Source organism: Scardinius erythrophthalmus (assembly GCF_964197995.2).
Source record: "Scardinius erythrophthalmus genome assembly, chromosome: 14".
Lineage (NCBI taxonomy): Eukaryota > Metazoa > Chordata > Actinopteri > Cypriniformes > Leuciscidae > Scardinius > Scardinius erythrophthalmus.
The window spans coordinates 19,809,936-20,059,930 of record NC_138234.1 but is presented as its reverse complement, the minus strand read 5'-3'; the positions used below and the strand labels follow the sequence as shown (position 1 = coordinate 20,059,930).

The 249,995-nt window shown below is 37.2% G+C and overlaps 1 protein-coding gene and 1 long non-coding RNA gene across 2 annotated transcripts; both read left to right on the top strand.

Annotated features, from left to right (window-relative positions):
* The first annotated feature begins 7,002 nt into the window (after nt 1–7,002).
* On the top strand, nt 7,003–211,138 carry lrp1ba (low density lipoprotein receptor-related protein 1Ba). The gene is made up of 89 exons (XM_081385187.1): nt 7,003–7,123; nt 21,792–21,911; nt 24,067–24,195; nt 26,092–26,349; nt 26,722–26,884; nt 30,901–31,123; nt 32,235–32,421; nt 33,348–33,491; nt 36,838–37,074; nt 37,465–37,645; nt 41,210–41,429; nt 41,537–41,726; nt 45,595–45,723; nt 51,536–51,676; nt 53,812–53,937; nt 58,293–58,409; nt 61,024–61,104; nt 62,199–62,363; nt 63,714–63,896; nt 67,276–67,476; nt 76,797–77,042; nt 78,096–78,293; nt 79,569–79,773; nt 80,097–80,261; nt 81,917–82,161; nt 86,702–86,833; nt 87,406–87,633; nt 88,159–88,333; nt 89,190–89,284; nt 94,795–94,944; nt 101,372–101,512; nt 102,335–102,460; nt 103,217–103,348; nt 105,489–105,623; nt 105,736–105,865; nt 107,013–107,139; nt 107,298–107,449; nt 107,726–107,850; nt 108,358–108,729; nt 115,146–115,335; nt 118,398–118,602; nt 122,109–122,301; nt 126,803–126,928; nt 130,244–130,372; nt 130,681–130,800; nt 131,573–131,686; nt 131,796–131,954; nt 133,300–133,422; nt 136,275–136,394; nt 136,771–136,899; nt 137,388–137,510; nt 139,841–139,985; nt 140,710–140,893; nt 143,183–143,366; nt 147,698–147,783; nt 149,579–149,701; nt 152,148–152,329; nt 154,182–154,381; nt 154,463–154,651; nt 154,763–154,911; nt 155,048–155,141; nt 156,762–156,878; nt 156,962–157,081; nt 158,822–158,941; nt 163,749–163,865; nt 169,572–169,678; nt 169,772–169,919; nt 171,695–171,804; nt 173,158–173,290; nt 180,185–180,307; nt 181,944–182,066; nt 182,144–182,284; nt 182,400–182,534; nt 187,628–187,747; nt 188,410–188,651; nt 188,832–189,055; nt 189,129–189,235; nt 189,703–189,819; nt 191,846–192,019; nt 194,726–194,851; nt 196,096–196,260; nt 199,660–199,821; nt 200,901–201,075; nt 201,171–201,275; nt 206,791–206,867; nt 207,533–207,623; nt 207,801–207,951; nt 209,251–209,358; nt 209,944–211,138. The coding sequence occupies exons 2-89, from the start codon at nt 21,842–21,844 to the stop codon at nt 210,082–210,084; spliced, it is 13,470 nt and encodes a 4,489-aa protein (XP_081241313.1). The 5' UTR covers nt 7,003–7,123; nt 21,792–21,841; the 3' UTR covers nt 210,085–211,138.
* A 21,628-nt stretch (nt 211,139–232,766) lies between these two features.
* Nucleotides 232,767–236,328, top strand: LOC308702378. Its single transcript, XR_014031589.1, has 3 exons — nt 232,767–233,699; nt 234,398–234,518; nt 235,572–236,328. It is a non-coding gene; the product is annotated as an uncharacterized lncRNA (long non-coding RNA).
* Nucleotides 236,329–249,995: the final 13,667 nt, after the last annotated feature.

Sequence of the window (249,995 nt, the reverse complement as noted above, 5' to 3'; positions counted from 1 at the left end):
TTGGCAAAAGTAAAAATACTACAATACATATTTATTTATTATATTGTATACATTATAATTTGTATTTACATTATATATTGTAATTTGATATACATATTTGATTATGTATAATTATTAAAAAACTAATATTTTGCATTTGTGCTATACAAATGCATTTTTAATGTTTTTATATACTATATTCATGTAAAAACAACACAAGCGCCCACAGCTTGGTGTTTTCAGCAGAGCGCCTAGTGTTTTCAGCTGTCTAAAAACGCTTTGGGGGACACACGGCCTTGCAGAAGAAAAACTGGACCTTGTGTGCTTAACTGAAACATGGCACGAAGGAATTCTTTTTAATGAACTTACTCCCGCCGGTGAAGTGATGGGTCCCAGTTTAGGACCCAAGCAATCCGATTGGTTCCAAGCCCGTTTTATGGGTAATCGCTTTAGTGCCTTGTTACAAATCAGATATCACTTTATTATAACTACGTTATAACGACCTTTAAGTAAGGGTTAATGCCTTGTCCATTGTCAGGTATTAATGGACGACGGCGAGGCGTGCGCGGAGGATGGCTGCCTCCTCCGAAGTCCATTAATACCTGACAATGGACACCTTGTTGGGCATTAACCCGCTTATACCATGGTCACTTGCCAAATAACACATTTTTAAAACATTAGTTTATATTTTAGTTAGTTTTACAATTGAAATCTAAAGTTTTTACAAACAATAACTTGGTTTCCCTGGTTACGCCTGACGGTTTATTTACTAGGTGTCCTCTATCACTTTTTAATGGACACCCTGCAGCCAATCAGAATCGAGTATTCACCCAGACCATGGTATTATATATTTTAACTTATATGTTTCATATACTAGTATATAACCGAAGCTATAGATTGTGAAATGAAACATTTCTCGTTCTTAGGCCTGTTTATCAGAATTTGCAGATTTGCTGTCTTTGTTGTGCCTCAAATTTGAGAGAACTCTTATCCTGGGGGATTTTAAAATCCACATGGACATAGAAGACTTTACAATAATAAAAGACCTTTATTGGAGTGCATTCATTTGAAGCAGCTCGTGAACTGTCCTACACATAACAAAGGCCACACCATAGACCTTGTGTTTTCTAATGGTTCATTTGTGTCTCAGTTGTCCACCTCTGATTTAGGGCTGTCTGATCATCTGCTATCTTTTTTAATATCGAACTGCCAGACATAATCATTTCCTGCTCTTGCGTCATTAATTATCGCAAATGGAGATCTATTGAGCCCTCTAATTTCACTGATTTTATTGACTCTTGCTTAAGTTGTTTTTCTGCATCTGATGCACTGGAGGACAATGCTTCTATGTTACATTCTATTCTCTTGACTGGCCAGGACTCATTTGTTCCTTTAAAATCACAATCTGTTTCCTTTGTACGTTCTGCTCCTTGGTATAATGAAGACCTGCGTACAATGAAGACATATTTAGAGCGTTGGGTGGCGTATGTCTGGCTTTTGACTGTTCATCACAAGGCCTGGAAAGACCACTTACTAGAATATAAGGCTGATATTGTATCTGCCAGGTCTGATTATTTTTCACAGGTAATTGTAAATAATCAAAGAAATCCTAGACAATTGTTTCATTCCATTAACAAACTGCTCAAATATAACAGTCTCTCAAATGTCCCTGATTCAACTCACCTTTGTAATAAAGATAGTGTAGGCGATGTTTTTCATGTACAATTTTTGTTATACTGGTTGAAACTCTTTTCACATCGTGATAAGCAATCAATAATAAAAGTGGTTTATATATTAAAATATTTATATCATCTGTGGAAGTCTCAGGACTAAAAAATATTCGTTCAATCGATAGGATGTCCTACCTGCCTTTCAGCCTGCTTGCACAGACATCACACGTCATCAGCACATTCTGTAAAGGCCTGTTCACACCGGGACGAATTTCGCGCGCGATATTCGCCGACGTTTAACGCCTCGTGACTAAACAAAGGGCGCCAATGTGAGTGTGCACACCGACGCGAAAAACGCCACGCGTAAAAGCGTCATTTTTTAAAAAACGCCTTGGGTTCGTTTTTTTTGGTTTGACGCGCCGCATCAAAAACTATCCGACCAATGAGATTGGCCCTTTTACTCACGTGTCTGGAGCTTCTGAAGTTACAGTAAAACACAACTTGGGGGCGCTCAAACACAAAACGGTCTTGCCGAGCACACATACGTAACGGCAAAGAAGATATACGCCAAGTAGCGTCTAAACACTGCCGGGAAGAAATAAGACGAGGAAGATGCAAGGCAAGATGATTGTAGAGCTGCTGGTCTCGTTGGTGTCGGAACATAAATAACTATATGACAAACGCGACAGCGACTACAAAAATCTTGATAAAAGAGAACTGTTATGGAGTGGTATTAAGCGCCATCTAATGTCAGGGAATGAATTTGCATGTTCACTCGGCTCATCGTCAGCGAAAATCGCTTGGGTGTGAACACAAAAAACGCCGATATTCGTCCCGTTGTGTACGGGCCTTAAGGCTATGTAGAGTTGTAGACAGTCAGTCACCGAGCACCACAAACGAAACAGCAGCCGCCTTTTACATTTCCTCCTGAACTAAAACAACAAGCTTATTCTGTGTTCTACACAGAGCTGTTCATGTCCTGGAATTATGCTTTTCAATGGCGACACTATCAACGGCGAAATGAACCTGCAGCAGTCATGTGATTTAACTAGAGGCTCTGTAAGTTGTTTACGTTCATTATTATTGTAATGTCATACTTTGAGATATGAGGTAGTTTAACGCCGTCTCGTGGCGCTTTGCAAACTCTACTGTGTTGCGTTCTTGTGTTTTGAAGGAGGCGTGGCTTTGGAGACGCTCTGAAGGGAGGTTGGGATCTTATGATTTCAAAGCTAGCTTGCTATTGCTAGCCTCTCTTAAATGTACCCTACCTTTAAAGGTGCTCTATGTAACTTTTTCACTAAAGCATACACATAACATATGTTTGCAGATATTTAGGAAACATGCTGAGTTCACATACACGTTTCTCTGAAAAACACTTCTACAGCCAGTTATTTTACTTTGAAATGTGCGTATCGTGTTGAAATGTCTGTTTTTGTTTTGGTCTGTGTGATCTCACCCACAGCAGTTCACCCAATAGTATTTCAACACCCTGGGATGGCAGTTGGCAGGAAACACAGCGAATTGCAGCCAGCAAACAAACAGGGTCAGAGATAGCAGATTCTACCCAACCTAAAAAGCCTCAGTATCCATCTAATAATCTCTATGAACGAAAGCATATTATCAATGCGGATAAATCAACTAATTAACTTACAGTCTGTAAGTGTCCTCGGCTTTCGTTGTCAATTGCGCTCGTTCCTGTTGCGTATCCTCAAAGTGGCAACCCGTGTGAGCGTCGAGTCTGAGAAGGAGGGGGCGGGGTAAACAACGATCTCCGATATTTTGAATTTGGACTGCAGTACCTATTTCGACCACTCATTCTTTCAGACTGCACCTTTAAGCAAGAATGCAAGACAACCCCCACCCCCCCCCCCCTTCAACACACACACACTAATATACTGTCGTGCTGGAGGTTGAAAGTCTAAATCAATAAGAAAAAATGCTGAATTAATGAGGTTACATCACCCTAAATATCTTCCAGGTTCCATCTTGACTTTTGCTGCCTAGATACTTTTAAACATCTCTGGAGATCCGGAGGCCCTGAGAGGAAGAGCGAGAGACACTAAGAGGATATTTTTAAACAATTCTCCTATTTGTTGAATTACATATTCTCTTTTTACTGGGATTATGAAAGTGGAACAGAGGTCTGCTGGGACAAGCCTTGGGGGGAAACCTGTGTATACACTTCCTTTCTCCAAAAAACTCTCGAAAACCCCCACCCGGGTGATCATTTAAAAGGAAATTGAAAGTTAAGGAGGCACATGAACTACAGGCCAAGACTTTCACGGCCCTTTTTGGAGCTGGATGGAGATCAATATTGCTGTTTTGGCAGTGGCCTCTTCTCCCCTGTGACACCCCAGAAATGTCAAGCAGTCCACAATCAATGATTCACAAGAGACAGCTGCCGGCGTGCTAAATTCTCGTGTGCTTAAGAGACGTATTTAAGAGGAACTGTGCGGGGAGTTGAATATTAAAATAGCTTTGCTCATCACATTTATGCACAGTGAATCGAGTTAAGGGCGGTGAGCCTCAGTTTTACAGCTTTTATTTGTATTTATGCTGCATAGAGAGGGAAAACAAGAACATAGATGCTTTTAGAAGAATTTGTGTTGTTCATCTGTTTTACTAAAGTAGGTTTATGCCATCTTTGTTTTGTTCTGTTATTTAGTGTTGAATACCCGACAGCCTTGTGCACATTTTTGAGTACATAATATTGTTTTTTTAAATCCGTAATAATGTTGACATCATTGCTGTTGTGCAATGTTTATTATATTATATTTGCTAAATTAAATTATATTTTAATTGTATTTTATGTTACATAATATATGTGGCTTCTGCATTATTCTGTCCCCCCAAAAAATGCTTTAAATGCCTAAATGTATAATTTTAGTTTTAAGGAATATAATAGCTTTTTAATTGCTTTTCTCTTTTTAAAATAGTGTCGCAAGGTTAAAAAAAAAGTTTTTTCTCATCCAGACCTTTTAACTTCTGGTCTATACTAAATTTAAATGTTAAAATGAGAAAATTCTACTGTAAAAAGAAGTTAGAAAATGATATGTTTCAGTAATTTAGTGTTTGTGTCTAATGTGAATATTATTAGTATTTAAAAAAAATAATAATAATAGCAATATCTGATATTTTTATGACTGAAAATTCACTGAAGAAATTCAACTGTAAAGAAGTATAAAAAGTATATGTTCTAGTAATGTTGTAATATACTATAAAGAAATGCTGTCTTAAAGTTTTAAGTACAATCAACTTGTTTAAGTCATTTCAACTTAAATTACATTAAACTAACTTAAAAAAATTGTTGACTTGTATAACTTACAAAAAAAAAGTAGAAAATTATTTTGATTTGAGTTAAAGAAATGTAAAAACATATGTTGTCAATTTATTGATGATCATTTTTTAAGTGTGTGAACATTATTCATAGTTTTAGTATAGTATTATTTGTATTTGTTTCAACGTCATTTTTTTATAACAATTTCTGTCATTTATTATGACAGGACATTCATTGTAGATATTTACTAAGAAAATTCTACTGTAGTAATAACTTTAAAAATTAATATCAGTCAGTTTGTGTTTGTCTAAAATTAACATTCTTAATTTTTTTTTCAACATTAATATTTTTTAGAACAAATGCTGTCATTATGTGAAGCATTTTCATACATAATTCGAATTTGAATCCTCTAACGTTAAGAATGATATGAGATGTGGCAGGAACACAAATCTGTCAATGTTGTAGAATTAAAGCCTAAAATGTCATTAGGATTTTACATCATCTGAGAGTAGCTTTATTACAATTTAAGAGTGTCATTACCAAATGTGTATTAAAAACGCCCCCCCTCCCCCCATAAATTCACACTTAATTGACTATGAGCTTAATTGACTGAAAAGATGTTGTGTTAGCAAATCCAAGACATATTTAAACTAAACAAAAGTATCATTACCTTCACGCATCATTACAGTCTCTCTCACACAATATTAAAAATCCATGAAACTTAAATGTTTTAGGCTACCAAATAAATCTATATAGAAATAATGAATTGGGGTTCACTTTATTTTGACGGTCCCTTTAACACATTCTGTTAACTATAAGTAGCCTAACCTAGTCTAACTCTCAATTCATGATCCTTCTGAGTTACTTTTAAAACGTGAATAAAGAGAATCCCAATGCTGAAAAAAACATTTTCGATTCAACTTCTGGATTTGAAATAAAAATAACGAATAATAAATTTCGTGTTTGTGGTATATAGCCGCAAATCATTTGCTATTTGCAAATGCATCATACTAATATGTGAAAGCACATGCGCGCGTGCTTCTTCACCGTACCACAATACAATACGAGTGACGTCAAGTTCAAGCAAGCGGCAGCGTGGTAGTAAGCGCACTCTTCCAATTTACTTGTTACAACACGAAATAATCATGTACAACATCACAAGGTATGTTGAAAGAAGCTGTACAACTTACAGAAATCTGTATTATGTCACATGTAGTCGCTCTATCAGTGATTTAACCTCAGAATGGCGTCAATAAAACTGTGTAAACAATGTCACATCTACCGTCACATTTACCTCAGAAAACCATTCAATGTCCAAAAACTCATTAGTCAGCTAGAATAATGAACTTGGAGAGGAGCATTTAGTTAAATATATGCACTATATGGCATATTCATTGCATTTTTACTTAATTTGTTCATCAATATATAGCCCATGTTTTAATAAAACCGTTTTATGACAGCCACCTTTTAAATGTTTAGCCTATTTTTTTTAAACGAGACATAATTGTAATTTTAAAATGTATTATTGTAAAAACTTCCTTGTTTCGTTTAAATGTACAGTAAGTATCAATTATTACAGTACAGTATGTACAGTACAGTATCAATTATTTTTAACCTAATGATGTACCAACTGGGGTTCCCTGTATAATTTTACAGCATTAGTTGAGAGATTTTATTCTTTGAGGAAATTTGCCATACTGTACAGGATAATTCACAAATTAATCAATACTGAATCGAAGTTAATAGAAGCTAAATGGAATCACAAGCGTGTGAATCCAAATCGAATCCAGTTGTGAAATTTGTGTCAATAATTTTGTTTTAATATTTTTTTTTTACTTGAAGCAAACGTTGTCTTTTCCCCTTTATTTTCTTGTCAGAGTGGACCAGAATGCATTGTTTTCGTGTTAAAATCACAAAAAATTCTCCTGGGAGAGGATGCACTGCCTAGACCCTAATACAACAACTTAGTTAGAAAAATGTCAAAATTTTCACCTCTTGTGAGTTTGCAGGTCTGTTAAAGAAGTTGAATTTTTAACTTCAGTAACCTTCTCTTCTACAGGCTTGCGGCAGGTAAAGGTGAGATGTCCCATCAATCACCTCCAGTGCCTCGGCGCCCACAGGTGTGTTCATTATAGTAAACTCTGCAACGGAGTCAAGGACTGTGAGGACGGATATGACGAGGGTGTGCACTGCCGCGGTGAGTTCCGTTTGATTTCTTTCTGTTCACTATCTTTATAAAAGTTTGGTGTCAGTGCGATTATAAAAGAATAAAACAAGGATACACCATTAAATATTCAGCGAGGATACACCATTAAAATGATCAAAAGTGACAGTAAATACATTTATAATGTTGCAAAAGATTTCAATTTCAAATAAATGCTGTTCTATCTGCAATACTATCAAACTATCATGGTTTCCACAAGAATATTAAGCAACACAACTGTTTTCAACATTGATATTAAAAATAAATGTTTCTCGAGCAGCAAATCAGCATTTTAGAATGCTTTCTGACGGATCATGTGACACTGAAGACTGGAGTAATGATCCTGAAAATGATCACAGGAAAAAATTACATTTTTAAATATATTCAAATTGAAAATATTTTACAATATTACTGCTTTCACTGTATGTTTGATCAAATAAATGCAGCCTTGGAAAGCATAAGAGACTGTTTTCAAAAATGTAAAAAATAAAATCTCAATTTTTTAACAGTAGTGGGTATATATACATTTTCCCTCTTATGTCTACCTTTTTTGTGCACTTAAAAGGACATTATTTAATTTTCTATGGCTATTTTCAACCTTTATCTGGCAGTTTTTTTTCTGTGCTTTTAAGACTTATGTAAATCTGTCTGATGAAAGTTTTGGAAGTTCAAAAGTCATTTTTTTGCAGCTTAATTTCAACGTTTTGTTAGTTAAGAAAGTTTTCATAGTTACAGTTAACTTTTATCTTAAAAGATGAAAAGATAAACCCATAAAATGTTTAGATTATGAATTTATTACGTTTATTCAGATAATTATGAAACTTTAGCTTCAGACGTGGCGTGAATAGCTTTGATAATGAGTTGTGCGTCGGACTTGATGTGAACAGTCCTTGTCTCTCGAATTTAGCTAAAAACATCAAATGCTTTTTGTTGATGGACTAGATGGTCCATCAATAATTGCAGGTCAAGACTTTCAACTTTAAACTGCAATTCACGTCTTCACACTTCCTCGTTTTAAGAGTGTTTGACAGAATTAAACCCACAACAGATCTGCAGTCATTTGAAGTCAGTTCCATGCAACATAAGCACAGTCGGCTTAATGTAATAATGGGTTTCTGCTAAAAGGCAATTACTGTTTCTCCACATGATGAAGTGAGGATTGTGCTTTGTCACATTGTGGTGAAAGGGAACAAGAAAAGAGGTTTATAAAACCACAGCTTAGTTTACGTCGAAAACGTTGTGAGAATTTATGTATTGCAGCTGAGGTCGTTTAACTGTTGAGACGGATGAGCTACATCATGTCATGTCTAGAATGTGTATTTAGTTACGGCCGTAATAAATGAGCATATGGAAGTATTCATCATCCTCACCTTGAGTTGAACCACTCGTGGGATGTTAGTGTGCATGTGCCAGGCTGTTTCAGACAACCGAAGACCTCGCTTGGAGGGGAAATTTGCGCTTTTACATTTTATGTTCCATTTCAATCTTAGTCTTGGTTCGGTTTCAAAGTAAATAAAACTTGGCGGGACAGAGAGGAAGGTATGGATGCACACACTCCTTTGAGGAGCAATCGCTTTGTTCCACCGCAGACCGGTTTCGATTGCTCTCTGCACACCTGTCATAACTGAGCATTCATAATTTACATTATCAGTCCGCAGAGCAGATATCAACTCTCTCTCCTGGAGGTATTGGAATCTGGGACAGATAGAGAGAACGAGCGAGAGAAGAGAGGAACATCTTCACAAGAATGGCCATATGAGCTAGACTCACACTTTTCTTTGTCATAAAAGTTAAGAAAAAATAGCTTTGTGGGTTGAATATAGCGTGAAGCTAGCACTGACCCCTTTTATATATTCTTATTGTGTACAATATTGTAGTTCATCATTTCAACTAGTCCCTCTTTTCACACTAAAAACATGTTACCACTGTTTATGTGTTATGGCCATACTATTGAATAAATTATTATTTTTAAGGGATAGTTTAGCCAAAAAATAAATAAATAAATAATATTTCTGTCATCATTTTACTATGTTCCAAACCTGTATTAGTTTTTTTCTTCTGTTGAACACTAAAGAAGATATTTTAAAGAATGTTGGTAACCAGACAGTTTAAATTAACTCCGGTCAATTTCAACATTGAGCTCATTTTTTTGTACATTTGGAGTGCTGTCAATACAGAGAACAACGACAAAAATCGGTGTTGCCTACATAATAATTTATTCAATAGTATGGCCACAACACATAAACAGTGGTAACATGTTTTTAGTGTGAAAAGAGGGACTAGTTGAAATGATGAACTACAATATTGTACGCAATAAGAATATATAAAAGGGGTCAGTGCTAGCTTCACGCTATATTCAACCCACAAAGCTATTTTTTCTTAACTTTTATGACAAAGAAAAGTGTGAGTCTAGCTCATATGGCCATTCTTGTGAAGATGTTCCTCTCTTCTCTCGCTCGTTCTCTCTATCTGTCCCAGATTCCAATACCTCAATGGGGATATCAATGGGGTCCAACAATTGTTTGGTTAGTGACATTATGAAAAATCTCTTCTGTTGTGTTCAGCAGAATAAACGTGTTTTGGAGAAAAACATTTATTTCATAATGTGATTTCCCCCCACTTTCAATTCTTATACTTCAATGAAAGGTTAGAATTTTGCACATTTTTTGAATGAAAGATCACAAGGATAATTGATGCAGATTTATTTTTTACAGCCAATTTTGATCATATTTACCAGGGGGTTCAATAATTGTGGAGGGCACTGTATAGTCTTTAATGGAGGTCCAAGAAAAATTTGACGGCTACAATGTTATTTTTGTTCCAAAACTATCACATTACAGAGGTTTAATACATTGCGAATGGCGTTTTATGTTGTATTTAGCTGTGTTAATGAGTTCAGGCTAGCTCAAAACGTTCAGCCCAATGCAAATGTGGGTTTCCACGTTGATTAAACTGCGTAAACAGTCTTGCAGATATTTGACATCGACTTGAGCAGCTAACTAACCTTGACGAAGTGGTTTTAGATTCTCTTTTATTTTGTTCTTAGGGAAAAATAAAACAAAAAACTAGCGAGGAGCATTGGGAGCACTGCCTTTGGATCACTGTGTGTTATTTTGAAACTCTTTCTTAGCTATTTTTCTTGGTTGTGTGGGGATTTGTTTTGTCATTGAGGAATGGAGCCTGCCTTCAGGTGACCACGGCTATTCACTAGAGACTAAAGAAAAGAGAATAAAGGGATTTCAGCTGTGTGTGTGTGTGTGTGTGTGTGTGTGTGTGTGTGTGTGTGTGTGTGTGTGTGTGAGAGAGCGTGCGTTTCAGTATGATCACTTATCTTACGTTTCCCCACTGTTTTGGTCCTTCTCACACAGATTATATTTAGATAATTAGGGCCTGATAAGGATATCTTTTTTTATTATTATTCAGACGGCGTCTGCCGGTGTCAGACTGACTGACTGTAGATGTGTGAAATGAATAACTTAACAAAGACAGCATAGAGCAGTGAAGGAGATAACAGAGTTGAGACAAAAAGAGTCACACATTTAATTAAACTTCCCTGAAAACAAGCACAGGAAAGAACACAATGATTCGAAGATTTTCTTGATCTGTCGCATATATTCTCGGTTTGTCTCAGATCAGTAGAGCGTGCCATTTTGTGTATAAAATCACACGTTCACGCCCCACAAAGCATTACACACTAGTTCTCCTCTACACTTTAGAAAATGATCAGTTGATATCTTGTTGTAGCTAATCAAAAACATTTTAACCAGTTAGCACTATATTAAGCTAGGAGATTAACCTGTTAAGCTGCAACCCCACTTTTGAAAAATCCCCAGAAATGACATACTCAAACTGAAACAGATACAGTTCATGAACCCTTTGTACTAAAAGCACAAGTATGATCTCATTTGAAAGCTGACACCTGGCAGTTTATTGTAAATGTAGAATTAATTATTGTCATAATGAAAAAAAATGTTATAAATAGCTTTAAAGTTTTGTAAAGTTATTAAAAATTTAATTTTATGAAACATCTTCATGAAAATAAAATTGAAGTTGACCCTGTAGCAATCTAGAAATGCACTACAGCTAAAGCCACATGTCTAAACATTTTATGTTTAAAATCTGAAGATGATAAGTCTAAAACTCTGTATTTAGTTAATTTTTTTTCAAGATAGAAGCACCTAGAGCTAGCTAGCATGTTAGCTTAGCACACCATCAATACATGACAATTTATGAGATTAAAACCATGTTTGTGCTCCAAACTTACTTTAAAACGCAAGTGAAGTGTTTTAAATAATCTTCTGTGATCTAATTTGACATCAGATAAAAAAAATCAGACAGAAAATATACTATTTGATCATATTCTGCACAATGATTGTCTATAGATTAGCATTACATTATACATATAATCTATTATTATGAAAATACCTGGCATGGCTTGAAAAACACAGGTAACTCAAATATCATTGCAATCATGTTTATTGTCTTCAAAATATCTGTATCTGCATGATACAGCGCAATCTCTTGTTAGCTTTGTGTGTGTATCAGTGACGTCCTGGAATGTCACATGATTATGGCTCTTCTTCATGTTCCATATATGGGTTATTATTGTGCATATAGCGCCCTCAGGCTATTGGTATGAATTGAAAACACAGTAAATGAGAGTGCCAAACGCTCATAAAGATTACATCGACGCATTTGGGTATAAATTCAATAAATATTATTCCTGTCAATAGAAATCTGATGTAAACCTATGAGAATCTATCAATATATCTCCAAATCTGCACATTTTTGAGCTAAAAGCCCTGAGGGAAGTTGTTTTGTGTATCGCTGTCATGACGACAGCACGGAGTTTTTTTTATGAATGAAAGCGGCTGACGCGCATAATTCATATTAAAGGTATCGACTCATTTTTTTCATTTCATAACTCCTGACAGAAATTAAGAAATAACTGTCGCTATAAGTTTCTCAGAATACAATAGTGGTCAAATACTGAAACTTGAGTATTATATCTTTTTAATGATGTATAGTTTGTCAAGGTATAATAGTACTATAATAGTACTGATAGTAAATTTGAACTAAATTAAAAAAAAACGCTTCAGTGCGCGGGCGCACTGGCAACGGTTAACAGGTTAAGCTGTTAGCTTGCTATCTGAAGGTACCTGTTCAGAATCATAGCTTGTTATCATGATAGCTTGTCCTACCTAGTCAAAAAACATTTCCTAACCAGTTAGCACCGTGCTAAGCAAGGAGGCTAAACTGTTAGCTTGCTATCTGACAGCTAACTCGCAACACAAAGATTGGTAAATGTTTCTTTTGGTCATGTTTGCTACAGCAAATTGGCATCGGCTAATGTGACCATGCTAACTTGCAAAACTTTGATGCCATAATGTTGCATTATGGAGTGCCTCTTTCTATAAAATCACAGCGCAGGCAAAAGGTCTTGTTGAATTTACAGAGCAATCATTTAGTCGTCTGTGTCTAGAGATTGAGGTTGCACATTACCGAACATGAGCGATGGGCTTTCTGCCCTCAGGGCTTGAGAAGCTGCCTTATTTTACACATCCACATTTATAGCACAAAGGAAATGCTAAAGCTCATAAACTTTATATCTTTATGTGACAGGAAGGACTGTAACCTTGAAAATGTGCTGAGTGTCCCTCCTGCACTTGTACTTTTCATTTTTTTTTATTTCTCTCTACCACTACACAGTTTTTGGCAGTTAGACTAAACTGAATCTACCCTCAAACAATCATTGCACACTACTATATTTATTGTACTATTTGTGGAGGTATGCAGTATTGTATTTTGGGTCGCAAAACACCAAAAAATTGTATTTCAAAAATAAAAAAATGACATATTGCTAATATTTTAAGATATATTTTAAGAAAATATATATTTTTCAAAAAAAAATGCATTTATGCTTCATTCATTTCATTCAGAAAATTGAACATGTATTTACCTCTTCCTTGAAGTACTTTTTAATATATTTTTTTAATATTTTCATATTTAAAAAAAAAACAAAAACATATTTTTTTACGTTTCGTTTTTTTGCCGTATAAAATTAAGGCTTGATTCCAGCCAAATGAAGTATTTATTTATTTTTATTTATTTGCAAGAGGATAAATGGACGCAATGCAAAACAAATGTGACACAATGCAAATCGTTTCACATGCTATTTTTACACAGTACACATTTATCAGTATGTCAGAGTTGTCTTCTGTTGCAGTTCCTTGGGCAAAAGCGTTTGAGTCTAAACTGAATCTGCTCTCAAACAGCAGAGTAGAACAGATGCACCATTTCTCTTCCATCTCCTGAGGAAAGAAAGTGATAGATTTTTTCCTCGCTTGCAGCCTGTTAACATATTAATAACATTAGCTGGTGTTTCTCCTGTATACAGTATGCATGTCTCTGGAAGTTCATGTATAGCCCTCCTCAGCCGTTCCTTTTCCCTCTCTGAAAAATTCCCACAACTGAATGTTTATCAAAGCCTACAAAATAATAATAAAAAAACTCTGAATATGTGACAGTCTTGACAGCTTTTGATTCCAAATCACAGTTTGTACTTCAATTCCAATGGAAAAAGAGGTCTTGCGTTAGAACCCTCGCTGTGTTCTGTAGTGAAGACAGCAATCAGGAATCTCGGGAAGTTCAAAGGCAAAAAGCAGCGTAGAACATCTGACTAGCTTGAAATTGGCACTTGCATTTCTTGACAAATCCACCACAGAAAGACATGGGAAGCAGGTATTTTTAGTAAATCACATCACTACTTTGTAGTTTTGTCAGGGAAGCATGCTACATTCCATTAAATTCAGAAAGTCAGAATCTTCAACTTGGAAAAGTGCGATAGATTGGTATATGGAACGATTTCACTCTGTTATCACATTACAAATGCTAGCATTGCATAGCATGGTTATGCTCAGAAATTTGGTTTGGTTTGCTAGCAAACAAAAAGTGACTGAATTAAAATCTTTTTAGCACATGAAAAACTGAATTTCTCTGTTGATAATCGTACAACTGCTGACAAATGCTAGTATTAGCATCTTTTATGTTCAAAAATGTGGTTGCTAGTATACTTTGTTGATAAACAACTGCATTTCATTATAATATCTTGTCATGTTGTACGTACACTGCATTACGAGAAAAAAAATTCTGAAAATGCAACCGCATTACATGATTCTAAAATCTTTTAGCAAACGTAAAACTGTAAATGATTTACTCGTACAATCGTACAACTGCTTAACAAATGCTAGCATTGCATAGCATCTTTTATTTTCAAATTTGGTTGCCAGCAGTGTTTTTTGTTGACAAACAATTAAATTGTATGAAGTCAGCATTTTCAGCAAATGTAAAATGCTGTAATGTTTCTCTCTTTTAATCATACACTAGCTAGCATTGGATAGCGTCTATGTTTAAAAATGTGGCTGCAAACAAACTTCTTTGTTGACAGTCAAACTGCATTTACATGATGTTACAATATTTTCAGCAAATGCAAAACATGGTTATCGTGTTGATCATACATCTAAACAATAAATTCTAACATTTGATATCATTGTTTATTAGGGCTGGACCCGAATATTCGAATATTGTTGGTATTCGATTTGAAAATTTGACATTAAAATTTTTTTTTTTTTTTTTTGCACACCTGGAAACCCCCTGCGAAACGATCTCATTCGCGCTTGAATAAGGCCGGCGACACACTGGCTGCGTGGCGTGTCCGTTTTTATTTCGGCTCCCATGTTAACAGGTTGGAGTTTGCACACTGCCTGAGTGAAACAAGCATCTCAGGCGCGGCTCAAGCCACGCGGAAAACGCGTGCATGCTAGAAATAGAACCGACGCCTGTGTTCCAGCAATGGGAGTGTTCTCTGGCTAGAGCGCAGAACAGTGGAGTTTGTATGGACCGAAGTGCATGCCTGAGCTTGTGTTTTGGGATAAGCTGCGTTGCTTTGACATTGTGGAAAATAGAATAATAGAAACAAAATGTATTATCCTTTTTACCCGTTATTATCAATCTAAATTAATCTCGCTTTTAATTTAACTTAATTTCGTTTTTCTTTATTTAAATTTCGTTTTTCTTTATTTAAATTTCGTTTTTAAATTTCGTTTTTTCTTAATTTAATTTCGGTTTTCTCTATTTAAATTTCGTTTTTAAATTTCGTTTTTTCTTTATTTAATTTCGTTTTTCTTTACTTAAATTTCGTTTTTCTTTATTTAAATCTACCCTTTACTGTGTCAGTAATTTGTTAGTCAGAAAAATATTAGACTACCTTAAAAGTATTGCTTAAGTTAAGCAAACGGACATACAGACACATATAGATTCCTGCCTTTATTAGAGAGAACAATATGTTCAGCCCCCTCTCTCCGAAGCTTCGAATATTCGATGTTCATTACTAACGAAGCTTCGAAGCTCAAAAAATGGTATTCGGACCAGCCCTATTGTTTATGTTCAAATTTTGTTGCTAGCAAACTTTTTTTTAGTTGTTGACAGTCATGGTAGCTACGAGCTAATGGTATGATTGTTAATCTTCCAAATTTCAGGCAATGGAAAATCTTTATGGTCGAAATTCCAAGGCCTCCATCCAACTTGGAATGTAATGCAAAAGCCAATGATTTACCAACATCTCAGTAATTATTTGTGGGCTCATTCATGAAACAAAATGTTAGTGTGAATAGTTTTCTGAAAAACATTCTTAAATCTTCACATATTCTTTCAAATATTTCAAGAAGGCGGCCCATTTTCTTGATTCGTCTCATTTGTACTTGGATAAAACTGTTCTTTTCGTTTCACCTCAAACATGTTAGAACAGCCTTGGACACCTTTCTCTTTGTTGCTCTGTTACATTCCATAATTAACATTCTTAATACTTTAGGAGCGATGAATGTGCCATGAACGTCTTCTGCTGCATTTTGTTCTGCACCAAAACAGTCAAAAGCATTGGTAGACGTCATGACCATGGTCCCTCTGAAGGTAATGCTTTATCTCTCCTGGGCATTCAGAGATTGGAGTGTACTACATACTACAGGTGCTATAGGCAAGAAACAGTGTTTGTGTTGCACCTTTGAACGTCCCTGTGGTAATAACACAGTAGCCTCACTTTCCCCATTTGCATTGTCAGTCCCTAATGAATATATGGAATTGAATAAAACAGCCCACACAGCAACGCGACTAAAAACATTTGAAACACACACAGGAACTGCAAACAAAAGAGTCTACACCTCACAGTGGCTTTTTTATATAATGGCAACACAGTAAACAAAGCGTTTGGATAACAAGAACGCCGTCAGATGCTTAAAGGTAAATTTATCTTGGGAACAACAGTTTTTCTTTGTTCTTTTTACAGCCTGTTGTGAAACATAATTGCTTTACTTATGCTTGTGCTTGTGCTTGATAAGGTTAAACATCAGGAACTTTGTATGCACAGAATATCTTAAGCCACCAAAATAAATAAATAAATATGCATATACAATTGATATGATTCATCCATCTGTGCAAGATATCGTTTATTGGTAATTCATTTATTGTCAATGTAACTAGTTTATGTATGTAACTGTGTAAATTTGTGTATGTAACTTTGAATTGTTATATTTTAGCTATCTGAAGAAATTTAGGTCAATCATATAAAGCTGTAGAGGTAATTAATGGTGTCAAGTTCATTTTCTCATCTCCACATAACAAAAGTTACTTTCTTTTGATCTCAGCTTAAAAAAAATACCTTTGTTATTTCAATACAACAAAAGTAGTTTTTTCTTGTGATGTCAACTTAATTTTCTTATTATCTTGACATAACAAAAGCTGTCATCTCAAAATCTTTTTTTTTCATGGTGAGATCACAAAAAAATTACAAGATTTAGACTTTAAGATCTTTATAAGATAATTTTAAGATCAACATAAAGCGTTTTTGAAATGTTCTCATTATCTAGATATAATAGAAGCTTTTCTTAAAGGGTTAGTTCACCCAAAAATGAAATTTCTGTCAGTAATTACTCACCCTCATGTTGTTCCAAACCCTTAAGACCTTCGTTCATCTTCGGAACACAAATGAAGAGATATTTTTGATGAAATCGGAGAGTTCTCTGACCCCTCCGGAGCAATGTTATTGCAACTTTCAAGGCCCAGAAGGGTAGTAAAAACATTGTTACAATAGTCCATGTGACTACAATAGTTCAATCTTAATGTTATGAAGCGACGAGAATACTCTTTGTGCAAAAAAACCCCGACTTTATTCAACAATCTCTTCTCCATCGCAGTCTGCTACGCTGATCACGTAGTAAACACTGTGCAGCGCAACAAACAACTTTCAAGTTTAGTTCTCGAGACAACTTTATGTCGAGATCTTGAAGACTTTTGTTGTGTCATTTAAAATTTAATAAACATCAATTGAAAATTAAGTTGAGATCATTTCAAAAGACAAAAACAAATAATAATCCACGTATGTTCCGTAATTGGAAGGCATCTTCACTAATAAACACATACAAATATTGTCGTCATTGTTTTAGCGGTCGATAATATCATCTGACTTGAATTTCTGACTGCTAAGCAACCCTTACAAACAATGCAGTTTTGTAGCATCTGACAATCCTCAGCTAATGGTTCCAAATGTTAGAATTTATCATATAAATTCAACATTCATCCACCCAGAGAGTCTGCAAGTGTTTGCTCGAGTGCTGGAAATGTAGGCATATTACAGTATGATGGGAGCAGCTGAGGGTTAAGTGCTTTGCCCAGGGGCAAAACTGCAGTGGTCACAGGAAGGGCAGTTTCATGTGCCAAGTTGATGTCCTTCCGTAGCTTGACTAGGATTTGGATGAGCCACCAAGTGCAGAGACTTTATGGCCACATCAATCTGGTTAAATATAGATTTAGACGTTATGCACAGACCGTTAAACTAACCTGTTCATTTGCGTCGGTTTATCTGGAGTTTATCTGAATCCCCTTCCAATGCTGGCAGTCGATTCTGAAGTGTTGATGAAGGGGCAAAATAAACCGGCTCTGCTTCACAGTTACACCTCTGATGTCTCACATTCACCTCCTTTCAGTCTCTCTAGTTGGAAGTGCAGGTGTTTGTGAAGTTATGCAATATTACTTTTTGCTGTAACTGTGAAAACATACCATGCCAGTTTTGGTTTTTAGTTTTTGCGTTTGAATTTACCATTTTCAGTTTAGGGGGTCTTGACCAGAAAAAGGACAAATACCCCTGTCATATGGAGACTTCTCTGGGCTTGGGCTTGTAAGCAAAACACACAGGACACACTAGCATGGTGTTCGCTTCTGGATCCAACCTCCATCCGTTCTGTTCTAACAAAGCATGTTTTTACTCAACTGTCATCTATTTATAAACACTGCCTGGTAGGTGTGGACCCCCCCCCCCCCCCCCCCCCCGGTCACCTGCTCTGATCGCACAAACAGAAAAATACACAAGCAAACTCGTTCCACTGCAGTGATGTCCTATCTGTCTGAGCCCTTGGGACGGTGGCCGCTGTAATGATGGAGGCTGAGGGAAAGACCTGCTGTGAGTGAATAATAGACCTGTCCGGACATACGCCGTGTTCTCTGGACTAGTGATTCCTGCTGGGCAGGGGGCGGGGCATACGATGCAGCTTTTTGATTGGTTCGTTTAGACACCTGAGGGAGATGTTGAGATGCTAAAGTCTGGTGGAGCTGTTGTGGAAGGTTTCAATTAAATATGGGATTTAAAAGCAAAGTTTGATGTCCAAATAACAAATATTTTATTATTATTATTATTATTATTATTATTATTATTATTATTATTTTTCCTCCCTTATAGAAACAATTGCTGGTCTCTATTGGCCATTAAAAAAGAACAAGCCATGTTTTTATGCTTTGTTTTGCTTTGATTCTTGCTTTTTCCTTTCCTTTCCTTTCCTTTCCTTTCCTTTTTCCTTTCCTTTCCTTTCCTTTCCTTTCCTTTCCTTTCCTTTCCTTTCCTTTCCTTTCCTTTCCTTTCCTTTCCTTTCCTTTCCTTTCATTTCCTTTCCTTTCCTTTCCTTTCCTTTCCTTTCCTTTCCTTTCCTTTCCTTTCCTTTCCTTTCCTTTCCTTTCCTTCCCTTCCCTTCCCTTCCCTTCCCTTCCCTTCCCTTCCCTTCCCTTCCCTTCCCTTCCCTTCCCTTCCCTTCCCTTCCCTTCCCTTCCCTTCCCTTCCCTTCCCTTCCCTTCCCTTCCCTTCCCTTCCCTTTCCTTTCCTTTCCTTTCCTTCCACCGCCCTTTGAGAAAATATTGCAGGTCTCTATTGGCCATAGAAAAGGATTTCAGTTAAAAAAATTATGAATAGCATTTGTGAGCCATTTCATTGGATCTTTTAAATGTGTCGAACTTGGAGGTGGTCTGAAAAAACGTAGCAATGGCATTTAAGTCCGTATAGATTTTCAAGGTCTCGGCCTTCAATTTTTAATGTGGTACGGGACTCCCGAGAGTGATTGATTGTTCACAGCAGCTAAAGTTCAAGCTCTTTGGGTTGGGGTAGCGAAATAGATCCATAGGCATTTACCTTTACGCCCCTGTTAGACTCAGCACCCTTCCTGGACCGCTGCCGTTAGCACTACATCACCCAGTGTGTGTCAGAGAAAGTAGGGCTCCTCACTGAGAGAAAATCACCTTGAGGGAGAGCTCTGGAGTTCACTGGAGATAAATCCTGTTGTGCGGGAGCCTAACTCACAGCGAGAGTCCAGCCATAATGGCCTCCTTCCCGCTCGGAGGAGATTAGTGTGAATCCGGGTGGCGGACAGTAGCTGCACGCATTCGACATAACTCGCCATGTAAACAATGATTTTGACCTATTTTTGAAGTTACGTTTGAAGCACAAGCATTGATTTCTCCAAAGAGTAATTCTCATCCGATAATCAACTCTCCCACCAACTGTTTTGAATCGGAAAGGTCTAGATTCCTTCTTTTGGATCAATGCTTGTGTCTTTGTAAATATATGTAGTTACCCATTCTTATTCCATGATAGATTTCTGTGAAGTTTCTGTTTTGTGTATCCTAATGGGCAAAGACTGACATTTAACATTTTCCAGGGTTAGAAAAGAGTCAAAAATATTGGACAGAAAATAAAAAGTCAATTTTGTCTTTCATTAGCAGTTTTCTTTGCTTCCTTTTTTTGCGGATCAAAATTTACGATTGCAGTAACTGCTTTTCTTTTACACTGCCAGAGGCTTTATTTATGCGTTCAATATGTTTGTTTAGATGGGATAATTAGATTGTGAACAAAATAATAGCTTTTTTTTTGGCACTGAATCAATCGAGTTTTAATTTGTTTCATGTCATTTGATGGTGTTGGTTTGGTTTATGAGTTGGGTCATCTTACTCCTTGGGCAAAGATTCCACCATGCTTTTGGCACAAATGCAATGCATATTAAGTTAATTATTTATTTAAGTCATTTTGTTTTATTTTTCTGTGTGGTTGTACTTGGAAAACTGTGTGGTTGTACTTGGTTTTGTCAAATGTTGTACAGATGACAGATAGTCAAGTCAAAACAAAAACCTGTCACAGATTATCGTAAAGGGTTAGTTACCCCAAAAACTCAAAGATTTGTCATTATTTACTATGTCTTTCAAAACCCGCATGATGTGTTATGTGGAAACAAAAGATGTTATTGCTGCTCACAGTTCTTGTTATATGAAAGAATAAAACTACAGATTTTAGTGGCTCAAATGCCCCATCTGCATAAATAAATAAAGAACTCTTTATAGCCAAGATTCTGAAATATTTCAGGAACCGTTTGTCGCTCCCCATCGCTAGTCCCACATATAAATAGTTAAACATCCAGCTCAAGTGGATACACATTCCCTGTAATATATAAAAAGCCATTATATTTCACTTTCAGTTAAACTCATATCGTAAAACGCTTTGCATTATCCTTAAACGCTGTGATACATTTTTAAAGAAGTACTTAATTTAAAGCCTTCAGACTCAAGCCATTCCGAATGCATGCCTGGGGTGGGTCGATGAATTTCTCAGTGCGTAGTTATTATTAATGTGGGCTTAGCAAATGCACGCTAGAAATCTCTCGCTCGCGATTAGGCATTTAGAGTGGCTAAACCATCTCCAATCTTTCTCTTTTTCACACTTTCCTGTGTAATATGTATTGTGACGCACTTAAAACCACCACAAATGGTAAAAAAGGCAAGGTGACCTGTTAGCCACGCCCCCAAATGAATAGAAACATCAAGAATGGGCTATGGCTTTTGTAATTGAAACAGATTGCAGCCCAAACGTTTATAAATCACTGCTATTTTTCAGCCGATTCTGGTTGAATAATAAATAAATTAAAATAGGGTCATCTTCATGTGGCGCGCAACGCGGGCAAACGTGATCGCCAAACATCCCTTATTATGAGGCTGTAAGCGTTTCACAGGTGATAAATATTACACAATGCTCTACCATTGTGTATTGACAGCGGGTTGGAAGGATTGCATCCACTGAAACAGGCCTTAAGTGCCACTTAAAAAGCGCTGAATCATGGTCTCATAATGAGGCTGCATCTGTTCAACTTTTAAAAAATGATTTCATACTGGCGAAATGGCATTGTGCTTTTATGGAGGGTTTCACCGAGTGAAATGCATGTTCATTGTGAGAGTGAACTGTGCGCAGGATATTAAGACTGTGAATCAGAGCAAGTTTAAATGTGTGTTTGTGTCTCCTCAGAGTTGGTGCGCAGCTGTCAGGACCGGAGGTGCCAGTTTGACTGTGTGATCATGAGAAACGGGACGTCCTGTTTCTGTGGGGAAGGTTTCGAACTAGACGAGGACGGGAGACAGTGTCGAGGTGAGGGTCTTTACCATCCGCAACTCTGTTTGAAGAATTTGAAGCTTTAGAAATGTTATTGAATTGAATTGTACTACTTTGGTAACAATTTGATTACAGTTAGTAAAGCAACTAGACAAAATATAGTCCAATAAAAATATCCTGGGAAAAATGTCCTCTTCCTGATCAAAATTTCATGTTTTTGTAATATATTGGTTTAGCTAATCTAAAGGGCTTTTCTGAACTAGTTCAAGCTATGCTAAGCTAGTAGGCCAAGCTGTTAGCTGCCTGACAATGTTTATTTAGCTTTGGTATTTTGATGTGTAAATAGAAAGGTATTTTTTTGTGATTAACCCCTTAACTGTCACCCCCCTTTTTGAGAATGGACATTAAAATGCACTATTCAAACTTAAATGGTTGTAATTCAAGAATGCTTTGGAGTATAGACCTAATTTTGCTTTCACTTAAAAAAATTAAAGTATGAAAAAGTTATTTTAAATTTACAGTAAATCAAATATAATTTATTTTATATTTTTTCTTTTATATAAAATATATATTTTACAAAATATTTTTACTATAAAATCACTATAAAATCAAAGCCATATATCTAACAAAGTTGTGTTCTAAATTTGAAGTTGATATCACAGAAATTGAAGTTCCCATGAGATTTTGTTTAGGCGTAATACCAAAAATAGCCACCGGGTGAAATTGAACTCCATTGAATTTAATTCTATGCATTCTGCCGTAACAAATTAATACATTTCTGTCCAAATAACACTTCTATCACAAAATATGGAACCTTGAGACTCAGACCTTTCTGTCAATATGTGTTTTGTCAAGATTAGAAAAGATTTTGATCATAAATTATGAAACATAATGATGCCACTTATATAATTTAGAGTACCGTTTCTATGGATGAATTCTGAGATTGTAAGCTTTCAAATGATACCTAATTTATGATAACTACTAAAATATGTAATGTAATAAATAAAGCGATAAAAAAGATATATTTTAGAGAATAATATATATTATACTTTTTAGAGGATAATATTATTTTCGAATTTTTTATTGACAAATACTAGATTATATGTTCTATTATGAACTTTTAGCAGGAAAACCAACGTTTCAATTATACAAAGTGTGTGTGTCAACTTTTTGTGACAAAGGTCAAAACTGTAGATTTTTTGAGGTGCACTCTTATCATAAATTCATCTATTTCTGTTCCTACATAATTTGTAACAAAAAACAGTCCTAAAATATCTATTTAGGAGTCTTAGATCTTTCCAACAATATATAGTTTGTCATGATTAGATAAGGATTTAATTGTAATATATTGAAGTAAACTTTAACGTCCCGCTACCAGGACGGTGACAGTTTTACGAACAAATCATAAATTGATTTTGTGTCAGTAATCACACACTGAATAGAGTAAAAGTTAATGAAAAAGTAACGTGCTCACAATATCTTGTTTTAGTTTTAACCAAAAGAGCTTTTCTTAACAAGTTCAAGTTATGCTAAGCTAGAAGGAAAATTTTCTTTCTTGCGGACACATGATAGTCAGAATATATACACTTATTATAGCCGTACCTTAGTGATTCAGGATGACAAAAACACAGTTTGGAAAATGGATTCATGATGTATTTGTTGATTATATAAATTTTGTTCATTTTGAACACAAAAAGTTACGGATACAACGGCGTTCTGTTGCGCACATGCAAATTTAACTGAGTGCATGACCATGCACTCGCACAAATGCGACCACATCAAATTCTAACTCGCACATTCTCAAAAAATGGTCGCAGTCTGGAACCCTGTTTCATTTTTGTAAACTGATTTTGTATCAGTTCTAATCAGGCACCGAATAGAGTATGCTAACCATAAAAAAAAAAAAAAACTCAGCTCATACCATTTTGAGGTCTCTAGCAAAGCTAGCTGTGCTTGTTTCTCCAATACATGAACGTGAACCTCTAGAGATATTGTTGTTGATTTAATGAGAAATTGTGATTGTCAACCAAAACAGCAATTTACTCACCCTTCCCTGTCCAAACACACATTTGCATATTCATATATTTTGAAAGGTTGCTACGAAATGGCGACATTAAGAGTTGGGTTTGCATATTTAGGTCATTTTTGAGCACATTTAGCGTTTAATAAATAGCCCCGCTGTTCCCCGCAGATCATGATGAATGCAGGGATTACGGGACATGCAGTCAGATCTGTATGAACACGCAGGGATCGTACAGATGCACTTGCACAGATGGCTTCAGCCTGCAGGCCAACAGACGATCCTGCAAAGCCAAAACAGGTGAGTCCATTTATCATCCCCGTTAGTTCAAGTCCAAAAAAATGTGCATTAAGCAACATGTATTTTACTTTGATTTTTAGCGGTGCTTTAAAGGCACAAGTCTGAAAATAATTTAACCCATGCATAAATCAAATATTTGCTTGATTTACCATAAATGCTGGAGAGATGGATGACCATGCTATTTTATTTTTTTAGCACATTGCTCGGTGGTTACAACAGTGTTCAGGTAGTTGCTAGCTTATTTGCAATATTGATATTAGACGCCATATTGGATTTAATGGATGGATGAAAACGAGGTTGTGAGGGAGAGACGCACATTCTTTACAAAGGCATGCGCTGTAGAAAGGTCCTAATTATGTAATGTTCACAACTCTCTTATGGAGATTTTGTCTACCAAAAGTTTTTTTTTCATCAGTTGAACAATCGATATGTTGTTTAACATCAGTACCATTCATTGAACGCACTGTATCTACCCCTGACAGCCTAGTTTTCATTCCTGTCAAAAAATGAAATATGGCGCTACCCTGACTAAGGTCTATGGAGTTCTGAGAGGTTTTTTGAATGCATTGTTATGTGATTTCTATGGTGTTCTGGGTAGTTGCTAGCTACTTGCCAAGGTGTTCTGAGTGGTTTTGGCACATTACTACAGTATGCGGTTGCTGGGGCTCCAGGGTAGTTTGTAGCCTTTTGCTAAAGGGTTCTGGTAGGTTTTTAACACATTTCTGTGTGATTGCTAGTTGCTAGGCAAGTCTAATGGGTTGTTTTAGGGTTAGAGGGTTGTTGAAATACTTCATCTAAGTATTGACACATAATAATAGCATTTTCTACAATGAATATCTTTTCTTAGCTAGAACCACTAGAAAATAAGTATCTAATGTTTAAAACGAAAAAAGGTCAACAAACTCCACACTTGACATTTCACTCAGCATTTAAATTATAGTTGTCTTAACATTTTAAGAGATTAGATGGGTAAACCCAATGCCTTCTGGGTCGTTTGATTGAACAGGAAAGCCTCAGTGGAGTAGCGTGATCACAGTGGCGATCATCCAGGCGCATTAGTATAGATGACACTGTCATTCGCCTGATACGAGTGTCAGTTACACTTATTGTCATCAATATGCAAATGGACACCGGCAAGTTGGCCTACGAAAGAGCTGTGGGAGAGATAAACAGGGGAAGCCTTAATGGATAGTCAATCAGAGCCCATCCAGCCCGACCCGCAACTGTCTATCAAATTTAGAGATGATTACATGCTCACAGTTAATTGCTCTTCATGGTGTCTGTTCATTAGTGTAAAAGGGGGGAAAAAAACACAAGACGATCACAAAGTTTAAGTTTGGACAAATTTTGTCGCAGCAAGTGCGAGCTGCTTAATCAACCCATGTTTTATGTTCTATATAGGCAAGCAAAAATGAATGTAAAGACTTATTTACGTTTATGTAACACCTAAATATTTATATTTTGTATGGGTGTTTTGGATCTTGATGCAGATTTTTATGAGTTGCCACTTTTATATTCAGTTAGCAAAAACATAATCAAGAGCATGTTACTGTTGATTCATATCAATCTGTAATTTTGTCAAATTATGCAGAAAATGTAAAATATTAATTGTGTGTATTTATGAAACATAAAAAGACATGAGTCAGCCATATTTTTTTTTTTTTTTTTTTTTTTTTACAAAAATGTTTAAAATGTCATTGACAGTGGTGGTAATTCATTTTCTAATTTATTTGACTTATTTCAGGATTTATTTACTAAATGTCCACAGTACCGAAATTGCCCAATATTAATTATGTTTAAATATGTTTTACATAAATAATCGCTTAATTTATATTTCACAGGAGATATTTATTATGATTTCCTCTAATTTCCTGCATTTTATGTTCCCTCTTTCAGATCCTGGCGATAAACCTCCGGTTCTGTTGACAACAAATATGAATTCTATATCAGTTATTTACCTCAATGGATCATCTATGCCAAATCTCAAGTTCATGGAGACAAATGGGACTCAAATAGTGGACTTTATTTATAGAGAAGAGTCACTCTGTTGGCTCTCAGTGGCGCAGGATACGGGTCAACTGTGGTGTGCCCGCATGACCAAGCTCAAAGTGTTTTCAGAAATACATGAGATAAGGATAGGTCAAAACCTGCAAAGTGAGTATTTACGTCTATTTTCAAACTGCAAATTAAGGAATGTCTTGTAACTTTGATGTTTTATTCAAAGCAAGTGCAAACTAATCTCCTTTGAAGTTTTTATGAACTTCAGGGTTTTGTTTTTAATGTCCATATAAATTTTCTCATTAGCCTTTTTTTCCCACTTTCTTTTACCTCTTGAAGTGTTTAATGATCTGCTAATGAAGTGTTTAATGTCAGAAGGTTAAGTGTGTCAAGTGTGCATGTCAAGTCGCTGAATGTCAGTTGTTGCTTCTTTGAAGCATGCATGAATGTTTTATTGTTTCTAACTACCAAGTCCTGGTACTCTGCTGGTGCTCACATGTCTAACAAATAATCTCTTCTCCCATGTAGATGTGGAGCATATGGCCATCGACTGGTTAACAGGAAACTTCTACTTCATAGACAGAGTGAACGACCGAATATTTGTGTGCAGCGAGCAGGGAGATGCATGTGTCACCATCATTGACCTGGACATCCAGAACCCAAAAGGCCTAGCGCTGGATCCCATCATGGGGTACGATCACTAAGACAACCATTAGGTCCTTTTATTTATGACTGGCCATTTACAGTATACTATACATGAGATGGTAACAATGAGCTTTTGCTCTGGATAAAAATAAATAAATAAATATATATATATATATATATATATATATATATATATATATATATATATATATATATATATACAGGGAACTACACTAACCTTTTCCACTGGTGGCACTTGCGCTACTAACTTTTTCAGTTACTGGCGCAAAACATGATTTGGTCGCACAAATTATTTATAGTAAGCCGCTCTGGATAATAATAAACAATAATGAAACTGTATTACATACAGATGTGCTTTTTATTTTACTTGCCATCTTTTAAACCACATGCCTTCTTGTTTTTGTTTTCTTTAACATTGGTTGGGATAGATTTTCTCCTAAATGGATTTCAACATGCTATGGTTGGCACAGATGGGCAGACTCCTGAACTCTTAAGTAGTGATGCACCGATGTGAAAATTGTGGTCGATACCGATAATAACCGATATTAATATTGCTGTTATGGCATAAAAAAAATAAAAAATAAAATAAAAAAAAAACAGGAACATTGTGTACAATTAAGATAGGCTACTTAATTTATTATTCCAATGGCAAAAATATTGTATCACGATTTTTTTCAGGAAAATCACGATTCACGATTTTATCACGATTCTTTTTTATGTTGGTTTTACTATTTTGCGACTGAGCATTACAGCCAAAACTTATGTTCATATTTTAAAAACAAAGCCTTGGGTAACAAAACATATATAAAAAAAAATGGCAGACGGGGGTGAAGATAAAAATATTTGTCATTATTTTCTTTGTTATTAAATATTAAGATCAAAGATGCACATTACACATACACAACTTAATATACAAATTAAATAGTGTTTTATGTTTTCAGCTTCAGTAGGTGTATTTAACAGTAGCATTGAAGAAAGTAATTAAATGAACAAATATGAAAATAAAACAAAATACACTTCACTGTATAAATTATACATTGATACTTATTAAAGCTACTTCAGTCAAGAGCAGTGAGTGATTTTCTCTTTGCATTTTGTTGTTTTATTAACATAAAAGGAATAGTTCTCCTAAAATTTCAAATTGTCATAATTTACTCTCTCAAGTTGTTTTAAACTCGAATGAGTTTCTTTCTTCTGTTGAAAATAAAAGTTATTTGGAAGAATGTGGGTAACCAAACAGTTGATGTACCCCAGTGACTTAGAATATTTTTCTCCTTTGGAAGTCAATGGGGACCAGCTACTGGATAGCCACATTCTTCAAAATATTAATATTAGAAAAATATTAGAAAATATTAGAAGGAAATTAATACAGGTTTGGAACAACATTAGAGTGCGTAAATGATTTTTGGGAGAACTATCCCTTTAAGGACAAGCGGCAGCGTGTTTACTATTGCTACTGTCTCTTTAAGAGTTGCGCGCGACGCGTCTAACGGTACGTTCACACGGGGCGTCAGCGTCAACGCTTCCCATTGACTTTGAATGGGTGACGTCAAGCGTTGCCGAAAAGAATTGTGGATCCGTCGGCGGTGCTTCACTGGCGTTGCTCGCGGCAGAAGTTGAGAATTTTTCAACTTCTGCCGCGAGCAACGCCAGTGAAGCGCCGCAGACGGAAGCGTCAGCCAATAGGATCGCTCTATGCAAATACAGTAGCTAGGCGGCAGCCAATCACGTTCATCCTGTTCAAGAGCAGCAAACTGAGGATACATTTTAAATTTCATTGGCTGACGCTGCTATGACCATGGCGTCAGTGCCAAACTTCAGCCACGCCTTCCGTCAAGCGTTGACGCTGACGCCCCGTGTGAACGTACCGTTATATACACGCATTTGACAAGCAGATTTACTCAATTTTCTCAAGTTTGCTTTCACTTTAGTCATAACCGACTTTGTTTATCTAAACCTTGTGTGTATTTAATAGTATAAGCACAATAATACTCGAAAGATAACTTAGTCCAGTATCCAGGCGCTGGTAGACAGGCTTTTAGTGCATGTGAGCTTCACATGTAACGTTACGCGCTGATGAAGGAACGCACACGTTAGAACACGTTAAAATATAAAATGTTAAATATTAAATGTAAACTATAGCCCGTCAATTTTCATTTTACAATTATCTTCTCTCTCTGTGTGTGCGCGTCCGTGTTTGTGTGTGTGAGAGAGAGAGAGCCGCTCGCGCAGCACTGATACAATGGTAGGCTACGTTTTAATCTAAGTAACGGTCGCGGGGCTGAAGTTAACTTGATGTTTTGAATGCTCATAGGCAGTGCACGTTATAAAACGTATTCTTAAAATACACATTTCTTTTTTAATAAATGTTCATAGTAAATCATAGCCTAAAACATAGGTACAAAAATAATCAGTGATACATTTGCGACCCATTAAAAATTACGGTCGCAATGGCATTTCAAAAGGTCGCATATGCGACCATTTTGGTCGCAGTGTAGTTCCCTGATATATATATATATATATATATATATATATGTATGCATACATACACACACACATATATACATACATACACACACACATATATACATACATACACACACACATATATACATACATACACACACGCATATATATATATATATATATATATATATATATATATATATATATATATATATATATATTTATATATTTATATATTTATATATTTATGATTAATTTATAGAAATTACATTTTAGTAAATGTCATTATTTATTTACAGTTTAAGTGTACAAATATATCTACCATACTAATTGCGAGTCTGGACTATTTATTTTAGAAATATAAACTTAACTCAAGTGTTACAAACAAACAAAAAAGCTGTTTTACATTTTTTTGCATCAGTGTTTGAATAAAATGAGCAAATAATCAAATGTGATAAAGTATCTTTAATTTGTAAATTATTATATTACATTTAACAAATGAGTAATAATAATAATAAATATAATAATAATAATAATGTTTTATATTGAACTATTAATTACAACTACTACTATTGTTATTAATAATAATAAGCAATAGTTTAATAAATAATAGTTTATATAATAGTAATAAAACAATAATAATAATGTTTTATATTTATTTAGTTTAATAAATATTTTATATTAAACTTTTGATAAATAAATAGAAAATATTTTATATATAGTAATTTTATTAAATACAAATTAAATTATTATTTGTAATAATAATAATAATAATAATAATAATAATAATCAGTAGTTTAATAAATAGTTTAAATAGAATAAAGAGTATTTATGTAGTAGTAGTATATAAACAATTTGCCTTTACATTACAAAACAAAAGTAACAAAAAATGATGAGATCAGATACTATCATCAAGGTCATACCGCCCACCCTCGCTTTCATTACACGGTCACTGAAGTCTAACTGGCCAACTGAAAGAGGTTTACCATCTAGAAAGTCAAATCACAGTAAATATGACCTTTTAGAACCCTCTCCAAACAAATCGTTCATAATTCTTTGACCTAAACATAGATATTCAGCTATCTTAAAATGATCACACGACACGGAGGAGACTCGCGAATCAGATTTTCATAGGCGTAAATAAATCATCCTTATCTGATGTCGAGTCGTCTACGCTTCTGTGACGTGAGAAACTCTTTGGTCGCTTGGTAAACATTCATTTGTATGCAGTGCTGAGTTGTGCATGCTGTTTGGAGCAGTCTGCCACTTTCAGACGGTGTGGACCGTTTCTGTGCCACAGTTGTGCGTAGAGTAATGCGGATGACCTCCCCCTCTCTCATTCCTCTGTCAGTATGTGTTAGAATAAAAAGAAATAATATCATACTGCGGCCCATTCATTCAGCTCTTGCTCAGAGTGGCTCGCTTTAATTGCGCTGTTGCTACTGTGAGCGTTCAGCTCTGACACAACACTGTTTGGGTATGAGTGGATTGATTAAATCTTAAATGGCCTTGACTTTTGATTTCTTTTAAGTCTGGTAGATTCCGGTTTAAAACCTGATGTGTTTTAACCCCTAGAAAACTGTTTTTCACGGACTATGGGACTATAGCCAAAGTTGAGCGCTGCAACATGGACGGCACCAACCGAACCAGGATAGTGGAGTATAAAACCGAACAGCCGACCGCCGTGACATTGGACTTGGTCAAGAAGCTCGTCTACTGGGCGGACGCTTATCTGGATTTTATCGAAGTTGTGGATTACAATGGCAAGAACAGACACACAATCATCCAAGGCAACTCGGTAAGACCAACGGTTCCAAACCTACAAAGAAGTGTGACCTCTGAACAACTTAACTATATAGAAAAACTTCAGCAGCCTTAATAGTCAGCAGTAAAGCTGTGATAGATGATGCTTCTTTGAATAACTCTTAAAGCAGTTTATTTTGAAGGCTATAAAGTTTGGCCTCTCTCCATTGCCCCTTCAACGGGCCCAAAATATGGTGATACAAAATTCATAGCTTCATAAATTCAGTATACATTTCATCCGTTGTTCATAGAACGGGCCAAGGGCGCTGTCAAACTTTTTCTCTAAAACAATAGATAATCCATCCGCGGCTGTTTATCAGTGTTACGAGACATCTGGTGTTAACTAATAACCAGATGCAATACTTAGAAAATCCCTTTTAGAAAGCGCCCGCATGCAGGTGTTCATGGTTTACGGGAGTTATTACTGTAGTTGAAGAACAGCATTTGTATCAATTTCAGACGTTTTTCATGCTAAGTATCGTCTCGCTTGGGGTGCTGTTGATTCTGCTTGGGTTTTTTAAGTGTTTGGATTTGCTTTTACTGTTGATTAGATGTTGGATTTCATTTTTAATTGGTTTTCTTGACATTTCTGTAACCGTCTCATTGTCCCCTGTTAGAACTGTTAGCCTGGATGAGCATCGGGTTGTTTTGACCTTGCCAAGTCCTGGCTTCACGCTACAACTCTTTTGTGTGTTTTTTTTTTTAGTATTGATTTGTTCATCCATTTCCTGTGAGGTTCAGCTCTGGCAAATTCCCTGGGACCTTTATCGGAGGTTATATTGGTACTTTTTTCCTCAAAGCTGGCACTGAAAGATAACCTGAAATGAACTCTACTACCGCTAACTCATTTGTTTTTCACATCAGTCTTTCCTCGAAATCAAAGCCTCAAAGGTACCCGTCGGTAGTTTGTAGCACAGATGTGAAATCAAAGATCCCTGCATATTTCAACCGGTGTCTGACTAGTTTATTCAGCTAAAGTTACATCGGATGGATTAAAGAAGCGAAAAAGCAGACATATTTGTGTCATGTTCAGAATTAAGTCGAAGAGGTGCCAAGCCCTCTAGATGAGTCTTTCTCTCTCTCCATTCCTGTGTTTCTCTCTCCAGGTGTCGCACCTGTACGGATTAGCGCTATTTGAAGATTACTTGTTTGCGACGTGCTCTGAACCCTCCAGAGAGAGCAAAGTGGACATATTTAGGATAAATCGCTTCAACAGCAGTGACTCAAACACCGTTACCACTTTGGAAAGTGCCAAAGCCATCCGAGTTTATCACAGACTGGCTCAACCTACAGGTAAACTTGTCGTGGGAGTGCAACTAATATAATCAGCAATCACTCATATTTAAGAATAGCGATGACTTATTTATACTGAAGTAGTAAATTATACTGAAATGCTGCTAGCTTCTGTTATTCATGAAAAACAAGAGCAGAATTAATTTGTAAAACGAGTGAACAAATTATATTGTGCACACGATTTAGTAAAACAAGGAAACAAATTATTATATCACGTGCACGATTTACTTAAAACGAGAGAACGAATTAGTAAAATGTGGTGATGTATTAGGGGCTGTTTACACAGCACTGTTTTCAACTAAAACCGGAAAAAAAATGTATGCGTTCATATATATGTGTATTCATTTACTCAACAACATTGTTTTGGGGGCCTGAAAAAGGTGAAAACGGGTTTCAAAGTGCAAGTTTTTGACAACTATACTGTTATCATCTCTGTGTAAACTGCAAAAAACGTGAATTTGTGAAAACGGTGACGTCATGCTCGTGAGTATTTACATGTTCAGTCTATAGGCACGTAGTGTTTCTTAATAAACGGACATTGCAAACTTCTGGCCTGGCATGAATAAATCAGCGCTTTTAGTCGTTTTTTTGCGGATCTGGGGTAACGGGGATCGTTTTGACAACATTGTTGTCTGTACGCGAAAAATGCAAAGGAAAAACATTGTTGTGTAAAGTTGCCCGGTAAGTCGTCGGAACAAATTGTTATTCGTGGTCACAACATATACATATATTGAATTTGTGTCCAAATATTGTAGAGTTTAATCTTTGACATAAACCGATATGGAAAGTGTTTTCTGTTCTCTTTCCGATATACACAATTAGTTGTTTTTTAATATTTCTCATTTAGCATTTGGCATGTAGCATATGTGTGGTCGCTGATATTTCGCGATGCTCCCTCCTTGACGCTGACCTTTCTCTTTCTCCAGTCAGGACTCACTCATGCAGCCCTGACCCACACGGACGAAAAGGTGGATGCTCGCATATCTGTCTCCTGAGCCACAACTACAAATCACGCGTATGCCGCTGCCGGACTGGCCACGTCCTTGCCAGCGACGGGAAGTCCTGCAAAAGTGAGGGTCGCAAAATGCCAATTTCTCTTTCCTCTCTCCTCCTCTTGTTGCTCCTTTATGTCTGATTAGCATCTTTGAGACGGGTTTCTCATGTAAATGGTTTTAGGGGTATTCCCAAAGGAAAGGGTGCTGCTATCTGAAGCCATACAGTATATCAGACAGATGGCCCTTGTGGGTTTGTCGAAATGGAAATTTATGACCAAATTTATAGAGGCCCAAGATGCTGAAGAATGGACACGTTTCTGTGATTAATAGCGCACGTTCAGCACATTAAGGAGGAATACACGGGAAATTGATATGTTTTGTCTCTTGGCAGCAGGATCATTGACTATCAGAGAATATGTGTGTTTTTGAGTGTGTACAGCTACATCAGATGATTTTAAAGTTTCTCCCGAACTTCAGATGGCAGACCACTTTAAAGGTCCCATATTATACACCTTTCTGGAGTTTTATTTAAGGGTTTTGATGTCCTTAAGAATATATATTTGCGGTATAAGCACCAAAAACCATCACAATATATTTTTACAGCTCCTTTCTCGTGAGCTCTGCTAAGAACAGGTCTATTTTGGCCTGTCTAATTAATATTCATGAGCCTATCTTCTGATTGGCCTTTTTTTTTCTGAGTGATGCACTGCCAGGACAACCACAGGTAACTTGGGTCATGTATGCTGTAGCCTGCTGTGGCTTGGTGATGCTCACAAGTACGGTAAATAAAACACCTGTATTGATGGACATTGGTGAGGGAAATATTATCTGGCCTTATGTTCGAGCCGGACTCAGACCCTGAATCGGCAACGACAGGAGACAAACAGCCCCTTACATTCGCCGTTATTGTAAGTAGGCTATATGACTATTGTATATGTATATGAGTATTATAATTACCATTGCATCAATGCTGCACGCAGGTTTAACGTTAACGCTAATTTAAACTGTCTGTAAACAAACTCAGACTTTTTTTTGTCAAATTCGATTTAAATCTCCATAATATGTACGTTAATAGCTAGTTATAAACTGATTTTGAAACACTTAACTGCTTTATAATATGTAACGTTAGCAGACAGACACCGAATGCAGTTAATGCATGTAACTATTGCTTTCCTACTGATACAGTAAGTTAATGTGCTACAGTTTATTTTACAATGTTACTTTTTTCTGTAAAAGGTGTACTTGTGGTAAACTTGTAAAACTATGAACTGTAGGGACTGCAGCATTTTTGAGGAGCAGCTTCTTTGAAAAACCAGCATTGAACTGTTCCTGATTGACGAAACAGTCACTTGTGAACTGAGCAGAACAGACGGTTAAGGTCGAACTAACTGCTAATAAATAAACATTAGCCACTGTTCTCTTATATGAATGTTGTTCGGAGGCCTGTGCAGTGATGTGGTTTCATGACAGTGGGCAGTGCACAGGGTGGTGACTGAAGGCGGTGACTGAGTACTTCTGACATCACATTTTAAGGAAGACTTGTGGCTTGTGAAAAGGCACATTTACTTTATGCTTTCTTTGTCCGTGAATTGACTGTTTTGAAACTTGTATGTTAGTTTCATGGCCCCTAGACCTCTGTTATCACGAAAAAAGCCAGGACATTTCATTTTTGACAATATGGGACCTTTAACAGTAAAACTGCATTGCAAATCGTTGCAAATCATTTAGTTTCTTAAATATATTACCTACAGTTTTAACGTAGTGTACGAATCATAATGTCCCATGATGATTTGCTTTGTTTTATACATTAGTCAAACAATTGTATATCCAAAAATGGTCTAATTAGAATTCATAATAATGCAAGAATTGTACTGAAATTATGTTACTAGAATCAGTTATTCGTGAAACAAGAGCAGAATGAATTTCTCTGTAAAATGTCATACTTTTTCACCTACCTTTTTATATGCAACTATTTATGTACAACTACAATTTGGTTTGCAAACAATTTAGCAATATCTTCTGCTCGTTCCACGAATGATGCCCAACATAGATGACTCAAACTAAGAAACTATGTGTGCGTTTTCAATTGAAGATACAATTTTACTTCGATTTCTGATCTACATTTATTCATGCTATGGAAGCCCACTCCACTTCAGAGTAAAAAAAATAAAAGTAATTGTATGGTAAAGTTTAAAATAAGAAAAGCCGTCAAGTACTTAACCTAAAGTTCAATCCCTTACCTAAATCCTTAAATCTAACCATGATTATAACTTGAAAAACAATTTGTACAAGCCAGATTCTTTATCTGACATTTTTGTCAGCTTTTACAAATTATTACGAGAGTGTGCCACCAGGTGACTCTCCACATTTACATCCATTGATATTATTCAAAACTGTGATGTGTCACTCAGATTGCTGCAATCATATAATACTCAACTGATGTGCGTCAAATGCAGGTGTGTATCGGCTATTTTATAGTAGCTCATCCAGTTGAGTGTTTTGTTTTTATCTCAAGTGTTATAATGTGATGCTGTTTCCAGACTGATTCCAGACTTGTAATTCATTCGTTATGAATGAGTTGAAGTACCATTCATTTGTAAATTATTTAATTCACTGGATTATGCAAGAACATGCATTACGACATGGTTATTTAAAGTACTGTAGTTCACCCAAAACTGAAATTTCTGTCTGTCTTACCCTAGGGGGCATTAATAACATTGTGCATCAATGATTCTCACGTCTCATGACTGAATTGCATGAAATGGAACCTCTGCCATATTTGTTTTGAGAGCAGCAGAATTGTTGCTTTTGATTCGAGAGTCAATAACGGCTCAAATTCCTGTGCGTTCCTCACACAAAGGAATCATTTGGCTTCAGTCCCGTTCAGAGTTATACAAACGCAATTGTTCTTGCTGGGTTCCTCTAAGCCTTCATCCAATTTTCTTTGTCTCCCTTGATCTCACTGCCAGACCTAATAATAATTGCAATCATCATGTTTGTACCATTTCAGCTCGCAAGTAATGCATTTCGAAAACATTGTGCTTCATACACGTGTCCCTCATTTTACTGCCCCCACTTAGGACCCTGTTTGTCCCTGGTTACTTTTACACACACATACATACATACACACACGCACACACACTCAGATACAATTACAAACACAATATAACTGTTATGCACCAAAAGATGATTTATTCGATAGAACCAAATCAGTGGAACTAATTCTGGTTTTAATTAAGCTAATGTAATTAGCTTGAGCCTCTCGCTTTGGATACATTTTTGTCAAAGGCTTTAATTTGCAGAACTGAATTGAAAACGGAGGCTAATTATGTCAATTAATTAAGCTCTGACAGTACTGTGGCAGAAGGCTTATTACGTTCCGCCACTGCATTTGTTTACTTGGGTAATCGTGTCTTCTCAGAACCAAAGAACGAGCTGTTCCTGTTTTACGGAAAAGGACGACCCGGAGTTATCCGGGGTCTGGATATGAATATCAAGTCTGGCGATGAACATTTGATTCAAATCGAAGGGCTTGTGAGTCCCAGAGCGCTGGACTTCCATGCAGAGAGTAGCTACATCTACTTTGCCGACACCACAAGCTTCCTAATCGGACGTCAGAAGACAGATGGAACCGCTCGGGAAACGATCCTTAAGGACGGTATGTGCATCATTCACTTACCCTATGCTTTATTCTGAGAGATTAATGTTTGCTTTTGTGTAGTGTTATTGTGGAAAAAGCAGTTAAATATTCTCTAACAAACTCATTTTCGCTCTGGCTCTGTAATGAATCATCTGTGCAACCATGCGGCATGGTACGGTAGAGGCAGGCCACCTGTACTTGAGCACTTCTGTTGCCGATGTTTTCCAAATGGGATGTTATTCATCATACATTTTGTGCAATTCAGTTGTCGGGGAAGCTCGCTGGTCGATACTGCATAATTCCACTAGGAAGAATTAGAGGAGGACAGTGATTAATTGAGCTGTCTTTGATGTTATCAAGCAAAAAGAACAACATTTTCTCAATTTGTTTCTGCTTCTCTTTCTCCAGAGCTGGATAATGTTGAGGGTATTTCGGTGGACTGGATCGGTAACAACCTGTTCTGGACAAATGACGGTTATAGAAAGACCATCAACGTGGCCGGGCTGGAACGGCCCTCTCAGACCAGGAGAACGCTTTTAGAAGGCAATATGTCTCATCCCAGAGCCATTGTTGTGGATCCTCTAAATGGGTAAGCCCATGATACCTTTCCTGCTTACAGCAGCATTTAAAAGCTTCTTCTGCAGGGATTTCAGTCTGCTAAAGCCTTGGACAAAAACCAGCCATTTAGAGTGCACTGGGGGGCGGGGATGTTTGCCCTTTGCGCTTAGAGATTTCATCAAGAAAGTTCAATAACCGTACGCTTTCTCTGTTTTCATTAACAAAAAAGCCCTGAGCTGGTATCAGATAATAATACTAAAAACAAATATTGTACTACTATATACCATGGTACTCTCTGGTGTCAACTTCTTTGAAATGATGCCAAGTTAACAAACATACATTTATTTTATATTGTTTTTTCATTTAAATGAAAGAGAGGAAGTAGCAGAAGTACCATTGTGTCAAAGCGAGCTAATGCAAACATCCTTATTCGATGTCATTGCTCAGATGGAAAAGCTTAAAGGGAATATGGAGAGACCATGACTGTAAATCGCTGTCTTGGCAGAACGGTGAAGTCTGACTTAAGAGGTTTAAAAGTTTAAAGGCAGGTTCTGGTTTCTGCTTATATTTTAGTGACTTCTTTCCGTGTGCTGTACACTTGACATGTTTATCCTCTAATGGGTTTTTGGATTGGGTAGTCTGTTTTTTGATAGCTTCGATGTCTTAGAATTTTAGATCATTTGCAAAAAAGACTTGGAGTCTTTGGAATAATTACGAGTAATCAGTTTTAATCTGCAATTGTGTTACTGGAAATTGGTTTAGAATTTCAAACAGTCCAAGTTTTTTTTTTTTACTTCGGATCACAGCTTAAGCTTTAGCTGCCGGTATGCTGAATATTCAATACCTATCCCATCTTAATCTCTCCCCTTTCAAATCCCATTTCACTCTCTAAAAACTGTCCTTTCCATGTCCGTCCTTCCGTATCCCATGTACACATGTCATTTCCTGTCTGTGCTAACATGATAAGATGGAGGATTAGCTGTTATGACTCTAGGTCCTGATCGCATTTGCTCTCCCTCTCCATCACTCGGATGATTTTCCTGTTCACAGCAGGTGCTGTCACTCAAAGCCCTGCCTCATGAGTTATTCAACAAGTCACTGAATATGAGTGGGGGAGTCGATTCCCTCTGTCATGTTATGTTAGGCTGCGTTCAAATGCACAAGGGCATGTCACAGTGTTAAGTTTATGTGGTGAAATGTGAGAGGTTTGAACTTGGAAAAATAGGACCTTGTAAGAGTTGCAGAACAAAAAGTTTTGGCTCCCAAAGAATGAAGTATTAATAACATCCAATTGTGAGAGCCTGTTTTTTAGGTTTTTAGGTGGTTAAGTGAGGACATTGTCCTCAATACTTTTGAAGGATTTAATTTTTATTTTTTTACGGTGACCTGTCTTCTAGAAGGGATCTTTGAGCAAACCCAGCTTAAGATCATAGCTGTGTTTTGGAACATGGTACTTGGTTATTGAATTTAGTATGAATATGTTAGCCTTAAAGGTGCTCTAAGCGATGTTGGGTGACGTCACTTCTTGTTGACGTTCAAAGTATTGTCACAAACAAAACGGAGGCTAGCTTGACCCTCCCTCCGCCTCATCCCGTCCCTTCCCCCTCCCTTCCATGCTTCCTGAAACAGTCATGAACCATTTAGAAAAACCAAACTGGATTTACCCACCTGTCCAGCAAAAACAGAGCCACCTGAATTTCGGATTAGAAGCCCTTCTGCCGGCAGAGTTCTCGCCACCTTTTGAACGCTTTTCTGATATAAATTCGGCACTTCGCACGTTCCTTCTCCTTTTCCCTATTCTTTATTTGTTCATCGGAACGTCATCTCTTTGGTCGCATGGCGGCCATGGCAAAATTCGCAAGAATGTAAACGTTGTTGTCGTGGACATCTCTCCTCTAGCTAACTTCCCTCTTCATGCTTCTCTCTCCTCCACTCCTCACACCCCCCTTCATGTGCACGCACACTAACCCCCCAACCCCCACCCCCAAATCATTCTTGTCGGTTATTGGCTGGGACACTGTTTGTTATGTTTTGTGGTCCAGGCTGGGCCAGTTTGTTTTTCTTACCATTTGTGGAGCCTGGGCTGTTTACAGAGACCGCGTTTTTTTACTGTGTGTTCAGGGGACAGGCAGCAAGCGGATTGTGACATCACTTAGAGCACCTTTAAGGTTAAGCTAGTTTGTAAGCATGTGTAAAAATGTAAAGTCTCTCACTTTCACCAATATGGATCAGTGATATTGATGACATCACTCCGCACTTCAGCTTCTTATTCGATTTTCTGTCCTTCCCCCCTACACTATAAATAGATGCTGAAGCTGCGTCTGAAATCGGTCACTTGTTCACACTATTTTTATTTTCTACATGGTGAATGGCACATAGTGCACTATATAGGGGATAGGGAACGATTCAGTGTAAATCTGCTTTCCATTAGGGTGAATTAAGTTTCATATTACATCTAAAGGGAAAACTATTAGACTGTGGCTGGCTCTGGCTGAGATGTGATCTAAACGAAACACTTTTGGCTATTTTAAAAAAAGAAGAGGAACTGCTTGATTTGCCCCGCCCTGTTTTCCTGTTTCAAGGGAAATTACATCAATGCATTGATAACGCTGCATGTTTCAAGGCACTTCAGTGGGACTTTAAGTATTCCAAACCAGTCATTTGCTGGTCCAACCTAGTCAACGTTCCAAAAACCAACTTTACCACCTTGAGCTAGTACACCAGCCACTAGCTAGTTTGTTGCTGGTCCAAGATGGTCTACCAACTTATGATCAGCTAGAAACCAGTTACAATCAGGGCTTGAGATCAGCTTTTTTGCGCACCAGCCACTGTGGCAAGTGTTTTTCCAAAGCCACTCAGCATTTTCACTGGCCATAATTTTGACATCGATACCATGATGAAAGCTGCCATATAGATTTTTATTATCTCATAATTTGGCAGCAGGTATATAGGCTGTTGTCACTTTAAGACCTGACGGATCCATTACAGTATATTACACATGTGTTTTCTTTCTCAGCTGTTTACGTTCACTTAAAACATTACTGACTGTGTTTATGTGAATACTCGCCAAGACCGGCATTTTGACATTATTTTGTGTGTATTTGACTCTATTAGTGCAAAAAGCAGCGAAAAAAAACTCAACTTAAGAGTAAGAAGCGGCTTTATGTGTGCTCACAAAATCTGCGGGAATGAGTAAAATTATGCGCATTGCGTGCAATCTCACGCCAAAATTCAAGCTCTGTAACACCAACAATATTCATCCGGAGTAGATTAAATGAGTAATTGAGGGGAGCCGGGTTTGTGTGTCAACTATTTGTCGACGAGAAAAAAAAAAAAAAGCAGGTATCATGTATCCATTCTGTGGGAAATGAGTATTGGAAGCGTTTCAGATATTTGTACTCCCCTACAATATAGTATGCTAAAAAAAAATATTTTTCCAATGAGCTACTCTGAAGTTTTTGGGTTTGGTTTCTGGCATTCATTAAATCCACATTAAACTGTCCAGAGCAGCATGGAAATTGATGCCGGTCTAAGCTGGTCCTGTTTAGCAAGGTTTCATGACCTTAAATATGTATTTTCTCACTGGGTTCCTTAGATGGATGTATTGGACAGATTGGGAGGAGGATGAGTTAATTGACAGCAGAGGACGAATAGAGAAGTCCTGGATGGATGGATCTCATCGCCAAATCTTCGTCACATCCAACATGCTGTGGCCCAATGGCCTCACCCTGGACCATTCCTCCAGCGTCATGTACTGGTGTGATGCCTACTTTGACCACATAGAGAAAATCTACCTCAACGGCAGCCACAGAACGGTTAGTAAATGAGTGAGTCAGTTCTTTAGTTCTCAGACACCTCCGTTCCACTCTATGTTCATCTCAATGTTTCACTGTGACTCACAAACGTGTTCTACTTTTCACAGGTGGTGTACAGCGGGAAAGAGTTGAATCACCCATTTGGGATTGCGCATTATCAGAATTACATATTCTGGACGGATTACATGAACGCCTCGATATTCCGTCTGGATTTGTCATCTAATGATGTTGCACTAATGCGGGCGGAAAGACCACCTCTCTTCGGGATTCAGGTTTATGACCCGCAGAGCCAGAAAGGTAAATATGAATATGTATGCCGTATGCCGTAATGAATTCTTGAAGACTTGCCAAAGGCTGCAGTGATATAGGACTTTGCTTTCTAGAAGCTCAAGGCTTTAAACCTTCAAACTTCTGAGGGGTGGTCTGAGACTTTATATATCACCATTCCATAGCTTTGCCCAGAGGCCTAACCCTGTTTTGGCACACACTTGTTATACTGTACGATATATGGAAATAAAATATATCTCTCCGCATGTGTTCACCTTTTAAACAGCTGAACATTCTAGAAACTAATGCCACACTGGCAAGTCCCTGAATTTGAATAAATGCTTTGCAACTGATATTCCCAGAGTAGGATACTTAATGGTAATTTTAACCTTAAGACTTCATGATCCAAGCATTTTTGGGTCCTGGATCAAATAAGCCTAACTTCTCTCATATTTTAAAGGCTAATTTGAAGGCATTTGCAAGACTTTTGAATGATTTGTCCTTCTGGGGTTCTGGATCCAGATCCCCTTTTGTCTTCAGCGACAAGCAATTATTCTAAAGAACTGGGCAGCTTTTTTTGGCATCTATATACAGTGTATGCCATTTTTCTCCATCGCTCTACCATGCAGAAATATGTACATCACAATTATGAGAAAATTAACTAAGGCTAAGTGTACATGAAAAGGCATCTTTTTCTCCACTATTGGCTTTCCGTCCACACTGAGACAGCGTTTTTGTTCTGCAAAACTGAGATTTTTGAAGATGCTGTCCCAAGTGAATAAACTTAAAACTGCTGTTTTTGTGTTGGAGTGTACACTGTGGAAAAAGGAGATATTTGACAACGATGGCATATGTTTAGTCATTGTCAATCACCAGTCAGTGGTGAGATATTTTGCTAAAAAGATGACTGTGCCATAGAGATGTGACGGTGATAATATTCTCCCACCGGTTAATCGACTTGGGACAACACCGGTATTACCGGTTTCATCGTGGGGGTGGGGGGTGTTAGAGTGATGTAATTTTTTTTTTTTACATGGCGTCAATTCATTATTCGTATTGAGTTTGATTGACATGCGATCTGACCAATCAAATTCCACCATTTTTGTGCGACAAAGCAGTCAGAAGAGTTATTGATTAACTTCGGTGCATTTGAACTTGGCTTTAACTGAGGCAATCTGTCACGACACATTAAAGAGCCAAAAAACGGTAGGCCTATTTTATTTTTGTCTGACTGACCAAATTTGAGAGTTGAGACTTTGTTTCATATTAAATATTACCTGCTCGGTCCTGTCTTTCAGCGCGTTGTCAGTGTCCTCTATTTTTCACTGCTTGAGATCATGTTGAGAACAATAACGCCCTATTTGAGGGGCGTTATTGTTGAGTTAACGAACAACCTCGTTCCATCAGGAAACGCCACATGAATTTCACTGCGCTTTATGAAGAGTTTTTCTTTTGCGTGAAGCCGTTCGCCGAAGATGTGTTAAAAGATTCATTCATGTACACAAGAGAGTGCATTCATGATTATTAGGCTACCGGTATACTAATCCTCCTGGCGTCCCATTTTCTCACAAATCTCTACATTCATTTATGATATTATTTAAATCATTTGCTCTTATGAGGACACTCGACAAAACGGACATTTTGGCATAATTTGTGTGTGTTATGTTTTGTTCAAGGCCGAAAAGAGAACTCGATACTGACGCGCGTATTTTCCGTGTGTGTGTGTAGGCAGGACTTACAGCGCGGTCTCTTGTTTTGTCGCGCTTGAATTGTTGAGCGTGATCATACAACGCTAGTCAACTGTGACAGAAAATACGGATACTGCATAATTGCTTTCAAAAAAAATTTTGCGGTGCTGCGGTGGGCAAGTGATGAAACCGGTGTTGCGACTGAACACCGTGTAACACCGGTAACACCGACTATCGTGCCAAGCCTACTGTGCCAGTAGAATGGCGTGAGAACTTTATTATGTCTGGTCTCTCTGTACTCTCTCAGTGAGCCTTTATTCGTCTTACCCATGCGCAGTAAGATGATTTGACCATTTTCTGACAAGAAATGCTTGAAAGCGGAGAGTGTATTCAAATGCACCCGGATTAATGTAGACAGATTTGCACCAGCTGATGATGACTTTTATTGCTTGTGTTTTGTGTCATGTAAACATTGTACTTTATTTGGTGGCTTAACTCGTTCTTGACTGAGTATGGCATTGATCAAAACTGACCTCCTAGTTATATGCGTCATTGGAGCTAGTAAGGTGACTGAGGGTGATAATGAATGTTTGTTTCTGTCTTCGACTTTTGCTGAAGGTTAATCGCTGTGACGGCTCCTGTAGAGTTACTCATATGTTGCCTCTGGTAGAGATACTAAATGTCATTCTTAATGACACCCAGCCAATGGCAGGCCAGAAATGGCCAAGCCATCTCAAGTACAGTATGAATGTGAATATATAAATCAGCATTGGAAATCTAAATCAGACTTAAATTGTTCTTAAACTTCAATGACCAAGCAGGGGGGTATTGATGACTGCTGGCTGTTTTAACAATATCTTCAAGTGCGCTATTTCCTTGCCAAGCAAAGGAACTTATCCGCAAATGGGTCTCGGAAAGGGTATCCAAATGGGACTTTTTAATGGGTAGTGCGAACATTTCCAAGGTGGTTGATGGTTGTAATTCGTATTCTTTTATTCTTAACAAGCAGCTTTAAAATCATGTTTACACTACTGATTTTGTCCAGATGTTCCGTGCACCATTGCGGCACCTGTGAACTCAACTGTGCTGAATATATAATAACCTGGCAGAGCATTTTAGCGGAGATTATGGGGCTTTGTTTATAAAATAGCTCAAATTCAAACTTTACCAACCATGTCTGGCTGTTGTACCAGTACTTGTGCAACATCTGTATGCATTTTAGATATGATAATTAGCGTGCACTCATTAACTCTTTCTTGAGATGTCACTGAATATATAAGGTACGTGTTGACTTAGCATATCAATGCTGCTAAGTGCATGTTTCAAGCATATGGGAAAAGCAAATGGGATAATGTTTGCTATTTATCATTTTACGAGCTTCACTAAGCTCTGTTCAGGAGTTGAGTTAGAGTTGTTGTCATGTTATGCTACATTAACTCGCTACGACTTGGGTATCATTTGCTCAGAACTGTTATTCTATGAAATGGTCAGTGGTTTCAGTTTAAAATCTCGTATTCACATAAAATGTTTATCGTTGGCCTGAGGAAATGATATAGATGTCTGAACGGTTTCGCCTTTTACTGTAGATAAAAAAGATCTTTTCATACCTACTCTGCATTTTAATATGGTGCATCGTGATATTTTGGCAACTAAAGTTAAAAGCACTGTGTTCAATTAACATGATCTGCTTTAATCCACATTAATCTCTGCAGATGATTCAGTGGACACATGGTCCATAGTGTCCAATTGATGTCATCTTCACTGGGAGTCTATGCCAGATATGCATGTATCATTGATTTTAATGGAGAAAGATCAATGTCCATTAGACAAGAAGCTCTGAGCATGTCTCCCTTCTGGATTCTGTTCTTAACTGGGAGTGCTTTTCACTTTGGAAAAAGCATTTGATAGTTTATTTGGAGTGCTTGGACTCGGAGTTAGTTGAAGTCTATGGTAACAAATTTTATTTAGCACTCATATTCTTGTTTCTTTCAAACTTGTGTAGAGTAATAAAACGCTACAAAAAATATTATACTGCACAGTTCTACAACTGAGCGAGCCAATTTGAAATCATTTCAGCTCATTCAGATAATACAATAATCAGATTACTGTGCGTTAATCTTGTCCTTGCATCTGTCCTTGGTTTATTTGACATCTTCACCTGTGTATAATGTCTCCAAACTGCATTTATCTTTCTTTTTGTTTTTCCGCAGGTAATAACCAATGTTCTGTGAATCACGGTGGCTGCGGCCCCTCGGCCCTGTGCCTCGCTACGCCGGCAGGACGTGTGTGCGCCTGCGCAGATGGTCAACATCTGGAGAAAGATAACATCACCTGTTCATGTAAGCTTCCATTAGTCTTTTGGGGAAAAGTTATCATTAACCAGGCACAATGTGATAAATGAACAATAATTTGCATAAAATGAGAAACAGAAATATTACTGGCCACCGAAAAATTGTCTGGTTAGAGCTGATGTAATTGATTGTTATTTTTTTTTATCATCATAATAACAATGCCATTGAGTATGTGGTAGAACAGAATATGCAGATTTTGTTGGCACCCACAGACTAGTCAATAATGTTGGCGTTTGTGGGAAATATGACTGCAAGATCAGATATGTTTGTTAAGCTGAATATGCCCATTGATTTCCAATTCCAGTGGGGGAAGTAAATGCCTCGGCTCAACCTGCGGTTTGGCTGCCGCCGTCTTTGTGTTTGCGTGTGGTTTGGCTTTAAATCCACTGTAAACTTGTGTGGATCCTGTTTTGCTAACTTTTTATTTTATGTGTCATTATAAGTAACAGTGGATGAGTGCGTGTCAGGTTTAAACATAATTCAGAACTGGAGAATTGGCTAACTTTACAATGTAAGTCTACATTTAAGTACTGAATAATATTAACAACATGTGCTTATGGTTATAGTTAGGAATGGGGTTTGGTTTAGTTGCAGTAAGTATATGTAACAAGGACACTGGCAAAATTTTCACTGACCTCAACACAAAAAACGAATAAATAAATGAAATTAGAATAAAAGTTTTAGTTGTTTTTGATCCATGTGACCTTAATAAATAAGGTTATGACACCAACAACTACTAGCCTAACTCATACATTTTAAATATTGTTAAAGACAGTCATTTTTAAAATAAGACCAAATTACAAAAAGTGAATTATGTGCAAAAATGTGTTAAAATCACATTACATTCTAACATTGTAACATTAAAATAAAAAAAAACAAAAATAGTGATTTTAAAATGTTTAAATTCACACAAAAAAAAAAAAAGCACATACTAATTAACCTGACATTTGATTATGTCTACCCCATTACAATAGTCACTTTACAGTTACTGCTATCATACAAATATACACTTACTTGTAGGTTTAAAATTCTATTCTAAATATGGCACATTTATTGTTCATCAAAAAATATTTTAGCAATATGTATATTTTAGTCAGAATTATTGCGCTCCTACTCTATTGTGCTCCGTCTGTTTTTCGCGCATGTGCTTGACGGCGCTCGTTCACGGAAATCTGTGGAGTTTGGCAGAAATTCACTCTTGACTGCAAAATGGAAATATTTGCACGAGTTTCTAACATTTACAGATGAAGAATTTACCTGTGAAATGTAGGTTATGCACTGTGGAAAGCACAACATCTCAAGCACATTACACATCAGCGCAAGTATCTATCGGGTCAGTAGGTTACATGTATGTCAGAGCATCCGGGGCAAGCCGCTATAGGGGCCGTTCATATATCGCATCTAAAATCACGTGGAAAGCGCTTTCCACAAGCGCTTGCCAGAGTCTGTCGTTGCTATGCAACCATGAACTGCGCTCTCCATGATGACGAGGAAGTGTCAGCAAAGGATTAATTGATTTCTAGCCCTTGCATTAGCTTTACTACTAGATATATTTATGGAGATGAGAAATAAAAACTTGCCCTGTACAGCTATGATCAGCTGTTCGGCCGAGCTTTCGATGTTGTTACGGATCGGTTGTTTTTTTTGTCACATGACCTGCGGTGCTCTTGCGGCATTCTGAAAAGATGAGATTCTCTCATCTCGCTGCGCCTGGAAAAACTTTGCGCCTACATTCGAAATAACGAACTTGAGTGTGCAGAAGGCGCAATATGTGAATGGCCCCTTAAACGAACGGTAAACGTGTAGTTTGTAGTGAGGTATGTTGTTATGGAAAGAAGGAGGCGGGAACCAGTTAACATTTAATCACTTTAATAATAATTAAACAAAATCACAAAACGAAAGTAAAGGCGGAAGCCCCTCGTAGACAGCTGCCACACAAATAAACATAACATAACATCTGTTTAAGCCCAAAGAAACATATTCGCGCACTGTAATACGCGGCACGCTTTGGATGTGTGTTGTTGCGCTCACAAAACTTATCACACATTGCGCGAGTACTGTGCTCAAATAAGCAAACACTCAAATGAGCAACTTCCGTGAAGATGCAGCACTGGCCCGATCGGGCAAGTGACACTTCCGTCAACTGGCCTGAGTGTCTTTCACGCTGGCCCCGGGCCATCGGGCAGTCCTCCCAGCTAGCAAAAAGTCGTCTATTAGACGTTGAATAGACGTAAATCTTCAACGTCTAATTAGGACTTTTCAACGTTGAAAACAGGTCGATCTTCAACGTCTTGATGGAATAGGTAAAACTCTTAAAATTTATTTGAGATAATAATGAACATGGTTTGGTTGTTTGTTTTTCTCCGTTATTTTAGCATGTATAACAGACTTATCCTGTCTTAGATTATCAGTTGAAAACACGTAGTCAAACAGTCCGGCCGAAACTACTTAGTTGAAATCACGTCGTAAACCAGTCCAAGGCGGACCAACTTATTTTCAACCATATTTCAATGTTGAAAGACGGTAATTATTTACTGGTAATTATTTTATTATTACTGGGCTTATTGTCGAGCCCTGCACTGTAAAATAAAGTGTTACTAAAATATAAATAATACATTTATATTATAAATAATAGGCTAACATAATACAAAATTTTACTCATGGGCGTCGGAAGCAAAAAAAAAAAGTGGGTTGGTCATCCTCCAGAATATTTTTTACTTTACAGAATTTTATACTATATATAAAATGTACACTTAAAACTTTTGAGTATACTTAAACTACATTCAAATTGGAATTTTGTTAACATCATCTATTTTACAACCTCAAAATAAAATGTAGAAATTTTAAAATGCGTTTTGAACCCTGGTGTGTGTGTCTGTGTTAGGGCTGTCACTTTTGTGAAAAAATCCTGTTCGATTTTTGAGACATATGTGTTCATTGAATCGATTGTAAAATCGATTTTTCATGTCTAAAGACGTTTCCATTTTAAACACCAAATATGGGCAAATCCACGGACAACTAACAGGCATTAGGACGAACGTAAAGAGGGCGCTTGAGACGCACACAAGTCAGCAATATTCCTGTTGATTTATTGGCGTGAAGTTTCGTGCACAATGACAAACAGGAGTGCAACATTCTCGAAAAGCAATAAGCAGAGTGGACTGCCATAACATCAATGAAAAACATTACTGCAGTCTTCAACGTGCCTGTGTTTACGGTTAGAAAAGTCAAACAAATGTTGCCTACGTAGGCGATTGTTGACCGTAGCCTGAATCTGTATCTGTATGCATGAGACTGTCTGAATACCGGCAGAATTCACATTTTTGTAGTAAAAATAGAAACATTATGCAGAAGTATAATGTGTGTTTGTCATGGTGTGTTCACAACGGACGCGAATAGCGCGTCAGGCGCGAGTGATTTCAATGTTAAGTCAATGCAAAGACGCGTTATGCGCGTAAAAAATTCCTGTGGGAATGAGGCGTCAGAGTTGCTGTGTGATGCGCGTTCGCTGCGGGTGTATCGTGACGAGCTGGACGCGTTCCGAGAAAAGACCGTTAACCCCCTGAGGTCGGCTATCGCGCCGGCGCGATAGGCTCGTTTTTTTCCGTATGAGTGCAAAAAAATAATAAAATAAAAATATTAATTTTTATCTTATATGCTTGTGTTATACATCAATCTATCCTGTTAAGTGTGTATTATTTTTGTGTACACTCACAATAAAAACAAAGTGTTGTGCTTTTCGCCAAATAAAGAAAAATAAACACGAAGCGAGTTCTGCCTTCTCTCTGTCCGTGTAGTCCATTCTGAAACGCGTCCGAAAAATGAATCATAACTCAGCGAATACTTCTCACACAGGCACGTGAGATATGTCTTTATGAAGCTTGAAATCTCCTCTTTTAAATGAAGTAATTTATATAAAAAACAAATGTTTTCAACTCATGTAATCCGTTTGAAAGCAAGGAGAGGTACCGTTTTTCCTTCTGCCTCATTATCTCTATAATCAGCTGCGGCCGCCCCGCCCCCGGCGCGATTCACATGTAAATAGTTAGATGATCTAGTATGCAGCGCACCCGCCCCCCGATCAATGCCATAAAAAGTTTCTTCATCAGACTTACTGATAGTTCATCGCGTTTTGAGTATGACACGCTTCTCCGGTAATAAAGATGCCCTTCAGATGATTCTGGACGGCGAGGAAGAATGCACCTTTTCCTCAGAGGAAGATTGTAACTCAGACGACGAACGGCAGCATTTTGAAGAGCGAATTCCGCAGAGAAAACAATTTCGGAGTAAGTTTTACTTAAAAGTCTTTTGTCTTTTATTTTTCGTGTTCGCATTTATGAGGAAAAAACAATATTACGTGACAGTTCTCCATTATGGACGCGAGCGCTCTAAAAAAATCACTAAAAGACTTTCAAACTTTCACAGAGACCTCAAAACAGAAAGTACAAATCCTTTCTTTAAAACGAATTTCGTTTTGTATCAATTGTATCTTACTTTTAATAATTTTTTCATTAACAAATTTCCTGGATTTAAACTGCAAATTAACATTTATATTTCTTATAATAAAAATGAAAGACCTATGTTACAGACATATGAAAGACAACATTTCGTTGATTAGTTTTGGATAGATTATACATTTTTAATGTAAAATATCTGCCACCTCAAATAAGCTTTTGTTTGCCAATATTTGCTTATGTTAAATATAATATGTTTTGTCAAAAATAAAGTTATCAAATAATCAATCAAATCCTTAACTTTGAAATATGTATGATAAAATGTATACTTTAGTTTTTACAAAGAAAGATTACACTTGAATTGTTGTTGTAATTGTAACCTTTTTAATAAAAAAATATATTTACAAGGTAGATGTAAACAAACTATTAAAAGGTAAATATAAGCCTTTTCTTTAAATAACTTTTATTGTGTTTTATTATTGACAAATTTGGGGAGAGTATAAATATTACAAAACTGAAAATACAGTATGAGAATTAACTGCACAATTACTAGACATGTTTTCCTTGGATATTATAGGCCAAATTGCAAGCACAATATGAGGAAAAATAAAAAAGAATTGAGATGCTTCCAACTGTTGCTCTTGCATTCTTGTGGCTCAGTGACTCACCTGAATGAATGGCTAATTAAGTATGCAGGCCCCATTGTCTCCTCAGGTGTGAACCACTATATATGCATGACCGTTGACGCCCACTCCGCATATGGCCTTTCCAAACAGAAAGTGCTTTGCAAAATTCAAATCAATGTATTGTGTTATGTGAATGATAAGGCAGGGTGATTTTCACTTCATTTTGAAGAAAAAACACTAGGCGATGACATCTTTTAGACAAAAGTCTTATTGGCACATATTTAGAATGTGTTTTATGGCCTTATTTCAGAAACTTTAGTTTTTAGTTTTTTCAATAACCACGCATAAACATTATTCTCTCAGAAATGCAGACATGTACATTCTTGTTGCTCACATTTCATGGTAGCCCTGTTTGTGCTAAATAGTGTGTAATTTTTTTTTTGCCATTAATATGTTTATAAGCAACTGAAAAAAGCAAAAATGTCAGGGCATGTCAGAACATCTCAAGGACCCCAAAAACACCTTAGACCCCAGAGGGTTAAAATCGATTCCCTATTTTCGTTTTCGAAACTTGTGTTGGTTGGTCCGATCGATTGTGCAATCGATTTTCGAACGTAAAGTGACAGCCCTAGTCTGTGTGTGTGTGAGAGAGAGAGACTGAGAGAGGAGACATAGAGTGTGTGTGTTCTTTCTCCAACATCTTGTTCCTGCCCTTTACAGCCCCATCAGAGGTCACTAACACAAAACACTGCGGCCCAGCGGAGTTTCAGTGCCAGAACCAGCGTTGCATTCAGCTCTCGTGGAAGTGCGATGGGGATGATGACTGCTCAGACGGCAGCGATGAAGATCCGTTCCTCTGCTGTAGGTCTTCACTCATTTTTGTAATCTAACCACATACAAACAGAAACAAACAATGGGAATTTCCCCAGCAATGGGAAGTATGAAATACTAAACATTTCTAGTATGCAAATTATTGTCATATAGCCTGACTGTTGCATGTTAGCACATACAATTATCATATTTGATACATCAGGCTTTTATGGCTTATATATTATGATATAGGAGAATAATGGAGCTCATATTCAAGGAGAAAAAAAAAAAAAAACTCAGGCCCAAACTGAACAAAAATTTGCAATTGGTGTAATTTGGTGCTGTAGCTGATATTAATATGACCAAGAAGTAAGATTAAATTCTGATAGCTTGGAATATAAATCTATGAGATCTTTCTTAGTAGCTGACTACTTAAATTAAATGCATGTAAATATTAGTTGTCAGTCTATATCTCCCAATAATATGCCTTAATGAGATGATATTTAAATGCTTAGCTTTATGATCAAAGCTCTGCAGTTTTAACTGTGGGGGGCAAAACATATAATGCAGTATAATATAATATAATGATATAATGATTAGCCGTGTTTCCACTGTCGGGCCAAAAGGGGGCATGCTAGTGCGTGCCAGTAGCGTTTCTGACGAATACCTTAGTCGCTTGAGGAGTGGTTTTGAACAGAGGTGGAGTTTACCTGAGTCTGGAAACGGCAGCGCCACGGATGATTTCATATACCAGCTAACATAAGCATTAAAGACTTTTAAAATCATTTTAGCTCAAAACTCACTTTTAGACAGCAGCGAGTGTTTGAAGTAACTTCTGTTTATGATCCGATGTGGATTCTGATCAACGTATAAGGCAGAAATATGCGCGCTAAACATTACCATAGTAAACGTGGTAAATATGCCCGCTTGAAGAAATCAGACAAATCATATAGGCTATCACAATCGTGTATTTATTTGATCTGTCAGTACGTCTCGTCTCTTTATACCAGACTGTCTGATATCCATATTTAGATCCGCATTTGTCATAAAATAAAGCAAAGCTTCCTCTATTTCTCTGACTGAGAATATAAGCTCCTCAGGGCGTATTTTTGGTGGCATATTTGTAGAAATTATCATTCTTTCTAAATGTGATGTGAACTGTCCCGTGACTACAAATAAACAGAAACAGATGAGACTGAATGTGTCCTCTTTCTGTTGTGAAATAATGGTAAAGCACTTTATTTCTGTGGTAAAACATTGATTGCTTGGGTTTTAAATATTTAAGTAAACAAAAATGCCAACAAACGTTCTCTTTTATTACATTCGTTTTGTGAACCAGTGATTTCTTTTTGATTCGTTTTCTGATAAAACTTCCATTTGTTGGTGAAATGATGGGTTTGTGTGCCGTTGTTTCAGAGAGGTGTGTTACGGGCAAGTTTTAGTGAAGTATTAGACCAGCCCGGCCCGTTGCTCGTACTTGGCCGACAGTGGAAAAGCGGCTAGTAAGAGATATACAAATAAACGTTCCTCAGAAGCATGATGTATAATAAACAGAGTTCAGGGTAATGCGTTTCAAGTAACATGCCTTGCGTAATCAGAATACTTTTTTAATGTAACAAGTAATGCATTACTTTCCATAAAAAGTAACCGAATAACGTAATTAGTTACTTTTTAGGGAGTAACACAATATTGTAACGCGTTACTTTTAAAAGTAACTTTTCCAAGCGCTGATCATATTTGTTACTTTCTCATGGATAATCAAGTTGCTTCAGTTCAGTAAGTGTTCATCTGGAAATATTACTGACAATATAAAAGTTATTCTTACACTGGCTATAAAAATCAGTAAAGACTTCACAGCAAAAAGAAACATGATCCCCAACCTTATGTGGGACTATTTTAGAATTATACTAAAATGCCTGGTTAAAAATATAATATATTTAGATATATAATCAGATTTAAGAACTGATATACACCTCCAGCTACTTCGGAAAGAAAGGTCAAGTTGAGCACATTGCATTGTGGGATACACACCACATGGTGTGCTCAGTCTGCATTCTACACAATTTGACAAACGTAGCCTAGTATGTTAGTATGCAATTCAGAACATATCTCAAAACTTTTGGACACCCAGATGCTTTCAAATGAATTTGTGTTGCCAATTGACAGGCCGTTTTTTTTCTCCTCAGCTAATCGCAGCTGCCCAGCAGACCAATTTAAATGCTTGAACAACCGCTGTATCCCAAAGAGATGGTTGTGTGATGGCACCGACGACTGCGGCAGCAACGAGGATGAGTCCAACCGCACCTGCTCAGGTGAGTTTCACTCTGGAGCCCTGTCCTACATGAAGGGCCCCGTATACACGCCCAACCAACCGAAACAACCTCGCCAACCGGCCCCACCGCTGGGAGACACATTGATCGCTGTAGGCGCCGCACGCTCAAAGCCAGCGCCAATGGAGAGTATGTTGCTTTTAGAGGAGAAGAGAAGTCTTACATGACACCCCTGTATAATTTCCCGCCGGTACAGGCACACGTGTCACATGTTCCCTCCGGTGTGCAAGCGAAATGAAACTAGGTTTGCCATCGTAATTCATCATGCACTTGGTGGGATTTACACATGACACACATCTGTTTCGGCTCAGTGAGCTTGAGTCCTCCGTGAGAGTTTCTGCATCTTGCGATGGGCCGGCGGTGCGAATGAACGATTTGGTCAAGTTTACACCTCCTGGAAGGGTCCGGCATCTAATTTACTTTTAGACTGAACCATATCCTGCAGTCTAAATCTCTAGAAGACATCCCCGGAGCAAGCATCCCTGGGGGTGGGGTTCCTGACATCAGGATAAATCCGTAATCCGAAACATCAATATCCCAGTAAAGATGCTGTGTTTAAGCCACATTGTGTTTTGGAGCTGTATTGCAACACCTGATAAAAGGACTGGTGACAAATTTCACACATTTCGCCAACAGGCATCGGCCAATTTAATTTAGATAGCCTAGAGACAAAGTTCTCCTTTGTGGGTAATACAATTTTCTAATCTAATCTTTAAAGGTAGAATTAGGAGAAAATCAATGACAACTGTTGGGAGAGTAGTAAAGTGGAAGGAGAATTTGTGCCAGCTTGTAATTTACAGTCGTCTTTTCTGTTGAGGGAAATTCAAGATTTTTGGCCTGAGTTCATTACTGCGGCTTTCAGACAGAAGTAACAAATCTGTCTGAAATCTATAAATGTATACTAGAATATATTATGCTTATTTTATGCTTAATATTTGGATTATTATTATTATTATTATGCATAATATTTCCAGGTAATGAGATTGAGATGAAGAATAGAACATTTTAATATCGTTTATTCTTTTGTGGCAAAAAAAAAAAGAAAAAAAGCCCACTTTACATTCAAAACAAGATGCAATAAATCCTTTATCTTAAGAACTGCTAATTAACATGCAACCAATTAGTTCCCAAACTTGTTGTCATGAGAGACTTAACAATAGTTTTCAAAATTATATATAAAAAATGGTACATTGTAAATGTTATTTTTTCTTGATTATTTTCTTGATTTGAACTCCATTTTGTCTTCAAAGGCGCCTTCAGTACAAGGTTGCGTTCAAACCTGGAATTTCAAAATAGCATCTTGAGGGATCTAATTAATCGCCTGCGAAGTGAAGGAGAAAAAAAAAAAAAAAAAACGTAACTCCTGCTGTAATTAAATTGCCTGGAATAGTAAGACTTGTATGCTGAAAGCAAGAAATAATAAATAAAATAGAAAGGTTTCACACATTTTGCACCCACTGAAGACAGTCTCCTCAGTTAGATCATTAAGATCAATACTTTTTGGCAAGCTGAAGACTCCCAAGATGATGCTCAGATGAAAACGTTCTCATTAACAGGGTTCAAAACACACCTATCAAAAAAAGTGAAATTTAGCGCTTAAAATTGGTAGAAATTAGACCCAAAACAAACTTCAGGCATAGCTAAACCATGACGAACTAGCTTTTCTTGCCAACTGACACATCATTCATTCATATCACCATGTGCGTGTTTCATATTTTAATTTGTTACTATTTCTACAGCAATATGCATACAAATCAGTAAACAACCAAACTTCTGGTCTGTTCAGCTGTACGTTCCAGTTTGCTTCCCTCTTTCAAAGCTTCATAAACAAGCACAACCTGACCTTCAAAGGTTATTGAAACACCTGCAGTCCGTTTACAGCAACACCGGAAAATGTTGGAAAACCAGGGACTCTTCTATTCCTGGTTTTCAATCACTGATTACATTTATTCTTACATCAAACGCAAAGTAGATACTTGGAGAATGTTTGAGCTGCTCTTTTACATAGACTGTCCATCTCAAATCTCATGAGACTTAACTTTATCTTTCTCCCACTATGAATATGTTTTGTCACACACCATTTTAGAGTGTTTCACTTGCATTTGGAACTAAAACTAGATGTGTGTGAAGTATAAAGTGTATTTAGGAATACTGGTGCAAATAAAGTCCTAGCAGGTCCTTAAAAACTCAAAAAAAAACTTTATCATTTACTGAATGAGCAGCTGCAACAGTAAATCATTGACATTTTAAAATAAGAGTCCCGGTGCACGTTTATTTATTTTTTAATCTGGTTATTATTGGTATTAATATTATTTTAGTTACACAATAAAATCTATCTGGCATTTAATTCAACGTAAACTATTGTATACTCTTCTGTCTGGGCTTCCCTGTCACAGGAAGGAAAGTCTAAGAACATTATATAATATATTAGTCAATATATATCAATTTTACTAGTATCTGCACAACAATCTGTTAATTACAGTTAAATAACTAAATATTTACATCATTATTAAATACAGTTTGAATCAGAAATAAAATAAATTCAAAGTTTTTTTTTTTTTTTTTTACGCTATAAATCCATCCATTTCTTTTCCAAAACGCTATAAATCCATTAACTTTTTCCAAAAATTAATGGTTTGTCTTAAAAAAAAAAAAAAGGCATAATAAATACATTGGCATTCAGTAAAGCGTCGAACCCATAAAAAGTAGAACCATTGACCACTTTACATAAAACAAATCACGACATGACCTTGTGTATGTGAGTGAGTGGCGTTCACACCAAACACGAATAGAGCATCTGGCGCAAGTGATTTTCATGCTAAGTCAAAGTAAAGATGCGTTTACGCGCATCTGGAGGTCCTGCGGTGCGAGGCGTTTAGCGTGGTGCGGACGCGCGGATGAGGCGAATTGAGCGTCTGGTTTGAGGGTGAGAGAGAGAGAGAATTCGAATTAGTCCAGAGGATATATCGCGTTTAGGCTAAAAATAGGTTTGACGCTTATCACAGTTTGGAAAGAAACTGCATCTTGCAGTACAGTTTAAACAAGGAAATATAGCGATTTGGCATTAAACGTTGATGGAGCAGTGAATAGGTTCAGTACACAGCAAAATGACACGACAAACTCATTTTTTAAAAAAAAATGGCGTTTATCGCGTTTTGGAAAAGAGCTCTTCATACACACACACACACATATATATATATATATATATATATATATATATATATATATATATATATATATATATATATATATAAAACTTTTATATTCGAATACATTTAAATATTTTGCTTGTAAATGTCTTTGCAAAGGGACAAACACATTATTTGCGCCCCTAAAGTTTTTTAATACGTTCCTAAATTTTTCAACGTAAGTGTCAAAGCCCTAGATTTCCTTCTTTCTGTGACCATAAGTGCCTGTGACCATAAGACCTTAAATCAGCTTCTGCTGGCACGTTAACCGTCTGCTAACTTGCTTATAGTGTCCTTTGTTAAATTTTGACCAAGGTTTGTTCAGATAATTCATGCCTCAAGGGCCACATAACTCAATCTGAGCATCCTTGATTCAAGTATTCATGCTGTCCCCACTGTTAACAGATATCCATGATGGAAAACAGTTATAATGGCATTCAACAAAAGCCCACGGATCAGTGCTCAAGCTCATTTGTGAAGCCTTATTTAAAGCTGTTTTAAATAACTACAGTATCAAAATGCACCCAGTGTGGTTGCAACTTACACGCTTGTCAGTCCTTGACATTCACTATGTTTTTGCGTCTACTATGTGGAGTTTCAAAGTTTTCTCCCAGTTTAACGCTCCAAGAGAAAACTTCTGAGAGATCCATATTTACCAAGTCCGTGTCTTCATAACACGGTTGATTCCAGTTCATAGACGCCAGATGTTGATACGAAACACGTTTTGAACACGGCACCTATTCAGGAAAGACACGAACTGTAATATTGGATGTCATGGACTTAGGGGTTTATCTCTGAAGGCGATTACTCAATATTACGGCTCAGACTGGATACAGACCTGGAAAAGGTGAAAACAAATCCAGATGGCTTTTTAAGCATGGAAGAAAAAGACACTGTCCTGGGGTCCAAAAGTTTGAGTTCTCATAGAAAACCGGGGATTTATTTTAATTCATACATCAAATATGTATTAAAAACATTGTTTTATCTTTTATTAAGTACATTTTTAATGTTTAAGTGAATTTTTCACGGCTACAAGGTTTTTATAACACCCTGATGACCTTATTTGAGTTTTGTACAAGATACAGAAGTAGGATTAAACATACATGCATTCAGGTGTGATTTAATATCCGTGTTTTATGCTTCCCACAGCCCAAACCTGCCAGCCGGGCCAGTTTCCCTGCGAGAATGGACGCTGCATCCCGGAGAACTGGCGCTGTGACCGTGATGATGACTGCGGGGATCATTCGGATGAGTCTTCGTCATGTGGTGAGTCTTCCTCACGTGGAGCACTTTGAAGTTCTTCCCTCTGCATTTCCATATTTTATCTTTGCCATCATAATTTTGCTGGGCTTTTTCATCATCAAGCCTCCTTATCCTTCAATTAACGGCTTTTTATCAAACCATATTACAGTATTTAATCTTATAATATGCTTTGAGCGTGCTATTAATGGGTACTTGCATGGAAACATGATATATGATTCAAAAATCACATGAAGACTGAACACTTGCATTTGGTTTCTTAAGGGTTTTATCAAAATGAGATTCTACCTTTTATGTTTTATGTACAGAGTTGAATTGAACATAACAATGGTTTTACTAATGTTTCACACAGAAATATGTCGTTGGTTGTTCATAAATGATGCCTACATTTGCAGTTTTTCAAAACAGAAGAGGGGTTGTTTAAGGTCAGGTGCTGTTTTGAGTTGAGTTTTATCTGATGGCCCTAAGGCTTTTAACAACAATAGACACACTATTGAGAGCCCAGACAAAACGATGTCATAGATCTGAAGCGTATGTTGTAGCATCTTCACATAAACAAAGAAAAAGGACTGTTCTGTTTTCATATTTCCTCTGTTGATGTCTCTTTGATATCTTTTGATGTTTTTCATGTGTGGAGGTCTCACATTCAGTTCCCACCAAACTGCTTTGATTTGTTTTAAATGTGAAGGTCATTTGATGTTATTATGATAGAATCTGAAATATCACCCTATTGGATAATTTTCTGCATTTTGAAATGAAAGTGATCCAATGAGTGAGCAGAGTTTAAAACTTTCTTTGTTGAGTGGAAGCCATTAGCAGTGTTGCTGTGTATTTTCCCCGCTGTGATTAGCTATTGGGTGGGTTTTGTTGTGCAGGCCTGACAACCCTTGCCATTAGACATGAATGGAGATTTTAGTTCATTCAACATGGTACTGTATCTCATGGAATTTTTACTGTAAAATGTGTCTCAGTGTGAACATATCCAAAGGGAATCCTCAAAAATGGTCAATATTTTTGATCAAATAGATGCAGCCCAAGGGACAGTATATGTGTGTGTGTGTATATGTGTGTGTGTATATATATATATATATATATATATATATATATATATATATATATATATATATATATATATATATATATATATATATATATATATATATATTAATTTTATATATATATATATATTAATTATATATATATTAATTATATATATATATATATATATATATATATATATATATATATATATATATATATATATATATATATATTAATTTTATAAATGCTAATGTCATTATTTTTTATTTTCAATATAATAAAGTTTTAGATGTTATCATTATTTTTCTAAACTTCTTTTATTAAAATGTTTTATTTATTCCCTTATGAACTGGTATTCAAAAATGAAGGCAATAAATGAATACTTTTTATTTATTTATAAAGATAATGTGTATATCACGGCAGGTGCAGTTGAGGTAACATCAACTAGATTAGGCCAAAATTGGCCTCGTCAAGTAAATAAATCAATAAATAAAGATAAAAACATACTACTGTAACTGTTTGCTAAAGAAAATGTCATTTAACAACTTTTACCTCAGTGGAAAATGTCATCAGTTTTTTTCTAAAATATCTACTAAGTTTTCACAGAACCCTATGTGACAACATGTTTCTCACATTGAGCGGAACAAAATCACAATGTGTCTTTACACTTTCATTTGTCCTCAGACACCTTAAAATCCACTCATCTTAAAGATTCAAACAATATCTATTTCTATAATAGCATTTGCATGCATTCAGTACCGATAGCTCACAAAAGGCTGAGACTTTTTATATTTGTTGTGCTTAACAGAATGATTGGCATTCTGGGATCTTCTCAACATAAATACAAAGATAAGTCGAAAGAAATTGTCATTATATAGAGGAAAAAAACAATGAATCACTTTGCATGATAATATGCTCCTTATTACCATGCCTGGAATATCTCAGCGCTCCGCGGCCCGCTGTAAACCCGTTGTGACGGCTCGAGTCGTCTCCGACAGCACCGTTCAGCTCTTGTAAATGAGAGATGAGAAACACCAGCAGATCTCCACCTTCTCTTCCTCAGAGGATGAAGTGTGTGTTTGAAGCTTTCTCCTCTGTTAGTCGTCGCTTCTTATTACCGGTTAAATTTCCTCTGGTACCGTTCCAGGGTCGCTTCGGTCCTCACCGCATACAGAGTAATTAAAGTTTATGCTTGGCTTCCTTAAATCAAAATCAAGCTGGCACTGGAAAGCCGACTGCACGGCGTCTGAGAAACGTCGAGTGTCGCCGCGGAATCGCGGTACGGCTTCTCGCTCACTTCGTGTTTCAAGTCTCTGTCAGTTTGCCGCATATTTCCTGTCAGTAACCTGGGAACGTCTTTTATAATGCGTGTTTAATTTTGAAAGTTGGTGCGACGCCACTGTTGGTTTATTTAGAAACGTGCGTTAGCACTTCTGTCTCCTGAGATATAAGACGGGAGATGCAAAGTTCAGTAGAAACAAACTCTGTGTTTGTTCTCTGCCATTCTTGGCGGTGAAAAGTTGTTAGTCTCTTGCTGTTCATCGTTCTGATTTTGTTCTTCTTATTGTGTTCTCTTCAGATTTCCCGACTTGTGAACCGCTGACCCAGTTCGGCTGTATTAATGGGAAATGCATCAGTGTGAAATGGCATTGTGATTCTGGTGAGCTAAAGCTTGTGGAGATCTGAATGAACTTTGCAGAGAGGACTCGTACAATCATTTTATATCACTCTCTCACTTCCCTATTCACTACTCCTTCATTTTCTTCTCTTTCCATCCATCCATCCATCCATCCATCCATCCTTTTGTCCTTCCTTGCTTCCTTCCTTATTTCCTTCATCTATCTTTCCGTCTAATCTTCCTTAATACCTGCCTATCTTGCATCCTTCCTTACATTTGTCAATGCTTCTTTCAATCTATCAATCATCCATCCATCATCCATCAATCCATCCATCCATCACCCATCCATCATCCATTTGTCTTTCCTTATTTCCTTCATCTATCTTTCATCTAATATTCTTTGATTCCTGCCTTCCTTGCATCCTTCCTTACTTTTGTCATTGCTTCTTTCCATCCATCCATCCACCCACCCATTTGTTCTTCCTTCATTCCTTCCTTTCGTCCATTTATTCATCTGTTGTTCTTTCTTTTTTCCTTTCTTGCTTTCTTAATTCCTTTCTTCTATCATCAATCATTTTTTCCTTCCTTTCTTCCTTTCTTGATTTCTCTCTTCCATCCATCTATTCTTCATGTCTTGATTTTCCTTCCTTCCTTCCTTCCTTCCTTCCTTCCTTCCTTCCTTCCTTCCTTCCTTCCTTCCTTCCTTCCTTCCTTCCTTCCTTCCTTCCTTCCTTCCTTCCTTCCTTCCTTCCTTCCTTCCTTCCTTCCTTCCTTCCTTCCTTCCTTCCTTCCTCACCTATCTTCCTTATGTCCTTCCTTATTTCCCTGTCTTCTTTTTTTCCTTATTGCTCTCCGTTCCTTCCTCACCTATCTTCCTTCCTACCTTCCTACCTTCCTACCTTCCTTCCTTCCTTCCTTCCTTCCTTCCTTCCTTCCTTCCTTCCTTCCTTCCTTCCTTCCTTCCTTCCTTCCTTCCTTCCTTCCTTCCTCATCTATCTTCCTTACTTCTTTCCCTATCTTCCTTATTTCCTTATTTTCGTCCTTCCTCCATGCCTTCATTCCCTATATCAATCCTTTCTTCCTTCTCTATATTCCTTCCTTCCTTTCTCACTCTCATCCTCTCCTTGTCTCTCTAGAGGATGACTGTGGGGATGGCAGTGATGAGGTGGGCTGCGTTCACGCCTGTTCGGTGGCTCAGTTTCAGTGCTCCAGTGGGAAGTGCATCCCTGAGCACTGGATGTGTGATGGGGACAATGACTGTGGTGACCTCAGCGACGAGAATGCCACCTGCTCCAGGACAGGTGCCTGCGATCATGCAAAACACAAATACACAGTAACACTGACCTAAAACTAGGGCTGGGTATCGTTCCAAAAATTTCGATACCAATACCGATACCGATACCTTGATTTCGATACCGGTTCCTGAACGATACTTTTTTTCGATACCCATTTTATGAAATCCATTTTAACAAGATTACATAACACAAAAACTTTGGTTTTATTTTTTCAGTTTGAAAAATGTTTTCCTTAGCCAGTGCACAAAGGAAATGTTTTTTTATAAAGAGCTCATGCTCACCAAAGCTGAATTTGTTTGATCAAAAATACTGTAAAACTTGTAACATTGTAAAATAGTATTACAATTTAAAATCTTATTTGAATATATTTCAAAATGTAATTTATTCCTGTGATGTCAAAGCTGAATTTTCTAAATCATTACTTCAGTGTCACATGATCCTTCAGAAATAACAGTTTGCTGCTTAATATTTTGGAAACTATGATACATTTTTCCATGATTCTTTGATGAATAAAAAAATAAAAAGAACAGCATTTATTTGAAACAGAAATCCTTTGTAACAACATTACACATGTTTTAGGGTCATTTTTGATTACTTTAATGCATCCTTACTGAAAAACAATTCTGACTAAGCAACAATTTTTTGAGCGGCAGTGTAGCCTACATTCAGTATGATCATTATTGCAATATAAACACTGTCAGAGTGATCAACAAGGTATCTCTTCATTTACCAGTCGAAGACGATGCAACTTTCTGCTCTTGTTTACTCCGTGCACTATCAAGGGCTTCATCATATCTTTCGCGGTAACGGTCTTTGCAGCAATTATTTTCCGCAAATACTGCATCGCACGCTGTTGGCATCGAGCCTGGAGAAATGTAGCCACACTTTTGATCGACTTATCCACATCTTTAGGGTATTGTGTGTGTGCGCGCACGCTCGCGTCTCATAGGACTATGTGCGTGGAGAGTTTGTGTGTGTGTGCTCGCGTGAGTCGCGTCTCATTGAGTATGTGCGCGAGTTTGTGTGAGCGCGCGCCTCTCATATGAGTATGTGGCGCGGAGATTTCCGCGCGTCTCGTGTGTGTAGAGTTTGCGTGTATGTGCTTGAGCGACTTTAGGTGTGTCGTTGTGCATTTCATGTATTTGTTTGAGCACTGACGTTGACGAGTTAACCCCTTAGGTATCGAAATCTGGTACCGAAAAACAAGTCATTTTTCGATACTCGATAGTATCGAGGCAATTCGGTCGGTACCTAAAAAGTATCGAACTCGGTACCCAGCCCTACCTAAAACAGTATCAAAATGTGAACATTTGTTACTAAAATGAGTTCCATCAATAAGACTCTTTCCCCCATCAGCGCTCTCCGCCATTAACGACTGCAGCGAGAAAGAGTTTCATTGCCGTGGCGATGGCACCTGTGTTCCTGAAATATGGCGTTGTGACGGAGACAAAGACTGCGAGGACGGTAGCGATGAAATCGCCTGTGAAGGAGCCAAGAGAATGTGCGACCCTAAGGCAAAGTTCACCTGCAAGGTCTCAGGTAGAAAGCAACATCTATTACATAATCACATTATAACATTACATAATCAGGTTTCACCCTTTGGAAAATTCTCAATAACGTCATCTCTGGGTGAAGAGGGTTGTAAATATGATCATTAATCGGTTGATTGTGGCCTAGGGTGTCATGATGAATCAGCACTCATTCAAATTATATTGCATTACCGTTATTCTGCTGAAAATGGGACTGTGTGTGGAAAGTCACTTCCAAAGAGCCATTGATTATCGCTTTGCCTCACTCTAGACTGAATTAATAATGTTTAAGATGCATCATTTTGTTCTGATTGAGGCAGATCAGGAATATTTTATTACCCTTGAGAGTTGGGTTCAGGTCGAATTGTATTTGTGTTTGTTGGTAAATGTGTCTGTGAATTGATATGTGATGCTGAACTTTAAAAGATAGAGGTTGGAAAGTGAAGTGTTTGCCACTTAAAAAAAGCTGGAGGATTTATTGAAGAAACTTTTGAGGAAAAAAAATGAAGACCTACTTTAATTTGTGACAATATAATATAGGGCTGTCAATCAATAAAATGTGTAATTGAATTTATAACATAATATGCAGTTTAATTATCTAGCATATATAAATATTTGCTAACACTCAAATGCAGACAATTAAAAGACATTGTGTTATTGTAGCCACTAAAACCTGCTGAAGAACGTCTCAGTACAGCCTAAACTGGTTTTCTGGTCTTAGCTGGTCTCTCAAGCCAATCTGGTTTTAGGGAGGTGTTAGATGCTTTTCAGTATGGGTGACCAGCTTGTCACCCAGCTAAACACCACCTTGACTGGTCTAGACCGACTAGAACAGCTGAAGACCAGCATAGGCTGGTACAGAAAGTGTTTGTTTTATGTCCATGTCATTAAAAATAAGCCTATAATGATAGAATACCCTCTTGGTCTGTCGTAAATTGCTTTGTACTAGCGTTCTTTTATTAAAGGAGAACTCCGGTCAATTTTAACATTGAGCTCATTTTTTTGTAAATTTGGAGTGCTGTCAATACAGAGAACAACAACAAAAATCGGTGTTGCCTACACCATGTTATCCTCTTTTTAAAATTTGCACCCTGTTGACTTCAATGGGGCAAGTTTTAAACCTGCTTTTAAACATCCTTGATGTGTCATTACAAGTGCACAGCTAATGTGAGTGATTCCTTCAGAGTGATCACGGGTGAATCTGACTGCAGTAGATGTGAAAGATATTAATAAAAATGATGTTATTTCAGCCAGCGCACATACCTGTATTTTCTTCCTGTTTTCGGTCGAAGTCTATAGTAATCGATTGTCGAGTTCACGCGCGTGATCATAGGTAACTAAACCTATGCGTGTGAACTCGACAATCAATTACTATGGACTTCGACCGAAAACAGGAAGTAAATACAGGTATTTGCGCTGGCTGAATAAACATCATTTTTATTAATATCTTTCACATCTACTGCAGTCAGATTCACCCGTGATCACTCTGAAGGAATCACTCACATTAGCTGGGCACTTGTAATGACACATCAAGGATGTTAAGAGGCTAAAAGCAGGTTTAAAACTTGCCCCATTTAAGTCAACAGGGTGCAAATTTTTAAAAGAGGATAACATGGTGTAGGCAACACCGATTTTTGTCGTTGTTCTCTGTATTGACAGCACTCCAAATTTACAAAAAAATGAGCTCAATGTTAAAATTGACCGGAGTTCTCCTTAAAAAAAAAAAAAAAAAAAAAAAAAAGCAAGATGAGAAAATAGGGACACTTGTTAATGTTTAATGTTCTACTATATTGGTATTTTAAAAGATATGTAGGTGTTTATGGGCGAGTTACCATTGTGGTAAAGTGTTGAGCATGTGCTTCGGTGGAGGACCTGCTAACAAGAGTTCAAGTTGCTTTAAAAGCAACTCCAATGGGTGTGCTAGTGATGCAATCAGTACCATATTTAGACTGCCAACATCTAACATCATATGTATTAAAAGAAAAGCTATTTAGGTTGATTGTATGTTATTTGAACTCTGTGTCTATTAAATAGACACAAAAAAATAACTCTTTGGCTGAACATGATTCATGATGGAACCATGTTATTTCACCTCAAATACTTCATGTTGGATGAACTTAAGCGAAGTGAGTTAACTCAGTTAAAATTAGACTCGTCCAAATAACTTGATTCAGTCTTGTCCAAATAACTTGATTAAATCGTGTCTAAATAACTTGAATCAATCGTGCCCAAATAACTTAAATCAATCACGTGGAACCACTGTCCATTATTAAATCATGTTCAACCAAAGAGCCATTTTTTCGAGTGCACTGGCCTATAGAAAACATCCTGCGTTAACGGCTCCTTATTCATTGTGTTGCCTGCTCTCACAAAGTGCACTCTGTAGCAACTTGTTAGCATGTTTACATTAGCATTTTAAAGCACATAACGGTTTCACATTTGAGGTGTCTGTGTGTAATTTATGCACTGAACTGCTAGAAGCTATAGAACAACTGTGAAAATGTTTTAGTGGCTTGGACCTCTCATAGACATGGAGGAGATTTTAATGTTAGTTTTTAATCACATCTAGCCTGGTTAGAAGAGAAATTCAGGTGAAACAGAGACTTAGCCAAACAAAGTTTCTGTTAAACCTAAAGTAAAGGGAATTACAATCTGATTAAGCAAAGGCTTGGTGAAGGTCTAATGAATGTGAACACACTATTTGGTCTGGGAGGATACAGAAAAGTAATTTATGTACTCATCACCCTGTTTCACCTTCTTAAAGAACTTGTCTGGAAAGATAATGAGGGAATCGCTAATGACTTGTCTCACATGCTCAAAAAGTAAATCGAAACACCTTAGGTTACTCAGTACACCATTAAGAAGAACTGATAAGGATTCTGTATGAAAATTCATTTCTCACATTAAATTGGGAGAAAAAGGGATTTAAATAGCTTATATAAAAATAGCAGCTACAAAACTGTCATTCTAATGTGAACAGTGAATTTCTTAAACTTTTAAACTGTCAATTTCCCAAACACTTTCACTAAAAGTAACTCTTTGATTTCATTTTTTTTCCCTCACACTCCCAGAAAGCACTTGACTGTATTTTTCTGTCGTAAATAATCCTTGGTTTTCTTTTTCAACATAAATAAATAAATAATAAATAAATAAAACAATGATTATGTACCTCATTATCGCTAATGATATGGCAAACAGCAAGGTCCAAAAAGCACTCAGAAACTGTGTGTAGCCCTATGGGAAATTATATGCTTGATATGCTAGAGAAAAAGTGTTTTGGTTAAAGAAAAAGTGTGCAGAAAGCAGATAGCTTTGTAGAGCAACTGCACAGTTAATGATGTTATAAAAAAAATCTGCTTTGTAACGCATTTGTTTTCTCTGCACCGTAGGGAAATGCGTTAGTAAGGACTGGGTGTGCGACGGAGACATCGACTGCGAGGACCAATCGGACGAGGAGGGCTGTGAAGTGTCCGTCTGTAAGCCACCGAAGTTTCCCTGTGGCAATGACACGTCAGTGTGCCTCCCGCCCGAGCGAATATGTAACGGTTGGAGAGACTGTGCGGATCACTCCGATGAGGGACCCTACTGTGGTGAGTCATGGGATTATGGGGTGTTTTTTTTTTAAATGACCGGCCTCTGACACTGATGACGGTAATATAATGATTCATTTGATGTAGACTCATTCCTGAATCAACATTGGAACAACTCTGCTATCAACCAATCAGATTTTGAGGTTAGGTTTAGGGTTAGACATGATTAGGGATTGAACAACATTGTTTTAAACCAGTGATTTTCTTTTGGTTATAAAAAAAAAGATTTTAATTAAGATTGATTTCATTTTAAAGATATATTTTGTGATAAATTTCATTTATATAAAGTAAAAATTTGGAATTGTGAAATTTAAATTGATTTTGATTTGTTTTGATTTTGATGTGATTTAAAACTATTTTAAATAATTGCAAATAAGAAGTAGTTGCACTTGTGAAATATAATATGTAAAATAAAGTAAAATTTTCAGGAAAGAAAGTCACAAATGTGAAATTAAAATTCGCAATTTGGCTTCCATAAACATCTAAACATACATTAAACATAACAATGCATTTGCTTTATGATAAGTCTCATTGCAATGAATATAAATATCTGATGTTTATTTTTCTAAACTGCGATATGCAATTTTTGTCTCATTTTAAACAACCCTCAATAAATATTATCGTTTTAAGGTAATGCTAAAATATATTCATTCTGTTACTATGCAAGATAATACTATATATTATTATGTAATTAATTATGTAGTAGTGCATTTTATTATTATTATTATTATTATTATTATTATTATACAGTTTCTTATGTTGCATACTTTTCCTTCTCTCTCGTTTTGATAGATGTTTAGATATTTTTATTGGAAAACGGGGCAAAATACTCAAACTTTTTTTTTTTTTCTCCATGGAAGGGGTGTCACTTCCTTTTAATTTCAGATTATTTCTTCCAAAAAACAAATTTACACTTTATAAACACCTCAATGAACATTTTACTTTATAGACTCCTGAATACTTTATTTAAATCTTGCCTCTGTCATTGTTTGATTTGCTATAAATGGATTTGTTCCTTTTTTTGTGACAAGTGTACCATATGTGTGTGTGGACGTGAGCCCGGTGTGTGTGGCTCTTGGGGGATTGGTGGATTTTAGTGAGAGTGTGTTAAGGTTCATTTAGGAAAGCTTCAGAGAGAGATCTCTTCCCTCAGGTGAGATGAGGTAGTGCTGGAATATAGCTTAGGGCCAATTACATCTATCTGCTCCTCCACACACACACACACACACACACACACACACACACACACACACACACACACACGCATGCAAACACACACACACACACACACACACACACACACACACACACACACACACACACACACACACACACACACACACACACACACACACACACACACACACACACACACACACACACACAGAGAGACTGATTAATGCTGGAGTGCACACTGCAAACTGGCCTCTGAGGACATGTGAGAGAAGAGAAACAGACTCCGTATGTTCCTCAGTAATGACTGAGGAATCTAAAATACATATATTATCCACCATCCAGCATGTGAATCACCTTATTTTTGTGCAAAGTATGAATCAAGTATGAGGAATGACATGAGCGCAACAAATTCAATATATATCTCATACTCCCCGCTCATGACATTTAGCTGAAATATCATCCAGAGAGGCCAGAGAAGATATTGGACTGAATTTATTTCCTCCTTTCAACCGAAATAATTAGGTTTTGTTCAGAAAATTCGACTTTTAGGCATATCCGACTCAAAACTGTTTAATTGTTTGTAGCACTTAACCACATAGAATCTGATTTTAGCAAACCTCACCTAAACCAAATCAATATGTGGTTTAAAATCAGATTTTAGTGCAAAGTCTCAGTTTGAACAGTCAGATCAGATTTCAGTTGAAAGTTGTTGAAGTTAAAGCTGTAATGTTGTATACTAACAAAAATCATTCTCACCTGAATTCACTCTTTTGTGCTCATATGTGCCGTTCTCTTTGTAAAGAATAGAGAATGGGCAAATGAGTGAGCAATTTTTTAACACAGCATGTGCCAAATTTTCTCTTTCCGCAATGACAGCTTCTTTTGTATGTCTCTTCGCGGAAGTCATCTCTATGGCAACAAATGTAGATATGCCGGATTTTGAGAACACTTTCTGAACAAACGGATCAGATTTTTAAAAATGATTAAATTATTATAAATGATTATAGACACATTAATAAACATGTACAGTAAAAATTCTTAAATAAAATGTAATAATAATTCTTTACCACTTGTTTACTGAGATAAATTTCGTAACACATTTGTAAAAAAATAATTATTTTTGTTTAAAGCATAAACTTAATTCAGTTATGTTAATATATTATTAAAATGAGAGAAAACAGTTTGCTTTTCAGCTAAGAATAATAAACTTTATAAAAAAAACACACTTTACAATAAGGTCTCATAAGTTACATTACATACATTATTTAACGTATCAACTAAAATTAAATAACAATGAGCAATACAGTACATCTTTGTTAAAGTTAATAAAATGCTGCTGTTCATTTTTTGTTCATGTTAGTTCACATTCACAGTTCATTAACTAATGTTAACACATACAACTTTTTATTTTAATAATGTATTCGTAAATGTTGAAACTAACATTAACTAAGATTAATAAATGCTGCAAAAGTATTTTTATTCTTAGTTCATGTTAACTATAGTTAACTAATTAAACTTTATTGTAAATACTTAACATTTTCTTAAAATAAGTTCTAACATCTTGTGCAGTTTTGCTTCCTTTCCTTCTTGCATTCCTAAATAGATTTAAATTAAAAAGCAATTGCTTACCACTTGTAACCTTCTTAAAATAATAAATAACAATAGTTCTTTTTTAACCCATTACTACAGTTTTCTTCTTGTTCTAAGCATAAACCTCATTAAATTCGGTTGAATATTTTATTAAAATGAGAGAAAAACAGTGCCATTAAGCTAAGCATAATAAACTCATATATTTTTTTTTCTAAATTGATTGTGCAATTTTTCTTAAATTATATATAATTTATTGAATTATTTTGATTGCATCTTTCTATCTCACTGGCCTTTGAATAAAGCAAGAGTGTCATTAATGTTGCCGCTAAATTAAAAAGCCTTAAACCGTAGCCTGAATCCCAGCAAGCACAGGTTCAGCAGGCCTGAAAAAAGCATTTAATATTGTATTTCAGTCTAATGCCTCTATTAATTTTAAAAAGGGCCAATCAAACCCCCATTAACTTTAAGCACACTCTCAATATCCTGTTAAAATATCTTGCACAAAGCTGGGCTGAACACAAATTCTGCTAGTCACTGGCAGAGATAAATGCACTCACCCTGGTCAAGCCATAAGATAAATACGAAATTGTCAAAACCCAATGGTCTAGAAACATTTCAAAAAATTCCAGAGTTCTATAAATATTGTTTAAAACAGATCTAGCCTACACATAATATAACTAATCATGATGAATGAGCCTCCATATCACGTTCCCACTTTTGTTGAGTGAATCTTGGCGAGAAATAGGCCACCAATTTTTTTTTTTTTTTCATTGTTAGTATGCAGCTCAAATGCTCCAACCAGATTGTCATTGCATAGCTGGTCATTTACTTTTACTGAAAAATAGTATATATGTATAAAAAAACTCCAGCTGATCCAACTCAACATTAACATGAGACTCTTCATGGAGGAACTGGCTATTTTTCTACTCTGTACATCTCTAGTTGATCTAGTTTCCTGATCTCACTAGGCTTTTTTAAAGTTTTACCCTGCGGCTGCTTTTTTCAAGGCTACATAAGATGTGTGAATGGACCTGCTGGCCTGTGCCCTGAAGCCCTCTTTGCTTTGGGACCTCCAAACATCTTCTGTCTTAGACACTATGATTGTGAACTACAGTTCGTTTAAATGCAACCTGATGATATTTGACACACAGTTTGACACTTTTGGCCTAAACATGCCCAAAATCTAAATGCCATAGCATTGGTACAAATCGTGCTAGATCTATTTTAACTGGAAAATAAGACACAAATAGCTACTTTAAAATAAGATATTCCATCCATCCATCCATCCATCCATCCTCTCAGATTTAGTTTAGGCATTCAACATGACAAAACCAAGATTAAGTCAGACCTTTTCACAAAATCAAGGAGTTTTTTTAATTTATTTTGAGCATGAGCATGAGCATGACTCTCGGTCCAGGAAGATCCATTATCGCCCTGTTGGAACTTTTTTAATTTTCTCTACTGTATTAGTTACTTCTCTCAGACCCCACGACTCCTCAGTATCTCTAGTGCAAGATTGTACTGTAGCCTGATTGAATGTTCTTCCATTTGCCGTTTTATATCTTTTTGAGCTCTTTTCCCTCATCAATGATCCATTTCTGTCCCTCTCATCTCTCCTGCCTGTGCTTTGTTGTTTTCCATTTGAGTGTCTGTCTAGCACATTTTTATTCACTCCGCAACTCCACCAGTATGACTGCCTTGAGGTTTATGGATGCATTATCCTCTGTCAGTACTAGGCGCTTAATTTAAACCTTGAAACCTCTTGCTGTTCAAGGTGGTGTTACCTTGAATCACTCTGTGGCCTTTTTTGTAACTATGAATGCATTTCTTATAGTTGTTGCATTTTAAATTGGGATAAGAGAAAGTATTTTAATATAGATGTTTAGATATTTACTGTTACAGATGTTTAATGCCTGTACAGTAAATAGTCACAGACCTTCTAAAGCACACAGATTAAAAGCTTTTTTTTATTGTGATAACCTTTCTATCCCTCAATAATTTACTAATAATTTACTGTCCATAAAAAAAAAAACACAATTTTTCCTTCCAAGTGAATTAATGTTGTACACAAGTGGATTAAAAAAAGCCATTTGAAAGTATTCACTTTATCATCACTGTTAGAAATAGCATTATTGAGCTCATCACCCAAGAGGCTAACATATATACTGCTAGATGAAAACTTCAGCTAATACTCAACAACGGTTTTCCATTTAGCATCTCACCATGGGGCCACTTCGATGACACACCACCAAATTGCATTGTCCAAACCTACAGCCTTCGGCCATAAATCACAATAAAGTGATGCTAAGGGTGGAAAAAATGTTTGGAGTTCTGTGCCTCTGAGCGTTCATTGTAAGAAAAACTAAAAATAATAGATATACTGAAAGAACATACACAGCAAAACATTTTAGCCATAGTTTTGTCCCATTGTTTAGTTGATGCACTCTCAGAAAGAAAATTGTACCTTTAAAATGGGTTCATCAGCTTGTCACAAGGGCAGTACCCCTCTGTACCTTAAAATGTACCTTATCTACTCCTAAAAAGTGCGTATTAGCATAGCACTTTTTTAAACATATCGCGGCATGGATGTACCTAATACAAATAAAGAAATCATCTCCAGTTAACTAGCAGATCATTAATTTATTTATTTTTAAATAAGAGGCGATCTAGCGCTGAAATGGGTTGTTTTTGAAGTTAAGCTGAGTGCTCTTTGTCGCTGCTATCTTGTGGTGTGGATACAGTGTTCTTAACTTGGACGTACGCTTCAATCTATCACTTAATGCCGTTGCGGAGACTCTCTATCACAAAACAAAATGCACACAAACGTGTCCCTGCTTGATACAACCACTGATGAACATTTTCAGTTTTGATGAGAAAAAAAAAACTATACGAGTGCGGATTAGAACCCAGAACCTCTGAAACGCTTGGCAAAAGTTACGCCACTAGACCATTAAAGTACGCGTGCAAATTAAGTGGATCTATGTGAAAATTGTTGGCACTAACAATATATATTAGCAGATTTCATTAAACAACAAATTAAACCCAATGTACTATTGAAATTTCTGCACATCGTAATGTTATTTTTCCCCCTAAAATTGTTATTGTACACAGGGTTAGGTGTACCCCTACAACACACACACCTGTCCCACCCACTTTTTAAACCAAAGTTACTCCACTGCCAGAGGTGTAAAATACTTGAGTAATTTTACTTGATTACTGTACTTAAGTATTATTTTGGGGGATTTTTACTTTACTTGAGTACAATTAAAAATCACTACTTTTACTTTTACTTAATTACATTTTTTTAAGAAAAAAATTTACTTTTTACTCCTTACAATTTTATTTATAGTCAAAAAGTACTTAATTTTTGGAGATCACTTCATTCTATTTTCCCTTGCTATTACCAAACCAATTGAATTGCGCTGATGCCTAGTTTAATTAAAATGTAATTTATTCTGCCAATGAGATTCGTTTTCACATTTCACCAAATTGGTCAGACATGTTCATTGGTCCTTTGGAAGTGACGTCATGTCGCATCTATTACCACAATGCACAGCACCTTGACCTAGAAATTAGAGTAATTATAACAGTCAATCACAGGGGGGCAATCCAGCAGCCGAAGAGCGTACCACCCCAGGGCGCCGCCATTGGCTATCAAGCCATCACCTGCTGCTAGCATTCCATTGACTCCCATTCATTTTGGCCTCACTTTGACAGCGAATAACTTTACATCTGAGGCGCTTGAAGACCCTGTTTGCCCATTGTTTATTTCTAAAGAAACTCGACAATGTATGAAAGGCTCCATTATCTTGTATCTTACGTTATGGCCCCGTAGAAGCAGTTTTTGTAAAAATTGGCTAACGATTGCGTCATAACCACGCGACTCTCTGGAAATTACCGTATAGACAGGAGGAGAAGCTCGCAGTCAATCGGGGGGACGTGGAGGCATAAAGTCAAGGGAGAAGCCCATAGAGAATCATAAAGTTGCTCCTGCTCCTAGCTCATGGACAGCTACTACTCACGCTCTCCGTCTCTGCAAGTTAGATTTCTCTTGGCACAGCTACTAGAAGACTTAAACGGTCAGCTCACGTCATATCTACGTCGTCAAACTCAGATTGAGCCTGCGCAGTACGCTCAGCCATCAGGAAGTGAGTGCTTCTAATTTGCTTCACTTTTCTCCGTTGAAATCTATGGGGTCGCTGTGTCCATTTCTTTTACTGTCTATGGTCAATCAGTGGAAGAAAATGGAGGTAGAACGTGATTCAGCTGCGAACACAGTCCAAAATCAGCCACAGGACCAAGAGCACCCGTGGCCGTACCTTAGCGAATTCTTTTCTTTTAGTGGTAAAAGCATGTTTAGTGGATTGTTTAAAGAATGTTGCATACTGGCATTAGATAGTAGTCTGATAATTAAATACAATTAAATACAAACAGTTCTAAAGCAGGATAAAACCTTGTATGTGGTTCATTCACTTAATGATTTTAGAGATTAAAAGCTTAAACAAGAATCTCTAGTTTTTATTCTTGCTGTTACTTTTACTTCTTTAATACTCAAGTACAATTTTAATGTGGTACTTTTTTACTTTTACTCGAGTACGATTCTGGCCAGATACTTTTACTTTTAATTGAGTAAAATTTTCCCTCAGTACTTGTACTTTCACTTGAGTAACATTTTTGAGTACTTTTTACACCTCTGGCCACTGCATATTAGTACCGAGTATTATGTACCCTTATGTACTACTATGAACCTTTTAGGGGTACTGTACATAAGGTACAGAGGGTACTGCCACAGTAGTCCAGTCATTTTATGAAAAAAGGTTGAACAAATTGCAACAGAAGCAAACTCAACTGAGTTTGTATCCTCAATATGTCCTGAGTAAGGAAAAAAAAGTCCCGAAGAATCCCATTAGGGGAAAGTTTCGAAAAAGACCCAAATATATCCTATTCATACGCCTATTCATTCTTTTTCTTACGTGAATAGGGTAAAAATTTTAACCTTTAGATATCACCATGAAAATTACTGAGTTGATTACTTATATCAAGACAAACAAAAAATGTATTACAAGTTTTTTTAAATTGTTTGTTAACATGGACAAACGGTGCATAATCTAATTACGTATGTGCTAATTTGCATAAATACCACAACAGATCTAAACATTGGGTACAGCCGGGTGAACATGTCTTGTTGAATCTTGTTGACACATAATAGTAAAATACTTAATGTTAAGGTCTGAATGGAACCCATTTAGGCTACCCATGAGCATTAATACATAGAGGCAGGAAGAAATACTTTAGAAACCCGCCTTTATTAATTTTTAAGAGATGGGGTTTGGGGCTGGGTCTGTGGGACTGTTTCTGGGGGACGAGTCTGAGGGAAGAACAAGAGACAATGGTAAGGCAAAATAAAAAGTGAATCCCCAGAAACAGTCCCACAGACCCAGCCCCAAACCCCATCTCTGCAATAATAATGATCAAAGGCTGGTTTAAAGCACTTCTTCCTGCCTCTACTGTATGTATTAATGCTCATGGGTAGCCTAAATGGGTTCCATTCAGACCTTAATATTAAGTATTTTACTGTTATGTGTCAACAAGATTCAACAAGACATTTTCACCTGGCTATCCCCAATGTTTAGATCTGTTGTGGTATTTATGCAAATTAGCACATACGTAATTAGATTATGCACCGTTTGTCCACGTTAACAAACAATTTAAAAAAACTTGTAATACTTTTTTTGTTTGTCTTGATGTAAGTAATCAACTCAGTAATTTTCATGATGATATCTAAAGGTTACAATTTTTACCCTATTCACGTGAGAGAAAGAATGAATAGGCATATGAATAGGATATATTTGGGTCTTTTTCGAAACTTTCCCCTAATGGGATTCTTCTGGACTTTTTTTTCCTTACTCAGGACATATTGAGGATACAAAATCAGTTGAGTTTGCTTCTGTTGCAATTTGTTCAAGGTTGACCCCCATTTTGGCTTAAAATGACTGGACTACAGTGACAAGCTATTGTATTTTTATAACTGGGGAAGTACCCTTAACCCTTGAAATACCCTCATCTACCTTTAAAAGGTAGATATTAGTACCTTAGAGCATTAATGTGTACCTTAAGGTACTACAATGGGCCTTATTGGGATAAATAATGTACAAAGGTTACTGCCCCAGTGACAAGCCTTTGAAACCCTAAAGGGTACAACATTTTTTCTGAGACTGTAAACAGCCTTCCTCTAGTGCCTGAATTTGTGAGACATATGGAACTATGAAGCGGTAATAGAGACAGTCCACTTGCTTTCAGTTGCTCTTGCTGATCAAGAAGCATGTAGCCCGAAGGACCAAACGGAGAGCACCAAACCCTTTTTTGTTTGTTCATTCTCCGTCTATTTCCTTCGGCTCCTTCAAGCGTCTACGACTCCCTGCTGTTCAACCGTATGTCTACTGAGGAATTCCATCAGTTCTTGCCGTCGTCTCACTGTTCGGACCCTGCTATTTTCTTCTGAAGTGACGACAATGACACTAACCCTCCTCCCTCGCTGTCTTTCTCCAACTTAGACGAGTGTTCAGTTCGGAAGGGTGGCTGCAGTCACGAGTGCTTGGTGGCGCCGGGTAAAGGAGTGGTGTGCTCCTGTCCTGCCGGGTTCCAGCTGGGCTCGGATGGCCGGACCTGCGAGGTTCTGGATTTCTGCACCAAGCATCTACGCTGCAGCCAAGTGTGTGAACAGAACAAGAATACTGTGAAATGCTCCTGCTATCCTGGCTGGAGTCTTGGACTTGATGGAGACAGCTGCCACAGTACAGGTAAACCGTGGGACATTTGCTAACGATTCACAATCTGAATTTATTGCACACAAACTTCAATCCCAAATAGGGTTAAAACCAGATTAGAGTCCAGACCGCAAGGCAATTAACCTCAGGGGAACTGAATGACCCTGCAATTTCTGGACTGTAAATTACACGGATAAACGCCTGGGAAATGACAAGTAAATGAATCAGTGACTCAGAACAAATTTGTTCATATTTTCGGTCCTACAGAGAGGATGTGCATTTGGTTTAAAGTGTAAAATGCATCTGTAATATATATGCATTTCATTTTAGCGGTTTGACTTTACAAAAGAGCCAAAGCAACTGTTTGTGTTGGGAAAGATTAGAGAGCTCCAACTCTGGCGCACTTTATGAGAGTGGAGAGGAACATACTGTATGCGCAAAGAGCACTAAGCAACACATTTTAATAAAAAGGAAAACAAGCTTTTACTCGAAAACACAGCTCAATTTTCAGAGCTGTCAAAATGCTGTCAGGTTTCATCTCCAGTCTCAGAGAAGTTGGCATGAGTTTCTGCTTTATTCATAGCATGGAATGTTCTAACATTATTAAAAAATATATTGTTCTTATTATAATTTCATTTAATTGATCTTTTTTCCATCAATAACATTGCTTTACCAGTTTCTTGCCTTTTTGGTCAATTTTGTTGACCCTTTCAAGGCATAGTTTTCATCAAATCTTTTTATTTTTACTTACTTATAAGATACTTAAACTACTTTTCTATTTTAGCATCACAGCATTGGTCAATGTTAAAATGCTTCTTTACTTTAGACAGTGTTTTGTTCAATCAACATATAATATCTTGCTTTTTGCCGATTTTACATTTACATTTATTAGCCTACAAATGAGTTTTATCTGTAGCAATTTGTTTAAAAAATCTTAAACTACACACAGCGATTTTATAGGACCAACTAGTCAACATTAAACTTATTAATGCATTTTCACTGTCCTTTACAGGACACGTTGCTTAACTTAACTTAAGGCTGCATGCGTTCTTGTTATTTACTGTCTGTTTTCTGTTGCTTTTGTAGATCCTTTTGAAGCGTTCATCATTTTTTCCATCCGACACGAAATTCGCCGCATCAACCTGCAAAAGGGCGACTACAGCCTGTTAGTCCCCGGGCTCAGGAACACCATCGCTTTGGATTTCCATTTCAGCCAGAGCCTGCTGTATTGGACCGATGTCGTAGAGGACAAAATTTACCGTGGGAAGCTGTCAGAGGGTGGCGGTATGGCATTTTATTTTTTTACATTGTTTATGACACTGCTAATATGATACCATACAGGCTATGATATAATGTAATGGAACTTACAGTATATCATGCACTGATTCTTGAGTACTGGGACAGAAAAATGCAAAACTGAAAAGAGTTTTTGTCAAGGAATTAATTTGGATGAAAGCGTTCAGAGATATTCACCTACGTTCAAGTGCAACCTCCTGCTTCTTCCATTTTCTCACAAAATGTGTGTTTTCCTTGCCTGTCACTCCAAAACAGCCAGATACATAAATAGTGTGTCAAAAATTGTTTATAAATACTGACAAATCTAGTGTTCACTACAGGATGCATTCAGGATGGTTTCAAAGTGCAGTTGACAGCTGAACAGTGTCACCCCCCCCCCCCCCCTGTTTTTTGTAGTTACATATATGACCTACTTAAAGTTAGGGAAATTGAATCAAAATCCTATACAATTTTTACAGTATGTATGATGTAAGTTGACATCATGGTTGCAACAAAAAAAATAAGCTTAAAACTACTTAAAATCACAAAACCTGTGAAAATATGATGTTACAGTAGGTGTACAGACTTCAGGATGAAGACTGACTTTAATATTATCTGGTTTAATGAGTGAAATTAATTATTACTTTGAAGGTGTTAGCAACACAATGGACATTTTATTTTATTTTATTTTTTATATTTTATTTTATTTATTATTGAATTCAATTGTGATAACATGCATTTTTATTGTCATATTATTATTATTATTATTATTATTATTATTATTATATTTTATGCTATTTCTTTATATTTTATATTTGTTGTTATCAGTATTGAGTTGTTCTAGAACAGGTGATACAAAAAAAAGAGTAAATCAAATGAAAATTCTCCATTTATGTGAAGAAAATTCTAGTGTTTCATGTTTCTTATCCTTATTGTTCAGCATATTGAGAGCTCTTTCTTTAGCTCTGTTTTACACTTAAAAAGCAAAGTCATTCTACCAACTGTGTTAAAATTTCAGCATCAAAAGCCCCAAAATGTGTGAGAAGTAATTTACACTCGTGCCAAAAAGGAACTGATGAGTAGGCATTGAGAGAGAGTGAAAGAAAGTGGGAATCACTTTGTCTTGAGGGCTTTGTTAAAGTTTTTTTTCATACACTTCATAGGCTCCAAAATTAACACTCACCAAACACCAAATCCGAGTAATCGTGAACTTGACCGACAAGCAAGCAACCGTAGACTGTTGTTTTTCCCCACAGCAAATTACCCGATTATTGTTTTTGGCAGGTGTTTCTGCGATCGAGGTGGTGGTCCAACATGGTCTAGCCACTCCAGAGGGCCTTGCTGTTGATTGGGTAGCGGGAAATCTCTACTGGATCGACAGTAACTTGGACCAGATTGAGGTGTCCAAGCTGAACGGCGAATTACGGACCACCCTGATCGCCGGGGGAATGGAACACCCTCGGGCGATCGCTGTGGACCCCGGCCAAGGGTGCGTTCCCCAATATGGCCTCAACTTTGACTGGAAACAATAGCAAGCGGCACCAGTTTTCCAATTACCTCATAGGTTTAATGAAGAACTTCAGTGATTGATAGCTCCTTGCGGTGGTTTGTGAAATGTAATGAACCAGTCTAATCACCCATAAAAGAGCTTTTGAAATGATTTCCAGAAGGGATATTACCATGAAATTGGGCCATTACACATTCTTACCTGTTTTGTAATTGCACTAATGCTGATGCTTTTAATGAGGATGTGGTTTGCAAGTAGCCTTCGTTTTGAAAGTCGTTTAAACACTTGAGTTTTGTCGTCAACAGTGCCCTGTTCTGGACCGATTGGGATGCCACGTTTCCTCGCATCGAAGGCGCTTCCATGAGCGGGAAACGGCGACATGTGGTTTTCAAGGATATGGATACCGGCGCCTGGCCCAACGGACTCACCTTGGATCACATGGAGAGCAGGATAGTATGGACAGATGCAAGGTAAGAAAGGATACCCACACTCTTCGGTTGGGTTATTTTGTGAGGTTTTCCCAAGGCAAGACCATATAGGGAATGTTTTGGCTGTGACGTACAGGGTGGATTTGGGAGGTAATTGGGAATAAGCTCGGATTCAGTCGTTGGTAACAAATTCAAGTGGCAGGTTTTTGTTGAATGATTAATGTGTTTTGTTACCCGTTTAAAATCGAGATCCACCTCAGCTAGTGAAAAAATTATAGGTTGATGGAGAAATACTATTACTATAGATTATAATTTTGCCCATCAAGTATTTTTTTGAATCTTACAAAGCAGAAGCATGGCAATTTTGCTGTCTTGACACATTCATAAACTCTCATCTTACATTTCTCTCAGCGCTTGTTCAATTCCTCGTGTGCCCGGTGGCTCCAAATGCAGTGCAAATTAATATTCAGATAATGAGATTCTTGGATTTAATGAAGAATCTGATCAATTCTCTGCTTTCGATTGCCTCATTTTTGTCTCTGCTACATTCAGATCACACATTCCTTTTTTTCTCACAGTCTGTCAACAGAGTTTCTTTCTTTTTCTCTCAGCCGTCTCTTTCGACAAGGCTTCAGTGGACTCTTATATACTATTGTGACTGTTTTAGACTTTATACTTCTGTTATTTGCAGTAAACTCCTTGCTGTAAACATGTAGAATATATCCTATGTTTTGTTGTTTTATTTAATACAAAAATAAATGTTTTTTTAATCCTTCCGTATTTCACATTTTAGGTCAACAAAAGTTTGTGGTGTCCACAACCCATTTTACTTTTGTAACATAATGTAACTAATTTCAAATAGGTTTCAAAGTGAATAAAATTATTTATAGCATGATGCTATTCATTTAGATTTTTGAATCGCGTTAATTGAATTGACATAATATAGAGTTAAAAAAAATTGTTTAGTTCAGGTTGATTTGGTTTGATTTTATTTGAAGAGGTTTAATTCAATTGAATTGACATACTGAAATTTAGAGTGAAACAAGGTTTAGTTTGATTCAGATTTAGATTTGGTTCAGAATCTAGATTTGATTGAGTACATTTCAGGTTGATTTGACTGTCAGGTAAATACAATTATGTCATTCAGAGTTGAAAGTTGGATTTGATTTAATTCAGTTCAAGTCGTTTTGATTCTAATTGACGTGATTAAGAATTTAGAACTTTAGAACTTTTTTTTAATTCGGTTTAGGTTGAATCAGTTTGAATTAAAATTAAATCAAATTAGTTCAGTTCAATTAACTGATGTAATTTAGAGTTGAACAAGATTTTTTAAGTTGATTTGTTGATTTGGCTATAATCAGTTAAGTTAACTGAATTGCTGTAATTCAGAATTTAACTAGATTTATGAAGTTTGATTTGATTCAGTTAAGTTCAAGTTGATTTGTTTTACTTGTATTGACTTGACATGACTCGAATCAAATATCATTTACCTCTGTACTCGACTCAATTTAATTTATTGAATTAATGCAATTCAAAGATTTACAATCTTCGATTTGATTCAGTTTTACTGTGTGTGTGTGTGTGTGTGTGGAAGCGTGTGTTAAGAAAGTAAATAAGGCCTGTTTTGATTTCATGTTGACTTTAAAATACTATGATTATGATGATGATGATTACTATGATTATTTGTCTCTCCTCAGATCTGACGCGATATACTCCGCTCTATATGACGGCACAGGGGTGATTGAAATTCTTCGAGGACATGAGCTCCTCTCTCACCCCTTCGCCGTGTCTCTCTTTGGAGGGGACGTCTATTGGACCGACTGGAGGACCAACACATTGACCAAAGCCAACAAATGGACCGGAGCCAATGTGACCGTGATCCAAAAAACCAGCGCCCAACCCTTTGACCTGGAGATATACCATCCCAGCAGGCAGCCACAAAGTAAGAAACCATCTTCTGTCTTTCAAAACTGTCTAGAGGGACTTTGAACAGATGACGATTTGAAGGATCCAAAGAACATAATGAGAGAAATCTCTAGATTGAGCAAAGTTGTCATGTTGGATTAACAGCGTTCAAAGACCCAGTTTTGGCACATTCCCATTTCGCAATAGAAGATTTTAGGGACTAATTGGCTGCAAAGCTGTCTCGTCAAGAAATCCCTTGATTCCCATCAAGAATCCATATCTTTTCTGAAATAGGAAACAGACAGTCAAACACTACAAGGTCACATTTCTGTTCTGACTTTCCTTCTAAAAACTAAATGCGCTTTTCAAAGATTTTATTTTGTTGTTTATTTTATTTTATTTAGTTCTCTATTCCTTTAAGATGCTGCAAAAACATAAAAAAAACTTTTTCGACTGTAAGTTTTATAGTAGAAAGATACTATTTGTTTGTTTATTAATTAAAAAAACACTTTCTGTAATGACTTTCTAAATGCACTTTAGAACTATTAGAACAACAACAAAAGTAGAAATATAACTTGGAGAAATATCTTTCTATCTTTCTCTGTGTTTTTTGTTGTTGTTTTGTTTTGTTTTGTTTTGTTTAATTTAATTTTGTTTTTTAAATGTATTTTGTTTCGTATTTATTTATTTAGAAGAAATATAAAATGGATTTTTTTTTATTCCTATAAAATGCTGCAAAAACATGTATTGGTGCTTTTTGTTTTTGTTTTGTTTGATTTCTTTTCCATTTTTTTTTATTTCTTTTGTTGTTTTTTGTTCCTATTAGATGCTGCAATAACACAGAATAATTGTATTTGTTTATTTGTTTGTTTGTTTACATTTTACTGTGACTGCATATCTAAGCAATAATTCAATGATGCTATCAGTCACTAATGTGTTCTGATGGTTGCTATAAGAGTTGCTTGGGTGTTTTAACTGATTTGTAGTGTGTACTGGGTGGTTCCTTACTGGTACACCCCTAATGACCTCTGGGTAATTTCTTGTAGCATGCATCAGTTCAGTCAACACTGAAAATGTGCTTGAAATCTGTCCCTCCTTCTGTAACCTACTTTTAATTGGCATAATAGAATTTGTTCACCGTTTGGGCAATAAAGTACAAAAGAAGTGCCAAAAAAACACCCCATAAATAAAACACAATTGAATCAGCCCTTGATGGCTGTCCAGCATCTTTTCCCTTGGGTGTACATCTGCCAGATGTTGAAGAATCAGCCTTCTGTCAACACATCGAGCTTGGCATCATCCACCAAAGCAAAATTACACCCTTAATGGCGCTAAGAGGCTCTTTGTTAACTCATGACTCCAGATAAACACTCATAATGGGCTGGCGGAAATGTTCACACAGCGTTCCAGATTGTGATTGGCAGTTATAAACCTAGAGTTTGGGTGGAGGGATACGCCGCACAGATGTGTAAAGGTTTTTTGTGTTATTGTGGGTCTGTTTTTTTTATGTTCTGATCAAACTTGGAGTCGATTTGAAGTAGTGAAAGAGCCTTCGACTGCATAGAATCCTTGAAAATGATGATGAAAGTGAATGTTCTTGAGTGAATCATTTTTAGAACAATATATTTAGACTTGTCATCTCTAGCTTTGAGCCAGGTTGTTTTGAAATGTACCTCTCATGGGCTAGTTTAGAAATTTGTGTTTTTAAGCCAAAAGTGTGTTCCTGAGCTTTTTAGACTGAGACATGTTTTTCTCACTTTCTTTGTTTCTGTTCATTTGCTGTTTGTCCTGTGGCTTAACACATGCGTTGTTTTGTGAGTTTGTTCATAGTGCTGTTTTTTTTTTTTACTTTTTTTTTGTCCTTGTTGCTTTTGTTTAATTTGTTGTTGTTGTTGTTTTAAAGCTTGTCTCATATTTATTTATTTTGTTTAAATGTTTTTGACATTTGAGGCACAGAAATGTTTTTTTGACATTTGAAGCACTGAAAGGTATTATTATGTATTATTATTATTATTATTATTCAACCCTCTACGCACACCTTGACAATAGAATCACCATTGGCTAGTACTTTTTTTAGTTTGTTTACATATATATATGTGATATGATATGATTCTTTGTAAAATATCACAGCTTTTTAAATATCTGATCTTACACTCTTAACATCAGAACTTAGAATCAAATTAGAACTTGTATGAATGCATATTTGTCATTTGAACTGAACTTAGGACTAGTGTTGTCAAAAGTACCGACTTCGGTACCTAGTCGGTGCTGCCATTTTTAAATTGTGACGATTTTGTTTGTTTGTTTCTTTGTTTGTTTGTCCTGTGGTTCAAGACTTGATTTACTTTTTTCTTTTCTTTTTTTTTTGTTATTTGGATTATAGAGATAATTTTTGCTTTTACTTTTGTTCTTGTTGCTTTTGTTTAATCTGTGGTGGTGTTGTTTTTTAGGCATGTCTTATCGTTATTTGTTTTGTTAACCCCTTACCACCAATGTTTTTGACCTTTGAAGCACTTTGAAATTGCCTTTCATGTCTGAAAGGTGCTAATGAATATGGCTCGCTTTGGAAGAAGCCTGATTCCCTCAGCCATCACATACCTTAACAACAGACATTGCTGTTTTATTTTTATTTTTTTTTATTATGTCTTTTTGTATTATATTGTTTATGCTGTGTGTAGTGTTGTCAAAAGTACCGGTACTTCGGTACCAAGTCGGTACTGAAATTTTTAAAATGTGATGATACCAGCATTTCTGTAGTACCGGTAGTAACGTTACCGAGTACCGGGTATATTCGGAACCCAGTAATAGGCAGCTGCTTTCAGTCGCTCCGTGTTTATCTAAGCGCGCGGCTCCAGACTAACTTTTTTACTAGGAGCACTGTCTGTAGCCGATATATACCCCAATATATATATATATATATATATATATATATATATATATATATATATATATATAGTGTCTGTGAATATTAAACCGCATAGAGACTATTTAAATATTAACCCTGCATGTTCTGCTTGTCTCTGTGTGAATGAATGGCGCAGACGCGCGGTTTCATTTACCTCACACACACAGTGAAGCACGAGTGACGCTCACGCTGTTTTCAGTCTCTGCTGCCTCACGATATGATGACATGATAAAATTAATCTCCAGAGCAACTCTGAGAGTCACTTCATGAGCATTTTACTGTTTAATTTGAGAAAAACTATCGTCATATCATACACACAGAAACTCAAAGGTCTTCACGGCAACCCGTCAAAATAAAAGTTCGGTTTAACGTGAAGTAATTGACAGAAATAATTATATTAGGCTACTGTAGATTTAGCCACGTCTCCATGTATTAAAAATACTACTACTAATAATAATTATAATAATGTGTGCATTTGAAGGTTGCTTATGTTTAACTTGGTATTTTAAGTACTACTAAATAAGTACTATTTACGTTTAAACAGCATGTAGCCTTCAGTGCTTATATGTATAATTTACTTATGATTACCGTCATAAATAGTAAGTCATTGAATTGAATTTAATAATTTTTTTTCAAATAGTTAGCCTAAATAAAATAGGATAATAGTTCCAACAGATTTTGCTGTGGTACCGAAATTGGTACCGAGAACCGTAAAATTTTGGTTTCGACTACTAGAATTTTGGTATCGTGACATCCCTAGCTGTGTGTATTAAACAAGTGCGGTGCTGTGGAAAATAATGCCACCTGGGGACAATAAAGTTAAAAGTTAATAAAAAGTGAATAAATAAAATATATTATTATTATTATTATTATTATTATTATTATTATTATTATTATGAAGGTTCACTAACATTATATAATTTTATTTTATATTTAATTTTTTAAATAGCATTTTTACATTTTTTCCCAACTAATTATGCAAGTTAATAGTCAGTTCAACAAAAGAATGAATTAATATATTTAATAAAATTAATAATCTTTAGACTGAACCATTTCTAATAGTTTGTCTTTCTTTTTTGTTTCTGCTCTCTGTTTTAGCACTGCGGCTTAGCACCTGCTTTAGGCCCTACTCTGTTTTGGGATTTTGTTTATAGCGCAGGATGTCTGTTCTATGTCCATATTCATTACCCGTCTGCGTTTGAAAAGGTTGGCCCGCATCTCTATCGGTTTTCATGTGTCATAATAGCTTAGAGAGAGTGGCATAGAGATTACTGTATTCATTAGGCCTGAAGCAACTGTTTTTTATAGACTTGTTTATGCACTTTTTTTTTTATTACGTATGTGTTTTAAGGTCCCATTTAGAGTTGTGGAGTAACAACCTTGCTCTGAGCAAGAAGAAACCCTGGGATTGTTGGGTAGGGAATAAGGGGCCTAATTACTCAGCACAGCATCCACATATTACACTTGTTAAGCAGAGTGCATTTGGTTTTTAGGTCTATGTGGATAGATGCAAGCCGCATTGCATAATAACTAGCTAAAGAAATCCTAAAAGACTCACAGATCAATCATTAGCCAGCAGAATGAATATAACATATGCAGATGCATGTGTACTCTAATATTCTTTTATTAATGTTTTTTTTTTTTTTTTTCATTTCTTCTCACATCTTTTCAGCTCCTAATCCATGTGATGGTAACAATGGAAAGGGCCAATGTTCTCACCTCTGTCTTATAAATTATAATGGTTCTGCGTCTTGCTCCTGTCCACATCTCATGAAACTGTCGGCCAACAACCGAACCTGCCAAGGTGAGCTATAGCAGTCTTCTGGACTGTAGATTTTCCTTTTACAAGACACGTTTGGCCCACACACTCAAACTCTGGAATTTGAAGATTTACTGGTCTTGCATGTCTTTTAACATGCCAAGGTCTAATGTACAGCACTGATTTTTTTCCTTCATCCCACTTTTTCACATGAATACATTGTATATATAAATGCATAGGTTTCTTCATCAAAATGTGCGATCCAATTGAATGGACTTGATATAAAGCAGAATGTCTGATATTGGAATAATTATAGCGTGTATCAGGAGACTTACGTGACCTACCTAAACTCATTACAGACTGAAATGGAGATCTCTCTTTAATGGCTGCCCCAGAGATCTCTCTTGAGGTCAAGAAAGGAGAATTTACAGTATGAGTCCTTTGAGCTTTATGTCTTTATAGTGCTGCCTTTGTAAGGACACTCAATTCCCCTTATTATATTTGTCCCCTTAACTGATTTAGGTCATATTTTCACTCCCGGAGATACTAGAGACAGAGAAACTAAATTCAATTGAGAATCAATTTGAATTGAATTATGTATTTATGTACCTGAACAGTTGTGAAGAAATTTCTGTTATACGCTCGGAGATCTGAGATTCGAGGAGTGAACATAGACAACCCGTACCTCAACGTCATCATGGCCCTCACCGTACCCGATATTGATGATGTCACGGCGATGGATTACGACGCCATAGACGAAAGGATTTACTGGGCCGACGTGAAGACCCGAACTATAAAACGAGCTTTCGTCAATGGAACCAAACTGGAAACCATCCTGTCTGGAGGTACGTTGCAGTCCATTTTGCCAGTTACATTTTCACACGGTTCAAACTGCTTTTAATTTTCCTACTTTGATTAATAAAGTCAAATGTGTCTTTACAAAAAAAAACTTTATTGCATTATACCTTATTACCTTATTGTTGTCATATTGGTTGCAAGTATTTCCAATATATTCCGATTTCAATATTGACCAAAAGAATCGCGATTTTTTTGCCATAACCGAGCACCCTAGTGTGTGTTCGTATATAGATATAGATAGATATAGGTAGATATAGATATAGATATAGATAGATATAGATATTGTTTTTGTATATAAAAGTACCAAAAGTACAAGTACGTTGTGTAACATATATAAAATAATTATGAACATATTATGCCATTATTCTTCCTTTCTTAAAGTATTACATTTAAATTAATAATTACATTTGTTAAATCAATTAAAATAAACACAATTTAATATATTTTTGACTGTTATACTGTTTTAATGTGATAAGAAATGTACATTATTTATTGAATTTTTTTATTTACAGACCTATCCAATGTCCGTGGCCTGGCTATTGATTGGCTGTCCAGAAACATGTACTGGATGAGCTCAGACAACGATGAGACCCACATTAATGTCGCCCGTCTTGACGGATCTCTTAAAACCACCGTCGTTCACGGCATGGACAAGCCCAAGTGTCTCGTCCTGCATCCGTCTAAAGGGTAACAAAAACCATGCTAACAATGAACCATATGAGTAATGGAGAAGTTATGGGCCCGTGTGTTTTGCTAGAGATCGCTATCCTATTTTTATCACTATCCTATTTTTATTAAAAAGTAATTGCATACTTCTGTCGAAATGTCACCTTTAGTTACCTTGAAAATTGCATGTAAGATACATCAGTTAGAAAGCTCATTACTGAACAGGTCTCTGTTTATATTCAGTGTGCACAATTAACTAAAGTTATTAGTCATTTTCTTGGAGTTGATTAAGACTGACAAATTGTTATAGCCATAAACTCTTTAACGATGCCAAACTGGTTGTCAGCCAATCAGAAATGCAAATTCATCTTACCCTTGTTGGACTAGCCAGTGACACCTCTTTAATTAGCATACATTATGATTCCAGACATGCAGCCTAATTAAAAATGGAGCCAGTTCCTCACAATTGTTTGCATGAGATTTAATATAGCGCAATTCTCTAATCCAGTTATGGATTTTAAGCATGGAACAGTGAGCATGTTGTTTTATTTTGTTCCTCGATATCTCTCGTGATCTGCGCCCCTTGTGTCACATTTTTTTTTTCCGCCAGCTGTCTGCTCGTTTTAGCTTCTGACCCTGTCGACATTTCTGAAAGTCATCTGTCAGGTAGGTTCATGCGCGCTATCAAGATGTATGAAGGAGATAGAGACAGCTTTATTTGATTGTTTTGTGCTCTGTGGTGATTGTGAAGATAAAGTTCTTTTCTACCTCCCCGACCTTCACACGGGTCGCGTTCCTTGAAGCGAAAGAGTCCCATCCTTCATCTTGAAGACTCATCCATCTCTCTGAATGTATCTTGTTTTGTTGTGGTCTACAGGAAGATGTTCTGGATGGATGGGGGAACAATAAATATGGCCAACATGGATGGCAGTAACATCAAGATTTTGCACCAGAACCAGAAAGAGCCTGTTGGTAAATTCAATTTCCAAAACCTAAAGTAGTGAGCTGCCTACTTAGTATTCTAATACTAATAGTATTTTAAAATAATTATGGCTCCAGCTGTTGATTATTGCTGCTGCTGAAAGGCAAGTATGGACTTGCTACTGCTAATAGATACATAGACAGACTAGCCTGGGTTTCCCCATGCTGCCTTTTATTCACGCTGCTAGGCAGCCTGGATACCATGGACCAGATTTTCCCCTCAAAAAGGGAACCAATCACAGAACGGGGAGGGAGCAGCAAGACGATGACGACGTCTATGCGACACACCGAAGCAGTTTGTTTATATCTATGGATCCAACATGGCATCAGACGCGAAGTTACCTTTCGATGCAGCCTTAGATAGTGTTCTAAGTAGTTTAGAACGCAAGTTTATTTCGTCTTCTTCCTCGTTGAATTTCTGCCGCTCTATATACGTCATCTGGTATAATTGAAACGATTGGCTATGAGCTACGTACAGGTACAGGCGCATTTGATAGACATTCGTAGCGCCCAATAAACGGCTCTGGGCATTCGTAAACCACACCTCAAATACGAGAAAATGAACATGAGGTTCCCAGACCACGTCTCAATGAGACGAGGTCTGACGTTAGCCAGGCTATAGACAGACTGCTGTGAGAATGAGATATGCTGCTGCTGCATAAACAGACGTACACAAATCCTGTAGCAGATCTAGGCAGGTGGAGCTGGGGGAGGTGGAGGATTTCAGAGGAACTCTAAGAGTGCGCTGTACTATTAGCTTACAGCAATCAGTGAACCAGACTATTTAAATGTTGAGCAAGCAATCTCATTGGCTACATGATCAGCCGAGGCAAATCAGCTTGTGCCATGCAGTAATGATGTGATTGCTTCATATATATATTTCTCATTGGCTACATGATCAGCCGAGACAAATCAGCTTGTGCCATGCAGTAATGATGTGATTGCTTCATATATATATATATATATATATATATATATATATATATATATATAAACAGTGCTATGCATAAGTTTAGACACCCATGCTAAAGTTGACTAAAAAGAGGAATAAAAAATCATATTTTGGAAATTGAACTTAATGCCTTAATTAAATTTTTTTGGAAAAATTCAACCTTTTAGGACACCAATTTTCTTTATGAATGAATAATGTATCATAAATAAATAAATGTTCTTCCTTAAAATACAGGGTGCATAAGTTTGGACACCCCTATGTTAAATTCCCATAGAGCCAGGCAGATTTTTAAAGGCCAGTTACTTCATGGAGCCAGGATACTATGCATCCTGATAAAGTTCCCTTGGCCTCTGGAATTAAAATAGCCCCACATCATCACATAGCCTTCACCATACCTAGAGATTGGCATGAAGTACTTTCCATAAGATCATCTCTCAATGCAAATCAAACTAGCTATTAGGCTAACTGAAATAAAACCATGCCAATCTCTAGGTATGGTGAAGGCTCTGTGATGATGTGGGGCTATTTTAATTCCAAAGGCCAAGGGAACTTTATCAGGATGCATAGTATCCTGACTCCATGAAGTAACTGGCCTTTAACCCCCTGAGGTCGGCTATCGCGCCGGCGCGATAGGCTCGTTTTTTTCCGTATGAGTGCAAAAAAATAATAAAATAAAAATATTAATTTTTATCTTATATGCTTGTGTTATACATCAATCTATCCTGTTAAGTGTGTATTATTTTTGTGTACACTCACAATAAAAACAAAGTGTTGTGCTTTTCGCCAAATAAAGAAAAATAAACACGAAGCGAGTTCTGCCTTCTCTCTGTCCGTGTAGTCCATTCTGAAACGCGTCCGAAAATGAATCATAACTCAGCGAATACTTCTCACACAGGCACGTGAGTTATGTCTTTATGAAACTTGAAATCTCCTCTTTTAAATGAAGTAATTTATATAAAAAACAAATGTTTTCAACTCATGTAATCCGTTTGAAAGCAAGGAGAGGTACCGTTTTTCCTTCTGCCTCATTATCTCTATAATCAGCTGCGGCCGCCCCGCCCCCGGCGCGATTCACATGTAAATCGTTAGATGATCTAGTATGCAGCGCACCCGCCCCCTGATCAATGCCATAAAAAGTTTCTTCATCAGACTTACTGATTGTTCATCGCGTTTTGAGTATGACACGCTTCTCCGGTAATAAAGACTCCCTTCAGATGATTCTGGACGGCGAGGAAGAATGCACCTTTTCCTCAGAGAAAGATTGTAACTCAGACGACGAACGGCAGCATTTTGAAGAGCGAATTCCGCCGAGAACACAATTTCGGAGTAAGTTTTACTCAAAAGTCTTTTGTCTTTTATTTTTCGTGTTCGCATTTATGAGGAAAAAACAATATTACGTGACAGTTCTCCATTATGGACGCGAGCGCTCTAAAAAAATCACTAAAAGACTTTTAAACTTTCACAGAGACCTCAAAACAGAAAGTACAAATCCTTTCTTTAAAACGAATTTCGTTTTGTATCAATTGTATCTTACTTTTAATAATTTTTTCATTAACAAATTTCCTGGATTTAAACTGCAAATTAACATTTATATTTCTTATAATAAAAATGAAAGACCTATGTTACAGACATATGAAAGACAACATTTCGTTGATTAGTTTTGGATAGATTATACATTTTTAATGTAAAATATCTGCCACCTCAAATAAGCTTTTGTTTGCCAATATTTGCTTATGTTAAATATAATATGTTTTGTCAAAAATAAAGTTATCAAATAATCAATCAAATCCTTAACTTTGAAATATGTATGATAAAATGTATACTTTAGTTTTTACAAAGAAAGATTACACTTGAATTGTTGTTGTAATTGTAACCTTTTTAATAAAAAAATATATTTACAAGGTAGATGTAAACAAACTATTAAAAGGTAAATATAAGCCTTTTCTTTAAATAACTTTTATTGTGTTTTATCATTGACAAATTTGGGGAGAGCATAAATATTCCAAAACTGAAAATACAGTATGAGAATTAACTGCACAATTACTAGACATGTTTTCCTTAGATATTATAGGCCAAATTGCAAGCACAATATGAGGAAAAATAAAAAAGAATTGAGATGCTTCCAACTGTTGCTCTTGCATTCTTGTGGCTCAGTGACTCACCTGAATGAATGGCTAATTAAGTATGCGGGCCCCATTGTCTCCTCAGGTGTGAAACACTACATATACATGACCGTTGACGCCCACTCCGCATATGGCCTTTCCAAACAGAAAGTGCTTTGCAAAATTCAAATCAATGTATTGTGTTATGTGAATGATAAGGCAGGGTGATTTTCACTTCATTTTGAAGAAAAAACACTAGGCGATGACATCTTTTAGACCAAAGTCTTATTGGCACATATTTAGAATGTGTTTTATGGCCTTATTTCAGAAACTTTAGTTTTTAGTTTTTTCAATAACCACGCATAAACATTATTCTCTCAAAAATGTACATTCTTGTTGCTCACATTTCATGGTAGCCCTGTTTGTGCTAAATAGTGTGTAATTTTTTTTGCCATTAATATGTTTATAAGCAACTGAAAAAAGCCAAAATGTCAGGGCATGTCAGAACATCTCAAGGACCCCAAAAACACCTTAGACCCCAGAGGGTTAAAAATAAAAATCTGCCTGCCTCTATGGGGAATTTAACATAGGGGTGTCCAAACTTATGCACCCTGTATTTTAAGGAAGAACATTTATTTATTTATGATACATTATTCATTCACAAAGAAAATTGGTGTCCTTAAAGGTTGAATTTCATAATATTACTGTTTTTTTTTTTTTTTTTTTTTTTTTTTTTTAACTGCAGGCTTGATGAGCATAAGAGACTTCTTTCAAAAACATTAAAAATAGTAATGTTTCCAAACTTTTGACTGGTACTGGTACTTAGAAGGTAGCCTATATACACAGCAAAGTACAGTACAAGCAAAGACATTTTGTGGTGTAGGGGAAAAAAACAGGTCTTGTTTGTCTCTTTCTTTTCTTTTTTGCCTAGTTTTGCTTTGCTTTGCTATGTTTTTCATTTTTAAAACAGCATAGAGAAAGGCTTTAACAACACCTTGGCTATTTTGCTTTGTTTTGTTTTGTTTTGCTTTACTTTACTTTGATTTGCGCTGTTTTGTTTTGTTTTATCTTTCATTTGCGAACACAATAATGTTTTGTCACAATTTAATTTCACAATTTTTGTCACAATTTAAATGTCACAATTTAATGTTTTGAACATTATTGTATTTTATTTTATATATTCTTCTCTCATGTTCGAAATAAAGATTTCAATCAATCAATCAATCAATCAATCAATCAATCAATCAATCAATCAATCAATAATAAACCAAGGCATTAGCAACAGTAGCTATTTTTCAGTTGCTGTAGCTTTGTGCTTTTGCTTTGTTTTGATTTTTGTCTTCCATTTGCAAACACCATATAGAGTAAGGCATTAGCAACACTAACTGTTTTTATTTACCTTTCTTTGCTTTGCTTTGAATTTTTCTTTGTGAAAAAAAAAAGATTTAATAAAGCTGTTGTTTCTGTTTCAAACAATGTATTTAACATTAACAAATGGCATGTGTACATGAACATACTGTAACTTCATGTGAGAATAAGGGCGCCATTTACTCATTCTCCTCTTCCTCTGGGCCGTGTCTGTTGAAATCATTATATCTATAGTAATTTGGTCTGAGAAGTAGCCCAGGGTATTATTGTTAGAGCTCTCTGTGATGTTCCCGGTTCTCCCCTCAACTCATAATTAAAACAAAAATATCCCTCACTCGCAGTACATGTGATTATGGCCTGAGCCAAATTTTAAGTAACAGCGGTTATCATTATGATGCGAAGGAGGGATTATTACGAATGAAGGAAATAAAAGCGGAAAACAACCTTTTGAACTCTTTTTGTACACTATTAATGCTGTGCCTCAAATAAACATGCTTTGCTGTAGGGGAAATTGCAGATTTCAAATAACCAGACACATTTTGAAAGCAACTATGTGTTGCTATTCATGAGATGAAACAATTTTCAATTCTTTGTTATTTAAATCAGTAATGTTTAACTGAAAGATCTTTTGGAAAAACGATAATCTCAAATAATAAAGTTTTGGATCATTTTATTCAGTTTTGAGCATTAAAGGAATATTCCCCGAAAAATGTTTCATACATACCGTTTCATATTTTAATAATTTTCTCTCTTAAGGCTTCATTTATTTGATAAAAAATACAGTAAAACAGTAATAGTGTGAAACATTATTAAAATTTAAAGGTTTTGAATTTGAATATATTATAAAACGTATTTTAACAGTTGTGTTGCTTAATTCGGTGGAAACACCCTTTGAGAAATTAAACAGAACAATAATTACGCTTAAATATGAACAGCATGTTAGCATATATATATATATATATATATATATATATATATATATATGTACAGTATAACCTATATTATTTAAAATCATTGTTTTCATTGTTGAATGAACGAGACTGTTACATGTTTTCATATATTATCTCTGTGCTTTTTAGGGCTGTCGATTGACTACTCGGCCAACAAGCTGTACTGGATAAGTTCAGGAAACGGAACCATTAATAGGTGTAACCTGGATGGGAGTGGCCTGGATGTGATTGACAGCTTGAAAAAAGAGCTACAGAAAGCCATGGCATTAGCAGTGATGGGTGAGTGAAGGCTGTTTTCATCAGCATTCATTTAGTAAGGTTAATTATAACCAAGCAAATAATGAAGCTATTGAATTAGTACGTTGATAGACAGTATAAATGGTTTCTGAACAGCGGTGTATGAGTGATAAGGAATACTTTTTATGCTGAATGTGGGCTCCAGGGTTTTTGTTAAAGCTTAATTGTGGAGCTGTTTTAGTACACTGTAATTACAAATCAATAGAGCGAGATTATTGTTTCTAAAGGGTTTGGATCGCAACTCTAATCATGTTCTGACATGGGTTTTTTCTTTCATTGATGACTCACATCTTTTGATGTCACTCACAGCTGTGTTTGCTGATTGTACTGTAGCAGCTCTGCCAGTTTTGAGACTTGGCCAAAGACAGATATTAATTTGTTCTGTCATCTTATGTGTGCCTTCTGACTCACGGTTGGGTTTCAGTACGAATCATAAAGATTTATTATGACTTTTACATTTATTCATTTAGCAGGTGCGGATGAAAAAAGTATTGACAATAAAGATTTGATGATCCTCATTTTTTTCTGTATAGAAGTGTCTGCTAAATGAGCAAATGTATAATGGTTTTCAACTCATTTAACTTGTGTAATGTGGCTTATTCCTACATGACTTTCCTGAACAGAAAATTCAGGTGCAAATAATGTTGAAGGGACTTGATTTGACCCTTCTGGATTTGATTGGACTTACAAAAAGTGAAGATATGTTGGGAAGTGATATTTTTGTGATGCTTCTGGAATACTTGATTGGTCAATCTGTGGGCAAATGTATTTAAGAATATATATTCATATACTAGTTTCAAGATTCTCTTTTCATTTTGCTGACTACAAAGCTAGATGTTTTTTTTTTTTTTTTTTTTTTTTTTTGCTTTGTTTTGCTTTAGTTTTTCGTTTTGTTTTGTTTTGTTTTTTGCTTTGATTTACTTTTTGTTTTGCTTTGCTTTTTTTGCTTTGCTTTGCTTTGCCTTTTCTTTCATTATTTTTTTTCTTTGTTTATTTATTTATTTTTTTCTTTGCTTTTTTATTTTTATTTTTTTGTTTCACTTTGCTTTGCTTTTTGTTTTCTTTTGCTTTATTATTTTATCTCCAATTTGCAATGCAAACTCTTTATCATAATAACTGAATTTAAAACTTCTATTTGCATTAATTTTTGCATCCCTAAATATTATAAACCGATACAAATTTAGATTTAAAATATCTGTGTTTGTTTGTTTTTTTATTGTTAATTCATGTTAACTAATAGAACTGTGGGGTTTTACTGGTTTATTTTACCATAAATGAGGGCAAGAAGGCTAGCTCAAAATATCACTTTTTGGGACTTTTTAAAAATATTTTCAGAAAATATGATCGAAACTTTTTTTCTCTCTGTAAAGTGCACTGCTGGATTGTGCACAACAAGATTAAGTATATTTATTATGAAAGTAAGTAGGGTCATAATTTTTTTTTTTTTTTTGCTGAGAGCAGATAGTTTCAATTTCATTGTCTTTCTCTCACATAAAGAAACTCAGTAAAGCACTTGCCCGTTTGCCCCTCTTGTTTTCAGCATTTAATTTCTTCTGACCTGGTAACTCTGTTGAAAAGGGTTCTGGGAGCACGGTGCCCATTTTTCATCATTTGTGGATTGACGTTAATCTGTTTATGAGTGAAACAGCTGGTTCAAAACCAGAGGATCATCAGCTAAAGACATCAATTCTGCTGTTTGAAATATCTAACCTTCAGCTTTCAGGAGATAAAACGTCCTGACTTCCAAGGGAGAGAAGATCTGGAAGCATTTTAATTAGGCCTAACATATTATTATTGAGGCTTTTGGTGGTATCCTCATAGGTATTCGGGACTGTGCGGGAACAGAAATTCAGCTGTATTTTGGATAGAGACTCTATCATGGGGCTGTCAGTGGACAGGACTGTTTCACGTTATTTGGGAGCCAGGTCTTAAACATGTTTGTTCATGTGTTACTTGACATTGCTTTGTAATTAATAGTGAAATTTACTAGCAATTTACTAGTAAATTTGTTTCTATACCATTCTTTTGGGTTGTGGTGTATACGTTTACCAAAAATAAAAATCACAACGGCACATTAAAGGAACACTCCACCGTTTTTTGAAATAGGGCTTATTCACCTTCTTTCCTACATTTAAATAGGTGGGCGAATGCATTTTTGTCTCAGTGCATGCATTGTTTTAGTTTGACAGGGTTGGCGCTAGCTTAGCTTATCATAATGAATGGAATCCTTTGTTGCCAGCTAGCATGTCCTGAGTAAAAGTGATATAAAAAAATAAAAAAACCCACCTAATTACTTCTTGTGGCCTGCATATTCACAAGTACAAATAGTGATGCAGATTAACACTAGGTGATTTCCTAGGCAGATATTGACTTATATATTAAGGACTATATTAGGGGGAAGCACAGGCGAAGCACTGCTACTTGGGCGTGATATCTCTGCGCCCAAGTAGCAGTGCTTCGCCTGTGCTTCCCCCTAATATAGTCCCAAGTCAATATCTGCATAGGAAATCGCCTAGTGTTAATCTGCATCGCTATTTGTACTTGTTGTGAACACGCAGGCCACAAGAAGTAATTAGGTGTTTTTTTTGTTTTTTAATATCACTTTTACTCAGGACATGCTAGCTGGCAACAAAGGATTCCATTCATTATGCTAAGCTAAGCTAGCGCCGACCCTGTCAAACTAAAACAATGCATGCACTGAGACAAAAATGCATTTGCCCACCTATCTAAATGTACTGTAGGAAAGAAGGTGAATAAGCCCTATTTCAAAAAACGGTGGAGTGTTCCTTTAATGAAAAATTCAGTTGATTACATAACTTGAAATATGACTCATCCATTTAGAATTGAGAGCTTTTAAATATATAAATTTAATTCTCACAATTAATTAATGTTTTTTTTACATTGTATATATGCATGATATTATTTATTATTCATTTTATAGATAATAAATTATTTAAAATCATATTATTTAAAAAATAGTTTTACTTTTACAAAAAAGGTGCATTAATAAATGTGATTTTTTTTATTTTAAAACAATGGCTTGAAATGTAACTCATCCAATCAGATTTTAGAATATTTAAATAAACAATATGTATATATTATACATTTGTGTATGAAAGTATTTTTTATGAGTACAGTTTTTGATTCATTGCAATATCCAACCATAGGCATCACTCCATTGTGTAATATATTAATAATTTGTATTACATTTCCTGAAACAATTATATTGTGAAATGTAATTTTAAAGCCATAGAAATTATAACTGATTTAATTTAACTTATTCCGCCCACGCCTATTTCTCAGTAGAGGCTGTGTAATATTTTGCACAATGAACCTGAGGTAAAAGGTCTTTAATCTTGAGGACTGTGTAACAGATAAATCATCTACCCAGCCAAGTCCACCGCCAACTTTAATAAAATGCAATTGGAATCCCAAACATGTCGAATGGGAAGGTATTATTCGATTAAACCCTGAGGAGCAACCTGTTCTCGCTTCTACTATATCATCTTCTCAAAGCCTCTCACAATCAGATACTGACGTTGGCAACTTCTAATATAATCAGACTAAACACTATACCAGCAAACAGCAGCTACGAGCTGGTAATGGAGTGATGGTTAAGAAGTGTTTTCTCAGGTTAGCCACACCGAACTCTGTTTATTACCCTAATTTATGTGGTACTATATAACACCCTTGTTATGTAGAGTCTTATTTAGAAGGCACATACAAGTTATTGAATCAAACAAGACGGAAACTTATATTGAAATTTATAGTGAAATCATACAGCAGAGAAATTTGTGAGAAACACGGACTAACTGTCATTTTAAGACTCATTGTTTTTCTCTCTTACTTTATTTCCAACTTTCTTTTTCCTTTCTTTTCTGTCAGATGAAACAATTCAACCTCGTCCTATACATTCTGGGTTCTCGTCTCATGGCCATTTGATCATTACACTCATTTGTTTAATATTAATGTCTAATTAACCCCGTTTTACCAGCTGTCCCGGGAGTAAGGAAACAAGTAACGAGATAATGAATTATTAATGACTTCGCTTCCATTTTCATTTTCTTTGTCATTGTTGTCTTTACATGACAGTCTGTTCGTTCTTCCATTTGAAGAACTTTTGGACCTTATTTGGGAAATGTTTAATGTGTTGAATGAAAATGAGGGATAAAAGTAACTTAACTTTTATGTACGCTGAAAGTCGACAAATGTTCAGTGGGTTGTAAGACTATATTATATAAAAAAGATTTTATATAATTTAAATCACAATATAGCTTTTTTTGCAGGAAATTCAAGTTCAAGTATCAAACTAGCCCTTATATTCATGCCATTACAGTGTTGTGAATTAAAAACATTAAAAGTTCACACAACACAAATATCTATGAAATTCAGTTGTCTTCTGTGGAAAAAGAAAGTGCACTCTTATATTTAATGTTTTTTATCTAACTTGTTCATTTAGTTCAGATGAGGCTATGAGGGATAGAAGTACAGTTTGTTCAATAACTTTTATGTACAATGAAAGTCGACAAAGTCTCAGTGGACAAAAAGACTTCAGCCTTCATTAAACTTGATTTGATGTCATTTTAATACTATACAAATCACATTATAGCATTTTTTCTGGAAATGTAATGAAAAAAAAGGGTATCAAATAAGCCCATGCCAGTGCAGTGCTGTGAAAAAGTAATTGCACCACATTAAAAGGCCGTTTTTAACTTGGATTTATTGACACGAGAACTTATTTTGAACCATTTGAACAATGACTTTTGGAATCTTTCATTCAACATATCTAGAGAAATGTAATTGTCTTATCTGGAAAAAGTACAGTAAGTGCATTTAAACAGCTTATATTTACATTTAGTTTAGTTTAGTTTAGTTTAGTTTTTTTGGCACAATGGTACCATATTCTTGACCAAACGGTTTACAGAGCTTTAAATAAAGTGCAACCTATTTACCGATGCTCTGGTAATTTTAGGTGATATTTACTTAGGGGTGTACTTACTTTTTCACACTCAAGAAACTGACATTTCTGCTTACTTAAGCTGTGCAAATCTTTACAAAATGTACATTTGAAATGTAATCTGTGCAACTGTGTATGCCCTAATATGTTACAAATAAAACAAAAATGGTGTATGTAAATCTTTACCAGTTGACTCATTCCCAGCCCCATTTCATTTGCATCAAATTAAATATGTACTCTAACTGTTTCTCCGTCATGGAAAATCTAAACAATCCTCCGCTGTGCCCTACGTGAAGTATACACTAAGACTGTTCTCTGTAATTCATTTTCCCTGGGTTTTGTGCCTGCCAACGGCTGATAGCTTTAACTCAGGCCGAGCTCTAAGAATAGTCCTGCTTGCTTTTGGCATCTGTATGTAATCCATTAAGGGCTACCAGGGGACTAAGATGCCGCTGCTCGCACCTATGGGATTCGTAAGTGCTGAGAGGGTGGGTAAAACAGAGGTACAGTGGTGTGGTTTGGCACCAAGGGACGTCTCCTCCTTCAATCTAAGACTCGACACGCAAGTTATACGAGCATAGGAATGTGTAGCTCGTCGTGAGCGGTCCGGGTCACCGGGGAAAGGGATGTTGGGAGACTGTGGCACACTTGCAGTCCTTTTTTATGATGTGTAATCAGAGCCGAGTCCTCAATGTTTTTCTTGGTTTTGTACCATTTCTTAAAGGCTGAGTTGACATGCCATAGGGCTTAGTGGATTTGCAGTGTGCTGTCCGCAGCAAAGAAATGCAGCATGGATAAAAACACATTTCAATTTCATCCCAGTTCAGTTTCAGAGAGGATAAGCATGTGTATTTATATAATAAATGCCAAGAAGTACTATATTCCATGCAGCCATAACCAACTATTGAAATGGCATTTTCTAATTCTTCTATAATTAAAATGCTAAAAGTTTTTATGACCCCTTATTAACTAACAGGTTAACAATATTTATTATTATTTATTAAATATTTTATTTGAATACTTTTATTTGAATGATTATTTATAAGTATTTAAGTAATAAATACTACTAATATTAATTTAATAATAATAAAAAACTAATACTATATTACTATATAATTGCATTAATTCTATTTTATTTTGTTAAAATAAAGTAAAAATGTTAATTCAGGAATGTTTGTTTCCTTTCATCTTCCACTGGTTTGACAGACAGATAGTCCCGCCACAAATTCATGCTATTGGTTTAACCAATGTCATGTTAATCTTAAATATTTTAATTGGATTAGGGGAGGCAAAAAGAAATACAGAAATATTTGTGAAAAACAAAATGGTGACATACTGTAAATAAAAAAAAAGCCTGAAATCTTGATGTTGGAAAAAAAGTGAATGGTGTTACTTGTTAACTAGATATTTTGGTGTTTTTCAAACTGTTCCAAAACATATTTTTCTCTCTAGGTGGGAAGTTATGGTGGGCGGACGATGTTCTCGCTCAGCTTGGGACCGTTAACAAGAGGGACGGAAAAAACCTGACGGTTCTTCGGAATAAGACCACAGGCGTGGTCCACATCAAAGTGTATGACAAAGACAGTCAGAAAGGTAAAAAGAAACAAATCTCCAAATTCAACAACTTCACAAGAGTCACTAAGATCAAATCAAAGAACCAGCAAAATCAGAGTTCCCACACCTTTTGATCTCTGAATTCCCTTATTGACTTTTTAAATGTGTTAAACACCTTTATTGAAGCAAAAATAACTATATGTTTGTGTGTGTGTATATATATATATATATATATATATATATATATATATATAATATATATATGTATGTGTGTGTGTGTGTATATAGTAAAATTACTCGTATCGTGATATAAGATTTTGGTCATATTGGACAATTAGAAAAGAAAAGATCCTTGTCATTTCTACAAGGTGAGGTTGCACAGGACTTGGACAGCGGATATGTTTCTACACCCACACGTTGTCAAATCCCTTTGCTCTTTATGAATTATGGTGAGGACCATTCATATCACTGACAGGTCTATTAGCGGAGGAGTGCTTGATCCTCTCAATACTCTATTAGGATTAAAAAAACGGGCAATTAGAGGCTCTTTAAGGTAAATCTTTTTGCTTCCTTCTCAAATCTCCTCATACCAATTAGCTCCCTCATTTATCTCTCTGACACGAACCTCATGGGAGCGAAGGCCCGTCTCATTACGCCACTTCAAATAAGCTAACTGGGGTGTTTCTGACAAGGTGTCCGAGGAACAAAGTCAAAGCGGCACCGTTTTTTCTCTTTTTGTGTTTGTGATGTTCCTGAAATTGGTTTAAGAAAGTACACAAGCTAGAGGGTTTTGACAGATTTGCATTAGATACACCTGTTCGCCTTCACAAATGATTAGTTAATTAGTAATTCTCTTCGTAGGTCGCAATCCTTGCGTACCGAACAAAGGCGGGTGTTCCCAGCTGTGCCTGCCCACCTCTGAATCCACTCGGACGTGTTCTTGTACCACGGGCTACAACCTTCGTCCGGACCGGTCCACCTGTGAAGGTACGACCATTAGTTCTGACCTGAGCGTACGTATGTAATTAAAGGAACATGTCGACTTTTTGGGAATTTAGCTTATTCACCGTATCCCCCAGAGTTAGATAAGTCCATACATTCCCTTCTCATCTCCATGCGTGCTGTAACTCTGTCTGACGCACCCACCGCTAACCTCGCTTAGCACAAAGACTGGAGGTAAATGGCTCCAGCTAGCATACTGCTCCCAATAAGTGACAAAATAATGCCAACATTTTCCTATTTGCATGTTGTGATTTGTATAGTCACAGCGTGTGCAAATAACAAGGTCACATGAGACACAGCCATCTTCTAACCCTATACATACTGAGAACTATATTCTCAGAAGGTGAAGCACTGCTACTTGGGCGGAGTGATTTGCTCGCAGCACCTGAGAAGCCCCGTGGTGACGAGAAGAGAGTTCGCTCAGAGTTGGAGTAAATTACTTTGCAGAAGTAGCAGTGCTTCGCTTATGTCACTTATTGGGAGCAGTATGCTAGCTGGAGCCGTTTACCTCCAGTCTTTGTGCTAAGCTAGGCTAGCGGTGGGTGCATCAGACAGAGTTACGGCACGCACAGAGATGAGAAGGGTATGTATGGACTTATCTAACTCTGGGGGATACAGTGAATAGGCTAAAGTCCCAAAAAGTCGGCGTGTTCCTTTAACCTTTGGATCTCAGAGGTATTCATTATTTTTAAGAGCAGGGTTCATTTAATTTTTTTTTTTTTTTGGTTGACTCTTTGGTAGGTCTTCAGTCTTTCTTGATGTACTCCGTTAATGAAGGGATAAGAGGACTTTCTCTTGATCCAAGTGATAACTCTGAAGTTTTGATGCCGTTAACTGGCACTCTGTTCACTGTGGGTCTGGACTATCATGCCGGTAAGTGCACTTTTATCTGTTTTCTTTGATTCTAAAAGAAAAGGAAAAAAAAAAATCTAGAGGAGAAAAAAATATTTTATTTTTAAATCACTAAGAAAAATTCATTTTAATACTTTACTGACATATACAGTATCAGCGTTGTTTTAGTATTATTTATACACTACTATAGTATTTATTTATATTTTGAATTAGTTTTCATTTAAATTTCAGTTTTGGTAATTTTAGTATTTCAGTTAAAACATTTGTTTCAGTTATTCACCAATGCAATTATTAAATCAGAAAAGGAAAATGTATTTTTATACTTTTTACAGATAGGTACAGTATCAGTGTTATTTAATTTTAATTTAATTTTTTGTGATTTTGTTATGTAGTTTTGTCTTTTTTATTTATTTTGTTTCTGTTTTAGCAATTTTAGTATTTCAATTTAAAAATCGTTTTGTTATTCATCTAATATTCATATTTTATTTGATGTCAGCTTTATTTCAATTTAATGGTATAAAGAGTACAGTCTTAAAGAATGAGTAAGGGTCAAAAGTCATAAATTATGGTGGTTTTGATATAACTTCACCACTATAATGGTTAAAAATTGCTTTTAAAATGACTTCGTAAAAAGAAATGCACACAGATGTACTTATATACTATATTGTTTTCCTCATTAAAATGTTTTTACCCTCAATGTACAGTGTAAAAACATTCAAGTACTACTGACTGAAATTATCTATAATTGTTCTTGTAAAATTAGCTGTTCATGTTTTTTTCCATAAACCTTTGAATTGTACTTAGAAACCAAAGCAATTAGGCATTGCCATGCCATGTGTACAACAATATATCACCCCTTGACATGGGGAAAACTTTCATTTGCAGGGAATGTGCCAGTAATTCGTACAGATATATCTGGTTCAGTAATTGGACAGCTGTCTCCGAACTGAGACAGAAATGCCACTCTTTGCATCAGCGACAGACAGTTTACAGCTTCCCATTTGCATGATAGAGCAAATATTGGCATTGCATTGCATGTGTATATATTTTTTTCATTATGAGATGAGGTGAAGGGTGGAGATATGCTGTTATGACAGATGGAAGATAATCGAAACAGATTAGCTGGACAGATGAGGCGATGTCTCATAACGATGTGAATGGGCATTCATTGGAGTTTTTGTCAAAAGGGATACAGTATAATGTAAATTTTTGAGTAGGCGAGGAGCTGGTGATGCACAAAGCTCCGGATAAAACCGTGCAGCCAAGTCAAAGCAATTTTCATAAAAACGTTTTGAAGAGGGCAGACCATGGGAGCCAGGACAATCACAAGTACTTTAGGCTTCTTTTTTTTTGCCTCTATTGTTTTGGAGCTGAGATGGGTTTGATTTAGATAAAAAAGGGCAAAGACATTTCAGCCAGTTGGAGCAGACCTATTCTTTTAGGTAAAGCTTGGCAGCTCTTCAAAAAAAAGAAAAGAAAATGGAGCCTTGTTTATTCCAAATTGGCCATCAACACACGATTATGCACAGTCCTAAGCCGCTGTGACGTAAAAGACAAAAACTAATCCATTTCATGCTTTTAAGAATATTTTATTTTAGGAATAATTGTTGCTTGCCACTTTTATTTAGAATACATCAATGTTATTATAGTGAACAACAACTAAAACCATAAAAAAAAGAAAAAAAAAAAGAAAAAGTTAACTGAAATAAAATAACTTATTTGGTTTCAGGGAGTTGACAAAGCGACAAATTTAACTTGATGTACTAAAATAACTAAAACTAAAGCTGAAATAAAATTAATTACAAATCTAGACATGTTTAAAAAAAACAATGACTACAAAAGTGACAAAAGCACACAAGACAATTACAAAATGACAATTACAATTTTACTAAAATGAAAATGAAAACAATAAGTATTACATATACAAATACAATATATATTAGTGAGATGACAGCAAAGGTTATCTCAATGCAAAAATAAGGGTAATTGGCATGCAAAATTAAGTATACAATATCAAACGATAGTCGATATTCCAGTGTGGAATGATATATTGTGCATCCCTAAATAAATATGCACTTTGCCCCCATAATAAGGTAGTTATATCATTTAGGGTCTAACTAGTCTGTGTTAACTAGCCAACATTTGGTTTTGGGGTTTTTAGGAAATGACACGTTGTACTGGACAGACATGGGCTCCAACAGAATCTCTAGATCCAGTCGAGATCAGACCTGGAGAGAGGACATCGTCACAAACGGTCTTGGACGCGTTGAAGGACTTGCAGTGGACTGGATTGCAGGTGAGTCCGTTTCTATTCTTTTAGCATTTCTATGCTTTTCCAAGTAGCCTTGATGTTGTCGGGCTTATTGTTTCTCTGTTGGTTCAGGGTCTTTGTTGCTTTGCATCCAAAGGTAACATTTACTGGACGGACCATGGCTTAAATCTCATTGAGGTTGCTCGGTTGAACGGTATGTACCGTGCCGTGGTGATATCTGACGGACTTGATCAACCCAGAGCCATTGCGGTACACCCAATGAAAGGGTATGTATTGCACTGTGGTTTATTTTCCTCTACTGCTAAGCTTCAAATTCACCCAAGTGTGGCAACACGAATGACCTATGGTCGTCTAGAGAACAGTTAGTGTGTGCAATTAGCACTTCAAAGCTTGTTAACTGCAGATGTACGTCCTCCTTAAAGGCATTATAATTTCTGTAGCATGTATTCTAATATAAGTTGCCCTCTTGTTTGTAATGAGTTATCTCATTAAATAAAGCTTTGTACTGTTGTAGGTTGGAGTATAAACATTAAGCTTCAACATATTTCCGATCCCTAATATCATGTGGCTTCATCTATTTTGGGGTCCTATCTTACTCAGAAATTGGTCAGTGATATGTGGTAGAAATGTTTTGTAGAAATAATTAGACTCAGATTAGCCTGGAACAAATTTAAAGATTCCTGTTGGAGTTTTAAAACCAATATGACATTGGAAGTGACTTTACTTACAAATTCTTGGTCGTCTTGTGAAATATTCACTGGTGCATGTTATTCCAAAGAAAAAATTGACCTTACAATCTCTCATCAAAATAATTAGCTTCACCTGAAATTACGTTTCTTCGTAGTCACCAAGGACTTAATTTTGAACTTCTACCCTTTAAAGTCTGTCTTATGGAGACCACTTTTAATGATCCACTTAGTCCCTGATGGATACAATCTAGTCATGTCATCTAGTCAAAAATGTTTACCTTTAAGTGTACAAGAGCTTGTCACTGGGGCTGTACCCTTAAAGGGACACCTTTGTACCTTATTTACCCCTAAAACATTTATAGTAGTACCTTGGGGGTACATTTTACTACTCTGAGGTACAAATATGCAATTTTTAGGATTAGATGAAAGTTGTTGCTTTTAAACGTATTGATCCAGTGTCAAGCTGTTGTTAGCCAAAAGGAACAAATGTTTGCACTTTTTTTCTGACTGTATGGATTTCACTTAGAAATGGGCTGTGAATGATAGTGAATTTTAAAACCACTTTCTAATTAGGATTTCTGAACTTCTCAGAAGAACTTGAATACAGCATTATGCTTGTTTTCATAGTAGCAGAAGATAAATCTTGGAATTCAAGCTGTGAAAAGGTCAAAATTCCTCAGGAAAGTATTTTTCCCTAATGGTATTTTCCTTTGAATTCATGCAGGTTTCTGTTCTGGACAGAGTGGGGCCAGAGTCCTACCATCTCCAGGTCACGTCTCGATGGTTCGGAGCAATCCGTGCTTGTTAGCACAGGACTAGCAAAGCCTAACGGTGTCTCCATAGACTACCAGGTCTGCTTCCTCTACTTGTCTTAAGTGCTTACGTTGCAGGCGGCTGCAGTCTATGTTGATTTCATGGCTTAACTAGCAGCTTTAGGGCACTGAGAACATATAAACCATCATTCTTAATACAATAGATGCATGAGGTTTGTCTTCCAACTGTATTGTAGGAAAATAAATTATACTGGTGTGACGCCGGCAACAACAAGATCGAAAGAATCAACCTTGAGCGGGGTGAGCAGAGGGAGATTGTGTTCTCATCGAGTGGGGTGGATATGTTTTCCATAGCAGTCTTTGGGGCTTACCTCTTCTGGTCTGACAGGTAATTTATTTTTCCATAAATGTTACAGTCTCTACGAATGGCCCAAGAAAGCAGATACCGTCCCACTTTCCCTACAAGGTCACAATGCTAGCGCAAGAAGACACATTTGATTATATCAGAATCTCCTGCAGTTCAATGTCATTCCAAGGATGGGTTACCTCACCTTCTGTTAGACCAGCTGTGTACTGTATTTTAATGAGTTCTTTGGTTTTAATTAGTGGAGGGCCATTGATTAGTGAGTGTCAAACTTTTGGTCTTGTGTCCCCATGACGGTAGAGCATACGCCAACGGATCCATCCGCCGTGCTTCCAAGAAAGATGCTGTGGACGTGGTCACTATCAGGAGCGGCTTGGGCATCAGTCTGAAAGATGTGAAGGTCTTTAACCAGGATCGGGAGAAAGGTTGAGGTTTCACTTAATGGCAGTTTTCCTGTTCTTTGAACATTGCACCAATGCACACAAGTACATTCATACATTTATCCCAGATAAAGCAGGGTTGTCCAATCTCACTCCTGGAAGGCCACCTAGCTCCAACCTGTTTCAACACAATTTTCTAGCAACCCTGAAGTCCATGATTTGCTGCTTCAGGGGAGTTTAATGAAGAATAGAGCTAAACTCGATAGAAAAGTGGCCCTTGAAAATGAACTGAGGATGAGGATTGCAAATGAACACCTGCTGACTGACACGCATGTAAAAGAGATCAATTAGACTTGCTTGAAATAGCAGTAAATGTCTGAGAAAGTTTGAGTTTTCTGAGCATTACAATATAATAGTTCACCCTAATATGAAATCCGTACTAAACCTCTATTTTGTTTGCATGCTGAAGCAGTCTCGAAGCGATTGGTAGGTGATATCATTCGTTGAGGCACTTCGTAGGGAGCCTGATCTCTGATTTTTCGATTCACCCAGGTACGAACGCTTGCAGCAGAGCGAACGGAGGATGCCAGCAACTTTGTTTTTACTTGGGGAATAACCAGAAAACCTGTGCTTGTGCCCACGGATATCTTGCTCAGGATGGACTCAGGTGCAACAGGTACGAGGGTTACCTGCTCTACTCCGAGAGGACCCTCTTGAGGAGTATTCATCTCTCGGACGAGAATAACCTCAACTCCCCCATCAGGGTGTATGAGAACCCGACTTATTTTAAGAACATTATAGCTTTGGCCTTTGATCATCGGCAGAAAACGCAAGGAACAAATCGGATTTTCTTCAGCGATGTTCATTATGGGAATATACAAGTTATCAATGACGACTGGACAGGACAACGCATCATTGCTGAGAGTAAGTAATTGTGTCTAATTACTTTGATGCGTTTTTTACTCGCCTATGTCCTTATCGATTGCGCTTAGTAGTTGTATTGATACACTTTTCATGTATTCACACTGTGAAGATGAAGATGATGTAACAAATGTTGTTTAGAGAACAAATTACTTTCGAATAGTGCTGATGAATGGTTTTCAGACATCCTTGAACTTTTAGTTTTTCTCACGTATGTGATGGTGATGTATTTTATACATTACCATCCTGTTACCATTACCATTACATTACCTTAAACATGAATTGAATATTGTTTGTATAAATAGAAAACTTTTGGACCTTTTTCCTGATCCCTTCTATTTAAACATCCAGCCTGATGCTGTCCACAGTACTTTCATAACACATTTACATTATTTGCAATGCAGCTCATATTTGTAGTGGCATCATGTCCGATTAACTGTGGTGAAATGTAAATAAATTATCTGTACAGGGTACAGCCAATTACTCTGATAAAGCAGCAGCCCAGTAGCCGGCATTGGAATTCATACCTCATGTGATTTATCAGGCCCTAACCTTGTCAACATTAACACACGTCTCATTTAATCAGTATGCCATTAACCTGCAGAGCTGTCATTTCACAGCTGCCGTGTTGAACGATAGCTTGCCTGAGAGGAATTGTGATATTTGTCAAACGAGGCCGTGGATTGTTACACCTGACCCTAGACGCTAAGCTTTATGCTTTGTCATGGATTTATGCTGATACATTGCAGATTGGCGTTCGGCTGATAAACAGCTTCTCTCTGTGTAGCCTTCTCTTGTTTGAGAGCTGATAGACGTGAAGAAACGAGTGGTAGCTGTTTGGTTGAACTGGCTTTTTAAAATCATCTTTTATAATAGCCGATTTGTAATGATTTTAGTTGAGTTTTATTTTGAGTTTAAATGGAGAACTGACTTGTCAGGGTGAATCTCACGAAACGTCTGGGTGAAATCTGACCTGGACATGTTTTTTTTGACACGACAACCGTGTGTTGCTTCAACGGCTCCTAAGACCAGCTTTTGTTGACAGGACTGTTCAATACTGACATTCTATTGCTGCTTCTCTAAATCAAAGTCTGTTAAAGACCAGACCGTTGCCTGACTCTACTGTATGCCTCATTCACAGCAGCACCATTGACTTTTAACATGAATGAAAGCTAGGCTGTGAGGGTTAGACATTCATCTCTTCAGTGGGTTGTACTGCTATTTAATGTGATGTTGGATTGTTCTCTGCTGATATAACACTGCAAAAATATATTTCTCAGAAATTCTGTCATTGCGCTGCTCTGAATAAGGTCTATAGTTTCCACCAGTGCTGATTATTTAGAAACAGTTTTTTCACACTTAACAATGCTCAAATTGTCAGGTACAAAAAAGAGACAAGAGCAACACTAAAGTATTAGTCATTTGAGACATGTCTGGTTTATGAATTAAGATAATGGGCATTGTAATTCAGCCTGAATCTGTGAGAGACTATTAGAAAGAATTAAAGGTTTTACTTAATCATGACTCCACAAGCGCACAAGACGTCGAGTCCTTGAAGGCTTTTTATTCATGTGTGAGGAAAATCAATTGCGGTCAGAGGTGAAAGAGAGTTTCTGAGAGAGTATTGGCTTGGCGAGAGAGACGTTAGAAAGACAGCGAGAGTGAGCAGTGCCAGAGGGGTTCGATGCCACATGATCAGCCTTCAGATCTTTAGAGAAAGACGATGCCAATGCTGCGTCTCCACAGGGGGGAAATCTGTCTTTGTTAGCCAGAGGAAGGTGATGGATCGCAGACAGGATCTGATCTCTTGACTCGCACATAATACAGGAAACGTTTCCAAGGCAACACGTATGTCTCGCCGTGCAAATATCATGTCACCTTCATTCCTAAGACAAGTCATTTCTAATATTTTCATCTGAAGGGTTTGTTCCTGATAACCTATGATGAACAAATACCAAGTTATTGCTGTTTAAAGTCAAGTTTACTCTCTTAGCACGTTCCTGGTCTTATTGCGAACGATTTTTGTAGTGATGCACTTCAGTACCACATTGAGGATTTTGTTTATTTATTTATTTATTTATTCATGCATGCATACTTCTTTTTCACAATTTTTGCATTTTAGATTAGCTTTGTCGTCTTTTAACACCCAACATTAATAATTGAAAAAAACGCTGTAATATTTGACAAATCTAAAAATGAATATCCATTTTTCATACTTTATGTTATAATATTGTTCCCATTATAAATTTACTTCTTGTATTTATGAAAATAATTATTAGCTTATTTGACCAAAATATTAGTGCTGTCAATCGATAAAAAAACAACAACTAAACAATCACAAATTTTTCTGTAATTAATCACGATTAATCACACCTAACATTAAAGTTTTTTGTATATTTTATATTGTAATAAATTCACATTTAATCTCCACATTAATGTAGAAAAATATAAAGACAGTAGCCTATATTTTTAATATATGTTTAATGGCATGTTAATGGCAATTATAGGCATTCAGCATTACAGTTTAATTGAAAGCTATCAATTTTAACATTTATTAGGCTTTAAAAACTTTTGATTTAAGTAAACTTAAAACAATCTTCACATAAACCCATTATAATATATATTTAGCTAGCCTATATATTATCATATAATAATATCATATTAGAGACTTTTTTTTTATTCTAAAAAGCTAACTAACAAACGGATGACTTTCCTGAGGTAAATGCATCAAGTGAAATTGTTCACAAGCTTCACAAGCAAGTTTTATTCACATCTTTCTATGGTTGAAACACAGATTGATTGATTACATGAGACATGATACGGATTTTGGTAAGTAAGTCGTACTGTAATTTTCAACTTGCCTTCTGATATTCATGCATGTTTCTCTAGATTTAATTTGTATTAAAGTGGAAGAATAGACTTGCTGCTCCGCACTGCTGCTTGAACTGAGGCACAGTCACGTCACATTTAAAAGCATCAAAACGCCATTTAGTGTTTGAATTTCGTGATAAAGATGACACTTTGTTTCTTTTTAGAAGTAACCAAGCACAGAGCTATTTGCGATTAATTGGGTGAGAGGAGCACTAAAAATAATGTTTAGTATAGGGAAAAACTGGCAACCCTGGCTTTAACTACAGGTGATTCATAGGGTCAAATAGAGTGTGCTTTTATGTAGCTGTTTTTAGCTGTTAATGCGTTATTGTCTCATTAACTTGCCCTAACTAACTCAACACGATTTTCTTCACACACAGTGTGAGTTGCAGTCGGTCATGTTTTACTGCACCCTTTTGATTGACAGGATATAATCGGCACTGATCATCGGCTGTTAATAATTGCTTTTATCGGCCGATACCGATTCTCTATATCATACCCTTCAATATATCTGGGCTCAATTTTTGTTTTCTGTTGGCCCAGTCAGACAGGTTAAGATTTTTACTTGCCTGGTCAAAATGCACAAACAGTTATTGGGCCCTATCTTGAACCCAGCGCAATTGACTTTGTACACCGACGCATAATTCCTATTTTGCACCCAACACACAGCGGACTTTTCTCTCGACAGACGCACATCGGTAAATTAGGGAGTGAACTTGCGCTCCCTGGGGCGGTTCAGCGAAAAGAGGAGGCGTGTTCCGGCACAAACGTTCTCTGGTGCTTTTTTGCAGTTCCAGAAATAATTCCGCCACAGACCAGAAAAAATGCCGGTATAACAGCAACAGCGCCCGATATCCGCCCACAAAGTTACTTGCGTTTCGCGTTTGATACTTGCTTTTTAGATCGTTAAAATAGGGCCCAGTGTTTTCTTTGTTTTTGACCCATGTAACCTTGTAAACGGTGCTTTGAGATAGCACTCAGGTAGGTCTAACAGGTAGGATACAGAAATTGTATAAAGTTATCATTGTATAAAGTTATCAAACACTTCACAGTTTTCACTGCATAAATTATCAAATAAATCTGGATTAATCCTTATTAAAGCTACAAATTTTATTCAGTCAAGAGTAGTGAGTGATTTTCTCTTTTTCTTTAGTTTTTTCATTATCCTTAATGACAGACAGCAGCAGGTTTATTAGGCTGCTGTCACTTTAAGACCTGCTGCACATGACGTGGATCTGTGTCCTATTTTCTCACAACCCTTTACGTTCATTTAAGACTTCATTTAACTCATTTAAGACCGTGCTTTCGAGGATACTCAACAAAACGAGCATATTGGCATAATTTGGTTTGTTTTTGTCCTTTCAAGCGATGTCTGAAGTGGCTTTCTGTGCGCACAAGTGTGTGTGTCATCAGACAGGAGATTCCCAGACGCACACCCGTACTGCACTGCGTTCTCTTTTGTGTTTTATAACACTTGAATGGTTTGAAAGCATTTTCATGAATTTTTTTTTTCTTTTATGCAAATGCCCATTTTTCACCATTCCAGCCTATTATTGCTAGATAAAATCAAACAGCGGCCATTGAATATTCTGTTTCTGTGCAATAAAGAACTTAAATGGTTGCAAAGGCAATTTACATTGATTTGAAGTGTTTGAGACTGTTCACCCAGCATGACGGATTGCAGACTTTAGCAAACCTGCATTTTGTAACAAAGTTTGTTGAGATCCCTTGTGGACTCATGTGATATTACAGGGATCTTTTTTTTCTTCTTCAGAAAAGCGGATATTTAATTATCAGTTTGCTCTTCATTTGATATCATTGTTGTCTTGGAGAAACGTATTTTATTATAGTGACCGTATTTGCAATGTTTTTTTTGTTGTTGTTTTTTTTACAATCAATGGCAAATGTTCTAAAGCAATTTATTGTGCTGGTTCTGAAATACCCAGTGTCATATTGTCCTTCATCAGTGCAGTCGGCGTCCTCCTTTACGCTTATTAAGTCCTTGTTATGTTCTCTGCAAGTAATGTAGCAGAGCCACTGTATCCTATTCGATGCCAATCACTTTAACTGTCAGGCTTTACGGGTGTTATGAAGATAAGGATCTGCATCCTGAAATATGTGAAATATTTCTGCAGAGCTAATTAAAAGATGCTACTCAGGTTGCAGTGCGATAAACTTCAACAAGTTATGCAATCGCAACATCAAAAAGACTTGAATGGTCGTTTGATCAATGCATGATTTTGTTTTTCACAAAAAGGCCCTAGCAGGTCATAAAAATGCACTGTACTATGCGCCGGGTCGTACATGATATGGTTGCATATTGCCAATACATGAGACGACTGTTAATTCAACTACTGCAGTATTGTGTTATTGTAAAGGAGACTTTTTAAAACGGAAAACAAATTGGCAAATGAATAGAGAAAAGCAGCTGCTTTTTCTTAAATTAAAAAAATATATTATTATAACATATTAACCAACAGCATTTTAGTGCAGCATTTATTTTATTTTTGAAATATTAATATTTCGGCCGTTATAAATGCCGATACCGATAGTTTTGAAAATGCCTAATATCGGCCGATAATATCGGCCTGCCGATATATCGGTCGGGCTCTAATTATAATATGAGTTTTCACGTGAGTGAAATAAAGGGAGCGCACTTTGCTCGCTTTCTGTATAATCCATTCACAATTTGAAGAAAAGTTTTGGTTGTCATGCTTCCAAGAGAACCAACATTCACGTTTACTGCAAATTTAAGGAGTAACAAACACTGTTAATTATCTTAGTGAATCCACTAAATTGTTCCGCGTGTCATTTCTGAAATAGCTTTTTACAACCGCCAGACAATGACTTTCTGTACAGCCAAAACAATCTTTGTTCTTTATTAGATATATTGTTTTATTCTCAAAATATGACTTTGATTTTACTGTTACAACTTTATTCTCAAAACTTTGACTTGATTTTAATTGATTTATATTTTAACATGGAAATAAAATGCTGTTTAATATAGGCTAATATTATATAAAAATATTATTAAAATGTATAATATTAATGTATGATTTAATTACAATTTTATTCTCAAAATGTATATATTTTTTACATTTATATATATTTTTTTATTGTTTTTGCTCCTTTTTAAAGTGGCACATATATAGATACACGCATAGTCAAGCACTTCCCAGAGTTTTCAAGAGCTAAAAAAGGTGTATTTTTTTTAAAGTGTCATTTAGATTTCCACTACACATCTTGACCTTTGCTGACACCTAACTGTTTTTCACATCAACCATCTGTCCGTTTCTCTTCTTTGAAATCACTTCTGAAAGAACATGTGGAGTTTGTTGCCTGCCATACGGATTTATAGCTTTCAGGTAAAACGGTTGCATTTGTGTGGACTTGGCTATCTTTTATGCTTGATGCAAGGTTTGAAATCCTTTTTAGACTTTGTAGTGTGTAGAACCTTGAAAAAAGTAAAGGTGTACGGTAGGTCACCGTCTGTACGTTCCTTTAGAGTACTTGAGCGTTTAGCATTGACATGGCGTCCTCTTCTGTAGATGTTGGTTCTGTGGAGGGACTGGCGTACCATCGAGGGTGGGACGTTCTCTACTGGACGAGCTCCACCACAGCCACCGTCACCCGCCACAACGTTGACCAGACCAGACCAAACGCCTTCAACAGAGACACGGTGGTCTCTCTGTCCGAAGAGGACCATCCGCACGTCCTCACTCTGGACGAATGTCAGAAGTAAGTCAAGATTTTGAAGTTTACCTTAGACATTTCGAAAGGAACCTTTATTTATTTATTTTTTTAATGCATTTTTCACCAATATTAAGCCAGTTGGATGTAATTTTCATAAATGGTTGCTTGTGAAATTAAATTCATATTTTGTTCAGTGATTAAAATGTTTTTTATCCTTTTTTTTTTTTCAAGTCCAAAAGTACTTTTCATCAAAGTAAAATAAATCTCAAGTGTCAAAATGTTTCTGGACTGACTCCACCTCTCCTCAAAATAACCCGCGTTGATAAATTTGCTTTGATGGCTGTCTTTCCAAAAGGTCGATGAAGGGAGGGATCCTCTAATTATTTCATAGTAATTAGGTGCCAGACCACATACAGTGTATTAATTTTACATCAGTGAGTTATGAGCTTTTTAAAGATTCAGATTTGAAAACAGTGTGACCTGTGCTACAGAGCTTCAGGGTAAATGTGGTATTAATCTTCAAACTTGATCTCAGTTAGCCATTTCCTTTCATTTTCAAATTAGAAAACATTAATTAAGTTGCACATTAATGCATTTTTTTTTTAAATAATTAGCTTATCTAGCGCAGTGATTCTTAACAAGGTTTTACATTAGACATCAAGTGTGACCCGTACAAAAGTGAAATCAAATGTATATTAAAGAAAATGTATTAGGCTATTATAAGCTGCTAAATTAGTTCAAATAGTTCAAAAACTGCAAAACGGCAAAGTTTGACTGAATGCACATAACTTTTAACATCTAAAACAAAAGCGTTTTTTTTTTTTTTTCTCATCAAAAGTTGATGAATGTATTTTTTTTTGTTTTGTTATTCTTACTACCTGTGATTGTTGTTAATTAGATTTTTCCATTTAGCATCATTTAGCATTTAGATTCCTGCTTTCTGAAATCAGGACTTACGACGGATTTATGGTCACGACTGACCCACCACTTTAGGCTATATTAATTCAGTCAGATGTGGGATATTTCTATTTATGTCTGACTTCCAACATGTTCCATTGCCTGATGCTTGAAAAATGATCAAATATGAAAGAGATTATGTGATTATGCCTCGATCTACATTTTAATTTGACTTTAGCATTCCCCACCACCTTATGTTAAATTATATTCAAAGTCAGATGTGAGATATTCCTGTTTATGTCAGCCTTTTACACTTTCCATTACCTGATGCTTGAAAAATAATTTATATAGATAAAAAAAAAAAAGTTTTTGTCAAATTGCTAAGGGTAAACAATGCTATGCTAACGTTAGCTTGTGTTCTTCGGGTGTATGATTATAAACAGGATCATTTACTGTGTTTTACATAGTAATTGTTAGTTAAACAGGATTTTACAGGTGTTCTCTTCACTATTCCAAGTAGGAATTTGGTTTCTGCGAACCATCATATTTCTTCTGTAACTTCTCAATGGTTTAAAGCACAGTAAGCTATCCTTTACCCATAACAGGAACACAGCTGTTTGTTCTCGAAGGAACATTTCATCATTTTATGCCTTGACAACACTTAGTTGGACTGTAGCAGTCACCGCATTAGCCTGTTAGAGCATTAGCACGGCAATAAGTGACTGCTGCTGTCAGCAAGAAGTCCCAGCATTTCAAAAGCTGCCAAAGATCACAACTAGGAGTCACACGTCGGCACTAGCGGCTAACACTGCAAGGTGCCGTCACATGCCAGGTTAGCACACTCGTCTCAAACACAAGGACATGCTTCGGCCTTCGAGGGTCTTTTTCTGCCACATAAAAGAAAAAGGGCTGATGCTATTAAGCTGTAGCCCTCTTGATTATAATTGCAGATGAATACATTTTTAATGAGGCTATTAGCATAGCGTAGCATCAAGGGTGTACATTCTATTTTTAGACGAACCTCTGTTTTTAAAGCGAAATTTTAAGATGGCATTCAAAGAAAACAAGTCTGAAATGCAACAGATTTGAAGATTTAATGCCTCAGAAAAGTTATGTTAGATCTATAAAATGCATTACCATTATTTTGTTAGCAGATGCTGTTAAGTTTGATGGAATCTAATGTTAAAGTAACAGCCCTACTTATATATGACAGAAACAGGGATTTTTATGTCTCTATCATCAATTGTGTAGTATTTAAGTCACCCTTAAAAATGTCTAAATGTTATTACATTAAATACTGTCAAACTTGGTGGCATCTGCTAACAAATCATGCTAGTGCTTTTCACAGAACTATCATATTAGCATAGTGTAGTGTAGCATCAAGGGTGTACATTCTATTTTTAGACAACCCTCTGTCAGTTTAACATGTTTATTTACTAAAATGAATTATAAAAATAGTCCATGAACAATGCTATTGATCATACTCGTGTGTAATGTGCTGCTTTTCCTGTTTTGTAATGTGAAATGTGTCGTTTTATTGCGGCATTCAAAGCTAACATTTAGGCTGTGTCTGAAATTTGACAATTTTGAAGACCTAATTGCTCAGAAAAGTTATGTTGGTCCTGAGAAAAGTGCTTGCATAAATTAGGTTTGACATCTAATGTAATGGCATTTAGATGTGTTTCCATCCAAAGTCGCGAATTTAACTTGTACGCAAAATTGGAATATCACATAAAACATTTCAAGAGAACAAAAACGTCACTTCCTGAAAAATTGGAACAAAATATCTGTAATAAAAATGCCACTGTGGCTCTTTTTCCTACATCATAAATGTTGCTTCTCAAAGCGTGAGGATTAAACGGAATCAATGCTGGCATGTGATCTTGCGTTCGGATACCTGGTGTTTGTTAGACGCTTCTGGGAAGGATTAACTAAATCATTCTGATGACAGACTTTAGCTCAGGTGTTTCTAAATGATCAAATTAACATTTAAGATGCTGTGCAATGAAATTGTTCTGCTGGTTCATCCAGTTATCCAATTTGCTGAGGCAAAGTCATGTGAGTGTTTTGTTGTAATATATATTTTTTTTATTTATGTGCATCTTGGCATTTGCACATAAAAATAGGTGGATAGTGACTTTGGTGTACAAGTACTTTAATAAAAAAATAGTTTGATGTGACCGCTAACAGTGTTTTTGCACTTCCTATAGCCTGATGTTTTGGACTAACTGGAATGAGCGGAGGCCGAGCATCATGAGGTCGACCTTAACCGGCCGGAACATCCGAGTCATTGTTAGCGTGGATGTCAGCACCCCTAATGGACTCACAATCGACCACAAAGCTGAAAAGCTGTATTTTTCCGACGGCAGTCTCGGGCACATCGAGAGGTGTGATTATGATGGCTCGCACAGATACGTGAGTATGGAGGCGCTTTGTGTGACTTTTGAAAAATGCATGGAAGTGCATTAGCTGAAGTAGAGGCTGTGTCTTAAGAGTGCCGGAAACATCTTTCAGCCTTTGTAAAGCTTTTCTGTTTTGTTGAGGTGAGACATTGAAGGATGACATAAAGAAAGTTCGATCCCATCCACGGAATACAGGTCACTTGGGTTCAATGCATTGTCACTTGAAATCAAATATTTTCTCTGGCCAGGAGGACTGAATAAAAGGTCCTATCGTCATTAAACAATCATTGAACATTGTCCAAGGTAACATTGTCTTTTCAGCATTTAAGGTCTTCCATTCACCTTCAGGATGCACCAATGTGACGCTCACATCCAGTGTGGGCAAATGTCAGCCATTAAGTGACTGAACAACTTTAAACTTTAAACTATGAAACTTGCAGGATGTACAAAAAGACCCCTTATCTATCAAAGATCAAGGCAAATTTGATATCTTATGCCATGACCCCGTTTACAGTTTTAGTAAAATGTACATATTTACTATATGTAACTTTGTTCATGGAGTTATTTCAGTTATTTTAATCGATTAAGCTAAAACAAGTTATTAATAACTCTCTAAGTAAACCTGCTTTTATGTTTACTTCCAACAAGTGCCAGGAACCGCAGGTAAGAGGGTTTGACAACCACCAACAATGCTGCGGCGCGCTAAACGGCTCCTAGACAGCTAATGAAACTATCTGCTCGCTAGGCTATTAAAAGGTGAAAATTGATCTGGGCGAACAAAAGGAACATTTGTTTTCTTGTGTGTCAGACAGATACAGAGGATAGAGAGGCGGGATCCTGCCAGAGCGCGCTGTAGGAGGTAGTGCCATCTAGGTTACTGGTGACAGATCCGTAGCCTTTTCAAACTTCCTCTAGAGGAAATGACACGTGCAAGATCTTCAACGTACATAGTCTGAGCCACACATTCAAACTCCCAGGAGTTCAAAATTAATCATGCAAACTGGATTTTCCCTTATGAAACTTTCTTAATAAAACAACACTTGAAATATGACCCTATTTGCTTTCTTAAAGGTAAAGTGTGCAATTTCCGAGTTACTTGCATCACCCAACAGAATTGGAAAAAACAACTTTTCAAAGTGTTCCAGAAAACTTGCCTGTTTTGTGTTTTATTTTCCTGGTTCTTCACAATAGCATAGTAAATGTGTTGTAGAAATGTTACATTAATGTTTTCACTTGTAAGCGCGTTCAAATAAGGCATTTATTTTTACTGGTGACTGAGAATCATTTGTCTCAATTCAGATGTGTGGTTTTCACAGTTTTGAATCATGTGTAGTTTAACCATTTCTATAAAGAAAGTAGTGAATGTGTTGTAGAAACGTTACAGTGCTCTCACTTTCACTTTCAAGTTTTGCAATGTTGCAATTCATTCCAGCCCGCACTAAAAATAATATCCAAACATTTGTGACCAATTTATGAGCACATTCGACTGAAAATCGATCTTTTTACAGAACTCTCCAAATTCAGTCCTATGGGATGTTCTGTAAGTAAGAAAGGGGCGGAGCTCAACAAGTGGTCAATATAGCTTTAAATAAAACAGAAGCAGCTATCTGCACCTTGACTTTATGTTTCAGTTACGCTTCGTCACTTTATTGCTTAGCAAAGTCTAAGTTGCTTGCCTGCTTATAATCTTCTTGAATCGTAAGCCTGCGTACGGAGCAGGAATGCCATGTTCTTGTCCACTGGTTTGTAATTCAATGCTAAAAAGTTTTGATCTTAAGAGATCACAAAGAGGTTTTCACCTGTCGAGACGACGGCTCTGATATTAGAGCATCACGCAGATGTGTCTGCCTGCATCTTTCATCCTGTTCCCCCACCTTTAGAAATGCTCAGAGATAGACGAAGGAACACTTGACTGCGAGAGGGTGAGAACACGCGTTTGACATATTGTCATCTAGGATTAAAGCGCGAGCCTTACTCTCCACACGCCGAGCCGCCTATTATTACTGAAAGACTCTGGCAATCAAACGGACGGCCCTTCAGAGACATCTGTGTCTGTGTGTGTTGCTGAAGAGCGGTTAATGCCACACTTCATAACAGATGTGTGTGGCTTACGAAGCCTTCGGAAATAACTAGCAGAATCTGCGAAAAGCTCTTAAGGCTGGAGAAAATGTGTGTAACCTCTTTTTGTGTTGATTGGTTGCATGCAGTTATCAGAGAAACTGCAATGAAGAATTTGCAGTGGCTTGTTTTGTGGACATTTTAACCTTAACCTCGCATGAAGGCTGATTCCCAACCGAAAGTCCGAAATTTTCGTAAGCATTTTTTCGTATTCGTCATTCGGTGACTCTGAATTGTCAAAACGCCTCTCAAAATGCTTGCTACGGATGCGAAAAATGCTGAAAATAGAACCCGTTTAGAATTTTTTTTTATTACGGATGAAAGTTTCGGAGGCAGTGTGTAAACGTGATTGACACAACTTGAGGCCGTATTTATTTCTTAACGTGCGGAAATTTCGGACGAAAATTTCAGACTCAGTTTGCTTGTTTTTGATATGAATCAGGTGTTGTTTCAGTGAAAGATTTCAGCGGTAATCAAATGGTGAATTGTTTACCAAAGCCTAATATTACACACATTTGTCGAGTATTTATTTTGAAACCTACTTCGTTCCCCTCTCTACCATCTCAGCGTTTCTGAGTGATTCTAATCAATGAATTTCTGATTTCCGTTCATTTCCTTCAGGCACACGAAGAACAGACCCTCTCTCCGCAACTTGGCTTCCTCCCCGAGGCCATGCGTGATGTATCCCCGTGTCTGTTATGGCAGGGATTCCATTTACACTCTCCGCAGATCTGGCTTAATCATTTATAATGTCAGGGATAATGGAGGAGGGCTGTCCTTCGGGTGTCATGGTGGTTTCCCCCTCCGGCTCTGGCCGTGTGTGTGTGTGAATTATACAGTCACTCAGTGGGGTTTATTTTGGTCTGTGCACCTTTGTGATGAAGCGCAAAAAGTAAACTGCCTGATGGAACTGTCCTGTACGACATGAGAGATAGTTTGTTTTATTTATTACCGGTGCTTAAGTTATTGAATGATTTTTACAAGGATCTATCTATCTATCTATCTATCTATCTATCTATCTATCTATCTATCTATCTATCTATCTATCTATCTATCTATCTATCTATCTATCTATCTATCTATCTATCTATCTATCTATCTATCTATCTATCTATCTATCTATCTATCTATCTATCTATCTATCTATCTATCTATCTATCTATCTATCTATCTATCTATCTATCTCTGTGTCTAAAAAGCTAGCTAGCTTTTTAGTATTTTATTTGCGTATAAGCCTTTAGGTCAAAACTTTAAGGTCATGAGAAGCATATTCACCCAAGCATGCCGAAACTTTCGACTCTGTCTATAAACTGGAATATTTAACAGGGCTCCTTTAAAAAAATAAAATAAAATATTACCAGGTTATTTCTCTCACCTAAATTCTTCCCCTTAAATTTGTAGGTCATTGTGAAATCAAGACCCGGAACGTTCTTTGGCTTGGCAATTTACAGAGACTTCATCTTCTGGTCCGACTGGACTCAGCGGGCCGTGATCCGCTCTGATAAGTTCACCGGAGCCAATACAAAAGTACTCCGTGCAGACATCCCTCATCAACCGATGGGAATCGTCGCTGTTTCCAATGACACCAACAGCTGTATGTAATTCATTTCCTTTGTTTCATCAAATAACTTTTAACATTGAACTCAAACCAAATGTTTGTACTTTAATTGAAGCTCAAGTCTAGTGACAACAAACCATTGTAGTATATTTCTAAAATCCTTGAATCAAAGAAAGTTATCAAACAGAATGTTCTTGAAAACTAGCATATGAGCATGGTTCTTGGTTGACGTACCGGATGATTTGCAGTCTTGTTTGTATTAGTCACACAAAGCTTGTTTGTATTATTCACACAAGGGGTCTGAGATGCTTACTCTGTGATGACAGCGAATACAATCCAAAGTCACTGATGTTAGATGCGTCACAAGTCACTCGGGGCTTTTTTTGATGGATGCGCAGTGAAGCTAGGACAAAATCAACACATTCTGATATTGGGGTCAGTTAAACTCAACACAGTCACAATATTCTTTGCTGATTCTACATATTTTGTGGCAAGCTGGATTTATGTCAGCACGGCATGATAAGTACAGAGACAAATCATATTAATGAGTGACTTTACATCATCAGAAGGGACTTTAATACAGTAATTAAAGGCTGATATATTTCCATAAGTTGAGTAAAATAAAGTTCTGTTCAGAATTAAGGACTTTTCTCGATTCAGATTACATCTATATATTAAGATCCTGAATCAGGATTGTGATCTAGTTTCAGATTATAACCTGTACTCAAATACAGATTGTGAATTATTCCTTTTGCTCTGAGTCCATATTCTGAATTCAGATTATCTAAATTGTACATCCATATTGTAATCTAGATTCTGTTTGCTTTGAATATATAGATCCAGATTGTGATCTAGATTCCTTTTACATGGAACATATAGATTTTAAAACAAGATTTAGATTTAGATTTAGGTTACAATCTATATTGTACCTCCATATTGTAGTTAAGATTTGCTCCTTGTATATAAATTCTAAAATATAATATAGTGATCTAAATTCAGATTTATGAGCTGGAAATACAGACTGTGAGTCATATTATTTTGGATTCAGATTATGATGTACATTTTACATCCAGATTGTTATCCGGATTCCGTTTGCACTAAATATTTTGATTCATAAATCAAAATTGTGATTTAGATTGAGTTAGATTCAGATTATGTCTATCTATTTTTCACATCTCTGATTATAACCCAAACTCTGTTTGCTCTGAATATATAGATTCTAAATCCAGATTGATTGGAATTGATTTAGATTCTAATAATGATTTATGTTCATGTTCCTTTTTTTATTAGTCTAGATTCTGGATCAAAAATTTTATTTAAGATTGTACATTTCCCCTCCTTTTTTAAAAATAAGAGATATAGAAATGGCCATCAGGTGTGCATTTTATTTATTATATATTTATAAATATATTTAAAAAAGAAAAATTCAAGTGCATATATTTGCATGCTTTAAATGTGCATTTTCAGTTGTGCATTGAGGTTCTTCAGACAAAAATCCCACTAAATGCCCAGCCTGGCCTGCACTGCTGGAAGTACATTTACATAAATTCTGTTTAGTGACCATGGTGACTTTTACGTTTATGTGTCCCGACCACGAAACTTACACCTGCAGTGCTTGGTAATTGCATCTGTTAAAACTCACAAGGAGCACCACATTTCAAGTGCCTTAGGCGCAAATCTTTTAATGCGTAGAAACCAAACTCGATTCTCCCGGGAAGTAAAACTGCACCATGAAATTTACCGAATTAGCAGAATTTATAGTACGTGACACATTTATAGAATGCCCGCTTTCCACTCGGCTTCTTTCTTGGCTTCGATAGAGACATTTCTTTGTTTGCGGTTCAAGCCTCTGTGTTTCAAATGACTCTAATGGAAGCAGCTTAGATGCTTGGCATCCTAAACCGCAAATGGAGATTTTCTCATCTCAGGCCTCTCTTTGGAGATTTGGACCTCGGTGGCCACCGTTCCTCCTATCTATACACCGCAGATGACTCTATTAAGGGAATTCGCTCAGACTGTGATATAACATGCTGAAAAACATATTTACAGTCATACCGGCCATTATTTTTTAAGTCATAATTCAAATAAAAGAGTAAACACTGCTAAGACAGACTTAAAAGCAATGAACATTCTTTCATAATTTTTTTCACCATTTTGAATATAATTAAAATTTTTCTTTGTAGGTGAACTGTCCCTTTAAAAGTGGCGGCCATCTGCAATTCCTTTTATTCCAACTAATAAACATTCCTTTATAATCACCGGCCAACAGAAATCAGCCATCGATGAGTCCAAGCTATTTAAAGCCCCATCCCATAATAAGCAAAAGCCTCCCAGGACTGAAGCCTCATGTCGCTACGGTGAAAGACTCTGGCCCAATGCACTCTTCTGAATCCTCACCATTTGTGCAGGGGAATACACTCGGCCCAAGGCTCTAGAATCTGGCAGTCGTGTGTTTGTAGATAGTGCACGGTTCAGAGACCCGCTCTCCACGCCAGCGTCTGTGCCAAACACAGTTCAAACTCACACCCGCTGAGGAGCCCAACCCTCTGACTGGCACTGCAAGAGTGCCCTTCAAACCATGTGTGTGTGTGTCTGCAGTGCCAAGCAGAATGTGTTACATTAAAGGGGTCCTATTGTGCCCTTTTATGAAGTCTTGGCTTTGTTTTTGGGGTGTACTAGAATAGGTTTTCCATGCTTGATTGTTCCAAAAACATTCTTTTTCACATATTTTACATTGCAGCTCTCTTCCCAGTTTGTCTTAAACGCCCTGTTTAGTTCCTGTTTCGATGGAGCCCCTCCTTCCGAAATGTGCTCTGATTGGTTAGCTGGCCCAGTGTGTTGTGATTGGCGAACCACTTTGAGAGTGTTCCGGAAATGTCAGACCCCTTACCATAACTGCGAGTTACATCTGCTCAGGTGGCGTCAATTTTGCAGAACCCTTGCAAGCACAGATTTGACAGGACGTTTAAGCAGCAACCTTCCGGTCTCTCTCTTGAATCCAACACGGAAGTGACTTAAACTGCAATTCATCGAATGGCTGCTAGAGACAGACTCCAAAAGAAAGTCGATCCCATATACCCCCCATGTTAATATGCCCAACTTTACAGCAGACAAAAATGTTTACAGCCTGGTACAAAAAGTGGTTTTGGTCTATATAGCTAATTTTGCCCTTCATGACAACTGTTAGGGGGGTGATTTTTTTTTTTATAACTCATCCATTTAAATTATATTAAGCCTTAAAGTTCTGCATAATTAAGGGCGTGGCCACTTGAGTGGCAGGTGGATTGCCGCTGCTGTTACTACTAGCCGTTTGTCTGCTGTCTGTTAGCCGTCACGTCACCTCAGCTAATCCCGCCTCTTTGCCCATTTTCAGTTGCTGCAAAGATGGCGATGGCCGGTTCCGCCCACTTTGGGCTTCAAAAATGCTCTTTAGAAACTACGGGTGACGTCACGGACACTACGTCCATTGTTTTATACAGTCTATGGTGAACACTAACAATCTTACAAAAGCAAGAGCCCCATAGTTAAACACTACATCGACACTGTTATGTTGGCTAGCATGCTAGCGGAGCCAAACAGTTTGCCCTTTGTTTACATCGTTGCAACAACATAAAACTTATAATTGGAACTGTTTTAAAACTGTTAGAAAACACTAACAACATAAAATCAAATAATAAAATAAATGGGGTGAAAAAAGACAGCGTTTTGACATGACAGCAGTTTCGACATGACAACAACTCGCTACTAAAGCAGGTCTTCTTTTTCTTCTCTAGCACAGCTTAACCAGGCATCTCCCCTGTTTTTGTGTATTCCGTGGGTGGGGATTATTTAAATGAGGAACACTGTGACTTCACAAGATCCGGAAGAAACGCGTTGTAGTTCTCAACGTGTTTTCTGTGAAAGAGAATATCTCCCTTTGGAGTTGACTTTGAGCTTTGTAGCCTTGCAGATCTTTTTATGCTCAAACAGCAACATCCAAGTGCCATTTTTTTATAATATTTCTTCAATGATAAAGTTGTTGTTGTTGTTTATTTTTTATTTTTTTTATTAATTAAATGTATTTCCTTTCACCCAAAGAACCTGCCTTGCTTTCTTTATTCCATGGAACACAAAATAAGTTACTGTCCAAGCTCCTTCTTTCCATCTTCTTTCCAAACACATTCAAATGTGGTGCCTAACGTAGGGTTTGTTTAAAGTCGGCATGAAGCGGAAGTTGCGATAGTATTTTTTTGCCTATTGTGACATAATTATATCCGAGTGAAAGGGCTTCTCGAACAAGAGCAAATGGAGGAAGAGATGTCCTGCAAGAGGGAGGGGAAGTTATTTACACATGATTTAAAAAATATGATGCGCACGGATAAATAATTTATAAAACAGCAATATTCCATAAAGAATTTAATATAAGAATTGTCGATTTTGATTTCATGGTGACTTTAAATTCCTTATCCTAAGTAGCTCTAAATCTTGTCAAACATTTGGAGGTGTCACAATTTGTTACGAGTGATTTGTTATCAAGGATTTCTCTTATTACTTCCAGGTGAGTCGTCCCCCTGCAGCGTGAATAATGGAGGGTGCCATGACCTCTGCCTTTTGACTCCGCTTGGTGTGGTAAACTGTACTTGCCGTGGGGAACGGATATTACTGGATGATAACAGATGTGTATGTAAGTCCTGTACCCTCTCTCTCTCTGTTTCTCTAGCTCATTTTCCTGGACTTTTTTTCAACTTGCCCCAAATGCTTATGTCCCAGTACTTTGAGTTATGTGGCTAAGTCCATATGCTGTGGCCAAACAACTTTATTACTTCACCATCCTTCTGTAGGTCCAGTTAGTGCACTAGTAAGAACTCTAGAAAGATTCTGTGTCTGAATTGAATGACTGTGATTGTGATTTGGATTCTACATCAAGATTGTAATTTAGATTCATGTTGCTCTGAATATAGATTTGAATATAGATTCTTGATCAAGATTGTGGTCTAGATTCTAGATTCTCTAGATTCTATATCTAGATTGTATTTCAGATTTCCATATGCTTTGAATATGGATTCTTGATCAAGATTGTGGTCTAGATTCCAGGGCCGGAGTGGGGCCACTTTTCAGCCCTGGAGTTCATGCCCAAGACCGGCCCACTTTTTCCACGGTGGAATTCCAAATTAGCACTTTTTCCAATTTGGATAAATGAAGCAACAGTTCAGTTGTTACTATTGTGTAGTTGGTATTAATACCATAGTTCAACAAATAATGTAAAGGTTAAATAATAATTCACTTAGACTTTATAAGAAGCAATTGCGATTTTATATCACACAATTCAGACTATATCTCGCAATTCTGTATTTCTGACTTTAAAAAGAAGCAATTGCAACTTTATTTCACGCAGTTCTGACTTAATATCTTGCAATTTCTGACTATAAGAAGCAATCGACTTTAATTCACACAATGCTGACTTTATAACACGCAATTGCGACTTTATATCTCACAATTCTGACCATCTCGCAATGCTGACTTTATAACACGCAATTGCAACTTTATTTCAGGCAATTCTGACAGTTATATCTCGCAATTCTGACTTTATAAAACGCAATTGAGACTTAATATCACGCAATTCTGACCATCTCGCAATGCTGACTTTATAACACGCAATTGCAACTTTATTTCAGGCAATTCTGACTTTATAACACGCAATTGAGACTTTATTTCACGCAATTCTGATGTATTCCGAAATGTAAACTCGCAAGTGTGAGATAAAAAGTCGCAATTATCTTTTAAAACGTTTTATTCTGTGACGCAAACAAGCTTCCATACCTCCTGGCCTCTTCCTCCCAGCCATCCTCCCTGACGCGTACCATTACGGTAACGCCGGTTTCACACCGCAAGCGTCAGCGGCGCGTGAGCAGCACGTATTTTTTTCGGCGTCCATGTTATTCAATGAGTGCATTCACATCGCACGCAGAAGCGGCGCGGCAGCGCGTAGCAGGAGCAGAGCAGGAACAGCAGTGCAGCGATAGTTTCGGCGCCCAGTCTATTTTTAACGCGCCGCTTACGCCGAATTAAAGTGACACGCATTGATCAAGGCCAAAATACACCGCAGTTTTACCCCAAAAGCGCATTGATGATATCTATTGTGTTTTAAACAGTCACTCAAATGACCAACAGCAATTTAAAAAGAAAACAAATGTCCAAAAACAAACTTGTTGCCCCAACAATAAAAACAAAGACGAATCAAAAGTTATACAAATGAAATGATTAATAGAATAAGCTTCTTGACAAGTCTTTTCTCTTAAATGTATTTGAAAACGAAATAAAGCAATGCCAACTCACCCTGATTATAGAGTACTCTGTCTGTACACAACCCGCGGTTCAGCCGCGCGTGACAAACGCTGCCAGTGTGAAAGCAAAACGCGCGTGTCCTGCTCCTGCTCACCATACGCACTGCTCCTGCTCTGCTCACGCTCTGCTATCGCGTGCAGTGTGAAACCGGCGTAAGGCCGGCCAGGCGCGGTAGGCGCCGACGATGCCGCGGGCCCGCGGCCGCAGTAGCCTACCTAAAACGTTTTGGAAAAGACTGGCTGTGGACCCAACCAACTCTATAGTAGGGGAGGGGAGAACTCCCTCACATGGTACAACCCATGCAGAGGCTGCGCGCTGCAGTGTCAGAAGGCAGAACGTGTAATGTTACTAACGTGACATTGAAATGTGAAAAAAAAAAAAATAAATAAAAAAAAAAAAAAAAAAAAAATCCTCGACCGGCCCAAAAGTGAAGCGGCCCACCGGGAATTCTCCCGATTACCCAATCCGGGCCTGCTAGATTCAGATCCATATTCTAAATCCAGATTGTGATTCAGATTAAATTTGCTCTCATTATGTAATTCTGGAACCAGATTATGATTTATATTGTATATCCATTTTGCAATTCCAAATCATTCTCACTCTGAATGTAGATTCCAAATCCAGATTGAGATTCAGATTTGTTTGGCTCATAATTTAGGTTCAGGATCCATATTATGAAATACAACTGTATATCCAGATTGTAATCCAGATTTCCCTTACTCTGAATATAGATTCTAAATCAAGAATGTGATCAGGATTCAGAATATAATCCATAGTATAAATCATGATTCATTCTGGAACCAGATTATGATCTGTATTGTACATCCAGATTGTAATCCAAATTCATTTTGCTATAAATATAGATCTAGAATCCAGATTGTGATCTAAATTCTTGTTTCAGATTGTAGAATAAATTCTTATTCCAGATTGTGGTCCAAATCATGTTTGCTACTCTTTAAATGCCAAGGGGATGGCAGTTTTAGATCCTATCTGGATGTATAGCATTATACACTGCTTTAAGTCTAAATACTGCTATCTTAACACCACAGCTGCATAGATGATACTTTTGGCTAGATCTAGATATCAGATGTTTTGCTACTCTAGTAATCAAGATAATGGATACCTTAAATTTGGACTTGAGGGTTCTCCTATAGGTCTTAATACTGAAACATCCATCAACCTGGAATGGATCTTTATTTATATTTGTATTCCCTCTCTCCAAACTTAAGAATATTAGATGATTTGATGCTTAGATTCAGGACAGCTTTATACAGACACTATACACAGTGACTTTCAGTCTGGGATTGCAACAGTGCTCAACACTCGCTTGGAGAGGATTACGGGGTTTATACACAGATGTGGTTTTGTGTTGTAACAGCTAGACATAGTGCATCTGATGGAAGAGAACAGAACACAGGGGACTCAATGAAAAGGCCAAGGAGAGATCACTCTGACATTTGTGTAAATAGACCAACAGTGTAAAAAAAAAAAAAAAAAAAAAAAGTGCAAATGGAACTTGCTCTTTTGCCACGTCTGACCTTGAGCCCTTGGCTGATTATTTTTCAAACACTCTAGCAGTCAATGCAATTCCTTGATCTTTACATCAGCACTGCACATCACAACTCTACAAATCTCTTTTACTCTTGTCTTCTAGCCATGAACTCCTCATGTAACATCCACTCTGAGTTCCAGTGCGGAAATGGGGAATGCATTGATTACCAGCTGACATGTGATGGAATCGCACACTGCAAAGACAGGTCGGATGAAAAGATGCAGTATTGCGGTAAGGATCCAATCAGGCAGGCAGGCAGGATGTTATGTTTGAGCCCTCAGGTTTCATCTCTAAACTAAATTCTAAATACGAATGGGCTAATGTCTCTACAGCAGTCTGGCTAAAACATAATGAGTGTGAGTGATGTGACAGACTGACTTTCTCTCTCTCTGTCCTTACATTCTCAAGCAGAGTTTCACATAAAGCAGTTGTTCTTGGATACTTTTGCTATTATCTATTACCCTTCCATCCATCCATCTTAAATGGCATTGCTGTTGTTACATGCCCTATGCCTAATTCTCAACTTTTTCATTCTCTAGAAAACCGGAACTGCAGACACGGCTTTAAATCATGCTATAACCAGCGATGCGTGGCCAATTATCACTTCTGTAATGGCGTGAATGATTGCGGGGATAACTCAGATGAAGCTTACTGTAATAGTGGGTATTTTTTCTTCTTCTTAAAGATTTGAAACACATGCTCAGTCCAGTGTTGGTCAGTCCAGGAATCTTAGTTTTTCAATGTTCTACACAACTAGAGAAATTCAGACCATTAATCAATACACCCTTGAATCATTGCCTTATTTGAACATCTACACAGATGTTAAATCTAACAGCATTAAGCTTTAATGCAGAAACATCTATAATGTAGACAGTACAAACCATAGATCTCTATACTAAGCATCAGTGAAGGCCAATGAAAGCTGTTCTCTTGGCAGCAATGCAGAATCGAAATGGCAAAAGTTTTGCATTCACACTATCTCTGGACTTGAAAATGGAGTAGATCTCATTTTGCTGTAAACAAGTTTCAGTTTAGTTTCTGTTTACACATATTTTTGAAACATTGTCTGCTTAAATACTAATTATTTAAATTTGAATTATTATTTAAAATGTGGAATTATGCAAATTTATTATGGAAGTTAACCCATAACACTTTGCGTTTACATTATATACTGAACTGATTTTAATTCAGATTGCTTTAAAGGGGTCTGACTTAATTTAAAGCTTTCTGGTACCTGGCTTCAATCAGAGCTTTCACACTTGAGCCAGAAATCTCATGAACTACATTCAGAGCCCTGAAATGAATAAAGTTATAGGTTCTTAAACTAACATCATTTCTATTTTACTATTTTTGGGCAATCATCATTAAATTCAAATGAAATAAAATCTTAAGGGTAATGCAGAGCATCTACATTTTCCCCTGTGGTTCCAGATTCCTCGTGTTTGTCTTCTGAGCGACGTTGTGCAGATGGTTCCTGTATCCCTTCATCATTCTGGTGTAATCAGATCATCGATTGTGCTGACGCATCGGACGAGAAAATCTGTAGTAAGATTAACATGTGAAGGCGTTTGCCTGTTCGCACTTCTGATGGTGTGTGCTTGCGTGTCACTGAGCGTGTGAAACACTCGTCTCACTGCCCACTCTGTGTTTCTAGATAGCACAGACTGCATGGAATACTACAGACTGGGTGCTCGCGCCAGCAAAAGCGAGAGGTTTCTAAGCTGCAATTCCACGTCTCTGTGTGTTCATCCCTCCTGGATCTGTGACGGAGCCAATGACTGTGGGGATTACGCAGACGAAATACACTGCCACGGTAGAAATGCATTTGCATTCTCTCTCTATTTTCTCTTGTTTGTTTGTGCTCAAAGTACAAGATTGTCTCGTTCAGAATGGAAAATAGCATTGGGAACAAAGGGAATTTTTTACAAAGTTCGCATTGCGGTGCAGTGACGGCTCACATCGCTAGTGCCTTTTATGATGCTCTGAAACATGGACTTTTTTTGACTCAATCACACTGAGTCCTGCCAAATTTTTGACAGTAATATGCTTAGATATTTATGATATATGTAGAAGGACCAGGTCCTACTGGGAATATTTAGTGAATTAATAAGTCCCTTCGGTTAAATAAAACACAACTCTGGAAGTCAATGAATATGTAGAGTTTTTTGTGCAGAACTTTACGATCCTGTCAGAATTTATGAGTTGAGCAGCGCCTTAATATCGTAATTAAAAGTTGGAAACTCTGGATTTTCTTTGAAACCTGTAAGTTGGGGCATGTCAATGAAATAATCATGGTGGAAAAGGGTTGCTAACGACCATAACTTAAGTTTAATTGTGAATGTTGACTCTACAGTTCAGTAGAGTGTTGATATTGATGAATTCTCTCTCACACACACACACATATACTATATATATATATATATATATATATATATATATATATATATATATATAAAAAAGTCTTTTTTTTATGATTTTCATATTTTAAAATGTAATCTTTGGATCTTGGAAAAGGGCTAAACAAAACATACAATATATAAGGGCATTTGAAAAATAGCGAATATAAATTATACCATGGTAAACTTTTTCCTAGACAGTTTTAATGTCTTTATACAGCAAAAGAAAAATGTTTTAATAAAAACCAATGCCTTGGGACATAAAAGTGCCTGTAAACACCCATTTATGATTTCCAAACTTCTCTATACGGTAGAATCTTCCCTGGAGGTCTTGAAGGCTGAAATACACCATACAAAATATATGATTGTTTGCTAAAGTTTCTAGCACGGATTCTCTGGGAATGTTTGCTCAAAAAACTTAACTGCAGAGAAGTCTTTCAGAATTGAATTGAAATATGGAGACTGTTCAGCTCTTGACATTCTGTGGTTTATCCAGTCAGTTGTTGCAGATATTGCAGGTTTAAAATGACCTTGATCTACAAATCAGAAACCAAACTCAAATATAAAACCACAGATAACACATTGGATGGTTGAAGCCTAGGTAGACATTCAGAGGTCGGACAATTGATTTGTTTACAGCATGTTCTCATCCTTTTCTCGAAGTGGTGGTGAACCTAGCAAACCCTTTGGTGATATCAGGCAGTGGGAATCACAGATGGTTTATCTAAACCCCTATCCTCTCCGTTTGGCCATTTCTCTCAGCTTCTGCAGTACATACGTGTGAGGACAGCCATTTCGCGTGTCCCAGTGGAAACTGCATCTCCAGCGTCTGGTTGTGTGACGGACAGAAAGACTGCGAGGATGGAGCCGATGAATTTCAATGCGGTAAACGCCACCTCTCTACATTTATCAACTAATCATGCCTGCTGGACACATTCTGCACTCTATATTTCATCCTAATGAATATATTCACTTCTAAAGATTTTATTTATCTTCTAGTCACGTGCAACCATCCACATTAGAGTGTAAGTGCTGTTTTACGGTTTTGATCCACTTGTCACGGCTAGTATGTGATAAGTGCTAAATGTGGGAGTTTAGCTGCTTGACATTCCTGGCTTTACAGCGTTACAGTTGTTATGCTCTGTTCCTTGTCTAATCTGTCTTATTCTTTTATTTTAAATTCCTGATGTATTACTGTAGATGGCTGATAATCTGGTACCTTTTCACCTCAGTAATTCTGACTTTTTTCTCATAATTGCACATTTATATTAGTTCCAATTATGAGTTTATATTTCAAAATGTGATTTTTTTTTTCTTGCAATTGCATCTTTTTCAGAATTGCAACCTCACAATCTCGTAATGCTGCTTTATATTTCACGATGTGACTTTATTTCTCGTAGTTATAACTTTGTTTCTCGCAATTTGCTAATTTATACCCTTTATATCCCACAATCTGAATTTAAATCCCGCAATGTGGATTTATTTTTCTTGTTATGTAGATTCCCCCCCCACCCCCCCGAATTGCTGCTTTATCTTACAATATGACTATATATCTCACAATTCTGCTTTATATCTTTCAGTGTGCATTTATTTTTTGTAAAAAAAATTCTCACAATTTGCTCATTTATGTCTCCCATGGTGACTTCATATCCCAAAATACATCATTGTGGCTATTTCTCACTATCACGACTTTATATTTTGCAAATGCGACGATATCTTACAGTGTAACTATATTTCATTGTTTTAAACTTTATTGCAAAATGACCTATTTTAAATCTGACAGTAACAATTATAGTGTGAAATACTAAAGTCTCTTTATTTTCTTCTTTATAAATCTTGTAATTTTTGAAGTTCATGTCTACATAAGCCAACACACTTTGTTTCCAGGCTGTTCTTTGGGAGACAAACATGTATAACTTTAGGTGAAGGATCATTCCATCCACACCTTGCTGTAATATATTGTATAAAATATTAATCTTATAGACATTCATGTTTCTCTCCATCTCAAACTTGGTCATGTACCTCCGAACTTTAAGGTAGGAAGTTCTAGGAAGTTCTGCTTCCCTGCTGCGACCCATCATTGCTTTGCTTCTGTCCCGACCCCATGGCAGGAATCCATTTGGTTCTGCTTCAAAGCGTTGTGTTCTGAACAAGAACTCTGATCTGCGAGTGAAGCTCCCATGTAGCCAGAGCAACTCTTGACCGCGCATCGCCCTCGTAGTCACTGACCCAAAATCTGAAGTAATTTGGATTTATTTCCGTGTCCTTGATCTTGACAAATGCAGGGGCCACCAGCGCTTTTTCACCTTTTATTTTGGTTATTTGTTGTTTCGAGACTTCCCCTACAGCTGCTTTTGAAGAATCACCCTCATTTACCTATTCATCCTCTTCAGTTTTATTGTCTTCAGCCTTTTGGTGTCACACCTTTCTCTTTCTGACCTTGGTCTCTCTGTTTCAGCCCCTGGTGGCTTTGCCCAGATATCACAAAATCGATGGCAAAAGCAAACAAACTTTCAGACTGCTGAGAGGGGCATATTTGCTCGCACCTTTCATGGCTTGCGTGCGTATGCAAGCGGACAATTACTTTAAAAGTGCTTGCTAGCAGGATCGTCTTCCAAAGTTGAATTTCTAATATCAACAAGGGCTTTTAGAGGCCACCTACAATTTGGCGTTCACAGGCAAACGTAACTATTGAATGTCTCTTTCATTTTGCTTATTATAAGGTATACGTGTTCTTTTTCTTAGTTTTAAAGTAATGACAGGAATAATTCCCGGGAAATTTAAATTCTGTCATTATTTATTCACCCTCATCTTGTCCCAAACCCGTATGACTTTCTTTCTACCCTGGACCACAACATAAAATATTTTAAAGAATTTGAACACGATTTACAGCTTGATGATCCTTTCTATTTGGAAAAGAGCAGTGTGAACATGCAAAAAAATAATAATAATAATTATAATTTCAGTGAAATTAATATACTATGTTTTAGTTTGATAATGTTTTTTATTTAATATTTTGTATTTTTAGGGGATTTCATGTAACTAAATTGTATTTACGCTGTATTTATAATCCATTTATTTACTTTTTGAGCATAGACCTGAAAATTAAATTTCCAGCTTAAACTCATAAATCTTGAATGCTTTGGAGCACATACTTAAGTTTAATCTCTTTTCAAAGACGACACTTGGCAAATTATTGCTGAAGTGAAAAAAGTTTTAAAAAGTTACAGAATTTTATGTTTATTGTTATGAAAAATGCACATAAATACTATATAAATTTTTTTTTAAATGAAAAATATTTTTTCAAAAACACATTTTACTTTAAAACTGCAAAGAAATCAAAGCCATATATCTAAACAAGTTGTGTTCCAAATTTGATCGTGATACCTCAAAAAATGAGCTTTCAGTAAGATTCTGTTTGGCCGCAGTACCAAAAGTTTTCACTAAATGAAATTTGTCTCCCATTCATTCCCAATGCGGTCATTTAGTGTGACTATTTTTTTTCAGGACCATTTAGCCTTTTCGAATCGTTCCCATGATTATTTGTGTGTGTGTGTGTGTGTGTGTGTGTTCACATAGCAAGTTCCAAAACCTTTACCAAGTTTTGTACCATTCTGATGAAGTAAATAATTCTAAAAAAACAAAACGTAAAATTTTTGGGTCAAAAATGCCCGAAGAGCACTTGAGGCTTCGGTCTCCCTTGGGTTTGTTCTCAAAGTTCACGCTTTTGCCTCTAGATTCATCGTGCCTTTGGAATCAGTTTGCCTGCTCGAAAAACAAGTGCATCGCCAAGCAATGGCTCTGTGACGGGGAGGACGACTGCGGTGACGGATTGGACGAAAGCGAGGAAATTTGCGGTAAAACTCTGAAGCACGAATTTGCATTTAGGCCACACAATGAAAGACTTCCTCTGAGAGGAAGGATATAAATCAACATGAAAGAGGCGGAAAGAAAAATTGGCCTGCGGTTTCATCATAGTTACGAATTTATGGCCAAGCTGTGCTCTTAACAAATGGGCTCTGAAAAGAAAAGAAAAAAACACTCAGGTTCCGAAAAGGTCAAACACAAGCAGATTGTTGAACAAGTTTTTAAGACAATGCTTAAACCTTTTTTATTTACTTGGAGGACTTTTTTTTTTTTAAATACATGAATATTCATTAATGACACAGTGCAGCATGTTGGCTTGAGATTGAGATTCTCATTCTCTCTCTTACTGATTCTCTCTCTCGACAGGCTCTGCAACATGCGCCCCTGGCTTGTTCAGTTGCCCAGGATCGTATGCTTGTGTATCTAGGAACTGGTTATGCGACGGGGAGAGAGATTGTCCTGATGGCAGCGATGAACTAGCGGTAGCTGGCTGTGGTAATTTCAACCATGATATTTCCTCCCACAAAACCAGCAACTTCCTTGTACATTTCCTGTTTTCACCCCAAACCACATTGTAGGAACAAAATGGCTCCTTTTGGTATTACTACTACTGTTTTAATTGTTTTACTACATGTATTATCTTAAATGTATTTTTTTTTATTATCTTTCATCTATTTACGTGATACGTTATTTTCATTATTATTTTTTCTTAAATGTAGAAGAAAAGTAATCCAGGCATCTATTCTATCCTATTCTGTTCTGTTCTGTTCTATTCTATGCACACTAATTAACACCACTGTTGGATTTTAAGGTGTTCGATTTTGCCGATAGGTCTTCTTTTTATCTGCTGTCCCTGAGTTTTCCGACTCACATTCAAAATAATTGGGGATTTTAGACAAGTCTCAAGTGTCTATTACACCCTCCCCCTTTTATCCTAACACATAACTAACTACCTGTTTGTTCCTGTTCCTCTCTTTAATAAGCTCCAAACAACACGTGCACTGAAAGCACATTCCAGTGTCGTAACCAGAACTGCGTCCCGCGGCGTTTCGTGTGTGACCATGACGACGACTGCGGAGACGGTTCTGACGAGTCTCTTGAATGCGGTAAGCAGCTCGTGTTTCTCGATTCATTTGTTCATTAGTTATTATGCTGGCACAACATTAATTGGACGTTTCGATGGTTGGAATGCATGCACTTAGTTTGACATACCTCAGCTCTAAGAGTAAACATGCTAACTCACAATAATTAACTGAAATATATCAGTTCATGTATTTTATTTTAGTTGTTATATTGAAGAGGAATTTCACAAACCTGTTCAGGCAAATGTAAGCCTACAAAATTTGAAAGAGAGACAATAGGAAACTACATTTTTACATAAAATGTGTTTATAACTGTAATAGTCCTTTTCCCTTTTAAATCAGCGTAAATTAAAAAGTGAGTTTAACAGATCCTTTCATGATGTATTAATACAATAGTTTTATCTCATTTAGTGATGAGAATTTGATTGAAAAAAAACTGTACATGGTTATTATTTAAAATCGGCTTTATTGTACTTATATACAAAATATAAATCTTGCAATGTGACATTTCATAATTGTGACTTTGTAAGTCCCATTTGTGACTTTATGGGCCCTATTTTAACGATCTGAAACTCAAGTGTCAAAGCGCAAAGCGCAAGTAACTTTGTGGGCGGGTCTTGGCGCTGTTGCTATTTTCCCGGCGGGATAAATGACTCTTGCGCCAGGCGCAAATCTAAAATGGGTTGGTCTGAAGTAGATTCATTATTCATAGGTGTGGTTTGGGCGTAACGTGAAATAAACCAATCAGAGCGTCATCTCACATTCCCTTTAAGAGCAGACGCGCTTGTTCTAAAGTGGATTCCGATTATAACGCCGGATTTGCCAGGCGCGCGCCAGGAGCGGTTCACAGCCAAGGAGAGCAACGCTCTCGTCAGGGACATTGGGGATGGAGAAACCCACCCAAATTAACTTCGGTTAAAAAGGCGTATGATAATTTGGGTAAATGTGTAAGCTAGATAGATGTATGCTTTTATAATAAATTATCTATCTATCTATCTATCTATCTATCTATCTATCTATCTATCTATCTATCTATCTATCTATCGTAATAATGTATGATTTGCAAAAATGAAAACTACTGCTTCTGTGTAGATGAGAGAATCAAAGTGTATGCGCGTTGTGCACACGCTACATTGATTATGGCGAAGCATGCGCCCTTAAAATAGTATATGAATAACATGCGCAACGCGCCACTGACTTTAAACTATTTTTTCCTGGTTAGTGGCGCAATTGTTTTCTAAACCTGCAAAATAGCATGAAGGAACGTTTGCGCCGGAACACACCTCCTTTTTTGCGCTGAACCGCCCAGGGAGCGCAAGTTCATTCCCTAGTTTAGCGACGTGCTTCTGTGGAGGGAAAAGCGCGCTTTGCGCGGGTGCAAAATAGGAATGATACATGCGTCGCTGTACAAAGTCAATTGCGCTGGGTGCAAGATAGGGCCCTAAATCTCAAAATGGGACTTTTTATCTCACAATTGTGGATTTTTTCACAATAGGTTTTTGTATCTTGCAATCATGACTTTTTCATAATGACTAGATCTCACAATATGACTTAATTCCTTGCAGTTTGCAACTTATTTTATCTAATTGTAACTTCATATCACAAAATATGACACTTCTCTTCATGTGACAATTCTGACTATTTTCACAATATGACTTTATATCTCGCAATGTCGACTGCGTCTCCCATTGTGACTCTATGTGAGTATTTCCCCGCATTGTGACTTTATATTTTGCAATTGCAACTTAATATCATACAGTGACAATATTTCTTTCTTTTATAATTATATACTGTTGCCTTTGGCTTGCTCAGTTGGGGATATTTGGGGATATTTAATTTAATTAATCAATCAACGATACTATTGATCAGCATGACCAAAAGTGGACGTTCCACTAGAAACAAATATTGATGTATTGTTTTAATTTATTACTGTGAAGCTGCTTTGATACAACCTATGTTGTGAAAAGTACTATATAAATAATCTTGACTTGACTTGATATACAGTATTAACTTAATCTCAATAATAAGGGTTATCTCAGTAATATGGTGACTGATATATCACGCATACATGTTTGAAACACTAACCACTGTAACTTTTTGCCTCGTTGTTTTACATTCACTGTAAAAAAAAAAAAAAAAATGATCAATTAGTTATGACATGTTTTTACATTGCATTAATTCATCAAAATAAGTTAAGCAATTTTCAACTTTTTTTTAATAAGTTTAACAAGATTGAAGTCAGTTTAATGTAATTTTTAAGTTGAAATGACTTAAAAATCCAAGTTGATTGTTATAATTTAAGGCAGCGACTTTTATTTTTAGTGTTCCCTTCCTGTCATACTCTTTTTCTCCAGAGTACCGTTTATGCAAAGAGGAGGAGTTCCGCTGCGCAGACGGGCGGTGTTTATTGAGAGCCCAATGGGAATGTGACGGCTTCCCCGACTGTCTGGACCAATCAGACGAGCTGCCACTCAACCCAAAGTGTTCCGCTGCAGGCGAGTCCCTCTCATATGTCACGCACCCCGTTTGACTGACAGGATCCAGGGTTCCATCCCATATGGGATTTGTCAGAAATCTGGTCCTCCCCGTTTGCGTCTTGTACCCCTGCTAGTACCACCTGAGGCGGGCAGAGAGGTGCTGATGAAACTGCTGTGCCCCTGTTCTTCAGTTTTTGGTTTCAGGGCAAACATATGCCATTCATGTTAACAGATGCCATTACTATTCCCAGCCAAGCTCATTAAGAAACATTTTATGAGGGGAAATTCAATTCAGATGTTTACAACATGTTTATAGTACAACTTTAAAACACTCGTTTGGACAAGTAGGCAATCATCTAGCAATGTTCTAGCAACCGACCTCAACACCCTAGCAAGTGCAGAGCAACGCTAAAAACCACCTAGCACATAGTAACTCTAGGTAGTGCATACACTGTAAAAACATTATATGATCAATAAGTTATGACAACTTATGTTTTTGGATTGCTTTAACTCATCAATATAAGTTAATATAAGATACGACTAATTTTGTAAGCAATTCAAGTTCAATTCAAGACTTACAAATCCAAGTTGATTCTACTTAAAAATCTAAGGCAGCAACTTTTTTTTTACAGTGTAGAAACGTGCTACAGTCCACCCAGAACACCACTTGAGTTCTTTGTCATCTCATGGTTTTGTCCATTTCTGTCTCTCCTTTTTTTTCTCCCGCTGCTCCCTGTTTTAGAAAGTTTGTGCAACGGTTCGGTTTTCATGTGCGCAAACGGCCGCTGCGTTCCACTTGGGAGCGTGTGTAATCAGCATGACGACTGCGGGGACCGATCGGACGAGAGGAACTGCCACGTTAATGAGTGTTTAAACCGTAAAGTCAGCGGCTGTACCCAGGACTGTCAAGACCTACCCGTGGGATACAAGGTGTGTGAGAGAGCACATTTTTCATGCTTTACAAGGTTTTTCTTCCCATGAATTAAGTGTCTGGTTCAACTTGAGGTCCGTTCTGCACTAAAAACTTCCACAATTGGAAATGAGAGATGAAATGCCGACATACGAATGCGAAGGAATGTTTTTGTTTTTCCAGCAAATCTTCGGTAAACCTCATTAGCAGGCTTTAGCGGCTACGACAATATTGAAAAAGTTGCACAAACAAATCGTTCAAAGCAATAATATACGTATGCTACATTCCGCAGAGGTTTAATAGCACTTGGCGCCAAATCCGTGGAAAATGTTATGATCCTATTTCCAGTCATTTCACAACTTTTAATCGTTGAATGTAGAAACACATGTGCTAAAACGTGTATGCTAGATATTTAGAGCTTGAGAAAATCAGTTGATTTAGTGAACAGCAGGAGAATGACATGTAAGGCACAGGCAAAAATTATTATTTTATTTTTTTTTATTTTTTTTGTGGGAGTGTGACACACACTCACACACTCACACACACACACTCACAGCGAGTGGCAGATCGAACAGCCTCGTTTGGCAGACGTCTCAGAATACTGGCATGGTTCTTTGACAGCCTCACTGACTTTAGAAACAGGCAGTCAAGGGCACTGCGGTTCCAAACATACAATAATTTAGTTTTTCTTGCTTATTTTAACTTCTGTTATAGCAAAATTAATATAAAAAGCATAGTTGTAATGAAGGACTAATGACTAAACTAATGATCTAGAAATGTTGTAAACATCGTTTTGTTTGACTGCTCACTTCCTGTCCATAAATTTCTTATTAGTATTAGAGTGAATCTCAAGAAAATTTGCCATGGTCATGTTTTACTCAAAAGTCAATATGTATATATATATATTATATATACATATGTGTGTATGTGTGTGTGTGTGGGCATGTGTGTGTGTGTGTGTGTGTGTGTGTGTGTGTCTAATATATACATATAATGCATTTGGCTTTTTAGTATAATGCATTAGGCTCAATTTTTGCAAATCATTTCTTTACAATATTGACTATAATAATAAATATTAAATATTAATTATAATAATAATTGCTTTATATAATATAAGACTGTTAGTTCTTTAGTTATTTTTTTCTTTAGTTTATTCATATTTATTATATTCATATATTAAGGCGAGACACGGCAGGCAAAAACATACATTTTTTATGCAGTGGTCAGTTTTGAGATTTTGGGCTAGTTTACTCCTTCAGTATGTGTTCTTTCAAGCTGCTATAAAGAAAACGTTGAAAATATACATTAAGATGTTTATTTTATTACATTTTGTTTACTTGCGGCAGTAAGTTTCTCCCGAATTTACCAGGAAGTTAGTATTCCAACGCGACACGCCGAGCTCCGTCTGTTTACTGAAGTCTGTCATGACCGGTATCATTGTGAAGCTCTGAGTCTCCTGCACAACGCTATGTAACCCAAATATGGGCATTTCCTTTCTATCAGTAACCAATTGTGAATGTCCAAAGGGGGATTTAAAGTTAACGACGATTTCTCATTTAGAGCTATTTAAATCTTTAACTGCCGTTTTCTCAAAATGATTTTTTTGCGTTTTTTTTTGTCATTCTCCAGTACAAACATCTCAGCCTATGTAGCACCTGTGTACACCAAACTTTCCAGTTATACACTTAGCAGTATTCTGAAGATATTTTCAGAGGGATTTGTTAATAAATCATTCCTGGCCTGATTTATGTGACATTTTAATCAAAAAAATATGGTGAAAATCTATTTTTTATGGCTATGGACAGTATATTTTGATTTCCTAAGTAATGAAAGTATATATCCTGAAATCCCTCTGAGTTTTTATTTTCATCTTGTGTGTAAACAAAATGAAAAAAGAATTTTACACCTGGATTTATCATATGTTCAGATCTATCTACCGAAAATATATGCAAAATCGTGCATATTTAATGAGATAATGCCTAATTTGCATAATTGAACATACAAATTTCTAAAACTTGTAATACATTTTTTTTATATACTTGTGTAAGTAATCAACTGAGGAAGCTTCATGGTGATATCTATTATTTGAAAATTTTACCCTATTCACCTGTAGTGTCTCGCCTAAAAAAAAAAAAAAAAAATATATATATATATATATATATATATATATATATTTTTTTTTTTTTTTATATATATATATATATATATTTTTTTTTTTTTTATTTTTTTTTTGGTGAAATAACCCACACACATTCTTGAAAGATCTTTTTGTAAGAATCATCCACAAGTATGTTTTTTTTTTTTTCTAGTGTGTGTGCTGGCCTGGGTTTCGTCTGAAAAACGACGGCAGGACTTGCATCGACGTGGATGAATGTTCCGAGAACTTTCCCTGCAGTCACCAGTGCATCAACACCTACGGATCTTTTCACTGCCTGTGTGCCGACGGGTACCAGCGTCCCGCCAGTAACCCGCACAGCTGCAGGTCTCTCTCAGGTACGTCTGCTCCATTCAGCAGCACAGGTGTGAATTAGCTCCTGTGGACCCTCACAAAGATTTTAGTGTCATATTTGCACAGAAACACCCCACACACCGAGAACACACATACTGAACACACTTGTTGAGACTTATATTTAGAGGAAAGCAACAGGAGGTTGAAGACAATTAGTTCTTCAGCTGGAGATGAGCTCTGATGGGCTAAGAGCAGATCCAGGTGTGACATATGGCATCTGCCTCGAGTTATTTACAGCATAAAAGAAAGACACTCATTTAGTGCTTGCTCACAAACACCACTGACATGCAAAGAAGCCAGTAACAAGGGAGAGCGTTGCTATATAGAGTGACGATATTGCATTGCAATAGGTAGCACTTCAAAGTCAACAGCAAATCAAAACTAGTTAGCACACTATTTGTAATTGAAAGGGTTTAATGACAATATATTGTTATGGCTACACTTAAAATAGTTACAAAATAGACGTATGAGATGATAATAACTTATACCATTCATTTTACCCAGCATATATGTAAAATGTTAAAAGAGATAGAGAGAGAGTAAGAGAAAAAGTAAAAAGGCAGAGTGAGAGAGCCCCAAGAAAGGGACCCAGAGAATAAGAGAGCCAGAGCATAAAAGAGACAGAGCAAGAGTTACAATCTTCTTTTATCCTTTACTTGACCATGTGAATTTAACCCAAATGTGAGATTTTCAAACTGACCAATCAGATAATTACAACTTCCCCCACCATACTAAAGGTGTGACAATTCACAGACCCCTGAAGTACACACATCTTGATCTTGGCCTACAGGCCTTGATCCCTATCAGCTTCTCTGTGCCTTTAGGAACTCCAAATGGTCACTGGGGAAAGAGGGGGAGGAAAACAGTAAAGAACTGTTGTCCTTGTTCATTTCAAATATCGTGGATAATTTTCAATACCATGTTTTTTGGACATGCTAATATCATATGAGTCATTCTACAAAACAAGATCTATGAATTTGGAAGGAAAAATGCTGGGACAAGCCAAAAAAAAAAAAAACATTAATTCATAGACCTTGTTTTGTACTGTGTATATATATATGTTTATTTACACACAGAAGGATGATCGTTCATAGAATGATCCACAGTATTTTTTTGAATTATCATAGTATATATCAAATACCATGGTATTACCATCTGAAACCATCTCTGTACCATGGTACCATCGCAGTACTTTTCTGTCAGTGTCTCTCCTTCACAGACATGCGCCTATAAGCACTCACACACACAGGCATACTCAAGTAATAAAGCTCTGTTAGGGAATGACTGACATGTCTAAGTCCCAGTCTTGACAGGAAGTGGATGTTCAAGTGTTGGCAGCTAACAGGAAATCGATTTCAAGTCATCAAACTGAAGTTGCAGTCGTGTCTTGCAGCCAGAATAATCCATAGAGCAACACAAACACTTATTAAAAGGCTTTTTAAAGTATTTGAAATCCAAGTATATCCATACAACAGAATATTACGAATTCCAAAGTACTTTTTTATTCACTTATAGTCACAGAGGATTAAAGTAAGACAATGTTTTGTGGGTAACAAGTATTAATTGCATTTTATATATATATATACAATGAGGAAAATAAGTATTTGAACACCCTGCTATTTTGCAAGTTCTCCCACTTGGAAATCATGGAGGGGTCTGAAATTGTCATCGTAGGTGCATGTCCACTGTGAGAGACATAATCTAAAAAAAAAATCCAGAAATCACAATATATGATTTTTTAACTATTTATTTGTATGATACAGCTGCAAATAAGTATTTGAACACCTGTCTATCAGCTAGAATTCTGACCCTCAAAGACCTGTTAGTCTGCCTTTAAAATGTCCACCTCCACTCCATTTATTATCCTAAATTATTATCCTTTATGCACCTGTTTGAGGTCGTTAGCTGCATAAAGACACCTGTCCACCCCATACAATCAGTAAGAATTCAACTACTAACATGGCCAAGACCAAAGAGCTGTCCAAAGACACTAGAGACAAAATTGTACACCTCCACAAGGCTGGAAAGGGCTACGGGGAAATTGCCAAGCAGCTTGGTGAAAAAAGGTCCACTGTTGGAGCAATCATTAGAAAATGGAAGAAGCTAAACATGACTGTCAATCTCCCTCGGACTGGGGCTCCATGCAAGATCTCACCTCGTGGGGTCTCAATGATCCTAAGAAAGGTGAGAAATCAGCCCAGAACTACACGGGAGGAGCTGGTCAATGACCTGAAAAGAGCTGGGACCACCGTTTCCAAGGTTACTGTTGGTAATACACTAAGACGTCATGGTTTGAAATCATGCATGGCATGGACGGTTCCCATGCTTAAACCAGCACATGTCAAGGCCCGTCTTAAGTTTGCCAATGACCATTTGGATGATCCAGAGGAGTCATGGGAGAAAGTCATGTGGTCAGATGAGACCAAAATAGAACTTTTTGGTCATAATTCCACTAAACGTGTTTGGAGGAAGAAGAATGATGAGTACCATCCCAAGAACACCATCACTACTGTGAAGCATGGGGGTGGTAGCATCATGCTTTGGGGGTGTTTTTCTGCACATGGGACAGGGCGACTGCACTGTATTAAGGAGAGAATGACCGGGGCCATGTATTGCGAGATTTTGGGGAACAACCTCCTTCCCTCAGTTAGAGCATTGAAGATGGGTCGAGGCTGGGTCTTCCAACATGACAATGACCCGAAGCACACAGCCAGGATAACCAAGGAGTGGCTCTGTAAGAAGCATATCAAGGTTCTGGTGTGGCCTAGCCAGTCTCCAGACCTAAACCCAATAGAGAATCTTTGGAGGGAGCTCAAACTCCGTGTTTCTCAGTGACAGTCCAGAAACCTGACTGATCTAGAGAAGATCTGTGTGGAGGAGTGGGCCAAAATCCCTCCTGCAGTGTGTGCAAACCTGGTGAAAAACTACAGGAAACGTTTGACCTCTGTAATTGCAAACAAAGGCTACTGTACCAAATATTAACATTGATTTTCTCAGGTGTTCAAATACTTATTTGCAGCTGTATCACACAAATAAATAGTTAAAAAATCATACATTGTGATTTCTGGATTTTTTTTTTTTTTAGATTATGTCTCTCACAGTGGACATGTACCTACGATGACAATTTCAGACCCCTCCATGATTTCTAAGTGGGAGAACTTGCAAAATAGCAGGGTGTTCAAATACTTATTTTCCTCACTGTATATATATATATATATATATATATATATATATATATATATATATACACACAACACTACTGGTCAAAAGTTTTAGATCGGTAAGATTTTTTTATGTTTTTAAAAGTCTCTTCTGCTCACCAAGGCTGCATTTATTTGATAAAAAGCAATAAAAAAAGTATTGTTGTGAAATATTATGACAGTTTAAAATGACTGTTTTCTATTTTAATATATTTTAAAATGTAATTTATTCATCAGATGAAAGGTGAATTTTCAACATCATTACTCCAGTCTTCAGTGTCACATGATCCTTCAGAAATCATTCTAATATGCTGATTTTATGCTCAAAAAACATTCATTATTATTTTCAATGTTGAAAACAGTTGTGTACAATTTTTTTCCAAAATTCTTTGATGAATAGAAAGTTCAAAAGAACAGCATTTATTTAAAATAGAATATTTTCTAACATTATAAATGTCTTTACTGTAACTTTGATCAGTTTAACTCATCCTTGATGAACAAAAGTATTGATTTATTTTATTTATTTCCCCCAAACATAAAATTAAAATTCTTACTGACCCCAAACCTTTGAACGGTAGTGTTTAATGTTACAAAAGCTTTCCATTTCAGACAAATGCTGTTCTTTTCAACTTTCTATTCATCATAGCATCATGAAATAAAAATGTAAATAACTGTTTTCAACATTGATAATAATCATAAATGTTTCTTGAGCATCAAATCATCATATTAGAATGATTTCTGAAGGATCATGTGACACTGAAGACTGGAGTAATGATGCTGAAAATTTAGGTTTGATCACAGGAATAAATTACACTTAAATATATATTCACATAGAAAACAGCTGGTTTAAATTGCAATAATATTTCACAATATGACTGTTTTTGTTTGTATTTTTAATCAAATAAATGCAGCCTTGGTGAGCAGAAGAGACTTCTTTTAAAAACATAAAAAATCTCACCGATCTAAAACTTTTGACCGGTAGTGTGTATATATGTATATATATATATATATATATATATATATATATATATATATATATATTGTTTGAAGAAGAAGAAGAAATATTTTGGGGGAAATGTTTTATATTGCATTATCTTTTTCTCTCTCTTTTCCAGCGGAGGAGCCTTTTCTTATTCTTGCTGACCACCATGAAATCAGAAAAATCAGTCTGGATGGATCGAACTACACTCTTCTTAAACAGGTATGACAAGTAAAGCTCTCTGAAACAACTTTCTTCTTGTACAATTGTTAAAAATCTCTTCTAATTGTCATTTTTGTGCTCACAGATGCCATCCAGTTTAGATTAAACTCATTAGTGTGTTCCCATAACTCCATATTCCCATGTAATTTCATAAAAATACACATGCTCAGAGCATATGGAGATTAATGTAGACATACCATCCAAATGCTCAGAGGGAAGTACAGTATCAAGAGCCACCTGTGATGCTTTATAGAAATTCACAAGCTCAGCTTGAGTCTGAAACAGCGTTTTAGACTCTTGATTGGCGTGGATATAGACGCCTGGGAATATTTGCACGCGGAAAAGGTCATATTGTGACTGGAATCATAACTATTCCTTCTTAAATGATCATGAAAAAGTGTAAATTATGGCTCCTTTAATCATTCCTAGCTGGTAAATATATCATCACCGTAGTTGATACACAATCAGTTATAGTCTTTAAATCTGTATGAAGCCCCTTGTCAGTGCAAAAGGAATCGTGACGGATATGGCTTTGAAGGGACCGTCGGATAAGAACCCCTCTCATGGCCCGTGTGTGAAGAGATTGAGCGGCTTGCTATCGAAGGAGTAGTTAAAAATGCACGCTTGGGTTGATTCATCAGTCAGAGACTCCATCAGTTTGATTTAAAAGGTCTAGTCCAGCAAATTAGATCTGAACGCGGCGGGTGGTTTTGAGACAACGAGGCAGAGCGACAGGAGAATGTGAGAGACCCCTACTGAGAAAGTGATTGGCTCCGGTCTTAGCAGTGCATGATGGGAAGTTTCTGTCAGACGGAGGAAGTCTCGCTCTTATTTTTAACGAATGTAGGGAAAATAAAAAGCCAATGAGACAGGTATCGAGAAAGCGGCTAGATGATGCTATAATGAGTCTTGGACTTGCTGTTTGATGTTTTTTATTTATTAATTTTTATTCAATTTTGAATGGTAGTTTGAATGGATTTGATGGATTTGAAAACATCAAATGATTCAGAGACGTGGCCTAGCAAATAGTAATAGTCTCATTGTAAACTTCTCCATCAGTTTCTGTCCTCTTTATACTTGCTTTCTCTTCAATTTTATTAAATTAAATTATTAATAAATTACATTATTATATTATAACACAATTTATTGAGTGCTATTACATTTGGAGCATTTAAATTCATTTAATAATTGAAAGTTTTTTTGTAAAAAATGGTAGACAGTGAACAGAAAAACTGGAAACATTTTAATGAAATTACATGAAGCTCTAAAACCTTATCTAAAATCAAATAAAAATAAATGATTTCTAATTTCCATTAATACAAAGTTAATAGTTATGTTCAGTGATATTGTAGTATTATTTATATACTATTATATTATTTATTATTAATTTGAATTAGCATTTACTTTGATATTTTAATTCCAGTTTAAGTTTTAGTAATTTTATGTGCTTTGTCATTTTGTTAGTTTTCATTTATAAAATATTTATATTTAGTCTTCTATAGCTTACTTATTTTCCTTCAGTTACTGTAGTTGTCAATTGTCATTTTTTAAGTTTTAGTTTTTCATCTAATATTTATATTTTAAAGTTTTTATTAAAGACGAATGGCCTGGATCTCTCTATTTCAATATTATTCTTCAGGTGAAGTGCAAAGTGAGAATGTATCCACTATTCAAAAAAAAAATATATATATATATATATTTTTTTTTTATACCCTTACTGAGTCTCTCTTTAAAATCCCATATGTCAATCTCACACTTTGACTGTCTCTCTCTCTTTGTCTTTCTCTCTCTGCAGGGACTCAGTAATGTCATCTCTCTAGACTTTGACTACAGGAAAGAGTTGATCTATTGGATTGACACTAGCAGACCCAGCGGACGCCGAATAAACAGAATGCGCCTGAATGGAAGTGACCTCAAGGTACATCCATGAGAATGTGTGTGTGTGTTTGTGCTAAATTTACTCTTGAAATCACCAAGAATTGCCCAGATTGACATATGCAAATACCCTCTGCCCCTGGGTAAATTTGATTCACGTCACCTCTTTACGGGGGCAATTTATATTGTGTAATTGATGGATTCCAATAGGGAAAAAGCAGACACTTTCGCATTACTCCAACAAATAAATAAAAGCTTATTTGATTTTTTTTTCCCCCCTTTCTAAGAATAACTGGTATTTCTGGTATGAAATGAGCCAGGTTTGCAATGACAGACAGTGCAATGTGTGTATGTGTGAGGGTGTATGTCTACTCACTTCACTTCATCAATGCCCTTGTGTATATTACTCAGGGCAGAAAACGGGCATAGTGTGCCAGCCTTGCCCTGCTGGGCCGCCAGAGCTCGTTATGTTTAATATCGAGCCATAATGGCTCATTAAGCTTGATTGAACTTTGGATCTTGAACTGATTTATGATAGTTTGCTATAGTACAGAGAGAAAAGACAGAGAGAGAGAGACCTTCTGCGAAGGCAATGAAGTTAGGTGATAAAAGCCACTCTCAATGTTAGAGTTAAAGGCAAAATGAATCCACAATAGATAATGGGGCTTTTTTTCATAGGACATTGATGAAAAGAATATGATAAATATATAAAACAAAAGATTCAGAGAGTGATTCAAAGACATTGCTGGGGTAGTTTGCATTGCTTGGTAAAAAAAAAAAAATGCTCTTGGCAAATGCTTGCAAATGTGTTTAGAATTTATTTTTTTTTTTTTTTTTTTTTATTCTTCACATTTTGTCGGCCAAAATGTGTGTGCAGTTTTAATGGTTTCATCTAAAATTGCTTACTTCCTTACTATATAGTAGTCCAAAAACAGACAAAAGTAGTATATTTCCGAATTCACAGTACTCATAAAAGAGTAGGCAAAAAGCACCCTGATGACCTACTACTTCCGCCGAGATTCTGAAGTGTGCATTTGATGGACACTTTACTTTCCCATGATGCCACGGGAGAGGATGAATGGGGGGCATAAATCATTACCTGATTTGCATACCACATTTTTTGGAAAATAAGTGACATTTTTTAAATTAAATTCCTAAATAATGTAAAATACCGGTAAATAAAACTTACAGCATGATAAACCGTGTAAACATATATTTTCGTTCACCCTACTCCACAACAAATTCTTTAAATTTAACGGTATTCAGAACAGAACCGGAATGAAAAATTTAAGTATAAAACAAAAATAAATTATAGTGACATTCATTATAAACAACTTTTACTATATACGGCAAGCCCAGACAAATTTATTTAAATCGAAACTGAAACTATTCAAATGAACTTGGGCTTATGTACCTCTCTCACTCAGCACAAATGCTTACCATTAATCGCATTACACAAGTCTTTGGAATACATGTCGCAGAATGTTTTAGATGATAAACGTGACATGTTTTAGAAAATACAGTAATTGCTTCTAAATCGTCATAGAATCTGGTGCTAAAACATCATAGAGAGCAGGTGCAAATAATTGACTTCACATAATTGTATTCATCAATCTTGTTGCTATTTGTTGCTTTCCCAGTTCAAAATTATATCCACTTTCACCCCGTGGTGTATTCCTAACATTCACCTGAAGATGCTAGTTTTCCTGATGAGCACAGCATCTAGAAAACCTGTGATGTCAAAATTCATCACTGCTAGGCTAGTTTTAATTAGCGCTGATGGTACAGCCCAGTCTGAGGCAAAATGTCTTTAATGTTCATCTCTAATGTTCATCAGCTTGCTGAATGTTACTCTTACTCTTAAAGCGCTAGGCAGGGGGCACCAGCAACCAAGAGCGAAAATGATTAAAAGCACGGGATTGTCTGCCAGCTGGGAAGAGTATTGTTTATGCCAAACAGGCAGTTTCTGTGATCAGTATGAGAAGTGAAATGATGTGAAGTGCATTTTTTTGTGTAAAACTTCTTCATTTTGGAACTATTCTTGTAATTTTCTGGGAGTTTGAAGTTCCGTTAATGAGCAGTTATGTAGCCTGCTGATAATTAGCAATGTTGACTTTTATTTGTTTTGTTCGAGAAAACATAGACTACATTTTATCCAACGTTTATGACTTTATCGTTGCAGTCGAACGCTGGCTAATGTGCTGGCTAACTGCCGTTCTTAGCAAGTGAGTGCCAGAATTGGGATTATAACACACATTTTTTTGTTTGTTTTTTGTTTGTTTTCCTTTATTCTGTTAAATAGTAGCATTCTACTACTCTTCTTGATTCTACTTACTTTTAGAAGCAAGCAAAATACAGCTGCATCTCACACTTGCCATTCTGAGCTTTTCTTCCAGGAAGCCTTTGTTCCCTGTGGCAAAAGCTGTGGATAAGTCCATGAGAATAACCAGCCAAAAGAGACCAACTGTGCTTGACTGGTGTTTTCTCAGGTGGTTCACAGGACTTCAGTCCCCAGTGCTCTCGCTGTCGACTGGATAGGCAAGAACTTGTACTGGTGTGACGGCGAGAGAAAGACCCTAGAGGTGGCGAAAGCTAATGGACTCTACCCGACCGTACTGCTGAGGTCAGGATTGAGAAATCCAACCGCTCTGGCTCTCGACTCTCTGATGGGGTAAATGATGCTTAATATTGCTTAACCCTCTGGGGACCAAGAACGCGCCGGCGCGTTTTGCTCGTTTTTTTTTTTTTTCAATGAAAATAAACACTAAATGCTCTGTTAATTTTGATCTTTCATTTTCGTGTAATACATCAATCGATCCTGTTCAGTTTCTATTTTTTTTCTGTATACTCACAATAAAAATAAAGTGTTTTGCTTTTTGACAAATAAAGAAAAATTAACATGATGCGATTTCTCCCTTCTCTCTGTCAGTAAACTCCCATTTGAAACGCGTTCGAAAATGATCTATAACTCCGCGAAAATTCAGTCAAACAGACAAACAGACCCACGGGCATAAAGCTTGAGATCGCATCTGTTAAATGAAGTCATTTATATAAAAAACAAATATTCTCAGCTTCTGTAATCTGTATAAAAAGAGAGCGAATCCAGTCGAGCTCATTACGAGATCATTCACAGTAATGTGACCACTCCCCGCAGAGCGCGTGCTATTCAAACGCAAATTCTGAGGGGTGTGAAACGCCCACATCAGCTGTAAACAAAGCGCGTCGCGATCGAGTGAGGCATAATATAGCCTACCTTATGGAGAAAAGATTCCTCAGAACAGTGCTGATATGAGGAGCAATATCTCCTGATATGAGGAGCAGATCCCGCTGAGTAGTGAGGTAGGCTGTTTTCTTTTCTCACGTGTGGAATAACGTTATGGAATAACGTTAGTGTAGGCCTATGCAAACCGCAAAAAGATGAATCGCATTTCTATAATATGACTCGCCTTTTTGTGAGATGAATGTAGGGGACATATTTGTAAAGACTGTTTAGCCTAAATATGAATCGCGCGTCTGTGTGTGAAAGAATAAACTGCTTTGCTATAGCCTACTGAGATGAGTAAAAATCGAATGGAATAATATTGTTATGTTGAAATAAAATGTATTTGTATAATCAACGTATTAAACTGCAAAAAAAAATACTATTTTTGTCAAAAATAAATTCATAGACTAAGATGTTAGATGTTCCAATGTTGGCTATATTCAAACTAATGAATACATATGATAAAATGTAGGCCTATAATCTTTTTTTTTATATATATAGGCTATATATATATAAAGAAAGAGTACAGTTGAAATATTGTTGAAATTGTAATTATTGTTGTAATTGTAACATTTTTAATAAAATAGTAAAACATATTTACAAGAGAGATGTAAGCGAAATCTTAAATGGTCAATATAAGTCTTCTAAATACATCTTTTGTCCTTCCATTGTGGCTCAGTCAGTGTCACACCTGAATGAATGGCTAATTATGCAGAGTCATTATTCAGAGTGGGTGGGACACCTTAATCTAAGGTGTAAACTACTCCTCCCCCTCGCATATTGCCTTTCCAAGCAAAACCTGTTTTACACCATTTAAATCAATGTATTTTTTTTTGTGAACGATAAAGCAAGACTATTTTTACATCATTTTAAAGCTAGAACTAAAAGGGAAAACATCCATTAGTCAAAAGTCTTGTGGACACATATTTAATATGTGTTTTGTGTTCTTAATTCAGCAACTTTCATTTTAATTTTTTCCAATAACCACGCATAAACATTATTCTCTTAAAAATACAAACATCTACATACACGTTGCTCGCATATTATGGTAGCCCTGTTTGTGCTATATAGAGTGAATTTACACCTTTGCCATTAACATGTTTATAATTAACTGAAAAAAGCACAAATGTCAAGGCATGTCAGAACATCTCAAGGACCCCAAAAACAGCTTGGTCCCCAGAGGGTTAAGATCCGCAAACCCACGATACCTTTAAGAAGTATTGCATATTTTAAAGCCACATTTATTCCCATTGGGCCTTAGATATGTGTTCTGGATCGACTGCTGCGAGCAGTCCCAAATTGGACGGATCGGGATGGACGGCAACAAGCCACGTGTCATAATTGATACAGAAATACGTGCTCCCTCAGCCTTGACCATTGACCACATCAACAAAAGGATCTACTGGGCTGATGAGAACCATATCTTATTTTCGAATATGGATGGGACAAAAAGACACAAAGGTAAGCGTTGTCTCGCCTCGTATCAAATCTCATCTTATCTCGAATTGTCCTCGATAAGATTCTCTTAATTCCAATTTCCAGTCCCCATCAAGGACATAGGTGGCGTAACCGGTCTCGCATTGTTTGAGGACTTCATCTACTGGAGCGACCAGAAGTCGAAAACCCTCAGTCGCTCTCACAAGACGTTCGGCGGCCAATATACTGAACTCCTCAGCTCCTGGCAGACCATTCGAGACATTAAAGTCTACCATCCGCTCCGACAGCCTGACGGTATTACAGCAAGAAACTCTTCTGTCAGCTTGGATAAGTCTTCAGGGCTTAGAGTCAGGACTTTCATGTTGTTTTGGGCTTGTTTTTTTATTGTTTGTTGTTTGTCCTCAGTGCCAAAGCATCAGTGTCAGGTGACTAATGGAGGGTGCAGTCACCTATGCCTTCTTTCCCCTGGTGGGGGATACAAGTGTGCCTGCCCTACACACTTCTACCTGGCAAACGACAACAAAACCTGTCTGTCTAACTGCACCGCTAGCCAGGTGTGACTTACTAATTACTTCAGGAGCCTGGATTTCACTGTAGCTCAACTACTCTTGGCACCACTTTCACCTACCAATTATATCCAGTGTGCTACTCAATGAATAGTTATTCAAAAGATTATTTCTCTGTGTGTAGTTCCGTTGTGGTACGGATGAGTGTATTCCCTTCTGGTGGAAATGCGACACAGTGGACGACTGCGGAGACGGATCCGACGAGCCGGCAGATTGCCGTAAGTAACCAAACATGGTGGCAAACCGCAAAACTGAGCAATACCAGTGAAAAATACGTTGTTATAGCACATTGTAGTGTTGTTACAACTCACAATCTAGTAAGCTGCCTACCTAGAGAGCTTTTTAAGGGATAGTTGGAGAGGTTTATATTACTTGTATGTACACTACCTCACAAGGCATTTTCAGACAAAAGACATTTTGACATTTTGCAAGCTAGGCATAAGACCAATCATGCCTATCATGTATTTCATTCAGTAATGTTAAGCCTAATCGAAAATGTACTGTTTTACAGTGTGTTAATGTTGCGTTATTATCTTAACAACATGCTAACATCGCACTCTGTTGGAATCGGTTCTGATTTGCTTCTTTGTTGGTAGTAGACAGCGAGAAAAGCTCTCAAGGTTGAGATTGTTAACAGAAAGGAAAATGTGAATCTTTAAGTGACTCCACAATCAATCACCATTTCTTTAAACTCAGCTGAAAGAAAGAAATCCTTTAGACACTTGAGGCATTTCTTTCATGAGTTGAGAACAGGAACATCTTTTTGTCAAAACTTATTCCTGAAATTTTCATTGCCGGTTCATGGAGCGGTTATTTTTGAATAAAGATTAGTCTGTCATCAAGGTTATATTCAAGTGTATTGCATATCCCATTGAGTGAGTCATTTGTAATTTAGCAGGGCTTCTTTGATTGAGAGGTGAATTGTCTAATTTACTGCAAAGAGCTGCACAAATGGATCAGGTCGTAAAGAAGTTGGTATCTCAACTAGCAGTTTATTGTATGTTGAGATGCTATAGAGATGTCAAGGCTGACATCAAACAAAAGACATTTGCATGTGTTCCAGGAGAAAAATTTCTTTCTGTACAATGTGTCTTGCTTTTTGTCTCTGTCTTTCAACTTTGTTTCGCTCATTTAGCTGAGGGGTTGCTCATTTACTTGTTTATTCATTTGTTCTTTGTTCTTACTTTGTTCGTTTTGTGTGTCTGTTCATTCGTTCATTCTCTGTTTTGCTGTCTTTCAATTGTTCTGTTTGTTTGTTTTCTCACTCTTTGCTTTTTTGTTTATTTGTTCATTCTGTTTGTCTGTCTTGGAATATTTATGCATGTCTGTGCATGTCATTTGTTTATTTATTTGTTTATTCGCTTGTTTGTTCTGACATTTTTTTGTTTGTTTGTTCATTTACTCAGTCTGTTCGTTATCTTTCAACCTTTTTGTCTTCATTTCATGTAGTCTTAGTTTTGTTTGTCTTTCTGTCTTTCATTTTAAACTTTTATTTGTTTTTTGTTTTTTTGTCTTACCTTTTCTGTCTTTCTTTTATTTATTTTTACCCTCTTTTTTGTTTGCTTGTTTATTGTTTATATTTCTTTCTTTCTTTCTTTCTTTCTTTCTTTCTTTCTTTCTTTCTTTCTTTCTTTCTTTCTTTCTTTCTTTCTTTCTTTCTTTTGTGTATTTACCCATTCATTCACTTATTCTTTGTTTTATTTGACTTGTTCATTCAGTCATTATGTGTTCTTTCTTCATTACATTTGTTTTGTTCGTTATTTTCCTTTCTTTCAACCTTTCTTTCAACCTTTCTTTTGTTTGTTTGTTTATTTATTTGTTGTTTCTTTCGCTTGCAGCGGAATTTAAATGCCAACCCGGAAGGTTCCAGTGCGGAACGGGTTTGTGTGCCCTCCCTCCCTTCATCTGTGATGGAGAGAATGACTGCGGAGACAACTCAGATGAAGCCAACTGTGGTAATTATAGATTGATGGATGTATAAATGGAGACCAAGCATAATGGCGTATGATGTACAAAGATTGTTTGCATATGCTTTCAGACTCCTATATCTGCCTGTCTGGCCAGTTTAAGTGCACACAGAGACAGAAATGCATCCCCATAAACCTGCGCTGTAACGGACAAGACGACTGCGGAGATGGTGAAGATGAAACTGATTGCCGTAAGAGACAATAGGACTCCTTCTTTCTCTCTTTCAGGTTTGAAGTGGACCGACCGTGAACGCCAGTTGTTTGCATTTTCGCTTGTTCCTTAAAAAACCTCAGCAACGCTAGATTTCGCTTCAAATCTCTTTGTGTATGTCCTCAGAATGTATTTATTGGCCTGTGAAGGTCAAACTCTGACAGATTCAACAAAATGTTTGAAAAGTTTGAATCAGTTTATGAGCCTGGTAAACCTTGCCGGAAGTTTTATTTTGCTTTCTGATTACTTTCCGGCAGAGTGCTTTAGATGCAATTACTTGAAGGAAATGTAGGACTCTGACAGCAAGAAGAAAGGAGTGAAATGAGTAAAGAGAAAGCAATGTAGACTTGCTAACCAGGAAGCTTAGAAGCTATCTTGTGTCACCTTCAAAAATCAAGCAGGAGTAATCGTTACTTTCTACGATGGTGTTCGAATCCTTGTCCAAATGCAAGTCTTATTTTAGGTGGCAGTATAGAAGGAGGAGACTGGCAGAAGTTAATACTCTCGCTCAGATCAGAATCCTTCATTTGAAGCCACAGCAGGGGCCTAATTTCTCACTCCTCCCCGGAGTCGAGCATCTGGCTGGGTTTTGATAAGACGCCCGGCTCTGGTACGCCCCTTATGGGGGAGCGAAGAAGAGAAGCTGTCTGTCTTCTCCGAGAGAGAATCAGAAAGATAGAAGTTAAAAACGAGGAAAATCATTAACAGCATTGCATGGGACGGAGCCTGGAGGGTCCCCAGAACTCTAAGAGGCTTTTGAGGGGGTCTGACAGTCTCTTGGATCCAGGGGAGCTGAGCTCAGCCCAGGGCACTGATTAGCCAAACAGAGGGAGGGTTTAACAGGGATAATCGCATATGGAGCATGGCATTAGAGGCCGGCTTTAGACCTCCCCCCTCCAAGGAGGGAGAGCGCTGTGGGTCAGGATTGCCGCTTGTACCGCCGGGAATGCCGGATCTAGGCTTAGCTTAGCGCTCTGAAAACAGAGATGTGAGGGGAAAGAAACTATGGTTAGTTAGACCACCTGGGCACAATCTTGTTTGACTTGTTTTATTATGAATTAATCATGCTTTGCAATGTTTAAGAAATTAATCCAGGCGAACCTTACAAAAACTCTCCTGGGATATGTTTTATATTTGAGCCACAATTTAACCTCAAATTCAAAAGAAAGCAAGCAATAACATGCATTATGTAGAAAATAATGGCCATGTTGATGTAGCGATATATCATTATGTAATTAAAAGAAAAAAACACGATAAAGTTACAAGCACCACTAACTTCTCAAGGAGCGAGTGTTTAACAATGCCGAGAGTGTTGTGTTTTTCCATTTTAACAGTCAGCACCAAAAAACCCTCTCTAAGAAATCCTTACTCTTAATTCCTCTCATTTAAAGCTTCACCGCTACAGCCATCAAAGCAGCACTTGTGTGCAAATTCACCTCCTTATATACAATCAATTGCAAGACAATCACTGTCGGACTTCAAACCACCTGCTGCGAGCAATGTTCCTGCTATTACGCACAATCCATGAGTTTATTTCTGAGGTGTTGTGGGGAGATTAAAAGACCGCATTCTATAGTATCTTACTGATTCTTTATGGTTCTACTCCCTCCTGGTGTTTCAAAAAGTGTTGAGTAGAATAAAGGCTCAGCAACTTTCGAATACGAATTGAGATTATTCATCTTCTCAAAGTTTTGATCACATGATGTCCTTATTTCTCCAGCCGAGAACACTTGCTCGCCGTCCCAGTTTCAATGTAAGACCACAATGCACTGCATCTCCAAGCTGTGGGTGTGCGACGAGGACCCCGACTGCGCCGACGGCTCGGACGAGGCCAACTGCGGTGAGTCCGTCGACGTCATTACCTCACGCTCATCATCACGTCCAGAAATATCCCTGTTAAAATGCAGTGCAATTTTCTGCAAGTCAAAACTCCTAAAACATTCCATTTGCTTTAATTTTGCACCGACTGTTTACCCAGAGGGCTGACTCAGATGAATAAAGATAGCTTTCATAACAGAGTTCTTGGAGTTCTAACTCTAATCTTGAGGTTTTGTGGATAAGCTAGTGCGCTAAGAGACGTTTTGCCGAAAACTGTCCAACCAAGTGCTAATGTGTTCTCAGGGCGAGGGTTGTCAGGTTGCATTGTGTTTGCTTTATGAGCAGCTAACCGATTAGCCTTCTCCGTCGGGCCCAGAATGGAACATTTAGTGTACCATAATTATGCAGATTCTTTGGTTTTTCTCAGTTTTTAAAAAGCAGTGTTCCTCTGTAATGAGAACTGGATTCAAGTAAAGCAGCCGCTTTGGCTTGTAGACAAAGTGTATTGTTCTGGGGAAAAGGTTCAATGATTGGATGTTGCTCCTTGAGAAGTATCAACTTTAACTTGATGCATAGTGCTAAACTGTAGATTTGAAACTCATGCTTTTCCCCATTATTTTTGAATCACGGAAGCTACACCAGATATTTTGCCAAGAGATCTCTATTTATTATTTTTATACATGTGTCAGACAGAAAGAAACATGCATATAAGAATACGGCTACATGAGAGGTGGTCTTCATTCCAGATTTCTCTGTTCCCCATTTCTCTATCCCCTCACCCCTCATCATGCCAGCTGTAAATGGTTTCTTGGTGTTTCTCTTTCCTTACCCCCTCCTTCCTCTCACCTCGTCATGCCTCGATGTTTCTCTGAGTCAGTACAGTAAAGATTGAGCTTATATACACCACTCTGGGACGTACTACTTCCTTGTAAGGTAGAAAAACATGAGAAAAACATGTTGCTTATGTTTAAAAATAGAATGTGTACCTCATGCTTACACATGGTACAATCCACTTTCCATATTAAGAAACTATCCTTCTGAGTATACATTTGTGGTACATTTACATCAGTTTAAACATTCATTTCCTTGTAAAGAACAACCAACTGTACACATTTGATGTATCATCATCATTGGAACATCTCTGCTCAGTGAACGGTACATTGCACACATACCTCTAGCAAAATATATAACTCTCCCATATCTCTCATCAACACACATATACAACTGACTCTGACTCACAAAATACATTATGAAATTATTATGAAAATGAATAAAGAAAAATAATACAAAAAAATTACATTAAACAGTCATTTTTTGTCTTCATAAACTAATGATGTGATACTTTAATAAACATAAAAATACATGCCACACATAAATATTGTGTAATATCTTTTTAGTTTGTAATTATTTACTATGAATAATTTGAAAATAAAAATTAAACTATATTACAACTATTTTAAAAACGATACAATAAAATAGTATAACTATCATATTTCAAATGTAATCATTTCAATAAAATAATGATTTTTATAATGATAATTATTTTGTGGCAATTTATTTTTTGTTAGTCTTCACGTTATTGCTAGTAATGTCTCTCAATTCAGGTTTGTAATGGCAAGTACAGTATGTGGCATCTTGCCGTGACAAATTGTCTTGTAAATTGTTTTAACTTTATATCAATCCGAAATACTTTTCATAAGTGCTGTCCATTTTGTGTCCAGCACTGATTCTTACCATTTACCTCTCCAAGGGAACACTCTGGCTTTCATTACAGGGAACATTTAGTGCACCGCAAGAAGAATATTAGCTGAAGTTTGTGATTTTGCCTTTTGGGACTTTCAAGAAAGTTTTCCACTGCAGAATTCTTCTTTAAAGCATATCAAAGCTTTCTTAGTCACCAAAATATACATTTAAATGATATATTATACATAAAGCTGCCTGGTAGGGTACAATGAGATGAAAATGCACTGCAAAATTGTGTGTATATATATATATATATATATATATATATATATATATATATATATATATATATATATATATATATATATATATATATATATATATATATATATATATATATACACACAATTTTGTTATGTTTAAAGTTACATGTTATGTTTAAAGTTGTTATGTTATTCCTGTCATAAAGTTTTTATTTAAAATATTTTTTTTATTTTTTTATAACTGTATACTTTAACATTACAATATATTAATTTGTTTTATTTAAGAATAACCCTCAAAAGGCTTTAGTCCTCAATGAGGTTATTTTCTTCTGTAACGATGATTGCTTCTCCGTGTGCGCTGGAATAACGTACGGAAATCCTACGGAATTAAATCTTGGACGATATTGTTATTGTGGAAGATGTATTTCCCTAGGTGCTAAACACATTGTGCACTTTATATCATTGAGAGGATATAATGGAATATTCACATTTACCCAGCATAATACTGTATTGATCTTTAAACATGAGGATCTTTTCTAAGTGCTGAATGTCTATAAGCTGAGTGGAGCTTCATCTTCTAAATAATCAATAACTTACTTACATCTCATTGAAAACAAGTCATTTCCTAACAAGATATTAAGATGAAAAGCATTCACGGGTGAATGCATGAGATTCAAAGAAGACATCAATAGGGCGTATTGATAGGTTGACTGAGATGGAAAGGGGACCAGGACTTTTAATGGACATCGACATTGGAAATGATTTTTCTTGATTAGAATCCAGGGCTCTTGAGACATTTTTTTCTTTCTTTCTTTTTCTCTGTAATTTCGCATAGTATTTAAAATAATTAATTGAAATATTGGCTTTTTTTATTATTAAATAATTATTAAAGTAATCAGACAAATTATGTAAATATGATATTATTGTTAAATATTAATTATTGATAAATGTTATTATATTTTATATTTCAGTAATTTTGAGTATAATTTTGGATTTTGTATCTTTTAGATTTTTAGTAAATGTAAATTGTATTAATTTTTTAGGTTTTAGCCTTACTAAAATGTAAATGATACAAAATGGTATTAGCATCAGTCATTTAAAAATATTTAATACAATTATTATTATTATTATTAGTAGTAGTAGTAGTAGTATTGTTGTTATTTTAAGTACTATTACTAATTATTCACATATTAAAAAATGTAGAAATGTTGATGTATTAGTAGTAATAATAATAATAAAAATATTACTTGTATTGTTCTAATAATTAATCAAATATTTTATTGAAATAAAAAAATGTTTCAGCTTATACTAGTTTTAGCCTATACTAATTTAAAATAATTAAAATATTCCAACTAATTATTCAAACATTTAATTATTATTAAATATTACCTATATAATATTAATAATAATAATAATAATTAGTATTAGTATTACTATTATAAAATGTCTCAAAATATTGATTAATTCACGTTAATGATTTTTATTTATATGTATTATTATTAGTAGTAGTAGTAATAATAAAAAAATATATAATATATTTGATTGTTCTAATAAAAAAAGTCTAAAATAAATATTAAATTTTAGCCTAAACTACAGTATAAACAAAATATAATAGCATTTTTTTATCACCTTCTCTCTTAATTAGTCATTGAAAAATGCATATTACATAATACATGCATACATACTTAATTTAGTACATATTACTACAAATAATTTAGTTTTTCCATTTGTATCTACAGGTTGTATTAAGAGGGTTATGACTGTCCTAATTCAAAAACATGTTTTTATTATTTAGTTTTGCATTAGTTTATTGTAGTAGGTTTGTAATCAGAAGAGGTTTTTTTTCTTTTCATTGTGTTCCTGCACATTACTGCATTGCTCATGCATTGGTTGCTCTGGCTTGAATGACTGAGAGCTGGTTGGATGTGTTTTCCTGTGTCACAACTAAAGTTCCTAATTAATGTTGTTTCAGAAGAATGGATCATTGGATTGAGCTCTCATGAAACATTCAGTATGCTGCCTCGCTCTGACGTATTGAACACCGCTCTTATTTTGTTGGATGTGGCCTCTCACATCACAGCATGATCCTATTTATTTATTTTGAATTATTCACCATGATCTGCCTCACGTTGGCAGCACATCGGTGCAATCTAATTAGCCAAACAATGAATTCATAAAACATATATTGGAATAATCATTCTCTATTTAGTTATAATGAGCAAATCTCTCTAATTTTACCAACCTGAAGGTGATTTGAGCCCTAAAGCCATATTGGGGACAAATCTTAATATTCCAGCAGTGTTCTTGTCAAATTAAAATTCTCTTAATGTCATTTTAAATCGGGGAATTAGCACTCAAACACAGCATTGTGATTGTCAATTAATCATGCATTATGTTCTCATCATCTCTCAAGATAGTTGGATTAGTCGTCGCCGACATTCAGATGAGGGGAAATTGCATTCCTGATTTCCTGTCCTCAAACGAGCTCGGATTAGCATGTTGATTATTTTAGAAAAAGGAGGGGGGGGGGCAAAGAGTGTTAGATTTATGGTAAAAACCTGGCAGTTTGCCAGAAAAACATTAAACGTTAGTAAACATTTACTAATAAAATATTGATATACCAATCTAAGTGATAAGCTGAAAACTATCACCATCACAAAAATCCTAATTTTCTATGAAATAATTTAAATTGAATTACATTTAAATTAAAATTAATTAAATTGAAGTGTTTTACAGTCTGAATATTGTGGGGGAATTATTATTTTTTTTTAAGCAAAACATTATAGTTTAGTTTATCTATGCTAGTTCAGGATCCCTATTTTTTTTACACAGTAACATTAAGGAGGAAATTCAAATGGACTCCTTGTTTGTTTGTGTATGCAGATGAGAAGACATGCGGACCGCATGAATTTCGCTGCAAGGACAACAACTGTATACCGGACCACTGGAGGTGTGACGGCCAGAGCGACTGCAGCGACAATTCAGACGAGGAGAACTGCAGTACGTGCTTCTCATTTAACTTTTACAATGTTATGCTGTGAATAGTTTAACAAACACTTCCTCTGCAGATGATGCTGTCCATAACTTCAAAAACATTAGGAAAAACTAAAGAAAGCAACACAAGTTTGGTGGAGTTTATTCAAATTGTTGAATGAAAATCCAAATGTGTTTCATTTATATTGTTTGTATTTTGTTTTGCTGGTGTGTTTTGTTAAGTGTAATTGCGTTGTGATGTGTAATGTTTAGTTTAGTTTCATTGTTTTGTTGAATTGTTGTCTTGTTTAGTTTTGTTGTTTTGTTTTGTTTTGATGTGCTGTTGTTTAGTTTTGTTGCACTGTGTTTAGTTTCACTGTTTAGTTGTTTAGTTTAGTTTTGTTGTGCTGTTTAGTTTCACTGTTTAGTTTAGTTTTGTTGTGCTGTGTTTAGTTTCACTGTTTAGTTTAGTTTTGTTGTGCTGTGTTTAGTTTCACTGTTTAGTTTACTTTTGTTGTGCTGTGTTTAGTTTCACTGTTTAGTTTAGTTTTGTTGTGCTGTGTTTAGTTTCATTGTTTCATTGTTTAGTTTTGTTGTGCTGTGTTGTTTAGTTTCACTGTTTTGTTGTGCCGTGTTTAGTTTCACTGTTGTTGTTTAGATAAGTTTTGTTGTGCTGTTGTTTAGTTTTTGTTGTTTAGTTTTGTTGTGCTTTGCTTTGTTTAGTTTCACTCTTTAGTTGTCTAGTTTAGTTTTGTTGTGCTGTGTTTAGTTTCACTGTTTAGTTGTTTAGTTTAGATTTGTTATGCTTTGTTTAGTTTCACCGCTTCGTTGTTTAGTTTTGTTGTGCTGTTGTTTAGTTTCATGGTTTTGTTGTTTAGTTTAGATTTGTTGTGCTGTTGTTTAGTTTGTTTTGTTGGTTCGTTTAGTTTTGTTGTGCTGTGTTTAGTTTCACTGCTTCATTGTTTAGTTTAGTTGTGCTTTGTTTAGTTTCACGGTTTTGTTGTTTAGTTTAGATTTGTTGTGCTGTTGTTTAGTTTGTTTTGTTGTTTCGTTTAGTTTTGTTGTGCTGTGTTTAGTTTCACTGCTTCATTGTTTAGTTTAGTTGTGCTGTGTTTAGTTTCACTGTTTTGTTGTTCAGTTTAAATTTGTTGTGGTGTTGTTTAGTTTGTTTTGTTGTTTAGTTTAGTTTTGTTGTGCTGTGTTTAGTTTCACGGTTTTGTTGTTTAGTTTAGTTTTGTTGTGTTGTGTTGTTTAGTTTCACGGTTTTGTTGTTCAGTTTAGGTTTGTTGTGCTGTTGTTTAGTTTGTTTTGTTGTTTTGTTTAGTTTTGTTGTGCTGTTTAGTTTCACCGCTTCATTGTTTAGTTTAAGTTTGGTGTGCTGTTTAGTTTCACTATTTTGTTTAGTTTTGTTATGCTGTGTTTAGTTTCACTGTTTTGTCGTTTTGTTTTGTTAAGCAGTGTTAAGTTTACTTGTGCTGTTTAGATAATTGCATTGTGCTATGTTGTTATTTTAAATGGTGTTTTGAGTTTTTTCGCTTAATTTAGTTACATTGTGTTGTTATTTTGTTTCATTGTTCTGTGTAGTTTAGATTTGCTTCGTTGTGCTGTTCTGTTTGGTTGTGTGTTGTTTAGATGTTTAGTTTTGCTTACTTCATTGTGCTGTATTGTTTAGATTTAGTTTAATTGTGCATTTTTTTGTAATTCAGGCTAGTTGTTTCACTCTGCTCTGTTTAGTGTAGTTTCATTGTGCGGTTTTGTTATTTAGTTTAGTTTCATTGTGCTGTTGTGTTTACTATAATTCAGTTTAATGCAGCTATCATGCCACAATCTGCTTGTCGTCTTTGACATCTGAGTGCTTTAAATACATGCAGCTTTCACATATTCCTCTTATCACGCTTGGCAACTAGACATACTGTACTACACAGCAGGGTTTCTGAAAACAGCAAAATTGGATTTATATCACGCTCCGCAGTGTGTGCCACATAGATGTTGGGTCTACAGAGAGAGACTTATAAGCTAGGGTGATGTGTCTGTGTGTGGCAGTGTGCGAGTCATCTTTTTATTTAGTACATGAGTTTCAAACAGTGTCCAAATGTGCTTCATCATTGCGCTCTTGAGTGTGTGTGTGACTGTTGTCTCAGATCTCCATGTTTATTCCCTATTTCGTTCCCTGATGTCTGGGTCATTATGTTGACACAGAACAATACTCCACTAGTCAAAGAGCGCCTGAAGCCCAGTGGATCTCATCACACTTCAACTGCGTCTCGAGCCTCTTGCCTCATACTTTCAAACGCGAGTGTGAGAGAATGAGATTGCCTGTTGATTGCTGTGGAAGTTTATGTGTCGGCCGAGGTAGTGATTATATCAATTTTCCTGAAATGCAGACAGGTATTTTTCTTGTCTTCTTGGTACGTTGCTAACTAGCGTCCACTGGAGTGCAGCTGTATGTTTTTGTCAGCTCTGTGACGTTGATTGACAGTTTAGCGGAGGATGTGTCCCACTGAATGGCAGAATCGATCTCTCACCCTGATCTGCAATTTGTTTTTAATGGTTGCGGTCCTGTTGCTCCCGGCGTCGGCTCCCGTGATAAACAGCGATGCTTGTTTGCCATCGCTGTGGTTTGTTTTTTCTCCATGTTGTGGCGTGAGCTCTGTCCATTCATTTACTAGATTACTGAGCCTCTGCCATCATTTCTTCAAAGTTTGATGATGTGAGTCACACTCATTCTTGCAGAAGAAAACATGAGCACGATTGCCACCTCAATGATACTGCTTCCCTTTTCTTTTCTGTTCCTTTTCTGCTGTTCCACCTTAACTGCTCTTTCTCTTCTGTTTTACCTTTAGTTCCTTTTCCTTTTTTTTTCCTTTTCATTTTATTCCATTTTCCCTTCCCCTTCCTATTCCCCTTCCTCTTCCTAGTGATCATCCTTTTCCCCTTCCTTTTCCAATCAGTTTTTTTTTTCCTTTACTGCATTTTACTTTACATTTCCTTTCTTTTTAGTTTTATAATTATTATTTTAGAATTATTTACATTTATTTTACATTTTCTTCCATCCTCCTTCCCTTTTCTTTTCCACTCTCTATTCTCTTTCACCTTCCTTTTCCGTCAAATCATTCTCTTCCCCTCCTGTTTCCCATCTGTTTTTCCATTACTTCCTTTACTTTCTCATTTCCTTGCTTTTTCCTGTTCTTCCTGTTTTTCTTTCTTTCTTTCTTTCTTTCTTTCTTTCTTTCTTTCTTTCTTTCTTTCTTTCTTTCTTTCTTTCTTTCTTTCTTTCTTTCTTTTTTTCTTTCTTTCTTTCTTTCATTTGTATCCTCCTTTGTTATTTTTCCATTCATTGTTTGCCTCACTTTTTGTTCGTGTTTTTTTTTTCTGTCATTCATTCGTTTGCTTATTTGTTTGTTCTGTAAGTTTTTTTTAATTCAAAGGTAATTCATACATGTTCTTCCTTTTTTTCTGTATTGTAATTCTGTTGGTCTGTCTTTCTTTTGTTTGTTCATTTATTCACTTGATTGTTCTTTGTTTGTTTTTCCTTTCTTCTTTATCTGTCTTTTGTTTGTTGTGTTTTAATATCTCTGATCTTTTTCTCATTTTTCTGTTCATTCACTCATTTTATTTTACAGTTTGTCTGTATATCTAGCATTTGGTCTTTCTTTCTAATTACATTTTTCATGCCTGTTTGTCTGTTTCTTTGCTTGCTATTCTTCCCCTTTTCCTTTCCCCTGTTTTTCCTTTTGTTTTGTTTGGTTTAATTTTCTTCCTTGTTCTTTACCTTTCTCTTTCCTCTCTGTTTTTCCTTTACTTCATTTTCCTTTCCTTTACTTTGCATTTTATTTTTACCCTTAACTTTTCCTTTCATTCTCTTTCTCTTTCCTCCTGTCCTTCTTCTCTTTCCCCTTTTCTTTTCCTTTTTAATCCTATTTTGTTCTCCTTTTCCACTTCCCTTCCTTTTTCCTTCCTTTCCTTTGAAGTTGTGCTTAGACCTACTAGTTGGAGTTTAAAACTTTAGAGGGTACACAAAGTACTTGTAACAAATCAATGTCAGTTTAAAGCAACTGTCTCAGCATTATTTACTAAATATCAACAATGTCTTAAAGGTTTCCCAGCTGTCACGTCAGACGTGTAGATTTTTATGAGCTGTGGGTTTATGTGTAATTCAATTTCACATTCAGCTCGTGATCTTCTCAGTCTCCCTACTTCCTTTTTCCTCTCTCTCATCCTTTTACTACCAGTCTCTCCATCTCTTTCAATTAAGAGCAAGCTCTCAGATCCCTCGCTGATACATCACAACAGACGCTAATACAAACAGGTTATGTATTCATGCACTATCAGCATGCAGCGTTTCCCTAGAGGACGTTTTTAACAATCTTAATGAACACGGGCTACTGATGAGTGTTTGTTAGACTCAAGCTCATGTTTTATCTACCTGAAAGTGTCTATTTATGTACAACAGGGTCTATTTTTGCATGGATGAGATAGAAAATAGGACTCAAATACTGTCACCTACTTATCTAGAGATGAATTTCTGCTCTGAAGTGTGTGTGTGTGTGTGTTCAGCCTGGTGTATTTGCTCACTTGCTGAATGGTAGTGAAAACAGACAGGCTGTATTTCTCTTCCTCCGTTGGATTCACCTTGGGAGCCACGCACAGAAACATCAGTGGGAGATATAAAGGCTCTGATTGGGTCGTGGAGTGGTGATGTCAGGGCTGATAATAGAGTTAGAGGAGTGACACAGCAGCACTCACTTACTGTGATGGAGGAGATTTGTGCTCCCCCATTCTTTCTTTCTTTCTTTCTTTCTTTCTTTCTTTCTTTCTTTCTTTCTTTCTTTCTTTCTTTCTTTCTTTCTTTCTTTCTTTCTTTCTTCTATGAATCTTTCGTTTGTTCATTCTGTTTTTTGTTCTTTCATTTGCTTGTTTCTTACTTTTTTGTATCTTTCATTTTTCATTTTGTTTGTTTGTTCTGTGTATCTTTAGTTTTTTATTTGTTTGTTTCTTTATTACTTTTTATATCTTTTGTTTGTTTATTCTTTCTTTTTTTACTCATTCACTTTCAGTTTCATTTATTTTCATGTTTGTTCTGTGTGTTGTTACTCGTTCTTTTTCTTTCTTTATTTCTGTCGTTCACTCGTCTTTCTTGTACTTGGCCTTTTTTTCCAAATTGTTGTTTTCATCTGTAATTTATTTTCTTATTCTGTCTTTTGATCTTTAATATTTCATTAGTTTTTTTGTTTTTTACTTTTTTGTTCATTTCCTTTGTTTCCTTTTTTTGTTTTTCTGTCATTTATTTGTTCGCTTCTTTTGCTTATTTAATTGTTCTGTATGTCTGTTTTTCTTTAGTCATTTTATACTTGTTCTTTTTGTCTTTATTTCTGTCTTTTATTCGTTTTATCTGTCTTGTTTTCCTTTTATTTGTTTGCATTTATTCACTTCTTTTTCTCTTTTTCCTCCTTTTGATGTCTGTCTTCCATTTCTGTCTGTTGTTTGTTTGCCAATTCGGTCTGTTTTTAATTTGCTTTAACTTTCTCTATCTCTATCTCATTTTCACATTCTCTCTGGCATTTCTTAGGCTTCCTGCCAAATCTCACCAAAGGAAGTCTGGATGTGTCTGTTCATAACAACAGAAAAAACTGTTAGCCATTTGTTTGTTTGTTTTACTGCTGCCAAATGCTTAGTAAGTTTGCACAGCCCACACTCCAATTTCTAAATCCATTTATGTCTTTCTCTTTTTAGAGCCAGTGACTTGTAACTCGAAAAATTTCATCTGCGCCAACGGAGAGTGCATCTCCTCACGCTTCCGATGCGACGGCGACTTCGACTGCACCGATAACTCTGACGAGGTTTCAAGAACCACATTCGTCAATCACACCATTAACACACATGGTTAATCTCATTCCTGTTAAAGTGCTGACATCCTGCGCATGTGTTTTCAGAGAGGCTGTGAGAGCCACTGCTCAGAGGATCAGTTCCAGTGCCTGAATCATCTCTGTATCTCAGTCAAATGGCTCTGTGATGGACAGGAAGACTGCAAAACCGGGGAGGACGAGGCCAACTGCAGCCCTGCCAACACCGCCATGACAGGTTAGCCGCTTTCACATGCTCTTTAAATAATGCAAACAGATCCAGAGCCCATCAAAGCTGGTCCGGGACAGCTCCTATAATCACATGTCACCGAGAGGACATCTTTTATCCAAAGGGAATCACAGCTCTCCAACTACACAATAGAGACTGGAAATCTCTGCACGACCTCAAACCCTGTGACGCTGCCTTCATTTATAACCGCTAAGCCTCTACCACTTAAAACTAACAGCAAAATGACCCCACATTTGTCATCCGCTGTTACCGAACCGCATTTAAATGTCACGCTAGGATTTTCGTCCCTGGGAACGGCATGTTCCTCCCTCATCGTCAGTCCTTTGAGTCTAAATCTGCTGCTAAAGTACACTTAGTGCAAGTACCGTACACCTGCTAATACTCCAGCCAAGAGGTTGCTAGAAAGAAGCATGTATGTTTTTAAAAAAAAGTGAAACCAGAACATCTACAGTACCTGTACCGCTTTCACTGCAAAAATAAAAGGCAAAATATATTCCTCTCATCTTCCTTTTCATGTCTTCTTGAGGAACAGATGGCAAATCCACTTACTCAAGATGGATTTTTAATATTCACATCCTCTATGGTATCAATAGCCAGATACGCTCCTCCCCAGAGCTTTAAAGTCAAAATGAGATCTATTTAAGACAGAACCACAGCCTCCAGACATGTTGAGCTATATATACAGTAGTCAGCATTTGAAGTGGATTAAAAAAGTTCATCAAAGTTGTCCTAAGACAAGAACGGGTATTGTTCAAAATTCATGTATAACTTTGATGAAAGGTTTTGATCCACCTCAAATGTTGACTACTGTATTTTATATAGTGTTGAGTTATGTTTCTTTTGCTTTATTTTCTTTCTTACCTGGGTTGAGCTTGCTTTTTTATAACAAAAAAAAACTTCTATTTGTGGCAAATGTAAAAGCCCTTTGACACCAAAAGTGAATTGAATATGCCTCAGGCTAAAGGAAATGCAAATTCACGCCAAATTCAAATTAACTTGGGTTATTTATTTGAAAAAGTAGCTCAAATATTTTGTTGTGCAAAACAAAATGTGTTACTTTACTCGTTACTTTAAAAAGTAATCTGATTACGTATCTGACGTTACTTGTAATGTTACCCCACCACTGTGTGTGTGTGTATTCCTTTTTTAACTCATTAATTTATTCTAAAACTTCAATCTAAGCTAAAGAAGTCAAGAATACTCAAGAACTCAGAATTATGCATTTTCCAAACCTCAACTTCATCTGTTATTTTAACCCCAAGAGACTTGAAGTGTTTCTCTCTTTTTTTTTTTTTTTTAAGTTGAGGTCTCCCTCCACTCTTTCTTGGCCCTCGTCGTGAATATTTCAGCGCTGTGTGCTGTGCACAGGGTACCTGAGTACATCCACGCCTGCAACCGCAGTGAATTATTCTGATCGTAAGGACCACTGAAGATGCATCCAGAAAGCTCTCACACTCTCTCCCCTTCTTTTGCTCTTTCCCTGCGACTCAAAGCAAGTCAGGGGAATTTTACCCTCCGATTAATATTAATGCGGCTGAAATCACTTCAAAAAGTGCAGCCAGAAATCTCTCACAACCTCTTACTGACCGAATCTGCAGCTCAGTTCATTTCAGACTATGCCGTTCCACAGCAGAGAGTCACGTGTGCGATACAGAAGCTTTCAAGGAACGTATTGTCCCAGGACATGTAGATTGACATGTCTTATTATAGATAGGATGGACTTAGGATTCTTTGATTGGAAGATTTTTTGTGTTTCTATGCAGCTCGGCCTACGTCATGTGGTCAGAACGAGTATGTTTGCATTGGAGGGGGCTGCGTGTCGGCTAGCCAGCGCTGTGATGGACAAAACGACTGTTCGGACGGATCTGATGAGGTCAGTGTGGTACACACACAGAATCTTCACAGACTGTTTCAGCTGTGTTGGTCAATACAGTGGAAGTCAATGGGGTCCAAAAAACTTTGAAGTCTCGTTGCACAAACTTAAATTAATTGAATAGATTTGCCATATTATTTTTGTGCGCACACAGTTAAAACTAAGCTTTCAATTAATTAATGAATAAATGCTATTCATATAATACAATTAAAAATAATCATTTTTCATTATTGTTATTAATAATAATAATATATTTTAAATAATTTTTTGACTGTACAGTTACAAATAATCTTCAAGTTAGTTAATTATTTTCTACATGAATATAATATATATAAAACGATGAATTATACATTTACTTTTATATTATTTACCATAATAATATTTTTTCATTGTAGACAGTTATAATCAATCTTAAAGTTAGTTAATTATTTTCTACATAATAATAATTATATATATTATAATTGTATATTTAATTTATATATTATATTACATAATTATAATAATCTATATAAAATAATGAATTGTAATAATTATAATTTTTATTATATTTATTTAATTTTAATAATAACAGTTATAGTTAACATTTACATTAGTAAATTTTTTCTACATAATAGTAATTATAATAATTATATGTATTATAATTATATAAGTATTACATTTAAATAATAATTATAATAATCTATATAAAAAGTATTATAATACATATTATTATGATTATTAGTATTATTATTATTAATAATCATAATAAAAATTAAATAAAATCCTCAAAGTTCCAAACTTGCATGGCTTGGTTTTTACTAAAACATTAAATATGTGACATTTTCAGTGGTTTTCATCAATGCAATGGAAGTCAATGGGGTCCAAAACTATTAAGTTCTAAAAAAGAACCAAAAAGTTGCTTGGAATTAATCCAAATGATGACAAAAGGCTTATTTTTGATGACAAAAGGCTTATAATTCCCTTTAACTATGATGCAACGTTGCACAGCATTGTTTCTTGGTGGTTCCAGGCTGCTTCCTCAAGACTACGGTCTCTTTTCTCGAGGGACTTTGGTTTAATTACACCCTTACTCATAATGCAGTGTCAACAGTTCAACGGAGTTTGCCTGTCCTAATAAGGACCATTAAAACAGACCTCTTTTTCAGAGGCCCCTAGAGAGCCAAGGCCGCATTTCTTCCATGCATTATATATATAAAGCAATTTCAGCTGTATGAAAAGATCAAAGGTCATTGCTAAAGAGGACGCGCCTTTTAATTCAGCCAATCATTCAGTTGTGTTATTGAAATAGTCGAGCCTGTGCCTTTGAGAAATGTGTGTGTGTGTGTGTGTGTGTGTGTGTGTGTGTGTGAGCAGGTGGACTGCATTCTGGAGTGTAAGGAGGACGAGTTCCTGTGTCGTAATCGAGCACACTGTGTTCCCGCTCGCTGGAGGTGCGACAGGGTCTTCGACTGCCTGGATCAAAGTGACGAGGACAACTGTGACCAGGGTAACGCTCCTAAATCTGATAGTGGGCGGTGCATGTCCAAATCCCAGGATGCTTTGCACGGGATCAAGAATGTAAATGTTGAACTTAAGTGCTATTTGATGTATTTTTGAGGGAAGGGAAAAACTTATTAGTTTTGTAATGTTCAGTAACTTATATTTAATATGTTATTAGCTAGTATATAACAGGATGTTTTTATTTATTTATTTATTTATTTATTTATTTATTTATTTATTTATTTATTTGCTTCAGTTAAGTTTCCACTACAACAAATATTATTTGTGTGAATGGACTTGTTTTATTCTTGTTGTACAAACTTAATTTAATTGTGTGAAGGCTGATGATGATTATTATTAATTATTTTAATTATAATTTTTCAAATATTTTTTATTGCACACAGTTATAACTAAACTTTCACTTTGTAAATAATTTATTACAAATAATTGATATAATACAATTAAAATAATAAATATTATTTCTAATTATAAAAATCTTCTGCATCATCATTTATCATCATCAATTAGCTGATTGTTCAATAAATAAAAATAAATTATATAAAATAAAATAATAAATATAATTATTTATGGAAATAATAATGATACTTTTTCAAATTATTTTGAGTGTTCAGTTATAACTAACCTTTCAGCTAGTTAATTATTTAATAAATACAATTTATATAGCGGGCAATTCCACGCAAAAGTCATCCTTACCATGAAAAAATAAAGTTTTTACCTAAAGATCAAAACCCCTTTTAAGTTGTCCATTTAGGTCTGTAATATACTGTATTAATGTGCTGTATCAGAAATTTTAAGAAAATTGCCTTTTTTTTCCACCACATATGAGGTGAGCAACAATGCTAAAATTTTCATTTCAACCAGCCATATTTCATGCTTTCAAAAGAGGTATCAAAGACCCCCCTTTTAAAAACTTAATTTGAACATAAAGCATTCTGCTGAAAGATGGAGGCATGCCTAAGAAATAAATATACTAATTTGGTCATAACAGCACTGCCTGTTGAATTTATAAGGGCTTTAATAAAGAGGTCTCAACGCTTCAGTGCTCTGTCACGTCCGTAACGTTTTAAAGATTAAGTTTATATAATATAACAATTATAAATGCAAATAACTTGAAACTTTATATGCAAAGCTAAACTATGTTTATGCTTACTAGGATCGACATTTCATTCCACTACTTTGCTCTGAACAACCATAATAATGCGTTACGGACGTGACCGTTACGGACGCTTCACATCAAATCATATGCACTTGTGATCGGTTTCAGGCTTATCATATATTCAGTGCATATCCAATAATCGCAATAATATTTGTGCTTTGTTAGTTTTAATATGAAAAAATGTCTCAGCTTTCAAATTCAGTCTATTTTATAACAAAATGTAAACAATAGAGGCCGCTCTTTAATACGGCGTGGTATATTTCTATATATAGCGCCTCAGTGCGCGGCGGATAAAGCGCACATGAACGGATCTTCTCTTCCTCTGCCAGTTACAGGACGAAATATGAATATCAGAAGGTAGTATATGATACAGCACAACTTAAAGAAGAGCATGTGTCTTATAGCCATAGAAATATGGGATCCTTCCTTCGGGATGTCGCGTTTTTCCCTCTTGGTTAAAACATGAATATTCATCATAATCCCGCGATCAAGCTGACAAAATAATAGTGATATTGCAATCATTTTGACTTACGACTTAAAAGTAGTTTAAAAGTAGACATTTCAGACGTCCTATAGATATATTTCTCAGGTATGTGAGGCAAGGCTACATTATACGCGGAGTTTCGGTTCATTTATGAGGCGCGCTCCACTTCACGCGACGGCGCCTCTGTGTCCTGATTAAATTGTCTGCTATAGCCTATTTCAGGGCTATTCAATTAGTTTCATTCGAGGGCCGCATTATCAGATCGAAAAGTTGAGGTGGGCCGGTGGGTTGGTTTGGGGGTTTATCTTATTTATTGAAACATAACAGTTTCAATAAATAAGTTAAAGTAACCCTAAAGAAGTGTGGTATTTACTTGGAAATGTGGTACCCAACAGTATGCAAATATATAAAACCATAATAAATAAAAACTTGATAATTTACAGCTGTGTACAACTATTTTCCTTGGAACAAATAAATTATTTATACAAACTTATAGCTGTTGGTGAGAAATAATAATTATTTTATTTATAATTGTTATGCTTAAATGAAAATATTCTGACAGTGAGACTTGTTAACCACAGGCTACTCGCTCCCACTGTATAAAAAAATGCCTAAACACAAGTTAAAAACTATACGCACCTTTACAAAGAAACTGACATAATTTCATAACAAGCATTAAATATTCCTCTACCTACCTAATAAAACTAATGCAATATAAATCACTATATTTACTATTATACTATATAATATTATAGTATATATTTACTATATTTATTTATTACTACATAGTATTCAATATAAATATTGCACATTTCTGCCCAACCATGGTAAATTACTACAGTAAATGTGGTAAATGTTTGTAAGGGTGATTAGGGGATTTAAAGTCTTCTAATTTCGTTCATGCCACAATGTTTCTCCTGCTTTCCTCATCAGTCTTGTTGGGAATGTTGAGGCTGTTTCATCCGATTTAATACTAATTAAATCATCGAGTGATTTGTGGTTTGTAACAGAAATGTTTCTGTCGAACTGAAACGCTTCCACTGGTTGTCGCAACGCTGTTTAATATTAGTGTGTCCGGGACCGGGAGTAAACGCAACTCCGCGCTGGGCCGTGTTTAAACAACTAGTGAAACAACTGAAAACATCGCTATTTGTTGTAACTGTACTGAACGAGAAACCGCTTCAGATGATTCAGTGACGGAGCAGTCCGAATGAATCCGAATAGTTTTAGACCGTTATGCAAGCGCGTTTAGAAAGAATCGAACCAAAAGAATGATTCATTCACAAATGATTGGTAGCCTATCGCTGGTTCAGTCGACATAAATTCGGGACACATATAATAACTGCTGAAATATTCACACGTAAAACGTTTCTCAGGTCAATCGGAGCAAAAAGAGGATGAGGGAGGTTGGTGCCGTCGGGCCGCATGGAGATGATTGGCGGGCCGCATGTGGCCCGCGGGCCGCCAATTGAATAGCCCTGGCCTATTTGCTTCTTATTTAAAAAAATCCAGGCAATTTGTTGATGAAACATTGATTAAAATTAAGATACAATTTATCCAAAACGAAATTCACATTAAAGAAAAGCTTTCTACAAAAAAAAAACTAAAGAATTGGTCAAAATCATGTCTGCCCGCTGATATACTGTATCCGATATATTGCGCATCTTATGATCTTACTCATGCTGTTATCCTTTCATATAATCAACATATGAAATAAAAAATACAATTATTTTATTTAAACATTAATACGAGACTAAATGCCTACTCAAATGTAATGTTGGAGTGGGATTTGAGTGAACGCCGTCTTACCGGTGAGCATGTTGGGGGAGAGGTACGATTTTCGAACAAACATTGAATATTATTTTTGCTTATAATACCAATCCTTAATATTTGGTGTTTTAAATGCCTGTTTGAGGTCTCTGTGAACGTTTTAAAGCAGTATTTTAGTGCCGCTTTCAGAGCGGTCACGTCCATAACGGAGAACTGTCACGTCCGTAACATTGTTTTTTCCTCATAAATGCGAAAACGAAAAATAACATAAAATGAATATTTTATGTTCTGTGGAGAGCCAACCCTTCTTCATTCGGTGGGTACTATTACTTTTGGTTTGCGCAGTGTAATTCACAGAATTACTAAAAAATATTTTGGCAACAAAATGTTAGAGATTTTTTTTGTCACGTCCGTAACGCATGTGTATTTCCCTCATATTAAATATAAAACGCATGCGTAGACTGATATTTTTCTAATGTCTGGACTCCTTTATTAAGGGAGTATGGATATATAAACAGACGTTTACAATATATTGGTATTAAATGCATTTTCTGAGAATTTATATTTCAAGTTTTGACTGCAAATGTCACGTCCATAACGCTGGAATTGCCCTAGCACAATGTAAAAAATCATTATATCATTATAAATGAACAAATAATTAAATGTCAAATTATGTTTGTATATAGTTATTTTCATTTCAGTGAATAATATAATTTATTTAAAATGATTAAAAATAACAAATACCACTATTTATCATAATAATAATTTTTCAATTGTTTTTGAGTGTACACAGTTTTAACTAAACATTAATTTACATATGTTCTTATTTTAATAAATAATGTAAAACAAATGATTGATTGATTGATTGATTGATTGATTGATTGATTGATTGATTGATTGATTGATTGATTGATTGATTGATTGATTGATTGATGTACACAGCTATAACTAAAGTTTTTTTTTCTGTATCCTTATTCCTTTGGTAACTTTATGAACACACATTTGATGGAGTACCACATACTGTATAAGCATATAAATAATTTGGTACAAATTAAATCTAAGGAATAAATTCATTCACTCAATCATTCACTATGACATCCCTAAATAAAGTCATTACCATTTACTAAAAAAGAAAAAAAGTGAAATAAAAATGCCAAGTGTTCATTTCTGATGTTTCCATTTTTACTACAGACCTACAGTATATGTTTTTGTATGCATTACGTGTCTGCAACTGCCATGTATTGCGTAAATAGTAAGTAAACTAAATGTAACTTTTACATCAGTAAATCCTCAATTCAGCCAAACAAGCCCGGTGACAGACGTGTGACTGACTGACATATTTATGCCGATGCCTTTAAATATCAGTTTCAACCCATGAAAGACTTGAGGGATTTTCGTCCCTCATCTCAAGAATACATTACGGCGGATCAGCTGAGCCGTGTGCGGCGCAGCACGGGAAGAACAAAATCCCCAGCCTCACGAGAGAAGTCATTTCCCCAATATTTGTGAAAATTGGCGAGGATGAAAGGTTCCGTGTTGCCACTTGATATCTGACAAGCGAGTACATGAAAGGCCTAATTTCAGTGTTTTGAAAAATTGCGGTTGTTGATATTGTTGTGAAGACAACGCCAGCCGTCATGCACCTGCGGCTCTTTAGAAGTGTTTGCATCAAAGATAAAGTCCTGCTTCTAAACGCCATGTTTATTTATTTGCAGTTTTCAGTCTCCTAAACATCTTTGTGGTTTCTAGTCTGTGTTTCTTTCAGATGGCTCTGAATCAATGGATGTGTATTGACTTCTGCCTTTGATCTTTTCCGCGTTACACAGTCTCGACACTGATGCCGGTTTGCTTTTAACGCTCGAGAAGATCTGGAAAGATCCTTTGTTTTTCTCTTGCTCCCTGTTGAACTTAATTAATAGATTGAATTACTTCAATTAGATTAAATGAAACTTAATTAAGCATTAAATAAACATACATTCACTAAAAATGGGTTTTGTTTTTGTTTTTTTTTCATTCGTTTGGTCTCTGTTCTACTTATTTCATACAAAATTAAATAAAACAAAACATTGCAAACAAATTATATTATATGATTAAGTTGAAAAGGACATAAAATGAGAAGGGTGAAATAGTATTTTCATTGTTCGTTCTTTTCATTGTTCGTTGGGCATAATTGAAAAATAAAGGACAATTCTATTTAATTTTGTTTGATTCATTCATTTGATTATTTGGGCGTTCGGTGTATAATATATATATATATATATATATATATATATATTCATGCTTTAGCTTTTTTTCCCATCATTCAAGTTTTTATGTGCACTTCCAATTTAACTTTAGCTTTAAGAGCACTTGTTTGTGAGACTTGCATTTGCACCCTTGCTTCCTGCTTTGGTCCAGTGTCAGGGCGTCGTGTTTTATTCAGGGAAACTCTGTGATATTAATGTCCATTTCTGTCAAACACATACTAGAAACCTCTCTGGCTCAGAGCTGATGACAAAGAAAGAGGGATCAGGGTGAGAAAAGCAGGATGTATTTTCAAAAAAAGCAACGCTCTTAGTCTGGCAGGCTCTTTAAGCTGGTATAAAACATGCTCTCTGAGCTGACATCCAAACTTAGGTCTTTAAACACCACAAAAACTGATCTCAGGTCATTTTATAGGATACAATCATTCTTATTTTCCCTGGCTGATGCTTTTGCTTTGACAGTCTCCATAATGCTTGTGCTTCACTGTACCTGAGGACTAAATGGGCTCCATAAATTTCATCATCAGGGTTTATAGAATGCTTTGTCGCTTGTTGGAAAGGGAAGTCAAAGTGCCTTTTCAGCTGCTGATGATTAAAAGCGTCTCAATGCCAGCTGGGGTTTATTTATAAAAAAAAAAAAAAAAAAATGCTTTTAGATGTTTGCTTTACAAACAGATTGAATGGTTAGGCATTTTATAGAAATCTATATGAATGCACAAACTGCTCGCGATACAAACCAAATGAAATTCTTGGCATAAATTCAGCCTGTAAAAATTACACTTGAACCCGTTAATTTAAATATTTAATTGTCGATTCAATTCATATTTATTTTAAACCATCAAAATGCTCAAAGATTGTACTTGTGAGGGAATGTGGAAGGTTGCTGATAAGAAACAGTTCAAATGCTTTCACAAGTCATATAAATAGATAAACTTTCCCTGGATAGGTTGTAAATTACAGTAGTGTCCCATTACTTTTTTTGAAAGCAGTATGGGCACAAATCTCTGTTCTTTTGAAGTGAGAATTATTATATATCTTAAATAAAATTATCATAGCATGAAAAATAATGTTAAACGAATTGAATGCCGATAGAATTGCAAAAACCAATACGCAACATAATTTGTATACTGTCTAAAGCATGACGATTTGTTCATCTCTGTCAATTTTTACACTCATTGTAGTGTTAAAATATGTCCTCTACCTCAAGTCAAAGCCTTTTGTTTGCAGGGTCGTTGGCTTGCCGCTCAGACGAGTTTGTTTGCAACAACACGCTGTGTAAGCTGATGGTCTGGCTCTGTGATGGTGAGGATGACTGCGGCGACAACTCTGATGAAGATTCACACATGTGTGGTATGTCTTTGAATAATTAGCTTGGTATGATTAATTTCCCACTGAATTCACATAATACAGTAGATATGTGTTTGTTTGTTTGTTTGTTTGTTTGTTTGTTTGTTTGTTTGTTTTTATTTTTTATTTTTGTGTGTATGTTTTGGTTTATTGTTCAGTTTGGTTTTGATTGTTTGTTTTTATTTCGTATTGCATTTGTGTTTGGATTTATTTACTTATTTATTTTGGTTATTTTTATGTGGTTTGATGTTTTTTATTTCGTTAATTTGTCCGTGTGTTTTTGGTTTATTGTTCAGTTTTGTTTTGTTTGGTGTTTTGTTTTTATTTATTAACTTATTTAGTTTTGCTTACTTTTTTATTTTGTTTTATTTGATTTATATTATTTATTTTTTGCTTGTTTTGTTTTGCGATTTTTTTTATGTATTTATTTGGTAACACTTTACAGTAATGTTCTATTTTTTAACATTAACTATATTAGTTAACATGAGCTAAAGCATTTATTACTTTAGTGAATTTTAATGTCAATCTTATTCATGCATATTTAAAATCTGATTATATTATTTTATTGACCTGAGCTAACATGGACTAACATGTAAGAGTTGTATTTTTATCAACTAACTGAAACAAAGATGAATAAATACTGTAACATATGTATTACTCATTGTTAGTAATTGTTAGTTAATGCATTAAGTAACATTTACTAATGGAACCTTATTGTAAATTGTTACCATTTATTTAAATATTATCAATTTATTTATAAACATTTTTTTTTTATTACTTTGACTATTTTTCAGTTTTTTCTACATGCGATTAATTTCCCATTAAAGTTACACAACAGTTAGTTTGTTCATTCGTTAATTTATTCAGTCATTAAAATAAATTAAAGTTAACAAAATATTTATATTTTACGTTTTGTCCGCTTAAATAAATAAATGTGGGAAAATAATTATATATATTTATGCATCAAGTACACACTTATGAGAAACCTTCTGAGCTGACTTAAACACCGAAGTCCAAAAAAAAAAAAAAAAAAAAAATATATATATATATATATATATATATATATATATATATATATATATATATATATATATATATTTATATATATATATATTTTTTTTTTTTTGTTGTTTTTTGTTTTTTTGGACTTCGGTGTGCAAGTCAGCTCAGAAGGTTTCTCATAAGTGTGTACTTGATGTACCCTTGAATCGTAAAATAAAATGTTATAACTCACAAAAAAAAACGGAGCTGAAAATCAATATCGGCTGTTTGGACCATCCTGAACTCACATTAAACCTTAAACTGTGCTTATGAACTGTAGTAAACAACAATTTTTATTTTTTTTATTTTTTTTGCTGAAAATGTTTTTCCTGTAGAACTGACAGTAAAATGTCTGAAAAATTGCTCTTTTGGAGCACTTTTCAAACACTTCGTCCACATTTGAAATGGTACAAGCCACAAAAAACGCAGATCACTTCTCTGAGGAAAACGAGGTTATGATTATGGTGTGTGTGTGTGTGTGTGTGTGTGTGTGTGTGTGTGTGTGTGTGTGTGTGTGTGTGTGTGTGTGTGTGTGTGTGTGTGTGTGTGTGTGTGTGTGTGTGTGTGTGTGTGTGTGTGTGTGTGTGTGGCCCCACAGGAAAGTTGCCATGTCCCCCAAACAGGCCGTTCCGCTGTAGGAATGACAGAGTGTGTCTTCGGACTGAACAAATCTGCAACGGGGCGAATGACTGCGGCGACAATTCTGATGAAGACGACTGTGGTGAGTAGGCTACTTCACTTCGTCTATTTCCATCTATTTCCTTCTCTAAACGATCTCTCTTTCTTTCTCTTCTCTAGTGTTTGTGGTCAAAAGGCAGAGGCCGTGCGGAAAGTCTGAATTCTCCTGTGCCAATCACCGCTGCATCCCGGCCGATCTGCAGTGCAACTTCTTCGATGATTGTGAAGATGGCGGTTCAGATGAGCGCGACTGCAAGGCATGTAAGTGTACTTCCTTCCACAATCCTTCATCCATTGCATTTTCTGCTTCTGCGCTTCTCAGTGTGTGGCGTAAAACCATTACAGTGTGTTTAATTTTGTCCCTTGTGGGTCACAGATTCTGTAGATGGTGCATGTCGAGGACGGCCGGACGTGTGCGGAGACGACGCTTTCTGCAACCATACCAAAACACCTTCTATCTGCCAATGCAAAGATGGCTTTCAGAGGAACCAAAAGACCAAGCAATGTGAAGGTAGAGAATTTGTACAAAAAATACCAACAAGACAATTTCATGTCTCTGAATAATAGGATTTATTGCCGTCATTCATTCAAAACCCACGTTATTACTTTATTGATATAAAGCAGGGTTTTTAAACTGTGGCACCAGTGGGAGGCAACACAACTTTTTAAATTTACTTCAGTTATTTAATTTGTATTTCATTATTTATATTTTTAAATGAATAAATATTTATTATGAATGTTTATATTGTAATAATAATAAAAATAAATGTTATTATTAATAAATCTCATTTATTATTTATTTATTTTATTTAAATATTGTATACTAATAAGATTTTGTTTTATTATGTATTTTTAAATGATATATATATATATAAAATTTAAATAAGTATATATATATATATATATATATATATATATATATATACTTATTTTATAGTTTGTATAATTTATATAAATGAGTAATATTGAATATTAGTCAAATTATTTAAAAAATACACATTTAGTTCTAATTTCAGATGTGTGTGTGTGTGTGTGTGTGTATATATATATATATATATATGCAGGGTGTGATTTGTGGAAAAAAACAGAGGGGGGGATGTTTTGAAACATTTTTATTCATAAAAATAAATCATGAGAACATGAACTTCATTCACTGCATTTGCTGCTCTGGACCCTTTTCATTGTTCCCAGCTAGCTAGCAAGAGTTTTCGTGCTGAAAAATTAAATATTACAAATATTTGTACTTGGTGACATTCTGAAAAGCCGTACATGGATCAAAGCTAATGGACAGGATCAGATAAATCAGAGCTTAGATTCTCTGCCCGAGCCCGAATTTGACCCGACCCGGGCCGGGCCCTTGATCGAGCACTTGTGTTACAAAATGCAACACGTCACGTGTCATGCTCAGCGTCTCCTCCACTCGCACGCATCACACCGGGCCCGGTGTGATAATAAACTTTAAAAATATTTATTTTGTTTAAAAAAAATTCTATATTATTCTAAAACTTTGTTGAATTAAATTAGAGTTGTAGCCTACTAGGCCTACTCCTTCTAGGCCATCCAAAGTTCATTCTTGTTCATTTTCTGTGTTCATCATTGTTCACTTTTTTTTTTTAATTTTTTTTTTTTTTTTTTACGTTTCTTCATTCGGATCCATTTGCGATCCATTTCATTCTGAATAAACAAACAAGTCAGTTTACATGATTTGTCCTTGTTGCATTATTCATTAAGATAATAATTAATAAATGCACGCACAATTATCCGTGAACTTGATAAATGTTGCAGATATGTTTTACTATGCACAAACAAATGCCTTTCAACTTATGTGTGCAAAATTCAGAAGTAAATAAATGTGCAGAAATTTGTACAGAGATTCTGTAGGCTTACTATAGCCTATGTGTTGTAGCCATTAGCCTAAATAATCTCATTGATTTTCATATTTGTTAAAATATTATAATGTTATTTTTTTCTATGTTGATTTATGAAAAGTGAACAGCACGAGTAAGATAGGATGTGCAGTATATCGGGAGACTTGGAGTGGGTTAGACATGATTTTGACCATTTCATTAAGTTTTGTTTTGTAGAAAGCCTTTCTTTAAAGTGAATTTCGTTTTGTATAAATTGTATCTTAATTTTAATAATTTTTTCATCAACGAATTGCATGTATTTAATAAATAAGAAGCAAATATAGCAGGCTTTAATCATGGAGGCACCGGCGCGCCTTGCACTGCACGTTAACTGGAGCGCATCTCATCATAAATTAACTGAAACTAAGTGTATGCCTCACAGAGAATATTAAGAAATATATCTAAAGAAAGCTTGACATGTCTTTAAACGAAACAATTCAAAACGAAAAGAAATAGGCAACTCTGATGTAATCCATGCATTTCTCCATATAGGCGCGTTCACTATACGGAGATGCCGATCGTCAACTTCATCTTTGCTTCATCTCAACTTCCCTGGCGCCACCCCTGGTTATAACGGCCCACGTATTAAAAAATGGTCGGGTTTAAATCAGGCTCGGGCTCATAATTACAGTTAATGTGTCGGGCCGGGTTTCGGACACAACGTGCACGGGCTCGGGTAGGATCGGGCTTGATTTTGAAGATAAATTAGCCACAATGTAATCTATTGTCTCAGATAGGCATGTGCCGGTATCAAATTTTCATGCTGCGATTAATTGCGATTGAGCTTTTATCACGGTATACGGTATTATCACGGTATTTTAATTGCTATAATTATTAAAGGTTAAAAATGAACAAATTAAATTAAATATCATTTGGTTTTCATTATAATAAATTATGACACAAGTAAAAATATAATACAAATGTAATATAGTGCACATATTTAGCAAAATACTCCTCTCTATAGCTATCTTTTCTAGTCAACTACGTGTTGGTCATTAAATGGCTTTCCTGAGGTAAATGTAACGTTCTGTGACATAATTGTTGTCCTGCAGTTTTATTGACCTCTTTCCGTGGTTGAAAAACACTGATTGATCGATATTATGTGTGAGGCATAAATACCTTTCGGTAAGTTGTACTGTATCTTTAAATAAAAAGTAACAGATGATCGGTTTACTTGGACTGAGGCGCTACAGCGATCGGTCACGTCACATAACAAGCACCAAAACGGTATTGTCTGAATTTCGTAATAAAATGGACAGAACATGAGAGGTGAGAATTTTCAAAAGTAACCTGCTCTGTCTAGTCTGTCGGGTGTCAGTGTCCTCTTTGCTCCGCGATTTTACTCTGCGTGAGAAAATGGATGTGTGGCGCGAGAGCGTGTGAGAAGTGTCAGTTTCGTGAGTCTCACACTGAATGCGTAGAGTTGGCAGCCCTGCTTTTAGAAGGGGGATAAATCGTCTGCAGCGTTCCTCCTTCTGCCGTGCTTCTTCTCCATGTGAGGATTCATTACATTAGACTAGAGTGCGCACGGCGCCGCACGCACACAGCGCTTCATGTGGGGATTGTTTACATCAGAGTGCGCACGTGTTTCGCGCAGCATATACGCAGTGTTTGTTTAAACGGTTGATGGAAAATAAGCTAATGCGCGTTCTATAAATATAAATTCTGATCTATTATTTTTCACGGTATTTTGAAGTGCCCGCGATAACAATATCGTGCATATTCATTACCGCGATTTATCGCATTACCGAAAACCGGCACATGTCTAGTCTCAGAAGGCTAGCGCTGACAGTGGGTGGTCCATTTATTGTTCTATTGCACTGACAGTTCACATTACAGCGCTTTACTTAGTTGAATAGGCTAGGCTACTTCTATAGGCTATATCAGCCTCTGCTGAACCACAGAAAGTTAAACCATCACAGTAGAAACAGTTTTACTGCTGCTGTTAAAGTAATAACGTTATCTGTGTTAGTCAATTCACCTCATTCGGGCTTCGCGTCTACCACGCCGCGCGAAACGCCTTCGCACCGCAGGACCTCTAGAAGCGCGCAAACGCGTCTTTACATTGACTTAACATTGAAATCACTTGCGCCAGACACTCAAAAGTGAGTGAGTAGGCCTAATCAATAAACCTTTGCTTTAGCCTCAATTGAGTGAAACACCGTATTTGTAACTTCGGCCATTCTCAGTGGTGTGACTGGGACACTTGCTTGTCATCATAGAAACAGATAATCAGATTGTGATGTTTTTATTCCCGCTTCAGTAATGTGCTGAATATGCGGCTTAAAAAAAGACCTGCAACCGTCTCGCAAGTGGTGATAGGCTATTACTCGTGACTGAGGTGTAACCAATCATATAGTGCCGTGGGCGGGACATTGAGCAAGTCTGCAGAGTGGTGATTACAGAGAGGCTGCGGAGCCAGTCAAAGTAGCGCATTTTAAAATAAAATTGACTTTAAACAAACCACGGATTCGTGATAAGTTTTGTGATCCGCCTCGCCACTAGTGTAGTAGCACTGATCACTTTGAGGGGGGGATAAATTTATCCCCACCCGGGATAAAAATAATTAAGCAGAGGCAGGGATACATTGACCAGAAAGGGGGAAATCCCACGCATCCCCCCGGCAAATCGCACCCTGTATAAATGTATGTATGTATGTATATGTATATGTATATGTATATGTGTATATATATAATTACTGATGTATTTAGATGTTTATATTTTTTTATAAATAACTCAAACGTAATTGTAGGTAGTGCTAAAAAGAGTATTGCAAAAGAAAAACCCAGATGATTTCCAAAAAGTATATATATATATATATATATATATATATATATATATATATATATATATATATATATATATATATATATATATATAGAACATTTGTTTATGTAGTTATACTTTAGATCTTTCTAAATTTTATTATGTTTTTTTTTTCTAAAAAGCAAAAACTAAAATAAATGTTAATGTTCTTGGCTTGACATGTTTTAGAACGCTGTTATTGATCAAACCGAAGAAGGTACATCAACATTTACAACTCCCTTTTAAAGTTGGATTCAGTTTAACTCTGTGGCTGAAGAGGTTTTGACTTTGTTGCTGCAATATGTTGATATATACAGAGCATTTTCAGTTTGGAGTAATTAATAATGGGTCAATTTTCTTAAGGTTTAAAGATTTGAAGTGTAGTGACTTTTGCACTTGGCTTTTAAACAAGTTAAAACCCTTCATTTACTATATAATAAATCATACAATAAAAGCCTTACATATGTTAATATCCATTGTTTTATTAGTTATAAACTAATGCACTACTTAAAAAATGTGCTGGTACAATTTTTCTTTAAAATAAATGACGTTTGGTTTGGTATTTTGTAAAGACACAATGTTTAAGTGTCCATATAGTTGCCCCTAGCTCATCCCCAGTAGTTACTCGTCGTACCCCACAATGCGAAAGTCTCTTTGTATTCAGTTCCAGTACTGGCGTTAAACTGTTGGAGGTATGTCAGCGGTCGCTTCAGGGTCAACTCACTGAGAATAACAAGAACTCCAGAAATCAGCAGGCGCTGAACGCAGATAGCCAAGCTTCAGCTCAAATCCCAAACAGAGTGACATCCCTGCAGCATTGTTAAAAATGTCACTGGAGAGTGTGTGGGAGAGACTGATGGATGGATGCGTTCATCTCTCTTTCTCTCCTCAGAGGTGAACGAGTGTCTGCAGTTTGGAACTTGTTCTCAGTATTGCACCAACACGAAGGGCACGTACAAGTGCACTTGTGACCGAAACTTTAAGGAGATTGATGGTGAATGCATCACTAAGGGTAAAAATGATTATTGTTTAATACAAATAGACAGCAAAAGGATTCAGTGTTATGACATTCTGTTCCATTTTTAGATAAATAAACAGTGTTATGTTCTGGTTTAAAGCTAATATTTAATGCTTTTGGTACTTTTCTAGTTGTTGTTTTGCCTCTTTTTTGTCTGTATTTTGTCTTTATTTTTATTTATTTTATTTTTATTTTTGCTTGTTTTTTGTCTTTGTTTGGTTGGTTTTGCTCTTTATTTGTTTTGTTTAACTTTTGTTTGATTTATTTTTGCCTTGTTTTTGTTTGTTTTTGTTTTTGCCTGTTTTTGGTTTGTTTTTTCTCTATTTGTTTTGTTTCACTTTTTGTTTGATTTATTTATTTATTTTTTGATGTGGTTTTAGTTTTGTTTTGTCTTTTTGTTCGATTTTCTTTTAGATTTTTTCTTATGTTTTGCTTTTTGCATGATTTATTTTTGCTTTGTTTTTTCGTTTTTATTAGTTTTTGGTTTTGTTTGATGTGGTGTTCACTTTTATGTGTGTGTTGCTTTTTGTATTGATTTATTAGTTTGTTTGCTTATTTCTTTGTTTTTTTCTTTTGTTTTGTTTTTTTGCTTGGGTTTGCTTTGATTTATTGTTCAATTTATTTTATTTGTTTCACACATGTATCTCTGTGGTCAGGACCAGAAGATCAGGTCCTCTATGTGGCCAACGACACCGAAATCCACAGTTTTGTGTATCCATACAACCAAACTCATGGACATACGCAACTGGCCCGTATCTCAGACAGCGCTCGCATCATCGGCATGGACGCACTATTTCACCATCACAAGTTTGTATGGGCCACTCAGTTTAACCCCGGGGGGATTTTTTACAAAGACCTCCAGGACAGAAGTCCAATCACGTCAAACAGTGGAGTCATAGTAAGTCAATAACACCCAATTAGACAGATTTCATCAGATTTCTTTGAATTATTAAGTCACAATATTTCTGTTACAAATTATTTTTGATATTCTCCTTATGAAACCTCAATTACCTCAGAAACTAGCTTAGAGATATCTTATTAAGGTTGTTTGAAACTTCACAACATTATATATTTGCAGTGTCCAGACTTCAGGAGGCCAAAGGACATCTCGGCCGACTGGGTGACGGGGAACCTGTACTGGACGGATCATTCCCGAATGCACTGGTTCAGCTACTACACGGCACACTGGCGCCGACTTCGATACTCAATCAACGTGGGACAACTGGGGGGTCCTAACTGCACCCGGCTCATCACAGACATTGACGGGGAACCTTTCGCTATTACTGTTAACCCTGTACTAGGGTAAGTGACCATTAAGGTCATTTTAGAGTTCTGGCTATTATTTGCGACAACGTGTGTATTTTTCTTGCCATAGGATGGTGTACTGGACTGTGATTGGTGACAACTCTCACATCGAAGAGGCGGCCATGGACGGGTCCTTGCGTCGCATTTTGCTGGAGAGGAACTTGCGAAGACCAACGGGTGAGGTTCTTGCATGCCAGTCAAAATATTTGTAAAATATTCTCTAGTCTTAAACATGTGACCCACAAAATGCATGTGCCAAATGTTACGCTAAAAGGGATCATTTTAACATGTCACTCTGCTACATAAAATGCAAAAAATGTCACAGAAAGAAGGTCATTTCCGTTGTCTGAAAGTGAAATGCATTATAAACTATAAAGTTTGAGTAAAACTATTTAATACCTACAATATTCAGGGTGAAATTCTTGTTTCTCTTAATGGAAAGGACAACCATTTTTAGTTTTTTGGTAATAGAAAAATAAATGAATGTTTTTTGAATAAATGAAAGCCAAAATGTTATTATTTATTTATTTACACATGAGATATTATGTTATTAATAATATTGAATATGTTTATAATATACTATATAATAATAAATGTAATATTATAAATTATAATATAATACAAAATTGTCTCTGTCTTTGCAGGACTTGCAATTGATTATTACAACCAGCGGCTTTACTGGGCGGACTCTGAGCTGTCTCAGATCGGTAGCGTGCGTTTCGATGGCTCTGATTCTCTGGTGGCCGCTAGCAGTCGAGATGGTGAGTTTGCATGTGTAGGAAATTGTACAATGTTTAGAATCTGGTTCCAGATTTTCATTAACATCTTCAGCTCAGGGCAACGCTTTGTCCCATAATTTGGAGACCTGTAAATGTAAAGCTGAATATCTGTGGCGGCTTGAAGTTTATAAATAAAACTCACTTCACCAGATTTCCATTTTGATTCCCTCTCAAGCTGTGATTGAAAAATGCTATTTTAGAGAAATATCAAAGTTGAGATTGAATTTTGCAAAACCAAATGAACTGTCTTCTGCCTACATAGACAGCTACTTTAAGCTAACTTTGAGGGAAGTGTTTGATTAGGCAGCAGACAATCGATGGACAATTGGTATTAATAGAGCGTGATGCTACTGTAGCATGTTGCTAATCTAATGGTGTGATACAGACATAAGAAATATATAAGAAATTTATAAAAACGTAAGAAATTTATAAATGTTTTGGAATAGATTGATTGAACTAGAGTTTGATCTTAGGATGTAGCTAAGCTAAAAAATTTACGGAGATCGATGGTGAATATATCACAAAAGGTAAAAATGTATGTAATATAAATAGACATGTCAAGTCAAGTTTATTTATATAGCGCTTTTCACAATACAGATTGTATCAAAGCAGCTTCACAGTATTAAATTAAAATAATACATCAATGTTTGTTTCTAGTGGAAAACGTCCACGTTTGGTAATGCTGATCAATAGTATTGTTGATTGATTAATTAAATTAAATATCCCCAAATATCCCCAACTGAGCAAGCCAAAGGCAACAGTGGCAAGGAACCGAAAAAACTCCATCAGGTGACCTAATGGAGAAAAAAAAAAACCTTGGGAGAACCCAGGCTCAGTCAGGGGCCAGTTCTCCTCTGGCATTTATGAACTAGAGACCGGATTTAACTGTAAGATTAAAAGTATTATATGAATGCCTGGCTGAAGAGATGCGTCTTTAATCTAGTTTTAAACTGGGAGAGCGAGTCTGAGTAACGAACAGTATCAGGAAGGCTATTCCAGAGTTTTGAAACTAAATGTGTGTCCTTTGGTGTCCTAGATATCCTAGGTATGACCAAAAGCCTCGAATTTAGTGATCTTAAAGAGCGCGACATCAAAAGCATTAACAGTTTTAAGCTGATTTTAGTAGCCTCAAATCAAAATATTTCCAACTTTAAGCTAACAACTTTATTGTTTGTTTGGTTCATTGTTTGGGTTTGTCTTGTTTTGATGTTTTGTTTTCATTTTGTTATTTTTGTGTTGCTTTTTGTTTTGTTTTATTTGTTGTTTTTGTTTTGCTTTACTTTGAAAATATATAAATGTCTTGGAAAATAGTAAATTTTCTGCTATACTGAACAATTGTTTGGTGTTAGCATGTTGCTAGGCTAAAAGATATCTACACAAATAATATAGATGGTCTATTTTTATTATTAAAATTGTCTAATTATATTATTACTATGAGAGACTCAAATTGATTCAGAGTTTGAGGTTAGTGGGTTGCTAAGCTAATAAAGTGATCCTCTAATAAGCTTAAAAACATGCAGCACAAACAAATATGGATTAAATAGTGTTATTTTATTGGTGATTGAATGAAATATTTTTAAAATGATAATTTCTCTACTTTTCTCTAACTTTCTTGACTAGGCGTATCGCTTTGCGTTCTGGGATTGCTTTCTTTGCGAAGTATACATGCAATGCTCTCAAAAACTGGTCAAAACAGAGTATCTTAGAGGACAATTTTTATAGGGAGCATGTCTATGATGCCTTAAAATGCTGTCTACATACAGTAGGCCGCTCGCTATGTTTTGGAACAGAGATTTTTGGGGTTTTCGCTTCAGTTCTGAGCCTCGAGAACTTGAATAGCCTATTCTTTTTCATAAATTGGATGTGGATTGTGTTTTTCAGCTTTGTGACATTTTTAAATAACATTCCGGTTTTGTTTTCCGGATCCCTTCTCACAGTCGCACATGAATCATGTATTGTGAATGAATTTGTGACTTTTTAGTTTACGTCATATTTGGTTTCGTTCCAGGTATTTCTCAACCCTTTCGCATTGACCTGTTTGAGGACTACATCTATGGGGTTGGCATGAAGCACGACGTCTTTAGGGTTCACAAATACGGGAAGATGCCCGCCGAGAAGCTCAATCTGGGTGTGGAAAGAGTGGCCAGCATCTTGGTCTTCCATCGGTACAAACAACAAGAGGGTGAGTCTCAAAACGTGTCTCTGATTCAACCGACAAGGAGAGTTCACAAAAAATAAGACTTTTGTCATCATTTACTCCCCTTCGTGTCATTCCAAACCCTTACAACTTTGTTTTTCCTTGAGAAACACAAGCTAAGGTTCTGTTTTCCATAAGTGTATAAAAACAAAAATATACAAATACATGTTTGGAAGTGATTAAATCATGACATAATTTAAATGTTTTTGTCAAATACTCCTTTAAAACAACCATTGTGGATGTGCATCTTCCAGAGGACCATTCCAGTGTGAGTTTTCTTGGCAGTCGTCAGAGTTTAATTTCATGTTTAGATGATTTAAATCTGATTGGACTTCTCGCCTGCGGCCAGCTAGAGCTTATTACAATCACAAATTTCTGTCAAATGTTTTTTATTATACAATCATCGCCTCTAATCAGATGAAATGTTTAGTTTTGCTAGATTAGCGGAGAAACAAAAGAAAACATGTTTTGAAGTCTTGAAATCAAAATTTGGCCTTACTGATTTTCTTATTTTGCACCACTTTGGCACACATTAAGAAAAATCCTTAATATTCTCTGCTAATGAACCAAAGATATTATATTCTAGAGTCTTTTTAGTTTATTTTCCTCTTACATGAACCATATGGCCCTGCTTCCAATTATCCATTAGTCTCCTTACATATGTATTCAGTCCTCTTCTTTCCAGTATGTTTTTTTCCACTGTACTCTGTCTCTTATCTTCGCCGATCTCTCCCTCTCTGTTATAAAGAAGGAGGGACGGAGGGATCTTTGCTCTTTCTGTTGTTTGTCTTCGTGCTGGTATAATGGGAAGTGTCATCGTTCCCTGATGTGCTTTTACACTGGAAGGCTTTATTAAAGATGGTCTTCAATACAACCTCCAAAAGCTAAAATAAAAAAGGCAAACAAATAATGTCTCACATACACTACTCCATGAACTAAAAGGTTTTAGATAGATAGTGTGTAATATGCTAGGAGAATTTCATCTTTCAGGCGAGCATACTGTATATATAGTGCTGGCGCTATGAAAGATGCAATATTCTGCTCTTTTGTAGCATTGTGTTTCTCTGAACTCCACGTATAATGTTAGAGTTTTTTCGTCCCTGTATTTTTTTAATGACTATTTTCCACCTCTCTGACTGTTAGAAATACACAGCCTGTTTTGTACCTTTAAGACCTTATGCAAATTACCTCTGTTATGATAGGCTAGACTCTACAGAGTAATTCACACTGTTGATCATGAGGGCATTATATGATGTGATAGTGTAAGAAACATCTACATATATACAGTTTATTTAAAGGTGAACTAAGTAACTTTTTTACCTTAACCGAACAGCTTCGGAGTCATTGGAATAGTTATATGACTTTTTTCGGGTTGAATGGTGGTCATAGCGCAGCCCCCAAGCGCCTGTGAGCCGAAAAACCACACTTGCAACTTTGAGCCGGCGGGCCGAAATCAGGTCTCGCGATGTAAAGAATTGCTTTACGGCACTGCACATACACAATAGGGATAGCTCACAGATTAAGTTATTAGAGGCCAGACAGACTCACGGAGGCGATTGGCATCTCACAACTTGCACTTTATTCCCCAATCGAACTCTTGTAACTGTCTGTCACCCGTTCTACAGCTTTACTTGATAAACAAAAGTAGGATAAGAATGAGCATCAAACTGAAATAACCCGCATACATGGGGTGTTCGCGGTGCACATACAATACAGACTGCCGACTGTTCAACAGGGCGCGCGCAGCTCTTAAAGGGGCCACACCTTATTTACACTCATTACAGCTTCCATCCTACTGAACAGGTACCGGTATAGAGGGCGGAAGGGATCAGACCGTGAGTGCAGAGACGGCTCTGCGCGAGTGGTATTTACGACAGTAACGTTAAATACAAGTACTCTACAGCGACTCTAGGGGTCGCTGTTTGACAAAAACGGAAAGCTGCATAGTGTGCCATTAAATACTATGTTAAAGATTCACGGATCAGATTTTTTAACCAGACTGTGCATATTTTATTTTAATTTAACTTGATTTAACTACATATTTTGGTACACTAAAGATTCACTGATTATTGAATTGGTTTGCTTACATTTCGTTTCGTTTTGTTTTGTTTTCACTGTTTAACAAAATATTTTGCTACACTAAAGATTCACTGATTTTTTAACTGGTTTATTTCCTTTTTTTTTTTTTTTTTTTTTTAAACTTTAAACTTTTTTTTTTAGGGGTTGTAACCATTTAACTACATTTTGCTTTTTGATATTTTGTTCTTTTAAATAAATATTTAGATTTTTGAACTGGTTTATTTAAAAAAAATCACCGTTTAACTATATATTTTGCTACGTGAGTTTATGGACAATAAAATTTCACAGATTTTTTAACAGGCTTGTTTATGTTTTGTTTTGTTTTGATGATAACATCAAATATCCCATTTAATGTTTGTTTTCTCTTCTCTTCCTCTCTCTCAGTGTCATCCATTTTATTTTATTTTTAACCTACCTCAACACACCTGTCTGAAAGTTTCTAGTTTACCCAGTAGGACTAGCAGATTAGCTGGATTTGGTGTGTTTAATTGGGGTTCGGACCCTCTGGGATCAAGACTGGACAGTCCTGTAATAAAAGCATTTAAAAGCAGGAAAAAAACATTATATATCCCATTTTATGTTGGTTTTATCTTCTCTTCTTCTGTCTCGCAGTGTCCAACCCATGTGCAATGATGAATTGCGCTTTCCTTTGCCTGCTGAATCCCAGCGGGGCCAGATGTGTGTGCCCTGAGGGGAAAATTCTGGTGAACAGGACCTGCACGGACACCAACATCTCAGGTACATCTGTCAAAACGCACATGGCAGGATGCTCCTACATCCCTAACAGAGTGTTAGTGTGACCCTGAGAGGCCCCGAGCGTTCGGCATGTCAAACTCGAATGTTTCACTTGAGTGATTTTGACTGAAGTGTTTACTATTCTGGGTCCTTTGCCCACACCCTCAATACACCTAAAGCCTACATGCTAGAAAAGACAGGGATCGTGTCGCTAGGATTCATTCAGTCAGAGTAGACAGCTTGTTTGATTAATAGTGAGAAATAGTGTTGTGATTGCTCATTCTAATGGCTAATATTTGAACTGGTCTTTATGTTTCTTAAGGTCCGTTCACACCAAGGAAGATAAATATAACGATAAACAATAAAGATAGAGTTTTAAAAGTCATTCTAAATGTAAAAGAATAGCTGAGTCTACTCCACAACTATGACGATAACACAGAGGAACGATATTGTTAGAATCGCTTTCAGAATGATTTTTTCCAGCAGATGAACGATAAAAACAATGACAGCCAATAAGAATCCATCCTGTTTTAACAAGCTTGAGCATTTAAAGCTGCAGTCGACACAACTATAGCGTGTTATAATAAACATAACAAACAATAAACGTTTAGAACCACCCTAGCAACCATACTGAGCACCCTAGCTACGAAAATGAGAAGTACCTTAAATATATATATTTCAAAATGTACCAATATACACAACAACCGAGGCAAAACAAGATATGAACTTGCAGAACTTATATAACAACATAATTATACAACTTTTGATACAAATAAAAAAATTAATGAAATGCCAAGCCTGATCAAAGAAATCTCAAATGCATACATGTACCATGCACATATTTTCATGCTTCAAATAACTGAAACATTTAAATAAATATTAATAGTAAAAGATATAAAAAAAATTAAACATGCAATATTAAACCCTCTTAATTAACTAATATTCAACTTGAGTTCACTTAAAATAATTGAAAAGATGTTGGGGTACAAAAATGTTGCAAGAATGAATATATAATTTATATAATATTTTACAGTATAATCTCTATTTGTATTCTCCAAAATACCGTTAACTAATGTGTTAACTTTCTAACAAAGGCTCATCAATAAATTACATTTTTAAATGATTCCCTCAAAGCCTTGTTTTGTTTTTCACGTCAATTTAAATATGTCGTCTTTTCTAACTAAAGTCTTTTATAACTAGATTATCTTAACTGAAGGATTGAAGGATAATTTGCATGTGCATTTCAGGAGATCTTTGTCGTCCAGCCTGTGAGAATGGAGGTCGGTGTATCAACAACGAACGAGGGGAATCGCGCTGTTTTTGTTGGCCGAACTACTCCGGGGAACGCTGTGAGATCAGCCACTGTAAGGACTACTGCCTCAACGGAGGCACTTGCACGGGATCACCACTAGGTAGGCGCTATTTCCTGCACGATATTTGTAAATTGTTTGGATCACGAACATTTTTCTGCATTATTTCTACTCATATTTTGTCTCAAGTATGTTTTCACTGATGGTAAACAAGCACACTCACTTTTTTGAAAAACTTTATCAGTGGCAAAATTGTTGGTTGTAAAATAAATAAATAAATTATTCTACATATAAATATTGAAGCATTTGGGTATTTTTTTACTCCTTGTTTTTAAAATGTAATAATTCATATTTTATTATTAAAGTATTGTGCATGTGTATTGTGCATTTCTAGAGAAACGGTCAAGTTGTACAAACAAGGCTTTCGTGACGCCTCAGAATTCAAAGTAGGCCACAGGCAAACATCTGATACAGGAGGGATTTCTCATTCTTTTTGGTTTCTGTCTTTTCAGTAAATAAATGCAACAGAAATATACAGCACCTGTGTTGCCTTGGGTTGCTTCAGGTCATCCTAAGTTCTCTGAATAGTGTGAAATGAAAAACAAGCAAGGATATTGTGAAGTTTAATGTTTCAAATTGGACCAGTGTTTCCTGAAGGCGCAATTTTTTTCTTATAAACTTTAGACTGAATAATAGTCTTTTCTTAAGAAAGAAACCTAAAAATTACAATTCTGTCATCATTTACTCGCCCTTGTGTCATTCCAAACCTGTATGACTTTCTTTTCTCTGTGGAACACAAAAGGAGAAGTTTAGTAGAATGTTCATGCTGATCTTTCCCCTATAATTAATTGTATTATACACCTTTCTGGAGTTTTATTTTAGGTTTTGATGTCCTTAAGAATATATATTTGCGGTATAAGTATCAAAAACCATCTCAATATATTTTTACAGCTACTTTCTCAGGAGCTCTGCTAAGAACAGGTCGATTTTGGCCTGTCTACTTAATATTCATGAGCCTCTCTTCTGATTGGCCTGTTGTTTTCTGTGTGACGCACGGCCAGGCCAACCACAGGTAACTAGGGTCATGTATGCTGTAGCATGCTGTGGCTTGGTGATGCTCACAAGTAAGGTAAATAAAACACCTGTAATGATGGTGATAAATTATTTGTTATTAAAGCATAAACATTCACAAATCACTGTTCATTTAACATAAAAGCAAGCATAGGCTACTGTGTGCATGGTTTGGCATCTCCCTCAATAATTCCTAAAAAAGCTGACATCTCAGTTCATCACGATCTCACAAAGCTCCGTTATTCTCAATGAAGCTGACTGCACAATAAATCTTTCACAATGTCAACACTTTATTTGTTATAATAAGAGGATTTTCCAGCATGCAGAATTCAGCACTGAACAAAAACTCTGTTTTGAGCGGTGAGTGGATTCTATCTTAAATGCATCTCATTGGCCATTGCGTTCAAGAAATCAACACATATGTCTGTGATTGGCTACATTGCTCAATGCCTCAAACATGTTATAAATAGAAACTCGTTCTGGCCTGTAAATCGTTTTTAATTAGTTTTAGTTATTCTTGTTGCTTTTGTGCAACATATGAATAACAATTTATTTGTTTTTAGATGTTTTATTTTGAGATATTTCTATTTTGCGGGAGTCCCGCAAATCATTTTATTCTCCCGTAACCCGTTCACACGTGAGTACCTTACCGCCCGCGCCTGTACTCGGCCATCAAATCTAGTCTCACGGAGTGCAGGTCTCTACATTCATCGACTGAACAGCATTTTCTCGACATGTTTCCGTGTTGTTGCTCAGCAACGATGTTCTCTGGGGGTTGGGCAAAAGGAGGGAGTGACGGTGGGCAGTGCACAGGATGGTGACTGAGTAGTTCTGACATCACATTTATACGGAAGTCACAACGGCTTGTGAAAAGGCACAGCTACTTTATGCAGGCTGTGTGCATTTGTCAGTTGATTGACTGCGTTTTCAGTTTTAAAACTTATATGGTAGTTACATAGCCCCTAGACACCCTGTTTTTATGAAAAAAGCTAGGAAATGTAATATTTGACAATGTGTGACCTTTAAAAGCTGTCAAGTTCCAAAAATTACAAAAAAAAAGAAGATTAAATAAAAGTACCATTAAAGTGATTCATATGACTTTTGTCTTCTGAAGCCAGATTTTAGTGTATAAGTAATGAGGCTTTTCTTTGTTTTTAGAGCTTAAATGGTCACGGTATACTTTCATTAAAATAGTATTATATTATGGGGAAGATATTTAAATAAAAATAATTTTATGTAATAATAAATAATATTATTATAAATAAATCTATGTAATTTTAATGTAAATATAATTGTTTTAATTTAATTTTGATTTACTATGTAAAAAAAATGTTTCATCTAAAGCATGTTCTTATTTGTGTAAAACATATAAACATATACTATATGTTTATATATACTATATGTATATAATATATAAAAACACATATAAACTACCATTCAAAGGTTTGATAAGACTTACTTAAAAAAAAAGTATTTTTCTTAAGAAATTTATTTTAATATAACTTAAGAAATTGTACAGGCCATAAAAAATAGTTTACAGTGTAAAAAAAGAAATTGATCTGGAGTGTCATGAGGGTGAGTAAATGATGACAGGATTTCCATTCCTTAATTTACCAAGATGAAAGACAGGGTACACATGGACATCAGGGTTTTGGACAGGTAATTAGATAGTTGGTAATTGTTCCAGCAAGCGAACGCTATTGTAATTCCCCTGACACATACACTCACATTCTTGCACACTAACTCCCAACAGCCCGTTTCCCCAAAGTGCAACATCATGCTCACTCAATATCTGTTTGTTATTGGCTGTTTTACCACATGAGACTCCACCAGACGCTCCTCTGCCAATTTGTTATCGTTACCTCTACGGAAAATGTATCACTGCTAAAGCATTGCGTAAATCACTGCTCCCTGTTTTGCCTTCTTATTCCGAAAGAATATTTTGGCAGGGACCAAAAGCTGGAGGAAAACCAGTTGGAGCCCATAAACATCTGAGAAACAGCCAGGAATTGTTTCTGTTGGCGTCTTTGTGTTAAAAAACTGTCATTCGCACCAGCTGGCAGATGGACCACCAACAGTAGACAGAATATCCCTTGGCTTTGAGTGTGTGCTGAACGTGCGCACGTACAAAATCAATGCCCAACAGATGTACGTCTCATAAATCCCCGCTAGAATGCCTTTTGTCTGTCACAGTATTTCAAATAATCGAATCCTGTTGGCTAAGAAAGCAAAGACAAGCATAGCACACTGTGATTTACATGATTAGTCTGCAAATGAAGTACCATTTTTACATCCTTAGACCTGCTCAGTTTAGCACATACTCTTGAGTCAATTATGTTCAGGTCAAATCAGTTGTTTATGCAATTTATTCAAATCTGGTAATTGCATTTAAAGATTTAAAGTCACTAAAATAGTGTGTTTCTACTGAAGGAAAGCCCACGTGTCACTGCGCTCTGGGGTTCACCGGCCCTCTGTGCGAGAAACGTGTTTGTGACGGTTACTGCCTGAATGGAGGCACATGCGACCTGACCCTGGGTAACCAACCCGTGTGCCACTGTCTGGCGGAGTACACCGGGGAACGCTGCTTACACCGTGAGTATGAATCTGTTTTACCTTAAACGTTTTTGCCGTACAGTAGCTCAGTTCAAACCTAGTGCACTACCCGGGCAACATTGTAGGCATCATAGGCCTGTTCAGGCTGCTTTTAAGATCTCATTTTGTCTAAAGTCTTCAGCATGACAATTGCCCTTTCTCAGATAATGCAATCCCAGAATGCATTGCAACAAGCTCGGTAGAAAAAATATATATGGTGAAAAACGTTGATTATAAATAATTAGTTTAATATTCGTTCATTCTAATTCAAAATTAACAAAGGAATTGTCATATTTTGGATTATTAAAATATCACACTCTTAGCTTAGCAACATGCTAATGCAACGTAGGCCAGTAAGAGCTGTGTGTGTAAACCTAACTTCCCTGATCAAAAGAGGCGCACTAGAGGCTGCGGTCTTTAGTGTTCTTGTAGTGCGCCCGCCTCCCATGCCAGAGACCCGGTTTGAATCCCACTCATAGCGGGTCGAGTAGGACTGGTTACATTTGGTGCCATGACCCGGATGGCAGTGAGGTTTAGGGGGGTGAGTGTAATGTAGGCCAGTAAGAGCGGTGCATGTAAACCTCACTTCCGTGGCCTCAAGAGGCGAACTAGAGACTGATGTTAGGAACTTCGGTCTTTAGTGTACTTGTTAGTGCGCCTGCCTCCTATGCCGCAGACCCCGGTTCCAATCCCAGTCGTAGCAGGTCGAGTAGGACCGGTTACACATTCATGATTCCCTCTAGAATGAATTATGTTCACTGTACCCTACTATAACTAAAAACACAAATATAAAAGCACAAAAAAACAAGTTTAGATGAAGTTCACTAACAATATTCATTACATTTTATAATAATTGAACCAGCTACACCAACATCAAACTCTGTTGGAATAAATTGCAAGTAGCACTATTTACACACTAAGAGCTGCTGCCTATGTAGAGCACTTAAAATGAGTCACTTATGATTTGTTTACAGAACAGTTTAGTTGCTGTTAAGACTTCCTGTAGATTTAACGTGACAGGAAGTTAGCATACATTCAGATTAGTCATAATAATGGGTTTTCTTTCTGTCTGATTGCAGATATTTGTCACCATTATTGCGTGAACTCCAAAGGCTGCACGCTGTCCGGCTCGGGACATGTGGAGTGTGTGTGTCCCACCCGCTACGAGGGGCCGAAATGCGAGTCGGACCGATGTCTTCGCTGCCGAGGTGCCCCGTGTATCGTAGACGAAGAGACTGGAGACGTCACCTGCAAGTGTGTATTTAATAGTTACATTAGCACTTTTGTGTATCAGTATCAAGAAAAACCAGATGGAATTTCGTCCTTGTTGTTCACGTGTGTGTTCGCAGCTGTACGAACGGCAGAATCGCAGCCAGCTGTCAGTTGTGTGACGGATACTGTTATAACGGCGGAACCTGCCACCTCGACTCAGAGACGGGCCTGCCGTTCTGTCAGTGAGTAATTTCTTAATAGCTTTCTATGGCAACAAATTGCCTGTCGGTATTTAGATTCATTCATTTTAAATTACTCCCTCCGGCAACCACTTTAATAGGATTTTTTTCTGCTCGTCTGACTTGGGAGGATGAATTTTTTGTAAAGGTGAACAAGAGAGAGGGAGTATTATAGCAAAAGAGTGAATTATCACAGCAGGGGTCCATAATCGGCTGCTTATATCTACCTCTATATTTGTATATTAGAGAGAGAGGCAGGGAAACCAGTGAGAGATGTGAGCGGAAAAGAGCACAGTTATACAAGTACGAAAAGACAAAGAAGAAAATTGTAAAACTGAAGGAAAAAAAGCATTCATTGAATTCCTTAAAGGGACAGTACACCCACAAATTTAAATCTCATTTCATCCAAAAGTCATTTTAAGATGTGTCTAGCTTCATTTCTTTTGCAAAACACATGAAAAGATTTATTCTGAGGAAGAAATTCAGTCTCTCTTTTCCATGAAATGACAATGAACAGGAAGTGAAGCTTCAATCAAGGATACAGACGTGCCGTGAAAGTATTGTGATGACTTGTACAACTTATTTGCTATATTATAAGACGTCTGAAGCCATACAATAGTTTTGTGTGAGAAATTGAAGTCATTAACTGCTCTCTTTGGATTCAGTGATTCACTCAGATTTGTGAATGAATCATTCAGATGGTTCAACTGAATCAACTGATTCATTGAAAATTTCTGCCTCTGACTCTCTGATTGATAGTGGCTGCATCCGAAATAGCATACTTCCCTAAAATATAGTTGGCGAAAAACAGTATGTGAGCCGAGTAGCCTGTCAGAATTAACAACATTCATACTATATAAAACATACTTTTTTAGCGCTTGCAAAGTAATTACTTATTCAAATAAATACATACTCAGGGAGTTTGCGATTTCGGATGCCGCCCAGGTGTAAAATAATTATTTATTCACAAATCAGACTTTGATACAGTTCTCACAAACACACCAATGTGAGTTCATAAATGGTTAGCCAATCATTACATAGCTCATTTGCATATGGTCTTAAAGGTACAGTAGCAAAACAGCCTGTTTCATTTAAAGTTTGGAAAATTATCGTGAAGAACTAAATTGTGTTTTTAGTTGAAGAAACCTTCACAATATAAGACATACTAAGTATGCTTTTTGCAGTGTCACCAAATGGATTTGCAAATATAATAATCGCTTTTAAGTGAGAGAAACCGACCACAGTGAAATGGATGGAAAGTGTAACCGTTTTTCAGCTAATAGCGGCACACTCATGTGAATCCTTTTTGCGTAAAATGGTGGAAAGTTCTTGTCCTTTGAAAAAAAAATTGCATGCGAAGAAAGAAATTGATAGACAGACGGCATAAGAGAGCGTCAAAGCGATTGAGCCATTGTACAGATCCTGAATGCGGCGGTGGACGTACTCCATCTCTCTGCTGAAATGATTCAGGTTTTGTCTGGCCGATGTGATGGAGCTTTTACTCTTCTCTTCCACACACAATAAACCCCACCAGACTATATTTATTTTTACCTACCTCCACTTTTCTTGCTTGCCAAAGGCTTTTATCTGCAGTGAAAAGGAAGACGGTGCATCCTCAAAAACATTTAGATGAGAAAATATGCCTTTATGTTCTACAGTAAATGAACCTGAATGGATCACACTAGTAGAAATGAAAGGTATGGTAAAGATCAGGCCTTTCAGGAAGTATAAGTGTTCATAGAAGTATGCATCACCTTCTTAAAGTCAGGCTTTGTTTGGTTTCCTTCCTTTCTGTGTTATCAAAGAAAATCTTGTTGAAGATGGACATAAATTCTTTATTGTGACACCTGGTCTTCGTTTCCACTTCTTTTTCCATCTCTTGTTGCCACTGATGGTCTGATAACGCCATTGTGCCCTTCGGGAACGAATCAATTTGCATGCAGATGATTCAGTCTTGTGTTTTTCTTTGGTGTTTGAAGGTGAAGGGATGGTAATGACAGTGGCCAGACATTCATATATTACCTGGAAAATGAGTGTATTAACGTGAAGATGCAGTGCATCCTGCTCATTCAGACCTGCTTGATTTCACATCACCCCATCAGAGACTTTTTTTTTTTTTTTTTTTGTGTCTTTTGTTTGTCCTTCCTCTGTTTCGTTATCTTTCTCCAGCAGCGTTTCATTAGAGCTTGTTTTAGTGGGTCTCAATAGAGGGCCCTGCAGACACTCTTGTGTTAGATTGGAATTAAACAAAAAGGCTCGAGTGTCCAGCAAGTCTGTGGTTTGCGTGACTTGAAAATGAGTCTTTCGTTTGTTCATTTCTGGTTCAAATCTGCCGTTCTTTGTGTTGCATGCAGATGGCCATGTGTGGCACACTGTAGCTATTTGGTTTAACATAGTGGTAGGGTTGGACGATGGTTTGAATATTTATGATATTATGAAATGCTCACAAAGTGCAATACAAAAGTAAACGATATTCTGGCGAGTCACAATTTTTGAGATTTTTTTCCAGTGTGACTTTCCCCCATATTCTCATTAACGCAATGCATCGGAGCGTTTAACATGTAACTTTTTTTTGTAACTCCCATTATTGTCAATTGTCATTGTCATCACTGTAAAACAACTGTCAATATACATAAAAAAATGCATAATGGTGATGGGAATGAGAATATTTATTTATTATTTATTTATTTAATTTGCATTAAGAGAATGAGAATGAGGTTTTTTTTTTTTTTGCATTACGCTCATGAGAATGATAATTTATTTTATTCGTTTGTGTGAATGTAATAAGAATGAGATTTGTTATTTATTTATTTATTACAGAATTGAAAATTATATTTATTTGTTTTATTTTTTGCATTAATATAAAGATAATTTTATGTTATTTACGTAGCTTTTTGCAGTATGATAATTATTTATTTTTATTATTTGTTTGTTTTGCATTATGGCTGAGAATTAAATTGTTTTTGCATTATAATAATGAGACTTATTATTTTGCATCACAATGATAAGAATGAGTTTATTTTTTATATATTTTTTTCAATAATAATGAGAAGTAGATTTTTTTTTCCCCTTGATTCATTTTGTATTATGGGCATGAGAAAGAAAATATTTTTCTTTTTACATTATGGTAATGAGAATGAGATTTATTTGTTTATTTATTTGCTTTATTATTGTAATAAGAATGATATTAATTAATTTATTGATTATATTTTACATTACGGTAATGATAATGAGATTATTTTGTTTGTTTGGTTGTTTATTGCATTATTGTAATGAGAATGAGATTTATTTATTAACTTTTTTACATTACGAGAATGAGATTATTTATTTATTTATATATTTATTTATTGCTTTGCAATAATTGTCATGCAAATAATGTCAAAAAGCTACGTTTTTTTTTTTTTTTTAGAATAGTCTTAAAAGTAGGCTTTATATGCTTTATGTAGAATACAGTTTAATTAGTGAAATATTTCCCAGCCATGTACTTGACAGGATTCATAAATTAATGTCCATGAAGCGGCTGAACTGTAATGATAATTAACTGTCATGTTGACGTCGCCCAGTCTTTTATAGAAAGGCATAATAGCCTCCAGCTGTTTGCACTGTGTGTAAGTGTATTTCAGGCCTCTTTTCTTTTCTGTTTTTCTCATGTGTCTCCTTTCGTGTCGTTGCGTTCTCCTCAGTTGCCCGTCCGAGTTTAAAAGCCCGAGGTGTGACGAGAGAGCTAACCTTTGTGATCACTACTGTCAGAACCAGGGCGTTTGTTTCCTCACCGCCTATAACAAACCTCGCTGCAAGTAGGTCTTCCTGGTTCATTATATTTGCAAAACATTCCCACAATCCCATCCGCCAGCATGTGTCTGGCCTGTTCGTGGAATGCCGTCACACACAGACATTGCTAACCGACTCGCACAGCTTCCAAGAGCACGTTTCACACACATTGCACTCGCTTTTCCCGGACACACGCAGCCATTTCTCCGCACCATGCTGTAGGTGTATGTTTCTCAGTGTGTTTCATTTCTGTGTTTGCCATGACTGGAGTGATTATATAGTGATTATAGCCCTGCATATGCTGAGGATGACGTCTCTTTGATTGGTCTTCTAGTATCCATTATTTATCATCTTATTTTCGTTGCAATTTTCATGAAGCCTTTTATTTGTTCTCTGTCCATTTTGCTGCTCTTTTGTTTTCCCATATTTGACACATTTTGTTTTTTAAACGTTTGTTTATGTTTAAACAAGGCACTTTTCATGAATATGGTACACTTTGGTGTCCTGTGACTGTTTGGAATTAAAAATCCCATGATTTTTGGTTGTAAAACCTATATTATAAATGTTAGACCTAGCATAAAAGTACAATATAAGTAAACGTACAAAAATATCTGTATCCTCTTCTTAAAATACGTATTTTTGGCCTGTCAGAAGTCTTGACCTTTTTGACTGTGCCTTAAAATTAAAATCTACAAAATAGCAGTATTTTGAGTCAGTCTAATTGTCATATGTATTATAATAGTCATTATGTAATATTTGTATAGTAGTGTGTGTATATATATATATATATATATATATATATATATATATATGCAGTTTTTATGTATAATAATAATATTAATATAGAATTTGATATATAATGATATATAATATATTATATAATATATTTAATATTTTATCAATAGTACTATTCATTAACTATATTATTATTATATGATATTTTTGAGCTATTTCATTTAAATATTTATTTATTGTTTATTAGTAGAAAACTACAAAATCACTAATTTGTGTATTTACTGATATTCACATTTATTTTTCTCAAAACCACAAAAAAAAAAAAAAACAGCTCATGTAATATTTTCTGAGTTTTATAATCCTTTCACTGAGTATTTGTAAAAAAAAAAGAAAAAAAAAAAGAAGACATTAAAAACACTATATTGTACCCTATCCATGGAAAGTCCCTCAGACAGTTCCAAGATTTTCATTTGATCTAGTGGAATTTTATTTACTGTAGCTGGATGTTCCCACCCTCCTGAAACTTCCTTCCTGAAAGGAAACTTTCCAGAACAAAATCCCTGTCCACAGGAAGTTTGGTTAAACATAGTTTTCGAACAGCTTCATTCACGGCACCATCTCTCATAAGAGCATTATCTCTCACATCGGTAGAATTCTGCTGTGGACGCATGCCATTTAGATCCAGGAAGTCAAACACACATATTGCATGTGTCTCAAGTAAGAATAATGCATCCCTCAAGCTGGATTTATACATCCCCCTGTGATTTATCCTGCGTTTATCATTGAAACGTGTTTTCATGCTTGTCAAAACCAAAATCAATATAACAAATGAGACCATAAAAATGAATAAAATAAAGGAACACCAGAGTGAAAAATATATTTATTGTGGTAAAAGTGGTCAATTGTAACCTTTTTTTATTTATTTTTTTTTTATCGAATGATATGATGATTTGGGTAGTCAATGCATTGTAAATTTCACCAGCTGTGATCGTTTTTGATTCTCTTTTCACAGGTGCTCTGCAAACTGGTCAGGAACACAGTGCGAAAGACCCGCAACCAAGACCAACCGCTCAGAAAACGTCAGCGGGAGTGAGTTTCGCAAACACACGTACATGTTTTCTAAAAAAAAACGTAATTGCAATCACAGTTGATTGTGTTAGCACATGTTGCTAAGCTAACAGCATAAAAGTACAAAAAAAATTGTCACACATAAATATTGGGTGAAATGTTCTGTTTTCAATTAGATTAAACTATTTTTCACCAAGTGTATTTATAGTCAACACTTCCCTAGTCCTCCATCTTGAAGCCTAATGTCACGTTAGTCAGTCAGGAGAGAAAACGCAACTGCTCTGCCCTTCTGTCCGAGTTTGTAGTGTTGACCTTTCTTCTAGTCTTCACTCAGACGGTTGCAGACATTAATTTTATTTCTGCAGAGAAAATCTGACATTTGAGGACATATCTCAGCGTGACATTTTAACTCCTGTGCATGTCTAGCCATGTTAGCTAAGAGAGCATTAGCATCATCGCAGAACAACTCACTCATAAAGTATTTTATGGATGTGTTCGTGATAAATGATTATGTTAATGTTTATAAATGTGAAATCAGAAAACTAACACACACTTGTGTGTAATATATATTTTTTTTAATTTGCATTTGCATTCATATTACTCCATTTTTATGTATTTATGTAAACGCTGTACATGTAAACACTGTAAATGTAATTCATTTTTTGTTCTTTTGTTTTTTTTTCCAGGAAGTATTGCCATAATAGTGCCTCTAGTTCTTCTTGTATGCATCATCACTTCTGTTACAGTGGGACTGCTTATTTGCAAAATATGTCGAAGGTAAATATATAAACAGATCTTTTATTAGCTGTATTAGATGTCTAATCAGAACATTAAACATGATTTATTGATATTGCTGTAGCAAATATCTTATACCAGCTGTGATTAAGTGTTAAGCTGGTGTGCTAAATGATAGCTACAAACATAATAAACCTAATATACATTACCCCTTCACAGAGGTAAGCAGGTTCAGCGGCAGCCCATGGCGAACGGTGGCTTGAACGTGGAGATCGGAAATCCATCCTATAACATGTATGAAGTTGAACACGACAATCACGTAGACGTCGGAAGCTTTCTTCACCCCAGCTTCACCCTTGACCCTCATAAGGTACTAAACGAGTAGGAAGTGCTTTGAAGTGCTTGGCATCACTTGCTGGACTTAACTGACGTACGCGGTTTGATTGTAAACAACGTAATTTGATTCGTGATTTCATTGTTGCAAATAGTCTGTTTTTGGGGTTTAGTCAATACATTTGCTTGATGTCAAGTGTCAAAATCTGTGGGATGACAGCAATTTCTCATGAATTTCAGTATAAAATATTTGTATAACAATTCTTGCATTCATTCGCATTTAGTTCAGATTGGCAGTTTAAAGAAGAATAGTTCTACGAACAATTTTTCCATGAATTTGTTCCGCTCGTGTTTCATAAATGAGGCCCGTTAAAAACAAAACACCTTCTAACACATATACCAATGTGACTATACAAAAGAAAAGTTACGAAAATTTTGCGAAAAAAATAAAATAAAATCAAAACGGACACCAATGTCACCATGTGTTTTTTTTTTCGTGTTTTTTTTATACTTATTTTATACGTTATTTTATAGTGTATTATTATTATTATTATTATATACCATCATATTTACATTTTTATAATATATAGTTTTTTATTGTCTATATTAGTTGTGTTTTTATTTCATGTTAGTATGATTACCTGAATGAATTGTTTGACATTTAAAGTCAAACAATAAAATAACACATGACATGATGGTACGAAATTTGTAAACCAATCTCATGGGAAAACGTAACTATTTTACAAGGTGGTAAATATTCTTATATCTTACGATTTTGTATGAATTCACATTGTACGAAGTATGGGGAAAAGGCCCCTAACCCCAGCCTTAAACCTAACTGCTTCTGGGGCATGAGCAAATCCTACGAAAAACATATGAATACGATTGTACGAATTAGCGACCAATTAGCCAAACCGTAAAATAGTTACGAATTGCGTTGCGTTGAAATTTCGGATTCTGTGTCCAAAAATGTGCTGAAACATTCAAGGTGATGTAAAATGGTCTATAGGATTATGTTTCTGCCCAATATAAACTCTATTTTTCTTTGTTTTTGCTTGGTTTAGTAAAACATAATATTTTCTTTTTTTAATTTAGCTAAAATCCCACAAGGACATTTAGCTTTGATTTCTTTGCCTCAAATTAATGGAGTGCGTAAAAGCAGAAAAGTTATTCTAACCTAAGTAGCCATTTTAGATTTAAACTCTTGCTTTATATGTACAGTAATTTGGGTTGCATTCCCCAAATGACTTCGTCTAATTTATTATTTTAATCTGTAAGTTTGTTAATGTGTACAGTGTTTTGGTGCATTCCGTTTAAATTGGGTGTTGTTTTTCAGGGCTGGTGTGTGAAGTCAAGCGACCAACGCAATTTGCCCCCCGCCCGCCCTGTGACCGCACACACTTTACCTATCCAGAACGTTCCAAAGGAGCTCATTCCAGGACAGGTGGACTCACATTATCCAAAACTACATTAAATGAAGAATTTTAGGGTGTGTTCACACTGAGCAGGTTTGGTTGGATTAAAACAAACTCCGGTGCGATTGCTCTGTTTGAATGAGTGTGAACGCTGCCATCTGAACCCTGGTGCGCACCAAACAAGCGGACCAAGAACCCGCAAAAGATGGGTCTCTGTCCACTTCCGAACGAACTCTGGTGCGGTTCGACTGAAATATGAACGCAACGCGGACCAAAAACATGACATGATGTCACAAGATGCGACCCTAAAAAGGACAGAATGCTCAAGCATAATTGTTTTTAGTCGCGATGTTTCCCATCACAGTTCGGTACAGGCGTCAGAAACGGCATCTCCTCGCAGCAGATCTTAGTTTGTGTGTGACGGAAGGATTCCTGATGCTGTTTTGACTCTATTATACATTTTATAAGCTCTTCATGAGTTGTCAGCTGATACAAATCATCATATGTACACATTATTTTCCAAAAGAATCAAGACAACTGAATGCAAGTGTGAACACACCCTTAGTTTATGATGTAAATACAAACCAAACTAAAACATCATTGTGTATTCACAGGCCATGAACTATTCAAACCCCATCTACTCAAAGATGTATCATGACGGACAGCACTGTCGAAAGCCAGTCATCCACCTCGACATGAGACGCGATTTACTCCCAAAGAGACTGGACACGACCATTCGAGAAACGGCGGCGTAGCCTAGCTTTTCCTGCTTTGTTTTTATATAGATCTGTATAAAATGTATAAAACAAAGAACTTTTTATGTCCAGTCAGGTTAAATCATCTCACGTTGTGTCCCACATATATGTGCCAATTTCTTTTGTACAACTTTTTTTTTTTTTTTTCAGTTGCAACCAAAATGTCTTTTATAAATGACAAATGCAGTGTTTTTCTTTGCTTTGTGACTTTGTAAATGCACTACACAAATACGAAAAAATGAAACGAAACAGCTGCTGAATCTCAAAAGGCTTTATACACATTAAAGATAATTTTATATAGGTTTATTTACATACTCACTATGTATATGTTTTCCTGTTGGTGGTGCGGTCACCAATGCCTAGATATTCCCAAGTTGCCTCTTACATTTAGCAGTATTAGAAAAAAGAGACACCTATTTAATAAATGCATCATATGCTCATCACAGATTTTATTTTTGATATTTGTCATTGATGTTTCTCTTTAAGTTAACCAGATGCTTCAAATATGCAGTCAAAACCGAAAGTGAAACCAACCCACGATGTTTTTTTTTCAACTGTACTACAACTTGAAAACATGTTATATTTCATTTGCATATTGCAAAACATATCTTTCAGCACTTACAAGGACTAAAAAAAAATATTTTATGTAACTCACCTTCACTCACTGGTTGTGAAACGACATGCGTGGGACTCTTGTAATGCCATGTTTGATGAAAATACACATTCTCTGTGCAAATGTACACAACTATAGGAGGAGAAAAAAAACGTTTTATAATTTTATAGTTGATTTGTACGTCCGGTTTGCTTGTATTTTCTGGAAATGTATTAAATGTAGACCTTTTATACAAAACGATGTACGCAGTATATTGGTCCGTCTTCACTTTGAGCTGCAACTGGAGTGTTTTTTAATAATGAAATTAAATAGCTTGATATTGCACTGCGCAATCGTACAGGTTGCTATTGTATAAAGGGAAATGAATTGGAATACATATAGATACACCTAATGTGTTTTTGGACCAAGAACTATGAAATAAATGGTTTTTCTTGCCATTTTAAATGTGTTTTGGTTGTGATTGAAGTGTGCCCTGTTGCTTAACTCAGGCTATTTGCAAACTTAACATGGCTTATTTGTGTTGCGTGTATAAATTATTAGATATAATCTTCCTTGTTTAACCGGTTTGCTCCAGTATAATTTACATTTCAGGAGAAGTGGATGCATTTTCCATAGAACTGAAGGTAAGAGATGTGGAAACCCTCATAAAAGTAAACAGGTTTACATTGGAAGATGTCGCTGCCAGAACAATTTGCAAACCATCTGGAAAAACCGCTTAGAAAAACTCCTGGATTTGGCACTTTACCATTTACCGTGATATTAATCGGATTGGAATTCTTAATGGATCGGGAATTTTCGTGCCCATGTACCCCGAGTCTTAACGTGACACTGATCAGCTTCGTCTTTCTTGGACCTTCTCTTCTGGCTCTGACTGTCATGATGTTCATTCGAAGGCCTTGCAGACGTAATTCGAAGAATTTTGCAGAGTTTTTTTTATTTTGTCTGATTCCACCTTCATTGTGGATGTTTCTGTTGTTGTTTGAGGGGAAATATGTCGCTTGTGGCTTGGTACACTGGGAAGGAGATTACGTGCTGGATGAAGAACTCCAGATTAAATGGTGCAAACCCACTGGAGTGAACGCAACAGACCTGCTAGAACTGACCGAAAAAATCATTTTCTACTCAAGGGTGAGTGTACTATGCAGTTTTTAATCGTTTTATTAAACTAAGTATTTAATATAAATATTTGTCAGCGCACCATTAAAACATGATGATGTTGCACATACAAAAGAATGTTAATGTAACTTTTGTATTGCCCTGCAGAGTTTAGCTCCAACCCTGATCAAACTCACCTACCTGTAACTGTAGAACTTAAATAGCTTGTTCAAGTGTGTTTGATCAAGGTTAGAGCTAACCTCTGCAGAACAGTGGCCCTACAGGACCGGATTTGAGGAACCCTGTTCAATGTAAATGTAATTTTAGACAATTTTAAAACTTGAATTACATTTCCTAAAAATTGCCAATATTATAATAGCTAAAGATTAAATGATCTATATAACAGGTTGAATGTAAGTTGTATATGGTTTATGGCAAAAACCAACAACAAAAAACTAAATGGAAAAGAAGGCATGTTTGATGAATATCAGTACTGTTATTCCATCTTATTACTGTATGGATGTTTGTTTGTTTTTTAGCTCTCATCTTTAGCTCTACTGTCAGTCCTCTGTGTTTCCGTCATGGCTGCCGTCATTTATAACGACTGTAAGAGCAGAACTTTGGAGCAAATGAATAAACATGATGAACCAACACGACAAACATCTCTCAGCAGCTCGGAAGAGGAAGTACAGCACCCGTCTGCCTAAATACAACATGTCAAACAACTGTTTAATGTTATACAAATTAATAAATAGACATAGATTTAAACTTTCGCCAAGGTACAACTTTCATTTCTGTTTAGATGCATGTTGTCTTGTTTCTTTGTAATAACAGGATGTGTGTGTGGTTTACTGCACTGTACAGAGCAAGCTTTTCTCATGCGTGCCTATAGGGCTACACACGCACTGCAAGATGCTAATGCAAATACATGCCACCTTTGAAAGATAATGAAACATTACGGATGTTATTAAGTTTCTATGCTCTTGATAGTTTCTATGTTCTTGAAAGAATTAAATAGAAATGCTGAAGTTCAAATTGAGATGTCTAACTTTTGTTTCGATTAACCATTATCATCTCTGTTGTTGGATGTAGGCTACAGTTTATATAGTTTTTGCATACAGTGGATATAAGTCAACGCATTCCTGTTAAAACAGCTGCTTTTGAGATGTAAAAAATTAAACAAAAGATAATTATATCAGAACTTTTGCACGTTTATTGTAGAAATTAGAACCTTTGTAATGCCAGTGAAAAACAAAGTGACACATTACAAAGAAAAAAATCTTGGAAGGAATAACTACCTGCATAAATGTGCACACCCATCCATCCATCCATCCATCTTCTTCCGCTTATCCGGGGCCGGGTCGCGGGGGCAGCAGTCTAAGCAGAGATGCCCAGACTTCCCTCTCCCTAGACACTTCCTCTAGCTCTTCCAGGGGGCACACTGAGGCGTACCCAGGCCAGCCGGGAGACATAGTCCCTCCAGCGTGTCCTAGGTCTTCCCCGGGGTATCCTTCCTGTAGGACATGCGTGGAACACCTTCCCGGGAAGGCGTCCAGGAGGCATCCGGAACAGATGCCCGAGCCACTTCAGCTGACCCCTCTCGATGTGGAGGAGCAGCGGCTCTACTCTGAGCTCCTCCCGAGTGACCGAGCTTCTCACCCTATCTCTAAGGGATCACCCAGCTACCCTGCGGAAAAAGCTCATTTCAGCCGCCTGTATCCGGGATCTTGTCCTTTCGGTCATGACACACAGGAACGTAGATTGACCGGTAACTCGAGAGCTTCGCCTTGCAGCTCAGCTCTTTCTTCACCACGACAGACCAGTAATCGACCGCATTACTGCAGAAGCTGCACCGATCCGTCTGTCAGTCTCCCGTTCCATCCTTCCCTCACTCGTGAACAAGACCCCAAGATACTTGAACTGCTCCACTTGAGGCAGGAACTCTCCATCAACCTGAAGTGGTTTTCCGACTGAGAACCATGGCCTCGGAATTGGAGGCGCTGATTCTCATCCCAGCCGCTTCATACTCGCCTGCAAACCGTCCCAGTGCATGCTGAAGGTCCTGGTCTGATGGGGCCAGCAAGACAACATCATCCACAACAAGCAGAGACAAAATCATGTGGTCCCCAAACCTGACACCCTCCGGCCCCTGGCTGCACCTAGAAATTCTGTCCATAAAAATTATGAACAGAACCGGCGACAAAGGGCAGCCCTGCCGAAGTCCAACATGCACCGGGAACAAGTCTGACTTACAGATGACAATTCGAACCAAGCTCCTGCTCCGGTCGTACAGGGACTGCATAGCCCTTTGCAAAGGGCCCTGGACCCCATACTCCCAGAGCACCCTCCACAGGACGCCACGAGGGACACAGTCGAATGCCTTCTCCAAATCCACAAAGCACATCCACAAGCACAAACTCCCATGAACCCTCCAGCACCCTGGAGAGGGTTAAAGCTGGTCCAGTGTTCCACGACCGGGACGAAAACCGCACTGTTCCTCCTGAATCCGAGGTTCTACTATCGGCCGTATTCTCCTCTCCAGTACCCTGGAATAGACTTTCCCGGGGAGACTGAGAAGTGTGATCCCCCTGTAGTTGGAACACACCCTCCGGTCCCCCTTCTTAAAAAGAATGTGCACACCCCTGAACTAATATTTATTTGAAGCACCCTTTGATTTTGTTACAGCACTCAGACTGTTTGGATACGAGTCTATCAGTTTGGCACATCTTGACTTGGGAATATTTTCCCACTCAACACTCAGGGAAGGTTTAACTAAACAAAACTGTATTGTGAAACCTTTCAGAAATGAGAATAGTGAATTGAATCATAAAATAAATGGTTAACTGAGCAAAACACTATTGTAAAAGATTTCACAAATCAGAATAGTTAAGTTAAGGACTCAAGGAAGAAGTTTAGACTGTTACATTTCTTCTCTCTGTGTGTACGATGGTTATCATTCTATAACAGGATGTGTGTTTGTTCTGCACAATTAGGTACAGTGTCAGCGTTTCTCATTTTCTGAAGTGCTGTAGTCTATTTCAACTTGATGAAGGTTAGAGATGCAGCCGTCATTGATTTTTATTAATCCCTTTATCCCCATAACTCCTTTTGTTTGCATATTGCTTAATAAATTTCTAAAAAAATGTTCTTCTAACACGTGATTTCCATGAAATTATTGTGCATGTGGTGATATTTTTGCAAAATATGATGTTGCTTTTTGCACATCTTGCGTCAGTTTCAAAGTGAAAAATCTAAAACGTGCATTCAGTTTTCTCCAAAACGGATAAATGTGACTGTGACAACAACTTCTTTTTTTTTAACCCTCTGGGGTCTGAGGTGTTTTTGGGGTCCTTGAGATGTTCTGACATGCCCTGACATTTGTGCTTTTTTCAGTTGCTTATAAACATATTAATGGCAAAAAAAAATTACACACTATTTAGCACAAACAGGGCTACCATAATATGTGAGCAACAATAATGTACATGTCTGCATTTTTGAGAGAATAATGTTTATGCGTGGTTATTGAAAAAACTAAAAACTAAAGTTTCTGAAATAAGGCCATAAAACACATACTAAATATGTGCCAATAAGACTTTTGTCTAATAGATGTCATTGCCTAGTGTTTTTTCTTCAAAATGATGTGAAAATCACCCTGCCTAATCATTCACATAACACAATACATTGATTTGAATTTTGCAAAGCACTTTCTGTTTGGAAAGGCCATATGCGGAGTGGGCGTCACAGATCATGCATATGTAGTGGTTCACACCTTAGGAGACAATGGGGCCTGCATACTTAATTAGCCATTCATTCAGGTGAGTCACTGAGCCACAAGAATGCAAGAGCAACAGTTGGAAGCATCTCAATTCTTTTTTATTTTTCCACATATTGTGCTTGCAATTTGTCCTATAATATCCAAGGAAAACATGTCTAGTAATTGTGCAGTTAATTCTCATACTGTATTTTCAGTTTTGGAATATTTATCCTCTCCCCAAATTTGTCACTAATAAAACACAATAAAAATTATTTAAAGAAAAGGCTTATATTTACCTTTTAAAAGTTTGTTTACATCTACCTTGTAAATATATATTTTTATTAAAAAGGTTACAATTACAACAACAATTCAAGTGTAATCTTTCTTTGTAAAAACTAAAGTATACATTTTATCATACATATTTCAAAGTTAAAAAGGTTACAACAACAATAATTACAATTTCAACAATATTTCAAGTGTACTCTTTTTTTGTAAAAAAAAAAGATTATAGGCCTACATTTTATCTATGTATTCATTACTTTGAATATAGCCAACATTGGAACAGCTAACATCTTAGTTGATGACTTTATTTTTGACAAAAATAGTAGGCTATTTTATATATAGAAATTGCTAAACAAAAGCTTATTTGATGTGGCAGTATATTCTACAGTAAAAACTGTACCCAAATCTAACCCAAATCTACCCAACAAAATGTTGTCTTTCATATTTCGCCTGACTGTAACGTTGTTTTCATGAAATATTAGTGCATATTGTTAATTTGCCGTTTAATACCTTGCTTATACAAATAGCCTACATTTTATTTAAACATATTTCAGTCGATTTTTACTCATCTCAGTATAGCAATACAGTTTGCTAAAACAACATCATTCATTCACACACGCGATTTAAATTTAACTTCTGGCAAAGATGAAGTTGATGATAGGCTGACTCGGCTAGTGAACGCACCAGAGAAATGCACATTTATTAGGCTACATAGTTTTTTTTGTTTTGGATGGTTTTGTTTAGAACCAGCTTTCTGTAAATATATCAAATTTTTTTTAGACATGTGAGGCGAGTAGGCTACGGGTTCATGATGATCTCCAGTTCAGACCTTATGTTGTGATTGCTAGCCTATATTTACTTTAAATCCAGGAAATTTGTTAATGAAAAAATTATTAAAATTAAGATACAATTGATACAAAACGAAATTCGTTTTAAAGAAAGGATTTGTACTTTCTGTTTTGAGGTCTCTGTGAATGTTTGAAAGTATTTTAGTGCTTAGAGCGCTCGCGTCCATAATGGAGAACTGTCACGTAATATTGTTTTTTTCCTCATAAATGCGAACACGAAAAATAAAAGACAAAAGACTTTTAAGTAAAACTTACTCCGAAATTGTGTCCTCGGCGGAATTCGCTCTTCAATATGCTGCCGTTCGTCGTCTGTTACAATCTTCCTCTGAGGAAACAACCCGGTATCGTGCATTCTTCCTTCCTCGCTGTCCAGAATCATCTGAAGGGCGTCTTTATTACCGGAGAAGCGTGCCATACTCAAAACGCGATGAACTATCAGTGAGTCTGATGAAGAAACTGTGTTTTTATGGCATTGATCGGGGGGCGTATGCGATGCATACTAGATCACCTAAACTATTTACATGTGAATCGCGCCGGGGGCGGGGCGGCCGCAGCTCATTTAGAGATAATGAAGGGAGAAGGAAAAACGGTACCTCTCCTTGCTTTCAAGCGGATTACATGAGTTGAAAACATTTGTGTTTTATATAAATTACTTCATTTAAAAGAAGAGATTTCAAGCTTCATAAAGACATAACTCACATGCCTGTGTGAGAAGTATTCGCTGAGTTATGATTCATTTTCGGACGCGTTTCAGAATGGACTACACGGACAGAGAGAAGGCAGAACCTAGCTTCGTGTTTATTTTTCTTTATTTGGCAAAAAGCACCACACTTTGTTTTTATTGTGAGTATACACAAAAATAATACACATTTAACAGAATCGATTGATGTATGAAACTCCTATGGAAAATCAAAGTCAACAGAGTATTTCTGAGTTTCTTTTACACTGATAAAAAAAAGCGAGCTGGTATCGCCGGCGATACCGTAGACCTCAGGGGGTTAATGACCACACTGACGCCCTCGCAAAAGCGGGCGCCCTACACGGGGAGCTGTGGTCTTCCCCAAACCCCAAACCCAGCACCAATATTGCAGTGCTAACCCGCAGCAAACGGCCCTCTCTGACCACGCCTCCCACCCTATCGCACCTTCGAACCTCACTACTGACTCCGACCTCAGACATCTACACAACTCCAGACACATGCTGCGTGTGCAGGACGACATTCTATGGTTTGTCCCCGATGACACCACATCGCCTAGGCTCGTGGTGCCACGAAGCCAGAGAGGGGTGATGCTAATGCACGCCCACAACGCACCATACGCTGGACACCACGGTACCAGAGCCACGTATGAGACACTTAGACAGGTGGCATACTGGCCAGGTATGCACCAAGATGTAGCAGAGTATGTGAGAGAATGCTTGGTCTTCTGTCAGTTCCAACCAACAAACCTAAATCACAGAGCCCCATTGCAACGCAGAGGAATCACGTTCCCGTGGTCAGACCTTCAAATCGACTGGGTAGGACCCCTGCCCAAATCAACAAGAGGCAATAAGTACTTTCTCACGGTGGTGTGTCAGTTTACCAAGTGGGTAAAATGTTTGCCAGCACCCAACGACACTGCCCAAACAACGGCATATCTCCTGATGAACCACATCTTCTCCCGGTTTGGACTGCCACTAAGAGTCAACTCAGACCGAGGCACCCATTTCACGGCCGAGATCATGCAAAAGATCTGGAGATGTCTAGGGGTGCAAGCTAAACTTCACATCAGCCACCATCCGATCTCATCTGGGCAGGTAGAAAGATCTAACCGAACGGTGGTCGCCATGCTAAGAAAGAACGTGTCGGCTAATCAAAAAGACTGGGATGCGAAACTTCCCCTGGTGCTGATGGCCATCCGAGCCACCCCGCAGGAATCAACACGGGTGTCCCCGTTTGAACTCATGACTGGGCGGCAGATGACCCTGCCATTACACCTGTTGTACCAACCAGGAGACCACAACTTCGTCACCGCCTACACCACGTTCCAATATCTGGACGAGCTCCATAAACACTTGAAAACAACTTTTGCTTTCGCCCAGCAACACCTGAAAAACAGCGCTGAAGGCCAGAAAGCATATTATGACCGAAAGGCATCACACCAAGAGCTCAATGTGGGCGACAAAGTCCTGTACTACAGCTTCGCCCTGCCACCCAAGCAGCTGTCAAAGAAGTTTCTGCCCCACTGGACTGGACCTCATGAAATTGTGAACAAACTCTCCCCCGTTGCGTACCAAATCCAGCTAAAACGGGGACCAAGAGAACCAGTTCTCAAATGGGTCCACTGCAATCAGATTAAAAGACATGTGGCCACTAGCGGGGACAGACAGGGAGGGGCCAATGCAAGCTAAACTCAACCGCCGTCGTCACAGCGAAAAGACTGTCCCCATCCAACCCGGGACAACCCTCGCTGACCTGTGCTTTCTCCAGAATGACTTTGCCCAAACCCAGTTGTTCACCGCATTGATGGGCGACATGTTCAGAGAAGTGAGCTCCTCCATGGACAGTTTAGCCATGGGTAGAATCCCGCCATACCTGATACCCCTAAGCCTGGTACAAACCGTGCTGGCCTCTGCTATAACCACACCTACTGATCCCTTGCAAATACACCTTGCCTACTCCTTGGGCAGTGCCATTCCACTGTATGTTGACCCTGCACAGCGGGAGGTGGGCTTCCTCCTCAATTTACCCATTATAGAATCCAGCCGAATCTACCGACTCAAAGACGTTGTCAACGTGGGTTTTGGCAGAGCAACACCCAGTTCAAGGTACGGACCCCCGAGGTTGTAGCTTACCACGACAGCGACACACAACTGTACCTAGCCCCTAACCTGCAGATGTGCACGCTCACCAAAGACATTCACTATCTCTGTCCCAGCAAACCTTTTCTCAGAGATAACACAGATAGAATCTGCGGCCTGCAACATATGGCTAGCGACTCACGTTGCCCGGCGGCTGCTAAGCCTTGCAGCCAAGTCACCGAGACGCGAGCCGAGATTGTAGGGAACCGATGGCTCATTAACACTCCAGTGCGGTCGGCGAGACTGACCTATGACCAGCATGACACCGCTACCCGCGTCAATCTGCTCAACCAAAGCATGTGGATTCAAGTCCCACGAGGAGCCATCCTCCACCTGGACGACCTAGCCTTGTACCACCTTCCGAGTGAAGAGTACCAATCCGAACTAGAGATTCCATCCTTCTTTAGGGATCGTAACTTCACTCTAGATCCAGAACTGGAAAAGTGGATTGCGGAAGGGGGGTCAGAAATCATAGACATAGCCCCCCTGGACACAGCCCTTCAGGCCTTGTCTCGATTACCCATCCTGAACACGTCACCTGTGGCCCAAGCCTGGACCGCAGCTGACACCGCACTGTGCATCTCTACCATCATCGGACATACCCTAACCCTGGGCTTGGCTTATATCCTGTACAGAAGAATCAACGAAATGTGAACCTACACAGCCAAGCTCACAAAGGCAGTCTCCGGAGGCTTCCGGAGAAGCCCTCGGAGAGACGACACCCCGCCAGAGAACGCCGCAAACCTCATCGAGCTGAGCCACCAGTCTTAGCAACCACCGATAGCATCCTCCCATCCGATGCACCTGCCATCTGACCATTTGTTACCATGATGGGTCGACGAGGCCCATCCACGCAGGTCCTCCCGACCCATCAAGGGGGGACTGTAGCACAAAGCAGATGGTCAATTCTGCATTTGATTAAATTACTGGATTCCAATCAACAAACACAGGCTCTGTTCTTCTCTGGACTGTGACACAGAGCAAATGGCGCCTAACATTTGCGTAAATCATTGATCTCTGATCCGAGAACACAGATCTCTTCCTGAGTAAACAAAAAAACATTCTGTTTGACTGTTCGGATAAGATTTGCTGACCAGCGAGGCGTCATTCTGTCTGGAGATCCCGCTGAGTCTCCGGGGATTTCCCCAGCGCTATAACACCTTCAAACAAGCCACCATTGTTTTAACAGATGTGCGACCAAAGTCCACTGGTTGTAAACTCATCAATGCAAGGCACGCACATACATACTGATTGCCCCTGAGGGGGGAGAACGCGAGTTCACCCAGCAGCCACCTGGCCGCGTGAACTGTGAATGACTTTGCACACGCACACACACATACACACAAAGACTCGAACGCATCCATAACCACGTGTGATCAAAAATTACCCTTGTAAAATGATAAAATGTATTCCTTGTTGTGTTTCATGATCCCCATACCCAAATTACTATAACTATAAGCTTTATTGGTGTTTAATCAATTCAATATACGTTTAATCACGAAGAGTCATATATCTTCCTGTTATTAGTTCGCAGAAGTATCGTTTGTCATATTGTTTTAATCAGAAGAACCTAACGATGTCGAATCTTTAACATAAAGTACCAAATGAGGCATTCTGTCAGTAATACCAGTTTATAAATGTATTAGAAAGAAGTTATGCCTCTGCTAAACATCATCTCAGGAGGCGTGTACTTGCGAACAAAGAGATTGTACCGCCACGCGCCCGCCCCAAGTGATTGGCTCATGCACGTGAGAAGGCGTGACCGCGGCTCCTTCAAAACACGGAGCCAGCTCTCTCTTCTTTGCTGTCCTACGCCAGAGAGAGAGATCCATCTTCTTCACAACGAACTCTTCATTTGTTTTCTAATTTTATTCTAAGTATTTTTCTTTGTATCTAACTCAGTTGGATATTTTACTTCGTTCAGTGTATTCACGAACTAAACAACTTTAAGACTAATCATCTTTTGGCAAAGTTTGCGTACACGCTGCATCTGAGCTATCCTCATCTAACTCCGCCCTGACGAAACTGCGGACATACGGCTCCACGCACCTTTTTTGACCAACTGCACAAAAGAGGCCATATTCAAAGCAAGTAGGCTATACAATCTTAATTTTGCAATCTGAAAAGAAAATGCTGTTTAAGGTTGTCCAGAACTAGAAGCCTTTGGGTCTCTTTTTCTTTGAAGTAACTGTTTGAACTGTTTTGCCCTGAGAAGATTTCACTTTCTCTCTCTCTCTCTCTCTCTCTCTCTCTCTCTCTCTCTCTCTCTCTCTCTCTCTCTCTCTCTCTCTCTCTCTCTCTCTCTCTCTCTCTCTCTCTCTCTCTCTCTCTCTCTCTCTCTCTCTCTCTCTCTCTCTCTCTCTCTCATACTCTCTCTCTTCCTCTCCAATATTTCTTATTGCGATCGTTTTATATTGTTTGTTTGGCTATGCACATTTACTCCTGCGTGATTGAAATAGTACATGTAATCTTTAGTTTGTTTTATTAAATTCCATAATCTTTTGAGTTGAATCTGTCTCATTGTTCCATTACTGAAATCCCTGAGAATTGCGATCTAAGCTATAAGCTCTACTTGATTTTACTGTTGAGATATCTAAAGTTATTAATTATTCATATACGGTGAGGAGTGACCTATTCCCTATTTGGGATCATTTGATTTGTGTATGCGATATAAATATTCACCATCTTATGAATATTCCCTTTCATTTGAGTAAGAAATCCCCATAACAAAGTCATTGTCGCTACAAAGTGAACTCGCACAATGGGTTCAAGGAAAGTAATTTACAAATGTGTTCGATGCAGCTCGGTATACGCAACAACTGAGGATATTAGAAGACATGTTTGTCGTAAGTTTTATTGTAAAATATCAACATAATGATGTAGTTGTTTATATTTTTAGCTTCATTGCAAGTGTATGACATTTGGTATAGAAATAAACATTAAGTGCTTTTCCTAAAAATGAGAAAGAAAATACAGGGTATTAAAACAGTATGAACTACAAATTAAGTCAGTATGTGAGGCTAAATAGATATGTGTTTTATTCTGAATTAGGTAAAGATGTGTGCTTCCATTTCAGTTTCAGCAATCCCTTCACTCGATTGGGATGTTCTCTTTTGTTCTGGGCGGCAACCCAGCAAACACATTTACATTGTGGCAACGTCTGTGGCACGTTGCATTTCTGCTATGGCAACGTCGCTGTCTACGTGCTCGCAACATTGTAACAAGGTAGAATTGTAAGACGTGACAGGGCTGTAGCAACGTTGTTGCGCGACATTCAGCAACTGAGAGATGACATTCTGACAATATTTTTATATGCTGCTATATCCCCCATTTAGCATTTTGTTAGTTAATTATATACTTTTTATCGTTTATTGTTTATCTATATTATTATTTAATGGTGCTATCAACACCTGCAAGTGTACACTTTGAAGAATAAAAATGACAGGAGGTTTCGTTAATTCAACTTTATTAAAACTGCATAATATAATCAAATTGCACTTCCAAAAGTAATACATTTGTGGGAAAAAAAAAAGAAATAAACGAATATACAAATTTATTTTAAGTATAATAAATAAAACATAAAAAGCAAAGGCAGATCAGAACATTTAATGAACAAAACCGGGTCTGTATGGCAGTAGCCGAAAGCCGGCCGATAAAGGTCGGTAACCGGGGAAACGTCAGAGGAGCAAAGCAACGAATGAGACTAAATAGCGGAAAAATCAAATTACAAACTAAACAGTGCAAGCGAGGCTACATTAATCACATTAGAAATTAAAGTTGTAGGTTGTGTTTGATAGCTGAGGTAGGCTAAACGCAGTACTCAAGTATCCTTGCTTGATGATGAATGAGAACATAATGAGCCCAACAGGTGGTTGGAATTTAAAAGGCTGATTTTCCCGCTTCAGGGCAGTGACGAGTACATTATGTAGTCCAGTGGTTGTCAAGACACCGTTGGCACAACCTTAAGCAATGGCCCTGAACAGTGGTTTAATGTCAACATTGTGGCAACGCTGTAACAACCTTCACTACACAACGTAGTTATAGTAACCTTTTGGCCATGTTGTTAAAACGTTGTTAGAAGGTTGGCTACGTTGCGCCAAAGTTCTGTGTTTGCTGGGAAGTGCAGTAACTGTAACATCGGGCATATTTTGTAGTATTAAACACATATTTATACCGACTTCATCAGGCTTAGAAAATTATTTACAAAGAACACAAAGAATGGCCTTCTCAGCTGCCATAGTTGCAACTCTTGCGTCATCAGAACAGTGTGTTCAACGCATCACCGTTTCTGTTTAAAAAACGTTGTGCAACGTTTTGTCGGGGCTGAACGCAGCCTGAATGTGTCCTTGATTAATAAAAGTATTAATTACTTAAAAAAAACGATTGACCCCAAATGTTAACTGTATACAATACTTTTATGAAATAATTTATATCTATAACATTATTATTTGTTAGAAAGAAATTCTAAGTCAAGTTAAATTAAATGGTGCACTTGTGTTTGTGATGTGATTTTTATTAAAAAAAGTTTATTAAATGTTTGTGTTCAGGAAAATTCTGTGAAATGTGTATAAAATCTGGTTTAAATCTATATTTTTTTTGTATAAAACGTATTGTTCATTGATCTCTTTAAATAGATTTTTAACTATATAAGGTCTTCGTGTCATTTGGAGCGACCACTTATCATGTGGTGCGACCAATAAAAGCAATCACTGTATTAAATTTAAAATAAAATATCTTATTTCTGTGGCTGAAATGTGAATCACTGATTCAGTATGCTTTAGTAAATTATATTTTTAAAACATTTCTATCAGTTTTATGTGATTTACAGGAAAAATAAGTCCGTTAACTAGATTTAAGAAGGCATCTCGGAAATTAACAGAAAATGAGATCATTATTTACAAAAACTCAAAAGAAATGCAAATACTTGGTTTCTAAACACTTTAATTACCAAGAACTTGTAAAAAAAATGTTTAAGCATGTTAAGGAAATTAATTAATTTTAAGATAAATCATGGTCGCACCACATGACATTTTTTAAGGCTACGGACAATTCATCTAGATGAAAAAGCACTAAAATCACTTAAATTAATTTTTTTTTAATGAATTTAGGTTTACACAACATCCATAATGTTTGAACAATTGCAACAGGTATTATTATTTTTTTTTGTATTTTAAAATTGGCCTGTTGAAAATCCTTTTACGTCATTGACCCACCTACCAGATTGTACAGTTATCTGCCTTTGTTTTACTGTCCATTAAAATTTAAATTACGGTGTAGCCTGTGTGCTTTGCACAGCTGCCATCAGTCCCTCTAACTTCTGATGTCCTCAGAGCTTTGTCCTGCACAAATGCGGTCAGAACATTTAGTATGGTCTGAAACAATAGGTTACTGTCGTAACCCCGGTTCTCTGAAACATCGAGTGGAGAGATCCACCTATGGGAGAGACATGGACAGCTCCCCGATTGCCTAATACACTCACAGTGAGGTTCTGAAAGCCAGAGAAGGACGGTCGCCCCAGGGAGGCGATGCCTGACACGTCCCATAATCATGAACCTGCAATCCTGACGCACACACATGACTGCTGTGCACATGCAGGACATGAAACATGTATGCAGCACACACACAATAATAACCCCAGCAACACCAATGTGCATATAAATACACCCAGAAAAGGAATGGAAATGCATGCTTGGTGACAGGAATGTGCATGGCCTGCCGGCCCATTCACTCCTTATTCGTTACTTCCAACGGGGTTGCAGGGAAGGGCTAAGAAGACCCCACCCCTAAACCTGAATGTGCTACCGAGATTCTGGTGACATCCAGCCGGTAGTAACGCACAAAGGTATGAGGAGAAGCCCAACTGGCAGCGGAGCAGATGTCCTGCAGTGACACTCCCCTAAACAAAGCCCAATAGGCGGCTTTGCCCCGTGTGGAATGAGCTCTGATGTCCCCTGGGGGCTGCACTCCCTTTGATTCATAAGCCAAAGCTATAGCATTCACAAGCCAATGTGAGAGGTGTTGCTTAGGTATGGGATTCCCTCTATGAGGGGGCACCCATGAAATAAAGAGCTGGTCGCTCTTCCGGAAAGCACTGGTCCTGGTCATATATGTCTGTTAAGCACGGACGGGACACAGAGCATTTAGCCTCTCATCCTCCGGGGAGGAAAAAGGTGGAGGGTGAAAAGCGGACAGCTCCAACACCTCTGAAGTGAACGCAGGGAAGCACTTCAACAGACTTCGGCATATAACAGAGGGATTATCTCCGCCAGCCATGGTGCTTTGGGCCACCTGGGTGCTATCAGAATGAGAGACAGGCCCTGCTCTCTCACCCTGGCCAGTGTGGGAATTATCAGGCACAGGGGAGGAAAAGCATACAGCAGCACTCTGGGCCACGGGTGGGCCAGTGCATCTACCCCGAGGGGCGCGTCCACGTCCTTTAGCGAGAAGAACATAGGACAATGGTAGTTTTCGTGCGAGGCGAATAGATTTACGGTTGCCTGTCCGAATCTCATCCATAACATATCAACTATCTGCGGGTGAAGGCGCCAATCTCCGTAGATTGGGTTTCCCCTCGATAGAAGATCCGTGCCTCTGTTTAGAATGCCCGATGCCTCCATCGGCTGAACATCAGGCAGGCCGCTTGCGTTACGATTAGGTGGGGGTAGGGTTAGATGGTCTTCCAGCCGCGGCCGTGGCGGGAGTCAATTTTCCCCAGTGCTTAGCAGGCGGTGGGTTATTCTGCCGTGAGGGGGGTTTGTTACGGGGCCTTTCCTTGCCCTGGTGAAAATGTCGTCCCATGGCAGGTGGGTTAGGCAAACGCACAGGAGGTGCCTGGCGTGGGGCCACCTTCCTAGGAAGGCATAACTTGAAGGCCTCATCCTCCTCCTTTTTGCCGTCACACCGTTGTTGCATCAATGCGACGGTGGGGCCAAAGAGAGAAGGAGTTCCCTTTTCCAGCTGTTGCCCTAATTCATCCAAAATCTCCGCCTGGTAAGCGGAGAGGAGTGAAGAAACGTTCAGGGCCCTGACAGCCAAGGCCGAGGACTTGTATGCGGCCTGGTGAACTGAGGCAGAAAAACGGTCCATCTTGTTGGGAAAGACCGGCTTAGGGGGAGCGAGCAGCCCGCCCTGAGCGGGGTTAAGGTGACTGGCGATGGAAGGCTCGATAGCGGGGGGGTCACCCATACCATGAGCTGCCATATCCTTTACCTCAAGGCCCATGAGACCGTGTTTGAAGTCAAGCGGGTCGCTCCAATTGTGCCTCATGTGCTTCGCGCACGCTGGAAGGACGGGGAAGAGTTGTTTCCTCGGACCGGGAGGGGGTCCCAACACTTTCCCGTCGTAAATATTCCTCTCCTGGTCGGTGGCTCTCTGTGAAGCCGGCCACTCAATGTTGAGGCGAGCGGCCGCTCGCTTACAAACTTCCAGGAGGATGGACTGAGGCAAGGCCACGTGGGTGCTAGCCTGGGGAACGCCAGAGGGCGGGATGGCCTCCTCGTCCTCTGAGACCCCAAGAAGGGCCGCGTCATCCTCAACGCCGGAACCGAAGATGTCCTCTTCGGGGAATGCAGGATTGGGCTGGTCAGCCCAAATAAGTGCGGAGTCGCCTCGGGGGTCCCCCGGTAGCGCGTCGTCGTCACCGTCGCTGCAACTTTTAAGACGCCGTCGTAAAAGCTTCTTGGGCAGTATAAGGCAATGACTGCAATTTTCCGGGTTCTCCAAGGCTTCTTGAGCGGTTTAAGGCCCAAGCAGTCCACGCAGAACGGGTGAAGGTCCTTAGCGGCGATGAGCACACCACACGCGTCCGGGCAGGCCCGTGATAGGCTGTTCCCCGGAGAAGCGGCAGGTTAAGACAGCGACATTCCGGAGAAGAACTCGGAAAAATCCGTGGTGGGCAGCCGTGGAAGGAGGAGAAGGTGAAAAACGGCGAGAGCGCGGGCGGCTCCGAATGCAGAACACAGCAGAAGGCTGAAAAGATGACTGTCACGTCTGGCGGAGGCTGATCAGGCGATATGTCCTCCTGAAGACATGAAAGTGAGCAGCGTAATCCAACCGAACCGTGTCAGTGCAGAGATTGCGAGAAGCGAATGTCAACTGGAGAATAGCAGCGCTTGCAGCCGTTACATGCCCCTAGGTAAGGAGGCGGGGCCTTACCTGGCACTGGCTGCGCGCTTCTGTCTGTCTAGCCAGACTTGGTGCAATTGGATGCTTCTGCAGAGGTCAGGTACGGCTGCCCTTCCCATAGGTGGATCTCGAACACGAGATGATGAAAGAGAACCGCTCCATCGACAAACGTGTGATATCGATCGCAACGGATTATGCAGAGTTGACAGAAAATGTTTACACATGCCGTACAACAAAGAACTAAAGCCCCGCCTCACCCAGTTCGGGTACCGGACCTGGTTGAAACACTCATGCATCTAGCTGGCAGAGTACCAAAACTTCACCGGCGCCTTCAGCACCGCCCTAAACACGGTCGAGCCAACGCTGGACTAATAAATCTATGGAGGTATTTTGTCATGTCAAATGTATTAATAATGCCATCAGAATGCAACCAAAGCACAGGATAGCAATAAATGGCTATAAATAATTGTAAATCATACACAATAAATGCCATGATCACTAGATTTTATACAGGTGTTACTATAATGATTTTGTTAATGGTGATCAGCAACCAAATTTTGATAATGTGGAAGTTAGGCTACTGCTTTTTGCCTTGGCATGACTTCTTACTTTTTGCTGACAATACAGGCAGATTACAGTAACTTTAAAATAGTGGTCAAAAGTCAAGTTTGAGCTCAAGATTTTTTTATGTATATAATTTTCATTACTAAAACATCTATTTGCCAGATTTCTAGTGTCCTACCTATAATTAATTTGGCGGGACAACTAAAAATCTTTAATGTCATTTTTCTCAGTTCCACACTCTAGCGAGTTAAGGTCTTTTGCCTTTGTAGGGCAGCTGGGTTCCTCCTTCTGCTGCTCAAATGGTATCTTGGTAAATTTGTTGGCGATCAAATATTTAATAACTCTACTTTTCATAATTCAGGGGTTATTTATATTTACTCAACACCGTTTTCAACTAAAATCGTACAACTTTTCATGCGTTTTGGGTGCCTGAAAACGCAAAGTTTTGAAAACGGGTTTCAAAGTGCAAGTTTTTGAATGCGGTCTCCATGTAAACAACTTAAACGCAAATCTCTGGAGACAATGGCGTCATGCACATGCTTATTACGTGTCTATAGTGTTTCATCGCCATCTAATTGCCTGGCAGCAGAATACAGCGTTTTTAGTTGTTTTTCGCGGATCCATGTGAATGGGAATTATTTTGACAATGTTATTTTGACAATTATTTTGTCTGTACTTTGATCTCAAAGGAAAAACTTCAATATCATTGTTGTGTAAATGTACTCTTAAAGGTACAATATGTAAGATTTTTGCAATAAAATATCCCAAAATCTCAAGGTCAGTGTTATATATTTTGTTAAGTTGATTATTACAATATCGCAAATGTTTCCAACTATTTTTAAATCATGAGAAAATTGTGATTTTAACCAAGGAAACGGGGCATGTGAGCTGGGAGTTGCGAGGGTAATGCAGATATGACTGCAGTCAATGATGTCATATCCGCGTTACCCTCGGTTTCCACTCGTACTGCGTGGAGTCCTGGACAAATGCAGATGTTGTACTGTAGTTGTAGCGTCTATCAAGCAACAAACGTTAGCTTGTTTCGTGCAGTCGTTATGGAACACTATTCTTTACTGATTGCAGCTGGTTCTGTCGACAAAGCATGCCTAATTTTATATTTTCCAAATGTCGCATTCGGTAATAGTTATGTTTATGTAAGGAAAGTATTATTGCTTTAGGTTTGTGTTTAGTTTATTAATTGTTTATCTTGCTGGTGTTTATGGCCATGTAAATAAATATAGCATGTGCTATACATTAAGATTAATCAGTATTTTGGCAAATGATGTGGGTATGTTCGAATGTACTTTTACAACAATTGTTTAGAACACGTAAAACTGTGCAGCGTTATCACAACAATGAATTTGACAAATATTGAGAGTGAGGAGTCCCGTGCCGATTTGGGTTGATTTGGGCTGATTTGGGCGGGGTCTGAGCCGGTCGGCCATGACGGTAGGAGACGCTATCGGTTGCCAGGGGCAACATCTTCAGAACTTCACAGAGGCGCGACTAAACATTCCAGAGCTCTTTAATTTTTGCACATTTATTATTTATTGTTTCGGCGGGACAGAGACGGATCTACGAATACGAGAAAGAAAAGGAAGAAAGTAAAGCAATGCAAAAAGATAAGGCGAAAGAAAAGGGACCTTACAGGAACAAGCTCACACCAAGCACAAAACAGCGGTATTTGGAGAAGATATAACATGAGATACAGTATAATTCGTCTTGTGTAGACCTAACGGGCGATCTTTGGTCTTGTGAATCTATAATTTGTTCCCTAGCCAAACTGAGGGCTAAGTGAAATTTTATAACTTTATATTTAGGTTATTTAACTTTACCATTGTTGTAACTTTAGACTAGAGCGATGACTTTGTATGTTTGACTGAATTGTTTGCTTTATTTCTTATTGTATAGCTTCTTGTACTTTTTACTTATAGGCTACTTTTATAATGGCTATTATTGATAAAACTGAAATTTACCAAAAAGAGACAGGGTTTAGTTTTGTATTTTTTTATTTTATTACAGTGAAGATGATCAGAGTACAAATGCACATATTGCCTGAACCATATTAATAAGTTTAATATTTTTCAAATTTAAACGAAAAGAGGCAGGGTTGTGTTAAAATATTTTTTTGTTATAAATAGGCTAACGTTACATGTAGTGAATGTAATAAATACGCGTTGCCTGAACCACATTTGTGTGGTTATAATGTTTGAGATTTCTTTAAACGAAAACGTAAAGAGGCAGTGTGGTGTTTTATAACATATTTCGTTTTATTGTTGCCTAGAATGTACAGAGATAACCGTAGTAGCAGAGCGAGCTGACTGACGCTTTGAAGAACGCGCTGTTCCATTTGCAGAATTACCGGACTCACGTCCTCGGGAGTCATTCTCCTGAGCTGGACTAGGCATTGAAGTCCGAACTTTGCGTACTTGCTATTGAGAAACGCCTAATGTCGGCGCTTGGCTTCTTGTGACAAACACTCGATCAGTTTTTAACGCAGCAGTGACTTCCAGGCATGGTAAAACAATGCGGAATTGCGAGAACCTCATCTACTACCGAGTTTACGTGTGTTGTTAACAATCATGTTTTGCCGCCGGAATCCTGCCAACATGGTGGAGAGGGTGAGGATCCCGCGAGATACCGTGATATCGAGGGGAGGGGCTCTATACCATGACGACAACTCCTCACTCTCAATAGTAACATCTATGATAACCAATTTAGTATTAAACCTTACTTTTCTTGCGGTTAATTCATTTTAATGAAATAAAAGTGTGATGAGGTTCAAGAGTCAGGAAGGAAGAAGACAGGGGTTGGTGTGACTGGGAATCGTACTTTATTAAAATAAAATAAAACAAACAAAAGTCGTGCACAACGCGCATTCACCGTGGCAGCCGCGACGGCACAAAACAGTTACAAAATGAGAGCTTGGATCCACCGGTTTTCTTTCTCTGCGTCTAATTTTTCTCTCCAGTCTCTCGTACGAGTCCTCAGTCCATCTCTCTCTCTCTCTCGTTCCAGCGCGGCTTATAAGAGGTCTCTCCACGCCAATTACTGCAATAAGACACAGGTGTTCGTCATTTGCACTGATTTACATCCACGGTGGAGTTGAAAACGACAGTTTCACGCTCCTTCACATAGTCATCAAGCTACACCGTAGTTGTTGTTTGGAATGTAGCGCCCTCTAGCGGCAGAAATTCTTGAATATTGTATCTTAAGGCAGTTGCTAGATTATTAGCAGGAGCAGTTCAGACTAGCCTAATATCACATAATTTACGTATCTGCAATGACTGGTTGATATAGGCTACCAAGGAAAGCTAGCCCTCCTTTTTTCTCAACACTAACCGCTGAAAATACTCTGTAATACTAAACACTAAGTACTTGATGGTGATTGGCATTTTTTTATTTTTTATTAATGGGCATAGCTGCGGTAACGTATTTTACCAGAGGGGTGCTGGGGGCGGGACTTAATGGGCGGGGCTTGATATTGCGGGGCGGTGCTATGGTAGAGTTTTTTTTAAACAAAATCCTAATATTAAACAGCCCAAACAAAAAGATGAACATACCAGTGAATGAGTACAGAGCTGTGAGAACGCTCTGATACATTTTAAAAAGCACAGTACACAAATCTGCATATTACCTTATGATACTCACTCAGGAGTGCCGGTTCACAGAAAGCATATAATCTTTCAAAGCGAAAACGCAAGACGCCAAATGCGGGCAGTGGAACGGGGAGAAAACGCAAGGTCTCGAGGCGCGTTTTAGAACTTATTTTAACTTGAGTGCTGCGTTTTGAGAATGCTGTGTCATGCACAAGATGTGAGCACAACAGTTTAACACGAGTAGTGCGTTCACACTGAAAAACAATGGAAAAGTAGCAGAGTTGAATGGTTGACGTTCTGTGTGAACAGCCCCTAATCAATACATCTATAATCAATACATAGCCTATATATTTAGTTTTTTCACATGCATTAAATGAGTGTCAAATCAGTTCTGAGATGCTGGTCCTCAACCAGTGTCACGTTACTCACTCCATGCGAGATCGGCTTATTGCCTTATGATATATTCATTTCTTTTAGAGTCATAAAACCCTATTTGACAACATATAAAAACGAAACAATCTTTAGAGTAATTTTATAAAGGTTCTTAAAAAACAGGTTGAAAAACAAAAAGTTATTTAAAAGTCATGTCATCTTAAATACCAATGTAGTGAAACAGCTGTCGTCAGGGGGTGCTGCAGCACCCTCAGCACCCCTAGTTCCCGCGGCCATGAATGGAGGCAAAAGTCTCCAGCTATAGATTTGCCCCCTCCCCTACTCTATTCCCTCAAACTCACCCTTAGCACAGTTTTCCCTATGGCAGATTTGGCATGTTCGTGGAAGAGCAGCGGTGGTTTAGATTCAGTAGTATTTTATGGCAGGAAATGAAACAATAACTGGGAATTGTATTAACATTAACATCGTCCTTCTTGCATTTTCCACCTAAAATTTTTGTATGTAGACTGTGCCTTCCTTGCCTCCACTCATGAGCTGCCACTGACGTTTAGTGACTTGAGACTTGACTTTGACTTATGACAAAATGTTCAACACTTGACTCGTACTCCAATATCAAAAATTTCAGACTTGGACTCCAGTTTAGGACTTGACTCAGACCTGAACTGAACTCGTCCCCTCTCAAGTTTTCTGATATTTGAAGATTCATTACAGCGATCTGACCAATAATTTATTAACTCTTTCTCTTTTTTCTGAATCTTGTAGACCAGACCAAAGACATTCCAAACCGGAGAAAAAAGGTCATCAGTCTAACTCACCGTGCTGCCTACAGACCTCAGAAGATGCCTTCTTTCCAGTTTTTAAGACTGTTTGTGACCCCGCTGTCCAAAATGAGTATTGTGACCTCAGTTCCAATGATCTTTTTGATAGTGGGTTTGCAGGCAATTATGGATGTCAAATTTTCATGCCCCTGCAGAGTTTGGTGGAACCAGGCTATAACAAGTTGCATCTTTTTTGCTCCCGCTATGTTTGCTTTGGTAATAATGCTCCTATTGTTGAGACCTTGTAAATATAAACGTAGCTTTTGTTCTTCTCAAGTACGAACCAAATTTAAAAGTGGCTGTTGTACTTCTCAAGAACAAAACAACAGTGGAACATTTCAAGGACAAGACAACAGTGGAACATCTCAAGGACAAGACAACAGTGGAACATCTCAAGGAAAAGACAACAGTGGAACATCTCAGTCTGAAAACACTGAGCTTGTGGAAAAATTGAGTTGTTGTAAAGTTTTTGTAGTTTGTTGTATTCCATGTCTTGTGTGGATCTGTATATTTTTCATTGATGGTGATTATATTGCATGTGGATTCACAGACTGGAATGGACACTATGCCTGTGATAAAGAACTGCATCCAATATGTGTGAACTGGTGCAAACCCACCAAATTAAGCCCCCCAAAAAATGAGACTGAATGTTACGAAAGAACACTGGAGTTGATTAGGATATCAAAGGTAAGCGTCATAGGATTTTGGCCCAATTTCCCCTTATACTGTATGTGACAGGTTAAGACTGCATTATCCTGTTTCACAACTATTTAATTGTTCTATATATTTTTTCTATATTTCTTAAAGAAAGCTACAAACAAATGAAGTATGCTGAATATTTAAAATGTTTTTATTGCATTTCAGTTAAGATAATCATCCGCATTTCTAGAAAGTAAACAAAGTTTTAAACTGAAAGAAAGCAACTCTTTTATCAGCTTTGATTTAATTACATATAAAAATAGAAATGTGTGTACATTTTCTTCTGATCACAGCAGTAATTCATGAAATGCTGATCAAATTATAGAGGAGTGTTACAACTGGCATTTGTCCAGACACAGAGTTTATGTCTGTATCCCAGTGGTGCAATAATGCTTTACTGTCATAGAAAAAGTACACCAGATCACAGTAGTCCTTTGTCCTTTGCAAAAAAATAAAATAAAAATATTACATCAAAACCTACAACACACCACCTAAACCAACAGCTACACACACTTCAAGGTTTGTGAATCTAATAGTTACATCTTCAAGTGCAAATATCCTCAACATATGTACCTGAAATAACTGCATAGGAATTGTTGTTTATTTAAATGTTCTTTAATTATTGATTTTTATTAATATGTATATATGTATGTAATTTTTCTTTTTTTATATATATATATATCAAGATTACAGGTTATGCTATGGCTATTTCCTTCTGCATCGCAGCAATTGGTTTTGTGAGTCGTGACTGCGAAATTAAATCAGCGTGCCGGACTGATCCAGAGATTCAAGGACAGCAAGGTCCAGGTAATGAGGAACAGTCTGTGCAATGCAAACTTCCGATGAACAAACTTGAAAATGCAACTGAGAATGTAAGTCTCTTAAACAAACCGGCTACAACACCGCCTTGATGTTAATGACATCAAATGCCATCAGCTTTTGTGTGTCTTGTGACCTATTGGAATTAATGGAATTTGATTTAATTCCTTGATCAAATTTATAACTCATGATTGCTCAAAACAGTCCACATTTATGAAATCTACATATTTATTTTTAACAAAACAACATCAAACAACATAAACAAAATCAAACAAAATAAACTTGCAAACTTGCGCAATCTTTCACTTCAGATGAAAAAAGTGGTAAATGTTTCATACTGCAATGGTTTCTGCATTTTTTTTTACACTAATTTAACTTGATAGATTAAACAAAACCATGTAACTTTTTTTTAACGATTATATCTTAATAAATTACCTTAAAAAAATTGCATTTCTTTTTAGAAAAGTTATGTATGTCTTCCGAGGCAAAAAGGACCCAAATGTGTTATGAGGGTTAAACGTAATTTTAAAACCGAATGAACTGGAAATGGCTGGAAATGATCATGCTTTATTTAATGCAATTTTAATATTTATGATTTTCCTGTGCATGTCTAATAGGTACAACTGGACAGCAAGGGTCGGAGAGTTCTGCTACAACGGGACAGCAAGGGTCGGAGGGTTCTGCTACAACGGGACAGCAAGGGTTGGAGGGTTCTGCTACAACGGGACAGCAAGGGTTGGGGAGTTCTGCTACAACGGGACAGCAAGGGTTGGGGAGTTCTGCTACAACGGGACAGCAAGGGTCGGGCAGTTCTGCTACAACGGGACAGCAAGGGTCGGGGGGTTCTGATACAACGGGACAGCAAGGGTTGGGGAGTTCTGCTACAATGGGACAGCAAGGGTCGGGGGGTTCTGCTACAACGGGACAGCAAGGGTCGGGGAGTTCTGCTACAACGGGACAGCAAGGGTCGGGGGGTTCTGATACAACGGGACAGCAAGGGTTGGGGAGTTCTGCTACAACGGGACAGCAAGGGTCGGGGAGTTCTGCTACAATGGGACAGCAAGGGTCGGGGAGTTCTGCTACAACGGGACAGCAAGGGTCGGGGAGTTCTGCTACAACGGGACAGCAAGGGTCGGGGGGTTCTGCTACAACGGGACAACAATGGTCGGGGAGTTCTGCTACAACGGGACAGCAAGGGGCGGAGGGTTCTGATACAATGGAAATGAAAGAGCTACTGCCAAAACCACACCACCAACACAAAGACAGCTGTCAATCAAGCTTATTAAAAACCCAACAGTGACCAGCAGCTGTGACAAAGACCAGCTATTTACAGATTACATATTTACTCTCTTCCTCAACCAAAGCTATGCCATCAGGTTACTCTCAAACTTTATAAAACTCTGTAAAATAATTAAAGTTCTTTCACATTTCAGTTTGTTGTTTCCTTTACTCCCCGACCCTTGCTTAATGCCTATTTGAATCTTAACTGAGTGTTTAACCCTCTGTGGTCTGAGGTGTTTTCTGGGCCCTGGAGGTGTTCTGTCATCATTTATTCACCGTCATGTCATTATAAACCTGTGTGACTTTCTTTTTCACTGTGAATAAATCCATGCATTTTTGTAGTTTTGGATTAACTATCCCTTTAAGAATCATATGTGAAGAAAGCCATAGTTCTCATTTTTTCTTTTCTTTTTTATATACAGTATATTGTGTTTTTCACTGTAACTTCCTAAAGACTGAATGATATTGTGCCCTTTTAAACCTTAATTTTACATTAAACCAGCCAACAGATATTGTTTTGGTGTTTAGATATTGTTTGATTCATAACTTTTTGTTTTAACAGAGCTCAGACATTGTGTGGGGAAAATTGTAAACATTTGTAAAAGTACACAACACCATTTTCAACTAAAAACTGACAACTTTTTATTAGTTTCTCACTCCCAAGGCATCAAAAACTGAAGCATGGTCAAGTGCCCTCGGCGTCACAATGAAGACGCCAAAGGTGGCCCTTTGCGTTACTCTGTGACGAATTAGGAACTCTGTTGCTTTCAATGGGAAACCTTCGGCGTCAACAACAGACACGAGTTGTTTGTTAGTTTTACTGTGATGGGTGTAGTAAAGGACAGTAATCACAAAACTTTCCATGCTTTTACCTCATTATTGGTAGTTTTAATGTGATATTTGTTGTAAACGCACAGAAACCACAACACTTACCATACTTTTACCACAGTAACCTTAGTTGTACTGTGATAGGTGTAGTAAAAGGATAGTAACCACAAAACTTAACATGATTTTACCTCAGTGTTTAATGTAACTAACTAAAACTAAACTGAAATTTAAAGCAAAATTGAAGACGATATTAAAATAAAAACTCATTTAAAAATGCGAAACTATAATAACCATATTGCTTAATGCACCTGAGAAATGTTTTTCTTGATAAGACACATCCTTTCCTGTTGAGACATTCAGCATCAACACTTTTAAATGAGTCTGTATATTAACTTTAAAATAAATAAATAAATTCACTGAAATGTGTAAAGATGATCTCCAGTAATAATAATAATTGTGTTTGTATTTGTCATTTTCTGTCATTTCATTGCAGCACTTATGTCCACTAATTAAACAACTTTCCATCGGGATCTTTTGTGGGGATCTTCACCGAGCTGCAAATATTTCCATAGAGCATAAAGAGACCAAAACACCATCAATAGTCACACAAGCTGTTTGTGTTGTTGGAGTTTTAGAAGATGCCATATTTAAGAACGACCTGGCTAAAAACGCTGTTTTAAAATCTGTTCCAGCAAGGCTTTTGTTGATTCCATTGGACATTTTGGCCGATTTCAAATTTTCATGTCCATGCAATTATTCCAGGAATAACAGTCCTTGTCTTCATTGCTCCTGCTCTTCTTGTTTTTGCTTTAACGTTTCTCTATTTACTTAAATTTAAAGAAAAGCAAGGAACGGCAAAGGTCAAAGGAAACGATGAAGAAAAAGCAAAGGGAGCTGGGAATGCAGAAGAAAAAGGAAATAAAGGTTGTGAATATATTGTAATTATTTTTTTCCCAGCTGTTATGTGGATGATTCTATTGGTTATAGATGGGGATTATGTCGCCTGTGGTCTAACAAAATGGAATGGACAGCAAACTTTTGATGACACACTAAAAATAAAATGGTGTAAACCTATCGAACCTGGAAGAAATGAGACTGAACTACAAATCCTGACTCTCTCATATATATGTGACTCACAGGTAACTCACATACCATATCTTCAGATAATATAATGGAATTGTATTTGTTAAAATCAAGTGATTTTCATAAAGATAAATAGAGCTACAGTACTGTATTTGAAAGAAATGTGTTACAAATACACAATTTAACTCACAGACTTAAACTTAATAGCATAAACCTAATATCTCAGGGCTGTTTCCTGTCACTTAGACAGAGCATTAAGCACAGTATATCATGAAATTATATAAAAAAAAATATTGTACATGCAGATTTATTTTATTTATCTTCAGCATTGCATTTATATTGGCTGTGGCTTATATCTACCACAACGATAAAAAGCAAAAGAGTAAGAAACCATCTGAGGAGGAACAGAGTCTGAACAGCTGAAAGATAAGGAAAGTCTCAAACTTCATATTAACCTTTATTATACACGGATTCAGATTATCGGTCCACAATCTGGTAAAGATTCTGAGATTGCAAGAGTCAGAGTTTTGATATTATGCTGTATGTGCAGAAACATTGCTTTGGTGTTTAGATATTGTAACTTTTTGTTTCATGTGAATTTGTGCAACCTTTGTTTCCACAATTTTAAAAGTCTCTTTTGTAAGAGAAATAATGTACAGTAAAAAAAAATTTAAATGGAAGTGTTTTATACAGAAAGTTTGAAGAACATCCTTTATTTAAAATTCAATTTGTTCTTTAAAGGGAAGAAACAAATATATTTTCACATAACAAAGTTGAATCTCATCTCTTGGTTTGTAAACATTATTACTTCATCAGTGATTTTTTTTTAACGTTACTGTATGTGTCACTATAATAGATTGCCCCTGTATCTGGCTCATTTGTTTTATATAATTAACTGATTTTTTTTTTTTTTACTGTTGTGCAGTAGTTTTGGCACTACATTTGTCTTTAAACAGTTTGACATTAAATATTGGAATATGCTTTCAAAATTGTGTGCATTCATTATGCTTTTGTTACATTTATTTGAATTTATTTGAATATAATTGATATACATTTGACATACACTGTAAATGTTAGAAGCAGTTTAGTACATGCAGTAATCTTTAATTAAAATTAACTGGACTCGGTCACCAGACTGCGCGCCTCACGGAGGAGCGCGTCCAGTCAGTGCTCACCTGCCTCAGGTCCTTTCGAGGCAGGACAGCGGTTCCACTGAAACAATTTCAGAGGCTCCTGGGGCATATGGCAGCCGCAGTAACGCGCTCGGCCTGTTACATATGAGACCGCTTCAGCGCTGGCTTCACGATCGAGTCCCGAGGTGGGCGTGGCAGAGCGGTACGCTCCGGGTCAAAGTTACCCCGCGCTGTCGCCAAACCTTCTTCCCATGGTCGGACCCTGTGTTTCTACGGGCCGGAGTGCCCATAGTCCAGGTTTCCAGGCATGCTGTGGTTTTTACGGATGCCTCTGCCATGGGTTGGGGGGCCACGTACAACGGGCATGCAGTCTCGAGTCTGTGGACGGGGCCCCAGCTGCATTGGCACATCAACTGCCTAGAGTTGCAAGCAGTATGCCTAGCTTTGTGTCGCGTCAAGGGGTTTCTCAGACACAAGCACGTACTGGTCCGTACGGACAGCACTGCGACCGTTGCGTACATCAACCATCAAGGTGGTCTACGCTCCCGTCGTATGTCGCAACTCGCCTCCCACCTCCTCCTTTGGAGTCAGAAGCATCTGAGGTCGCTTCGTGCCGTTCATGTTCCAGGGGAGCTCAACCGTGTGACAGACGAGCTCTCACGGTTGCCTCCCCTGCCAGGAGAATGGCGACTCCATCCCCAGGCAGTCCAGCTGATTTGGAGTGTCTTCGGAGTCGCACAGGTAGACCTGTTTGCCTCTCCAGACACGACCCATTGCCAGTGGTTTTACTCCCTGACCGAGGGGACCCTCAGCATGGACGCCCTGGCTCACAGCTGGCCCTGGGACCTGCGCAAGTATGCGTTTCCCCCAGTAAGCCTTCTTGCACAGACACTGTGCAAGGTCAGGGAGGACGAGGAGTAGGTCCTTCTAGTGGCGCCGTATTGGCCCACCAGGACTTGGTTCATGGAACTCATGCTCCTCGCGACAGCCCCTCCTTGGCCGATTCCTCTGAGGAAAGACCTCCTTTCTCAGAGACGGGGCACTCTATGGCACCCGCGTCCAGACCTCTGGAAACTCCATGTCTGGTCCCTGGATGGGACGCGGAGGTTCTAGATGGCCTGCCACAGGCAGTGGTAGACACCATCACTTCCGCTAGAGCCCCCTCTATGAGGCGCCTCTATGCGTTGAAGTGGAACCTGTTCGTCGATTGGTGTTCCTCCTGTCAGGAGGACCCCTGAACTTGCCCGATCAGAGTCATGCTTTCCTTCCTGCAAGATGGGTTGGAGCGAAGGCTGTCTCCCTCCACCCTCAAAGTGTATGTCGCTGCAATAGCAGCGCATCACGATGCAGTAGAGGGTAAGTCATTGGGGAAGCACGACCTGATCATCAGATTCCTTAAGGGTGCTAGGAGGTTAAATCCAACTCATGTTTTGCACTCTGTACCCTCTTGGGACCTAGCTCTGGTTCTTAGAGCTCTTCAAAGTCCTCCTTTTGAGCCCTTGTCAACAGTTGAGTTGAATATCCTGTCCATTAAGACAGTGCTCCTGTTGGCATTGGCTTCTTATAAGAGGGCCGGGGATCTGCAGGCTTTTTCGGTCGACGAATCGTGCCTAGAGTTCGGGCTGGGCCTTTCTCATGTTGTATTGAGACCCCGGCTTGGATATGTGCCCAAGGTTCCTACCACTCCCTTCGTGGATCAGGTAGTGAACCTGCAAGCGCTGCCCCAGGAGGAGGCAGACCCAGCCCTAGCTTTTCTCTGTTCCGTCCGCGCCCTGCGGGTTTATATTGACAGAACGCAATTTATGAATTTAATTTAAAACATCTTTTATTTTTTTTTATATAGATATATCTTATTTATCTTACTTACTTAAATACACTTTAAGTTCAAGTCAAGTTAGGTCTTCCCCGGGGTCTCCTCCCGGTGGGACATGCCCGGAGCACCTTCCCGGGAAGGCATCCAGGAGGCATCCTGAAAAGATGCCCGAGCCACCTCAGCTGGCCCCTCTCGATGTGGAGGAGCAGCGGCTCTACTCTGAGCTCCTCCCGAGTGACTGAGCTTCTCACCCTATCTCTAAGGGATTGCCCAGCCACCCTGCGGAGAAAGCTCATTTCGGCCGCCTGTATCTGGGATCTTGTCCTTTCGGTCATGACCCACAGCTCATGACCATAGGTGAGAGTAGGAACGTAGATTGACCGGTAAATCGAGAGCTTCGCCTTGCGGCTCAGCTCCTTCTTCACCACGACAGACCGGTATAGCGACCGCATTACTGCAGAAGCTGCACCGATACGTCTGTCAATCTCCCGTTCCATCCTTCCCTCACTCGTGAACAAGACCCTAAGATACTTGAACTCCTCCACTTGAGGCAGGAACTCTCCACCAACCTGAAGCGGGCAAACCACCCTTTTCCGACTGAGAACCATGGCCTCGGATTTGGAGGTGCTGATTCTCATCCCAGCCGCTTCACACTCGGCTGCAAACCGTCCCAGTGCATGCTGAAGGTCCTGGTCTGATGGGGCCAGCACGACAACATCATCCGCAAAGAGCAGAGATGAAATCGTGTGGTCCCCAAACCTGACCCCCTCCGGCCCCTGGCTGCGCCTAGAAATTCTGTCCATAAAAATTATAAACAGAACCGGCGACAAAGGGCAGCCCTGCTGGAGTCCAACATGCACCGGGAACAAGTCTGACTTACTGCCGGCAATGCGAACCAAGCTCCTGCTCCGGTCGTACAGGGACCGGGTAGCCCTTAGCAAAGGGCCCCGAACCCCATACTCCCAGAGCACCCTCCACAAGATGCCGCGAGGGACACAGTCGAATGCCTTCTCCAAATCCACAAAACACATGTGGATTGGTTGGGCAAACTCCCATGCACCCTCCAGCACCCTGTAGAGGGTATAGAGCTGGTCCAGTGATATCCCCAGTCGAGGTCAACAGCTGCCCACCTCCACTGTAAACAGCGTTGGTAGGGCACTGCTTCCCCCTCCTGAGGCGCCGGACGGTTTGCCAGAATCTCTTCGAGGCCGAACGATAGTCCTTCTCCATGGCCTCACCGAAATCCTCCCAGGCACGAGTTTTTGCCTCCCCAACCACCCGGGCTGCAGTCCGCTTGGCCCGTCGGTACCCGTCAGCTGCCTCAGGAGTCCCACAAGCCAGCCAGGCCCGATAGGACTCCTTCTTCAGCTTGACGGCATCCCTTACTTCCGGTGTCCACTACCGGGTTTGGGGATTGCCGCCTCGACAGGCACCGGAGACTTTACGGCCACAGCTCCGAGTGGCCGCGTTGACAATGGAGGTGGAGAACATGGTCCACTCGGACTCAATATCTCCAGACTCCCTCGGGATCTGGTCGAAGCTCTGTCGGAGGTGGGAGTTGAAGATCTCTCTGACAGGGGATTCGGCCAAACGTTCCCAACAGACCCTCACAGTACGTTTGGGTCTGCCGAGTCTGTCCAGCTTCCTCACCCCGCCATCGGATCCAACTCACCACCAGGTGGTGATCAGTTGACAGCTTCGCCCCTCTCTTCTCCTGAGTGTCCAAGACATACGGCGGAGGTCAGATGAAACAACCACAAAGTCGATCATCGACCTCTGGCCTAGGGTGTCCTGGTGCCATGTGCACTGATGGACACCCTTATGCTTGAACATGGTGTTTGTTATGGACAAGATGTAACTAGCACAGAAGTCCAATAACAAAACACCACTCGGATTCAGATCAGTTTCTCCCAATCACGACCCTCCAGGTGTCACTTTCGCTGCCCACGTGGGCGTTGAAGTCCCCCAGTAGAACGACGGAGTCCCTAGTCGGAGCACTTTCCAGCACCCCTCCCAGAGACTCCAAGAAGGCCGGGTACTCTGCACTGCTGTTTGGCCCGTAGGCACAAATGACAGTGAGAGACCTATCCCCGACCCGAAGGCGCAGGGAAACGACCCTCTCGTTCACCGGGGTGAACTCCAACACATGGCGGCTGAGCTGGGGGGCTATAAGCAAACCCACACCAGCCCGCCGCCTCTCACCATGGGCAACTCTAGAGTAGGGTTGTAACGGTATACCGGTATGGCGATTTATCACGATATTGGCATGTACGATTATCATATCGTAAACATTTGCTAATCCACGGTTTTGAAAAAAATAAATAAAATAAACCAGATCTCATCTGCGCATATGCAACTTCTTTTCACTTGACTGCTTAGACTCCACCCAATACATGTGCAGCAGACAGAGGCTGCGAATTCTAATCTCGTTTTCCCCCGCCGAAAACAAGTATACTTTTGTTACCTGAAAAACGAACGCGGGATTTTCCTCGAAGATGGATACGTTTAGAGTGCTGATCGGGAATTTTTCTGTCCTAGCCCGGCCCGCGTCCGAAAGAGCAGTAACCGAACCCGACCCAGTCCAACAGGCATAAAGATATGTCCGAGCCCGACCCGAGACCGACAGTTAAAAAAAAAAAAAAAAAAAATTCTCATACTAATGAGACATGTACGTTTGTTTGTGTGGAAAGCCCGCTTTTATTAAGCAACTGTAGGAAGGCATTCGGAAATGTCAACAGGTCAGTTGTGTCCAGAAATATGGACGAAGAGTGGCTGCAAAAGGAGGAAATATGTCGAACATGTTCTCCCATATTCGCGAACACCATCCCTCCCTGCAGATAAATTTATAAATGGTAAATTAATCCAAATCGCTATGAGTGTGTCTATTAATATACAGCGGAAAAAAATGCTATATTGTAAAACTATATTCTGCTTGTTCTGTGTGAATGAGCAGCGCCATTTCGCCTAGTACATACTCAAGTATGTGTGACGCTGACGCTCATGGTGTTTAAAGCGTCTGCTGTCTCACTCATATGAGGATGTGAACACATGAACATATCCAGAGCTGCTCTGCTTTTATTTAAAAGAATCATCATCAAATACACTCTGACTGAAACTCATAGGTGTTTAGTACAACCTGTCAAAATAAAAGTTCGATTTAGCTTAAAGAAATGTTACTATTGTACAATAGAATATAGCTTAGTTATAACAACAACAATAATAAAGTTTATTTAAACATTAAGAAATATAGTTTTTTGTCTGTTTTAATTTTGTAAACCTATCCAGACAAACAAAAGTTATTACATTTCATCTGATTGCATTTTCAATAATATATTTGTATTAAATCATAGAATCCAGACAAATTATATCAGACAAGTTACCCAGAATTTCTGAGGAAATACATTTCATAAGACTCTACTATCGTATAATTATCTTAAATAATAATTAATAAATTAAGAATAAAAATAAGTTAAGGTTTTATGAATTCAATTGATTAGACATGTTTGTTCAAATGGGAATTTATTTTTTCTTTCTTATTTTTTCAAAAGGTAGACTCATACAAAAAAGTTTGTTTTAATAAACCATATGTTCAACCAAAAAACCCTATCTGTTTTCATTCATTTAAGGGCCATTGTAGCAGATGATTAAAATAATAATAATGATTGTTTAATACCGTATATCATGAAACCGTGATATTTTCTTAGACGATTATCATACCGTGAAAATCTCATACCGTTACAACCCTACTCTAGAGTGGTGAAGAGTCCATTCTTTCTCGAGGAGTGTGGTTCCAGAGCCCAAGCCGTGCGTAGAGGTGATCCCAACTATCTCTAGTCGGAATCTCTGAACCTCACGCACAATCTCAGGCTCCTTCCCCGCCAGAGAGGTGACGTTCCATGTCCCTAGAGCTAGATTCCGTGTCCAGGGATCGGGTTGTCTAGGCCCCCCCCTTCGACTGCCGCCCGATCCACTTAGCACCGGCCCCTTACGGTCCCTCCTGCAGGTGGTGGGTCCACGGGAGGGTGGCCCCACGTCACTCCTTCGGGCTGAGCCCGGTCGGACCCCATGGGGGGAGGCCCGACCACCAGGCGCTCGCATACGAGCCCCAAACCGGTCCTGGCTCCAGGGTGGGGCCCCGGCTGCGACGTCACGGTCCTCGAATTTGTAGGCATCATAAGGGTTTTTGAACCGCTCTCAGTCTGACCCGTCACCTAGGACCGGTTTGCCTTGGGAGACCCTACCAGGGGCATATAGCCCCAGACAACATAGCTCCTAGGGTCGTTCGGGTACTCAAACCCCTCCACCACGGTAAGGTGGCAGTTCAAGGAGGGGGTTCTTTTAAAAGAACAGAATGCTTTTTCAACTTTAGTGTGAAATATATAGCATTATTAGAAAATCTCTTTTTCTCACTTCCACTGTCCCCAGCAATCCCCCTGCACTCAGGAATGCGGAGGGTGGGAGGGAGGGATCTGCATATGACACACATCCTGATGTCACAGCTATAACCCTTCATGACCTCCATTATATCAAAGCCCCTATACTCACAAGGTAATAAATAATCCAATTATCAATTACACCCAAGGTCAAAGGTGACAATGTCATTGAGAGGGTAAGGTCAGCGCTAGGTCAAGGTCAGGGCAAGGGCAAGGTCAAGAGGTCAACCATCAATCAATTATAGGGTCATCAATCATTTTGATAGAAGCTGAATCATAACTCTACTGCCACCTTCAAATGTTGATGCAAAAGCAGAACGATGCTCTAACACCTTCCCGAAACAGACAAGATGAGCTGAAACAGTAAGTAAATCATAAATAGACAAACTCAATCTAACTAAGCTAATAACACAAATAGTTGTAGTTTTTTTTTTTTTTTTTTTTTTTTTTAAGTCATAGAATAAACTACGGAGCCCCTGAGGGGACCTTTGCAAAAAAACAAACAAAAAAACATACTTTCCATAGACAGTATAAGAAATGGACACAGTGACCCCATTGGATTCAACGGAGAAAAGTGAAGTCAATTAGAAGCTCTCACTTCCTGATCGCTGAGCATACTGCGCAGACTCAAACTGAGCTTGACGACGTGGATGTGATGTGAGCAACCTGTCTGTCTTCTACCCAGCTAACAAAAATAAGTTGTCAGAACGTTTTGCTAACATTCCCATTAGGTTAGGAAAACGTTATTTCGGAATGTTTTTTAAACATTGAAAACGTCCAGTTTGGTTAATGGTTAATTTTTTTCTTGGTTAATGTGAACGTTAAAGGAACATTCCATTCACTCATTTTGAAAATGTTATTAAAACGTTATTTCTGAATGTTTTTTAAACATTGGAAACGTCCAGTTTTTTTAATGTATTAAGAACGTTTTTTCTTGGTTAATGTGAACGTTAAAGGAACATTCCATTCACTAATTTTGAAAATGTTATTAAAACGTTATTTCTGAATGTTTTTTAAACGTTGGAAACGTCCAGTTTTTTTTTATGTATTAAGAACGTTTTTTCTTGGTTAATGTGAACGTTAAAGGAACATTCCATTCACTAATTTTGAAAATGTTATTAAAACGTTATTTCTACCAGAAAGACTCGGGAGATAAAATGATATAACAAGAGTAAATTTATTAATAGCTCAGCAAGCATAGTCTTTGGCGTAGGCCCCATCCTTAGCAAGCAATGCGAGGGTAACGGAATCTGCAAATCCCGCCTGAAGATGAAGGCAGGGGCGCAGCCGACCCCCTGGAGGTAAAGGAAGGGACCATCCTGGTGGTGGTGGGGAGGATGGAGGGAAAGGACCATCTTGGAGGTGGTTGGGGAGGATGGAGGTAATTGGCGCCGTCAGTATCTGCGAACTCAGACGGATGTAAGCACCATTCTTTTATACTGAGAGTGTTAACACATGATCGGTTAGAAGTGAGTTAATTCATGACGCGCTGATTGAGTCTTCCTGGCAGAACTTAACGCTAAGCTTACATTTCTACCAGAAAGACTCGGGAGATAAAATTATATAACAAGAGTAAATTTATTAATAGCTCAGCAAGCATAGTCTTTGGCGTAGGCCCCGTCCTTAGCAAGCAATGCGAGGGTAACGGAATCTGCAAATCCCGCCTGAAGATGAAGGCAGGGGCGCAGCCGACCCCCAAAGATAGGTGGAGGAACACCTCCACCGGGACGGAGGACACCTCCGCCGGGACGGAGGAACACCTCCGCCGGGACGGAACCCACCCCCGAAGAACTGTAAGTAAGAGTACCCACCAGTCGTCGTGGATCCTGCAGTTCCTGGAATGAGAAAGAAAAGTTAAGAATAACGTGAAAAAGCTTTTTTTTTAATTATTATTATTATTTTTAATATATAATAAAAAATGAACTGCATAAAGACAAGGTCACGATAGACCATACATGAAAGCCATAATATTGCTTGATAATGACGACCACTTAGACAAGGCCTCAGTAGACCATAATACCAAATTTGCTGTGCATAGACATGATGTGATAGACAACATAAAGACAAGGTCCAAAGACCACACATAATAGCTATAAAGCACGAGGTCGTGATCACCACATAGAGACGAAGCAGCGATGGACCACTTGACCCTGATAGGCTGCACATAAAGCCATTGAGGCGCCAGGTTGTGATAGACCACATAAACAAGGTCAAGCTTGACCACAAGGCCACGATGGACCGCACATAAACACAAGGTCATGCTTGACCACAAGGCCACGATGGACCGCACATAAACACAAGGTCATGCTTGACCACAAGGCCGGCTCGACCACACATAATGAGGCCGCGATGTACCAACATACCTCAATGGGCATATGCCCAGTTAACACAGAACGTTCCCCTAATGTTATTTTTTGGTTATTTTTTTGGGAACCAAATACTTACGTTAGGGGAACGTTCTTTTTTGGTTTTATTTTTATGTAACAATAAAATAACGTTCCCAGAACGTTGCTGGGTGGTTACCATAAAAAATAACGTTCTGGGAACCATAAACTAACATTCTGAGAATGTTCTGGGTACCAAAAACTAATGTTATGGGAACCAAAAATTGTTAGCTGGGTGTAGACAAGCCATGCAGGCTACACGGCCATGATAGACCACATATAGCTGGCCATGATGGCCATTAGACACAAAGACCACAAACGAGACAGGCCACGATAGACCGGACGGCCATTGGACCACATAAAATCAAGGCCTCGATGAGCCACGAGGCCATAATAGCCACATATAGGACAAGGCCACAGTAGGCCACATGGCCATGGGAGACCACATAGACGAGACCGCTTAGGAGCCACAACGGCCGCTAATGCCACACAGAGACAAGCCTATAAGACAAGGTAACTAAGCCACACAAAACCGAGGCCTCGATGGACCACAGACCCCGATGGGCCACACACAGGACAAGGCCACGATAGGCCACACGGCCATGATAGACCACACAAAACGAAGGCCGCGATGGACCACAGACCACGAATGGCCACACATAGGACAAGGCCGCAATAAGCCACAAAGCCACTATAGGCCACACATAAACAGGCTAAACATAAACACGGCCATAAAGCCACATGAAACCACGACCTCTAGAGGTCACTAGACCTCGATGGGCCTTGCAGGACAAGGCCACGATAGGCCACACGGCCATGGGAGACCACAGAGACGAGACCGCTTAGGAGCCACAACGGCCGCTAATGCCACACAAAAGACAAGTTTCACGAGACAAGGCCGCTAATGCCACACAAAAGACAAGTTTCACGAGACAAGGCCGCTAGGCCACACAAAACCAAGGCCACGATGGACCACAAGACCAAGATGGGCCATAAGGACAAGGCCACGATAGGCTACACGGCCATAATCGACCACACAGAACACGGCTATGATAGCCACTCAGGACATGTCCACAAACGGCCACAAGGCCGTGATGGACCACACATAGACGAGAGACAAGACCAGACAGGCCACATGAAACGAGGCTGCAATAGCCACATGGAGACAGACCACATTATCTGCTTATCGGGTGATGCAAGCTAGAGTTCCAGCGCAGATTAATTGAAACATGACACCACCACCAGTATTTGCATGAGGATTTACCTGAATCGTTACTGAAGAGCTTGCTGAGCTTCCAGAATGATTTTAGAATCATTTCTTAAATAAGACTTGAATGCAGAGGAAAACCATCTGCCCAGCATCTTGATAGCTGAAGTAGAAATGCCGCATTTGGCTGCTGTAGTGGCTGCCCCAATCCTGCAGGAATGACCGGTATGCTGAAAGGGAGACAGCTGTAGCTTTTGAGGACAGAAACTAGATGAGTCCTGAACCAGACTTTAGAGAGAAATGCTTCGTTAGGTAGGAAAATAGAGGGAGTGATTGAGAATCTAGGGAGGATTTTAGGAATTTACTCATAGATAGAAGGGACACAATTTATTGTTAATTTTAGAATTTGTTAATGTTATACCAGAACTTTAGTCATTTGGAGTGCTTAAGAAAGAGTAAAGAAATTAAGTGAGAACGTGAATCAGAAAAAGAAAGACCATGGCAAGATCGAAGTGTTTAGATCTGAAGTAAATTCCCCTGGGTGCATGAGCCATGAATGCTTTTAAAACATGGCTACAATCGAATATGAAAATAGAAAGAGAAGACCATTTCGAATGGAAGGTAATTAAAGGGGGGTTAAATGGATTCCACTTTCTGTAATGTTGCTGTTAAAGCATTTCAACAACTGCAAAGTTACAATGCACAAAGTCAAGCATGGAGGACTTAATTTAAAGAGATTGCTTTGCAAGGACTACAGCCACGCTGAGAGGGACTGAGCGGCATTCCTTCCGGATAAGTGGCATTGCAAACCCTAAAGTTACATAAATCCAGCTCCCCAGTTAACACAGAACGTTCCCCTAATGTTATTTTTTGGTAATTTTTTTGGGAACCAAATACTTACGTTAGGGGAACGTTCTTTTTTGGTTTTATTTTTATGTAACAATAAAATAACGTTCCCAGAACGTTGCTGGGTGGTTACCATAAAAAATAACGTTCTGGGAACCATAAACTAACATTCTGAGAATGTTCTGGGTACCAAAAACTAACGTTATGGGAACCAAAAATTGTTAGCTGGGTCCCAGAATATGATTTATAGCATATCGAGACAGGATGAGATAGTGAATGACTAGAAGATTACTACGCATAAGCTACATAATTCATCGACTAACCATCCGGAAATGGTGTCTACATGTTGACGCTTCTGAGTCTCTCCATCTCTGAGTAGGTTTGAACGAAGCTAAAAGTTTTGAAAATGTCTGTGAGTAATCGGAACTGCAAAACGAGCTAATTGGCGCCGTCAGTA

Coding starts and splice junctions, on each gene's coding strand:
- lrp1ba (XM_081385187.1), top strand. CDS start 21,842: ATGAGAAACGGGACGTCCTGTTTCTGTGGGGAAGGTTTCGAACTAGAC. Junction 33,492..36,837: donor CGACGGGAAGTCCTGCAAAA/GTGAGGGTCGCA, acceptor GTGTCTTCTCAG/AACCAAAGAACGAGCTGTTC. Junction 80,262..81,916: donor ATAGTATGGACAGATGCAAG/GTAAGAAAGGAT, acceptor GTCTCTCCTCAG/ATCTGACGCGATATACTCCG.